The sequence below is a fragment of the Megalobrama amblycephala genome, linkage group LG5, assembly GCF_018812025.1.
Source record: "Megalobrama amblycephala isolate DHTTF-2021 linkage group LG5, ASM1881202v1, whole genome shotgun sequence".
Lineage (NCBI taxonomy): Eukaryota > Metazoa > Chordata > Actinopteri > Cypriniformes > Xenocyprididae > Megalobrama > Megalobrama amblycephala.
The window spans coordinates 15,204,401-15,492,758 of record NC_063048.1 but is presented as its reverse complement, the minus strand read 5'-3'; the positions used below and the strand labels follow the sequence as shown (position 1 = coordinate 15,492,758).

Genomic DNA, 288,358 nt, shown 5'->3' with positions numbered 1-288,358 from the left:
TGGCACATAAATCCGCTGGAAATGATGGCGGTATTTCGAGCACTCAAATACTTCCTCCCAGACCTGAGGGGCCACCACGTGTTAGTTCGCACAGACAACATGTCGGTGGTCTCTTATATCAACCATCAGGGGGGTCTGAGGTCTCGCCAGCTGTGCAAATTAGCCCATCAGACCCTCCTATGGTCCCAGGGGAAGCTCCTCTCCCTGAGAGCAGCTTATATCCCAGGGCATCAAAATGTGGGGGCAGATATCCTGTCGAGGCAGGGGCCGAGGCCCGGGGAATGGAAACTCCACCCCGAGGTGGTGGAGCTCATATGGAAGAATTTTGGTCGCACAGAAGTCGACTTATTTGCCTCAGAGAGAGACGTCTCACTGCCCACTGTGGTATTCTCTAACTCATCCAGCCCCTCTGGGGTTGGATGCATTTCCCCCGATTGCTCTGCTCCCCGGAGTTCTGGAGAGGGTTCGGCGGGACGGGGTCCGTCTCATATTGGTAGCCCCGTTCTGGCCAACCCGAGTGTGGTTTACAGACCTAGTGTCTCTCCTAGACGGCTCCCCCATGGAGATCCCAATCAGGCAGGACCTTCTGTCTCAAGTGGGCGGCATGATAACTCACCCCCTCCCGGAGTTATGGAAACTGTGGGCTTGGCCTCTGAGGGGGCCGAGCTCATAGAATCCGGTCTCCCAACTGAGGTTGTGGAGACCATACTCCACTCCAGAGCTCCGTCCACGAGAAAACTGTACGCATATAAGTGGAAGCTGTTTGCTGCCAGGGTCCTCGGTGCTCTTGTCGTAAGGATAACAGACAGGCACTTGGTCTTATGGCCTAGTTGGGATAGCGTTCCCAAAGCGTCAATGCAGCGTCGATGTTCCCATGAAAGGGAATGTCTCGGGTTACGTCTGTAACCCTGGTTCCCTGAATAAGGGAACGAGATGCTGCGTTGCTTAAGCCATACTCCCTGCACGCCTGTGAGTGTCTGCTTCATCCATATCAGAAGCTGGCGTTCTTTGTTTTCAGGGTGCTTTATAGTTTCCTGGTTCGTGACGTCACCCGCTCTGACGTCCCGTCACACTATTGGTTCGATTGCACGAGTGCTTCAAGACGTAATCACGCAGAGGCATTCCCAAAGCGTCAACGCGTCAACGCAGCGTCTCGTTCCTTTATTCAGGGAACCAGGGTTACAGACGTAACCCGAGACGTATTTCTTTTTTAATAAATCTGCAAAAATGTCAACAATTCTGTGTTTTTCTGTCAATATCGGGTGCTGTGTGTACATTTAATGAGAAAAAAAATGAACTTAAATGATTTTAGCAAATGGCTGCAATATAACAAAGAGTGAAAAATTTAAGGGGGTCTGAATACTTTCTGTACCCACTGTATATATATATATATATATACACTTGAGTTTAATATGCACCCATTTCATCATTTATCACAATAAACATTTCAGTGTACAACTGTGTATCTGTCTATCTATCTATCTATCTATCTAGATTGACAGACAGACAGGCAGATAGATAGATTGACAGGCAGACAGACACAGACAGACAGACAGACAGACAGATAGATAGATAGATAGATAGACAGATAGATATATAGATATATATATAGATAGATAGATAGATAGATAGACAGATAGATATATAGATATATATATAGATAGATAGATAGATAGACACATGTATCCACACAGAGCCAAAGCACAACCAAAACAATGTTCTTCCACAAGACATATGTGTTTTTATTTGTAACCACTAGATGGCCGAAAGTCACATAGTGTAGCATTAACAAATAATAATGAAGGTATGTGTGTGTGTGTGTAGAATTGGGTAGTAACTTTCTGTTGAAAACTATCTTTCCTTCCATCCCTCTGTTTTTCCTCCAACCCACCCACCCATTCCCGCTGTTGCTTGAGGCAGTGTTGTTGAGTTTAAATGTTGAGGTTGTTTCTCTTTAGTGTGCGAGACTCCACGCTGTCTCTGACTCCTTCAACCAAAACCACAGAACACCCCCTCTCTCACTCATACACACAAACACACACAAACACACAGAGAGAGAGAGAGAGAGAGAGAGAGAGAGAGAGAGAGAGAGAGAGAGAGAGAGAGAGAGAGAATATCCTCTCTTTCCTTTCTCTCATGCCTTTTCTCTCTCTATTCTGTTTTTCACTGTCTGACTCGAGCACAATCTGAAGTGTGGATTACACTTTGTATGTTGGGTGCTTAATCAAAAGTCACAAAGCAATACACACATACACACACTCCAGAGAGCATTGTTTTCCCTCATTACAATTTATATCACTATTATTATCAAATGTTCTATTAGAAGTATGTATTTTCCCATCTGAAATCACATTTTCCCTCTCTCACTGTACTTTCATTCTATTCATTTGTCATCCTCACAGAAAGCTCAGAAAGAAGAGATGGATCAGATTGAAAAACATATCAGGTCTTCAAAAGATAAAGAAAATGCAAAACCACTGGACAAGCCTGAACAGTATGTATAATGTCTATTTATATCTAATTCATATCTATTTATCTAAAAACTATGATTTACTCAGTTTGTTTGATGAAAAAATTTTACACTTAAAATAAATCAATTCCATATACCTTATGAATTGAGTAAATGTAAGTAAAAAAAGTAGATCTGAGTAACTAATTTGATAGTCAAATACTAATTTATTTTAGTGAAAAAAAAAACAAAAAACGTATAACTGTAATTTTAGACAAAATTAACTTGGATTTTAAGGCAATTATTGTGGTATTATCAAAACAAACAATCAAGTAGGCTAAGTGATATTCAGAAATTGTATTAAGTTAAACTTTATCATTGTGATATCTATCTATCTATCTATCTATCTATCTATCTGTCTGTCTGTCTGTCTGTCTGTCTATCTGTCTGACTTATTCTCCTTATGTCATTCATTTGCCTCCCTCTCTTTTTGCTTGTCTCTGTCAGGTTTCTGTTGCAGTTGTCAGAGGTTCCTCAGTTCTCAGAACGGGTCTTCTGTATTCTCTTCCAGTCGAGCTTCACAGAGTGTGTTACATCAGTTCAGCGCAAACTAGAAACACTTTTAAGAGTCTGTACGGTGAGAGAGACACATTTCAGCATATTTTTAACTGTGTTAGTACAATACACAAAATCACAAAGTATCCTTTTCACTACGCAAAATAAGTGTTCATTTATATGCATGTTTCATTCCCAGTAACTGCCTGCTATCAAACTTTCATTTGCATCTCTTTTCATTCAGTTTAATACATTTGTCTATTATTTAATCCAGCTGATCTTAATGGTTAATCAATGAATCATTTAGTACTTCTATAGATTTGTGAATGTGAGTAGGTGTGTGTATGTGTGTGTGTGTGTGTGTGTGTGTGCAATTATTTCAGCAACAAGGGTGATTTGAAACATGTATATTGCATTGTTTGTTACTGAATTAACAGATTGTTAAAAGTACTAAATTAAAAGAAGAACATACTGTTGTTTAGGTGATTCAACCAATGTTCTCATTACATATCACAATAATCATGTGTTTCGAAACAGTGAAAGCATGAGATCAGGCTTTGAAAAAAAAACAACTAGCTGTGTTACAAGTGTGATCAGTTTGGATTTTTGTACTAAGCGTTTTGAAAATGTATACCTTACTTGTGAAAATAGTACCAAAGCAAATAAAAAAAAAAAAAAAAAAAAACCTGTAGCATATTTCAAGTTGAAAGTTCAGATAGAAAGCCATGAAGAAAAAATATCTTCACTCCCTGTGCTTCATCATCTTTCTCTTCTCTATTTACAGGCTCTACAATCAGGTCAAGCTGTCCTGCAAGTTCTAGGTTTGGTTCTAGCATTCGGGAACATTATGAATGGGGGGAACCGAAGCAGAGGACAGGCAGACGGATTTACCCTTGACATCCTGCCCAAGTTAAAAGATGTGAAGAGCAGTGTGAGTAAAACTGAGATCACTGTCACCAGTTTAAATGGATAGTTCACCCCGACATGAAAATTCTGTCATCACCTACTCACCTTCATGTCGTTTCAAACCTGTATATGACGTTCTTTATTCTGTGGGACACAAAAAAAGAATGTTTCTGTCTGTTTTTGCCCATACAATGAAACACTTAAACAACATTGGATCCCGCACTGACTTTCATTGTATGGACAAAAAAAAAAAAAAAAACACAAAAAAACCCCAGTGCAATATGTTTCAACATATTTCAAAATATATAGCATTCGACAGAAGAAAGTAAGTCATACAGATTTCAAGGAAATTGGGATGAGTTAATGATAAAGGAATTTTAATCTTATCCCTTTAAGTATAAATTTTGCTGGTCAACATCATGGTTGTGCAGATCCATCAGCTAGGCCAGCCCAGCCCAGGACCAGCATAAACCCTAGTATGAACGTGCATGGAAATTCCCATAGAGTAGTTTGTTGGTCTCCTGACCCCACTGACTAGGTCATAAACAGACCTTTTTTGGAAATATCACTCACAGTGAGCAGCCTATATGGTATTATGCCAAGGCAGTCATGTGCATGTGAGCAAGGGTCTTTGCAGGCCACCAGGTCTGGCCTCTTATTCACAGCCGCTTTGAGCTAAATGAGTGTATACAATCCCAAAACATGAAAAATGATTATTCTCCTGTGTTTATTTCCATCTCTCGTCTCCTCCTCTCACTCCATCAGGATAATTCTCAGAGCCTCCTGTCCTACATAGTTGCTTACTATCTGCGACACTTTGATGAGGTAGGTTTGGCCATCTGTTTATTTCATTTGCTCGACTAACAGACCCCCAGGTCCCTTAGAATCACCCCTCATGTTAAACAAAAATGTGGCTTTGTTTTTGGTTTCATCACTTTGATTTGCCTTGCTTTCCCTTCACCATATAGACAAATGGCCGCTCTGAACGAGTAGAGCCCTTTGATTGCTTGATGCCCTTTTTGGACGCAGATTAAAAGGGCTGTATTGTAAATACCGTCAGCAGTCGGTCCAGATGTTTTGATTACAAGGTCATGTCCAAATTGACAAAATATGATCCACAGGTTGTTGAAGTGCTTCTAGCGTTCGAGCAAATAACAAGGAGAACACATATGTGTGCGTGTGTATGCGAGCGGCTCTGATGTCTGACAGACAGAGCGCTATTGAGATTAATTTGTTGTGTTTGATGTTTTCGTTGTTTTTGGAATCATAATGATCTTTACACACCAAACTATTTGAACAGTATTCACATTCAATTATTTTTCAAATCAACCAATGGTACAGATATGATCTCATAAACACAACATCTGTATGACTGTGCTTTTTTCCATTGTTTGTGTGCCAGGATGCAGGTAAAGAAACATGCGTGTACCCACTTCCAGAGCCTCAGGATCTGTTTCAGGCATCACAGATGAAGTTTGAGGATTTTCAACGTGACCTCCGCAAGCTACGGAAAGATCTGAATGGTGAGATGCACAAAGTAAATAAATGAATACACATATGCTTTTACACACACTTCCATGCATATACATGAGATCACATACATGCAAACACATGTGGACAGATACATATGGACATACAGACAAACATGAACTCACATTCAAGTATACATATACAAAAAAATACAACATGTTTAGTTTGTATACATCAGCGCCAATGACCCGTGTTCTTCTTTAGAAGGCTTGATTTTCAAATGGCTGTTTTTATTGAGCCCCCAGCTGGCTGCCACAATGATCAATACTGCAACTTTGTTAAAGACCCCAGCATGTAAATAAATGAGAGAGAGGGGTAATTTTCAGGACTTTTTCTAGGGGAATTATCTGTTTTTACAGGCCTGAAGGACTTAACTCCAGGTTTCTGCAGGTGAACTGTCCCTATACACAACAGTTCAAAAATGTGGGTTCAGTTTAATTTGTTGAGGGTGTTAAATTGATTAAAGGTGACCGATAAATAAAAACTGCCTGGCCAAAAAAGAAAAGAAAAGAAAAGAAAAGAAAAGAAAAGAAAAGAAAAGAAAAGAAAAGAAAAGAAAAGAAAAGAAAAAAGAATGATTCTTCATGCTCCTCCTTTCACAATTTGAGCCTGATGAATCTTGACATTGTCGTCCTGGAATATGTCCATAAGAAATGAAAAGCTACACACTCCATTAATTATGGTTAGAAGAGCTGTTCCTAAACATATAACATGCTAGAAACATAATAACCACAGGTGATCCACCGTTGTGTTGGGTTTTGCTCAATATAATGTTTAGTGGCAGATCAGTGGGCTTACTGCAGTTTAATAGACGTCCTCTGTCCCAGACAAAACCTAAAATACTATGTGGAGAACTCAAGATAATTTAATATTTATAATATTACCATGTGGCGAACCTATGAACCAAAATTTTCTCTCGAACCAAATTCCAGATTTTCAAATAGTTGTATCTCGACCAAATATCATTTAGCCATTCTTGTAACAGAAATGAAATGTTAGTGATAAAATAAATACATATATTTAATAAATGTATAAATATATTTCAGACCCGCTTTTGTACCAATGCCATATATTCTGGTGCTTTTGAAAAGAAACTAGCAGGCAGGTAAAGTGCTTAAACTGCCTTTTAAAAACTGTCTGTTTTGCTCCCTGGCCAGTAAAGCAATTTATCAGGGTCTTCAGGAGGTTAGTGAGATTGGTTCAGCTTTGTGCCACAAGTCAAAGGTTGTGCGACCCAGCTTAAGTGCACGACGGAGTGTGAATGAGGTGTAAGAATCCGATTACATGCTCAAAGCTGACTTTAAATCCCTGCAAACATTTTCATTGCCAACCCAAAACACACACACACTCACACAGATGTGGAAAATCTCACATTCCACCGTTGGCATGTTTAGCTTGTTTAGCTCCTTGAAAAAACACTGATGGATGGTGATGTGGTCAATTTAGAACACTGCCCTACATCAAAAACACATTTACAATCAATCATTAATCCAGAGTGAGATTGTCTACCACACACAAATAATAGCATCCGAGCCTTTTTAGTTGCACTTGAGCCAGTCAAACATATCAGATGGATTTGCATTTGGCTCATGGAAATTTCGATTGAAGGATGGTCGCTTTGATGCATTGCTATACATCCTATTAACTTCGCTCCTGCTGTTAGCCATATTTTTGCATGCCTTAGCTCGAATCCCTAGTCAGCGATTTGCATTGTTAATCTTTCAAAAGCTTATTAGTTAGGCTCACTATACGTACATGTGGTTGATAAATTGTAAATGTACTTTTCCAGAGCTTGTATGCTTAGCTAAATCGTTTTGGCATACACCTGCTGAACAGATCAAGCCTACATTTGTTTAACACAGGCAAATATTTCTCCTCTGGCAATGTTCTGTGTTTCTCTGAATCCTCAACAGTTCACATCCCTAAACTCTCCCTGCAGTCCAATAAGCATGGCTTCTCTCTTACGCCAGGTTCATACAATAAATGGATCATCACTACATTAGCAAGCTAAGCTAAGCGCTAAAGCAGATGTGCGACACTGACAGCTGGAAGGGGCACAGAATTATGCAGGCGGCCCGGCAGGTCTTCGCTTTCACAAATCCCATGATCCAGCTGGCAGGGACATTAGCGTGTGTGTTTGCATTGCATGATTGGCATGCAAGGCTGTGATCCATCACCGACTGTAGTGATGGAGTGTGACACGGTGAAGCCTGTCGGGCCATTTTAAGACTCCAGGTGTACAGCGAACAGAAGCGAAGGAAAGGTTCATGAAATGGGATTCATTAGCATCTGTTAGCACAGGTCACAAATAGCACATTTTTTTTGTCTATACTGATACATCTAAGTGCAGAAAGAGGAAGCAGAAGGATTGAATGTAACAAGCTTCCCTGCTAATAAAAGTCCATGGTAGCTGGTTTAAATGCTAGTTTGGTGCTGGTCTTGGCAGTTTAATTGGTGAAGACTGGTTGTCCAGAGAAGTTTAGCCATATGGTGGGGCCATTGCATGCTCCCGGCTAACAAAAACATGTTCTAAGAACATTTCATTAAGGTTCCCATTAAGTTATGAAAACGTTATTTTTGAATGTTATCAAAATGTTAAAAAATGTCCAGTTTAAAAAAAAAAAAAAAAAAGTTTTTAAAACTTTTTTACTTGGTAATGCAAACATTAAGGGAACATTCCATTTTATCATTTTGAAAACATTTTGGGAATATTAATTTTGAATGTTCTCTGAACATTCTGAAACGAGTAGTAACAGTAAAAAAAAAAAAAAAAAATGTTAGACGAATGTCCAACTAAAATGTTTCAGAAAACGTCTCAGGTTACGTATGTAACCATGGTTCCCTGAGAACAGGGAACGAGACACTGCATTCGAAAATGCATATGGGGAACGCCATCACGTGAACTGGTGTCTGAAATAATTATCAAATCTTACCAATCCTGTTGGCCAGTGACAGCCTATGATGCAGAGATGTTCACTAGTCTTTTATCCGGAGTCCGAGTCAAGTCTGAAGTCTTTAAGCTGGAGTCCGAGTCAAGTCTGAAGTCTTTATCACTGGAGTCTGAGTCAAGTCTGGAGTCTTTTGTCACGAGTCTGAGTCGAGTCTCGAGTCATTAAAAAAAATAAAATAAAAAATTCTCATAATCAAATCCTATTTTTTATTCTAAGTTGTATTATAAAGACAAAATAATGATCTTTCTGTAATCTGTTTTAATTTGAAATTAAGGTCCTATGATGTAAGGGATAATGTACATCCAGTTTGTTACTTTATAATCCATTACAATGTACAAAACAGTCGTCCTGGCAACACAAGTAGTCATTTTAAATACAGTCGCTAAGCGGACAAAAGATGGCACCAGTGAGTCACGGTTTGTTATACAGCAGTTTGTTATACAGCTTCGTTGTAATTGACGACAGTCATTATCAGAAAATATTAAACCTCGGAATTTTTAAGAATGTCAATTGAAAACTCTACACATGCTGATTGTGATACATAAAAATATGAGCTTTAAGTAATAAATGGATTAACATCTCTTTCTATCTCTCTCTCTTATGGACACACATTAAGAAAGAGAAAAGCTGCATATAATACGAAAAGATTGATAAAACGTAGTGCTAGGTTTAAAGTCTAGATTTTTTTTTGTTCATATTTTAACAGGCTGGCAATTAAAAAGAGCCATGCAGCTTCACCACAGTATAATAGCTAGCTGTGTGAGTTAATGTGACTAACCTTTGTGGATGCGATGTCTGCAAAATTTGATGATGTTGTTCCGGTGTCTTTAATTGTTTTCCCACATTCTGTGCATCTAGCTGATCTGACGTGATAATAAACCCAAACGAAAGAACATATGGCACGGTGGCTCCCGTCATGTTGCATGGGACTCTTATTATGACATTTCTGAGTTTATGCGCATGGACATACGTAATCAAAGTGTATGACAAGAGTCCAATCTACCACGACACATAAGGAAATATATTTGACGCAGATATTATAAAACTATTTAAACACAACACAAATACTTCATTTATTATATGAGTGGTTAAGGGTAAAAGACTTGAGTCGATTTTAAAATATTCCGAGTCTTTTGTGCCGAGTAATTTCAGGTCGAGTCCGAGTAAAATGCGACTCGAATGCGACTCGAGTGCGACTCGAGTCCGAGTCTCTAACTCGAGTGCCCATCTCTGCTATAACGTCATTAAAGAAGCAACCCGGAAGTATAAAGGAGCACCTAGAGAAGCAGTCAGTATCTTATCGTCTGAAGGGACTGTTCAGCAGGCAGCCCTGATGCATGGCTAGGAAAGCAGTGTCTTGTTCCTTGTTCCCAGGGAACCATGGTTACATACGTAACCTGAGACGTTCCTTTTCGAAAGGGAACTCTACACTGTGTTTGAAACATATGGGGAACAATATACCCATGCCGTCATGCTTTAGGGGAGTGCATGCCAAAAATGGCTAGACAAATGCCAGAACTAGCAGCTTCAACTGAAATGCCAGAACCACTCCCCATATGGGTCATACATAGGCTGTCAGTGACAGCATTCCCTATGGCCAATAGCCCAAGCTATAAGCCTCAAAGAGGCCTACCAAGGCCGCTCAAAGGCTTCTGGAACCAAGCTTCTTTTCAAAGAAAAGAGGGTACCTTTAAGGGAATGTGGCCAGAGGGCCCGAGGGAACCCTAGCCAGTCACTTGCCAGGGGAACGTACTCGACCCTGATTGCCACCAGGGAGGCCTGACCTGGTCTACTTTACAGAAACCTAGTCTTGGCCAACAACCTGTCTGATCACAGAATCTCCAATCACATTTCTTCAGAGAAGATATACAGTAAGAGTGACTGCAAAAGAGGCCGTAACTAACTCAGACCAGAGCGTAGAGATGGGCATCCTGGAGAGCAAGACTCAGCTTAGTGTTTCCTTACTAATGAGGGGAGTAATACTCAGCTCAATCCTAGGATCTATTCAGCGCATGATTATTTGCACTGAGGAGGCTGTGCACTCCAAAGGAACCCAACAAGGGGAGTACATTTAACAGCCAGGGAGGTCCTGATCCTCAATAGCAAGGCCTCAGAGAGGCCTTCAACCACTGACCAGCTTAGGGAGCTAAGTACTATGCAGGACAAGAGCAGAGCTCGACCTAACAGATAAACTGTACTGTAGGCACAAAATCATGGAGGCCCAGGAGGGGGCCTGCCACATGATACTAATTCTACATGTGTAGAAATACATTACAGCAGCCTTGCTAAATGGCACGATGCGCTCAATCTGCTTAGAGAACAGGGGGGAAGCTTAAAGGGAGGCCTGTGAAAGCCACACACCTGAACAGCTTGCTTGCTGATAAGCAAATCCAGCAGATTAGACTGAGAATGCCCACATAATAGTCTACCTAACACAATCCGATGAGCAGTGCACTCAGTAAAACACTTTTTACTCTTTAAAGCAAGAGGAGTACAGCATACGCCAACACGCCCAAAAAAGGGGCTACGACTTCCAGACACTTGGCATCAGCTCACGGCAGTGTTCTAAGCGCTAAGGGAGCCAATTAGAATGACCAAACTTCTCAAGTGAGGTTAACTAGTTTAACTCAACCTGAGCCATCATACCACCAGGTCATGTACTCAGTAAAAACACCTTTTTACTCTTAAAGCGAGAGGAGTACAGACCTATGCCATCATGCTCTGAAGGAGACCCAAACGGGGCCTACAATTCAGAACGACAAGTGACGCCAACTTCTAGTGGCGATTACTAAGCTCTCAGGGAGCCACATATAGAACCAAACTATTCAGTGAGGTTAACTATTAGCTCAGCCTGAGCTTAATTCCAATCAACACATTCCAACAGGCAATGTACTCAGTAAAGCACTTAACACTCTTATGGCAAGAGGAGTACAAAAAACTCTGCCAACATGCTCCGAAAGAGGCCATGTAAGTCAGAAAACAAACCTTCTGTGTTTATGTAATCTGTATGAAAAGAGAGCATGTCAGAAGTCCGTGATTCAGCTCATTATCCCTAATGCGGCCAGCCCACGGAGCGGGCAAATTCAGAGGTCAGCTCATCTCAATCGTGTATTTATTGTCTTGAAAAGTGTTTATCTGTATGTAAAAGCCTGTATGTTAGCGACCTCTGGAAGACATGCCGTTAGTTCCTGAAATGTCCTCTTCTTCTTTAGAATAATTTGTGGACTAAATGTGCACAGAGAGTGCCCTCCGGCTGCAAGTATGAATTAAAAACACCAGCGCTCATAGTGATAACAATGAATATAGAATTAATATAACTCCTCTGTATAGAAAATTGACATAAACATATGAGAATCCATCAATATTTCTCCAAATGTGAATGCTTTTAAACTAAAAACCTATATTCAGACTCTTTGCATCACAGAAATACATTATATTTTAAAGAATATAATAGAATACCATTATTTTAAATTGAGCTGAGACATGATTACAGAGGTTTTTTTCACAGCCTACCTGACTGAAAGGCCTCATTATTATGCAGCACCATTAGAGGTTCTTTATGCGATTCTTTTGTCTTCTCAGGTGTAAATGAGAGATTATACATGATCATTCATGCCTCCACACATATGGTGTTTCTTGACAAAAAGTGTCTTACAAAAACTAAATCAATATATTGTTTTATATGAACAAGTAGGCATTATAATTTTTACATAATTTTGAAGCAAAAACTCTAGCCTACAACCCCCAATACCCAGAAGTCTTGTAAATACAGATTTAATATACTTTTTTTGGCCTTTTTTCAGTGACATAATTTTTTTGTTTTTTCAATAACCACGCATAAACGTTATTCCTTCAAAAACACAAACATGTGCATACATGTTCCTCACATATTATGGTAGCCTAGTTTGTGCTGAATACAGTGTAATGACATTTTTTCCATTAATATGTTTATGAACAACTGAAAAAAGGACAAATTTCAGGGCATGTCAAAACTTCTCCATGCCCCAAATCAGCCTCAGACTCCAGAGGGTTAACCTGTGGCAGCAATAGAGTAAAACTCACATTGTGTAGGGCAAACTAGAACTTAACCCTCAGGGGTCTGAGGATTTTTGGGACCCTGGAGAAGTTTTGACATGCCCTGACATTTGTGCTTTTTTCAGTTGTTCATAAACATATTAATGGAAAAAGTGTCATTACACTGTATTCAGCACAAACTAGGCTACAATAATATGTGAGGAACATGTATGTACATGTTTGTGTTTTTGAAGGAATAACGTTTATGCATGGTTATTGAAAAAACAAAAAACTTAAGTCACTGAAATAAAGCCAAAAAATATATATTAAATCTTTGTTCAAAAGACTTCTGGGTATTTGAGGTTGTAGACTAGAGTTTTTGCTTCAAAATGAGGTAAAAATTATGCTGCCTGCTTGTTCATATAAAACAATAGAGAGATTTAAATTTTCTAAAACATCTTTGGTCAAGAAACACAGTATGCGTGGAGGCGTGAATCCTCATGTATAATGGGTGATTCTCACCTGAGAAGACAAAAGAATCACATAATAATGACCTGAAATGACTTGCATAATAATGAGCTCTTTCAGTCAGGTAGGCTGTGAAAAAACCCTCTGTGATCATGTGGTGTATATCAAATATACAGAAAAAACAGCAATACTGTGAAATATTATTACAATTTAAAATAATGGTATTCTATTATATTCTTTAAAATATAATGTATTTCTGTGATGCAAAGTGTCTGAACAATTATGTTACCTCTATGGCATTTCATATAGGCTTTTAGCTTAAAAGCATGCACATTTGGAGAAATATTGATGGATTCTCATATGTTTGTCAATTTTCTATACAGAAGAGTATATTTATTCAGGATTTATTGTCATTACTATGAGTGCTGGATACTGTGTTTTGAATTCATACTCGCAGCCGGAGGGCGCTCTGTACACCTTTAGTCCACAAATGCCTGAGCACTAAAGAAGAATAGGCAATCCAGGAACTAACCGAACTAACAGAGGACAGAGATCGCTAACTATGGCTATTCAAAACACTTTTCAAGACAATAAATACACGATTGAGACGATGAATGCATGTATTGACTCAGAATTTGTGTCTGAATAGCGCTCGCTCCATGGGTGTGGCCGCATTAGCGGATAATGAGCTGAATCACGGATTTCTGACATGGCTCTCTTTTCATACAGATTACATAAACACAGACTGTTTGTTTTCGATTTGACTTGTACGATTTAAAACCTGACATTTCAACGTTTTTTTAGACAGAAGTCTCATTTTTTGTCATTAGTATCCACTAAGTTACAGTTCGTTTTCTGAGAACTATCAGATTGGACTTCCTTCAGAGGGAGACGAGAGATCATGCATCATGTTAGTTTTCTTTATTTTACAAAAAGCACAACATTTAGTTTTTACTCTGAGTGTACACAAATAAAAGAAGATATTCCACAGATTAAAATGGTGTATAACTCTTAATTGTATGTGCAACATTAACGGAGTATTTTGAGTCTCTTTCACACTGGTAAGAAAAAACCGCGGTGGTATCGCCAGCGATACCCTCAGACCTCAGAGTGTTAAAGCATAAAAGTGATGCTTTATTTTTCATTCATGCCATCCTAAACCTCAAGGATGGATGCCTTTCACCAACCTGAAGTTTACACAAAAATCAAGGGGGTTCAGGCAAAAAGGCAAACACAGTATGAATGAAAATTCTAGACAAGTGGGGCCTACGCAACACTAGCATTCTCTTATCCACCTAATGATAAGGGGCCTACCACCTGAAACAACGGCACCAGGGAGGCTAATGATAGCCTGCTACCTTAGCTGCTATCTGTCTTGCACCTACACTAAAGGGGTAAAGGGCTTTTTGGCCTGACAACTCTGAAAGAGGAGGCCAGAACTAGGAAACTATACAACCTGACAAGGGAAGTAATGATACAAGGGGGAATGCTTTAGCAAACACCTAACCCTAGTTCTTAGCCTAGGCCAGCTATAGCTGTGGGCCCATAGGGCCACACATAAGCCTAGATCTGCCTGGGGACTCAAACTCAGCCTAAAATCTCATGAGAGAGGAGGCTACTCTAAAAACTCTAAAATAAGAGCTCAGAGGAGCAAAGCTCAACCCAAGTCACTAACAATGTCAGGCGGCCCAGGAGGCCGACGCTAAACATAGATCTATCTGAAGTAAAGAGTGCTAATCTCAAAACAACTCTAGCTATGACCAGAGGAGAAGCTACTCTACCAATGGTGGCTGTAAAGGTGGCCATTTTGTTTGACAAACCAAAATAAATCGTTCAAGCCAACCTAATGTTTTTTTTTTTTTTTTACTTCAGAGCCCTTAAAAAAACCTTACTCTTTTTTCCCTCTACACGCCCAGGAAAAACCATACAGGAAACTTAAGGTCAGATATACTTATAATGTAAATTTAGACCCAGCTTACCTTCCTGCATCTCGAAGACCAAAGACTCCTATCACGGAAGAGATGGAATCTAGGGTCCTTTTTAGCCTAAAGGCACCTTTTTACTATCAAGCCAGAAGGTGGGCCATCAGAATTTTATTCATCATGGGCCCAGTCCTCAGCCTGACTGTAAGAAATGCCTGAGTGTGTTTCACTTTAAAATTCCATTACTCAGGAGGTGGAAGAAGAGAGGAGAGGGTAGAAGTGAACTACCCTCACAGAGAGGAAACCAATCACTGACGCTGCTGGTGTCTGTGGTTGATTACCTCACTCAGATCCTGCTTCTTCTTCCTAGAGTCCTGTCTTCTCTGGGACTTGCTCCGAGGAGGAGGAGGTGCCAGAGGGGCAACACTGGACCTCTGGCCCTGTCTCCAATCTTCGAATCGGGACAGGCCAGGACCTCCTGTCTGTCTGGGCCCAGGATCAGATCTGAGCGGTATGCAGGTCTTAAACGCCTCAGAGCGCGCCTTCGCCTCTCTGAACTTTCCCACCACCGCCTCGACAGAGGTACTGAAAAGTTCAGAGGGCAAAACCGGTGCATCGAGGAGAAAGCCCTTTTCTTTCTCCCTGATGTCAGCCAGGTTCAACCACAGGTGTCTCTCCGTGGCCACCATCTCTGCCATCGATCTTCCAATTGAAGCAGCAGTTTGTTTAGTGGCCCAGAGAGCCAAATCCGTGGTGTGGCGCAGCTCTTCTACCACCTCAGGGGATAGACCCTGCCCCTGATCCAGATCCCTCAGCAAATCAGCCTGGTAGGCCTGTAACACCGCCATGGTGTGTAAGGCTGCACCAGCCTGACCCGCTGCCACGTATGCCCTGCCATTCAAGCGAGAAGTCACCTTAAGGGGCTTGGAAGCCAGGATCGGAGCTTTCAGTGTGGGGGCCTGCCCTGTGATGAGATAGTTTGCGAACGTCTCGTCAATAGGGGGCATCGACACATACCCATGATGGCTCAATCCCTCCACATCAGCGAAATTCGCCCGCTGATTCAGATAAATACAAGCCGAATTTGGCAGGGAGGCTTTGAAGTTTCAGCAGGCTCACCTGCTTCTGCTTCAAGAGCCATCTCTTGCTTGTCAATGACAAGACATTGTCATCATCCAACAGCTCACCCTCGTCAGCTACAGCGGGCCAGAACCACCAGGCACCGATACCGGCTCCTCTCCCCTTGAGAAGAGGGCCAGACGAGAGTGGAGTGTCTTCATAGGCAGACGCTCACAATTCACACAGACAGCGCCCTCAAGCACTGTCTGTGCTTCTTCTTCCTAGAGTCCCGTCTTCTCTGGGACTTGCTCCGAGGAGGAGGAGGTGCCAGAGGGGCGCTCTTCCCCCAGACAGAAAATGCACATATTGTGTGTGTCACCGGGTGTCAAAAACCTAGGACAGGGATCCACACACTTTCTGAAACGTTTGTCAGACATAGTAAATACTCTTACCAGATTCTAAGTAATCGCAAACAGACAAAACATTCCCTGAAGACGATGAGATACTGACTGCTTCTCTAGGCGCTCCTTTATACTTCTGGGTTGCGTCTTTAATGATGTAATTGGCTGTCGCCGACCAATAGGATTGGTAAGATTTGATCATTGTTTCAGACACCGGTTCACATGATGCCGTTCCCCATATGCGTTTTTGAACGCAGTGTAGTGTTCCCTTTCAAAAAGGAACAAAACGTTCTATGAACAATGTATAATTAATGTTATATTTACATTTTGAGAATTTAATTTAAGAAGATGTAACTTTGAATCAATGTTCTATAAATATTACTGGAATAATGTTTGTAACATTTCAACAACAGCTTCTTTAAAAGAACCTTGCCAGAAAGTTCTGAAAATGTTCCCTGTTACTTGGGCTAGTCTTTTTTTTAACAAGGTTGACTACTGTAAATTACAGTTTCCTTACAAAGACTTGAGGTCATCAGTTCATTCCTAAAATGGGTTGTTTATGAGAGTTATTTAAGTGGCTAGTAGTTGTGTAGCCTAACATAAGATGTTTTCACTGTTAAATAAACTGTTCTTCAGTTCCATGATTGATTTTGTTTGTTTCTTTCTCACATCTGTGTTCCTGCTCTCTACTTTATTTTACAGCCTGTTCAGCAGAAACAGAAAAGGTGTGTAATGTCTCGTCTGAGGAGCACCTGCAGCCCTTTAAGGACCAAATGGAAGAATTTCTCACTAGAGGTAAAAAAAAAAAAACATAGCAAGCATAAGCCCTATTCGGACAGCTATTGTTTTACATGAGAACGTGATTTATGGTTTTATTGCCATTTGAATCGGAAATGTCAATTTTTTTTCTTTTAGAATCTGACATATTTAAAGGGTTATTTCACACAAAAATGAAAATTCTGTTATTAATTACTCACCCTCATGTCGTTCCACACCTGTAAGACCTTTGTTCATCTTCGGAACACAAATTAACCACTTCACCACTGGGGGGAGTGACTTTGGCAGTTTGATACACGCTCCGAACCACTGAATCGAAATAAAAGATTTGTAAAGTGTCGAAGCTTCATGAAGCAGTGTTTTGAAATCACCCATCACTAGATATTGTTGAATAAAGTTGTTATTTTGTTTTTTTGGCACACAAAAAGTATTCTCGTCGCTTCATAACATTAAGGTTGAACCATTTCATTAACTGTGAATCAGCTTGTTCTATTAGGATGTAAATATTTGTATTGTAATTTTACAGTTGTCCTATAAAATAAAATTATTTTAATAAAAATTTTTTTTTTTTAATTTTGCAGTATTATAGTTGCACCATAGTTCTTATTTTGTTTAATATTTTTATTTAATAATAATCACAATAAAAATCCTATTATTTTATAGTCATATTGATTGAGTCAAAAACAGTGAGAATGTGGCCTACAAAAATGACAAGTGGAAAGATATTTTTTAAAAATGTTCACAATGATACTGAAAATTTGAGTGGCTTTTTATAATGAGTTGACCCAAATATGAACACTCAAATCGTTCATCTCTAACAGGATCACACTCAAAATGTTCGCACTCAGAAGTCTTTAGAGTAAAAAGTAATTCTTTACCTTTTTTATTATGAAAATGCTCTTCTCAGCAAAACCATGTCAATAATTCTAAAATGGTTCATTCTTTCCAAATATAGCTATTTGTCATCTGGTAAAAAAAAAAAAAAAAAAAAAACTGTATTTTTGTCAGTATGCCCTAGTATTTGTCATTGCCTAAAATGTTCGTTTTATTACAGAGGAGCCATGCAAATGTTCTTTTACAAACATCACCCTGGGAAACAATTAAAGTGTTTTCTGAATATTGCTGGGATGGATGTACAGTGACCCTGTGTGAGAGGACAGATGAGGTGCTGAGAAATAAATGTGACAGAGGCTCTGTGACGGCCTATGGGAGCCAACAAGGATTCTGGGAAATACATCTGACCTAACCTAGACCCGATCACTCCAACATTATTTGTGTAAAGCTTGTGACAAGAAAAGTGAGAGTACTTAATTTAATTATTTTCACTAATTTCCTCCACGTTCCACCCCAACGTGTTAATCGCTGATTCAACCCTTTCAGTGTTTTGTTTCTCTGAAGATCTGGTGATTGTGTTTTATTATAGTTGCTCTTCATCTTGTTTATTTGCCTTCTCTATTTGCCAACTTGGCTTTAATCCTTCTCTATTTGATATGGTTTCTGTTCTCTTGTTTATTTCCTCTAAGTGTGTCTGAGTCAACCTGCCTGATCTGTCTGTAGCACCGAAAGGCTGTTTCTGTCGGCTCTTTATTCTCGTCAACGTTTTACTGGCCTCTTTTCGTCTTTCACACTCCAATTATTTCAATTGCCATGGCGTAACCTCATTTTTCCATCGCTCAACTTGGAGTTCGCTGGAACGTCTCCCTATAACTGTCTTTCTATTTTTCATTCTCTGCTTCACTACAAGCTTTAGTAAATGCTAAATGTGTTGCTGTCTCTCTTTCTTTGTATTCAAATTGGTCCTCATAACAAAACCCACATGTGCTCTGGCGGCAGGGGTAGCAGGGTGGGGTCCTTACTGAACGTCCCCCTTCTCATCTCTACCCCTTTGATCTGAAGACTCATGGGTCTCCTTCACTAAGCTCTCAGATGGGTGGCATGACCACGGAAAGACCCTCTTCAACCCTCCATACTGCCTCCAGTTAGAGAAACAGACAGAACGGGGATCGGAAAAAAAAGACCTGGTCTTATTTTTTGTTATTTGTATGATTTTGAAACTCCAGGAGAGTAACAGTCTCTGGCTCCAGTGCTTCAACCACTACTGTTTATTTTTCAGAGCATGAAATTAACTACAGAAAGGAAGAGAGGAAGAAAAACTGAGTGAGACAGACGTGCATATATGTGTGTGAGAGATAGAGACTGTCTCTGTGCTGTTTGGTCTATGCTCGTTCTACTGATACCATGTTTAATTCTGTACCATTTCCACTGCCCTGGGCAATGAGAAGCAATGTGATAATGCATTTAAAGGAACAGCAGGTACAGCAGATTTAGCAAAATTATAGAATAGCAGATACCAGATGAGCCATTTTAGTACAATTAGACCATGCTTCCTTACAAAAGAAGTACTGGCAGTAGCATGGTACAATTATGGTGTGAAATGGTAGGTTATTTGATGGTTCCATGTGCAAAAAAAAAAAAAAATAGTATCTTTTTGTATTACAAAAAAAAAGAAGAGTGGTCCATGCAAAACTCACAATGTTACGGTGGTTGCCAGGGTATTCTGTGTTTTTGCTATAGGGAGTTTCCAAGTGGTTGATAGGGATTTCTACATAGTTGCAGGATGTTGTTATGTGGTTGTTAGATGCTTCTGATGTGGTTGTTAGGGCTTTATAGTTGGTATGGGTAGTTGCCAGGGTGTTGCTATGTGGTTGCTAAGGGGTTACCAAGTGGTTTATAGGAACTTTTATGTAGTTGCAGGATGTTGTTATGTGGTTGTTAGGGCTTTCTAGTTGCTCTGTGTAGTTGCCAAGGTGTTGCTATGTGGTTGCTAAGGGTTTACCAAGTGGTTGACAGGGATTTCTACATAGTTGCAGGATGTTATGTGGTTGTTAGATGGTTCTGAGGTGGTTGTTAGGGCTTTCTAGTTGGTCTGGGTGGTTGCCAGGGTGTTGCTATGTGGTTGCTAAGGGGTTACCAAGTAGCTGACAGGAATTTATACGTAGTTCCAGGATGTTATTTGGTAGTTAGTTGTTTCTAAGGTGGTTGTTAGGGCGTTTTAGTTGGTCTGGGTAGTTGCCAGGATGTTGCTGGATGTGGTTGCTAAGGGATTACCAAGCAGTTGACAGGGACTTTTATGTAGTTGCAGGATGGTGTTACGTGGTTGTTAGATGCTTCAGAGGTGGTTGTTAGGACTTTCTAGTATGTCTGGGTAGTTGCCAGATGTGGTTGCTAAAGGTTTACCATGTGGTTGACAGGGATTTCTACATAGTTGCAGGATGTTGTTATGTAGTTGTTAGATGCTTCTGATGTGGTTGTTATGGCTTTCTAGTTGGTCTGGGTAGTTGCCAGGATGTTGCTATGTGGTTGCTAAGGGGTTACCAAGTGGTTGAAATTAATTTATATGTAGTTTCAGAATGTTATGTGGTAGTTAGATGTTTCTGAGGTGGTTGTTAGGGCTTTCTAGTTGGTCTGGGTAGTTGCCAGGGTGTTGCTATGTGGTTGCTAAAGGTTTACCATGTGGTTGACAGGGATTTCTACATAGTTAGTGGATGTTGTTATGTGGTTGTTAGATGCTTCTGATGTGGTTGTTAGGGCTCTCTAGTTGGTCTGGGTAGTTGCCAGGGTGTTGCTATGTGGTTGCTAGGTGGTTTAAGGCTTTCTGGGTGATGTGGGTGGTTACCAGTGTGTTGCTATGTGATTATTCAAGTTTTCTGAATGGTTGTCAAATGGTTGATAGAACTTCCTGTATGGTTACAGGGTGTTGCTATGTGGCACTTAGGGTATTCTCAGTGGTTGCTAGGGTACTTTTAGGTGTTTGCTAGAAAATTCTGGTTAAATTGCTTATAGCCCAAGTCTGTATAAAATTCTGGCTCCCAGATATGGCCTGAGTCCCTCCTTCAATGTACATGTAGGTCTATAAATTGTTTACCTGTTTAATTTTCTACAAGGCAATCAATCAGTTAGAAAAGTAATTTCACATCTTTCATCATCAATTTCATGTATCTTTTATATACATAGCACAGGTGTTGGAAGAGTTACATACCAAAATACTTTGAAGGGGTTTGACCATACAGTATCTTCAACCCTTAGTATGAGCAGTAGTAATAGTTATGATTGCCTTAGCAATCACCACTACCAATAAAAAAGTTTTTTGAAGCACAAATGTAACATTTTAGGCAATATTTTAAGTCAGTTTAATGAGTTGTAGATCTCATGTTGGGGCCAGAAGTGGTTTGAACTGAAGTGATCTGTGTTGAGTGGTGAGTGGTACGAAAATGTGTAAGAACACTGGGCTCATCATTCAATTTATTAGTGAATCACAGGAGACTCTCCAAGTAGGAGTAAATGAAGTGACATTGACATTGCAGTGGTAAAGACTTCAGAGACCTGCTTCAACATCTGCAGTAAAACTATGCCTCAGATGCTGAGAATATTTGCAAATATGATTTTACATCGATTTTCTCCTTGAAATTTTATGTCAGCGGATTACAACTGACTTATGTGTAATCAGATTCTGAGTTTATGTTTGTCATAAAGATCATAACCTGCAAGAACCTATACATACATGTATGCGCACAATCTCCCGTAAATCAGTTCTCACTGTAACTGAAATTAAATGCAGTAGGAGTCTGTTTAAAACTGGAACAAATCTCTGATAACCTTCTTATGATAACCTGTGTCATTCAGTGACAAGCAGTACAAATACATATTTTAAAAAATATAAAACAATAGAAGGTGTCACATTTACAATGTCTCTGTTTGATTTTTATTCCCACAGCCAAAGCAGAGTTGGAGCTCCAGCAAAAACAGCTCGCTGACACGCAGAGGATGTAAGTTGTCTTACTCTGTTAATTGTGCCAAGTATCTCCTCCGTGTGTGTGTGTGTGTGTGTGTGTGTCGCTCTCTTTTTCTAACTCTTTTTTTCCCTCACTTCTGGTACTAATAGTGCAATTTACTGAGAATGATTGACAGTTAGTATATTGTCTCCTTTAAAAAGGTTCCAATTATCAAAACCTTGGCTCTTGGAGAGGAAAAAAAGAGCAAATATTTCACTTCAATTAATTTTAAAGGTCTTTGTGTTCATTGTTTGAATATTGCCATTTCTTCCAAGTACTAGACTTATGCATACCAAAAGATTGCTATGGGCGAAAAGAAATTACACTTGTCGTTCTTTATGTAAGAGCATTATTTTTATAAGCTAAAATTTCACATTTCACATGCTTGAAGTAAGCCGATCAATTTCACAATTCCTCAGTGTAAACTTTCTAATCTTATTTTGTAATATTTTGTTCATAGTGTCATACTTTTCTTTGAATGCTTTCCAGTTTTCTGGAGCTGAGCGTGTTTTTCTCGGTCAAGCCTAAGGCAGGAGAGAAAGAGGTTTCACCGAACACATTCTTCACAGTGTGGCACGAGTTTTCGTCAGATTTTAAGGAGCTGTGGAAGAGAGAGAATAAATACCTACTGAAGGAGCGGTGAGGAATATTATGCCTCTGTTGTCACTGTGTTTGCTTAATTGCTTCACTGATATATATTGAATTTCATTGGTATATTTTCTAGGTTGAAAGCTGCAGAAGAGACTTTCAGACAAGCACGAGAGAAGGCTACCTACAACGTAAAACCTAAACATGCATCAGGAATAGTAAGTCTTTCAAAATTCCTAAATTCACATTACAAGCAATGAATAACACATAATAAATTCAAATTGCAACCATGATGTTACTCTGTTTCTTCTCTCACTCAGAAAGCCAAGCTGGGACAGAAGATGTGAACTTTTGATAGTGAATCCCACAAAACTCATTGTTTCCCCTGTTATTTATTTCCTCTTCTTCTTTTTTTTTTTTTTTGCTTTACAGTTACTTCAGCATAAACTTAATAGCCATGAAACAATTGAAAGGCTTTGCATTATTTTAGTAAATGAACAATAAAACAATCAAAACGTAAGCTATAAAATGAAACAAATGCTTACAAAATCTCTCAATGAATATTTAGTATAATCAAGCCCACACAGAATCTGCACATTTATTTTCTAATATGATATAGTGCTGAAAGATCTATTGTACCCTGTGTATTTAAATATCGTAAATATGTACTTCATTAAAATTTGTTGGAGAAAGCCACAATATTTAATAAACAAGAGCAGATAAATAGCAGATTTCATGCAGGTTGACCAATGAAGAAATCTGACTTTGAATAATGTTTCTGCTGACCTTGTTGCCACTGACATTTAAGAAAATCGAATAACTGAATACATAAAGAAATGGCTGTTAGACTCTGACCTGTGTACAGTCATAAAGAGTGTGTCTTAGGAGAAGAAACCAACCTTTTCTTTAAATGGATACTGGATAATATTCTGCGTCCACAGTTTCCTCTACTTGTGTTCATCTACGTCAACCTATGAAATTTACACAGCATTGAATGATTTGTTGTGAATTTCTCTGTTACAACTGACCTGTGAGGTGTTTAATGAACAGTTGTTGAAAACATATGCAAATATTATGACTTAATGTTATTCTTTATTTTGTGTTTACAGCTGTTGTCAGTAGTTCACTGTGTGCAATAACCTTTAAGATTTACCAAAATGTATTTTCAATTAAAGCTGACAGCTTTGTATTCATGTGTGATAATTTCTTTATTTATGTATGTGTTATATGGTTAAGAAATGAACTGGAGCAGCTGCCATATGAATAATGTGCATGCCATTTCCTAATTTATAAAAGACAATTAAAAACAACAGAGGCAGATAAAAAAAAAAACTGAAAAGCAAAAGTCGTATTGTAATGTGAAATAATATATTTATTTTTTAGATGTTCATTATATATTTTACATATATATATTCATAGATTTTCTATGGTTGATTTGTCATAAATTCCTTTATCTACACATTTTTGCTATTTTGTTAAATATTGTCATTAATGAGAACGTGTCTGTTAGACTTTAAGGTAAAGATTTAACACAATACCAATCTCAGTTTATGTTGTGCACATTGTGAATAATCATAACAACAGTAAGGCTCAAACTCTCTACAGGCTTGATCAAAGTCTGCATCATTTCCATATGATGCAGCAAAGCCAATGGCAGCATCAAGTCAAAATATAGTTTATCCACCTCTGACTGACTACTTAGCCCTGCCCCCATCACCCCCACCCCCCCAAATTTCCTGTCGATAAGGTCCACAGTCACCCAGCATCCTTTCATGTCTTCTCCTGTCCTTCATTAGCGCTGGTACATACAACAGCTGGGTAGGTAAGACAAGATTGTGAAGATATATCTGGTGGTCAAACAGTTTTCACTGTCCTCAAGTATCAAGACTAATAGAGTGCAACAGTGCCTACACATTATTTCAGTGGCCCTGAAATGAGGCCCTTGGTTCCAGAAGTATTTTTCCCATTGGGATTTTAAAATAATCTTTGTTAAAGAGTTGTATGCCATGAACCAACATATGAGGTGAATCACAACATTACAAACTTGATTTGAAGCAAAAAAAAAAAAAAAAATATTGTGGCAAGTAGGGCGGGGCCGAGAGCCATGGGAATGGAGCGAGGTTGGTGGCATGAGTGTTAATGAGTGACTTTAGTCACAGGGAGGAGGTCCAGAAGGATAAAAAGAAAGTGACTTCACGACAGTGAAGGACAAGAGAGGACCAGGCCTGGGCCATTTATGTTGTGTTTTTTTTTTTTTTAATTATACATTTATTATCGTCTGTGTTGGGCTGCCGCTTTACTTTAGATTTGTGTTTCTTTATTTTGATATTTAAGTTGTTTGAACATTCACCGGTTCCCGTCTTCTTCCCTGAACAACTAACCTTGCTACTATTTAGAAACAACGTATTTTATGTTGGAATATATATATATATATATATATATATATATATATATATATATATATATATATATATATATATATATATATATATATATATATATATATAGCCTATACAAATATTTAAGTAGTTTGAGAATGTAGGGAGATTATCACACAAATCAGTGCTTAATTAGAGTGAGTGGTTATTTTGGCATGGTTTGTTTATTTTGATTCTTAGATTGTTTTTTTACAGAATCATGGGTAATGTAGTTTTTCATCAGGAATTATGCTGTTAAACATGATTATTTAAAAAAATAAGTTGAAATTAAAGCTGCAAGCAGCAATGAAAGGGCCCTCGCACCCCGGCTTACCGCCACCCGTTGGCCGTAGGAAAACAGTGAACAGTTGGCGACATGCATGTAAGCTAGTAAATACATAAATACAGGATAATTATGGCAAAGTCATTTCAAAGTGCCCCACTTCCTGCTGCCAACAGGTGGCGCTTTGACTGTAACTGAATATTGTCTAGTAGATGTCTTTAGGCCAGGACTCTTATCACACATGTGAAGTTTGGGGCAGATCGGACATTGTATGCCTGAGTTACAACAGCTTCCTCTTTCATGGCGAAACATCAGACTTTGTCAGCCGCCATGAAGATCTTCGCAATTTAACATCACTAAGTCTTAAGATTAGACTGACCATGTAGTTCTGGTTAAATCTTTATGAGGAATTAATCACAGTGTAAAACGTCATTTCCTGTTGCCCACAGGTGGCGCTATGACTGTAACTGAATATTGCCGTGTAGATGTCTTCAGGCCAGGACTCTAATAAAACATGTGAAGTTTGGGGCAGATCCGACATTGTTTGCATTGCATTGTTTGCTCTAGATCTTCGCAATTTAACGTTGCAAAGGCCTTAAGATTACACTGACCGAATATGATGTTGATCTGATTAAAGCTCTAGGAGGAGTTTGTTAAAGTACAACGTCTGGAAATGGCAAAAACTGCAAAAATTTAGCAGAGAAAACTCAAAATATCTCACTTCCTGTTGGGTTTACAGATTTTGCACCCAAGGGCTTTTTTGTAGGTATTAGGCTGTTACGATCTGTCTACCGAATTCCATACCTGTACGTGAAACGTAGCACGGAGGGTTGAAATTTTGTAGTTGGCGCTATCGAGCCATTTTGGCACACCTAATTCTCAAACCCATATCAGATATAAATTTTCACCACTTCTGACGCATGTGCAAAGTTTCATGAGTTTTCGAGCATGTTTAGGCCCTCAAAAACGTGATTCATTTTGGAGAAGAAGAATAATTTACTGAGCAATTACAATAGGGTCCTCACACCAATTGGTGCTTGGGCCCTAATAATGCAGACTGATGGCTTCAACAGAAGCATATACCATCAATTAACATCGGTTTGCCTTTAAAGGCTTAGAATGAAATCAATTATGAAAATCAATTCCCCCCTATGGAGAAAATTAATAGGATTTTTACTGTTGCACTCTATAGAGAATCAGCATTGCTGAGGTAAAGCAGGAGAACGCTGGGATACAGACACTCCATGTTTTGATAAAGAAAACTTTCAAGAGGTCAAAGGTCAAACATTGTTAATTTAACATAAGAATGTTATTTACTGTTTCAGTCTTGTATGTAATTGAACTCTCAGCTTCTTTTTATCTGTCAGAAAAGAAGAAAAATCCAGCTACGTTTCCATTGCTGTGCTGCTCGGCAGCTATTAAGCATTAAGCAAGTTGAGCGTAATGCGGTACAGTCCAGACATAATGAAGGTGGCCAGTCTTCTGATTAGCTGTTGTCTTTGGCACGTTTCACACATTGATTGTTGAGCGGCCCCAGTTTTTCTAAAAGGAACACCCTAAAGCATTGTTTCTTATGTGTGCCTTCTCAGTATGCAGCACTGACATTAACAGACACACATTTGCACTGCTTGATCCGTTGCACCTTCCGTTGCCGGTATGGCGGCTGCAGCCCAGGGCAGTGAAGCCGTACGGTAACCGTGGTTATCCGGCTTGGCCGGCAGAACGCACAGGACTGGAATGAAGTGTGGTGGTCTGGCGTGGATGTTTTCCGACTTCGATGTGAGGTTTGAGACGTCAGGTGGCGTGGGATGTAGAAAGAGTTACACTGGCCATAGCAGAACCGGTTGATGACAGTTCGGCTCAGACAGCCCTCCAAGCTCACCGTCTGACGTAATGGCTGTGTTTTGCACCAGTCGCTCTTCAGGTACTTCCTCTCAGTGACCACCAGTGCCTCACGACTCGACGACAGCATGACGTGTTTACCCTTCTGTCGTTGTGCTGATGTGTGCTGGGGCAATGACGCAAGTGCGTGGGATGGTGATGACAAATCATTGCCTTTTAGCTTGTAAGGGGAGGGTATGGAACCTTGAGGGCGTGGTTTTTTGGTCTCCGTGGATACAAAAAGGGTCCATGCCAAAATGGCAGGTATTGCCAGCTTCCAGAACATCCTGAGGAAAGATTTAAAAAAGGAAGAAACTTTAGTGCCTCTTTTTACGGATTCAAATGTATACAGTACATTGTCAAATGATTGATTAGTCAATAACTATATACTGATATAATGTTAATTGTAAACTGTACGTGTTTGATTCACTAAGAAAGAACCTACTCACTATCATTTACAACCCGAATTCCAGGAAAGTTGGGGCATTTTTTAAATTTGAATAAAATGAAAACTAAAAGACTTTCAAATCACATGAGCCAATATTTTATTCACAATAGAACTTAGATAACATAACATAAATGTTTAAACTGAGAGATTTTACAAACCCCATTCCAAAAAAGTTGGGACACTGTACAAATTGTGAATAAAAAAGGAATGCAATAATTTACAAATCTCATAAACTTATATTTTATTCACAATAGAATATAGATAACATCAAATGTTGAAAGTCAGACATTTTGAAATGTCATGCCAAATATTGGCTCATTTTGGATTTCATGAGAGCTACACATTCCAAAAAAGTTGGGACAGGTAGAAATAAGAGGCCGGAAAAGTTAAATGTACATATAAGGAACAGCTGGAGGACCAATTTGTCGGTGAACACAATCCGCCGTGCCATTTGCCGTTGCCGGCTAAAACTCTATAGGTCAAAAAAGAAGCCATATCTAAACATGATCCAGAAGCGCAGGCGTTTTCTCTGGGCCAAGGCTCATTTAAAATGGACTGTGGCAAAGTGGAAAACTGTTCTGTGGTCAGACGAATCAAAATTTGAAGTTCTTTTTGGAAAACTGGGACGCCATGTCATCCGGACTAAAGAGGACAAGGACAACCCAAGTTGTTATCAGCGCTCAGTTCAGAAGCCTGCATCTCTGATGGTATGGGGTTGCATGAGTGCGTGTGGCATGGGCAGCTGACACATCTGGAAAGGTATCATCAATGCTGAAAGGTATATCCAAGTTCTAGAACAACATATGCTCCCATCCAGATGTCATCTCTTTCAGGGAAGACCTTGCATTTTCCAACATGACAATGCCAGACCACATACTGCATCAATTACAACATCATGGCTGCGTAGAAGAAGGATCCGGGTACTGAAATGGCCAGATCTTTCACCCATAGAAAACATTTGCCACATCATAAAGAGGAAGATGCGACAAAGAAGACCTAAGACAGTTGAGCAACTAGAAGCCTGTATTAGATATGAATGGGACAACATTCCTATTCCTAAACTTGAGCAACTTGTCTCCTCAGTCCCCAGATGTTTGCAGACTGTTATAAAAAGAAGAGGGGGTGCCACACAGTGGTAAACATGGCCTTGTCCCAACTTTTTTGAGATGTGTTGATGTCATGAAATTTAAAATCAAATTATTTTTCCCTTAAAATGATACATTTTCTCAGTTCAAACATTTGATATGTCATCTATGTTGTATTCTGAATAAAATATTGGAATTTGAAACTTCCACATCATTGCATTCTGTTTTTATTCACAATTTGTACAGTGTCCCAACGTTTTTGGAATCGGGTTTGTACAATTTTATTCACAAAATGAGCTCATTTCAAATTTGATGTCTGCTACAGGTCTAAAAAAAGTTGGCATGGGGGCAACAAATGGCTGAAATCAGTTCTATAACATGATTAGCTATAAAAGGAATGTCTTAGAGAGGCAGAGTCTCGGAAGTAAAGATGGGCAGAGCTGTGATAGAGTGCGTAAAAAGATTGTGGAATACTTTAAAAACAATGTTCCTCAACGTCAAATTGCAAAGGCTTTGCAAATCTCAACAATCTACGATGCGTGACATCATCAAAAGATTCAGAGAAACTAAAGAAATTTCTGTGCGTAAGGGACAAGGGCCCTCAGACGACTCATCGACATGATTGTGTCAATGACATTACTAAATGGGCCCAGGAATACACTGTCAGTAAACACAATCCGCCGTGCCATATGCAGATGCCAACTAAATCTCTATCATGCAAAAGGATGCCAACATGGTCCAGAAGTGCCGTTGTGTCCTGTAGGCCAAGGCTCATTTTAAATGGGTTGTTTCAAAGTGGAAAAGTATATTGTCAGACAAGTCCAAATTTGACATTCTTGTTGGAAATCACGGATGCTGTGTCCTCCAGGCTAAAGAGGATGGAGACCTTTCAGCTTGTTATCAGCGTTCAGTTCAAAAGCCAGCATCTCTGATGGTATAGGGGTGCATAAGTGCATATGGTATGGGCAGCTTGCATGTTTTGGAAGGCACTATGAATGCTGAAAGTTGTATAAAGGTTTTAGAGCAACATTAAACTCTTCAGCAGCTGGAAACCTATGTCAGGCAAGAATGGGACCAAATTCCAACACCAAAACTCCAGAAACTCATAACCTCGATGCCCAGACGTCTTCAAACTGTTTTGAAAAGAAGAGGAGATGCTATACCATGGTAAACATGCCCCTGTCCCCTGTCCCTGTAGCAGGCATCAAATTTGAAATGAGCTCATTTGTGCATAAAATTGTAAAATTTCTCAGTTTAAACATTTGTTATGTTATCTATGTTCTATTGTGAATAAAATATTGCCTCATGTGATTTGAAAGTTTTTAAGTTTTCATTTTATTCAAATTTAAAAAACATCCCAACTTTTCCGGAATTCGGGTTGGACTCATAAATCAGACAACACTGGTTAATTTTTATGATTTAAATGAACTTAGCACATAAAACATAAATAGAAGGCCAATAAATAATCAGTACTTTGGCTATTACTAAGAAATATTGCACTTTCACTTAAAGGGATAGTTCATCCAAAAATGAAAATTACCCCATGATTTACTCACCCTCAAGACTTTCGAAGTTATATAAAATAATTTCCTGGCTCTCCCAAGCTTTATAATGGCAGTAAATAGAGATTTTGAAGGTGCAACCATCCATCATAAAAGATAACCACACAGCTCCAGGGGTTTAATATAGGCCTTCTGAAAGCGAAGCGATGTGTTTGTGTAAGAAAAATTTAAATATATTTATATTTTTATAATGTATTATAAATATTTTATAATATATTATAATATATTTATATTTTAGAATATATTACAGTTTTATATTTAAAACTTTAAAAAATTAAATAACTGGTTTCCAGAAAACAACCGTATGCACGTTGACTTACGCCAAAAGATTAAACCATTGCGCAATGCAGGAGTCAATGTAAGCATTGACACCTCTCACTGTTCAAACAAATAGGGCTAAATACTCTGACATTTCTCTTTAAAAATTCTCATTTTAGACTTCTAATTCGTAACCAGTGTTTTGTTTTGCTCTTCCGCATTCATCAATACATCATGTGACAGGCTTTTCACTCTTTCGCCATAAATTAATGCGTACGGTTGTCTGCCGGAAGCTAGTTATTTTAGTTTTTAAAATTTTAAATATGGATATTTTTCTTACACAAATGCATCGTTTCGCTTCAGAAGGCCCCCAGAGTCGTGTGGTTATATTTTATGATGGATGGTTGCACTTTTTTTAAGCTTCAAAATCTCATCCTCTATTTACTGCCATTATAAAGCTTTGGAGAGCCAGGACATTATTTGATATAACTTTGTTTATATTCATCTGAAAGAAGAAAGTCATATACACCTAGGATGGCTTGAGGGTAAGTAAATCATGGAGTAATTGTCATTTTTGGGTGAACTAACCCTTTAACCCACTCATGTGACATAAGACTCAAGGCCCGGTTTCACAGACAGGACTTAGCCTAAGCCAGGATTAGGCCTTAGTTCAATTAGGATTTTTAAGTAACTTTTATAAATGTACACTTGAAAAAACATTACTGATGTGTATCTTGAGACAAAACAACAGCACTGACATATTTTAAGATATGTCAGTACAAGTTGCTTTGAGCTAAAACAGCTCAAACATGCATTTTAGTCCAGGACTAGCTTAAGCTAGTCTGTGAAACCGGAGGAAAGTATATAAATCTCCCCAAAAACATGATTATTCACCACTATGGTAACCCCCAAAAATTCTATTATCAAAATCTGTCCAAAGCACACAAAACATGACATAACACATAAACACATTTCTGTCATGACAACTCTTGCACCATATTCTGAGAGATTGGCATGTTATTTACTGTAATGGATAAGTCTAAATCATGCAATGGTTCTTTTGTTTGTGTGTGTGTGTGTGTGTGTAATGTCTTGGTTTCATTCATAAAGGAATAGATCTGAATTAAATTTCTATGCTGTTGCTGCTGCTGTTGATTATTGCCCATTCATTGGCAACAATACTGCTGGGGAAGGAGAAGAGCAGAATAAGCAAATATTTGAATGATTGACAGAGACATGCTACTGCCTATTTAGATAATTAATACAAATGAGTTAAGGATTCAGCCAGCGCACAGACATTGCTGTGACACATTAAGCATTTAAGCTAAGCTTGCTGGAAATGGGAACATGTCTCATCATTTAACACTCTGCTGCTGCTGCACATACAACTTATATGTAATAAACCCATAGCAGATCTATACAGGTGGAGCTGAAGTAGTGCAGAAAACCAGGGAGTGGTAGAATACACAGAGAATGCTTGTGATATGGTTAGACTAAATTAATATTAAATACAAAAGACTCCACTTTAGAAAAAATGTATTTTATTTCAGGCAAGAAGTCAAGATGTGGCTTATCTGTCTTTTATTGGTCATATGTCTTCACATGATACAAATTCAAAACCAATATCGAACTTTGGAATGCATCGAAATTGGAATGCATTTCCGGTCTCCAGCATTCGTATGGATATCAATGGAAGTCAATGGAATGAAAAGTGCAGTGTGATTGATTATTTACTCTAATGCTCCGTCCCAATCCGCCCTAAATCGTAGTATGTTGAAATGAGTATTCCAAGGACACCCGGATGGTCTACAATTTCTGATATATTCGAAGTGCAGATCCATGCACACTCTAATGGCTAATATTGCCCACAACCCATTGTGTATTGGACGAGGATTTGATTAGAAATACACACATAAATAAAACATGTTAAAAAAACTACAAACATGGTGGATGCGTTCAAGCTATGATGTAATTACTGTAATTTCGAGATGACAACACATTAAGCCAAAATGAATCAGCAGCGGTCAGGTGGTACAGCGGTCACATGGTACAAGAAGGTGCTCTCAGAAAATTCCCAGCTTAAAAATTTTAATTATGAGCTCTAAGAGGACATGAGTGCTTTTTACAAGTTAAAATCATATAATTATGGTAATCACAACATAGCTTGAATGCACCTTTAGATAAAGGGGTTTAAGTGATTAATAATCAGTATCTAACCTGATGAAAAAATATTTATTCATTGTTATCCACATTATATTTCATCTGCAGCAGTATTGTGAACTTTTATAAAGATAAGTTTGGTCATTAACTTTTAAAACACGAAACAAGACTGGCTACTACATTTCTCTATAAAACTGTAGAAAATTAAATTAAACTGAATGTGGAGCATGTGACAAGATGATTGACAGGACAGTTTAAACGGTGACAGGATGCACATAAATAAGAGACATTAAAGATGCAATTATGATAAAGTTGTATGTCCCAAAACTTGCTAACTCTTCTGCTACAACACTCAAAAGTACATACTTTTTCTTCACAAAAACAGTACATACTTTTAGGACATAGTATAAGTAGGTGAATTGGAATGAGCATACAACATGGCAATAATTATTATTAGGAGTTATCAGCATGGTATATCCATAGTTTTATCATGATACATCTATACAACTATGGTGATAACATGGATATCTGTAGTTAAATCGACCAGCGAGTGCAGTTTTACAGCAGTTTGTCTATTCTTAAAAAAGTGGTTCTTATGTAATGCTGATTAGGTTAAACCCTGTCTTTGGTCTGAATCCTCAGTCCTGTTTATCATGGCGCCCTCTATCAGTTTTGCTTTAGATAACCCTCTGATAACCTCTGACATTTCATATACTTTACAACCACTGGCATTGTTTCATTCATGCTCTCTCCCTTCTCATGGTCAGCATCCTCTTTCATCTTGTCTGCTGGGTAGATTGGGAATAAAGCACAGTTGTATTTCATATATTTAAAAGATGGTGTCTTTCACTAGATTTGTTTTTATGTCCCAAAGGCTTTGTTAGGGGATATGGATGTTTTTGCAGGACAGACCAATCAGAAGAGCTCGCAGAAAATCTGGAGCTAAACAACACCAGAAAGTTACATAAAGGACTATTACATCCTTTTCACTTGATAAAAAAAAAACAAGAGTTAAGCAACATTCAAGTCAAGAAAATGTGTGAATCTTTCTCCAAAAAGATAGAAAACATACATGCAAAGACATAACGCAATCCTGCTCAGTCAGATTTATCTTTAAACATGAACTTTCTTTTAAAAAAGTATCAAAAAGAGGTTCTTTTGAATCCATTTAAGGAATTGTTAATCCTGAAATTAAAATTCATCATTTACTCACCCTTGCGTCATTCCAAATGTGTATGACTTTCTTTTCTCCACAAAGGACTGAAGCTTTTTAGAATTGAAAAATGATTCAAAGCACCATATTCTGAAGTCTTCTGAAGCCAAAATATAGCTTTGTGTGAGAAGCAGACTGAATTTTAGTTGTTATTTACTGAAAATTGACATTTTCATTTGTATATTCATGACAGTTCGAGAGCGGGATGTCTAAATCATGAACAAATGGTTCTTTTGTTTGTTTGTGTGTGTGTGTGTGTGTGTGTGTGTGTGTGTGTGTGTGTGTGTGTGTGTGTGTGTGTGTGTGTGTGTGTGTGTGTGTGTGTGTGTGTGTGAATCATTAATATGGTTCACCAAACCAGTCTGAGTGTTTCATTCACAAATGGAACTGATCTGATTCTCAAGTTCAAGTCTGAATTAAATTTCAGTCCATTCCTCACAAAAAGCTATTGCATCATGACTTCAGGAGACATCAAATACAGCACACAAGTCATACATATATGTTTAATTGGTGCTTTTGCTCCTTTTTTAAGCTTGAAAGCTTCAGTGCTCATTCATTGTAACTGCAACAAAAAGAGCGACCAGCACAGTCTTCAGAATTTCTTTTTTTGAAACAACATGAGGATGAGCATAGATTACATTTTTATATTTTGGTTGAACTGTCCCTTTAAAGCTCCATAAATCTGGGTTACTGGCGAGAATTGGCTACTTCTGAGGCTACAGTTAACTGTGACTCACACGGCGGCAGAATGGAATGGATTAATCATCCGTATCTCCCTCCGTCAGTGTCGCTGGCAGCCATTAATGCTGTTTACTTTTACACCAGTCTCAGAATGCTCATGCAAATAAACAGGGCCGCCCATCAAAAGGGAACGCTACAGAAGCCATGAGGTTACGAGGAAGTGGCCTTTATGTCTCTGCTGAGGCAGGGTTAAATAATGAGAGCTTTGCTTATGCCGGTGGTGAGATATGCAGGGGACATGTAAACAGTGGGGAGAGCACCATGTGAATGTTATTAGATCAGGATGTGGAAAGTTTAGCAGTCTTGGGTTTCTCTCCTTCAGATGACCACAGGCTGACTAGAGGGTTTAGTTTACTGGTAGCTCAAGATTATGTGTGAAGAAACAGGGAATGCTGGGATGTGACAGTGACTCGGAGGGATGGGACATATATACACAAACATCACCGAGCTCACTTGTCCATACCTGAAACTGATTTCAGATCTTTGGGAGAGAAAGTGAAACACACACACACACACACACACACATAGATGTACACAGACATAGGGGCCATAAATCTCCCCTGAGAAAAATTGTGGTTTGGAGATAATGACAGTGTCTAGTTGGAACATATGCAAGAAAATAAACACAAAACCTTCAATCTCTCTCCCATCTGTCTGTGTATGTGAGAAAGTCAACGACACATCATCCACAGTGTAAAAATTGTGTGGATTTACAGCATAAATGAATGCAGGTACTGTACTTTAACTGTCATTCTTATGCTTGTATTTCTACACTTTATAATAATTTAACTGTATACTGTGACTTCACAGTGATATAGCAGAATTTTTCTGGTAGCTTTTGTTTATTTGTTTATTATAATAGTATGATAACCACAGTAATGTCCTGGGATTTACCAGCATACACTGGGGCATGATTAAATCATGCAGTTCATTTTCTGAAATTAAAATTACGTGGCAACTGGCAACGCTTTAAATAAAAAATAATAATACAAAAAAACAAACAAACAAAAAAAAAAATTGTTTAGGTTCAATAGCCAACACAAAATAATAATAAAAAATACTTTAACAGCATTTATTAATCATGGTCACTGTTAATTTCTACATATGCTAAAACATTTTTAGCATTTTAAGTTAATGTGTTTTGAACAAATGAACACAAATTAGACTAAAACTGTTTGTGATTTACATATCATACTGAACATTTACCAGAGATAACCACTCAGCTCATATGCTCAATAGTTTATAAAATATTATTATCATCAGAATTAAGAGTCAATCACATCAGTCAGCAGATATTAATTAAGGAAATTAATTAATAGTAAATAAGGTGCCAGGAAAAAATCAAATAATACTGTGCTACAATAACTTTTTACGGTATTTTGTTGAAAATGGCCTAGCCATTTACCCATCCATTCTCCAAACTGTTTAATCTCTGTAGGATCATGGGAGGGCTGGAGCCTGAAGCCTGAAGCCAGCATCTCAAGCCACAGGAAGTGGAGAGATGGCCAGTCCATCACAGGGCTCACACACAGACACCCTCACAATAGTGATGGGAAGTTCGGATCGTTTTACTGACTCGGATCTTTGAGTCTCGTTCAGCAAAATGAATGAATATTTTTTCAAGTTATTTCGTTCATTTTGTTCACTTCAGCAGAATATAATTGAAATGTTACATGTTAATAGCCAAATTCCACAACACATTAACTTGTGCAAATGTTAGAATTTAGAATAGGAAAAAAAAAACTATAATGTAGCCAAGGCCAAATTATGAGAAACAGAAATTAATTCATTGCTTAGCTGGGACTTCAGGCTATGCAGTCTGTTAGTTCACCTCACCTCCCGATCCGAATCATTCATTCTTTTGTCACGTCACATCCCTACAGAGGTGTCAAGTAACGAAGTACAAATACTTCGTTACCTTACTTAAGTAGAAATTTCGGGTATCTATACTTTACTGGAGTAATTATTTTTCAGACGACTTTTTACTTCTACTCCTTACATTTTCACGCAATTATCTGTAGGCTACTTTCTACTCCTTACATTTTAAAAATAGCCTCGTTACTCCTATTTCATTTCAGCTTGTTTTCATTCCGGCTTGAAAAAAAACAACTATCCAGATAAATCGCGCCATCCGGATAGAGTGAATTTGATTGTGGTTGGATGAGAATAAACATAGGCTATACCATTCTGACACCCTATTGGTTTGTACGCGATCCATCACACCTGCACATGACACAAATCACGTCACACTCCAGCAAGGAGGACAGTGTTGGGGGTCGTTACTCAAAAAAGATTATTTATTAAAAGTTATTGTTTCTCTACTACTGGCTCATTTAGGCTATCAAACGGCTGTTTTCTCTTCGTCCTCTGCAAATTATGCTAGGTAGTTCGGTAGAGAGACGTTTGAATTAATTAGCGTATACACCGGTTTTTAATCTTTTTTTTTTTTCTTTTTTTTTAGCGTGACCCTTTTTATTTATATGACCCATAGTCATATACAACCATGTAGCTAAACATGCCTAAACGAATTAATTTAAAACGAAACTGAAGGTAAACCTGCGTTGCTCTCATGGTGTTATACCTCTCTCTTTCGGTGAAGTGGAGCAGTGCTCTTGCTGAATGGCACGGATTGCACTACGAACTATTGTACATTTTATATGTTTGTTTGTTTTTTAAACTGTATTTTATTTTTTATAACGAACAAGCTGCGATGTCACGTTTCCAGTGCTTTGTTGTGTGTGCGTGAGGCGCGGGCGCGATCAAACAGCTGTCTTTGCCAGGGACTTGTCTCATCGTCATGGCAACGGTTCGTGGCCAGGTTAGATTACGTCAGGCCCTGCGTTCCATTTGGAAGGGCTCATCCCTGTGCCCTAATCCCTTCAAAGGGTTTACCCTCCGGAGGGAGAGCTTCGAAGGGATGAAGGGTGTAGGGGTCAAAAATACTCATTTTTTAGAACGCACTTCTGCGTCATCTTAACGAGACAGTCAAGGGGGATAGATAGCGCAAGCTGCGCCCTTTGTTTAACGTTAGTTTAGGCCTATATATTTATTTATTTTTGGTTTATCGCACCATAATGTATATTGTGTCTATGTATTTGAAACATTTGAATGGACTGATAAAGCTGTAAAGTATTTTTTTGAAGTACAGTGTCGTTTTGACCATAATAATGTACTAAATCTAACTCGTATAAATATTACAGTAGTAGCCTATAGAAAAATACTATACATTCATTTATAGGTAAAATCGAACTCCGAGCCTCCTGTACCCATTCTGTGATGACAAACAACTTCCCTGTGCAAAGGATCATGGGGGCCCGAAGTGTCCATCAGTTGTACCCTTCGAAATCCTTCATTCCGAAGGGCCCTTTAAAGTGGCCAGTTTTGAACACTTCGGTTTGGAACGACCCTTCAATATGGAGGCCATGATTGTTGCCTTTTGTTGGATGCTCAGACGACCAAACAAATGCAGATTAAACATGTTCAGTCTGGTAAAAACAGACTCCAACCAACGCCAACAGGGTTATCACACCTATCCAACAAACTCCAACAGACGAGTTTGTTGGTGTTTGTCGGTGCGGTGTGAACTGAAACAGCTGAAATCTACCCGCATTTGGCGGGTTGGCGGGTGTTAATGTCAAGCCCTGATTGTTACTAAGCCTGCCCTGGGTACACCAAAACTACCCGCATTTTTCTTTCCGTTGCCCTCACAGATTCCTGCAGTTAAGCTTGGATGTACATTTACATTCCAATAAATGTTATTGATGACATTTTGAGGAGGTGGAGTGCACAATAGACCCCTGTAGCGCGGCCTAAGCTTTTGTCCTTAATGGCATTTTTTTCCTTACATTACTTTTACTTTTATACTTTAAGTAGTTTTGAAACCAGTACTTTTACACTTTTACTTGAGTAAAAAGCTTGAGTTGATACTTCAACTTCTACAGAAGTATTTTTAAACCCTAGTATCTATACTTCTACTTGAGTATTGAATGTGAATACTTTTGACACCAGTGCATCCCTATAGGCTGAAGCAGTTTGTACCGGAAACCAAAATTATTAGTTCACCTCTCAAGTCTTCGGGTCTGAGTCGTTCGTTCCTCACTAGTTATGAAAAGAACCATCATGGCAGAAATTTGAGACCAGAAATGCATCACATAAATGTAAGAGTAAAAAAAAAAAAAAAACTAACTATGAGCTTGTTTGTAAGGAAGGTTGGTAATTATTAACTAATTTCTATATCCAATACAGCTGTCACATCATGTGACTAGAGCGAATCAGACCCGAAGACTCGAGAGATGAACTAATCATTTCTGTTTCTGGTACAGACTGCATAGATTCAGCCGATGGGGCTGTCATAGATTGAATGAATGCCTCAGACTCGAAGACTCGAGAGGTGAATTAATCATTTCTGTTTCCTATACAGAACCTATGGAATGTTGCACATGCGTGATCAACACAAAATGAACAAATTACTCTCTGAGACAACTCATGGTTCCAGAGTCATATTAATGATTTGTTTAAAATGAACTCATCACTAACTCACACTCACACAACCACCAATTTAGCATCTCCAGTTCACCTATGCTGCAGGTCTTTTGATTGTAGGGGAAACCAGAGCACCCAAAGGAAACCCACACAGACATGGGGAAAACATGCAAACTCCTGGCTCAGCTGGGATTCAAACCTGGGGCCTTCTTGCTGTGGAGGTGACAGCGCTTCCCTCTAAGCCACAAATGGCCTAGCCATTACTGTTAAATCTTGAAAAATCCTGGCAATGTTTAACATTTCACAATGCTCATGGAATAAAATGTTCATAATGTACATGACAATGGGGAAAAAATGAAGAAATATTTCATTTGACTGTTAAGATACATTAAGCCTCTTTCTCATTTCCTGTGTTTTACCCTAAAACTGATATTTTACACTGAAACTTTCTTACAAATCCTGTTTCCACAGCTGCTAAAAACAGTTTGAGACAAATAGCTTATGTAAGAGAAGCAGCGGAGCGTAAAACAACCAAACCGCAAGTACCAGCATCTCTCATTGAGCAGAAGCCAGCATGCACTCTGACACAGCCAGTGATACCAGCATTTGACCAACCACTGTCAAAACCCACAGCGAGCCTTCCCTCACACTTCCACAACATCTCCAACCCAAAACAACAGTTACACGAAGCCACGTAAAACCATGAAGCTCTCTCTCTCTATCTCACACCCATACACACATTAAACATCATCACACACATAAACACTAACTGGCGCCACAAAATTATGAATTTGACAGGAGTTATCATCACAGCAATTATGTACCTCCCTCTGCCACAAGACAATCTCTTTACAACATATTCATGCAATTTACACACGCACATACAGAGCTGAAGTGTGTTTCCAAAAATAATGATTGCATTTGAACAAATTTCCTCAAACATGTCCCCATTTGCCATTGGTTGGTCAAACAGAACAATGTTTTGATTGTCTTAAGGTGTTCACACTTTTGAAGGGAATTAACCAACATATGGCTCACTTTAATTGCCTCGGCATATTAAATTCTGTCATTTACTCACCATCAAGTTCTAAACCTGTATGAATTTCTTTCTTTCTTTTGCAAACAGTTGATGGGTCCAATTGACTTCCATGGAGAAAATAAAATACTATGGAAGTCAATGGGGACTATCAACTGTTTAGTTTCCAACATTCTTCAAAATACCTTCTTTTGTCTTAAGCAGAAGAAAGAAAATCATACAGGTTTGGAAATTTGAACAACTTGAGGGTGAGTAAATGATGACAGAATTTTCATTTTTCTTTAAGCTAGGATAAAAGAAAGTATTTTAATGAAATAAAAATAAAAAATACACACTTCAGCTTGAAATTAGCATTACACACAGTTCTGAGAAAAGAAAAGCTTAATGGTAAATTCATCTCTTCATATCCAGCCCCCATGCTATCACAAAAAAGATGGAAAGTCATTTGTGCAGAAGGTATAATTTCTGATTAAAGAAACAATTTAAACTGATGCTTTTTGCACATATACCTTCTGCACATACGACTTTCCATCTTTTTTGTAGTCTTGATAGACTACACCTGCCCTAAAGCCCAGTCTAAACCTATTAATGCTCAGATTTGTTCCAGAGACATATTTAATTTGAATAATTTCATATTAACATAGTGTGAAAATGTCTGCAATTTTAAGTGTATGTTTTCTGTAAAGATGACAACTTTAGTGACCGGTGGGCACATATCTCTATATAAAAACTAGACGATTGAGATAATAAGAGGTTTCGCCCACCAATCACTAAAGTTGTGTGGTGCATTCCTGAGTAAACACCTTGAAATGGCAACATTAATTAAACTCCACCACATGACAAGCTGTCAAAAGGTGCTTCTAATATTATTTCCACTTTTGGTTGTTTTTAAAACATTTATATATAGTCACCCCAGAAATATTTACAGATGGGGGGGGGGGGGGGGGGGGTGTCATATAATACGTGTGTGTGAGAAAGAAAGAAAGAAAGAAAGAAAGAAAGAAAGAAAGAAAGAAAAAGAAAGTTGTTTTTATAGTAAAAGTGTAAAGGATGGTAAATTTTGAAATGGCCTAGCAATAGCATGCTAATTTTGAAAGCATTACATCCCACCCTCCCTTCAGAGTGCTCTCCAAAGCCACGCCTCCTCCAAAACACATGAATGCGCAGGTCGCACACAGCCAGAGTCGATTCAGCAAAGTGTCATAAGAGATGGTGTTTAATTACCTCAAAGCACATAACATTACAATAATAATGAACGTAAACAACTTACAGAGCCCTTACTTGTACCACCTGACTGCTGCAGTTTCATTTCAACGTTGATAGTGTTGACACAGAAACACATAAATCTGAGTCTATTAGTTATGACATGTCGTGAAAGCAGCATAAGCTTGTTGTTTTTGTTTTCTACATTGTTTTGTTTTGTTTGCTGTTCGTTTGGAAAGCTTTGGAATTCTCTGATGACGTGATGTCTGCGCAAGCAGGGTGCGCAGAGGTATGGAAATACATATGCTGACATATGGCCTGCATTGCCTGCAAGACAATTAACACTTTCGATGCCCAGAAAGCTACTAAAGACTTATTTAAAACAGTTCATGTGGCTACAGTGGTTCAATCTTAATGTTATGAATCATCAAAAATACTTTTTTTGCACCAAAAAAAGCAAAATAATGACTTTTTGACAATATTTAGTGATGGGCGATTTCAAAACACTGCTTCATGAAGCTTCGAAGTTTTATGAATCTTTGTTTCGAATCAGTGGTTTGGAGCGCATATCAAACCGCTAAGGTCACGCCCCCCAGTGGTGAACCATTGAAATTTCGAAACACTTATCACGTAACGAAGCCTCGTTTACTGAAATCACGTGACTTTGGCGCTCCAAATCCCTGATTCGAAACAAAAGATTCGTAAAGCTTCATGAAGCAGTTTTGAAATCGCCCATCACTAGATATTGTCATAAAATCATTATTTTGTTTTTTTCGCCGCACAAAAAGTATTCTCGTCGCTTCATAACATTAAGGTTGAACCACTGTAGTCACATGAACTGTTTTACATTTGTTTTTAGTACCTTTCGGGGCACTGAAAGTGTTAATTGTTTTGTTGGCAATGCAGGCCTCACTGAGCCATCGGATTTTATGAAAAATATCTTAATTTGTGTTATGAAGATGAAAAAGGTCTTACGGGTGTGAAAAGACAGAAGGGTGAGTAATTAATGACAGAATTTTCATTTTTGGGTGAACTAACCCTTTAATTGTCTTGTACAAAGTCTTCGTTCCACACCACAACAATAGAACATAAAGTGCTGAACACAAGAACATGAATGTCAACTGTTAAATCCTACTGTGTACCAGAGACTAAATAAAATAATAAGTAATTCAATAAGGTTTCTAAACTCCAGATTAATCTATCCAGATTAGAGTTCAGCTAAAGCACAAGCTAAGGGTACAGTATGAAGTGCTTCCATGGTGTGATTTGTCACCATGTGGTAAATGGGTATCTAGATCAGTGAGAGTAGATGGAATATCTGTGGTTTAGGACTGTTGGGTCAGGCTCATGTTACAATACATAGCTGAGGTTTAAAGTGTGGTTGAGCAGTTCAACCATATCAATGACTGAATTCTCTGATGGCTGTCATCACATAATGCTTTGAGTCTGACTTCAACACACACACAACACACAGTCAAGTGTATTTCCCATTCACATCTAGTGCTGTTAATGTATGCTAATTACAATTAATGAACCCTAACCTCCCCTGATATTAACCACAAAATGGTTAAAACCTTATCTAAACCCTAATTGTACTCTAGCCCTCAAGGCACACACATTGCCATCATTTTTTATCGTATTGATTTATCAAGGATTGGTGGGGAATTAGAAGGTCACTGGGAAACTCAAAGGCTGTCAGGCTCAAATCCGCTTTGTTTAATGCGCTCTGAGGGGCAGTCACCACTTTGAACTGAGTTGCGGCTGATCCTTTTCCATGGCCTTCTTTTATAATGCCAATCATGCATTTCAGTCGCAAACACACACACATGAGCAGGACTGAAGCCAATACTGTCACACAACCTCACACGCTTTCTCATGCACATGTCCCCATCAATAAACACTGACTGTAAGACTCACTTTCTAACCCTTGCTCTTCAAAAGTGAACAGTATCGGTTTCATTATATTATGGTTGGATGACCTGCATCATGAAGAACTACATACAAAAGTGTAAATACAAAATAGTACAGCATCAGTAGTTGATTTAGACTAGGAATTAGTTCAAAAAGCACCAGGTTTCTTAAGATTGTTACAGTAGCAGAACCCCCTTATTTTCTAATTAGTAATCTTAATGCTTTTAAGCTTCTGAAGCTTAAAATGATTTCTTACACTCTTAAAAATGTTTCTTTATTGGAAGTCAAATCCACATTTAACATGCACAAAAGGTTCTTTATTTTGGAAAAAGTTTCTTCAGATTATTAAAATTCACACCAAGAAAAAAATGTTTTTTAAAGACTGTTTACTGAAAAGTTCATTGTGGATCCCAGAATGGTTATTTTATGACATGGCTGCGAAAACTCAACTTTTAAAAATGTAGATTTCATTCTAAATAGAACTAATAAAATCATTAAAGAATCTCCTTTTTAGAGTGTACCTGGAGTCCAGAGTCACGTTTTACTGCTGTGATTCCCGAACAGAGGTCAAAGGTCAAGCAGCAGGTCAGAGATCGGTCAAGGCTCAGAGCTCCAGATGTAGAGAATCAGTGTGGATATCCATCAGAAGTACAGAACGTTTCTCAAAGTGTTCCTGAAGTTCGTGCCGTGCGCGTCTCCACCGTTTGAGTCCAGCTCTACAGAGGCCAAACTGAAGCGGTCACACTTTATGGCTCATAGTTACCCAGTTTCACTCATTTATGTGGTCATCCAGCTCGCATTCTGTTTCTTTGATTCCTTCCCGGTGAGTCTTTGAATCATCTTCTCCCTGATTTACTGTCACATCCCAGTGGCTCTCCAAAGAGAAGTGTGTGAGTGTGAAGAGAGCAGAAAGAAAATCATCAGTTGCTCACAAGTTACAGAATAATTCATCTACACCTCTCTCTCTCTCTCTCTCTCTCTCTCTTGGTCTAGCACTCTCTGATACCTCCCCCAAGAAGTCCACTGTTAATCAACCAGTCCTGAAAACATTGTCTCTCTCTCTCTCTCTCTCTCTCTCTTCAGTTTCTCTGCCTCTCTCACTCCCTGAACTGCAGTTTGCATCCCTGGTTTAACCCTGTCCCTCTCGACTGCTGCAGTTAACATGCTCACAGTTGCAGTTTTACAGTGAAAAATCTCTGTAAATATGGAAAATACATCAATAAACCAATACGTTTGATCCAGATGATCATTTATATATATATATATTTATATTGGTTCAATCAAAAAAGTGTGGGCTCGGTTTCTGGAACATTTTGGAAATTTTCACTGTGGCTTTATTGAGGTCCCGCCTGAAGGTTTTTCTCAAGTGTCTTTCCAAATGCAAAATGGTTTTATAAACAAGTTTTGACAGCACATCAAGGCAAGACAAAGCAGATGTGTTATGTGGCCTAAAAAAGACAAAAGCTTTCAGACGCAAAATCGTTAATCTTTCACTCTACAGTTTATCATTTTTAAGATGAAATGTGTGTACCCATAAATCTTAATTTGGCTTGGGATGTTAGACAGTACTGACTGTTCTCCTTTTGTTTTCTTTGCTTATTCTGTCATTCGTTCTCCCATTCTGTTGTTTGTGTGGTTTTGAACTCATCTCTATTTGACCACAATAAGAATAACATCCCTCTTTTGTTCCCTTTATTTCTCTCTCTCTCTCTCTCTCTCTCACACACACACACACACACACACAAACTAGTGCAAAGAACATATGAAAACACCCAAAAACACATTTTACACACTGATCAGACACAAATACACTCATGTTTTGGTTGAAACTAAAGAAGCTAAAGTGCTCAGATGTCATGTTAAATTCCTCATTGTATTGATAGCAGCAAACTAGATTGTTCTGCTCAGAGCTGACTGTTAGTGTTGGATCGGTTAGTTTGGACCTCAAGATTTAGTGCTGTTCTCACCAAACTGACCAAATACTCAAAGACTCTTCAAGAAAATGACCTGGTGGATGGAGTCATTGCCCTCTAGTGGTTAAAAAAGTAACAGCAATCAGCTAATTTTGTCTGTGGGTAGCTGACAATGAACAAGCACTTATTTTTCCAGCATTAAGATTGGATTAATTAGATTGTGATTTTTTTTTTTTTTAAGCAAGTTGGCTGAAAAGGAAATGTAGTACATAAAGTCCTACAAACTGCAAGTATGATAATTAAATTTAAAATTGATTTATATGCAGATCAAAATAGCTAAAATGCTAATTATATATATATATATATACAGTACACTCCAAAAGTTTGGAACCACTAAGATTTTTAATGTTTTTAAAAGAAGTTTCGTCTGCTCACCAAGGCTACATTTATTTAATTAAAAATACAGTAAAAACAGTAATATTGTGAAATATTATTACAATTTAAAATAACTGTTTTCTATTTGAAATTTCACAAAGTAATTTATTCCTTATGGCAAAGCTAATTTTCAGCATCATTACTCCAGTCTTCAGTGTCACATGATCCTACAAACTGCAAGTATGATGTACAAAATATTAAATTTAAAATTATTTTTGATTTAGAAAGTTCAAAAGAACATGTTTATCTGAAACTAATCTTTTGTAACATTAAAATGTCTTTACTGCCACTTTTGATTGATTTATGCATCCTTGCTGAATAAAAGTATTCATTTCTTTAATTTCTTTTCAAAAAATAAAAATAAAATTCTTTGACCCCAAACTTTTGAACGGTAGTATAATTACAGAACTTTGTATTTCAGATAATGCTGTTCTTTTGAACTTTCTATTCATCAAGGAATCCTGAAAAAAAGTACACAACTGTTTTCAAATTGAAAATAACATAAATGTTTATTGAGCAGCAAATCAATTTTATGTTATTATGGTGTTATTTTACAATTAAATTGTAAATATATATATATATATATATATATATATATATATATATATATATATATATATATACATATATATACATATATATATATATATATATATATATATATAATTTAATATAATAATAATTATAATTATTACCCTGCTCTATAACTGGTATTAGGGCTGCATGATATTGGAAAAAAATTACATTGCAATATTTTGTTTTTCTGCTATATATATTGTGAAATTACACCAAATGACTTGAATATCTCTATTTAGAAAGAATTAAATCATTCTAGATTGATTGGGGTGATTTTGTAGGTGAGCAAATCTCCATAGAACAAAGATACAAATTAAATAAACAGTGCTTTATGTTTTTCAAGTAAGTCTAGCAGTATTCAGTTACAGAAATGTAATAATCAAATACAAAAAAACACTGCGTAGGTTTCAGTGTATAAATTAAATATAATTAATCTTGTTAAAGCTATAAAAAGTGATTTTCTCTTTGTATTTTGTTGTTTGATTAACATTAAAGGATTAGTCCACTTTCAAATAAAATTTTCCTGATAATTTACTCACCCCCATGTCATCCAAAGTGTTCATGTCTTTCTTTCTTCAGTCGAAAACAAATTAAGGTTTTTGATGAAAACATTACAGGATTATTCTCCTTATAGTGGACTTCAATGGCCTCCAAACGGTTGAAGGTCAAAATTACAGTTTCAGTGCAGCTTCAAAGGGCTTTAAACGATACCAGACGAGCGAAACTATCGGTCATTTAAAAAAAAAATACAACTGTATATGCTTTTTGTAAACGGATGATCGCCTTGCACGTGCTTCTGCTTTCCGTATTCTTCAAAAAGACAGCAGGAAATTTAGGCTGCTGTCACTTTAAGACTGAATACACGGATCTAATATAATGATACGCATCCGTTTTCTTTCTCAATTTTTTACGTTCACATAAGCCATAAGTGACTGTGTTTATGATGACACTCACTGAGATGGGCATTTTAACATAATTTTGCGTATATGTGTCCGTTCAAGCACAAATACACAGAAGAGAACGGAATTCTGTATTCACGTGCTGTGTGCGTGCATAGAAAACAGTGTGCGGTTTTGGAATTGACTCCTGTTTCGCGTCTTCTTGCACTCAAATGGTTTAAAATCACATGAATGGCTAAACTGACAGGACCTAAAACATACACAAAAAGGTAATCTTTTGCTCTATGAAGGGTTAAACTTCGCAATTCATGCGAAAATCATGTGCATTTCGAACCATGATGCCTGCTCCGTACGGATATACTTGACGTCGCACATCCTGCGATGTGACTATCGGGGATTTGCGATATCGATGCTAAAACAATATATCGTGTAGCCGTAACCAGTATGTACAAAACTTTTGTAATAAAATAATTAAAGGACTAATTAAAGCCCTAATTAAAGTATCACCTAAATTCAGGACATATTTTAGTGAATTCTGCAGTCAAACAGCACTGTTTTTCTTTTTGCCTTGTATTAGACTAGAAAGTTTGCCAATGGAATGAGCATATTATGCAATCTAGACTCAAACCTGCGTTCCTTTGGGAGCACTACGGCTCTAATCTGTCAAGAGTAAATGCTCTACCACTGCGTCACAGCTCTGATATTGGCACCGTGAAAGAAAAATCACTGCATGGCTTTCAGATAACGGACTGACTTTAATATATTTTCAAGTAAAAGTGTTTACATATGGTATAAAAAAATAAAGGAGGGAGCCAACAAAGAACAGACGAGACAGATTGCAAGACCAGTCGCTTTCAGATATATCCCATGCGACTTCACATGTGCGATAAGCAAACGTGTGCTAAATCCTTTATAGTGCAATAAAATCAATGCAAAAAGAGATGAAAGGTGAGTAGGAAGAGATCATCTCTGTGTCTAAAGCTTCTTCGATTTTACACAATGTGCCTACGCTGTTATATTTAACTGTGGTTTTTATGACTTTAAATTTTCTGGATTTGACATCATTTGATCAGTCTACAGTTGGAGACAGTCCTGACAGACAAAAGAGGAGAGGAGAATATCATTTTCCTCTTTTGAAAGACATAGCTGCACTTCCAAAATATTTGAAGTCCATGTCTTAAAGACTGAAACTAGCAAGTAGCAAGTAGAAACTGATGTAAAAATTCAGTCTCTTGGACATGCATGTGATTTGGTCCGTTGTCCAGGGTATCTAGGATCTGGACCAATCAGACGACAGAGATGAAGATGACAGCGTCCTCATCATCGGTGGATTGTTTGAGGCTCAGCAAGATTGGACGACAGCAGGCAGCCTCTTTGATATCAGAGATTTCCCCTGAAACACAAGACAAAAAGAACAAAGAGAAAGACAAATGATTTTATACGGTATTGGCCATTGACAACAGCTGACAAAACAATCCTTATGCATGCTTAAGATAAAATGACTCCTTTCAGTAAAATTATATTATAGGGATAGTTCACCCAAAAAAAGAAAAGAAAATTGCCATCATTTACTTGTCATCATGCTGTTCCAAACTTTCTAATGTGAGCTAATTTGTTATTCACTAAAAGTTTTGTTTTCTACAGTAGCTCTCAAATATTGAATAGGAAATATATTAAATGAAATATTACATTTTGTTCTGTTCCATATTTGAATGTACTCTACCATTCAAAAGTTTGGGATCGGTAACATTTTTTTATGTTTTTGAAAGAAGTCTCTCATTCACACCAAGACTGCATTTATTTGATAAAAAATACAATAAAAATGGTAATATTGTGAAATGTTATTACTATTTAAAACAACTGTTTGCTATTTGAATATATTTTAAAATGTCATATATTTTTGTGATGGCAAAGTTGAATTTTAGGCATCATTACTTTAGTCTTCAGTGTCACATGATCCTTCAGAAATCATTCTAATATGCTGATTTGCTGCTCAAGAAACATTTCTAATTATTATCAATGTTGAAAACAGTTGTGTTGCATTATTTGAAGAATAAAACGTTCAAAAGAATAGAATTTATTTCAAAGACATTTTTTTGTAACAATTTAAAAGTTTAATGTCACTTTTGAACAATGTGTTAATGATGCTTCATAAAAGTATACATTTTTTAAAGGATTGGTCCACTTTCAAATAAAATTTGAAAATTTTATTTGAAAGTGAACTAATCCTTTAAAAGAACTGAAACCAAATTTAGTTGAATGGTAGTGTAGAGTATAAAACAGACTTATAAAACAGGAATATTGATGACTTGTATGAAGCTTTGTGATATTTTGGTTACACTTTACAATAAGGTTTCATTCGCTAACATTAGTTAAAGAGTTAGTTCAACCAAAAATCATCATTTACTCACCCTCATGCTGTTCCAAACCTGTATACATTTCTTTGTTCTGCTGTACACAAAGGAAGACATCTGGAAAAATGTTTGTAACCAAGCAGATCTCGCCACACATTGACTACCATAGTATTTTTTTTCCCTAGGGAAAAAAAATACTATGGTAGTCAATGGGGGGCGAGATCTGCTTGGTTACAAACATTCTTCCAAATATCCTTTGTGTACAGCAGAACAAAGAAATTTATACAGGTTTGGAACATTGTTTGGTGCTTGCTTTAACTACTTTCGTTAACATGAACTAAGAATGAACAATACTTGAACAGCATTTATTAATCTTAGTTAATGTTAATTTCAACATTTATTACTCATACATTATTAAATTAAAAGTAGTATTTGTTAAGAATGGTTAATCCACTATGAACTAACATGAACATGAACATTTTTATTAACTAACATTAACAAAGTTTAATAAATACTGTAACAACTATATTGCTCATGTTAGTTCATGTTAGTTAAATGCCCAAGAATGTTTTTTTCACTAAGTTAAGGTGTCTCCTGAATGTGTCTGTGAAGTTTCAGCTCAAAATACCCCATAGATTTTTTTTAATTAATTTTTTTAACTGCCATTTTGCATCATTAACTATAACTATTTTTCCAGCGCGCCGCCCCTTTAAATCGCGTGCCCCCTGCCACACGAGCTCTCGACAATAGCGCATTTTAAAGAACAGCTAATATAACCCTCAAATATTACAAATGTTCTTATGCTGTGTGCATACATCGAATAATAAAGTATTTATTTTGATTTCATTTGATTCTCTATGATTTAGGCTTATCCGTGGCTAATCATGCTACTGTTGGAGAGATTTATAAAGAATGAAGTTGTGTTTTGAATTACAGACTGCAAGTGTTTAAAAGAAAATAGCGACGGCTCTTGTCTCCATGAATACAGTAAGAAACGATGTAACTTTAACCTCATTTAACAGTACATAGCAACATGCTAACGAAACATTTAGATAGACAATTTCAAATATCACTAAAAATATATGCTACATGATCATGTCAGTTATTATGCTCCATCTGTCATTTTTCGCTGTTGTTCTTGCTTGCTTACCTTGTCTGTGCACAGATCCAGACGTTAATACTGCCTTTCCTTTTTAATGCTCGAACATGGGCTGGCATAAGCAAAATTGGGGGCGTACATATTAATGATCACTGTTACGTAAGTCGGTGTTATGTTGAGATCCGCGTGTTTTTCCGGAAGTCTTTTAAACAAATGAGATTTACATAAGAAAGAGGAACAGTGGGGTTTGAGACTACTGTTGCTTTTCATGTACTGAACTCTTGTTATTCAACTATGCCAAGATAAATTCAATTTTTCATTAAAGGGCACCTTTAATACTCAGCCTCCCCATTCACCTTCATTGTATGGATAAAAGCATTCTACTTAACATCTCCATTTGTGTTGAATGGAAGAAAACAAATCTATATTTTCATTTTTGGGTGATCTTTTCCTTCAACAGAAACATCAGCTGTATCCCAGACTACTCAGACAGATATGAACAGGAACAACACATACAGGTCAAGGAGAAGCAGGGTTACCTGGAAGCAATGCCTTCCTTCAAAACAAGTTCTTACTTTTCTGTGGACAAGATAGAGAAAAGTGAACAGGTACACATTTTGGCAGCTGTTGCAACAGAAGACCAAAATGCAAAGTCATGCAGAGAGTGACAAACCACAGCTAAACACTTCATTTGAAGAAGACAAAAATAACAAGAAGAGAAGAGCTTGCTTAACCCTGTAGGAAATGTCATGACAACATGAATTAACTTGACATCACAAGGTTCAGGGGTGGGATAAAGAACCAGACAAGCTTGACCAGAGCTGCTGTCTGATTGGTCAGGTAAGCCATCACTGAGGGGGCGGAGCCACTACCACTTACCACATTACGAGTGAACTTTTCAAATGAGGTTCTGCGATCCTGTATGCTTCCCGACTTCAGTCAACAAGATAAAGAGTGAAAAAAGGGACTACAGCAGGGTGTGTCTGAATATGTATATATGTGTATAGTAAATATAATTAATATATCTGTCTATTTGTGTCAATTCAAATGTATCAGATTTAACTGCTGTTGTACCACTAATTCATTTTTGAAACTGTGGTTTCTAATAAATATTATATCCACCCCAAAAATAATACTTGCCTTTCACTGCTGGTGTTAATATAACAATATTATAATTGTAACTAACTAATTCACATCATCCTATCATAACCCTAATCCCAAAATACACATTTTGATCATTTTAGGATGCTTGTTCTTGCCTTCAAAAACAGCCGGAAGAGATTGGAACAGAATACAGGGACTTGAGACATGTTTTTTTTTTTTTTTTTTTTTTTTTTAAGTAGGTTCCTATAAACAAGGCTTTAATAACATGTTCAATGCAATGCAAATAAAACAAACAAAAATACATTGACTTCAACATTCACTGGTTTATGAATCTGACACAAAAATAAACAGCTTTTCTCAGCAAATACTTCTATATGAAATTAATTTCACATACAATACCGTTCAAAAGTTTGGGGTCAGTTTTTTTTTTTTTTTTTTTTATGAAATTAATACTTTTATTCAACAAGGATGCATTAAATTGATCAAAAGTGACAGTAAATACATATATAATGTTACAAAATATTTCTATTTCAAATTAGTGCAGTTCTTTTAATTTAATTTTTTAATTATTTTATTTATCAGAGAATCCTAAAAAAAATGATCATGGTTTCCACAAACATATTAAACAGCAACACTGAAAATAATAATTTTTTCTTGGGTAACATATCAGCATATTAGAATGATTTCTGAAGGACTGGAGTAATGACTGCTGAAAATTCAGCTTTGCCATCACATGAATAAATTACATTTTAAATTATATTAAAATAGAAAACAGTTATTTTAAATAATAGTAATATTTCAGAATATTGCTGTTTTTACTGTATTTTGATCAATTAAATGAGACTTCATTTAAAAAATCTTACCGGCCCGAACTTCTGAACAGTAGTACATTATCACTGTAATAAGGGCATGTGGATGCAAGTCTTAATGTATTCAAGATGAGTTATTCTATACTGATTGCGACTAAGTCAAAAATTGCTTAAAACATTTTACCTTTTTCTTAGCCTGCAGAAGTTCCTGGTAGGCACTGGATCTAATGAAACGACTGTAAGAAGTCACTCTTCATCAGCTTATAGATGTGTTCCTGGGAGACACACATTTACATTTTTAAATGGCTCTTAAATTCTTTGAAAAACAAAAGCAAAAAATAAGTAAATAAATAAAAAATCTATGTATAGCTGCTAATAACAAATAATCCTCACCTGTGCATCCTCAAAAGCGTATCGTCCGGGGTCTTTGATGTTTTGTGTGGTTTTGTCGTAGCTCTTCGAGTCAACGTTGATGGCACTGGGGGCTCCAGGAGCCAAAAACTCCTCCCAGATCTCCTGCACCCGTGTTGGCACCTCACGGATCGGCCTCTTCTTTAACTCCTGCACTGCCAACCAGAATCTAAGGTTTGGATAACAACAGAGAATTCATTTGCAGAATACAAAGAGAATACATGCAGCAAAAGTATAGCTGCCCAGTGGAACATCTGGCTGTGTTACTCTTCACCCACCAGCAGGGGGCATGAAAGGTTAGTGTAGGTGTACCTAAGGTTTTCTGAGCTGAATTCAGACTCCAGGAACTTGAGAAACTGCTCTCTCCCAACAGGATCTTTCAACACCTCGTCGATTCTAAAACCCCAGCGTCTAACTCTAGTCTGACCTGGTTCCTTACTGTTCCAACATACACAAAAACACATTATAAACACATTGATCTGTAAAAACAATAATAATATTTAATGTGTATTTTTGAAACTGACCTGGCCTCCATCTCCCAGAACGTTGTGTCATCTGATATCCAGGGATTGGAGGGATCAGGAGTGGACAGGAACGGGTCATAGTCTGAATACTGCTCAGTGTAACTCAGCAAGCTACAAGGCCATCACAAAAATAGAGTTAGGGATAAAAGAAAGGAAGAAAGAGATAGATAGATAGATAGATAGATAGATAGATAGATAGATAGATAGATAGATAGATAGATAGATAGATAGATAGATAGATAGATAGATAGATAATGCCACTAAAGGGCATTATCTATTAGTAAAATAGCATAGCATAAAATAGTGTCATATTCATGTACATACTAGTTATGTGACTCAATTTAATTTCAAGTTTAACTAATAAATAAGAAAGCAAAAACATCTGGTGTTGGGGAATGTTACCTTTTTATTGTGTTACTAATTATTAAAAGTAACTAATTACTTATCATTATTAGTAATACATATACGGTGGCATGGAAGACGGAAAGTGAAAGTAAAATCTGACCGAGAATCTGTCAGAGTAAGCTAATCTAACATCTTTTATTATCCTTGCAGCGTGTCGGTTATGCAGTGATTCACTATGAAATTATTGCAGGGGAAATGAATTGTACTATTAGTTTAATATTAAGATGGAGCCCAATAATCATAATCGTAAGAATAATTTAATACTTTAAATGGAAATGCCAAATCCTCTTGATATGGGCGACAGCTGATGCTTTTGATGATATCTCGTCTACGATACCATCGTCTATCGGCGCAACCCGGCGTGATGACAAATCAGGTGCTCCCTCGAAATTGGGTCTCTGTTAGGACCCCAAGCATTTGGCTCATATTACTTTTAATAAGTACTCTCTTTAGCGCTTGATTACAATTCCTACAAAATCATGTTTTGTTAAAGGTGCCCTAGAATCAAAAATTTGAATTTACCTTGGCATAGTTGAATAACAAGAGTTCAGTACATGGAAATGTACATTTGTGTTTATAAAGCATACAGTTGTATTTTTATTTTTTTTTTGAAAATGACCAATCGTTTCTCTAGATAAGATCCTTATTCCTCGCCTGGTATCATTTAAAGCCCTTTGAAGCTGCACTGAAACTGTAATTTTGACCTTAAACCGTCTGGAGACCGTTTGAAGTCCACTATAAGGAGAATAATCCTGGAATGTTTTCATCAAAAACCTTAATTTCTTTTCAACTGAAGAAAGAAAGACATGAACATCTTGGATGACATGGGGGTGAGTAAATTATCAGGAAATTTTCATTCAGAAGTGAACTAATCCTTTAATAGGAAGACTAATTAAAAAGTAAGTAAACAACTAAGCTTATAAAATAAACTGAGGACTTTGTCTGATTTCAGAATATATACACACATTTAATTTCATTCATACATACATATATATATATATATATATATATATATATATATATATATATATATATATATATTTTTTTTTTTTTTTTTTTTCTCTGCAAAAACTAGACTGCATTTTAAAAAGTCCAGAAATGGGGACATTGAGGCATTTCTGGACTTTTTAAAATGCAGTCTAGTTTTTGCAGGAAAAAATTGCAGCACATATCTGAATGTATTATGCTTATCAGTGACTTTATACATAATGCAACAGTACAATGATTGTGAACCATAAATATAAGCCACATCCCAGGTTTCTCATTTAATACTTACTATTTGTCAGTTACTTGCATTACTTATTTGTAAAAATAACATGGATATTATAAAGGGCATTTAAGGCACACTACTTGTAACTTGTTACCTCCAACACTGATGGACATTTTATATTTTGGTCTAAAATTGATTGTTGTACGTCAGTTTAATTTCACGCAGCTCTAAAATCTTAGTGCTTCAAGAATGTTGTGGCACCCTAATAGAGCCATTGATCTCACAGAGGAAGTAAATTTGAGGACGAGAAACAGAAACATATTTGTCAGCATGAGTAATATCACTACACAGACTATTAAAGCGATCGATAAGAAAATGTTTAAGCACTGTAGAATAATGAAGACCTGTGGATCGATCACAGCACAGATGTTCTCTCTCTCTCTCTCTCTCTGACTTACCTCTCTGCAACTTTGGACATTTTCAATCGATGTCGGTCTAACTGTGCTTGCCGAAACTTGATCTGGAAAGACAATGGTGGTAATAGTCTGGGTGAGTGTACTGTATGTGGGTATGTGTGTGTGAAAACAGATGGCAAATACAGCCATGGATGAACTAAAATTTGCAGTTTTCCACACAGCTGCTCTTGTGGCCATGAATTAAGAATTTGTTCCCACAACTTATTAATTCATGGCCACGTTTTATGAATTAATTCCCTCATTCTAGTTAAACTGCGGCTACATTGTACAAATTTGTTTCACAATTTAATTAAGTTAAATTGTGGTCACAATTTAACTGAAACAATGGAATGAATTAGTAAAATGGGGCCATGATTTAACGACACAAAGTAAACAAATTAATAAGTCATGGGAACTAATTCTTAATCCACAGCCACGAAATCCCCAATGTCAACTGGAAAAACCAGCCAGATAAACACCAGCTTGCCTAGGCTGGGAGTCCAGGTAGACTAGCTTAAACCAACTAAGACCAACAAACCAGCTGATTTTAAGAGTAACAGAAGAACAGAAGAAACATGCTTACAAATTCAGTTAAAAACAATTTCAATACAAATATTAAAAGCAAAACAGGATATCAAATATGCAAAGGAAGCATAAAATTCTGAGTTTCAACTCTGAGTTACAAGTTTGTCAAAGGAATGTCAATATAGTAATTTTGTCAAGACCTGAACACAAATCAGTGAAGTCTAGCAAATGATAAAAATGAAACTTGAACAACTGGTTGAATCTGGTTATCAAATAGAATACTCAGTAAATTCAAATTCAAAATTTTTAAATACTCTGCCTATAAACACACAACCAATCAGGCATTACCTGTTCCTGAAGCTCTTCCTCGGTTGGTTGCTTGGCCTCAGCGGCTGGTGTGTGGGTGGGGCTATGGCTGCGAATGTCATTCTGAAGGCCGTACACAGACTGTGAAAATCACCAGAATAATTTACAACCATATTTACATAAATTTAAATATGTTATTAGAGAAGATATTTCTTTGTGATTGCATCAGTGATTGGGGATTTCACATGGACAGCTGCGTGACTGCTGAGGTGAGCTGTTCTTGACTGGTAATGTAAGGTGTTGGATTTTGTGAGGCTGATTGGTGGATTGATTTAAGTCTGATTTGGTATTCTGATTGGCTCAGTGGTTTATTCATTTGTCAAATGTAAAGGTTCAATAATATAATGAGTGGAATAACTGCTTTAGTGATTAATCACATGGTTTAGGACATTAAAAGCTGAAGTAATTTGATTAAATGCTGAATTTCCTGCAGTGTTAGTGGTTTATATTGCATCACCTTTCTTGTTTTGTGAGGGTTCTTCATTCTGGATGATTTCTTTATGTCCACTTCTGTTGTGTTCACACACCCTGGCTGAAACACACACACACACACACAGTCAATATAACTGTCAGTTCTCTAGATGACCTATAGTAACCATGTTGGCTTCAACCACCTGACGCTGTGCACCTTACCTGAATACTCCCTCCTGTTTTGGGAAAATGAGGTGATATTTTAAAAGGCATGGAACTGTCAGTCAAACAATCTCCAGCTGGTTGGACTCTATCTCACAAAGGACTCAATGTTTCTACACTCCTTTATAGGATGAACTTTAGGTTCGAAGCCTCCAATGTATGTTGGAGAGAGAAAACAGCCTCAAGACACTTAGAGTTCTGTAATAAACCTCATTTGAACCCACACTACTGGCTAAATATGGACACGAACTGCAGCATCTCGCTATTGCATGTCAGCTTGAAAGATCAAGCCAAGTTAGCATGAAATTGCTAATGAGAAGGATCAGCACAGTGTAATTGAGGGAGAAATTGCTGCTTCCTTCAAAACAAACAGCTCACATACACACAAGGCATAAAGCAATACACACCAGGTGATTCACACATATAGACACTCAAAAACACATGGACTGGTACAATAATAATACTGTAAAAAATGTATTCTTCAATAACTATTTAAGAAAAATCTAATAAAATGCATAGTAACTAGAGTTACTATTGTGGTATTTGTAATGACAGGCTCTTCACTTTCTGTTGACAGGCTCTTCACTTTTCTGTAAGCAAAAATACCACGGTTTCACAGCACCACAGTATTGTGTAACTCTAAAATGTGTTATTTGTAACTTTTTTTCCATTAAACACAATATATTTTATTTTTAAAGGTGCCCTAGATTGTTTTTTTACAAGATGTAATATAAGTCTAAGGTGTCCCCTGAATGTGTCTGTGAAGTTTCAGCTCAAAATACCCCATAGATTTTTTTTAATTAATTTTTTTAGCTGCCTATTTTGGGGCATCATTAACTATGCACTGATTTTTTCAGCAAGGCCCCTTTAAGAGATGCGCTCCATCTGCCACACGAGCTCTCGACTATATTACAGCGCATTTACAAAGTTCACACAGCTAATATAACCCTCAAATGGATCTTTACAAGATGTTCGTCATGCATGCTGTATGCATGCTTCGAATTATGTGAGTAAAGTATTTATTTAGATGGTTACGTTTGATTCTGTGTGAGTTTGAGGCTATGCTCTGTGGCTAAAGCTAACATTACACACTGTTGGAGAGATTTATAAAGAATGAAGTTGTGTTTATGCATTATACAGACTGCACCTGTTTAAAAATGAAAATAGCAACGACTCTCTCCGTGAATACAGTAAGAAACGATGGTAACTTTAACCACATTTAACAGTATATTAGCAACATGCTAATGAAACATTTAGAAAGACAATTTACAAATATCACTAAAAATATCATGATATCATGGATCATGTCAGTTATTATTGCTCCATCTGACATTTTTCGCTGTTGTTCTTGCTTGCTTACCTTGTCTGTGCACAGATCCAGATGTTAATACTGCCTTTCCTTGTCTAATGCGTCGAATGGGCTGGCATTATGCAAATATTGGGGTCATACATATTAATGATCCCGACTGTTACGTAACAGTTGGTGTTATGTTGAGATCCGAGTGTTTTCCGGAAGTCTTTTAAACAAATGAGATTTACATAAGAAGGAGGAAACAATGGGGTTTGAAACTCAATGTATGTCTTTTCCATGTACTGAACTCTTGTTATTCAACTATGCCGAGGTAAATTCAAATTCTGATTCTAGGGCACCTTATAAGAATATTTGTAGCAGTAATTTTGTGGAGATAATTTTTAGTCTATCTCTGCAAGACAGACGGGAGATGGACTAAAAATTATCTTCCAAACGTACTGCCAGAAGACGTACTTCTGGAAGATAAATTCTTCAAACAGTGGTACAAGAGGATGTAGTGCTGGTCCTTCAAGAGTCACTCTCAACCTGTTTGTCTATAAAGCATATATATAAACAGTCTTTTTGTATTTTACAACACTTCAGCTGTGATTCTTATTAAGTGGGGGTAATTTTTTTAGGATTCTTTACCTAACCTAAGTCTCTGAGATTCTGACACCTTGCACTTCTGGAGACTTCAGGTAGGTTGCAGATCTGAAAAATTGATGGCGCTGGAGACTAAAGGGTTCCTGATGGTTTCATACTTAATTCTTCACCTTAATTCTTAATTCTTTTGCAGTTAACATGTCTTCTTTTCCACCTGTTTTGTCTGACCCTGCTGACCCAATGAGCATTTTGCTGCCCAATGGTCATGCCTTTAACTTTGCAATTTCCTAGTATTGCATTAGTATTGCATCCTTCTCATAGGATTTTTAAATCATTTTTGACTTTTCAGTCTGAGTTAAATTTCTTTTTTGGCTCATTTTATCTGTTAAAGAAAAATTTGCATAATAATTATGCACAACCTGAATATAAGGCGTTTTTTCACTTCCAGCCTTCATGAACAATTATTTATCACTTTTAAAAAGGAAAAAAATACAAAATTAAGAGTAGTTATTAAGATTGATGTGGTTTGGAATTGGTAACAACTTGCATAATAATTATGCACACACTGTATATAAAAAAATATATAGTTTTTGAAATTGGTATTAGCCTGAATATATTTAGATACTATTATAGTTTAAATAAAAAATGTACATTAATAACAATAAATAAATAATAAAAATAAATAATAAAAAAGATAATAAAATCTAGTTGCACTAAACATTAAAATATAATATTAAAGAATTTAGGATATATAAATCAATGGTAATTAATGTTAAAAGTTTAGATAAAGGGGACAACTTTTTAGGGGACAACTGCAAATTTTCACTTTTTCCTTTGTAGAATATTGTCTAAGGAAATCGATGATATATGATTTTTAGAATGTGTGTTTTAGTTTTATGGCTAGCCAGCAATTTTGTAAGCACAGAGGTGATTCCATCAGCTCAGAGGTGCTTTAACACCGTGGTGTCATTCCGCTGTGAGGGAACAACTTCAAACACTCGAGAACAACAAAGAACAATTCTGAAGAATAAAAGAGAATAGCTGCATTGTTCTTACATGTACTTAGTCCTGCCTTTACACACATTCACTTACCACTGGTCTGTGCACATCCCAGAAGGCTCTCTCCTGACTGTCCAGTATTTTCCTCTCAATTTTGTCTCTTTTCTTATCAACTCTGTACAGACAGAAAACAGAAGCTGAAGCAATTAAAATATTTAACTTCCAAAAGAAAAGGCAAACATGCAATGAACCATGCAACAGAGCTGAAAAGTCAAAGTTGCCTAATGTTTTGGCACTCAGAGGCACTATAGTGCTCACAAAATTGCCTTGAATATAAATTTAAACATCAGAAGCTACTTATAAGACAAGTAAGACAAGTCTGTCCAATCTAAAAACAATTTTGCTGTGCAATTTATGTCCAAGAGACTTTTAAAAATCCATTAGCACAGACAACATAAGAACAAACCACAGCTTGACAGATATTTCAAGAGATCCAGCCATTAATATTTGAATTATTGCTATGCAAAGAGTCACTTTCCTGTATTCTGACTGGGTGGCATGCTTTTAAAAACGCACAAAGAAAAACAGCCAATAAAGAATAGGAAAGACCAGAACTGATCACAATCTGAAAGATACATACTTTGCTTGAGCCTCTGCTTGCATAAAAATAAACTCCCATTTCCTGGCGAATGCCCGCTGTAGTCGCGCTAAACTCTCCTGGAAGAGGAAAAAAGAGCATTTTTATGATCAAAGTTTAAAAAGCAAAACCTTTTTGGAGAAACAGAAGCCATTCATTTAATTTAAAGGCACAATATGTAAAGTTTCGCCACTAGAGGTCGCCTATTTAAAACAAAGGCGTAGCTTGATGACGCCAAGACGCCTCCCTCAGGTCGGCGGTCACGCCGGCGTGATCACCGCGGTTTTTTCTAACTAGTGTGAAAGAGACTCAAAATACTTGAGTACATACAATTAAGAGCTATACACCATTTTAATCTTTGGAATATCTTCTTTTATTTGTGTACACTCAGAGTAAAAACAAAATGTTGTGCTTTTTGTAAAATAAAGAAAACTAACATGATGCGTGATCTCTCGTCTCCCTCTCAGAAAATGAACTGTAACTTATGAATACTAATGACAAAAAAATTACACATATGTCTGAAGAAACGTTGAAATGTCAGGTTTTAAATCGTACAAGTCAAATCGAAAACAAACATTATGTGTTTATGTAATCTGTATGAAAAGAGAGCCATGTCAGAAGTCCGTGATTCAGCTCATTATCCGCTAATGCGGCCACGCCCACGGAGCGAGCGCTATTCAGAGGCAAATTCAGTCAATACATGCATTCATCGTCTCAATCGTGTATTTATTGTCTTGAAAAGTGTTTTGAATAGCCATAGTTAGCGATCTCTGGCCTCTGTTAGTTCAGTTATTTCCTGGATTGCCTATTCTTCTTTAGCATTGGCATTTGTGGACTAAAAGTGCACAGAGCGCCCTCCGGCTGCAAGTATGAATTAAAAACAGTATCCAGCGTTCATAGTGATAACAATAAATATTGAATAAATATTACTCCTCTGTATAGAAAATTGACATAAACATGAGAATCCATCAATATTCTCCAAATGTGCATGCTTTTAAGCTAAAAGCCTATATGAAATGCCATAGAGGTAACATAACTGTTCAGACACTTTGTATCATAGAAATGCATTATATTTTAATAATAGAATACCATTATTTTAAATTGTAATAATATTTCACAGTATTGCTGTTTTTTCTGTATGTTTGATTTACATTATGATGAGCTGAGACATGATCAACAGGGTTTTTTCACAGCCTACCTGACTGAAAGAGCTCATTATTTATGCAGGTCATTAGAGCTCTTTATCTGATTCTTTTGTCTTCTCAGGTGAGAATCATCCATTATTCATGATTATTCACGCCTCCACGCATACTGTGTTTTCTTGACCAAAGATATTTTAGAAAATTTAAATCTCTCTATTGTTTTATATGAAGGAGTAGGAATGATATTTTTTACATAATTTTGAAGCAAAAACTCTAGTCTACAACCTCCAATACCCAGAAGTCTTGTGAACACAGATTTAATATATATTTTTTGCCTTTATTTCAGTGACTTAAGTTTTTTGTTTTTTCAATAACCACGCATAAACGTTATTCCTTCAAAAATACAAACATGTACATACATGTTCCTTACATATTATTGTAGCCTAGTTTGTGCTGAATACAGTGTAATGACACTTTTTCCATTAATATGTTTATGAACAACTGAAAAAAGCACAAATGTCAGGGCATGTCAAAACTTCTCCAGGCCCCAAATCAGCCTCAGACCCCTGAGGGTTAAGCACGGAATCTTGGGAGATGTCGTCTTCACCTCACAGCTGGTGGAAAAAAATCGTGACGAGACTTGGGCAGAAATCATGTTCATGGATGAGATTATTAATGTTACTGTAGTATGAAGCAGAGCAGGGCCGAGTGATGTTGGAGCTGAACGGGGCTGCTGGAGCGATTGCTAATAAGAGACGAGTGTGACATGCCTCGCGAGCAGCAGAGCTTTTATTATGCCGCAGTCGTCGCTTCCACTTCTTCCGGTCAAACGTATGAGGTAACACAGGCATTGTTTTATCATATTAGATACATTTGAGTGTGCTGAAAACGATGTTATAACATTACTCTGTGTGTTTGCTCAGCGGCTGCTATGTTGCACACTGCAGTAAGCTAGATCGATATTAGAATATCATATTAATAAATGCTGGATGGCTTGTGTTTATAAATGGCATGCAATTAATTTTAAAACATATTGTATGATGGAGAAAATGCTGTATTACTGTTATTAAAAATAAAGCTACATCTGATTATGCTATGTTAGCCACTCAGACAAAATATTCTTTTTCTCTGAGGCATGGTGAAAACACGCAGTCGCGGAAAATCAAGAAAATGAGATTCAAACAATAAAGGCCCCGGTATACTTCAAACGAAATCGAAGAACGAACTGATGTGACGTCATCAGGGCAAAACAAAGTTTGTTTTGTGTTCTTTTTGGAAGTTCGAAATGGCTTGCCAAAGGGAACTTTCAGGAAAAGTTCGCTCCAGCTGCAAAACACCTTCGTACTACCATTGGTCAGTGACGATAACGTCATAGGAGGTGTGCGCTGAGGCTCCGCCTTCACTCACGTGGGACGCATCTCTGAATCATTTCGTGTGTTTGAGTTCGTCGAGATAAGATCTCCACGGGTGAAAACATGAACACACTGGATAGCCGCTTTATAGTACAAAATGAAGTTGTGCTTGTAAAAAAATGAGGCACTAACACTGTTTTTCATGTTTGATACTGTAAAGCTGCTTGATTTTAAGCAATCTATTGAATAAAGTGCTATATGAAGACGTGACTAGGAGTGCTACTTTGCAGAGCTTGTGCTAACATACCAATGTTGTTATGATCAGACATATTTCTTATGCTTTCTATAATAAATGCTTGCTGTTTTCTCATTTTTGTTGTGTCTCATTTTGTTACCGCGAAGACAGTGTACAGCACATATTTACATATTCATCTAACCGTCGCTCTCAGCAGTGTGGGCAGCGTCAGATGTTCGTTTACAGTATATCGCTGGTCACGCATTTCGAACTTCGTTTTACCCCTAAACGAAGTACGAAAAAGAACTTCGTTTGAAGTGTACCGACGGGGCCTTAACATGTTGAGCTATATAACAATAATTTGTTTTTTGTCTATAAATGTAACCAAACAGTTGTTCCCTTGTCTAATAAAACATGTAATATATTAAAGCATCTTTGGTGTCTCCATGGTTTCTACAAAATAAAACCGGAAATCGAGGGTAACGCAGGTATATGACGTCACTGATAGGCGACACATGGACACGGTCCGTGTCCTGGTTAAAATTGCTTATTTCTCTGGATTTAAACTTTCTTGGAAACATCTGGGATAATGTAAGTACACAAGTCAACAAAATATATAACACCGTTCTAGTGGGTTTTTGGATATTTTAATCCAAAAATCTTACATACAGGTGCTGGTCATATAATTAGAATATCGTGAAAAAGTTAATTTTTTTATTGTAAATTATTTTTAAAAATGAAACTTTCATATATTCTAGATTCCCTACATGTAAAGTAAAACATTTCAATTTTTTTTTTTTTATTTTTTTTTTTTTAATTTTGATGATTAGAGCATACAGCTCATGAAATTCCAAAATCCAGTATCTCAAAATATTAGAATATTTCCTAAGATCAATCAAAAAATGGATTTTCAAAACAGAAAAGTTCAAGTTCTTTAAAGTATGTTCATTTGTACACTCAATACTTGGTCGGCAGCACATATTACATCAAATGACTTGCTCCTAGCACAAATTACAGCATCAGTGAAGTGTGGCATGGAAGTGATCAGCCTGTGGCACTGCTGAGGCACTATTGAGCCTTCAGATCATCTGTATATTGTTGGATCGACTGTTTCTCATCTTTCTCTTGAAAATATCCCATAGATTCAGGGGTCAGGCATGTTGGCTGGCCAATAAAACACAGTAATATCATGGTCAGCAAACCACTTGGAAGTGGTTTTTGCACTGTGGGCAGGTGCTAAAGTCCTGCTGGAAAAGGAAATCAGCATCTCCATAAAGCTTGTCAGCAGATGGAAGCATAAAGTGCTCCAAAATCTCCTGGAAGATGGCTGCATTGACTTTGCACTTGATAAAACACAATGGACCAACACCAGCAGATGTCACAGCCCCCCAAATCATTACTAACTTCAGAAACTTCCCACTAGACTTCAAGCAGCTTGGATTCTGTCCCTCTCCAGTCTTCCTTCAGACTCTGGGACCATGATTTCAACATGAAATGCAAAATTTACTTTTATCTGAAAAGAGGACTTTCGACCACCGTTCACTGTCCAGTTCTTTTTCTCCTTAGCCCAGGTAAGATGCTTCTGACGTTCGAAGATGTCTTCGAAGATGTCTGAGTGTGGTGACTCTTGATGCGCTGACTCCGGCTTCATTTGACTCATTGTGAAGCTCTCCCAAGTGTTTGAATTGGCTTTACTTGACAGTATTCTCAAGCTTGTGGTCATCCCTGTTGCTTGTGCACCTTTGCCTACTCAATTTCTTTCTTCTAGTCAACTTTGCATTTAATATGCTTTGATACATCACTCTGTAAAGAACAAGAGATACCCGGAATTTATACTGTAGGGATGGTCATTTAATGAAACTCAAATGTAAATATTATAATATTTTGAGATACTGGATTTGGGACTTTCATTAGCTGTACGCTCTAATCAACAAATAAAAAAAAATAAAAAAAATAAAAAATAAAAAAAACTTTTGAAATGTTTTACTTTACATGTAGGGAATCTAGTATAAATGAAAGTTTCATTTTTTTAAATAATTTACAATAAAAAAATGAACTTTTTCACGATATTCTAATTATATGACCAGCACCTGTATTGTGCCTTTTTAAAAAGGGACATATGATACCCTTTTACAAAGTCTTGATTTTGTTTTGGGGGGCCTACTAGAAAACGTTTTCATGCTTTATTTTTCAAAACAAAAAAACAAAACAACAACAACAAAAAACATTATTTTTCACATATTTTACATTATTGCTGCACCTCTTGTGCATTTCCCGAAAGCATTGTTAGCCAACCATGGTAGCAAGTTCCATCGTTATCAGCATAGTTCAACGAGTCGGTGTTTCCCGAAACCACAGTTCCAACGATCATTCACAAACAACATTGCAAAGTTGTGTGGTTGGAACAACAGCTCTCGAGCTGTGGTTAGAAGCATAGTTTCTTCTTTGCATGACATCTGGACTTAATAAATCCTTATCTTGAGCAAAATAAGCTAGCTGACATTCAGTACAATCTATATCTTTTATTTTGAATTTATACAAATGTCATTTATGTCATTTAAGAGTTTGTCAAGAGATTTAAAGCACTGATTTTGAAGAGTGCGCATGTGCGTACGTGCTCTAGTATGTAGGAACGAGCCTATGATTCAATCTGGAAATAAAGCAAAATAACTGAGAATGATGCCATGTCCATAATTTATAGCAAAAATGTCCATAATTTATAGCAAAAAAACTAGCATTAATACTCAAATGGATTCATTAAAAGAAGTTATTACTCCACCATCTGTGTGACATTATTAACCAATGTGGTTGAATGACAAACTTGCGACAGTACAGTTTCAGGAAACAGTCATGACTAGCTAGTTGATTTTTTCAACGATGCGTCACACTACGGTAGTTAAGCAGCGAGTTACGTTATTGTATGAGAAATGCACCCCTGATAGTTCCTGCCTCTATGAAGCCCATCCTTCTGAAAAAAAAAAAAAAAAAAAAAAAACTGACTGGTTGATGGGCTGGACCAGTGTGTTGTGATTGGTCAACCACTTTGAGCGTGTTTCGAAAATGTCACAGCCCTTACCTAACTGCAAGTTTCAACAAGCTACTAACACAACTCAACCAGGCCTCGTTCCCATTTTTTTTTATACGTCTTAGGCGGGAATTATTTAAATAAGCAATATTGTGACCTGTACCTTCTCGGAAGAAAACTTGGTAACACTTTAGTATAGAGAACACATATAAACTATTAACTATGACTTTTCCCTTTATAAACTCCTAATTTACTGCTTATTAATAGTTAGTAAGTTAGTTGTTAAGTTTAGGTATTGGGTAGGATTAAGAATGTAGAATAAGGACATGCAGAATAAGGCATTAATATGTGCTTAATAAGTTCTAATAAATAGCTAATATTCTAGTAATATACATGCCAATAATCAACTAGTTAAAAGACCCTAAAATAAAGTGTTACATTACCGAAAACTCTACAATCGAGGGGGTTTCAGGGAGTTCAGAAAAAGTGCTTTGTGAAAAACTCTTTGTGCTTTGTAACTTTTTAACTTTTTAAAAGCAGACCTTTTTCATACTCAAACAGCAACACTGCACACTGAATAAAATTGAAAATGTAAAAAAGCATAATAGGACCCCTTTATTAATAGAACAAGGAAGAGGAGGCACAAGTGATCACATGTTTACAGTTCTCAGTTTAATATGAGAAAGGACGTTGGTGGAGAGGGCTCTATCTACACAGGCCTACTGGAGAGCTTACAAGGATTATTCAAACAAAGCCTGACATTTAAAGCCCAGCTTAGATTAGACCGACATTCTTTTTAAAGATTGTCATTACCTTATTATCTTCTTAATATCTTCTATCTAATAATGTCTGAAGTACAAAGCATGAGAAGTGCATTGTTACAATTAAGAGAGAGAGAGAAGGGAGAAAAAAGAGATTACTTACAGCTTCGTAATCAGCAAGTTCCAGACGTGCTTTGTTCTGCATTGTTCTTTTGCACAAGTACACAGCTGCAGAGAGACGCCAAGAGGTGTGTGAAAAAAAACACTGCTCGCACGTACTCAAACCTCAGCAGCCCTTAGGGCTTTCAAATGAGTTGTACTAAAATATTTAGTAAACATTTAACATATTTTACACCAGCTTGTACTGAATTGCACCTGAGCGTTGCATTGTTCTGATTGCTGAATTCATAACAAGGATAATTTACCTAACCCAAGGCACACTCATGCACACAACCATAATATAGGGTGAGCTCAATTGTATGCATAGGTATATCTTCATAAAGTATAATAATGAACAAAAATGCCATGAACTTTCTTTAAACCTCAAAAGTATTCATAAAGATTTGTGCATCACTGTAGATCTATTAGCTCTGTTATTTCCTGCTGGTAGATTTCACAACTACACAAAGCATCTTTTTCTATTGACAATCATTCAACAGTAGATTGTATTGAGACAAAATTGAACCTTTTTGCAAGCAACATACACTATACAAACAAGTTTGGTTTCAGTAAATTTAAAAAAAAAAAGAAATGTAAATGTTAAATTGATCAAATGTTACAGTAAAGACATTTATAATGTTATAAAAGAATTTGAAGAAATTGGTGTTCTTTGTGGAATTCATCAAAGAATCCTGAAAAAAAAAAAAAAGTTAAAAGTTAACCATAAAAGTTTTACGGTTTCCACAAAAATATTAAGCAGCACATTCGTTTTCAACAATTAAAAAATTGAAAACAGTTACTTTAATTTTAAGTAATATTTAACAACTTTACTGTTTTTTTTTTTTACTGTATTTTTGATTCAAATAAATGCAGGTGAGAATGTTATGAAAACATTTGAAAATCTTACCGATGTTTTAATTGTTTGCATTTTGCACACATGCAGTGTGTTACAAAAACATTTTACATACAAATACCTACAGTATAAAAACTAATGAGATTAAAACACATAGTAAAAGTACAAAAATTACAAAAAGTACTAAGCATAGTAAAAGTACAGTTTCCCTGGAAACCTAGATATACTGTTGAGAATGAAGGGATCAGGGTTTATGTAGTGACAACACACTCACACCACACAAACACACAGACACATGTTGGGTTCTCATGTTTTATGGGGACTTTCCATGTACATAATGATTTTTATACTGTACAAACTGTATATTCTACCCTATAACCCTAAACCTACACATCACAGAAAACTGTCCCAAAAGAACAATGATATCAGATATTGCCATCTATGTGGGGACTCCATAACGTTGGGTTTACCAAGAACTCACGTACACACACACACACACACACACACACACACACACACACACACACACACACACACACACACACACAGACACACACACACACACACACACACACACACAATCCAGCTGGAAGGATTTGATTAGGTTGTGTTTATATAGGCTAGTCTTATTAAAGCACACACACTCCTAACACGCCATGATCCAGCTGATCTCCAGCCATCTGGAGGATTTCATTAAATACATGTTCATATAGACTGGTCTCAGTAAGATACAGATAATAGATCTCACACAAAAACTCACCGTAGTCTGTGTTCTCGGGCTCCCAGCAGTTTGACGGCCAGAAATACGGAGTCTAACAGATAAAAGAGCACAATCTGAACTACATTACTCACAATGCAGTGTAAGGTGAAAACTGGCACAGTTTCGAAGTTCAGTTTGTATACAAAAACAACCAAGACACTTGCAGTTGTTCGTAAATAAAATTTCGTAACATTTTACATTGATTACAGTGATTATTGTATATTTACATTAGAAAGTACTGATTAATTCTAATGAACAACAACTAAATGTGTAATTATTTGATGGAGCGATTAGTATCTGAGCTAGCTACTGTATTACATGTTATTAGGCTACTATATAATTAACTTTAATAACATGCAATATATTTAGCACGGGTGCTATATTTTAAAGTGTTTCCAAAAGTTCAGTTTATATTTTGTTTCTCAAATCAGCAAAAGGACCAACCTGAAATCTGTAGAATGTGCCATCGTCTTTAAGAGTGAGCACATGGTCAGAGATGGGGAAGAAGTAGCCGTGAGCCGCCATCAGTGTGCCCAGATGAAGAGCCTCCACTAGAGAAACAATTAATAGTGTTATTAGGAGTCCAAATATTAAAGGGCAATCCAAACATTTAGGCCAAGATAATTATTATTTATTATGAGCTTAAACTAAATAGAACAAATGGTATAAAGTGGTAGAAATGTGAAATTTGAGCAGAATATCAGAAACGCAGACTGTGATTCTGACTACTGATAGCATCTTACAGTACATCTTATTGTGACAGATCACAAAACTCATGGTTCGGATTATATTACGGTTTTTGAACAGCAGATCGGATAATTTTTTGGATCAGCAAAAAAAAAAAAAAAAAAAAACTTAGCTTTTCATTTATTACCTAAAGCCACTTTAAGTGTTTTTATACCACAGCAAAACTACTATCCTAACTAATAAAGTTTATACAGTATTAAAGGTAAGTGAACGGACAGTAAAAAATAAAAGGACAAATAAACAAATTACAAGCACAGATAAATACAATATAACAAAGTTACAAATAAAGGTCTAACAGTAGTATTCATGTAAAATAACACTATAATGTTCACTGTATAAACTGAATAAAGATTAATCTTTGTTAAAGCTGTGTTTTGTTGTTTGATTAACATTAATGACACAGACAGTGGCAGGCATTTATAGGGGGCTGTCACTTTAAGACCTAATGCACGGATCCAGTATAATGATACACACCCAATTTCTTTCTCAAAGGTTTACTTTCACTTAAGACATAACCCGCTGTGTTTATGAGATACCTTGACGAGACGGGTATTTTAACATACTTTTGTGTGTATGTGTCCGTTCAAGTGCAAGGAGATGTGAAAAAGGAATCAATTTGGTGTTTGCGCGATATGTGTGTGTGTGTGTGTGTGTGTGTGTGTGTGTGTGTGTGTGTGCAGCCATGCAACAGTGCACGAGTAACGAATTGAGCTCTCTCCCGCATCTTCTGGCACTGGAATGGTTTAAAATCAGTTGAATGTGTAAATTGGCAAGAAAAAAAAAACATGCAAATGATAAACTTTCATTCTATAATGCTTGAACTTAGCGATTAATCCGCAAATCACATGCGTGATGAATTGTGGGGCAATTGACAGGTTTTTCATGCAAAACAAAATACTTTTAGTGTTTTTCTTTCCATAAAATATTCCAATCTATAAGAAGTCTCTTTTACCCATTCTAACTGAATAATCTATAGATTTGAAATTTAAATGATGCTCTGAGATAACTAGGCTATGACTGGATCTAGGGGTCTCAGTCTTCAAGAGACAGCATGGAAATAACATTCTACTGCAACATACTGATCCAGCACCACACACTCCTCTGCGAAACATGTACGAGAGGGAGTTAAGCATCAATAAATAATTATCTATTAAACTTTTACAATACAGTGTTTACTGTGAGCGTGCACGTTAGAGTACGTGTCTGTGCTGATTACAAATTAATATCCTTTTGCTTTCAAGGGTGCAGTATGCTTTTTGCAGCTGTTGTTGTTTTGATGAGAGCTTCCCACCAGGCATGTTCACAAGGTAAATTCAACTAATCAGCAATGTAGCAAAGAACTGAACAGAGAGAGAGAGAGAAAGGGAGAGAGAGAGAACTTTTTAAAGTTCTTGTTTTATCTCTCTGTTGTTCCTGGCACAGTCTATTGAGTATACTGAGAGATTCTGTGCACTTATCTGGTTGCTCTTTTCCTGTCTGAGAAGAGCACCCCATATCACACACTTACTCTCACACACCTGTCATATCTGTCAGAGGGAATCTGAAGTAGAGGGATATACACTATACCTCAGAAACAAATCAAATCTCATTGCTGTGTAAAGGAAAAAATCTCTTTATCTTTCTTTCCTCACTAAAACCTTCTTCAAAAAACCTCTTTATCTTTCTTTCCTCACTAAAACCAACTTCAACTGTTTTCTATTTGAATATATTTGACAAAGTAATTTATTCCTGTGATGGCAAAGCTGAATTTTCAGCATCATTACTCCAGTCTTCAGTTCACAAAACCTCTATCTAGGGTCCAAAATTAAGACTAAAAAAGCACCAAATGCAATTAAAATTGGCTTTAATTAAAAATAAATGTAAAAAATGAATATATATATATATATATATATATATATATATATATATATATATATATATATTTTATATATATATATACACTACCGTTCAAAAGTTTGGGATTTTTAATATTTTTAAAAGAAGTTTTGTCTGCTCACCAAGATTGCATTTATTTAATTAAAAATACAGTAAAAACTGTAATATTGTGAAATATTATTACAATTTAAAATAACTGTTTTCTATTGGAATATAATATAAAATGTAATTTATTTCTGTGTTGGAAAAGCTGAATTTTCAGCATCATTTCTCCAGTCTTCAGTGTCACACGATCCTTCAGAAATCATATTAATATGATGATTTGCTGCTCAAGAAACATGTATTATTATTATCAATGTTAAAAACAGTTGTATACTTTTTTTCAGGATTCCTTGATGAATAGAAAGCTCAAAAAACAACATTTATCAGAAATACAAAGCTTTTGTAACATTATACACTACCTGTTCAAAAGTTTGGGGTCAGTAAGAATTTTTATTTTTATTTTTTTGAGAAGAATTTAAAGAAATAAATATTTTTTTCAGCAAGGATGGATTAAATTCAATCAAAAGTGACAGTAAAGACATTTAAAATGTAACAAAAGATTATATTTCAAATAAATGCTGTTCTTTTGAACTTTCTATTCATCAAAGAAACCTGAAAAAAAATATTGTACACAAATATTTTGTACATCTGTACACAATAAATGCTTCTTGAGCAGCAAATCACCATATTAGAATGATTTCTGAAGATCATGTGACACTGAAGACTGGAGTAATGATGCTGAAAATTCAGCTTTGCCAACACAAGAAAAAATTACATTTTCAAATATTTTCAAATAGAAAACAGTTATTTTAAATTCGTAATAATATTTCACAATATTACTGATTTTACTGTATTTTTAATTAAATAAATACAGCCTTGGTGAGCAGACGAAACTTCTTTTAAAGACATTAAAAATCTTACTAATCCCAAACTTTTGAACGGTAGTGAATATATAGTTAAATATTTTAAAAACATATTTTTAAATTATTTATTTTTTATTAATCATTTTAATGAATTGCATTTTGAAGTTAAGTTCAGCTTTTTTTTTAGAATAGTAGCTGTGCTATTGTTTAGCTAAATTACTAGCTTATCACTTGACAAACTACAGTTTCAAAGTAGCTTTCCCATTCTTCCTGTTGAAGAAGTAGATGTAAGTAAAGTGATCCAGCAGTTAGAACAAGACCTTTGAAAGTTTAACCTCCCCCCATCCCCTGCCACTTCTTCAATTAAAGGAGTAACAGGAGATGCTGACATTAGCTGTTTGACAACTTACAGTATAATTATGAATATGTAAATCCTGAATAAATTGTCCTGTGAGCTGAAGGTATGATTGTGACTTTTAGAAAAGAGTGCATATGAATTAATCAAAACAAGTATTTTTTCAGTCTATGCACACCACAGCTGCGGCACTGTCAGTGATGTCATTAAAGAAAATACTGCATCACCTTGATCCTCGATACACAGATTTTTCAGCATCCACTGGACAATGTCTGAACCTGGAAAAGAAGAAGTTAAGATTAGGCTTATCTATCTATCAAAATTCAGCAGAATATTATTTCATGGTTGGAAAGAAATATTATCTATTCGCCCACTACTGGAATTTGAGGGAAAATGCCATAAACCTATAATCCAGGGGTCATCAACTATATTTGTCCAAGGGCCAGAATTTTTCACTGCAGACTCTGTAAGGGCCAGATACTCGTAATATAAAATAAAAATTCGAATTGTATCCTAATACTGTATGTTATTATTTGATATACTAATTCTTATTCCAAATTTATGTTTATATTTTTTACATATTACCTGTACTGCAGCAAGCCACCAGGGGGCGATAGCGATATTTTAGGCTTCATATTTGTGAGGCTTTCAAGCTGTCCATCACTGTCACGCAATTGTGCGCAAATCCCAGGCAAGGAAAATTTTGACATTTGTGAAAAAATGAGCACGTGAAACAATAAAAGATGTTCAATGAGAGAACGCGTTTATCGTCATTCTTGACTGAAGGCAGGCTATGGCACAAGCTACTTTTCAGAAGGCTTTTTGTTTCGTTAGATTAAAAATAAAAAACGGTTCTCATTCCCCCTTGAATAAGGCCGGCGACACACTGGCTGCGTGAGCGACTCAGCTGCGTGGCGTGTCCGTTTTTATTTCGGCTCCCATATTTAACAGGTTGGAGTTTGCACACTGAGACACGCGTCTCAGGCGCTCTCGAGCCACGCAGAAAACGCGTGCATGCTAGAAATAGAACCGACGCGTGTTCCAGCAACGGGAGTGTTCTCTGGCTAGAGCGCAGAACAGCGGAGTTTGTGCATGTCTGAGCTTGTGTTTTGTTGCTTTGACATTGTGGAAAATTGAATAATAGACAAAATGTATTAGCATTTTTACCCGTTATTATCAATCTAAATTAATCTCGTTTTAATTTAACTTAATTTCGTTTTTCTTTGTTTAAATTTCTGTGTCAATTTGTTAGTCAGAAAATTATTAGACTACCTTAAAAGTATTGCTTAATTTAACAGACCTGTGTGTGTGCGTTTTATATCACTAGTGCAGTGTCCGTTCTCGGAGCATAAGCCCTGCCCGCGTGAGGTGCGCCGCTTCCCGCTCGCGCTGCTCTAACTGTAGTTTACTAAAAGTTTATTAATTCTGAATGTGTCGCGTCTCGCGTGTCCATCTATATTGCACCAAATGCGACACTGCACTCCCCTGTGAAGTCGATTGGATGAACGGTTCTCGAAATAATAAAAATGCAAACGGATATACAGACACAGATTCCTGCCTTTATTAGAGAGAAAAAATATGTTCATCCCCTCTCTCCGAAGCTTCGAATAGTCGATGTTCATCAAAAAATGGTATTCGGACCAGCCCTAAACTTTTTCCTCTTACAAGGCTATTCCTGAATTCAGTATTATTCTGGGGGCCGGATGGAAATCTCTGGCGGGCCGGATTTGGCCCGCGGGCCGCCAGTTGACGTTGCATGCTATAATCAGTGGAAAAATTAGCCAAATTACACCGCAGATGATAATGATAAAATTAGAGTCTTTGTATCAACAGCTGTACTGTCTGCAATAGTCCATTCAATATTTTCAGTTTGACATTTTTCTAGCTTTTTCTTTTATTCTTCATTTTTTTATTCTTCATCTCCTCTGTACTTTTCGTCCACCATTTCCTATAAATTACAGGTCTTTCTCTCTGACTAATCCTTGGGTCTCTCTCTCTAAGCAGCAGAACTGTATAAATTTGGTTAAAGGTAAGTAGAGTGGTTCTGGATGCTCCAAAGAGGATCTCGGTATCAGCAGAGCTTCGCTGGAATATTTAGTGGATTAGCAGAATATCATAATCTTTACCTGAGCACACATAAACCCTTATTTGTCCTCTTTCTGTCTGACTCTCAAAGCAACCAAGAAGTCACACTACTTCCTGCATATCCACCTACAATAAATGAATGCCTATAGTATGGTACACATCTCTTTACCATTGCTGACAAAAGTCTCATAATTGCTGTAAAACTCTCAGGGCAAAATAATAAAATAAAAAATAATGTCTTATACTGTAATTATTTCAATATTAAAACATTTTATCCAATCCTTGCTTAATATTCAGAGACAATTATAAGAACACCACTGGTAGGTTGATTCTTTGGGTATATTAACACTGGTTCATATATTAGCATGAGTAGGTATTGGGACTAATATATGTTTGTGTAGGAAACTTTTTGGTGACATTAGTGTCACATTAAAAAACTGCATTATTAAGTAGCCTATTAACGGCCATTTTACATTGAATAATAAATAAGGATCTGCAAAATGAGCAGATTTAGAGTGTTTCATTTAATTTCCATTTTGTGTGTGTGTGTGTGTGTGTTCTGTGTTTCATTTTCAACCTGGTCACAAATTAATAGACTGTGAGCCGTTTCTTCTGAGAAATATCTTTCCGAGATAACCCTTACTGACCAATCAAATTCAATATTCCCAAAATATGCACAGAGCCCCTATCGCGCAGCCAATCAGCAGTGAGAGGTGTGTCCCTAGAGACAGCAGAAGCTAAGAGCGTGAGAGACTTTTTAAAGCATAGAGAGGCAGAGACTGGAGTGTTAGAGCTTGAATCTGGCCTTTTAATGAATCCTTGGGGGGACCACAGTCAGAGGAACCAAAGAACATCCTTTTGAGAATTTCTATCTCGCTTTCTCCTTCCTAATCTAAAATGGATTATGGTATATAAGGGAGTATAACATCTGCACTACTTTTTCAGTCCCTGATATGTAAATAATGATCAATTTAATGGGACTTTCTGTTGTTGTTTTTTATCTCAAAGATGTTAAAGGGATATCCTGAGTTGTGGACCACAGATAGACCACAATAATTTCAACTCATCTCTCTTTTTTTGTGTGTGAAAATTAACTGTAAAATGATGGTCTGTAGTAATTGACAGAATGCCACTGAAGTGGTCCATAAACATTAGCTTGAAAATAACTAAATATAAATAAGTCGATTCCCTAAACAACCAATTCAAGACCCTGTTCTTTTCATCCAGAATGCAGTGTGCTTCCCCACCAGAGCAATGCAGGCCAGAGACCTTTGATAGAGATCAGACTATCAGCAGAGATCAGTACAAGAAGGGCTCTGGTACTGGTGCTGCACTACAGAGTTCTGGCAGAGTTTTCATTGTGTTGGACTTCAGGCTTGCTGTGGGGCACTGGCTCCTGCTGAATCCTGCTTTCTCAGCGCCAAATTGGAACCACAGTGTATATAAAACAGATGTAAGGGGAATTACCAGAGAAGACACTGGGAATCTTGGATAGGAAACTCTTCACTGTACGGATAGGTATGCCGTTTTTTTCATCCTGCATCCTGGCAATCACATCCTCCATCTAAGCAAAAGAGAGAAAGAGATGGAAACACAAGTCATTAAAAACATATGCACAGCTGCAGCATGGGATAAAAAACAAGAATACAAATCAGTGTCAATACTCAATGAGGTGGAAAATATATATTTTTTTAATTGTTTAAAATATTTAATAAAATAATTTTCATTGCAAATTTTAATAGCATCTTATGAAACACACAAGCAAAAATCTTCCTATGATTTAAAACTCTTCCCTAAATTTTCTTTATTTACAGATTTTAGAAACAAACAAACAAACATCAAAGGGGTCTCAGACTTTTGGACCCCACTGTTGTCATGATCATCTGCTGGAATGCTCTTGATCACCAGGGGGCACTCCCTTACAGACTACTGTCATTCTCTTATGGACTTCATCTCCCACAATCCATTGCCCGGGTTTCATCTTCCATGATTGTTTTCAGCTGTTTACCTCATTACCTCTGCTATATAAACCTGGTTAATTTAGTAATTCATTGCTAAGTCCTGTATGTGTCTCTACTGCATTTCTGAGTGTTCTTCCTGGTTTCATGTCTCTTGGTTTTTTGGATTACTTGCCTGTCTTTTGGATTAACCCTTTTGCTTGAGTTTCCTTGTTGTTTATTTGGATTGCTTGCCTGTGTATTGACCTGTTGCCTGTTTTTGGACATCGATTGTGGATTATCCTTTCAATAAATATCGTTTGGATCTTTAACCCTTTCTGTCTCGGAGCAGTTCATGACAACTATAATGTAATGTAATATATTGGCTGTCAAAATTATCAAAACTATTTAATGCAATTAATGTTTTTTTTTTTTTCTGTTATCCTTTGGTTGCGTTACAGGGACCCACTTTATATTAAGTGGCCTTAACTACTATGTACTTACATTTAAATTAATCATTTGATACAATGCACTTATTGTGTACATACATGTTTTTACATTGTACTTATATTTTTAAAAATACCTGCATGTAATTACATCTGTAATTAATTTCTGTAATTACATTTATAATTACACTGTTGACCCATCCCTTAACCCTTACCCCTACCCTTAAACCTACCCATACCACCAAAGCTTTCCCTAACCTTACCCATATCCCACCTCAATAGCAGAAAAAGTGTTTTGCAATTCAATATAAACCCAATAAGTACATTGTACTTATTTTTTTATGTAAGTACATAGTAGTTAAGGCCACCTTAATATAAAGTGGGACCCGTTACAGTATATGATCATGCTATCATTCTTTCAAGTTCTATGAGACCGTTCAAGTGCGTTAAGACAAAAAAAGCTGCATTGAGTTCTCTTTCGTGTTTTCGTGAACAAAAACACAAAATTATGTAAAAATTCCCATTTTGTTGAGTGTACTTGTAAGCACAGTCTAAAATGAGTTAAAAAGAGTTGTGAAAAAATAGGATTTGCATCAGATTCGTGTCATGTACGTTAGGTTTTTGTAAGGTATGTTCTGTTTAGTTCCTGTTAAGCCTGTCCAAGTTTGTAGTTTGTTTCCTTGGTTACTCATTGGTTAATAATTCTGTTAAGCTGTGCCTGTTTAGCTCCTTCATTTAACATGGGTATATACTCGATCGATTTACCGATATTTTACCTGATATTACCATAATCGGATATCGGTTTTGTAATATCGGATTTACCGATAAACACCATCTTGTGGGTGTTTTGAGAATTGCGCGCAGGATCGCCATTTCAGCGCATCTGAGGGGAGACGAGACAATGAGACGTGCACAGGTAAAGTATGCTTGCCTGCTTTACTGTAATTAGTAAACTTTATTTAACATAGCAGCCATTAATGCACAAATTGTATGCTAGTTTATGCAGCTTGTCTCTAACAAATAGAGACAAGCTCACGGAGTCACATAAGATAATCCATCACATTCTATCCCAATAAAGATGCAACTTTGCATTAATTAAATAATACAGCCATGAATGAGCATGTTGGAAATAAAAGCGCTTAATTTAATTCTCTCTCTGTTGTCATCATTAGTCTCGTGAAGTCGACTGCATTTTGCTGTTCACTCAGCGGGTTGATGCTCGGCCACCGCAAGATTCACTTGTTTAAAACACCGTAATTATATAAACATTTACTATATAACTATTCATTTGCAAATAAGCATCCAAGTAAACACAACTCTATGGAAATTTGAGTATATTTCTGTGTAAATGCATAGATGATCAGTGCTTTGTCATCAGATATTTCATAATCTAGAATGACAAAATCATTATTAATAATTCTGATATAACATACCAGTTGAGAAATGCAATAAAATACAATGTTTTGTTTGTTATATTTCAATATTCCAGAGAATATTATTCAGTTATTTAACATTATCCAACAAATTATTCTTCACTCTTTAGCCTATTAAACAGCTAATAAATCTACTAAAACTGTAGTTTAAAATGAAGTATTACATTTCTGCAAAGTTGATATGACTCCTGTCTTTAATTTATTTTCTCCAACTTGAAAACATCAGACATTCTACATTTATTTTGCTTACTGTTAACATTAGAGTTGCTGCTGATGCTTTTTAAATAAGATTTGTTTTGTTTTAAATAAAATGATTTGTTCAGTTCAGTGGTGTTCTAATTGTGTCAAAAACAGAAGTATAACAGTAAATAAATATCAGTTCTGCATATCGGTTATTGGGCACATAAACACACACATTATCAGTAGGCTATCGGTTCTAAAAAATCAATATTGGTCAATCACTAATATACTCCCTGGGTGTGTCTCAATCAGCTCCCTAGCTTTTGAATCAGTATATTGTGTTCGCGAATTTGGGCACTGGTAAGGACAGTAAAGGACACTGGCTCACTACACATTGGGACACTGATGACTATTTCTGGTGACGTAACATCGTCCTCATTGTACAACGTCATTACTGGTATTTATGAACAAAAGCAGAGCTGATATCTTTCTGACATTACTTGTAATGTTAAAGTACATTATGATAAATACTTTGCTTGTTACATATACGTGCAACATTTCAGCTGTAAATAAATCATAAATGTTAGCTAGATTAGGTTCATTACCTGTCTAGTGATGTATGTTTATGATGAAAAATGATAAAATATTGGTTTGTATCATTTGTGTCATTATGTGGTTGTATTAGCTGATTCTCCTGAGTTCTCCTGTTATTTCCAAAGTGTGATATTAAAGACTGTTGTTATATTATTTCTTTGTTGTGCACTTCATTATACTGCACCAGCAACCGTGTGAGTCTTAAAATGACAACAGCCTAAAAAAACTGCTGTTGTCTATCATTAATGTTAATCAATGTTAATCTATATTCAATTTATAATTTATGCAGTGAAGACTTTGCAGTGTTTGATTATTCAATTTCTGTATATTTACCTGTTAGACTGAAAAGCTACCTGAAAAGCATGGGTCAAAATTAATGAAAACAAAAAACATTAGTGTTGAGCCCTGATATATTAAAGGCATTGACATTTATTACAGAGTTTTTGTGAAGTAAAAGTTTTTTTTTTTTATTTTTTTTTTTAACCCTATTAGGCCTAAACTGATAGCTTTCAATTATACTGTAATACTGAATGGCTATAATTAATGGACTTGAGAAAAAAAAAAAAAAAAAAATCCATTTAATAGAGACATCAGTATCAGTATTCAGTGATACTGACACTTTATTCACAGTGCTTAGTAAAAAGATGCCATTAAACATATATTTCAAATATACTGTCTTTATGTTATTTCTCCATTATTTTGGAGATTGTTACAATATTAAATATTGTAATAAGTATTATAATATTAAAATATATTAAAATCTAATGTTAGATATACGGAAGCCCTGAACCGCATGGTGAAAAAAAAAAAAAAAAAAAAACTTGGTGGGGAGGGAAAAAAAAAAGAAAACTTATCTTGTTATTTCAACATAATAAGTCGTTCTAACGACAATATCTCGTTATTTCAAGATATTAAGTCGTTATAACGACATAATATCTCGTTATTTCAAGATATTATGACGTTATAACGACATAATATCTCGTTATTTCAACATAATAAGTCATTATAACGACATAATATCTCGTTATTTCAACATAATAAGTCGTTATAACGACATAATATCTCGTTATTTCAACATAATAAGTCGTTATAATGACATAATAAGTCGTTATTTCAACATAATAACTCTTAATTATCTATCAAGTATGATAAAGGACGTGCACTTATCAACGTTCCCAGTGGTGCAATGCTAAAGTATTGGACCGCCAGTCTAGCTTTTACTGCGATCGCCGCGGTTTCGAATCCGCCTTTTGCCGAGTTCGTTCTTCGCTAGTTTCACATCACATATCAAAAAAGGCGTTTATTTTCAATAAAAATTAAAACAATGTTATAAAAGTGCAAATAACCTGCCTAACGAGTGTTTAATAACATTAAAAGTATTTATTGGGCAGGGTTAGCAGCATGTTCGATATTACCCACTAGAGGGCAGAATAAGACAGGGAATCAATTAAAGAATGCAATAGTTATGTTGAACTACCGTTACAATTTGGTGCTCCAAAATCCCAGAGGTTTATCATGGGAATTTGCGTTCATCCCAGGCTAACCTTTATTGAGGTTAAATTTATTAGACCATAGTAAATAAAACAATTTACAGTGCAAATGTCAGGGGTGTCAAACTTACAGCCCGGTGTCCAATCTGATTTGAACTATAATAAAACATAGAGATGCACTAGTCCAGGGGCCAAAAACATTTTTAAGCGGGGTTTTTTATTATTATTATTCTGGGCTCGCAAACAAACTGCTTTGTAATATTTTCCCAAAATTTCATCTGTGTATTTACGAAGTATGTAAGCAGGACTTTAACACGCTGAATACGGACACAAAGAGAACAGACCCGCCAGCAGAGGAACTACTGTAGCCTACCATGCACAAGCTCACTGTTCGTGAAAAATAGGGAGAATAATATAAATATTACAGTGGGATTGATATGAATATATCTCCGAAGGCAACTGTTTTAAGAAAAGTTTTGATGGCTTTTCCTCTTATCTCCATATAAAGTAGTAATATTCATTCAGTCCGTCTGCTGATTTTGTTTTGTTATGTAGCATAATTTCACAAAGCTAAAGTCAGACCAGACCTAGTTTTTGCTGTTAATCTTGAAATTATTCAGTAATTTAAATTAAAAACAACTGCTCATGTGCATAACATCTTTGACTAAAATGCCTCTAATATCCAAATGCCAGTGTTTGCCTCTAATATCAAAGAGATGTTTGTTTAAGGCCAGTTTGGCCTGTGAAAAAATAAACAACAAATAAATTTGCTTTAAAAAAAATCTGCAACCAGTATCAGAATCAGACGTTTTGCTTCTTATAAAAATTGAAATTGGCCATGATAAATCAAAATAGATGCTAATAAAAAATATTAAATAAAAAAGAATTTTAAAAATCAAATAGTCTTTTCACTGTAAAAAAAACAAAAAAAACAATGCAGTTTTCTTGCAAATTAATTTGTTGTTCATATGTTTAATATTAATGCATCTATCAGCGCACTAAGGTTATTATAAGAAGAAGGTAATTCGGCCCGCATATGGTTCATTTCTTTCCAGTCCGTCCCTCAAACTAAAATGAGTTTGACACCCCTACTGTAGATGCTATTTACACTAAGTGAAAATACTGATACATCCTATTTATACTAAATGACAATAGCAGCATTTTCACGATATGCTATTTATACTAGGTGAAAATAGCGATATATTCTATTGACACCATGTAAAAGTAGCCTATCAGTTCTTTGCAAGAAGTGTAAATAGTATTTAGATGCTGTAGGCTAGTATTGGCAGATACTATTTGTACCTCAGTATTTTTGTACAGGATGCAATAATATCATATAGAGTGATTATATTTATTAAAATTATTAAATGGATGCTGCATTATTGGGAGAATAAAACCCCTCCACTTTCCACCAACCCCACTCAATGAACACTTTTAATATTATTAAACACTTGTTCACATTTTATTTCCACTTTTTGAACATTATTTTCATTTTATTGAAAATGTATGTGATGAGAAAATAGGAGTGAGCTCTATTATTGGGTGAGCTCTGCAAAATGCTGATTCGACCCTGCAGCGATCGCTGTAAAAGCCAAAATCTGAAACCCTACATGCTATTGTTACGCCACTGAATACATCAAATTACAACTGTCCCTTTTTAAACTTGAGTGGCCCAACCAGACATTGGAGCTATACTGTAAAGAGTATTTGTCAACAAGGGACGCTATTTGCACTTACTGTAAATAGACACTCTGTGTCCTATTATTTCAATTTATTAGCACCTATTTTGATTTTTATATCTTTAGAAAATATTACAAAGCAGTTTGTTTGCGAGCCCAGAATAATAATTTAAAAAAACCCCGCTTAAAAATGTTTTTGGCTCCTGGACTAGTGCATCTCTATGTTTTATTATAGTTAAAATCAGATTGGACAACGGGCTGTAAGTTTGACACCCCTGACATTTGCACTGTAAATTGTTTTATTTACTATGGTCTAATAAATTTAACCTCAATAAAGGTTAGCCTGGGATGAATGCAAATTCCCATGATAAACCTCTGGGATTTTGGAGCACCAAATTGTAACAGTAGTTCAACATAACTATTGCATTCTTTAATTGATTCCCTGTCTTATTCTGCCCTCTAGTGGGTAATATCGAACATGCTGCTAACCCTGCCCAATAAATACTTTTAATGTTATTAAACACTCGTTAGTCAGATTATTTGCACTTTTATAACATTGTTTTAATTTTTATTGAAAATAAACGCCTTTTTTGATATGTGATGTGAAACTAGCGAAGAACGAACTCGGCAAAAGGCGGATTCGAAACCGTACAAGTAAAAGCTAAAACAGTAAAAGCTAGACTGGCGGTCCAATACTTTAACGTTACGCCACTGGGGACGTTGATAAGTGCGCATCCTTTATCATACTTGATAGATCATGAAGAGTTATTATGTTGAAATAACGACTTATTATGTCGTTATAACGACTTATTATGTTGAAATAACAAGATATTATGTAGTTATAACGACTTAATATCTTGAAATAACGAGATATTATGTAGTTATAACGACTTATTATGTTGAAATAACGAGATATGTCGTTATAACGACTTATTATGTTGAAATAACGAGATATTATGTCGTTATAGCGACTTATTATGTTGAAATAACGAGATATTATGTCGTTATAACAACTTGTGTTGAAATAACGAGATATTATGTTGTTATAACGACTTATGTTGAAATAACGAGATATTATGTCGTTATAAAGACTTAATATCTTGAAATAACGAGATATTATGTCGTTATAACGACTTATTATGTTGAAATAACGAGATATTATGTCGTTATAACGAAATAACGAGATATTATGTCGTTATAACGACTTATGTTGAAATAACGAGATATTATGTCGTTATAACGACTTATTATGTTGAAATAACAAGATAACTTTTAGTTTTGTTTTTTTTCCTCCCCACCAAGTTTTTTGTTTTGTTTTGTTTTTTTCACCATGCGGTTCAGGGCTTCCGTATAGATACAATTAATTGTGCTAACAGAAAAATGTGTGATTAAGTAGTTAATTTTAATGAATTAATTAGCACTATAATATCATATCATATCATATCATATCATATCATATTATATCATATCATATCATATCATATCATATATAAATCTTTGCTAGATTTTAAACACTTCATTCAAATAAAATCTGGAGAGCCAATCGGGACTCAAACTTTGAGAATAATATAGCCAATCACAGTGGAGCGTGAGGCCACAGAGAACTTCGATAAGAGCCCATGGGACGCTTGTCTGAAGGATCAACTCGGTCTTCAGTAAATGAAGTCATTGGATATAACAACCCTATTTATTAGATGAAGAGCAACCTAGGGCAGAGCGGGACCGATCATGTCACCCGTTCATTGATCCGCTGACATTTGGACTATCCTCAGAGAAGCTTTGAGTTAACAAGGCGAGCAGCTCAGAGCGTCACCAGGGAAATTTTAGACATGTGACCAAGTGCCAGTGACATCACTCCAGCGTAAGACCACATCGAAATCAGGTCAACAACATGCGCCCTGGAGATACATGACATATGGAGATGTGTGTGTGTACGTATATGCAGAATGTGTTATGAAAGTATATGAGCTTGTACCTGTGAGTGTTTAGATAGCCTGAGAGAGAGAGAGAATGAGACAGGGAAAGAACGAGAGTGAGTTGTTGCAGTTGCCTCAAGGGGATGCCCAGTAAACATGCAGAATTACATCAGTGGGCGCTACACTAATGCAGGGTGTTACTTCAGGCTGTGATGCCTTTGGAGAGAATCCTAAAGAAAATGTGGTTAAACTCCCTTGAAAACCCTTATTATGACTCCAGAAATAGCTTCTTTTTTAATATCCAGAGATGAAATGCTTTTGATGGCAGTTACTAGCCACCTACATTGCACATGCACTCACTGAGGGAGAGAGAATCAAACATACACTTTGTCGACAATGCAGACCAGGCTGGTGGGCAAACACTGAAGTGCTAATTTAAGGTAATGAGGGATCGGAGCATTCCACTCACACTGACGACTGTAATAGAAACATTTCAGAGAGAAAGACGGAAAGAGAGAGATATAAATATGAGCACATCTCAGCTGTATGGTGCAATGATGTGTGATGATATGAAGTCCCAAAAGCCTCACTGGCATCATTTTTACTACTGCAGCCAATCTGTAGCTAAGAGTTCTTGATAAAACCACACCGAGATTCATGGATAAATTTAAATCACTAGCTTGAGCTTGTTGTTTTAACCAAAATTATCTACAATGTGGAGGTGGCAGGCATTCCAGCAGCTAGCAAAATTAACTGTAACACAATATTAGGATTAAGGGATCAAATTAATCACATATACAAATATCTGCTGACAAAATCTTTAAAATAATGTAAGATAATGAAAATATATTATATTATTGTAGTATATATCTACTACCATTCAAAAAGGTTTGAGGTCAGTAAAATTTTGTTTTTGAATGCATTAAATTGATGAAAACATTTATAATGTTACAAAAGATTTCTATTTCAAATAAATGCTGTTCTTTTTAGGGATGCACCAAACTGAAAATGCTTTTTTAAAAATGATTTATTTATTTTAAAGCTGCAGTCCGTAATTTTGCCTCTTTGTTGCCAACTCTGTTTGAAACCTGCAATTGCAGTTGTTTGCAGAATTATTATCTTTACGTACATTGTGAATCTAATGTTTGCTGTCAGTCACCACATCGGTGTGGATACTGTACTTCGGAATCACAGATTGCAGTCTTGGAAGTATGACCAAAATAAGAATTTTCACTGGAGATTGTCATCTGAACAAGTAACACGTCTGCACTACAGTAAATCGCGCTGCCAATGGTGAATAAATCTAACAATCGCTTAGCTTATATCACATCAAACCTTGCAAATTATTATTATTGTTATACTTTGTTCTCAAATTGTTAATGTTAACAACATCAGCATTGCGTGACTGTGTGTATTTAGTGTGTATTAGCGTTACCTGTAGATTTAAATTTCTGTACAGTGTAATCACTAACGTTAATTTGTCATACCATACAATCTGCCGTCAAAATGATATGAGCCAATTAAATAAAATAACCACATTGTTATTGAAAGTAGTCAAGTCATCTTCATTTATATAGCACTTTTCACAATACATATTGTCTCAAAGCAGCTTCACAGTGAAAATAGGAAAATTCTTATCGAGCTAAAGTTGGTTTTTGATTGAATCACTTCCATTGTAAAAATTGTTAATTATTACTTTACGGGCCACTTAAATGACACATTTCCCACTGAAAACCAAATACCTTTAATGCATTCTTGCCATTTATTTACATGTTTAGTCTATAGGTTTGCGTGTTTGAGTGTGTATGTGCGCAGAAGCTTGGTCTTTTTTAAAAAAGTGATATTTGCTAAATTACTTTACTGGTCCGCATAATACAGAAAAATGAGTTGTGTCCGAGGATCTATGCGAACCGGAATAACTTTGACAATCCAGATGAGATGAAGGACCTGCATCTAGACATGATGATAACGCAGCCCTGATGTTTCAACTAAACTATCCCCTGTGAAGGCCTCCTTCCCTTTCCTTTTCCTATGTATAGATAAAATATATAGATATAAGGGTAGCATGTACAGAGTGAAAAGCAATGGTCCTAGTACTGAGCCTTGCAGTACTCCACATTGAACTTGTGATCGATATGACATCTATTCGTTTACTACTACAAACTGATAACGGTCAGATAAGTAAGATTTGAACCATGCCAATGCAATTCCACTAATACCAACATAATTTTCAAGTCTATTCAATAGAATAGAATCTATGCCAGGGATGGGCAACTTCAGTCCTGGAGGGCCACTGCCCAGCAGAGTTTAGCTCCAACCCTAATCAAACACACCTGAACCAGCTAATCAAGGTCTTTAGGATTAGTAGAAAGTTATAGGCAAGTGAGTTTTTATCAGGGATGGAGATAAACTCTGCAGGACACTGGCCCTCCAGGACCGGAGTTGCCCATCCCTGATCTATGCGAACCGGAATAACTTTGACAACGTTTTATCTATACATAGGAAAAGGAAAGGGAAGGAGGCCTTCGCAGGGGATAGTTTAGTTGAAACATCAGGGCTGCGTTATCATCATGTCTAGATGCAGGTCCTTCATCTCATCTGGATACGGCCTGGATCTGGCAGGCTGCGGCAAACCTCAGAATAAACAGAGAGAGACTAATATTATAATATTCTTCTTATGATGTAGCGAGTACATCAGGTGTTATGGGAAGTGTTCCTGGTTCCGGCTGACCTAATCTATGCAGCCTAACCATTTACATGATCTGAATTATAGAAGTAGATAATGGTTTATGTGTATGCAAGTTTAAACAAATGTGCTTTTAGTCTAGATTTAAACTGACAGAGTGTGTCTGCTTCCCAAACAGTGATAGGAAGACTGTTCCAAAGTTTAGGTGCTAAATAGGAAAAGGATCTACCGCCTGCAGTTAATTTTGATATTCTAGGTATTATCAACTGGCCAGAATTCTGAGATCGCAGTAGACGTGAAGGACTAAAATGCATTAAGAGCTCACTCAGGTACTGGGGAGCTAAACCAATGAGTGTTTTGTAGGTAAGTAGCAAGATTTTAAAATCTATACAATGTTTAATAGGAAGCCAATGCAGTGTTGACAGAACCGGGCTAATATGTTCATACTTCCTGGTTCTAGTAAGAACTCTTAGTTGCTGCGTTTTGGACCAGCTGTAGTTTGTTTAACAGCCGAGCAGAACAACCACTCAGTAGAGCGTTACAGTAATCTAGAACTAACTGTTCTGCATTTGTCATTGAGAGTATATGTCGTAGTTTAGACATATTTTTAAGATGAAGAATGCGGTTTTACAGATGCTAGAAACAAAAAATGGCTTTCAAATGAAAGATTGGTATCAAAGAGCACACCCAGGTTCCAAACTGACGACGAAGACTTAACAGAGCAGCCATCAAGTGTTAGACAGTATTCTAGGTTATTACGTGAAGAAGTTTTTGGTCCAAAAATTAGAATCTGTGTTTTTTTCTGAATTTAGTAGTAAGAAATTACTGGTCGTCCAATTTCAGGTATGCATTCCATTAATTTTGTGAATTGGTAAGTTTCGTCAGGGCGCAAAGAAATATAGAGCTGAGTATCATCAGCGTAACAGTGAAAACTAATGTCATGCTTCCTAATGATATCTCCCAAGGGTAGCATGTACAGAGTGAAAAGCAATGGTCCTAGTACGAGCCTTGCGGTACTCCACATTGAACTTGTGATCGATATGATCGACATCTATTCGTTTACTACTACAAACTGATAACGGTCAGATAAGTAAGATTTGAACCATGCCAATGCAATTCTACTAATACCAACATAATTTTCAAGTCTATTCAATAGAATATTGTGGTCGATAGTGTCAAAAGCAGCACTGAGATCTAGTAACACTAACAGAGAGATGCAACCACGATCGGATGAAAAGAGCAAATCATCTGTAACTCTAATGAGAGCAATCTCAGTACTATGGTACGGTCTAAATCCTGACTGGAAATCCTCACAGATACCATTTCTTTCTAAAAAGGAACATAGTTGTGATGAAAGTAACACTAAAATTGTACAGAAAATATAATAATAATTTCAGAAAATATATTAATATTAAATGTCAATATATTATTTTTTATTCAGTTCAGTGAATGAGAGGGTAGCATCATTTTACCAGTGTTGCCCAGCATCGCTTTACCACACCATGTTACAGCACATTAGGGCTGTTAAAAACAGAATCGTGTATTCTACTACATAGACGTTTCATGTCGGCACGTTATTTGAGCAGACTTTGCTTTTACGATGAGCATGAGCGGTACATGAGTGTAGTGTTCGCATGGGCCATGAGCAACAAAGTGGGCCAGAGGTGTATAGGGCAGAATATTGAGCGGAGCGTCACACGACGCAGTGATGACGGCTAGAGCAAGCGTGAAAACTGAGTGCTGAACAGTGAGGGACAGGGTGGGGGCAGCATATATTTTTGGCTCATATTTTCTCTTTCGTCCAAAAAAACTTTCAAAGCATCCCAAGTTCTTTTAAACTTTCTATTCATCAAACAAATCCTGAACAACAACAAAAAAAGTATAATGGTTTTTACTGTATTTTTGATCAATAAATGCAGCCTTGGTGAACATAGGTGACTTACTTTTTATTTTTTTTATTTTACAGACTCCAAACTTTTGAATGGAAGTGTATATACTGTATATGTAGCATTAAATAGACTATTACAAAAGTGTATTTTTTAATAGGTGAGCTGCATTGACTGTAGCAGCAGGTGGCCTGTAGTGATTGTGAAATCAAACTAGCCTTAATAAAATCCCTGATTATGAATATACATATGGATCAGTGTGCATGATTAATTGACAGTCCCAATATAATAAGCAGCATACCTGGAACATTCACACAGACACTTCTTTCAAAACAAAATGTCCTCTGGCGGTACATCTCCAGGGATCACACATTGTGGCTGCAGCCAATCACAGAACAGATAAAAGCCAATAAGATCAGTTGCCCAGAAGAGAGATATCAAACAATAAAGTAAACAGATCTTTAACACACTACTAAAGCCAGAGGCTAAAACACTGACTAAAATAAATTCTGAATTAAATTGTTTTAATCCCAAATATAAGTTTATTTTTTTCGGTTTTGAATTTGAGCAGATCGCTGCAACATTGCCTGTAATATTCAGTACATCCCAATTCACACACTTGGAAATTATGGCCATCTCAATTATTCATTTACTAAATGACTAAGCTTTATCACTGACTCATGGCAGACTGTGTCCTGCCCTCAATCCTGACACATCTTAGATATATCAACAGTCTTTGCATACCAAAGTAGTTGCCTTTAGAGCTGCAGCCTCATCTCCTATATGAAGACATTTGACATTTATTTTGGGTCTAATCTAAACTGCTCAGCAATAGCTCAGTTTTGCTTCAAACTCCTCAGTGGAAATTTTCTGTCATGCTTTCAGTGGGAAACAAGAGATAAGGGCAGGGATTTAAAGGGGTGGTTCAATGCGATTTCACTTTTTTAACTTTAGTTAGTGTGTAATGTTGCTGCTTGAGCATAAACAGTATGTGCAAAGTACAGCTTTTAAAGTTATGGCAGTTTAATGCCTACAAAAACTTAGAGCTTATTCCCGGGTTGGTGACATCATAAACCCTGCAAAACACGGCCATGTCGCGCAGCATGAAGGAAGCGGAAGAGTTGTGTACAACGGACGTGAGCGGAGCGACGCGGCGCATCAAAAGATATAGAACCCATTATAATCTGTGATATTTTCTACACTGGATGCGGCGCTGAAGACAACTTCCAGAATCTACACGAGTTCAATGCTGGATTTGCACAAAGGCTATTACTGAAAGATGGAGCAGTTCCCACTTTAAAAGCAGAAGCTGCTGTTTATTGGCTTCAAACTGTAAGTACATTTTATTGTTTGTACATGTCTTTTAAACGTATAGTTCTGTTGCTATTTTTGGTTGCATCAAGTACATATACAAAGAGCAACTCATTTTTGCTTCGTTAGCTAAATTCTAGTGCATACTTCTTCAACAAACGCCAACAAACTTCTATGTTCATAGACAAACAGTTGTTCATGCTATAAATTAAACGCTACCTTTACAAAAATGCGACTACTCAGTCATGTATTCGGCTACAGTAAAGCTTTAATCAGGATAAAACTGTATATTGAAAGCTAATAAACACCAGTGACAACATCTAAACACTTTGACATATATAAAAAAAATTAATACCATTCAGAAACGTTCTTTAAAAGCTGTGATTGCAGCTTGACCCTCTTCATCTGGGTCTAATTCGGGCTCAATTTGATACCGCAATATAGATGCCATTATTTACATTTTCACTGAAGCAACAGATGGTAAGGGGCGTGGCGTTTCCGGACGCTTCAGCGAATCACAATACACTGGGAGAGGTATCATAGAACCAGGAAGTCAAACGAGCCGTTCATATGACAGTGGAAACAGAGGCGTAGAATAAAGGTAAAATATATGAAAAATACAGCGTTTAAAAAAAAAAAAAAGCATTAAGACATGTTAAACTGTGCCCGAAAAACACAATCAAGCCTAGAAAAAAACCACTGAACCACCCCTTTAATTTTTAATGTCTTATTACAGACGATATAGAAATTGCAGTACCATGGTATGTTTTGTTAGTGTACGCTAATATGCTAATGAAGTTACTGTGGCAAATGGAGAACATAGAATAGAATCTTACAGAATAGAATCAGAATAGAAGAATATAATATCTTTAAGATACAAAGCAAAGCATCTCTATTATCACAGCAGATATATCAAATAGGGATCACATCAAAGCGTCCTTATTCATCAAACACAAGTGTGCACTTAAAAAACAACAAAAAAAACCAAAAGGCTCCATCCAAAATCTTCCACACCAGCTAATTAACAGAGACAGACACAAAGAAAAACACTTACACACACAATGACACCACCTCTATGTTTAACCCTGCGACCCTGAGCTCTGATATCCCATGTGACACCACTTCTCTCTCTGTGTGTGTAGCAGACAGCTGGAGTTCAGACCGCTGGTGACAGCGCAAGTGTCTTTTGATGATTATTTTGCATCAGAGGAGAGAGGAAGTGTTAGTAATTGGACACAGACAAGGTTATTGCAGGGATGACATGAATTTTAGATCTCTTCTGCTCATTCCCCCTCATCCCTCACTCCCTGTCTCTCATTTTACAGCCACCCCCCTTTCTGTTTCCTAGGCAACCAGGGTGATGATGACATCACATACAAATGTCAGCCTGGGAAGAAACAGAAAGATTTAGATGTCTTTATGTGTATGTGTAAAAAAAAGAGAAAGTCAGAGAAAGGAAAACAGATATGAAAAATAAATAAGATGCTGTTATATCTACTGTCATTCTACAGTTGCTGTGACGGATGCTGTCACTCACTTTAAGATGGCAATGAGTCAAACTGCAGTGTACGTGCACTACCGTTCAAAAGTTTTGGGTCAGAAAGTTTTTTTAAAGAAATGAATACTTTTATTCAACAAGAAGACATTCAATTGATCAAAAGTAACAAAGCAATGTATAATGTTACAAAAGATTTCATATTTTGAATGGGGATGCACAATACCTCTTTTTCCAGAATGAGGCCAATACCGATACTTTAATTTTTGGACTCGCAGATACCGATACCTGTATTTTCATTGCTTTTGTAATTTTTAAATTTATATAGAAGGTAGAGAAACCAAAAGAATATGAATCCTATTCCTTGATTTAAATTTAGAAAATATATATTTCCTTCAGTTATTTTCATGCTTATGCCTGTTAAAATGTATTGTACAAGCTTCTGTTACTTTCACTGTTCATTTGATTGCTCTATCATATTTTATCTTTCATTTAATATTTAATACTATATTTTAATAATAATAATATTTTATACTGGCCTGGTTGGGTCAGTGGTTCAAATGTAGGAATACCAGTGAGATATCATAATTCTCAGTTACAATTTTGATACTACAGCAGAAACTACTAGCCTATTGTACTTAATGTATATTTAAAACATTATTAACCCCCAGGGGTCTGAGGCTGATTTGGGGCCTGGAGAAGTTTTGACATGCCCTGACATTTGTGCTTTTTTCAGTTGTTCATAAACATATTAATGACAAAAGTGTCATTACACTGTATTCAGCACAAACTAGACTACAATAATATGTGAGGAACATGTATGTACATGTTTGTATTTTTGAAGGAATAACGTTTATGCGTGGTTATTGAAAAAACAAAAAACTTAAGTCACTGAAATAAAGCCAAAAAATATATATTAAATCTGTGTTCACAAGACGTATGGGTATTGGAGGTTGTAGACTAGAGTTTTTGCTTCAATATTATGTAAAAATTATCATTCCTACTCCTTCATATAAAACAATAGAGAGATTTAAATTTTCTAAAACATCTTTGGTCAAGAAACACAGTATGCATGGAGGCGTGAATAATCATGAATAATGGATGATTCTCACCTGAGAAGACAAAAGAATCAGATAAAGAGCTCTAATGACCTGCATAATAATGAGCTCTTTCAGTCAAGTAAGCTGTGAAAAAACCCTGTTGATCATGTCTCAAGCTCATCATAATGTAAATCAAACATACAGAAAAAACAGCAATACTGTGAAATATTATTACAATTTAAAATAATGGTATTCTATTATTAAAATATAATGCAATTCTATGATACAAAGTGTCTGAACAGTTATGTTACCTCTATGGCATTTCATATAGGCTTTTAGCTTAAAAGCATGCACATTTGGAGAAATATTGATGGATTCTCATGTTTATGTCAATTTTCTATACAGAGGAGTAATATTTATTCAATATTTATTGTTATCACTATGAACGCTGGATACTGTGTTTACAATTCATACTTGCAGCCGGAGGGCGCTCTGTGCACTTTTAGTCCACAAATGCCAATGCTAAAGAAGAATAGGCAATCCAGGAAATAACAACTAACAGAGGCCAGAGATCGCTAACTATGGCTATTCAAAACACTTTTCAAGACAATAAATACACGATTGAGACGATGTATGCATGTATTGACTGAATTTGCGTCTGAATAGCGCTGGCTCCGTGGGCGTGGCCGCATTAGCGGATAATGAGCTGAATCACGGACTTCTGACATGGCTCTCTTTTCATACAGATTACATAAACACAGAAGGTTTGTTTTCGTTTTGACTTACACGATTTAAAACCTGACATTTCAACGTCTCTTTAGACACAAGTATAATTTTTTGTGATTAGTATTCACTAAGTTACAGTTCATTTTCTGAGAACTATCAGATTGGAGTTCGTTCAGAGGGAGACGAGAGATCACGCATCATGTTTGTTTTCTTTATTTTACAAAAAGCACAACATTTTGTTTTTACTCTGAGTGTACACAAATAAAAGAAAATATTCCACAGATTAAAATGGTGTATAACTCTTAATTGTATGTGCAACACTGACAGAGTATTTTGAGTCTCTTTCACACTGGTTAGAAAAAAAACGCGGTGATCACGCCGGTGTGACTGCCGACCCCAGAGTGTTAAAGACAAGTAAACAGTCAGTAATAAAATAAGTACAAATACTCCAATTACAAATATCACAAATAAATACAATAGAGCAAAGATAAAATTGAAATAAACAGGTAGGCTTTTTTCAGGTAGTTCTAACAGTAGTTTTCAGGTACAGAATCTGAATAAAGTAATCAAATGTAAAGTCTGCACAGTCTTCACTGTATAAATTAAATATAGATTAATTTTTTAATAAAGTTACAAAAGTCATTCAACCAAGAGCAGTGAGTGATTGATTTGTCCTTTATTGTTTGATTATTATTAAAAACACAGCAGCAGGTTTATTAAGCCACTAATTCAAGCGCATGAAGATGTGAAAGAGATTTCCATTCAGAATTTAAGTGCTGTCTAGACGGGGCTTTCTGGGATTGTGCTTTGGATGTTTGCGCACAGTAAACTTTCTGTCCTGTAATAATGTAGGGAACCACTTATTACACATAACTCATGTACCAGTTCAAGTTTTTACTTACATGTACGTTTTAGTTTTAATCCAATTGACACATGTGCTGAGTGAACGATTAGCAATCAAAAGCATGCAACAGAAGTGTGCGCTCTCTCTCTTTTTACCGTCAGTTAACGTTAATTATTTGCTATTGATATATCTGACTGAACTACAAACTTTTCAGCAATGTCTGTGAAAAAGAGATGTGCTCGACAAGCTTGTGCATCTGTGCAGCTGCGTGCTCAATCCACTTTTCTTGTTTCGCTTATCAGCTCGCGCACAGAAGCTATATGCGTTAATAACGAGGAGACAGCAGATGAAACGGCTCAATGAGACACACTGGGAAACATGATCTGAACACAAAGAAAACTCTTCTAGAACTCAGAACAAATGAACAGAACAGATCAAAACACAAACTCTAAACATGAACAAAACTCAAACCGTGACAATACCCCGCCATAGTACATCAAAGGGGCGGGGGGGTGGGTGACCTGGAGGCTGACAAGGGGCAGCTTCAGGAGAACAGGCAGCCTTCAGGGTGGTGCCGGCAGTTCAGGGGGCCATGACAGTTTGGCCTCAGTGGCCTTGACACTAGGCTTGAACAGGGACAGGAGCCCTCTCTGGACTCTGGACGTGGACAGGAGCCCTTTCTGCACAATAGTCAGGGGCTGGAGCCCACATGTGTGTAGCCCACAAACACAACTGTGGCCATAATGGTCAGTGCTTCGTTTAACTGAGCTGACTCAAGGGCAGGAATGGGCTCTAAGATTTCTCTCACTGGAACGGGCTCAGAAACTTCTTTCACAGGAATGGATTCAGAAATTCTCTCACGGAAACAGGCTCAGGAAATTCTCTCATGGAACAGGCTCAGGAAATTCTCTCATGGGAACAGGCTCTGGAAATTCACTCACGGAAACAGGCTCAGGAAATTCTCTCAGGGGAACAGGCTCTGGAAATTCACTTACGGGAACATGCTCTGGAAATTCACTTACGGGAACAGGCTCTGGAGCCTATTCACTCACGGGAATAGGCTCTGGAAATTCATATAAGGCATAAGGCACTCCCACAAAAAATTCTTGGGAGGAGCTATGGGTCTCTGGGCTGAAGCGGGGTCTGGAGCGGGATCGCAGGCTGGAGCGGAGTCTGTAGCAGACTCAGGGACTGGAGTGGAGTTTGGAGCTGGCTCGGGGACTGGAGCCATCACTGGATGCTAGTCAGGGGCTGGAGCCAAGTTTGGAGTGGACTCCGGGACTTGAGCGGGCTCGTGGGCTGGAGCAGACTCCTGAGTGGGCTCGTGGGCTGGAGCGGACTCAGGGGTGAGATCCATCTCGGGACTCAGGAGGATGGAGGGAGTCGCCTCTGGACTCGGGACAAAGGAGAGAGTCGCCTCGGACTCGAGACGAAGAAGAGAGTCGCCTTTGGACTCGGGACGAAGGAGAGAGTCGCCTCTGGACTTGGAACGAAGGAGAGAGTCGTCTCTGGACTAGGGACGAAGAAGAGAGTCGCCTCTGGACTCGGGACGAAGGAGAGAGTTTTAATAATTTTAATAATTTCATGCCGCCTCTGCCTGTCAACAAAACTCAGACAGGCAGTTACGTGCTCAGTTGTTGTGGGCCTGTGTCCATTCTCGAACCGTTCGATAGTAATGCACGGATCGCGGTTATATCCGCTGATACTGCGGATAACCCGCGGGTCGGGCCAAGTAATAAAAAATAACAAAAAAAATTTAGTTAAACAGCTTTAACTAAAATATACACAAGCTTAACTAACAGAAATTATATAATTATATATTATATACAGGGCTTGACATTAACACCCGCCAACCCGCCAAATGCGGGTAGATTTCAGCTGTGGCGGGTAAGACAGCCACTCCCACTAGCCACTTTGGCGGGTTGAATATAATTTCAGCCTACAGCCAAATGAAAAATAGCCAAGATCGTCGTATCACAAAATTACAATTCAGTCACAATTCTTTATTGATTAACTTGCAGTTAGTGAAGGCGGGATAGGCGGAATCGCGCTGAATGACACAACAGAAGCGCTCGCGTGCGCGCATTCTCTGTCGCGCGCGATCAGTTCTCCTTGCGCCTGAATACACGCACACACAGATGTCAAAATGCATCGTGTGGAGTATCTCACGTGAATACAGTCGGCTATGGCTTACGGCTAAGTGGGTAAAAACTGGATACGTGTCAGTATATGATGTCCATGCATTCAGCAGCCCCCAAATAAATACCTGTCTGTCATTAATGTTAATCAAACATCAAAAAATGTTAAATAAATATACATGTATGCTAAATAAACATATGTATCTGAAAAAAAATATATATATATATTTTAAATTACTATTTGTAATTTGCTTCTTTGTTCTTTTTATATAGCCTAACAAAAATAACTATACATACCTGATATATACAATGTATAGTCTTGATTTGGGTGGTCAATCTGCATTTGTAAGTTTGAAAGGGTTTTAAATCTTGTAAATCAAGTATAATGACTCAAAATCAAGTAATTTAAGCATGCCAGAGTCAACTTTAATCATATAAAATGTAATTTCCCAACAGCAAAATTGTGGCCAGTGAAAATGCTGAGTGGCTAGTAACTTTGGAAAACCACTAGCCACATTGGCTGGTGAGCAAAAAAGTTAATGTCAAGCCCTGATTATATATAATTATATATCCAACAATGATGTAAGGAAACAGTGACAATTTAAGTTTGAAGGGAGTAAAGCCTGTGTTTAAAGGCTATTAAAGGTGATAGAGAGGATTTTTTCGTCGACTGAGAATCCAAAGACTGTTACTGAGTTTTTGAAATGAGCGCATGCGTAAGAACAGCCCCCCTCCTTCACAGCTCATTTCAAAGGAACGCCTCCCAAAACTTGTGCACGAGTATTGGAACACGAGTGTTTACCACCGGCATTCGCTGTGTTGTGTTTTTTGGATTCATTATGTCGGACTCACCGCAGGTAACTCATAATCTGCAATTGTTATTCCTGTCTCCTGACAAAAACATTGCATGCAGTGCCTGTGGAGTATGGAAAGTTACTGGAGAGCGCAGCCGCGCTCGTCTCTCACAAGGAACATCACGGCAGTGATTGACAAGCCAGAGGGCCAATCCGCGCACGTCTCTCACAAGGAACGTCACAGCAGTGATTGACTAGCCAGAGAGCCAATCGGCTGATGTTTTTAAGGCCCTACCTTGTGCATTGGATATGATGTATATTAATATTATTACTTTCAGTGCACCTAATAAATAGTCTTTTATCCGTTAGTAAAGACAGTTTCAAGTAATATTGCAAAAATGTATAAAATAAAAACATCCTCTTTAGCACCTTTAAGGAAATGTAATTTAGCCAAATAAGAACTTTAATTTTAAATTAATTAATTTATAAGCAGTCTACTTCAGTGTGATATGTTACCATATCATCATGCTTAACACTGAGAATTTGAATAATTGTAATATGATGATCAGATAAATCAGAGAATATCATTGGACGGTTGGCGGGTGGATGCACAGACTTTGTATTTGTTCAATTTCCTCAATGAACATGGGTTGGAACTCTTTATTTTGAACTATCAAAGTGCACCAGATTAATGAATTTATCATTAAAATGCACAAAATTTTCTATTTCTATGATTTAAAGATCTGCAGTGAGTCTCACATATTGACTTGAAACTGTTCATTTTGCATTGAAAACTATTTGAACTTTATTAAAACTATGTGCACTGATTTATTGTGTTGGTTACATTTTGTAACCAACTGTTTATTTGTGCTTTTTTGGCTCAGGAGAAGAGTCTTTGAGTCTGTAAAAAAACAAAAAAACAAAAAAAAAAAAAACATAAAATATAAAACCAAAGATTTTTTTGAGGTAATGTAATCTTGTTAAAACAGATTTTATAAAATTGGTATTGAAAAAGATACCGTTCAGGAATTGGTTTCGAAGTCAAGGTATCATTGTCGAAAATTTTTGAGTGATACCCAGCCCTATCCTTGATATCCCATCCATCCTGAAATATGGCGCATAGGAATGCTTCAGGCCCAAAATTCCGGCTAACTCCATCTTTACTGCTGCTAGATCCATAATTCAGGTCTGTTATTCTGTTACGAAGTCTTGCAAATCAAATAAGATGCAGGATCTAAAGCAAACAGTTTTAAGTTTATTTTAACAAAGAACTCAGGATACAAAAACTCAGGACAGAACAACTTCTTAAACAACAATAACAGACAACTGAACTGAACTAAACACAGGGCTTAAATACACAGTGAACTGATGGGCTAATTAACAAGGCACAGGTGACAGGGATAACAGAATCAAACACTTGAGAACTAACGAGGAGACAGCAGGTGAAATGGATCAGTGAGACACACTGGGAAACATGAGCTGAACACAAAGAAAACTCTTCTAGAAATAAACTCAAATGAACAGAACAGATCAAAACATGAACAAAACTCAAACCGTGACACTCGCACAAACTCTTGCTAAAATGAAAGCATCACATTGGAATTTGCACTCGTCTTCTGTGAACATTAAGCCCCGCCTTCTTTTATTTGATTGGCCAGCTCACTCAATCTGACAGTGATGAGCGCTGTTAGACCGCTGAGGCGGACCACCCTAAAAATATAACTTTTAAAACTTTTTTGTCATCCTAACAACAAACAGAGCGGTGCATAATGGAGTACAGAAGAGGAGCATCAATAATATCAGTTATTGGGGGGGGGACTTGTCCTCCTCAATGTCTATGGTGGTTACGGCCCTGCTGTGAAGATATGCAGTGTTATTTTATATTTGCTTACTTTATTAATTTTCTGTGCGTAAAAACTACTGTTACCCAAAAAGCACTGTTTATTTTATTTGAATCTTCGCTCTATTGTATTTATTTATGCTGTTGCTTGTAGTTTGATTATTTGTTCTTATTTTCTTTATTTTTATTTGACAGTTGTCCCATTTTCCCTGAACATAGTACATACTGAACTGTACTGAAACCATGACCCTAAAACCATGATAAAAACAGAACCGTGAATAATTTGAACTGTTACACCCCCAATTTGTATAACAAATATGTAGTTCACTAATTGTATCATGTTATCACAACTGTATGCCATATACTTGATCTTTTTACCAAAAAAAAAAAGCATTTTTTAAAGACCTTTAAAGGTGCAGTGTGTAAATTTTAGCAGCATCTAACGGTAAGGTTGCAAATTGCAATATTGAGAATTTACGGTGGCCAACACTGTCACGGTGGCTCACACACGGAGACGAGAGACAGATCCAAGTGCAGGTGTTTTTATTAGGGTAATCCAAAATCGTAGTCCACAAACAAGCATGGGTCAAAAGCCAGGTAATTAGTCCATCAAAAAAACAAGAACAAAACACGGGAACAAGAAACAACACAGACCGGGGAATGTGAACTGAAAACTCCAGGATGTGAACAGAAACAGACAGGGTATAAATAGACAGACACTGATTACAAAATACATAACAGCTGGTTGTAATGATGTGATAAAGGGATAATGAGTCCGGCAGTGCGTTATGGGTAATGTAGTGAATGCAATGGGTGGAAATGAGAGTCCGGAATGGAGTGCCCTCTAGTGGCTGAAAGGGCACTCTCACTGGTGATCATGACAAACACAGCAGAGAAGCCAGTCAAGCAAACGCGCTCTATAGAGCAGTTTGTCCGATTAGGGCTACTGTAGAAATATGTCGGCGCAAAATGATGATTTAACATGTAAGGGAACCCGTGGTGTATGTAGATAGAAATGGCTCATTCTAAGGTAATAAAAACATAATGGTTCATTATGTATCTTTACACACCACTGAAAACATAGTTATGTATATTATATGGTGTATAAAGATTGCATTTCTGTCAATAGATCCTCTTAAAATTTACACATTGCACCTTTAAAAGAGCTTTTTGCTAAACGTCATGTGTGGTTAAAAGGACAGCAAGTTTCTACGTTTTTTTTTTAAAAATGAATAAAAATAAATAAATAAATATTACAATTATGTATGTGACCTTGAATAAAATGAGGAAGAAGATGAAGACTGATTGATGAAGTTGTAGCCCATTAACCACTTTTAAAAGCATAAGTTCTGTGCTTTGTTACTTTCTATAAGAAACAAAGTCTCATCTCTCAAATTCTGTCATGAAATTCAAACAATAAATGCCGTTTTGATGGTTATTGATGTTGAAAGACAACTTACTGAAATGTATCTTGTGTAATCCCTCAATCAGTGTTTCAATGGCGGAAAGACTTCAATAAAACAGCTTGTGAAAAATATGTCATGCTGCGTTACACACCTAGTAAATATACATAAGCTCTGATATGTTGATCACCATTAACCATGGGGAAGTGTCAAGGTGAAACTGACATAAAAGAAATACTGTAGGTATAACATGCAATATGACGTTCTTATCCAAAAGTTCTGTAGTGCAGCTGTAACATAGCATGCAAACTTAATTCAGGATTCATCTGTCAATTGTTTGATTGATTGACCATAACCCTAACTGCATATCCCACATCTTGCCCAACGCTCTACTTCAAACAATGTTTTGTTTGACAAAACAAAGTTTTTTTTATTTATTGCGCAGAATCCCCATCAGAGCAGTTCAATTTTAATGTTCCACTTAAATCCCCAGCCGTTACTACAGGCAATGTGCCTCACCAGACCAAGCGGAGCAGAATGAGTCAGGAGCATTCACACAGGAAAACGCAAAATGGAGAGCAATAGAAGGCAGGGGACCTACTTTAAAACATCTTAAAAACACAGCGCTTATGCTTATGGGCATAATTTTCATCTAACAGTTAGGGGGACAATAAACATAACAAAAATAATGTATCCAAAATTGTACTTGTGAGGATATGTGTGGCATTTTGGTGCACTGAAAAATTATCTTATGTCCGTTTTTCTTTCCTCTGTCATTTTATCTGGCCAACAACACAAAGCAATGGTTGATTAAATATGAGTTAGGTTCATATGTTCACCACACGGTCATATTATAACAATTAAATTATCTTCCACATAGTATTTTAGGTTTCGTCTGGGACAGAAGACGTCTCTTACTTAGATATTCAACTGCAGCAAGCCCACTGATCTGTTACTTAACATCATATTGAGCAAAACCCAACACAAGGGTATCTACAATATTAGCCTACTATCGGTTCACACATAGGCTTATCATCATCGTGTTAGTTGTAGTGGGTGACTTAACACAAGCTATGGTATTAACAGTGTTGGGCACGTTACTTTAAAAAAGTAATTAGTTATAGTTACTAGTTACTTCTCACAAATAGTAACGGAGTTAGTAACTGAGTTACATCATTAGAAAAGTAACTAATTACCAGGGAAAGTAACTATTGCGTTACTTAAAAAAAAAAAATAAATATGTCAAATAACTTGAATGCCCCCAATATTAAATATAAGTCTAAGAATAAATTATTCTTGATCCGACTCGTGACTCATGATCCGCTCTTGCATATGAAATTTATCTGTACTGTACAATACGTGTTGGTATAGCCATTAAAGAAAATGTAGCTTCATATTTATGTTTAAATAGTCCTATGTTATGTTTTAAATTCATTTACTTGATTATGAAAAGTGAACAGCATGAGTAAGATGCATCATAAGCATCATGCGCAATATATCGGGGGACATGGAGTGGGTCAGACATGATTTTGACCACTTCATTAAGTTTTGTTTCGAAGAAAGCCTTTCTTTAAAGTGAATTTCATTTTGTAAAAATTGTATCTTAATTTTAATCAATGTTTCATCAACCAATTGCCTGGATTTAATAAATTAGAAGCAAATATAGCAGACAATATAATTATGGCAGGCGCAGGCGCGATCACTGGCGCGTGAACTGGAGCGCGACTTATAGGCTAAATGAACCGAAACTCAGCGGCTGCTTGCTTCACATACATGAGAAATATATCTATAGAAAGCTTGAAATATCTAAAAACGAAAAGAAATAGGCTACTCTGATTATGTAGCCTAATCCGACTGAAATGTGCATTCTCTCTCTAGGCGCGTCCAGTATCCGGAGATGATGAGAGTCAGCAATGTCAACTTCATCTTCGCAGCCGACACTGATTCAGAAAACGTTACTTTATTAATAAACAATTAAAATGTCTCCTAGCTGCTTTTGTCACATTCATAATCATTCATTTTGCCAGTTCTTTGTGGCAAGCTTTATGCATGCGCTATAGCCTATATTACGATCATTATTATGGTTTATTCTGTCCAGTATTTAAGAAATTAAATTAATATAAATGCGATTAGTCAACTAATGGCTGGAGGTTTCTGGAGGTGCTGACAGATTGGAGTTGCTGTTTATCACAGTAGGTAGGACATTCGAACCAGAAAGATGCTTACATTTGACTAAAAGGTTTTTGTCTTTATGCTCAACTAAAGTGAAATAATGAGCATATTTCCACTTTGAGAAACTTGTCTTGTTCTCGCCTTGACTCGCTATGACTGCCGCACATACTTGAATAAATGGAAACATGCCCACAGTGCGTCTTCGTGTTTACAGTGGTTGGCATCCACCAATCCTACAATAAGTCGCTGCTGTAAACAGGTTATGCTGTAGGCTACACACTTCAGCCAAAATTAATTAATTAAAAAAGTAACGCACAACGCACCATATGGTAATGGTAACGGAGTTAATTTATTTAAAAAGTAATGCGTTACAGTATTAGTTACTGTCAAAAGTAACTGCGTTACAGTAACGCGTTACTGCCCAACACTGGGTATTAAACAAGCTACCAAACAATAATCACTAACATAGCACACTCATGGAAAAATACATTGGTTATCATTATTTTTTGTCACGACCAATTTTTTTAATGACTCAGCATCATCTCTATTAAAGAGAAAAGAATCACTTCATACTATGTTTAAAGTGAATAAAGTAGCCTTAAATGTATAGTTCACCCAAAAATGAAAATTTGATGTTTATCTGCTTACCCCCAGCGCATCCAAGATGTAGGTGACTTTGTTTCTTCAGTAGAACACAAATGATGAATTTTAACTCCAACCGTTGCCGTCTGTCAGTCAAATAATGCGAGTCAATGGGAACTCTATCAATAAGAGTCGAAAAAACTTGCATAGACAAATCCAAATTAAACCCTGCGGCTCGTGACGACACATTGATGTCCTAAGACATGAAACGATCGGTTTGTGTGAGAAACCGAACAGTATTTATATCATTTTTTACCTCTAAAACACCACTATGTCCAACTGCGTTCAGCATTCGCTTAGTGAGGTCTGATCACACTCTGACAACGGCAGTGACGTCTCGCGCTTATACTTCAATGAGTTTTTCGACTCTTATTGATAGAGTTCCCATTGACACTACAAAAGCAAAGTTAATTCAGCTCATATATATATATATATATATATATATATAATATATATATATATATATATATATATATATATAAAAAAAAAGTACCGATAAGAATACCGTTAAAGTACCGGATCGATAAGCAGTATCGGTAAGAGTAGTAATACCGTTAAAACCCTAATGATACCCATCCCTACCCTCAAGCCATCCTAGGTGTATATGACTATCTTCTTTCAGACGACCACAATCAGACATATATTTAAAAATATCCTGGCTCTTCCAAGCTTTATAATGGCAGTGAGGGGGGAGGCATATTGTGAAGCCCAGAAAAATTCATCCATCCATTTTAAAATTAATCCATGCGGCTCCAGGGGGTTAATAATGGCCTTTTGAAGTAAAGAGATGTGTTTTTGGAAGAAAAATATCCATATTTAAATCTTTATAAATTCAAATAACTAGCTTCCTCCCCCTCCCCCTCCAAACCAATATAAAGCTTGGAAGAGCCAGAATATTTTTAAATATATCTCAGACCAATATATCTCATATACAGATCAAATTTCAATGATATGAAAAATATTGAAGCAACTTTTTGCAAAGTCTATTGAGTGATTTGTCTGCCACAGTTGAGTGTAACATAACAAATGTCTGAAATATATTTTAGATGCTATATGTCTTTTAAAACAAGCTTGCCCTTCAGCAATTTAAAAGACACACACACACAAACACCCTATATTTGGCCTTCCAGCACCAATCTTCCATCTGCGTGAGAGTGGAGACCAAAGGTATGAGCGCCCTTTCACAGAAAAAGCACATGAATATTCAATACAGCATTACACATAATTGAATATTCAACATCAGAGAGAGCACTGCTCAGTTATTCACTGAGAACATGATGTGGTTCTCAGCCTAAGAGAGCACACTATCTGCTAAGAGAGATGACACACCACACACACATACACACACACACCTAAAGTTTCCAACTGATTGAGTGGCTTTGAAGTCTTGCTCCAGTCCTGCTTGCACACACACACGCTGATTCACTCGCTTACACACCAACACATGCCGTACGATCACACATAAAAAGGCCACACATTCTGTCATGAGAACATAAATGTGCACAAAACAAACAAACACTCACACACTCACTATCAAACGGGTAGGAGGACATTAATTCAGTGTTAAACTTGCCTGTGAGCTGAAATCAGACTGTTTATATGACCTTATCCTTCCAATGTAGCGTCACACAACCCTCTTGTTTTCACATTCACATGCACAAATGTGTGCACACAAACAAGTGAACACATCCATGCTTATGCCATATACACATACACTCTTTTCCACTTTCTGCATGCACAAGAGTGTTTTTGTAAAATCTTTCATAAAAGACAGTCCCAAAAGCTGCAGTGCATTCTCCATTATGCATATTATAAATCATATTTAGTAAGGTAATGCTTCTCCCACACGCACACACACACACACACACACGCACACACACACACACACACACACACACACACACACACTCACACACACAGCTTGAGGATGCCCTTTAAAGGGTGCCACTGTATAACTCTCTCCCACACACACATGCTTGTATCAGGGAGTTTTTCCTAACGGCGTCTTTCTCTTTGTGCACTAAAAATGCTGAAGCAGGTAAATGGTTATGTTTCACTTATAAAAAAAGTATTAACTTTGGACATGGTACACTTACAACAAAAGTATCAAAAACTTTCCATGGTTCTACCATGGTATTTTGGACATGTACCATAGTAATACCTTGATATTCTTTGTTGTACCTTGCAATATGATTTAAATCCCATGGTAAATCAGTTTCAGTACCATGTTATATATCAAAATACCATGATATTTCCAATTAATACAGCACTGTATCATGGTACCACCAGAGTACTTTTATTGTAATAATAATACGTTATGTACAGTAATAACAGACTTTCTTTTTTCTTTTTCTTTTTTTACTTTTTTTTTTCAAAACAGATGGTTGAAAAATATCATGGTATTTGAAAATGTTAATTTTTGAAAAATGCAATGTAAATAAATGGTATATAAAATACCATGGTATTAACATCTGGAGACAATCACTTGGGTTGTTTGCCTCAACAACATCCCTTTTTTCGTGCTCTAAAATGCCGAACAGGTAAATGCCAAAGTGTCACTTACAAAAAAATACCATGGCATTAACATTGTATCATGGTAGTGCCATTTTTTTAGGACATGTAGTATAGTAATACGTTTTTTTTCTAAATGCAAGATGGTAATAATTTCCTGCAATTAAAACAAACATACCATGGTATCGCATTTAAGATACTGCAATCATTCAGTACTATGGAATATATAAAATATTCAATATCGGCAATCATTCGGTACCATGGAATATATAAAATATTATGGTTTTAACATCGGGTTCCATCACTGATCACCCTATGAAGTTTGTCCTAATAACATCCTCATCTTTGTGTTCCAATAATGATGAACAGGTAAAATGCAATATGCAACGTACAAAACATGGTAATACTAGGGAGAGTGTACCCATTAAGCCCTGTGTACCCTTTAAGCCCACTTTCAACTCTGAAGTCAAATTAAAAAAAGAGAAAATCATATTTGATGCTGCTCATTATTTTAGAAAAAAGAAAACAAACGCACTACCGTCTGAGGTGCCAGTCAGAAGAAATGAATTCAAATGTGTATAAAAAAAGGATATATGACCGCACACTCAACTTGCGAATAGTTTATTAGCCAACGTTTCGGCAGAAGCCTTTGTCAAGGTATCTTGACAAAGGCTTCTGCCGAAACGTTGGCTAATAAACTATTCGCAAGTTGAGTGTGCGGTCATATATCCTTTTTTTATACACAGCTGCTCATTATTTTAACAAATCCAGTATTATTATTTTAACACCCAAAAATGTTGGTGTTTCGGGACCCTTCAGAAATCAACACATTTCTGCAATTTTCAGCCATTTCTTTGGCAAGTACAATTGATATTACACTATATTGCCAAAAGTATTGGGACACCCCTCCAAAGCACCCCTTGAATTCAGGTGCTCCAATCACTTCCATGGCCACATGTGTATAAAATCAAGCACCTAGGCATGCAGACTGATTCTACAAACATTTGTGAAAGAATGGGTCGCTCTCAGGAGCTCAGTGAATTCAAGCGTGGCAACGTGATAGGTTGCCACCTGTGCAATAAGTCCATTTCGTGAAATTTCCTCACTACTAAATATTCCACGGTCAACTGTTAGTGGTATCATAACAAAGTGGAAGCCATTGGGAACTACAGCAACTCAGAGCGGGGTCAGTGCATGCTGAGGCGCACAGTGCACAGAAGTCGCCAACTTTCTGCAGAGTCAATAGCTACAGACTCTAGAGCAGTGGAGACGTGTTCTCTGGAGTGATGAATCACACTTCTCTGTCTGGCAATCCAATGGACTCTGGCGGTTTCCAGGAGAACGGTACTTGCCTGACTGCATTGTGCCAAGTGTAAAGTTTGGTGGAGGGGGGATTATGGTATGGGGTTGTTTTTCAGGGGTTGGGCTTGGCCCCTTAGTTCCAGTGAAAGGAACTCTTAATGCTTCAGCATACCAAGACATTTTGAACAATTTCATGCTCCTAACTTTGTGGAACAGTTTGGGGATGGCCCCTTCCTGTTCCAACATGACTGCGCACCAGTGCACAAAGAAAGGTCCATAAAGACATGGATGAGCGAGTTTGGTGTGGAGGAATTTGACTGGCCTGCACAGAGTCCTGAATTCAACCCGATAGAACACCTTTGAGATGAATTAGTGCGGAGACTGTGAGCCAGGCCTTCTCGCCAACAACACTGCCTGACCTCACAAATGCGCTTCTAGAAGAATGGTCAAAAATTCCCATAAACGCACTCCTAAACCTTGTGGAAAGCCTTCCCAGAAGAGTTGAAGCTGTTATAGATGCAAAGGGTGGGCCAACTCCATATTAAACCCTACGGATTAAGAATGGGATATCATTAAAGGTGACCTATTATGCCCTATTTAACAAGATGTAAAATAAGTCTCTGATGTCCCCAGAGTGTGTATGTGAAGTTTTAGCTCAAAATACCCCACAGATAATTTTTTATAGCATGTTAAAATTGCTATTTTTTAGTGGTTGAGCAAAAACGAGCCGTTTCAGTGCGGTCCCTTTAAATGCAAATGAGCTGCTGTGATCGGGCTAAGAGGGCGGAGCTTCAAGAGCTGATTCTCCGGTGACAGGATTCAGTCAGGACCTACAGTCTATGGTCAGGACGCACTATAATGTAAGAAACTGCAAATATATGCTGCATGGAGATAGAACAGGTATAGTTTAGTTCAATTACGGTTATAACTTATATTGTCTTCTTGTTTTTAATCTACTATATTAGTACAGGCCTGTTGTACTGTCCGAATGATGGCCAAAACTTTACCGATGAGTTTTATGACGTTTATTGTACTTCACACAAAAGATGAAGCGTCTGTTTTCACTCTAGAAAAACTCTGTAAGAGCTTAATAAAACACTGCAAGTGTGCATTAAAATATTTTCCATAAACTCTCTCTCTCTTTCCCTTGTATTATCATCACCAACATAGCAAATAACACAGAAACACTCGTTACAACTAACAGTAAACGAATATATAAAGACCTTATGCCTTTCGGGTGGTGCTTGATAAACTTTATACCCGTAAATAAGCTCAGATGAACTGTAATAAAGTGCCCTTACTTTCAATTACTGCCGTATCCAGTATCAATCTGGAGACTGTAAGCTGGATCACGAACAGTTTTTACTTGTATATCCTTGAGTAGCATATTTTTAGCAGTCTCTGTTTTGCATTGTCTCTTTGTATTGATATTCGTTCACTAAGCAGTCCGGTGTGAAATCGAGCAGACATAAATGAATTTCGGCAGAACTGAGGGAGCATTTTCCTGGAAAACCAAGTTAATCCACCTCGTTTTCAGCAGCTCAGATTTAGGTAGTAAATGAAGAGAGTTATGTGGATTAATCCATCCAGCTATAGAACACCTAAAACGCTTGGGAGACATTCTCGTCAGTGCAGCAATGGCGGACTCGCTGTGAACGCGCTCAGGGCGGGTCTATGTTCAAACTTCAGTGTCAGTCAACACTGTGGGCGGGGCCTGTGGCTTTTGTGTCGTCACACTGCCAGGGATCTGGAAACGGCTTGTTCTGAGACACTGCTTATGATTTATGGGGATTAAAAAAAAAAAGGAGTGGGTGGATTTTTATCACGATAGGGTGGTTGTGTACACTGCCAACAAACATTTATGTCCAAACACCATGCAAAAGTGAATTTTGCATAATAGGTCCCCTTTAAAGTTCATGTGCACGTAAAAGCAGGTGTCTCAAAACTTCTGGCAATATAGTGTATCACGGTACAACGCTTGAATTCACTGAGCTCCTGAGAGCGACCCATTCTTCACAAATGTTTGTAGAAGCAGTCTGCATGCCTAGGTGCTTGATTTTATACACCTGTGGCCATGGAAGTGTTTGGAACACCTGAATTAAATGATTTGGAGGGGTGTCCCGATACTTTTGGCAATATAGTGTATTTAGAAGTCCATCATTCTACAGTGAGGAAGATTATTCACAAGTGGATACCCCCACGTGTGGGTATCCTAGCAAATTTACCCCAAGAGCAGACATTGTAATGCTCAGAGAAATCGCAAAACACCCAAGAACTCCATCTCAAACTTTACAGGCCTCAGTTAACATGTTAAATGTTAAAGTTCATGACAGTATAATTAGAAAAAGATGGGACAAGTATGGCATGTTTGGAGGGGTTGCCAGAAGAAAAGGTCTTCTCTCTAAAAAAAACTTCTGGACAAACCATAAGACTTCTGGAACAATGTCCTTTGGACAGACAAGACCAAAGTGATGAAAACTAAACACAGCATATCAGAACAAACACCTCATACGAAAAGTCAAGCATGCAGGTGGAGAGGTGATGATTGAGGGCTTGTTTTGTAGCCACAGGACGTGGACACCTCACAGTCAGTGTCAACCATGACCTCCTCTGTATACCAAAGTATTCAAGAGTCAAATGTGAGGCCATCTGTCCAACAGCTAAATCCTGGCCAAAACTGGGCCATGCAACTTGACAATGATCCCAAGCACACCTATAGTAGAAGCACAAATCTATAACAGAATGGCTGAAAAAGAAAAGAATCAAGGTGTTGCAATGGCCAAGTCAAGTCCAGACCTCAATCCGACTGAAAAGCTGTTGTGAGAGCTGTGCATAGACAAATGCCCACAAACCTCAATAAAACTGGAGCAACACTGTCAAGAAGAATGGGCCAAAATTCCTCCAGAACGATGTGAGAGACTGATAAAGTCATACAGAAAATGATTACTTCAAGTTATTGCTGCTAAAAGTGGATCTATAAGAAATTGAATCATAGGGTGTCCTTAGTTTGTCACCCATGGCTTTTCCATCTTGGCTTTATTTCTGTTAAATAAACAATGACACTGTATGATATGTCATGTGTTGTTGTTCACCTGAGGTTTTATTTTCAAAATTTTAAGACCTACCAAGGACCAAATGATTTTTTATTATGTCCTGATATGGAAAACCATATAATTCAATAGGGTGTCCCAACATTTTCATATGACTGTACAAACACTAAATGTTTTGTGATTCATTTTACATTAATTTACAAATAAATACATCATAAACTGTTTTGTAGAACAGATTATTTTCATGAACTTTTTTTTTTTTTTTTTTTTTTTTTTTTTTTAAAGATGGGCTTAAATGGTAGAGCAGGCAAACTATTACCCAACACAAGCTGGCCTTGAATGAAAAAATCTTAACATTTCTTAATGTGGGCACAATGAAAATTAATATTATGCTTAGTCCACATTATATTTACGTTCCATGCATGTCTTTGTAAACATATCTTTTAAAGGAAAACATTGTCTTTTTTCACCATTACTCACTATGGAACCATTTAAGCCCACCTTATGTTTCAATGAGGAATCCCTCTAATTACAAACTTTGATCAATTTTCAGTTAAAGTGTTTAATGATAACATCTCTTTGTGTACTTTTACCTTACTAACCTTTTACCTTAACTTACCTTACTTACTAATTTAATTTACAACTATGTTTAGATAGGCCTACAAATTACACACATTAATTCAAAATTGTCCTAAATTTCCTTATGTATAACCATGCATAACTTGGGAGCCAAGCCGAGGTAAGGCTCCCAGACCTGCCAACCTTGGAAAATTTTTCTGAGAACCAGTGTGATGGGACGGGACACTTTTTTTTTTTTTTTTTTTTGGGGGGGGGGGGTCATATAATTTTTTACATTTTGGAGAATACAATACACAAAGCACACACACCCATCTTCATTAATCTAATTTTGACTGTTATTTATTTTTTTTTTAATTTGACACAATTATAAATTTCACTATACCTGCTCAAAAGCATTTTTTAAATTCATGATTAATATTGCATTGCATAATGTGTGCTTATACAAACTGACAACCACAAGTGAATTGCATTCATATATTTAATATGGACTAAAAAAATTTGTTTGCAATTTCAAGTAGGCTATATTTACATACAACTAACCTGACAGTCTAGTCTTTTATACAGGTTTTGTAATGAAAACTAGTCTACAATTAAGAAACCCTTAGAAAACAGTAAACATTGAGTTTACATGTGATTCATTTAAAATACTTAATTTTTTATTTCAATATCCAAATATGATACTAAATCCCACAGAAAAAAGGGTTTCTATTTGTAACGTGCTGTCTTTGAATTAGGTTAGCCAATTAGATTAGCCAATACAAACATATTTATAGAAAACAGTTGACAATGAATAGAAAGGACCAATATAAGCAAAACGCATTGAGTATTCAAGAATATCAAGAAGTTAGTCATATAACGAGGGGTTGTGTTAACTAAAGCGTCCGTCATTTACCGAATCTTAAAAACACGGGTGGATAATTCAAAATGTTTTCTGACAAAAAAATAACACAAGCAAGAACAAATTTTAAACCAAGCACGGCAATTTTCATTTTACAGTGATCTCCTCTCTGTGTGCGCGCGCGATTGTGTATGAGAGAGAGAGCTCGCGCAGAACTGAGACAACGGTTATTTTAAATGCATAAGTAGCCTAACTAATGTGCTAGTTTTCATACAAAATAAGTGGGATATGTAACATAATTAGGTACTTTAGTTACTATTAACACAATAACGCAACACATGTAGGCCTAGGCTACGTTTCTCAACACTGAGGATAAATACATAAATGCCTGTTTCTCCAGACTCGCGCTTGTCAGTCAGTCACACATCACAACATTTTCATAATCACTAAGCCATATAGCGATTTCAATTTTATTTAGATTTGATGTTCAGCATTACTTGAGCATTTTATACCCGTTTACCTTAAGGAGTCAGAAGTACCGTGACTACTGTACTGTACTCGCTTGAGAATTCAGTCACTGAGACGGCGGGAGTGGAAGGAAGGGGATCGAGTGGGATTTTGTGTTGCTGTCGATTTGCAGTCTCTTTTTATTGATAGGCCATACGCATTTGTCAATCATCCCCGCTTGCTATTTGGGGAAATGAACCCAGCGCTATGATTGGTTGAACTCTTTTGCTGTATTTGAGTACTACGCGTGCACAGAGGAGTCACCGGGTTTTTGTGTAGTATAGAGTGACAAATCGTACCAGCGTACTTTGAGGTCAAAATGTGTACCCGCTACGCAAAATGCGTACATGTTGGCAGGTCTGGGCTCCATACTCCCGGCATGGTGGGCCCACTAGGAGATCCCCGTAAGCCCAGAGTATGGAGCCCCAACTTGGCTTGGCTCCCGAGATACACTCAGTCAAACTTCCAGCTTGACTCCATCTACAACTTCAGAGTCAAGCTGACTTAAAGCTCCAAAACACCATCCTGGACCCCCAGCCACTAACACTACCCATCCCCAACCAGGGCCCTAATCAAACATTAGTAAAAGGAATTTTTTTAAATACTTCCCTGTTACTGAATAAATATACTGATGTTTACTTCTTTAACATCAATAATTTTTAATATTTTGTGAACCAATCATGAGGTGAGCTTATTTGGAACACATGCAGAGCTTAAGTGCCAATTAAGCCCATGCCAGACTTTATTCATGAAATATCTTAATTTTATATTCTAAAATGTACATCAACTAATTAATACATTATCAAATGAGAGATAAATCTTGCATTTTAACAAATTATTTTTCTTATAAACTAATCTATGAAAAACACCTAAACTAAGATTTTGGTGGGCTTAATAGGTACACTTACCCTACATCTAAGATGTACATCTACTGTATGTTGCGTTTCCATGTTTTATGGGGACTTTCCATAGACATAATGATTTTTATACTGTACAAACTATATATTCTATCCCCTAATCCTACCCATTACAGAAAACTTACTGCATTTTTACATTTTCAAAATTTCCTCATTACAACCAAAAAATGTCCATCACTAGGTCAAGGATTTCTGGCATTGTCATCTTTGTGAGGACATTTTGTCCCAGGGAATACCTGAACCACACACACACACACACACACACACACACACACACACACACAGTAAATGATAAAGTACAGCAATACAAACAAAGATGCAATTCTCAACAATTAATCTTCTCCATCACTTTATTTCTTCATCTGTACTTTTTGCACACCTCCTCATTTTGGCCGTATTGGTGATAGCACTGGAGTGTAAAAAAATTCTGCCCCTGGCCTCATTCTAATTGGTTAAATCAAAACTTGTAACAGGTTTTATGTAATATGTTTGGCTGAAATTATCATCATCTCTGGGGGTGGAACCGTGCGTTAAGGAATTAAGGCCAAATGCAGACAGACTTGAAGGGCAGCCCTATTCATCCTTTCTTCATTCTCTGTTTTGCGTATTTTTGTGTATGCATGCTTGTGAATTTTTGTTTGTCTGTGATTGCATGTGTGTGTGTCTGTTTCCATGAGAGCATGTGTGGGAGGGATTTTAGTGGGTGTTCTGACTCAGCTGTGGAAGAATACGATTCTGCAGAAAATTAATCTGACCACCCACCTGCTGCTTTTTACCAAACATTTTTACACACACATACACACACACACACACACACACACACACACACACACACACACACACACACACACACACACACACACACACACACACACACACAAACTCACATGCACAGTAATTTAGAGTGCTGAAATAAATATGTCCCATAATAACCTGCTTTCCTGTATTTCTCCACAGCACTTTAGCTGACATTGAACATTTGAGAATAATCGTGACAGGACTTCTAAAAAACTCTATACCACATAACACTGGACTCTAGAACAATGCCTGCGCCCAAAAGCTTAAAAATGCTGCCTTCGCAAGATACATTCCAAAGTAGGAAGGTATCAAGGTATGTCTAAATCCAATGTTAGCTTTACTTCCTTGTCTCCTGAGATCCCTTCATCTGATCGATTTTTGAAGGCAGCCTAGATGCCTCTGACTCCCTTTCTCTGAAATGCTGAAGCCTGATTGAATCACACTATTGCACTTGTAATAGCCAATGGCGCTCAAGCGCAGGAATGGCCCTGGCCTCTATGTAAGTCCTGCGCTGAGTGCTATGTCTCTGAATCTTTCTCCTTCACTCAAGCCTGTTGTTTTCACCGTGGATACTCATGCCGAGTGGACGGCGAAGAAAGAAGTTCCCCTCCACGATCCGGCAAAGAGAATGTTGTTAACAAGGATGCCGCGTATGCGCTGGGCCTATTGAGCTGCCAGACTCGCATGATGAGTGCGTTCTGTGCCTTGGAGCCATGGAGAGATTGGATCACCATTTCTGTGAGGACATGCCGATCAACACTCTCTGCACCTCCCCTTCTCGCCACGGGTTTCCCCACAGCGGCCTCAGTCAGGAGGCACCTTGCTCATCATCCTGCACAGCCCCCGATCTTGAATCCCCTGATCCTGAGAGGATGGCGCGATGTCAACAAATGCCTCGGTCCCAGGTGCTTGGTCAGAGGCTACAATGGACAAGATGAGGACCCCCCTAGAGCGGTGGATGAGATGGGCCTGGAATGGTCAGCCCCAGATCAGCCACGAAAGAAGTGGATGGATGGCTCCTATCTGCAAGTGGGCCTCCAGTCAGCTGCCCGTTAGAGACTGGCACCATTCTTTCCTGGGCTGCACAAGGAGCTCACCCGGGCATGGCGCTCCCCTCATTCAGCTCGAGCCCACACCCAGGGAACCCACCTCCTCTCCATAGTCAAAGGGGAGGATGAACGTGGATATTCTTGGTCGCCTCCTTGTCGAAGAGGCCATGGGGCCCAACTGTGTCTGTCGCATGGATGAAAATCCACTCTGTCCCTCCCCTCTAAGCCACATGGCAGAGAAAGTCTACATGGTGATGGGACAAGCTGCATTGGCCCTGAATACCCTCACCATCCTGCAGGTTTTCCAGACCAGACTTTTGAAGTCGCTGGACGAGAAGTGCCCAGACCTGGAGTCGCTGTGTTAACTGTGTGCAGCGGCAGACCTCGCACTTTGCACTGCTATGAAGGCATGGGCAGTCTGGTCATGTTACAGTGTCATCTTTGGCTCACCTTGGCCGATATGCGTGACGTTGACAAGTCGCCGCTGCTAGACACCCTCGTAAGCATCAAAGGCCTTTTTGGAGATGCTGTTGAGAGTTTTCGGTTTTCAGAGGTCCAGAAGCAGTCCAAAATTATGACACTTCTTGCCATTGCGGGCTGACGCTCCCCTTTAGGCACATTCAGAATGAACACTGTAAAACAGATCCTCGCGCATATCCAAACCAGAGACTAGTTTATCGTGATGGATTTAAAAGACGCATACTTTCACATTCATATAACCCCTCATCACAGGCATTTTCTGAGATTCACATTTCGAATGAGTTGCATATTAGTTCACAAAGTGTATAAATATGGCGCTTTGCCCCCAGTGGGATGCACATTTTTGCCTATTTGGACGACTGGCTCATCATTGCCCAGTTGTGCAAGGTGCTGGAAAACAACAAACACAGACTTCTCGCGTACATAGCTTGCCTTGGCCTGTCAGTGAACATGCAGAAGAGCAAGCTTAAGGCCTTTAAGTCCATTACTTTCCTAAGGAATTTTTTTGGACTCACATTCAATGATCGTGTGGCTGTCAGCAGAATGTGTTCAGACCATTTTCAAAGCTCTGACAACGCCACTACTCTGAAATCTTTGCAGAGATTGTTTAGATTGATGGCTGCTGCAGCCTCGGATTGCCGTATATTGCTGTATATGAGACCACTGCAGCTCTGGCTGAAAGATCACATTCCACGGAGAGCGTGAAAGTTGGGGAGAATGCATGTGCTGGTAACGCCCGCTTGCCACAATACACTTTGTGCCTGGTTCGACAGGACCAAGTATGATTAGGAGATCAGCATGGGCAGGGTGGTCAGATATTAAGTGATCACCACAGATGTGTCGCTGAGCAGCTGGGGAGCCCTATGCGATGGCAGACTGGCTTTTGGAGTTTGGTCAACCACCCAAAAGCTGTGGCATATAAACTGCCTGCAGATGAAGGCTGTTAATTTGGCTCTGCAGGAATTTCTGCTGATCGTGAAAGACCGTCATGTTCTCATTTGAAAGGACAACACAGTGGTAGTGGCATTCATCAGTCACCAGGGAGGTGTGCTGCAGAGGATGGCAAAGCACTTACTCTTATGGACAGACCAGTTGGCTGCTTTTGATAAGAGGCAGTTCATTTACTGAGCAGGTTGAACTTCAGGTTGAAAATCAGGGAGAAAAGAGAGATCTTGTTACTGGTAGCTCCGAAGTGGCCTAACCATGGTTTTCGGAGTTGATGGACCTGCTTGAAGCCCCACCATGGCTGATTCTGCTGAGAAGAGACCTCCTGTTTCAGGTGGGGGGCACCATCTGGCATAGAAGGCTGAAGATGTGGGATTTGCATGTGTGACAGGCCAGCACAGCGTGAGCCCTCTAGATGTTTCACAGAGAGTGCTGAACACAATAGCGGAGGCAAGAGCTCCATCAATGAGACGACTGTACACTCTCAAGAGGAAAGTGTTCTCAGCTTGATGTGCAACCAAGAATGAGAGCCCTGACACCTGTTCCATACCGGTGATCCTGGCTTTTTTGCAGGACAGGCTGGATGCGGAAAGCTTGCCCTCTACATTGAAAGTATAGGTGGCCATTATAGTTGCCTTTCACACAACTATTGAGGGCTGCTCAGTTGGAAAGCACAGTCTAAAAACAAGCTTTCTGTGGGGCGCGAGGCAACTGAATCCTCCTTGCCCTCACTTGATGCCAGTCTGGGACCTGTCCTTAATACTCAGAGTGCTGTCAAGCCCGCCCTTCCAACTGCTTCATGCAAGCTAGTTGAAAGTGTTCTTGTCTAAGACAGCGCTGCTGCTCGCGCTAGTATGTGGTAAGCGAGTAGGGGGTATGCAAGCTCTCTCTGTTAATAGTGCTTGTATGTAGCACTATTAACTCCCTGAGGTCTGAAAACGCGCCGGCGCGTTTTCATGTTTTTTTTCACATTGCAGTAAAACAGACTTAAAATACTCCGTCATTTTTTGTCATAGAGACATAAGTAATACATCAATTGAAACTATAGAATATCTTCTTTTATTTGTATACACTCAGAGTAAAAACAAAATGTTGTGCTTTTTGCAAAATAAAGAAAACTAAAATGATGTATGATCTGTCCTCTCCCTCTGAACAAAGTTTAATCTGATAGTTCTCAGAAAATGAACTATAACTTAGTGACTACTAATCACAAAAAAATAGACTTAGGTCTAAAGAAAATTTAAATCAGGTTTTAAATCATATAAGTCATATCGAAAACAAAAATTCTGTGTTTATTTAATCTGTATGAAAAGAGACACATGTCAGAAGTCCGTGATTCAGCTCATTATCCGCTAATGCGGCCACACCCACGGAGCCAGCGCTATTCAGACGCAAATTATGAGTCAATACAGACATACATCATCTCAATCGTGTGTTTATTGTCTTGAAAAGTGTTTATCTGTATGTAAAAGCCTGTATGTTAGCGACTTCTGGAAGACATGCCGTTAGTTCCTGGTTCTTCTTCTTCTTTAGAATAATTTGTGGACTAAATGTGCACAGAGAGCGCCCTCCGGCTGCAAGAATTAATTGAAAACACCATTCCTGAAATGTCCTCTTATTCTTTAGAATAAATTGTGGACTAAAGGTGTACAGAGCGCCCTCCGGCTACAAGTATGAATTGAAAACACCAGCGCTCATAGTGATAACAATGAATATAGAATAAATATAACTCTTCTGTATAGAAAATTGACATAAACATATGAGAATCCATCAATATTTCTCCAAATGTGAATGCTTTTAAACTAAAAACCTATATTCAGACTTTTTGCATCACAGAAATACATTATATTTTAAAGAATATAATAGAATACCATTATTTTAAATTGAGCTGAGACATGATTACAGAGGTTTTTTCACAGCCTACCTGACTGAAAGGCCTCATTAATATGCAGCACCATTAGAGGTTCTTTAAGCAATTCTTTTGTCTTCTCAGGTGTAAATGATCCATTATTCATGATGATTCACGCCTCCACGCATACTGTTTCTTGACAAAAAGTGTCTTACAAAAACTAAATCAATATATTGTGTTATATGAACAAGTAGGCATTATAATTTTTACATAATTTTGAAGCAAAAACTCTAGTCTACAACCCCCAATACCCAGAAGTCTTGTAAACACAGATTTAATATATATTTTTGGCCTTATTTCAGTGACTTAACTTTTTTGTTTTTTCAATAACCACGCATAAACGTTATTCCTTCAAAAACACAAACATGTGCATACATGTTCCTCACATATTATGGTAGCCTAGTTTGTGCTGAATACAGTGTATTGACACCTTTGTCATTAATATGTTTATGAACAACTGAAAAAAGCACAAATGTCAGGGTATGTCAAAACTTCTCCAGGCCCCAAATCAGCCTCAGACTCCAGAGGGTTAATAACTATATGGTGAGTCTTACACCTAAGGGCAGTTATATGACCAAAGTGTTCTCAACTCCATTCAGAGCACAGGTTATAACACTTCAAGCATTTGATTCTCCCAACCCAGCCGCGGAGGGAGAGTCACATGAATGCCCGCTGTGCCCCTCCTGTGCTGAGTGCTTATGTGGATAGAACTAGCTCCTTTCGCTTGTCGAAGCAGCAATTTGACTGCTACGGGGGCGCTAAGAAAGGCTATCCAGGCTTTCGCACTGCATAAAGGAAGCCTGCTTCTCAGGAGGTAGACTGCCCTATAGGTGTTCGAGCCCACTCCACTAGGAGTTTGGCTTCATCTTAGGCTTGGTCAAAAGGCATGTCTATTCATGTCGATTCAAGTCCAAGAACTAATCTAGGGGAAGTGTGGCAGTTGCTTACTGCTCACACTCGTGAGCTATGTATATTCATTACCATTCAGTTCTTCCTATTAGATTTGGGGTAGTGTTTTAGTGCTTTGTTTTTACATGATGGGGTTCCCCAACACACCAGCTTTCGACGCAAAGGGAAAACATCTCGGGTTTCTCACAAAACATTTCGGGTATATATGTGTCTATATATTGAATGTGAGGAATGCACCGATACCATTTTTCAAGGACCAAGTACGAGTACCGATACGTTTTTTCTAGTACTTGCCGATACTGATGCCTATAAATGTATTAATTTCTCTCTCTCTCTCTCTCTCTCTCTCTCTCTCTCTTTTTTTTTTTTTTTTTCTTGATGTTGCAGTTTTCCAAGCACAACACAGTGAGACTAATGAATGTAGGACAGCTTCTTTATTATTACTCTAATGAAAAAAGTAATAATTTTCATGTGCTTGTCACAAACTTAAAGAAAAAAAAACTTCACAGTGTCCAATAACCATATAAATGACAAAAGGGCATTACACTGTATTCAGCACACAACTAGGCTATATATATATATATGATATATATATATATACATTGTTGTTATAGGAAAACGTTTAGCAATTTGCAAACAATACTTAGTCACTGAAGATAAGGACAAAAATTATATATTAAATCTTGTTTTTCAAATAGACAGTAGGTAAAAATTATTTACCATGTATACATTTAAATTTTGTACAGACACTTTTTGTCAAGAAACACAGTATGCGTGGAGGCGTGAATCATCATGTATAATGGAGAAGACAAAATTATGAGAACACCTGAGAAGACAAATATAAGGACCTGAAATGACTTGCAAAATAATGAGCTCTTTCAGTCAGGTAGGCTGTGAAACCATGTGATACATTGATCACATATCCTGGTTTTCGTTCCAAATGTATTATGCAAGTGGACATATCAGTAAGATTTCAGTACAATAACATTCGATTTTACTAAGAAAATGTTTGTTTGTTTATTTATCCATGTCTTTTTGATAACTGGTATCAATCTTAGACAAAATAATTAGCCAGACATGAAACCCTACTTAGAGGTTGTTCCACATTTTAAGCAAGTCAAGTTCTATGTGTAAATTTGACCATTCAGGTGCAAGGAGAACTGATCGATTATCAAATTATCATAAGATTTGCGAGTGATTCTAGAGCACAGAGAACTAGGATCGTGAAAGTTCCGCAAGAAAGTGAGAGAGCGCGTGAGAGCAAACAGATTTGAGCGCATCTGGTCTGTGTCATTCAGCACGATTCCGCCTATCCCGAAACCTTCACTAATCGATAACGATTTTATTGTGTTTTTTTGCAGATGGGAACTGCATATGCATTGTATTTCAGAAGGCACTATCCTCCTTTTTATACCATAGCTGAAAATGGCCAGTTTGAACTCATCATTAATCTTGATGAGTCAGTAAATACCCTCCATCTCACTTCCAATATTCCAGCCCAAATCATCACCCGCCAGCTCCTTGCTGACGTCACAGTCTTGTTGGAACGTGGTGGCCATTCACCAACTCCAGCTGCCGCCGGCATTCGTCAGTAAATAAAACTATTTAAAAATTGTCTTTATGCACGGAAAATGTTTCTTCTGTGAGGTTTGGTTAGTATGGCTGAAATGCATCTTTGGTATCGGGGTACTTTTGAGACTCCAGAGACACGAGCTTCAAATACGTTTGCTGTCAACACTGGCTTTTTTAAGCTGCCCTTTTAATACAATAGGTTTTTTGAGCTTGGTAGTTCTGCTGTGCTCTAAATCATCCAAATCTTATATATTTGTAATCTCCTTCAGTTTCCCAATGATTAGTTGTTTTCAGGGGCACAACATCGAGATTTCATGCTTTTACGTCAGAAAATCTTTCTTCCTCCTCATATTGATGAGAATGTGACTTGCTTAATAATGTGGAACAACCTCGCCCAAGTACCGAGATTTATACGTTATCTAAAAAGAATGGTACCTTGGTCTGCGGAACTTGCATTGCAATCTCCGCCCCACTTTGTGGGTATTCTATTATATTCTTTAAAATATAATGTATTTCTGGAGCAAAGTGTCTGAGCAATTATGTTACCTCTATGGCATTCAAGTTTTTGCTGAGGAGGCATTTTGAGACAGAGTGATTCCTGTTTATGCCGTTTCAGCGGAACAGCGATTGTGGTTTTCAATGAAGCCGGAGGGCGCTCTGTAACATTAAGTCCACAAATTAATTAAAGAAGGACAACCTCCTTCAGGAACTAACAGAGGCCAGGATCGCTATTATCCAGATAAACACTTTTCAAGACAATAAATAACGATTGAGACGTGAATCCCTTGCCTCAGTATTTGCCTCAGAATAGCACTGGCTCCTTGGGCGAGCCGCATTATGTCAGAACTGACAAATGGGGTCCTTTTCATAAGATTACAAAACGCCATAATGACTGTCTTACATTGCCCTGCGTAAGCCATAGCACCCTGTTGTGAGGCCAGCACGAGCGAAGGGCCATATTCCAGCTGGAAGTATGCTCACAGACTGCCTGCTCATAGGGAGGATCTTACAGAATACACATAAGAACCGCATAGTGGTGATACATATGGAAGACCTCTGAGGTACCCAGCCAACAGGGTGGATTTGATTCAATGTCAGAGATGGCAAGAGTGGTCTTGCCAAGGGAAAAGACACGTGCTACCAAGAGACTCTGCCGAGGTCCCTGTGTTGGCATAGTCGTTCTCGAGAGTGAGCTAGAATCAGCCAGTCATCAAGATAATTGAGTATGTGAACACCATGTTCTCTGGGAGGCACCAGAGTTGCCTCTGCGACCTTGCTGAAGACGCGGGGAGAGATGGACAGCCTGAATGGGAGAACCGTGTACTGGTATACCTGCCCCTTGAACGCAAACTGTAGGAACGGTCTGTGTCGAGGAAGAATGGAGACATGGAAGTATGCGTCCTTCAGGTTGATCGCTGCAAACCAATCCATAGGACAAATGCATTCGAAAACATCTTGATGTTTCATCTTGTACGGGAGCCTGTGTAAGTCCCGGTTCAAGGCACGCAGGTCCAGGATCGGTCGTAACCCACCATTTTTCTTGGGTACGATGAAGTAGGGGCTGTAAAACCCCTACTTCATGTCAGCTGGAGGGACCAGCTTGATTGCACCCTTCACCAGTAGGGTCGCATGACAGGGGCATTGTTGCCCACCATCGTAACACGGACACTCCTGAACTTGGGGGGAAGCCTGGAGAACTGAATCACATAGCTGAGCCTGATTGTCCAAATGAGCCAGCGGGACATCCTGGGGAGTTCTAGCCAGGCCCCCAGGAACTAAACCAGCGGGGTCTGAGGAACTACAGGCATACCCGCGGAGTGGCAGCGAGGTGGAGCAGACAGCCCTGACATGTGGGAAGCCTTGCCCACAAGCGTGGATGAGGCTTTGGACGGGTGGAGGCGCTCTGTGTACACAGCTGCATCGCATCAGAGCGCTCCACTGGGGGTATCCCCGCATACCCTTTAGCCGCTCTGCCATCAAGTGCAGTGAAGGCGGAAGTAGCCCCAGAACAATTACGTGCAGTTAAAGGTGCCCTCCATGAACTGGTGACTTCCTCATGGAAGAAAGTAATATTAGCACTTACTTTTTATCTTTACTTTTCTTTTTTCTCCTATTTCTATTCTCTCTCTCCATCTGTCTGTATATTTAAAAAAAAAATCCTTGCTACGAGCACGTTGCTGGTGAAACTGGGACTTGACATGGCACTTGCATACTGTTGCACTAATGTTGATTTTATTGCTTCTTCGATTCTCATGTGTAAGTCGCTTTGGATAAAAACGTCTGCTAAATGACTGAATGTAAATGTAAAGGAAGCAATCATCTAACCTTGAGCGAGGCAACGCAGCTGAATCCTCATCTCCAGAGGACTCAAGCCCATCTTGTGATGCAGCAATTGCCATCTGATCATCCGCCAGAGCCCCAAAAGAGACACTGGGTCCCCGCTGGGAAGGACCATCAATCTCCTCCAGAAGCTCCAAAGCTTGCAAAGCGAGAGAGGGGGTTGTGGCCCGAGGAGCTTGTCTTGTCGGGGAAGCCCACATCATCACCCTCAGTTCACCCTGGCCACCAGCCAAAGTAGCCCTCTCACATAGAGAAGGAACTAGATCTTGGGGTGTGGCAGAGGTGACTCTACCTCTTTTCTTGAGGTAAGTGAGTCTTGATCGCAAGCATCGCGATGGTCATCTTCCTGCATTGGGTACATGACTCATCCACAAATGCAGCCTCAGCGTGTTGCAAGCCCAGACATGTGAGACAGCGATCATGACTGTCAGATGGATGTAGAAAGCGACTGCACCCAAAAACACTCGGGCAGAATGACGCGATATCACACCCCTGCTGCTCTTTTAGAGATTGGAATATGCTCTTTCAGCAATGCTGAAGTGCTCAGGGGAGACACAGGCTTAGCGAGAGATCTGCAACAGGAGGCAGGATGCTCTTTTAGATCTCCACTGAAAGGCACCGTCATGCCAACACGAACTGAAGAGATGACTCCTGAACTCACTCAGTGATAGACGAAGCAAGAATGAAGTGCTTGGCTCCAAAGCGAAAGCTTGAATGCGAGAATGCTCGTGCTGCTCCTCGTGCATACCCACAGAGCAGGGCAGAAATCGCAATGCAAATTCCGCAGACCAAGGTACCCAGCATTCCATTGGCTCGTTTTGTAACCACTCAAAGGTGATTGGGTTCTCGGGAAAGGGGACTAAGGGAAGGGATCTGGGTGAAGCATACTGAAGCATGATCCAATCAGGCTTCAGCATTTCGGAGAAAGGGAGTTTCCCCAATGCGCATGTCGATGCAATGACAAATTCCTTCCTCTCAGGAAAACCATGATTACGATGGTTACCGTGAGTAACCTGAGACATTTTCAAGATGCAGCCAATGTGTAAAACATTGGATTAAGGTCTGTCAAAGAAGTTATGCACTTAACTGGCATGAATAAAATAAAATAATTAAATAAAAATATACAAACCCGATTCTAAAAAAGTTGGGACACTGTACAAATTGTGAATACAAAAGGAATGCAATAATTTACAAATCTCATAAACTTATATTTTATTCACAATAGAATATAGATAGTAGGGCTGGGCGATATATCGCATGCGATTCTCACGCGCATTTCGTCAGTAAAGCCGGTTCCCTGATTACCGCTAAATCGCCATCACCTGCTTTCAAATGGAGCGCCTTTTAATAGACAAAGCCGTAGTTCACAGACAAGCCACGCAAAAATCGCGTTCAGTATCGAAGATGAATCGACTTCGATAATGAACCCGATTTTGCGTGGCTTATCAGTGAACTACGGCTCTGTCTATTAAAAGGCGCTCCATTTTAAAGCAGGTGATGGCGATTTAGAGGTAATCAGGGAACCGGCTTTACTGACGAAATGCGCGTGAGAATCGCATGCGATATATCGCCCAGCCCTAATAGATAGCATATCAAATGTTGAAAGTGAGACATTTTGAAATGTCATGCCAAATATTGGCTCATTTTGGATTTCATGAGAGCTACACATTCCAAAAAAGGATGGGACAGGTAGCAATAAGAGGCCGGAAAAGTTAAATGTACATATAAGGAACAGCTGGAGGACCAATTTGCAACTTATTAGGTCAATTGGCAACATGAATGGGTATAAAAAGAGCCTCTCAGAGTGGCAGTGTCTCTCAGAAGTCAAGATGGGCAGAGGATCACCAATTCCCCCAATGCTGCAGCTAAAAATAGCGGAGCAATATCAGAAAGGAGTTTCTCAGAGAAAAATTGCAAAGAGTTTTGAAGGTTATCATCATCTACAGTGCATAATATCATCCAAAGATTCAGGGAATCTGGAACAATCTCTGTGCGTAAGGGTCAAGGCTGGAAAACCATACCAGATGCCCGTGATCTTCGGGCCCGTAGACGGCACTGTATCACATACAGGAATGCTACTGTAATGAAAATCACAACATGGGCTCAGGAATACTTCCAGAAACATTATCGGTGAGCACAATCCACCTGTGCCATTCGCCGTTGCCGGCTAAAACTCCATCAAAAAAGAAGCCATATCTAAACATGTCAAAATTTTCTCTGGGCCAAGACTCATTTAAAAGCCATACTGTTCTGTGGTCTAAACATGATGCAGAAGCGCAGTCAAGCTTTATTTATATAGCGCTTTTTCTCAGATTGTGTCAAAGGCCATGGATAAAGTACATAATTTGGCTGCACAGCAGCTCTTAAATAATAGTGTCAATGCAGGCAGATCAAAGCACTTTGAAAAATGTGAATACTATTGAATATCAAATGTCAAGTGTCCCCAACTAAGCAAGCCAAAGGCGACAGCGGCAAGGAAAACTGTTCTGTGGCAAAGGTCAGAAAAAAAAAAAAACTTGGGAGAAAAGGCTTATCGGGGGGCCAGTTCTCCTCTGGCGAAATTTGTTACAAAGTTCTTTTTGCAACAATCAAAGAAAGTTCCACTGGGTATTCATCACGGTATGGCCTGTTGAGGAATGTCATCGTGTCGGACTAAAGAGGACAAGGACAACCCAAGTTGTTATCAGCGCTCAGTTCAGAAGCCTGCATCTCTAATGGTATGGGGTTGCATGAGTGCATGTGGCATGGGCAGCTTACACATCTGGAAAGGCACCATCAATGCTGAAAGGTATATCCAAGTTCTAGAACAACATATGCTCCCATCCAGACGTTGTCTCTTTCAGGGAAGACCTTGCATTTTCCAACATGACAATGCTAGACCACATACTGCATCAATTACAACATCATGGCTGCGTAGAAGAAGGATCCGGGTACTGAACTGGCCAGTCTGCAGTCTTTCACCCATAGAAAACATTTGGCACATCATAAAAAGGAAGATGCGACAAAGAAGACCTAAGATAGTTGAGCAACTAGAAGCCTGTATTAGACAAGAATGGGACAACATTCCTATTCCTAAACTTGAGCAACTTGTCTCCTCAGTCCCCAGACGTTTGCAGACAGTTATAAAAAGAAGAGGGGATGCCACACAGTGGTAAACATGGCTGGTAACCAACACCAGGATGGTAACCATAGCTTTACATCATATATCAGTAGAAAAAAAAGAGACAGTGTCAGCTTATATATTCAGCTTACATATTCAGATTTTTATTTTTTTGCTCTATAAATTTGTCCTCATAAAGGAAAATATGTAGAAAGGGGATAATCATTTCTGTGTCCATGGCTTCAAACATTTTGAAAACCCCTGACTTTAGGTGCATTTTCATATGAATCTAATGAAAACATGTACGTAAAGCTCACCAAATAATTTCACTAGCCAAAAATCTTAAAGGGTTAGTTCACCAAAAAAAGAAAATACTGTAATTTATTACTTACCCTCATGCCATTCCACACCCCTAAGACACAGAAGAATCATAACGCTCCGAAGTTTAATGAAGTTGTGTTTTGGAATCTGTCATCACAATATAAGTCGTTATTTAGTTTTTTTGGCGCACCAAAAATATTCTTGTCACTTTATAATATTAAGATAGAACCACTGTACTCACATGAACTGATTTAAATATGTTTTTAGTACATTTGTACTAAAAATGTTTTAGTACATTTAGTACAGAAGAAATGTCATTGCTGTCTATGCAGGCCTCACCGAGCCATCGGATTTCAACAAAAATATCTTAATTTGTGTTCCAAAGATTAATGAAGGTCTTACGGGTGTAGAACGGCATGTAGAACGAGGCTGAGTAATAAATTACATTATTTTCATTTTTGGGTGAACTAACCCTTTAATAGTCACACATATTGGCATCATATCAGGGCTGCACAATTAATAGAATTTCTAATCGCGATTATGATTACGGATGCCACGATTTCGTAATCGTTCAAAGGCGCGATTACAAGGAAAAATATCAACTTACGTTATTCTGCGTGTTTAAGAGGTGTTTTGAACGTTACGTTGTGAGAGGCGATTCACGACTACTTCAGAATAAGGTCTAACCAAGCATAAAAGGAGCTAGCAGTGACGTGGGTGTACGCTAATGGGAAACACAGCCTAGTATTGTCAAAAATATCGATATTTTGATATGTATCTGTTACGCGTGCTGTGTACGATTAACAATACTTTAATGAGACACAGGAGATTCCAAACAGGGTTACGACAGCATACACATGTGTAGACAACAACGAGAACGGACAAGGAGTGAAGGAGAACACAGGGTATATACATGTGACTAACAAAGGAGCTAAACAAGGTGATGGGATAATTAACGAGACACAGGTGGATCAAATGAACTAATAAACAGAACGGGAAACTAGGTCACAGGAACACGACATGTAACAGTATCGATACTGAAATAAATTAAACGATACCAATACTCCTTTCCGCAGTATATCGATACACCGATACCAGCTACGCATGCTTGCTCTCCTCTCTGACAGCGAGTCACGAGACGCACGCGCCTCCTCTCATTCACACAAAGCACAGGCACAAAATAAAGCTTTTGACATACAAGCGCCAAAATAAAGCAGTCTAAATAAAGCAATTTCTATCTTTATTCTATGGTATTTATTTGTGCTATAGTTAGTACTGTAATTTGTTCATTTGTTCTTATTTTATTACTGTTTACTTGTCTTTTTTAAATTCAATTTACCATTTAAAATGAAGCTTCCTTGTGCTGTGTGTAGGCTATTGCAACAAAATTACCCCATTGTAAAATCAAATACACTGAGTTAGAAAATATTTGTGAGATAATTGTAATGGTAACTGATCAACGTTTATATATGAGAAAAGCTTTATCATATAAAGTGATCTCTTCAGAAGAAAATTTTCGATTGCCTAGACTAATAATGAATAAAAAATAATAATTAATATTAAAAATATCTATATGACAGAATATACATTGTTTTTTTCCCCATGGTATTGAAAATGGTATCGAATATCGTTACTTTTCAAGGTATCGTATCAAAGTTAGAAATTCCAGTATCATGACACCACCACAGCCTATATATTTACTCCACAAACTAACTCTACAAACATGGAAAAGAGTGATAGATGGACCTCTCAACCTTACGCTAAGGAGAAAATCGAGCGTGACTTTAAGCAGACCAAGCAAAACATGATTATTGCTTCAAACAATGGTATAAAGCTATTCAAAACATCATCCAATGTAAATTGTGTAATCGCAATTAAAGGGATAGTTCACCCAAAAATGAAAATTTGATGTTTATCTGCTTACCCCCAGAGCATCCAAGATGTAGGTGTCTTTGTTTCTTCAGTAGAACACAAATGATGATTTTTAACTGCAACCGCTGCCGTCTGTCAGTGGTATAATGCAAGTCAGCGGGAACTTGGACTATAAGAGTAAATAAAACACGACAGACAAATCCAAAATTAAACCCTGCGGCTCGTGACGACACATTGATGTCTTAAGACATGAAACGATCGGTTTGTGCGAGAAACCGAACAGTATTTATATCATTTTTTACCTCCAATACACCACTATGTCCAACGGTATTCATCACTCGATTCGTAAGGTCTGATCGCACTCTGACAGCGGCAGTGATGTCTGGCGCTCATTGAAGTATATGCGCGAGACATCACTGCCGTTGTCAGAGCGCGATCAGACCTCACGAATCGAGTGATGAATGCAGTTGGACATAGTGGTGTATTAGAGGTAAAAAATGATATAAATACTGTTCGGTTTCTTGCACAAACCGATCGTTTCGTGTCTAAGGACATCAATGTGTCGTCACGAGCCGCAGGGTTTAATTTGGATTTGTCTGTCGTGTTTTATTTACTCTTATAGTCCAAGTTCCCGCTGACTTGCATTATACCACTGACAGACGGCAGCGGTTGGAGTTAAAAATCATCAATTGTGTTCTACTGAAGAAACAAAGACACCTACATCTTGGATGCGCTGGGGGTAAGCAGATAAACATCAAATTTTCATTTTTGGGTGAACTATCCCTTTAATAATCGCAATTACAATTTCAAGGGAATAATCAACAATTATGATTTTTGGTCATAATCATGCAGCCCTACATAATATTCTATCCATTTCTAAAATATATAATTTCACATTTCGTTTAATTTTGGCCGAGGGTGCAATATGTCAAAGATGTTTAAGTCAAAATTTCAACTCAAAGCTTTAGACTAAACATTTAATGAATACATGAGCAAAACTATGCAGTATGCTATCTTAGGTTTACCAAATTTTGAAGCAAAATCATTTCCGAACTGCAGCAACATGGTTTAAAAAAATTTAATAATCTGGACTCTCAGTTAAAATGTGTCCCTCTATGACAAACAAGGCAAACACAGAGAGAAGAAGAGCAGATAAACAACGCCAGCCATTTGTAACCAACTACTACTGAACAGTTGACGTGTCCTCTTAAATAAAACAACATAAAGGACATGGAAAGGTGGGAGGAAGAAAGAAGGCATGCAGAAACAGATATGCAAACACAAGGAAATAACATGATAGAAGAGAAGGATGTACAGAAGAAAAACAGAATTTTTTTTTTAATGAAAAGCAGGAGTGAGTGAGCACTATTTTTAGCCCGAAACCTCTGGCCCTTTGTGTTCACGCGTGTGTCCTGAATAACAACAAGGCATTTAGAGACTTTGTCCTCACCAGCCGGATGGCATTGTGATGAGCTTCAAGCTTACACCAACTGAGAATGATTATTATGTGGAAAATTATGTTTATTAATGTACTGGAAAATCTGTACAGCAACATTCAACATGTTACCATTAATAAATGATAGTAGTTACAAAACAAAGACCCTGACCACTCACTGTAACAGCAAAAGAACGAATTATTACTTTTATCCAGTGCTTGTTGAAAAGAAGGGAGACCAAATGAAATGCGTACAAATTACCTGCTCTCTGTTAGGCTGTTCCGGAGGTGTTTAATAAGCCACAACATTGTGTCATTAAACACTATGACCATCCACTGGCCTTGAGTCAAATCCTGTGCACTGCACACATTTAGCAAAGCCACACAGTGTGTAGCAAATGCACAAAAGCATACAAATTAACTGGCCCTAAAGAAATCAAATAGTATCGTGATTTTCTAGATACGCCTACGGTAATTGCAATGAGTCAAATGTAACGAGTCAGTCACTTAAGGCAGGGACTGTCAAACTAGCATCCGGGGAACCCCAAGGGGACCCACAAAGGGATGAGCAGAACAAAAGATACAAAAGAAAAGTAAAGTAAAATGAAACAAAAATAAATAAATAAAAAATAAATAAATAAAATACAGCATCCGTGGGTGAGCAGAAATGTACGGAGCCCCTAAAGGGATGTGGTGGTGGAAAAAAAATTAGGAAGGAAGGAAATTTTAAGTGCTGGTGGAAAAAAAAATTGGGATGTGAGGAATTTTTTTTTCAAATCTTTTGCGTTCCCCTGAGAAACTTTGCATTCCCTCACAAAACTTTTGCGTTCCTGCGCAAAGATATTTGCGTTCCCTCGCAAAGTTATAATCGTTCCCTTGCTGTGAACTCGGACAAATACCTCTTTAATGTCCCGCTGGCTGGCGGTAGTGTTTCAGTAACATACGTTAATAATGCACACAAATAATGCGCAGCTCTTAGAGTTTGAACTTGTTGGACTCAAATATAAAGAAATGCAGTCAGTGCTTATGTCAAGCAATTCAGTAAAGTTGGCAGTATATTCACAGATTCGAGCTTTCCAGATCAATAACTTGTGAGCTAAACGTTGTTAAAACACAAATGCAGCTACTTCCAATCATAGTAACCTAGACAACAAACTACAACAACCCAATTTTCCTCAAATGTGCTTTATAGTAAATTGGTCTCTATGAGCAGGCGGCAGAGATGCATATCTGAAGGGACCGTCTGAAAAGTGCAAAACCCAAAACCCTTTTGCTCATTTTATATTATGAAAAATACTCAATAACTTCACTGTAACACACTGTACTGTCACCAAATTTAGTTTATACATCACTGCTCACCTGCTGGTTAGGTACTACAACACTTAGTTTGGCAAGTAGCACATAAACTTTAGCACCTTTACACAAATGATGTTGGTATGCAGCTTACATACATACAACAGCTTTTGCATGATAATTGCTTACTGGATTTGATGGCATTACAATTTATTTAATATTTTTACAAATAACAGTGAAGTTATTGATTTTATTTGATAATCATAAAAGTTATGCGTTTTTTTTTTTTTTTTTATCAAATTAAGTGTTCCAGTACAACCAGCAGGAGAGCAATGATGTATGAACTAAATTTGGTGACAGTACAGTGTGTTACGGTGAAGTTATTGAGTATTTTTCTTAATATAAAATGAGCAAAAGGGTTTTGGGTTTGGGTGAAGTTATTGAGTATTTTTCATAATATAAAATGAGCAAAAGGGTTTTGGGTTTTGCACTTTTCAGACGGTCCCTTCAGACGTGCATCTCCGCCGCCTGCTCATAGAGACCAATTTATTATAAAGCACATTTGAGGAAAATTGGGTTGTTGTAGCTCGTTGTTACTATGATTGGAAGTAGCTGCATCTGTGTTTTAACAACGTTTAGCTCACGAGTCATTAATCCGGGAAGCTCGAATCTGTGAATATATTGCCAACTTTACTGAACTGCTTGACATAAGCACTGACTGCATTTCTTTATATTTGAGTCCAACAAGTTCAAACTCTAAGAGCTGCGCATTATTTGTGTGCATTATTAACGTATGTTACTAACTGAAACACTACTGCCAGCCAGCGGGACATTAAAGAGGAAGTGTTTGTCTGAGCTCACAGCAAGGGAACAATTATAACTTTGCGAGGCAACGTAAATATCTTTGCGTGGGAACGCAAAAGATTTGTGAGGGAACGCAAATATCTTTGCGAAGGAACGCAAAAGTTTTGCAAGGGAACGCAAATATCTTTGTGTGGGAATGCAAAAGTTTTGCGAGGGAACGCAAAGTTTCTCGGGGAAACGCAAAAGTTTTGCGAGGAAACGCAAAAGATTTGAAAAAAAAAAATCCTTACATCCCTTTTTTTTTTTTCCACCAGCACTTAAAATTTCCTTCCTTCCTATTTTTTTTCCACCACCACATTCCTTTGGGGGCTCCGTAGAAATGTTCAATACGAAATGAAACAAATAAAATTAAATTAAATGTTACAATTTCATCTTTTATTTTACAATTGTGCATTTTTAATTAATATTTAATTAATTGTGCTACTGGTCAGATATCTGGATAAAAAACATTGTTTTAAGTGTCTCTTCAAGTTTATACATCATACATGGTACATCATTACTATGTAATTTCACAATGCCATAAAACATACTGGTCCTAAATGCTGGCTATATTTTTTTTTATCTATTTTATCTCATTTAATTTAATTTTACAGTTAAATATAAACCAGACATATTCTTGCGATTCAACCTTTTACAAATGCACTTTCTGCTCTCTTGTTAACTGATGTTAAATTGATTCAACTTTGACTATTGTTAACAGCCACAGTAAAGTAGGCCTGCTGTTTTTCAACAAAGGTGTCAGAGAGACTGAGCAAAATTGCAGAACAGGCTGGCAGTTAGCAGATTCTCCAAGAGCCCAAAATCGATAGAAGGGGGGAAAGGTAAGATGATGAGATTTCCTCAGGTTACTCAGGAATCCTCATCACAAAGCAAGCAGTATCAATGTAGACAGGCAGGACTTGGGGGACATTTACATTACTGTGGACTATAGACTGTGGAAACTGGAAGAAAGTATAGATCTGTGGAGAAACTATAGAACAATCAATTGAAGCAATAAGCACCCCCTCGCCTCCTTCCTCCACTGTCTGTTTTTTCCCTTCCTCTTGCTCTTGCCAGCTCACTCTCTGGAGGCTTATGTGTGATATATGGGGCAGCGTTGGTTGTAATGCTGAGAGAGGTACCCACAAAGCAACCTAACAGATAATGAAACACTCCGCTAGTGTTTCCTCCCCTGTAAGACACCACAGGTGCAAGCTGTCTTCATTCTAAATGTTATTTTCACTATTATGGTAGCAGGCACAGAAAAATAAAACATAAGATTTGAATGCAGTGCAACGGTGGAAAAGTCATGCGTGCCTGCAGAACATGAGCCTGTTAACACTTTCTGCAGACAAATTCCAGTGACCTAAAAGAGCTTTGACTAGAGACAAAGAAATTACATTAAAATTCTGAAACTTTTAATGTGCAGAACAACAATACAATGGGGTTAGTGTCAATATTAAGCCACAAAAGACTATAAATATGAATCCTGCATGTTCTGTGTCTCATAAAATGTCATAGCAATATAAATGTTTAGACAATAATTCTTTGGACTGTTTTGGACAGATTATGAAGGGTTTACTGTAAAATAGCATATATAGTGCCACATCAATGAAGCTTTTGTTCGTAAGGAATGATGAAAGCTTTGCATCACAGAAATCAATTATATTTAAATATATTCAAATAGAAAAACATTATTTTAAATTGTATTAATATTTTAATATTTTTTCTGTATTTTTGATCAAATAAATGCAGGCTTGATGAGCACGAGACTTCTTTGAAAAACATTAAAAATAGTAATGTGTCCAATCTTTTGACTGGTACTGTAATTTAAAATACAATAGGCCTATACAAAATTCTTCACATGATGTGCAATAATACATGCATGCATGAGATAAAAAAAAAACAAAAAAAAAAAACATGTTTTCTGTTAAGAGTGGACATTATATTAACGTTAATACAATAGCTGATATGATCCTGTTATCAGCATGCTCACAGAGGTTTTTTCTTTTATCTACCAGATTTGAGAATCATAGTGACTAAAATTGTATTTTTTTTCTCCAGTGACAGGTATGTGGTGTTCACTTATATCTTTAAACAGGATTTATTTCCAGGCATAACTGTGTACTCAAAATGCATCTTTGACTCTCATTTATATAGTTAACTATATTCTAAATAAACTGCAAACAAAAAATTACATATTTCTTTTGTCATTGCATTCTTTCTTAGTTCACTCTGTCACATTCCTCACTGAATGGCTCATTAGGGGCAGGGTCTTTATCTCCTCAGGTGTGAATCACAGCATTATTCATGAAGATTCACGCCTCCCCACATATGACCCTTCTAAACAAAAAGTGTCTTAGAAATTTAAAATCAATAGTTTGCGCCTAATATGTTTATTAGCCTCAGACCCCAGAGGGTTAAGCACGTACACAAATAGTGCTGTGAAAAGAAAGTACACTCCATGAAATGTAGGGATTTTTTCCCCCTAAATAATAGTGCATACAGATATGGGACTGGCACTAAACTATGGCAATACATAAAAGGTCATTCATAATAATTTAACAAATTACATTTGGATTGTTCATTTTGTAATGATCTGAATAATATAATCACATCAAACTTTTTACTTTTGATGCTTTCAATTTTATTTATGGTAAACCACATTTTCTTTTTGAATGCAATACCAATGTTCAATTGTCAAAGGGTATTTATTTATTATTTTAGCATTACAACAGAAATATACCACATTATATTAAATGTAATGCAGAGAAGAACTACATTTAATTTATTATAGTATGTTAATAAAGTTAGTAAATATTTCATTAATATGTTGTTAATAAGTCAATTTCATGCTTTTAATAACCCTCCAAAAGGAAACAGACATCGGTAAAGCATTTACTAATCAATATACATTTTGCTGAGGAAAAAAAAAATAAAGTCTGTCAATGAAAAAAGATGTTATTGGTCCAAATGGTGTAGTAATTGGCTTCAACCAGCAAAGGCTAGCAAAGCCATGCAAACTAGCAAAACAATGACCAATTGGTTTTGATAAGAGACAAAAATCCACACACTGGCAGATTGAAACTGGACTAGCAGAACAGCACTTCAGCTGCTTTGCAACAGTTCTGTCTCTAACCAACATCTGAGCTGATGCTGACTTTCATCTTCGCTTTGAAATGATTAGAGACTCTCCTAACCTTACATTAAAAGGTGCACAGAGAAATCAACAGTGAAATTAATTAATCCAAACCCCAGTCAGCAGTGCAATAATGTGCTAACAGCTCTGCACACTCAAGAGTGTCTTGTGGCAGTGAGTCATTTCATCTCCTGTGTGAATACTCAGATTTTCTTCATGTTGTACTGCCAAGAGTCGATCATAGGCGGGATCTGAGAAAACACAGTGACACATAAAGGAAATGGCAAAGAGAGAAAAAGAAATATGAGAGTTCCAAACTCAAAAGAAAAAGAGAGAGAAGATAAAGATAAAAGGCTAGAAATTAGGAAAGATGGAGGAGAGATGGATCAAGAAGTACAAGTAAGGAAATGATGAAGCACAAGGTTAATGGATACAGACTAGAAATGTCAGTGCACTTGCCTTTTTGTTTTATATCATCTTCACTTTGCTATTAATGCTTAAAAATACAATAAAAATCACTTAACAGTGAGAGCTTGGTACACATAAGAGCTGTAGTGCTCATGTAGGGATGTCCATGGGCGAGTTTCGTTCTAGCCTGTGTCTTGTCTGATCCCACTCTTCTTCTCCCTCCCAATATATTCCTGTCACTGACTCCACACTGTACTTTCCAATAAAAGCCTTCATAAAATCCCATAAACATAATAAAATAATAATAATTTAACATTTTTCCTTTTTTTTAAATCATTTTGTAAATTTACACTACTGGTCAAAAGTTTGGAATAATTCAGATTTTTTAAATGTTTTTTCAAGATGCTCACCAAGGCTGCATTTATTTGATCAAAAATACAGTAAAAACAGTAATTTTGTGAATTAGTTCATTTTAAAGGAACTGTGATGCAAAGCTTTTTTCAGCATCATTACTCCAGGATTCAGTGTCATGTGATCCTAATAATCTAATATGCTGATTTGCTGCTCAAGAGTTTTCGCTGATTAATATTTTTGTGAAAACCAACTTTCAACTGGTAGTGTAAGATTGGTATTTTATGAGGAATAGAATAGAATAGAATAGAATAGAATAGAATAGAATAGAATAGAACAGAACAGAATAGAATAGAATAGAATAGAATAGAAAAGAAAAGAATATTCCGTTGCCACATAACCAAAGTCCCTTTAAGACAAGTCATTTCACTCGGCGGCCATCTTTGAAATGCCTCTCGGGCATTCAAGTGCAGCTCCTATCTCTTTGAATGGGGAAACATCAAATTCTCCTAAGCTGTTTGCCAAGCTTTCGATTAAATTTGATATTTGAAATCACCAATGAAATCTGACAACAACTGTCTCATAAATTTTGTTTGTAAACGCTTGAATCATGACAAAAAACTGTATTTTTTTTTAGGCTGGATCAAGCTAATGCGCATGCGCAGTCCTAAATGCGCGTCTCTTGTGTCTCATTTCAGAGCCGCGTGTCTGACTGTTTCTTTAGGAACCAGAGCTTCTAATGGCCGCTGCAGTCACGCAATGACTTTACCAATTGCCAATTGGCTCTTATTTAAAAGGCGGGACTTATTCCGCCATATTGCGCGTTGCACTTTCTCCCATTCAAAACAATACGAGTGACGCGTCTTGTGTTATTTTATAGTCTTAGCACATAACTGAGCTGGTGGAAGGTACAGCTTTACAACATACATGAGACAACGTATGTATGTGCAATTACATGAATATGCAATACTATATATTATGTAATACTATGTAATATGTATACTACAGAAATATGCACAATTGAATATAAGCATTGTTAAAAGCAAATATAAAATCCAAATAATCACAACATTGTGCATGGTTAGGATAGAAAAATAAACATGCCTTTCAAAACTCATTTCTTCTTTTGTAAAATACAACATCTTTTTTTGGATATACAACAAACACCACATACAGGTTCACTTGCAGCGAGGATAAGATGAATCATTGGCTGCCGAGTGCTTGAAACCACTGAAATTCAAGAGCCATTTAGAAAGCAAACTACTTAGCAAAGCAATAAGATAAACAATTTTGGTGTTGAAACACCATGACGTCCAATGTAGAATCTGTGTTTTGAAGCAAAACCAGTTGAGAACATCAGTTACTGCAAATGAAGGCTCGTGATCTCAGCATGTAGCTAGAAAAAAATGATTAGCAGCATTGATGGCAGTGAGATCAGATGGAGAGGGCAGAATGAAAAACATGAATGAATCCCAGAGGGAGGGAGTGCAGGTGACTGGAGACTTCCGCTTCATATAAGAGCTTTAATATGTGAGAAAAAAGGACTGAACGTCTGTGGAGGTGATAAGAAAGAAACGGAAGGGAGGGAAGCACGATGAGCTGAACAGCCTGATGCATGCGTGTTCAAGATGAGCTGGCCAATGAGGTTGTGAGTATATGCCTCATTTTCAAAATGCTGAGGGGAAAAAAGCAGCATGTTATATAACGATTCTGTGCTAAAGAATTAGGAAATGAGAACATCATATGCAGCATAAACTAGAAACGTCTTCAGAGAATACTTGTGCCTATGCAAGGAACAAATCTTATTTATTTGATTACTTTGGATGAATAAATTGCTTTGGTGCATTAAAAATGAACCAAGTTGCTTTAAATCGCTCCCTGTTGTGTTTAACCTACAGGTCACCTTTTCAACCACTTCACAAGATGAATGTGACTGACTACTATAGTCCTTATTGCCTGCAAGAGGAAGACTTGTACAAGTTAAATGACACCTTAGGGACTAATTTAGCTCATGTAGCAATATCTCTCTAGGCATTACTGTGTGTGTATATATCATTTATTAAATCTCTATACATGTTTTAATAAGAGAGTAAGTAAATCCATAAAAGCAATGCTTAATTAAAACCATTTATGATATTTAAAGGTAGGATTTCACAAACCAATAAATAAATAAATGAATGAATTTTAATTTGACAAAGAATTTCACTTGTCATGTCCAAATAAGGTTTCCATGCAGCGCCAACAATGTGTTTGTCCTAATAATTTACATTTAAAAACATTTAAACTTTCCTTTTCAACTGACATCACCAAGCCTGCTTAATTTGGTTATATGAAGACCATTTTTCACAATCTATATTGTGTTTCACTCAGAAATACATCACATTACAGAAGTAAAGTAGTTTGCAAACGCACTTTAAGAACATCTACAAAATACGACAACGAAAGCTTTGCTTAATGATTTTCACTTTGGATCAAGCTGCCATAAATCTAGTCAAATAAACAAACATCTATTTGCCTCCCGAGGGCTACAACAACAGATGAGGCTTAATTGACTGACATGCCCATCTGATTGTCTCTCTGTTAAGAAGCAAACACTCATGTATGGATATTGAAGTCTTTACGTTGACTGACATTCTCATCAATACAACACGGATCGTTTATGTAGCCAGACCTTCAGGCTGACAGTACTATTAGGGCACTTGCTGACATCTATGGCCCTTATTACCATTCAATCCAAAACAATTCAATACAGTACATCAGTATGATCAATGAAACAGGTCTATACCCACTCTCACAATAATTAAGGGCAAGGCATCTATAGCAAAGGAACATTATAATGTAAAATGAAGAAATTTTGTTGACGATTCTGCCCCAGTAACAAATCGAATAAGCATATTTGTGACATTGGGACACTCCTTTGTACAAATGGTCAGATGTTCCCAAATTCCCAAAGCATGCATACAGTGTGTCAATTTAATGCAGTTTCATTAATGCAGCCACAGCCTAGCTCCTGAATTCATTATAGCAATATGTAAAATTGTGATTTAAACACTGAATCCACAACGCATAAGATGATCATTTATGGCAGACATCTTCACCTCACAGCAACTGATTGCCAGCCAATGATTTTCCCCTCTCAAGCTGCACACTTCCCAACTTATTGATGATCTCACCACTCCACTCCACTCCGCTGTCAATCCCACAATCCCCCTCAAGTCTGCTGCTTAGCTCCCATAGAGAAAGAAATAGAAGACTCACTCATGCTCTGCCTACTCCACTCCAGTGGACAAGTATGGCTAGTCAGCTAGGAGAAGCATCATGTCAATTGAATAATAAAACATAATTTTCAAAACCAATGTTTTTCACAATTCCATATAGAAATCTGTGAAAAGATTCACTGTATTTTCATAGATTAAAAAACAACAGGTCAACAGGGATGTGCAAAACTACACATTTGTAATCATTCATAATCGACTACCGAATGACTGTCTGAACAGCTAAGCCGCTTTTCCAACGTCGGGCCGAACGGTTCTTAGAATGGTAAGTGGTTCCAGTTGTGTTTCCACTGGAGCCTGGTACGGCACTGCACAATTACAAACCGTTCTTGGCCCGGAATCCTCAGCACGGTTGTCTAATTATGCTGAATCGTGCTGGTAGAATGCGTGAAGTGACGTCACCACACAGGATTGGTCACTTGTCTGTTGCCTGGCTACCAGTTTCTCTGTAGCTGGCTAAGCGCTCTATTTGAGTGAAGTAAACACAAATTAATAATAAAATTAAAAGAATTATCTAATCACCCTCCATAATGTGGTCATTATTTACATCTCATATCATCAGTAAACCGTTGCGTTACCAAGGCAATGACTGACATTCCAAAGAGCGGCCATTACCAGCCCCACAGTGGAAAATGAAACCGTAACCGTACCAGTACACGGAATCGATCGGCACGGAATGGAGCGGTTACACAATGAGAACCAATCGGCCCGACGGTGGAAAAGCGGCTCTAGTCAGTGCTTAACAGCAAGATGCTGGAATGTATTTATAAACTAACAATTAAAATACAATGCAGACTTAATCCCAGAACATTCAGCCCTTCAATAGGATAACTGGCAAATATACAACAAATATAGAGAGTAAATCTATAATATTTTATTGCACAGTATCTTTGTTAAATGAACCTGATATGGATTATGAAAAATAACATCTGTAACACAGTTCATAAATACGGGAAGAAGGAGGCGGGAACCGGCGAACGTTAAACATAACTTTAATACCAAAATAAACAAATACAAAATGAAAGTAATGCCACACAAACATAATAAAACATTAATTAAAGGTGCCCTAGAACTTCTTTTTAAAAGATGTAATATAAGTCTAAGGTGTCCCCTGAATGTGTCTGTGAAGTTTCAGCTCAAAATACCCCATAGATTTTTTTAAATTCATTTTTTAACTGCCTATTTTGGGGCATCATTAACTATGCACCGATATATAGGTTGCGGCCCCTTTAATTCTCGTGCTCCCCCGCCCCCGGAGCTTGCGCTTGCCTTGAACAGCATAAACACAGTTCACACAGCTAATATAACCCTCAAAATGGATCTTTACAAGATGTTCATCATGCATGCTCCAATCATACATCGGATCATGTGAGTATTGTATTTATTTGGATGTTTACATTTGATTCTGAATGAGCTTGATAGTATGCTCCGTGGCTAACGGGCTAACATTACACACTGTTGGAGAGATTTATAAAGAATGAAGTTGTGTTTATGAATTATACAGACTGCAAGTGTTTAAAAATGAAAATAGCGATGGCTCTTGTCTCCGTGAATACAGTAATAAATGATGGTAACTTTAACCACATTTAACAGTACATTAGCAACATGCTAACGAAACATTTAGAAAGACAATTCATAAATATCACTAAAAATATCATGATATCATGGATCATGTCAGTTATTATTGCTCCATCTGCCATTTTTCGCTATTGTTCTTGCTTGCTTACCTAATCTGATGATTCAGCTGTGCACATCCAGACGTTCTGCCCTTGTCTAATGGCTTGAACATGAGCTGGCATATGCAAATATTGGGGGCGTACACCCCGACTGTTATGTAACAGTCGGTGTTATGTTGAGATTTGCCTGTTCTTCGGAGGTCTTTTAAACAAATGATATTTATATAAGAAGGAAACAATGGAGCTTGAAACTCAGTGTATGTCTTTTCCATGTACTGAACTCTTGTTATTCAACTATGCCAAGGTAAATTCAATATTTAATTCTAGGGCACCTTTAAAGTCCAGGCCTGGTCCTCTCTCGTCCTTCACTGTCATCGCTCCTCCTTTTATGCTTCCGGAGCTCCTCCGTGAGAGACTCAAGGCCGGTGTGCCTCACAGGTGGAGCTCATTATCTCTCGTGTCACCGGCCTCGCGCCGTTCCCTCACAGCTCTCGTCCGCCCTGCTCGTCACAACATCGCTCACAGCGGGAACATCGCTCACAGCAACCAATTATGAAGACTGACAGTAATTGTCTTAAAATTTATTGAAGGTGCTAGACTTATTGGAAAAGTGCTGCTGTAATGGCAGTAGTGGCAGGGCTTTCAATTTAATTCAATTAAACTTAAGACGCATCTTCTCAGAGAGCGTTAACTGTCGTCAGTGAGTCATTGCATTTGGTCGAAACTTCTGCAAAAAGTTGCATCTCTAAAATCATAGAGCACAGCTCCTAAAAATATAAAAAATGATAATTGACTAGTGGAAATTGACTAGTCCTTTGTTGTACAACTTATCGGCTTGTCGACCATCCTAACCCATAAGCAACAGTATGACAGAATTTGAGCATATTGTTCTTCAATCCATCACAGCAAAATAAATATGAATATCTACTTCGACAAAATTCTATTTTGTGGCATAAATATTGCATTAAAATATATATAGAACCTACTGTTTAAAAGTCTGGGGTTAGTAATATATTTACTTTTTTTAGATATTTTTTACTTCTACTTTTAGTCATCAAAAAGTCCTGAAAAACATATATGATGGTTTCCACCAAAATATTAAGCAGCACAACAGTTTTCAACACTGATATTAAGAAATTATTCATGAGCACCAAACCAGCATATTCAAATGATTTCTGAAAGATCATGTGACACTGAAGTCTGGAGTAATGACTGCTGAAAATTCAGCTTTGCCATTAACAGAAATAACTTACATTTTAAAATATAATAAAATAGAAAACAGTTATTTTAAATTGTAATAATATTTTAAATTATTATTTTACTATTTTACTGAATTTTGATCAAATAAATGCTGCCTTGGTGAGCAGAAGAGACTTCTTTCAAAAATGTAAAAACATCTCACCAACCTCAAACTTTTGAACGGTATAGTGTATATGTATTTTTGAAAGCATGAATACTGCATAAAAAAATGTATACGTATACACACATATAATGCTTGGATGTGGGACGGGAGGTGCATCAAACAAATACGCCCGCGCACAGTACATAGGACAGTCAAAAGAACATATGACGGTAAGTGTCATAATAAGAGAAGATAGCACATCCGCTTGAGTGTCAGTCACGCAACATGGTTTTGAGTCTAAAAATTCATCCGAAAGACAATTCCTCATTTCCACCTCATTCCCCACTACAACCCCCGCTAACAGCACATATGTTACCACTCTCAAAACCACACTGACGTAACAGCCGGAAGACAGGCGTACGCAGAGCGTTAAGATAGCGCACAATGAGTCATAATAGTCTGTCACCGATGGCAACTCCACTCAGGGTCATGGACCACCAATGAAAGATGTGCATTCCTCAAATCAAGAAGAAGGGATTAGAAAAGACAAGCCATTCAACACTCGATTGAGTCAATCCTGTTTTCTCATCCTGCATAGAGGCTCTGTGCAGGGTTTGGCTGAGATACTGTAGTAGTCACTCAACATAGGGTGTACAGCATGATAAAAAGAGGCATGCTGGTCTGGATATGAATTATGCATGAGAAGAAGGCAGAAGTGGAGATGGTCATGTTGGAACAGATTGGTGTCTCTATCAGCTAAGAGAGATTTTTGTATTAAATGTTATATTATATTCAGCAGCAGTTTGAGTGACTGAGCATTTTCAACACAGTGTGAAAGCTGGAAAGTCTAAAGATCCTTTAGTAGAGAACTGCTTTTTCTGAGCTTCTTTTAATGTGAGAAATTTATGTTGCCCTTGAGCTATAAACAATAGCTGAAGTGTCTTAGAAGCACCACAATATGCATGTGTGTACACGTTTACGTTTATGAGCCTATATGTTTGCCTGGATGTGTGTCTCAGTTGTTTTGCCCATGAAAAATGAAGAAGCACATTCCATGATTTACTCTGTGGAAGCCCTAGACAACTATTATATACATATTCCTGAAATTACTCTGAACAGACTCTGTGCTTCAACACTACATGTTCCTTAAGCCTTTTATACAATAGGAAAGTAAGAGAAATTTTAGAAATGTCAGAAATGTGACAAATTATAAGAAAAAAAATTCTGATGCCACTGTATGCATACAGGTAGCATAATTGTGTAAAAAAATAATACTCAATCATACAGTGAAAAAAATGTACTTCGTATGGTAACTTCTAAATGAATTCATTTTATTCCAGTCAAAAAATATTACTTAACATCAATGAATCAAATACATTAGGTCACTCACAACAACAAAACTAAACATAACAAGTAATAAATTAAAAGTAACCTTCGTCACTGGCTTGAATGGTTCAAATAGACACAAAATGCCTGTCTTTGTGAGGATCCTTGTCAACACAGTCGTTTATATCTTAAATGAATGTAAACAGTTGAGAAAGACAATACATGTGTAACAGTATATTAGATCTGTGCATTTCGGTCTTAAAGTAACAGCGGCCTAATAAACCTGATGCTATCTGTCATTAATATTAATCAAACAACAAAAGAAAGAAAATCTCTCAAAGCTCTTGACTGAATAACTTTTGTTACTTTAATAAGAATAAAGGTATATGTAATTTACACAGTGAAGATTATGCAGTGTTTTTTTGTACATTTAACTACTTTATATAATTTATGTAGTATTTTTTATTATTATTACTAGTGCTTGAGGTTTTTCAGGTATAGGTTTATTTCATTTGTACTGTATCTTTGTTCTATTGTAGTTTTTTTGTCCTATTGCCTGTATTTAGTTTATTTGTTCTTATTTTATTATTGACTGTTTGACTCTGACTTATTGACTCTTCAATAAGCTTGAGGGTTTTTTAAGGATAGCATTAGCTTGTTTGTTATATTGAAATTGGTGATGAGAATTATCAAATTTCATTGGTATCAAAAATTTTGATAACATAACCTTAAAGCAAAAATAACTATATTGTGATATATATTGTTACTGTGAAATAAAATTTCACAATCATATCTTAAAGCTGCAATGGTGAGTTTTTAGAAAACGCTGACTTAGCCTGAAAATTTGAACAAGCACAACTCACAGGTCACTCCCCCTTGCTCTGTGCTGCGCTACAGCCCTCCCTCCACAGCTCCTCCCCCATCACAACGGAGCCTGCCGTAAACGCGCAGGCTAGTAAGGCGGATAAACAGTTATGGCAAATTCACTGGTACGGACGAAACATCAACAATATGATTTACATTGACTATGGCCTGCCCATACTTTGACTACAAAATTGGTCCTCAAAACATTACGTATTTTGCAATACATGTAATGTAACTATATGACGTTGCACTATTTCTATAAGTAATAAATAGCTAGTAAGATAATATAACGGTAACTAACGTTACAGTATGCAAGTAATTACTCTATCGATATGTAATGCTAAATAAGGTTTGCTAGTACATTATTTCAGCAACATGACAAGCCAGTGAATTAGTAGTTTTCAATAGTTGCTTTGCACAGTGCGTGACATTTTATCTGTATGTTATGCGGCTAGAGTTTTGACACTGAGTCAATGGGCTCCAACGAGGAATTCACACCCACAGCGACTTCGAGGAGTCAACGGGCGGGGAGAAGAGGAAGCCGTGGTGTGCGCGGAGCATCATGCAGGGGACGGGCAGGCCTGTTTTGAAATTATCTTAGTTCTTAAAAAATGAAACAAATCAAGCAGGGATACTTACTTGTCAAGCAGAAATGTGGCTAACTCTGCATCGGTTTTTAATCCTTTCAGGACACGTAGCTTCCTCCACCTCGGAAAAGCCGCTCCGATATTTACCCTCGTTTTATTTCGGGCTCTATCCAATTCTTTCTTTTTGGCTTTTTTATCATCGTCATCTGTCTTTTTTCGTTTACCCGTCTTTATTTTATGAGCAGGTGCCACTCGAGGAATTGCTTGATTTTTTCACAGATTATCTGTCTCATATTCTACTTTCAGGACATAATAACAGGTTTAACAAATATGTAAAAAATACATTTTTACAAAAGTTACCTACTGCAGCTTTAATATAAGATTTTGGTCATATCACCCACCCCTACCCTGTTGAATAAAAGTATTCATTTCTTTCAAAAAATAACAAATCGTCCTGACCACAAACTTTTAAACAGTAGTATAGCTACAGTCCATAAAGATTTAATTTGGAAAGTAATAATAATAATTAATAATATAGAAACCAAATAATATGTGGTTGAAACCACCACAAAATGTTCCTTTTTGGGGAACCAATCCTAAAAATGTCTATTCTAAGCTATTGACCTTCAACTGTACTTACGGTTGATCAATGGACAAACACAATCAATGTTTTTGGTTTTCACAGCTGCACTTTAGCAATGTGCAATACAGTATGAAATGGCAGCTTTGCATGTAGAACTGTGTGGCTAACAAGCCGAAGGCAGTACTTCAGGGAACATGTGACTCATCTATTTCTCCAACACCTCTGGACGCTATATCAGACACTAGGTACACTTCCTGATTTAGTATTCTGTCTCCCCTCTCTCTGACTTTGTATCTGCCACTTTCTCACTCTGTCTGTCTCTTCCTCACATAAGAACAGAGTAGGACAACAAAGAATGTGAAGATCTATACTACAAAACACCAAGGGAGGTAAAACCACCATCATCTACACAGGATCTTTATTTCATTATTTATTTCACCATTGTGTTAGGTGTTGAGCAAGGAGATGTGTATGAAGATGTACGACGGTAAAACTTTAAATTAAGTATAAGAAAAGATGCTGAATAAACAAGTGTCCATGTTTTTCTTCCAGTTAGAAGTGCTAATGCTTTCATCAAGTCACATTAAAATTGGAAAGTATTGCAGGTTTAGAAAGAAGCCCCACAAGGCTCAGGTTTAGGTCCTGTGACATTTACTACTTTATAATGTTGAGAGGTCATGCTGTGCACTGTACTGCAAACAGATTTAATGCCATTCACTTTTAAAAAGTATTTTGAAGGCTTATTTAAATTCGATTTTTAATCTGGGAATAAACTGTTGGCACCTTGCTAGATGATATGCTACAATTAAAAAAAAATGTAGACAACTAATGAGAATTTATCATCAGCTGATGAATTAATCAAGTAGACAACTGAGAATTACACATATTCAACAGTTATTCACATGCAACAGTAGCTGCAACTTGTTCATGATTACTGCTGGACATTCTTGGTCAACACAGAGTGCACTTTATAATTTAACATTTCCAAGCCAATTTTACTCCAAATTCCTTGTTATATTTCCCACTTTTTCCAAAGAGATACAAACTCATGGGTGGGCAACCAAGCGTACAAGTTCCATCTGTTCATACTGAATTGGAACAAATTTATGCACCATAATCCTACAGTAACACAACACACTAACAATATATTATATTTTCTCAATTGTTTATGATCAATTCAGTGAGTGCTTATATTTTGTTTATTTATTTATTTATTTTTTACCAGCGTTTTATTTGCTTCTGTATTTATGTAAGTATACTATTTTTATTCTGTAATATTTATAATTTTTTGTGGAGCACATGGCAACAGTGGAGCATTGGTGATAAATAAATAATGAGCAAATAAGTACATCATGTCAGAAAGTGGTTCACATACTACTTAAATCGCTTTCTGTTCCTGACATACTGAATCATCACATTAGAATCATTAATTTAATATTTAATTTAATTTTAAAATCACCATGAAACCAAAATTTGTATACAAAACAATCCAATCAAATCCCAATGGACAAAATCAAGTCCTGTCCTATATTTTTTCTTGATTGAGAAGCTGTTTCACATGGATATATGTCATTTATCATTTATCATTTAAACATTTAATATTACTTTAATAAATATATAATATGTTTATATATATATATATATATATATATATATATATACACTGTACATATATTACTTTAAATTAGGGCTGGGAATTTAACGGGAAAAATTACAGGAAAAATTTAACGCATTTAACGCACTTGCCTCCCCCCAGACCTACATAGGTCATCTGTGTGACATTTCATACAGTTGAGCTGACTGATGCAACAACTCACTGTGTGATATAGTCTATACAATGCAGTTAGAATGTCCATAAAATTCAAGATATGAAAGGCGATTGAGTTGAACCATTTGAAGTGTATGACAATACCGGTAAGATCAGAATGTTTGCTGCTAAATTCAAACGTGCTTTAGTGAGCTGGCTGGCGCTGAGCCATAAATGGACACGCTCAGTGTTTTCAACCACATAAAGTTTAGTTTAAGTTTCAGACATTTAAATAGACATTAAATATAACCATAACCGAGCATGTACACTTAAAGGTCCCGTTCTTCGTGATCCCATGTTTCAAACTTTAGTTAGTGTGTAATGTTGTTGTTAGAGTATAAATAAAATCTGTAAAATTTTAAAGCTCAAAGTTCAATGCCAAGCGAGATATTTTATTTAACAGAAGTCGCCTACATCGAACGGCCAGTTTGGACTACATCCCTCTACTTCCTTCTTTAATGACGTCACTAAAAAGTTTTTTGATAACCTCCGCCCACAGGAAACGCAAGAGTGCGTTTTAGAGTGTGTTTGTGCCAGCTCGAAACGCTGTTATTTTCTCCCGCAGTCCAATCACCGCTGATTCCGGCCAAATTGATATAAATAAAGACATGTTTACAATAACACTGAGCGCGTGCATCTCCACGTTATGGTAAGAGGCGTGACTTTTCCGGGCACGGTGCGCCCAGAGCTTCGAATCACAACACAGGAACCGCTGACACAATCAGAACTCGTTAGTATTTTGAAGGAGGGACTTCATAGAACAAGGAAGTCACAGCCCGTTTTTAAATGGAAACAGCGGTATACAGATAAGTAAATTATTGAAAAATACTGTGTTTTTTTAACCGAAATATAACCATGTTATATTGCACACTATAAACACAATCAAAGCTTCAAAAATCCACGAAAAACGGGACCTTTAATATCTGAGCCAGAGTAGATGTCCATGAGGATACTATTGAGAGCAAGCAAGTTTTGTGCAGAGATTCGTGCTGCACATTACATTGATGCACTCTTCGCGTTAATGTATTACATTGATGTGCACTCGACATGCATCCTTGAAAATGTCATAGTAACTGTCTCAAGTGAACTATAAAAACGTAAAGAACGTTGCGTCTGAAAGCTGGAGTCGTTTTTATTGGTTAAAATGAATGGAGAACATCTCATGTTTTTCCTTGGGTGCTCAGAGCCTATATAGCCAATAGTTCATGTTAGGCTATAGTTAAAAAGTTTGTGAATAAAAGGAAAAACAAAATAAAAGTGATGCATCTAGTGATACAAGCGCTATTGTGCCTGCGTGATGCGTCACCACCCACATTAATAATAAATGTGCACATATAGTGAATTAATTTAATAAACTTAGTAACCTAGCTTTCTTGGTAGCCTTCAGTAAATTAACTTCTCAAAAAAAAATGATTCATAAAACATCAGTTGACCATATGTTTACATTCAATTTCATATATTCAACATATAGTTCACCCAAAATTTAAAATTTCATCATTTACTCAATCTCATGGTCTAAAAGTTTATGTAATAAGTTCTATGTTGAATCAAATAAAATATTTCTTTCTGAGTCTACTTTTTGAAAAGTCAATTTGATGCTTTACACAATAATGACTTCAAATTACCGGTAGGTAATTATTGATTAGCTAATAAGGAACTATCTCCTAAATGTGATATTACTTACTGATTAGTTAAGCTTGTTTCTACATTAGTTAATAGAAGTAGCTGAAGTGTTAATGTAGTACTACTCATTAGTAATGTATTATTTCCTGCATAGTTACTTATTAATGGCGGGCCATTATTCTTTTGGGGATAATTTCTTAGCCAAATTTGATAAATTTGCAATTAATTTGATTAATTAATCGCCACATCATGTAATTAATTAGATTAAAAAATTTGAATCGCTTCCCAGCCCTACTTTAAATATAACAAATTGTTGAGTACTGCATGTGGTATTTGTATCTGTATTCAATTTATGTGTAATTTTGCAGTTGTCCTTAAAGTCTGCTTCCTTATGATTACACACTTTACAGTTACTCCCAAGCACTCTTAAATCTAACATTTTTAAAAACTACTTCATTTACAATGCTATTGGGAAACATAATTTTCCCCGTAATTCTATGCTGATTTGTATATGGCCATTTTTACAATCCACTTAAGGTTGCGATGCTTTTGGGAAAAGCGGCCCTGTTCTGCCTAAGGTCCTTCATAAATCTATTCAGCTCTTTGAGATCTGTAAGAAAAGCCTGTGATAAGGGGCTGGCCGGTAGTTATTAGTTCTGAACTGGGCGAGTTAATATCTTGTGATGTGAAGGGAAGAGCCACAGTATCTCTGACTGCAGAGTACCTTTCCTTCCTGCACCTCCACGGCACAGCACACCTAATAGGACTGAAGCAGCATGGAGGAAATGTGAAAATCAACTGAAGGGTGAAGGAAATGAATTGAAAGAAGGAAGAAAAAATAGAGTCCTGCAGGAGGATGCCTCTGATAGATGAATGATTCACTGTCTCCAAACTATATCTGACTGTCATGTTCTGACAACATATTCCAACCGCACCTGAGGGAACAGATTGAAATTGAACATGCTCAAGAGAGACGGGAGGGCAAGCTGGAACAGGACACAGGAAATACTAGTTGTGATTGCACAGGAGTTTGGGTCTTTGCTGTATCAAAGTGTTAAGTCAAGGTTTGGCTGGTTAGCATGGCCTTGTTAGCTCCTGCTGGTAGATGTCATATAGCTACACCATATGGCAGCAAACAGCATCTTTCTTCACAAATCTTGATCCAGATTTGTTGAATCGATTCATTAAAACAGGCAATTTGAATTGAATTCATAACACAATTTAGATCAGAGATGCTTTTGATTCATGAATGCAAAAAAATCTATCATCACAATGTTGATTATTTTGATATCACTAAGCAAAATCATCACAAATATATGATGAATACATATATATATCTTTAGTTCTGTAAAGATACATATATACCCATTCCTAATGTCGGCCTAAAAACTATAATGAGATTTGCAATTCCCATCAGAGGGAAGCACTCAGATACCTGATTCATCATCAGCACTCATTTATGCAGGCTACTAATTAATGACACAACGACTGACCATGATTGAAACTGTAATTTGCCACACAAGTCTTTAAATTATGTGATAATGGCTTTGTGAAAAATTCATGTTTCTTTTCTGAGTCTCCATAGGGTGAGTGGAAACATTAGCGGCTCTCAGCTACAATGACAGAATTCAGTTAACAACCAGGCAACACGAATGACTTTGTCAAAAATCATCAGAAAGATGGAGAATAAGAAAGGTCAAAAAAATTTTATTGTCCATCCTTGTTGCTTCACAAGAAAATGCCCTACAAGGGGAAGTTGTCACAAAGGCAAAAGTTGTGAAAATACCATTTTTATATCCCCCTCCAAACTTAAACTTTAATATCCTCACATTTTTATATAACAATTGGTTACACAATGTAAAACAAAACCATGCTGCTATACATTAAAACGAGGGTCAGCTATATGTAATGAAGGTAGATTTTAAGGCTGAATTGTAGTAGCAGCACAATGTTGTAAACTTTTGTTTACAAAATTTTGTTTACAAAATGCTGCCATGTTAAATAGCCTGCCATTAAAGGGTTAGTTCACCCAAAAATGAAAATCCTGTCATTAATTACTCACCCTCATGTCATTCCAAACCTGTAAGACCTTCGTTCATCTTCGGAACACACATATTTTTGATGAAATCCGCAACTACCACTTTCATGGCCAAGAAAGGTAGTAAAGACATTGTTAAAATAGTCCAGTGGTTCAACCTTAATTTTATGAAGCGACGAGAATACTTTTCAAAAAAATAATGACATTATTCAACAGTTTCTTCTCTTCCATGTCAGTCTCCGACACTGTTCATGTGAGCTGTTCACTGTTCACGGCGCATGCGTGTGGTGCTGACACAGGAGCCAGCCATTATTACTGAGCTCCACCTTGATTGGACGTATTCAAGACGTACCCAGGGATTGGCGGACTCGAGTGGAACGTTCCTTTGAAAAACGCCCGGGATGCTGACATGGCAGAGGGAAAAGTGTTGTTGGCGTGTTGTAGCTACTGAGAGAGTGTTATTGATATAGTTGGCTTGTGATCAGTGAGATCTAAATTGTGTATATTATTTTAGGTTGTCACCAATTCTTATTCACTTCTGTAAAGCACTCTCATTCTGATTTTTGACCATATTATTTTCATTCGTTTATAATTATTTTCATTTAAATTATTGTGGCAGTTGTGTTGCCATTCTCTGTAAATATTGTACATATGATATTTTCCTTGATTATCGAAGCGGTAGGGGTTGGGTGCCTTTTTCGTTTGTGTACATCTTTTCTCCTGTGTTGAGTTAGCCAGGAAGTCAGGTAAGGACCACTGTATTTTCTTTTTCTTTTTTTTTTTTACAGGGTTTAGTTAGTAATAATTCGGGTTTAGTTTTGTGGCTGTTTTGTTTATTGTTTTGCCGTTGACCAGCCCTGAAGAAATTGCTTCATTCATTTTTGTTTTGTGACGAAAAAAAAAAAATGTTGAAACTTTTTTCCCCCTGAACATTTTATTTATGCTGCTTCCCTGACCTAGACCAGGGTCGTAACAACACAGGACCTGGAAATTCTGCACTGTGTTTACAATGTGAACAGTGTCGGAGACTGACATGGAAGAGAAATTATTGAATAAATCGTTAATTTTAAAAAATAAATAAAAAAATAAATTTTGCGCACAAAAAGTATTCTCGTCGCTTCATAAAATTAAGGTTGATATTTTAATGATGTCTTTACTAACTTTATGGGCCTTGAAAGTGGTAATTGCGTTGCTGTCTATGGGGGATCAGAAAGCTCTAAGATTTCATCAAAAATATCTTAATCTGTGTTCCGAAGATGAACGAAGTGTGTGGAATGACATGAGGGTGAGTAATTAATGACTGATATGAACTAACCCATTAAATGAATATACTATATAATAGTTGATTCCCATTGTAACAACTTATATCAATGGGGCATGTTGTCACAAAAGGTAAGTGTGGGGTTGACAAACTCTTTCTTCTTTTTTTCTCTGGCAATAACAGTTGAAATGTTTAATAACTTTTGTAGCCAAGATCTCAAGATTTTAGTCTATACATAAACTGACTTTCCAAAATAAACGTACCCTGAGTAAAAGTGTGACAACTTGCTCAGACATTCTTTTTCCCAAAAGTGTGCTCAGAACAAAGCACATCATACTACTTGGTCTGTCAAAAGTCAATAACTTTCATAAAGTAACCAAAAGTGTAATTATTCGAAAGTCCTACCTTTCTGTAAACCAGCATATTTGGTGAGTCGTCCGTCTCTCCATTGCTATTTGGATGGAGGCTGTTGTTCTTCGCCATGGTTCAAAAACTCTGCAGAACAGCTACTCCAATGGGTATATACACCTGATAAGAGAGAGAGAGGGCACCCAACAAAGAATAATACACCTGGCTGCTTAAAACACCAAACCTTGTGTGATATATTACTGGATGGAAATGAAAGTATTTATGATACTACAACATTGCAGAACTAAAGATCAGTTGACAACGTCTTAGTGATAATCCCCACCTGATTGAGTCATTTGTAGTAGTGACAACCATGCTTTACCAAACTGCATGGCTATCATTTGGAATGGATTGCAATCATATTTGGCTGTCTTAAAACCATTTATCAGCTGTTGGTTGAAGATTTTCCTCTCAAGGTTAAAATGAACATTACTACGTAAACGCTGAAAATCTGATGACAGCAGATGGCAGATCAAACACACTTCTCAGTTTTGTAGGATCGGTGGGACAGCCAATTAAATGCAAACACTGCTCCACCTCGCGCTGCATCCGTATGTCATGCATGCGAAGGCTTTATGGTGTGTATTCGCTGTCTTATCTTGCTTCAACCCGCTAGAAAATGGAGCAGGAAGCTAAGTGTAACCAAAAATGCACAGTCTTGCACAGACACTCGATTCTTTCAGAACCACAGACAGCTCCTCAGGCGGAACTGCAGCCCTTGCACGAGTCCTCAGAAACCTGGCATCACCAATAAAATGCACAACACAATCACAAACCATCATTTATGTTCACTCTCACCTCAAACACGCCCGTCTCCCCTGCTATATGGATCCGCGATCCCAGAGTGGAGCAAGCTCGTGCAGTTCGTCAGCTATCAGACGTATCATTCATTGGAAATATTAGTGATCCTTTGCTTGATGCTGACGCGTTATCGCGCGCAGGGATTCTGCTGAAGGACGGGGCACGCGCCAGCGACAAGGGCACGCGCATCCAACCTTGAACCAATCCTGGAGCCTATACAAAACAGAAGGGAGTGCTTTTTTTGCGGGATTTGACATTTGTGTTTTGTAAATAATTCATGATATTTAAATAGCCCATTAAATAATGATATAATAATAATAATAATAATAATAGCAATAATATTCTTAATAAATTGTTATAGTGATTAATTATAAACTTACGTGAATTAAAATATTACACTATTACATTATTATATTAAACACTGGTAATCTGTTGGAAAATTGTATAGCTATTGGGAGATTGATAAGTGATATTGAGGTGGCATTACCTCAATCAGACAAAACATTTAATCACAAATGCAAACTGAGACTCTTGCCCAAAATGTGTATTTAAAAAAAAAATTGCACTCTTTAAAAAAAATGTTAGGACTGACAAATAAATTTTCTCTGACCCTGAAAGTGGAACCCTGAAAAATCCCTTTTGTTTGTTTGTTTGTTTGTTTGTTTGTTTTTGTTACATTTGGACTTGTTAACAAAAAAAAAAAATGTGCAAAATATTTATATATGTATGTGTACCTTGTAATGTGCACTAGAGTTTTTTTAAAGGAACTAGGACCATCCTGAGCTGAAATATTGAGAATTCTGTATAACCCAAAATTTGTAAAGGGCCATGACACAAAGACGGCTGCTGTGGTTAAACATTAAATAAGGAAAATTAAAAATGGTTCAGCAACCTCCACTGAACCACTTGAGATGGACTAACCTTAAGAATGAGCCCCTCACACATACTATTCTCTATGGACAGGGTACAATAGGACTCTAGGGGTAAAAGGGGTAAAAGACCCATTGAATGAAATGTTCTCCTAACACTACATCCACTACAGTATTTTCTTAAACACAACCCACAGAGAAACAGCAACAGTAATCATGGACGAAGCTTGTGGGGGGACAGTAATTTGCGTCCGATGTATCTGGTTGCCATGACAACCTTGCGCTTTCTGCTGCTCTATGTAATCAGTAAAACCACTTGAATGGTACATGGAGTGTGAATTTTTAAGTTTACTATAGAAAAGCTAAAATGTATTTAAAAGTGTGACTGACCAAATCGACTGGATGATCCATTGATTGTTGATATTTCTATCATCCAGTCGATTTGACAGTCAAGACATTTTAGCTTTTCTATAGTAAACTTACAAACAGTATAAAACAAACAAACAAAAAAATGATAAAAACACATTTCTGTAAGGGTGGTCTTTAGACCCAGTATACCATAATCAAGAAATCATTTTTTTTTTTTTTTTTATTTCCATTCTCAGTGTGGGTCAAATTATCACAGATGGGTTCAGTTTTTTAAAAAAGAAAGGTTAAAGGGTTAGTTCACCCAAAAAATGTAATTAAATTCTGTCATTAATTACTCACCATCATGTTGTTCCAAACCTGCAGGACCTTTGTTCATCTTCGAACACGAATTAAGATATTTTTGATGAAGTCTGAGAGGTTTCTGACTCCTCCATAGACAGCAATTAAACCACTACTGTCAAGGTCCAGAATTGTACTAAAGAAATTGTTAAAATAGTCCACTTGTCTACAGTGGTTCAACCTTAAAGGATTAGTCCACGTTTAAATACAATTTTCCTGATAATTTACAAACCCGATTCCAAAAAAGTTGGGACACTGTACAAATTGTGAATAAAAAGAGAATGCAATGATGTGGAAGTTTAAAATTTCAATATTTTATTCAGAATACAACATAGATGACATATCAAATGTTTAAACTGAGAAAATGTATAATTTTAAGGGAAAAATAAGTTGATTTTAAATTTCATGGCATCAACACATCTCAAAAAAGTTGGGACAAGGCCATGTTTACCACTGTGTGGCATCCCCTCTTCTTTTTATAACAGTCTGCAAACGTCTGGGGACTGAGGAGACAAGTTGCTCAAGTTTAGGAATAGGAATGTTGTCCCATTCTTGTCTAATGCAGGCTTCTAGTCGCTCAACTGTCTTAGGTCTTCTTTGTCGCATCTTTCTCTTTATGATGCGCCAAATGTTTTCTATGGGTGAAAGATCTGGACTGCAGGCTGGTCAATTCAGTACCTTCCTCCTTCTTCTACGCAACCATGATGTTGTAATTGATGCAGTATGTTGACTGGCATTGTCATGTTGGAAAATGCAAGGTCTTCCCTGAAAGAGACGACGTCTGGATGGGAGCATATGTTGTTCTAGAACTTGGATATACCTTTCAGCATTGATGGTGCCTTTTCAGATGTGTAAGCTGCCCATGCCACATGCACTCATGCAACCCCATACCATCAGAGATGCAGGCTTCTGAACTGAGCGCTGATAACAACTTGGGTTGTCCTTGTCCTCTTAGTCCGGATGACATGGCATCCCAGTTTTCCAAAAAGAACTTCAAATTTTGATTCGTCTAACCACAGAACAGTTTTCCACTTTGCCATAGTCCATTTTAAATGAGCTTTGGCCCAGAGAAAACACCTGCACTTCTGGATCATGTTAGATATGGCTTCTTTTTTGACCTATAGAGTTTTAGCCGGCAACGGCATGGTGGATTGTGTTTACCGACAATGTTTTCTGGAAGTATTCCTGAGCAAAACACCTGCACTTCTGGATCATGTAAGATATGGCTTCTTTTTTGACCTATAGAGTTTTAGCCGGCAACGGCGAATGGCACGGTGGATTGTGTTTACCGACAAAAGAAATGTTTTCTGTAAATATTCCTGAGCCCATGTTGTGATTTCCATTATAGTAGTATTCCTGTATGTGATGCAGTGCCGTCTAAGGGCCCGAAGATCACGGGCATCCAGTATGGTTTTCCAGCCGTGACCCGTACGCACAGAGATTGTTCCAGATTCTCTGAATCTTTGGATGATATTATGCACTGTAGATGATGATAACTTCAAACTCTTTGCAATTCTTCTCTGAGAAACTCCTTTCTGATATTGCTCCAGTATTTTTCACCGCAACATTGGGGGAATTGGTGATCCTCTGCTCATCTTGACTTCTGAGAGTCACTGCCACTCTGAGAGGCTCTTTTTATACCCAATCATGTTGCCAATTGACCTAATAAGTTGCAAATTGGTCCTCCAGCTGTTCCTTATATGTACATTTAACTTTTCCGTTCTCTTATTGCTACCTGTCCCAACTTCTTTGGAGTGTGTAGCTCTCATGAAATCCAAAATGAGCCAATATTTGGCATGACATTTCAAAATGTCTCACTTTCAACATTTGATATGTTATCTATATTCCATTGTGAATAAAATAAGCAAGTTTATGAGATTTGTAAATTATTGCATTCCTTTTTTATTCACAATTTGTACAGTGTCCCAACTTTTTTGGAATCAGGTTTGTACCCACCCCCATGTCATCCAAGATGTTCATGTCTTTCTTCAGTCGAAAAGAAATTAAGGTTTTTGATGAAAACATTCCAGGATTTTTCTCCTTATAGTGGACTTCAATGGCCTCCAAATGGCTGAAGGTCAAAATTACAGTTTCAGTGCTGCTTCAAAGGGCTTTAAACAATACCAGATGAGGAATAAGGGTCTTATCTAGAGAAACGATCGGTCATTTTCGAAAAAAAATACAACTGTATATGCTTTATAAACACATATTATCGCCTTGCACGTGCTTCCGCTTTCCGCATTCTTCAAAAAGCTTACGCTGTATGTCCTACGCCTTCCCTATTCTACTTACGGAACAAACGCGGCACCAGTTTAGTTTTTTTTCCGTAAGTAGGGTAGGGAAGGCGTAGGACATACAGCGTAAGCTTTTTGAAGAATGCGGAAAGCGGAAGATGGTGCAAGGCGATAATATGTGTTTATAAAGCATATACAGTTGTATTTTTTTCGAAAATGACCAATCGTTTCGCTAGATAAGACCATCAGGAAAATTTTATTTAAATGTGGACTAATCCTTTAATTTTATGAAGCAACGAGAATAGTTTTTGTGCACATATTATTTTAAAGGATTAGTTCACTTTAAAATGAAAATTACCCCAAGTTTTACTCACCTCTCAAGCCATTCTAGGTGTGTATGACTTTCTTCTTCCTGATGAACACAATCGTAGAAATATTAATAAATATCCTGACACATCCAAGCTTTATAATGACAGTATGCGTAACCAAACGAGTATGAGCTGAAGAAAGTCTCTCCATCCGGGGAGGTTAATAAAGGCCTTCTAAAGCAAAGCAATGCATTGCGTGTAGAAAAAAAAAAAAATCCATATTTAACAATTTATGAAGTAAAATATCTAGACCGCCTTCCCTATTCAAATTACGGAAAAAACGGAACTGGCGTTGCGTCAGTTCCGTAAGTTGAATAGGGAAGATATAGGACGCACAACGTAAGCTTTTTGAAGAATACAGAAGGCAGTCTGGCAAAAGCTAGATATTTTACTTCATAACTTGTTAAATATGGATTTTTTTTTTTGCACAAAAGCATCGCTTCGCTTCAGAAGGCCTTTATTAACCCTCTGGAGCTGTGTGGAGTATGTTTATGATGGATGGATGTGCATGTAGTAGGGCTGGGCGATATATCGCATGAGATTGTCACGCGCATTTCGTCAGTAAAGCCGGTTCCCTGATTGCCGCTAAATCGCCATCACCTGCTTTCAAATGGAGCGGCATTTAATAGACAGAGCCGTAGATCACTGACAAGCCACGCAATATCGCGTTCATTATCGAAGGCAATTCATCTGCGATATGAACGCGATATTGCGTGGCTTGTCAGTGATCGCGTGACGATCTCATGCGATATATCGCCCAGCCCTAGCATGGAGACACTTTCTTCAGCTCATACTTGTTTGGTTATGCATACTGCCATTATAAAGTTCGGATGCGTCAGGATGCTTATTAATATTTCTACGATTGTGTTCGTCAGAGAGAAGAAAGTCATATACACCTAGGATGGCTTGAGGGTGGGTAAAGCGTGGGGTAATTTTCATTTGAAAGTGAACTAATCCTTTAACGATGTCTTTAGTACCTTTCTGGGCCTTGACAGTAGTGGTTAAATTGCTTGTCTATGGAGGAGTCAGAGAGCTCTCGGATTTCATCAAAAATATCTTAATTTAGTTTGGAACGACATGAGGGTGAGTAATTAATGACAGAATTTTCATTTTTGGGTGAACTAACCCATCAAAGTCATCATTAACCACTCTTCTACTCCCCTTTAAATGCATTTTAACAATAATGCACACTGCAAAATTGACTTGAGGGCAAATTGAGAGAACCTAAAACAAATGTGGCAGCAAATATGCAGCTATTGTTTACCAAAGCATAGACTTTCTGTTACTATTATTTAATTAATTCCATTCATATGGAGAGACAAATACTGCATTTACAGTTACTATCTATATAACTAACCTACATTATTGCTACCATAAACCAAAAGTGCAGTTCTACTAAGATAACCTGGAGTTTTGTTGCTTTATATCTGTTAGCACTGAGGTCATCTATATGCTAGTGTACTTCTTAAAGATGTAGGCTATTAATTCCTGGAAAACGGATCAAGTAATATTTATGTCCCATCTTACACTTAGGTACATCCAAGTTTTTAAAAATGCTTTCTAAAATGAGAACGTTCCCTCGCCGAGAAACATCTGAGACTGAGCAAAAGAAAATCAACTTGAGAATGAACCTAAAAAAAAAAAAAAAAAAAACTTGAAAATGAACATGAGACTTGAACCTGTTTTGAACTTGCACCCATCAGACTACTATACGATAATACGTTCTTTAAGATACATTTAAAAAAAAAAAAATAGCAATGCACTCTGTCCATCCATTCATCGAAGAGTATTTTAACATCCTAAAATAAAAAAAAAAACGGTTCCAAATTACCTGTCTCAAACTTAATCATTCTTTTCCTTGTATGCAACTAGCGTGCAAGCCTGCCCTGCACTGCTCCGCCCTGTGACCCTGTTTGGAGCTGAGTCAGTGGTCCAATCAGCAAACGCAAAAGGCGGGCCAAACCAGTGGCTTCGTCCAATCAGTGGCCAATAGAGCCATCAATCAAACGTGACATCGTCCCTAGTCCGAAAAGAACATGAGAACGAAGAAGAAAAACAATACATACACGTTTAACACAATGGGATACCACGAAGGGAGATAGCAACAGTTAAAACAAGAGATTATTCGTCAAATAACGATGTCATCTTGTAGACTTGTGGGCATCAGAAAGTATGCGATAAAAACAGAAACTCGTTTTAGCGGTTGGAGAAGCGAGACAAAAGTTATTATTATTTATAGTTTATTTGAATAGTTTATTTCATCTGGACTGGACCTGCAGCGATTCTCGTTACTTGAAAGCGCAACAGGTTGGAAGATGGTGTCGTGGATTATTTCTAGGGTCATCGTGTGAGTATTTATTAAAAAGATTTGCTTTGTTTCTGAGCTTACATGCCTTAGAAAAACTGCTGACTGTGCATTTAGATCATACCGATCAAATCTATGCACACTGTACTATCTCTCTATATATGCTGTTATAATTCAAAACAGTATTATAAATCCATAAAACAAATCTTGATGTTCTTATTTATTGTCGTGTATTTGCTTTTGGTCAGGAGTAAAAAAAAAATCTCAACATGCATCCATTTTAAATATAATAAATAGCCAATAAATAATTATAAATAACAATGTCACAGTTGCAACACTGTTAAAACTGCAGTATTTTCAGTCCTGGAAATATACCAGGAAATTTACATTTGATTTTCAGGCCCAGAAAAGCAATGGAAATTAATTAAATTTTAAAAGGTCATGAAGATGTTTACAGTCAATATAAGTTTTAGGTGTGGTCAGATCTGAAGTGTTTAATCTGCTAGGGATGAGAGATATTACTATATGTGAGTGCACAAAAATGCTAATACCATCATCACAAAAAGATTGGAAAAGTAATAGAAAAATCATTCAAATTCACGGGTAATAAAGTGTTGGAACACCTAAATCAAACAAGATAAAAATTCACAAATTATGCAGAAAAACATCAGTCTTGCTGTCATACTGGAGTAGAACAGGAAATTCATTATGTTTTGGGCTGGAGACGTGCTTTGGTTAATGTCCTTGTCTGCATAAGAGGAGGAACTGCTGTTTTCCTGCTGGACCGTAATGTTACAATAGGTGTGTCCCTCTCTTTGCAGAAAGGTCAGCACAGGAAAGCACATTCTATGCCTCATCTCACCAGGTGCTGTTTGCTGTGGGTTTGGTTATCTTTAGTGTACTGACAATGTAAGAGATAAGGGTCTCTGGTCGTCACTGATAGAAATACATTCATATATAGTAGATTATAGTCAGTTTCAAAGTCTAAAGGTCTTTTGAAATGTCTTTTGTGTTCTTACTGTAAGTTAACATGATGAATTATTCTCCAACGGAAAACAAGGCCTAGCTATTTTAGAGATGTGCAGTAACAACACACACACACACACACGCTCGTTTCTATTTTTTACCTTCTTTTTTTTTTTTACCCTCACAAGTTCTCCCAGTGAACAGCGTAATAGGAAATGCATGACTAAACCATTGTGACTCTAATGTGTTCTCACAGCATTTGACATTTAAACACTTTCTTCTGACTAGTAGTAACAGCAAGGCACGCTCTGTTTGGAAATTAGGACTCTGAGATGTTAAAGTTGTTTAATTACAATTGATAATTTTTCTTTTAAGATAAGAACTGACCTCTACTCTTGACTTCAGCACTTATTTTGCTTTATGGTAGAGATGGTTTAGAGTGGAGAAACAGTTACGCAATAAATGGAATCCATCCAACGGTCCTTCAACACACACACACACACACATACACACACACCCATGAATGCACATAACTTTAGACGGTATCAGGCAGTGCTGTCGTTCCCATAGCTACTCGAAAATACATGGTTCAGGGAAAGACAGGCCGGTTACAGTGAAGGCTGTGGATTTACTGTGTGCATATATTGAAGTGAGGTGTTCAGCACCTCTTTGGGGAGGGGAAAAACGCTTTTTTTTTTCAATCTCATCCGTCACTATTCATAGTTTTCAGTCAGAGACCTAGAGGGCAAACCATCCATAGAAATGCAGCACAGACCTGTCAATTTTCCATCTGTTTCAAGCCACAAATATTTAGATCACCTCTCAAAAGAAGAAAAACAACAACATGGGAACAAAATGCAAGTTCTGGGCACTTGTGAATCATGATCCAAACACAGCACCTGCTGCAGTATTTAAAAAAATAAAAACAGCAGGACATTCTAAAACATTTACTGTAAAAAAAAGTTGCTAAATCAGTGATATTAAAAGATCAAATTCTGTATACACCTTATTGATAATGCATAATATGTACATGCGAACAGATGAGCCCAGAATATAAACGCAACATGCAAAATGGTTAAAGGGATAGTCCACCCAAAAATGAAAATTTGATGATTATCTGCTTACCCCCAGGGCATTCAAGATGTAGGTGACTTTGTTTCTTCAGTAGAACACAAATGATGATTTTTAACTCCAACCGTAGCCGGCTGTCAGCCGTATAATGCGTGTCAATAGGAACTCCATCTATAAGAGTCAAAAAAACACGCACAGACAAATACAAATTAAACCCTGCGGCTCGTGACGACACATTGATGTCCTAAGACACGAAACGATTGGTTTGTGTGAGAAACCGAACAGTATTTATATTGTTTTTTACCTCTAAAACACCACTATGTCCAACTGCCCTCCACATCCGGTTAGTGAGGTTTGATCGTGCTCTGACAACGAAAGTGATGTCTCGCTCTCATGGAAGCAAAGCACGAGATATATCTCTTCCATCATCAGAACGCGTTTTTTGACCTCACTAACCGGATGCTGAACGCAGTTGGACATAGTGGTGTTTTAGAGGTAAAAAACGATATAAATACTGTTCGGTTTCTCGCACAAACCGATCGTTTCATGTCATAGGACATCAATGTGTCGTCACGAGCCGCAGGGTTTAATTTGGATTTGTCTGTGCGTGTTTTTTTGACTCTTATAGATGGAGTTCCCATTGACACGCATTATACGGCTGACAGGCGGCTACGGTTGGAGTTAAAAATCATCATTTGTGTTCTACTGAAGAAACAAAGTCACCTACATCTAGGTTGCACTGGGGGTAAGAAGATAAACATCAAATTTTCATTTTTTGGGTGAACTAACCCTTTAAGCATTTTCTTTATAATGTTTTTCTATGAAAAATGCCAGACGATAAAGTGCACATGGCATTTATACTTTGGATTCATCTGCTTGCCTGTACATAGTATGCATAAATAATAAGGTGTATGTTTAATTGTTAATATCACTGTCTTACTACATTAGTACTTAGTACAAACCTGGTAAAAAAAATAATAATAACTGGTGAGCAATGGAGAAAAGCCTTGTTTTGCCCTTCAGGTGGACATTCCTATAAAGTTGTGACGTCACATGAAAACTATGAATAAATAGATCTTTGTAGAATTAACAGAGCATTTTGAATGATCAGTGCATTTTTAAAATTTGATTGGCATGCAACCAAAGGCAAAGACTGTATTTGCCATCTGGGTGGGTGTCCTAATGAAATAGGTGGGCCTATCATTAAATATAAGATTGGGCTATTAGTAATATTTAATACCAAATTGTGCATAACGATATTAAAATTCTGGTTGTTACGATAAGCCGATAATTATTTTCATGCTATGGCCGATAACCAATAAATGGCTGAATTCTACAATATTTTGTCTAAATAAATTAAAAATAAAACATTAAGATCAATCAATTTAAATGCTACAAGTGAATTTAGGCACCATGACAATAGTAAAAAAAGTTATTAACTTCAATATTTGCTAAAGATTACATCTAACGGTGTTATTAAATTATTACTGTTTAAAATATTAATTTAATATTTAAATTAAAATATAATTTTTAAAGATTATGTGAGTGTAAGATGAAAGCAAAGGTTAACCAAATGTTTAAAAAAAATCCCTAATATCAGCTGATAACCGATATAGATATGTCAATATATCATATGTCCCTAATTGTGAAGAGTGTTACTGTCAGGTATATGATATTTTAGAATATAATAGTCTTATGTGCATGTCTGTTTGTGTTTTCTCACAGTCTTGTGTTTGGAACGCTGTATCCTGCATACTACTCCTTTAAAGCTGTCAAATCCAAGAATGTCAAGGAATATGTAAGTATTTAGTTCTTAAAGTCATATGCATATCATTATGCAGTTATGTTTTACTGATTCTTCACTTCTTAATATTTGAGTTCAGAGAATGTTAATTGCCAAAGTAGATGGAAAGCTACAGCTGTACTGTTCGTACAGTATATCCTGGTTGCTCTTGGTATCTGACAGACGCTGTCAGTAACTAAACCCTGAACTGTTTAGCAATTTTATCCTGTCCTTCCATGTGTCCCCTCTTTATGCCCTCTTCCAGTTACTTCCATTTCTCTCTCTACAAAATATAATGTATCATGGTACAGTGATGGTGATACCATAGTATTTTAATATATATCAACCAGTAAATGGTTAATATTTATATATTGTAGTATTAGGTACACTATGTAACTTTTGTTCTTTTAAAATTTACTAAATTTATATAATCAGCTAGTACATCAAGAATCCATCTTGCAAACTGTGTTTTTGTCTTGTCCTGAATGACACCTACAAGAAGTGTTTATATTCAGACTATTTTAGAACGAGCGGGACGACAGCCATTGCGAAGTATCCCAGTACCTACGTGACTCATCATAGACGTAAACGGAGAGAAGTAGCTCCAGCTACAATGTTCTTCCTCAAGATGAATTCAGTTTAGTTTGTTAACCGCTAGAGTGCCAAAAGTTACATTGTCTACCTTTTAAATGGTCCTCTGTAGTACGTTTTTGTAAGTATCTCTTCTATGCCTTCAACAAACATTTTGTGTTTGTGGTTTGACAGGTGCGATGGATGATGTACTGGATTGTGTTTGCACTTTACACAGTGGTGGAGACCATCACAGACCTTTCTTTGGCTTGGTAAATACTGTACATAAACACACACTGTCTGGAAAGAGGCGAATAAATAATTGCTATTGGATTGCATGGAGTAATTGTGCATCAAGTGGTTTTATTAACATTTTGCAATTCTTCTCTATTGTATGACTTTTCACTGTATAGCCTTTGTGGGTGTATGAAAAGGGCTTTTATCTGTTGTTGCAGATTTTGAGCTCCATTTATTATCCTCAGGCCACTCAGAGGAACCAGTCTGTTAGGTTCAGTTTCAGTTCAGTTAAATTTTAGTGCATTTCATTAGTTTCGTGACATTTAAAAAAGAAAAAATTCTGCTGTGCTTTTGCTGGCTCGTGTTTTCAGCTTTATTTCCATGGATAGCTCAGAATAAAACTACACAGTGTATAATATGTTACTAAAAAAACGTGGCACTAAAGATTTTACTATACAATTTTTTAATTTTGAATATGATTATCTCTGTAATTGACCCTTTGCAAAGAGCCGCCCCCCTTAGTTACTGTTGCTTTGTCCAACAAGCCATGGCGCTGTCACGCCACACAGAGTAAAAAATACATCACGGAGCAAAGAGGACACTGACAACATGTCAACAGACAAGACAGAGCAGGTTACATATGATATTAAACAAAGTCCCAGCTTTCAAATTATGTAATTTAAGAAATTCGAACAATAAAAACCATTTTATGGATCTTTAATGTGTCATGACAGATCGCTGTAGCGCCTCAGTTCAAGCGGTTCGTGAACCAATCATCTCTTCCTACTAGTTAATTCATAGCATCAAATAAACATGAATGAACATGAGAAGGAATGTTGTTTCAAATGCAGAAAAACGTCAGTACACACCATTTTTCAAGTTCAAGTCCACCAAGGTTAATCTTCTAACTCCTGACTGCTTCGTCTGACAAAATGGCGGATCCGGCGTTCTGATTGGTTAGATCGCTTGTCAATCAAACTCCCGGCAAAGGGTCAATTCTGTAAATATAAAAAATGTATAAATCAAATCCAGATAGGATTGTTTTTAAATAGGTTGCACTCCTTATATAGTGGAGTTTAATATAATTATATTTAATTCAAATAATTAAAAACAAAAAAACAAATAAAAACAATATTTTAAAAAATATAAATTTAAATATAAAAAATATCACTTTATTTGGCAAATTATTGACTTTTTGAGGCGTTAACAGGTGTAGTTTCATCATATCGATCAACCAAGGATGTTTATTTGTTGCTTAAAGGGTTAGTTCACCCAAAAATGAAAATTCTGTCATGTTCATTTACTTACTCTCATGTTGTTCCAAACCCTTAAAGCTGCTGTAGGTAACTTTTGTAAAAAAATATTTTTTACATATTTGTTAAACCTGACAGTAGAATATGAGACAGATAATCTGTGAAAAAATCAAGCTCCTCTAGCTCCTCCCAGTGGTCCTATTGCCGTTTGCAGAAATACACCGCTCCCGGTAAGAAACAACCAATCAGAGCCAGGAGGAGTGTCTTAGCAGTGTCAATCAATCAAGCTCGCGTGCGCGCTGATCTCACCCCTCTCATGCACAGTGTACAGGCGTTCAAATTCAAGATTACCGGTGTGCCGCAGCTTTGCTTATGGCGAAATAAAACGATGTTATATGCAAAGGACCACCCTGAAATCTACAAGAAACCATGCCATACATAATTTGTCAGTCCTGTTTTGAAATTATCTTAGTTGTGTAGTTCTTAAAAAATTAAACAAATCAAGCAGGGATAGCTCCCTCCACCTCGGAAAAGCCGCTCCGATATTTACCCTCGTTTTATTTCGGGCTCTATCTAATTCTTTCTTTTTGGCTTTTTTATCATCGTCATCTGTCTTTTTCCGTTTACCCGTCTTTATTTTATGAGCAGGTGTTTGTGTTTTATGTTTGTCCGCCATAAGCAAAGCTGCGGCACACCGGTAATCTTGAATTTGAACGCCTGTACACTGTGCATTAGGGCTGGGAATCGATTCCAAAAAGAATCGATTCCTCGATTCCGAGGCGTTGGGAATCGAGAGTTGATTCCAAAGGTTGGAATCGATTCCATTAAGGGGAATCGACTCCTCTTTTTTAACACAAACCGCGGCCACGTAGCCGATTTCATTTGTCAACACAATCACATCACCTGTAAAGAAATAAAGTTCAGACTAAATAAATGGATCCAGTCGTGACACAGAGTATGGTTTAGGCAAAGACTGTAGAATAACACAAGACGTGTCACTCGTATTGTTTTGAATGGGAGAAAGTGTAACGTGCAATATGGCGGAATAAGTCCCGCCTTCTAAATAAGAGCCAATCGCCGACTGGTAAAGTCATCACGTCACTTCAGCAGCCGTTAGAATCACCGGTTTCTATAGAAACAGTCAGACGCGCGCCTCTAAAGAGACGCGCATTTAAGTCTGCGCATGCGCATTAGCTTGATCCAGCCTGAAAAATACAGTTTCTTTTGTCATGATTCGAGCGTTTAGAAACTAAATTTATGAGTCGGTTGTTGTTAGATTTCATTGGTGATTTCAAATATGAAATTTAATCGTAAGGTTGGCGAACTGTTTTGGAGAATTTGATGTTTCCCCATTCAAAGAGATTGCATGATGCCCAGGATGCCCGAGAGGCGTTTCAAAGATGGCCGCCAAGTGAAATGACTTGTCTTAAAGGGACTTTGGTTTAGGGTAGGATGATTATTTCAGCATTGTGTAGGCAATCACGCGCAATGACTGACCCAACCGAATCTTTAGAATCGGTTGCTGGGCCGGGTTTGATCTTACTCGTTGTAGTTTAGGACAAAAAGAATAAATCAATCGACAACAACAATCAATCGCGTGAAGAATGTGTAAAGGCCCTAAAAAGTTTATATGTGTAAAGGCCTAGGATTTTCCCCCTTCTGGTCTATGTATCCCTGCCTCTGCTGAATTATTTTTATCCCCTTTATCCCAGTGGTAATAAATAAAATATCCAGCTTCGCCTCAGCGCCAGGCGCAAGTCAAACGAGCGCGGAAAAGGTGACGTCGAGGGAGCTTCAGTTGAACAACAGTGAACTGCGGTCAGATCAGAGCCGTTAAATATGATGAGATGTTGTCAGGCTATGTCGGGAACTCAGAAAAAATAACACGACTGTCCAATCAGCCGTTACACTGTGCTCGAGGGTGGCGCGCACTAAAGAATTGCATGTGCAAATGCGCCGGCGCGCTGCATAACTTTATTATAGCTTAAATAAAGCGCAAACGAAACTACGAGCAATGACCGTCGTTGTTCTGTTGTAAGTTAAGTCATGAAATTACCAAACATGCAATTAAAGCTGCCTCAAAACTGTGCATGCATGTATTTGTTGACATGGTTTTATTGTTATCCAATTTGTTGGCCTTAAAACATCTTAAACATTCATATTTAGTACACCAGGGAAATTCTCGGGGGAGCATACCCCCGTACCCCCCTGGCAAACTACATTTTCTGTCCTCAGTAATTATGAAACCCTGGCCAGCTTATATCTAATGAAATATGAGGTAAATGTGCATTTCTCCAAATGTGCACACTTTTAGACTACAAGTTTGTGTATGTGTGTGTGATAAAAAATAAATGGGACCAAACGCGATTGAATGTAAAGGTTTGTATATCGTTATTCTATTAATAATACCAATTGATATTGCATTTCTATCAGAAAGTCATTAAGAATTATATTTATTAGATAGCTTAGATATTTGCAACACTACAGTGACACTATGTTACAAATATCTAAGCTATCTAATACTTCAAATCTCAAGGTTAAATCTTTTTTTTTTTTTTTTTTTCTGTAACAGCTGCCAAAAATAGTATATAGCTCCACTGTGGTCTTAATATATTAAAAAAAAAAAATAGTAAACTTTTCAAAACATCCCCCCCCTCTGTTTTTTTTTTTTTTTTTTCACAAATCGCACCCTGTATATGTATGTAAATAGAATCTACCTATATGTATATGGTGAACATATTCCTAGTCTTTACACTGTGGCTACTGTCTACACCTGACGCAGGAAGCACGACGTGACAAATCCCCGAAGTAAATGCCTCGTTCTAATTATGACCAAGCAGCAGTCACAATATGTCTAATAGGAAGGACAAATGGATTTGCAACGGTCGCTTTGCATGCCCGGTGTAGAGAGTTACTTGCTGTGTGGCACGGTAAGACGCGACAATGTTAGTCACGGTAGTGGCATTAAAAAAAAATTGAAAATAACAGTGAGGAATCGATTCTTGGAATCGATTCTTTCGATTCCAGAAACAGGAATCGGAATCGATTCCAAAAAATCCGGAATCGAACAGCCCTACTGTGCATGAGAGGGGTGTGATCAGTGCGCATGCTAGTTCGATTGATTGACACTGCTAAGACACTCCTCCTGGCTCTGATTGGTTGTTTCTTACCGGGAGCGGTGTATTTCTGCAAATGGCAATAGGACCACTGGGAGGAGCTAGAGGAGCTTGATTTTTTCACAGATTATCTGTCTCATATTCTACTGTCAGGACATAATGTCAGGTTTAACAAATATGTGACATTTTTTTTTTTACAAAAGTTACCTACAGCAGCTTTAAGACACAAATTAAGATATTTTTAGATTTTTATAAATCTGACAGTCCATACAACTACCACTTCAAAATGTTCATAAAGAGATCATAAAACTATTCCATATGAATAGATAGGTTTAGTCCAAATTTTCTGAACAAACACGATCACTTTATATGATGAACAGATTGAATTTAGGCTTTTATTCACATATAAACATTCATCAGCGCACACATCAGTTATGATAAACAGAAGCTCAAGCATGTTTGCTTGACGTATGCGAGAACCAAGTTCATTCTCATGTGTTACTCAGCACTTTTGAGTTTATACAAGAACCAATGAGGTTTGTTCTCTCGCGTCAAGCAAGTATGATTGAGCTTCTGTTTATGTTCGCTGATCAATGTTTATATCTGAGTAAAAGCCTAAAATAAATCTGTTCATCATATAAAGTGATCGATTCTCTTCAGAAAATTTGGACTAAACCACTCGATTCATATGGATTCGTTTTACGATCTCTTTATGAACGTTTTGAAGCATCAAAGTGTCAGTTGCATGGACTGTCAATGGAGGGACAGAAATCTCTTAGATTTCTTCAAAAAGAATTATCTTTATTTGTGCTTTAAAGGTGAATGAAAGTCTTGTGGGTTTGGAACAACATAAGGGTGAGTAATTTATGCCTTTTTTTTTCATTTTTGGGTAAACTAACACTTTAAGGTATCAGTACTGAGGTTCCAGAGACTTCAGAGATCATAGAGAAAGCCTAACTCAAACCCATTCTTTTTGTCTTCTGTCTTCCCTCTATTTTCACATGAATTGCACTTGACTATGTTTCAGGTTTCCAGTTTACTACGAACTGAAGATGGCTTTTGTCTTTTGGTTGCTGTCTCCCTACACCAGAGGAGCCAGTGTCCTCTATAGGAAGTTCCTACACCCTATGCTGGCATCCAAGGAAAGGGTAATGACCCTAACACATCATCAGGTTCTCTGGGAATAGGTGTTCACTGATAGTGAACATAGCCATACTGAAATGTATCATAGATTCAAGAGGATTACATAACCAATGATTACATAAATAACAATAAAAGAAAAACAGATGGATTGGGTTAGTCTGATGTCTCAAGATAACGTGTTCATTGTAAACTATGATTTAAACTGCATGGTTCATTTAACTGCATATATCGTTCTCTCTGTAATTGTTTGTTGTCAAAGTCCTAGTTGAGGTTAAAGGTGAATTTTAAGTCAAAAAATCTATACTGTTTTACAATCTGTTTTACAGGACATTGATGAATATATTGTCCAGGCCAGAGAGAAGAGTTATGAGACGATGGTGAATTTTGGGCGTCAGGGTCTCACTATCGCGGCTGCTGCTGCTGTCTCTGCTGCTGTGAAGGTATCATAAAGACACATGTACCCATACACTGATGCAATGTTTATACTGGGCATTTGAGCTAACGTAACTAAGCTGATTTGGTCAGCTAGCAGCTTTTATTCCATGTAAACAGAGACATTGTTTTGCATTGATATACATTGCTTATTTTTTATTTTTTTTTTGTTATGCGGTTTTAAGCTCTGTAACTTAAAAAAAAAAAAAATTCTATGAAAGGGTATACCATATTTTTAGAAATATTAAGGAACTTGATTTTGTTAGTTAAATGAAAAAATGCTGTAAAACAATAATATTATGAAATATTATTACAATTTAAAATAATAATATATTATAATATAATATAATAATATATTTCAAAATGTAATTTATTCCTGTGATGGCAAAGCTGAATTTTCAGCATCATTACTCCAGTATTCTGTCACATGATCTTTCAGAAATCAATTTAATATGTTCTCATGAACCATTTCTTATTATTATCAACATTGAAAATAGTTGTGCTACTAAATAATTTTGTGGAAAATGTGACTTTTTTCAGGATTCTTTGATGAATAGAAAGTTTAAATATCAATTTATTTGAAATAGAAATCTTTTGCTAAATTATAAATGTATTTACTGTCACTTTTGATCAATTTAATGCATCCATGCTGAATAAAAGTGTTAATTTCTTTTTTTCTTTCTTTCTTTTTTTTTTTTTTTTTTTAATTCATATTGACCCCAAACATTTGAACAGTACCATTCAAAATAGTTTCAGGTCAATATAATTTTTTATGTTTGTTTGTTTGTTAAAATATACACTGCTCAAAAAAATTAAAGGAACACATTGAAAACACATCAGATCTCAATGGGGAAAAAATATCATGCTGGATATCTGTACTGATGTGGACTGGTTAATGTGTTAGGAATGAAAGGATGCCACATCATTTGAAGGAAATGAAAATAATCAACCTACAGAGGACTGAATTCAAAGACACCCCGAAAATTAAAGTGAAAAAATGATGCAGCAGACTAGTCCATTTTGCTGAAATTTTATTGCAGCAACTCAAAATGGTAGTTTACAAACAGTAGTTTGTATGGTGCCCACGTGCTTGTATGCATGCCTGACAACGTCGGGGCATGCTCCTAATGAGACGGCAGATGGTGTCCTGGGATATTTCCTCCCAGATCTGGACCAGGGCATCACTGAGCGACAGTCTGAGGGTGCAACTTGGCGCGTCGGATGGACCAAAACATAATGTCCCAGAGGTGTTTTATTGGATTTAGGTCAGGCGAGCATGTGGGCCTTTCAATGGTATCAATTCCTTTATCCTCCAGGAACTGCCTGCATAATCTCGCCACATGAGGCTGGGCTTTGTCGTGCACCAGGAGGAACCCAGGACCCACTGCACCAGCGCACGGTCTGACAATGGGTCCGAGGATTTCATCCTGATACCTACAGTGCCCTCCACAATTATTGGCACCCTTAGTAATTGAGTAAAAGCAGCTGTGAAAATAAATCTGCATTGTTTATCCTTTTGATCTTTCATTAAAAAAATTCACAAAATTATAACCTTTCATTTAAGGAAAATAATTGAAAGTGGGGGGAAACTCAAATTATGAAATAAATGTTTTTCTCCAAAACACGTTGGCCACAATTATTGGCACCCTTTTATTCAAAACTTTTTGCAACCTCCTTTTGCCAAGATAACAGCTCTGAGTCTTCACCTATAATGCCTGATGAGTTTGGAGAACACCTGACAAGAGATCAGAGACCATTCCTTCATGCAGAATCTCTCCAGATCCTTCAAATTCCAGCTCCATGTTCCAGCACTCATTTTCTATAGGGTTCAGGTCAGGGGACTGGGACGGCCATGGCAGAAGCTTCATTTTGTGCTCAGTGACACATTTCTGTGTTGGTTTTGATGTTTGTTTTGGATCATTGTCCTGATGGACGATCCAACCACTGCCCATTATTGGATTTCTAGCAGAAGCGGTCAGGTTTTGATTTTTTTTATCTGTTGGTATTTGATAGAATCCATGATTCAGTGTATCTGAACAAGATCTCCAGGACCTCCAGCAGAAAAATAGGCCCACAACATTAAAGATCCAGCAGTATATTTAACCGTGGACATGGGGTACTTTTTATCCATGTGTGCACCAAACCCATCTGGTGGGTTTGCTGCCAAAAAGCTCTTTTTTTTAGTTTCATCTGGCCATAGAAAGCCGGTCCTGTTTGAAGTTCCAGTCGTGTCTGACAACTGAATATGCTGGAGATTGTTTCTGGATGAGAGCAGAGGATTTTTCTTGAAAACCTCCTGAACAACTTGTGGGGATGTAGGTGCTGTTTGATCATTTTTTTAGGCTTTCTGAGACTCAAGACTCAGCTTATCTCTGCAATTCTCCTGCTGTGATCCTAGGAGAGTCTTTGGCCACTCAAACTTTCCTCCTCACTTCACATTAGGGTGATTTAGACACACGTCCTCTTCCAGGCAGATTTGTAACATCTTTAGTTGATTGGAACTTCTTAATTATTGCCCTGATAGTGGAAATGGGGATTTTCAATGCTTTAGCTATTTTCTTTCAGCCACTTTCTATTTTGTGAAGCTCAACAATCTTTTGCTGCACATCAAAACTATATTCTTTGGTTCTACTCATTGTGATGAATGATTAAGGAAATTTGGCCTCTGTGTTTCCTCATGTTTATTCTCCTGTGGAAGAGGAAGTCATGGCTGGACAATTTCATGTTCATGATCACCCTGGTGTGCTAAAAAATGTAAATATGAATGGGAATATACTTCAGAGATATTTTACTCATAAGAATTTCTAGGGGTGCCAATAATTGTGGCCAACATTGAATGTCTTAGGATTATATTTTAATTTTTTTTCTTACATTTTAACATTTAATCTATTTTAGAGTGATGTACATTCATTTTAATCATGTTTTTTTCTGTATTTAGTTTGTCATGCTAACATTTTTTAGCCTTCTTAAGTTTGCTTAACAAAATGCACTAATTAGTGTATCATTTGACCAAAACAGCTTTATATTTGCAAAGCATGACAGGAGAGTGAATCTAATGTTGACAGAAGTAAGTTAAACATTGTGGTTTGTACATGTGTAAACAGTACAGACAGTAGAGCTCCACGGTGCCGGGCAGTGAGCACAGGGCCCACTAGAGGACGCTGGGCCCTCGGGCCACCCTCATGAAGTCTGTTTCTGATTGTTTGGTCAGAGACATTCACACCAGTGGCCTGCTGGAGGTCATTTTGTAGGGCTCTGGCAGTGCACATCCTGTTCCTCCTTGCACAAAGGAGCAGATACCGGTCCTGCTGATGGAGTTCTAGAGTAACTGCCTGTCTCCTGGAATCTTCTCCATGCTCTTGAGACTGTGCTGGGAGACACAGCAAAACTTCTGGCAATGGCATGTATTGATGTGACATCCTGGAGGAGTTGGATTGCCTGTGCAACCTCTGTAGGGTCCAGGTATCGCCTCCTATTACCAGTAGTGACACTGACCCTAGCCAAATGCAAAAGATGAGTAGGGAAAAAAAATGTCAGTGGCCTCCACCCATGGCCGCTGCTGGCCAAATGGGTGCCCTAAGCAGAACTGTATTGTTGTGCCAAAATCCAATGCCTAGCACATTAAAATATTGAAATTATAGCTATGAAAAAATTGCATTAGTATCAAATCAGGTAGATGTGTTGGTGGTGGTCAAATCCTTAACGTCGTTAAACATGTTTAATTAATCTCTCCCATTAACTACAATAGTCAAAAATATAAAGTTCCACATGTTTGTGAACATACCTAAAAATGATGCACATGATTAATCTTGTTTTCTTTTCTTTTTCGCTTCTCAGCGCCAGACTACAGTTGTCAGTGTGAGGTGGGGGCAGGGCAAAGCGGGAATGGCGTGTTGCGTGTGCTTAAGTTTCTGCATTCTCAATAATTCCTTTTAGTATGTTTAATATTACTATAAAATAGTAATATTACTATATTACCTACAGAATAGTAGTTTATTTATATATTTAGAATTTTTTTTTTTTTTTTAACAAAGGTGGTGCCCCCCCCTGGGAGTTGGTGCCCTACACAAACTGCATACTCTGTGTATAGGGAGTGGCGGTACTGCCTCCACCTGTAAAACTATATCTGTTTTGGGGGTTGTCTCATTGTTACCCATGAAGTGCGCCTGTTGTTATTTTAATTAACACCAAAGCAGCTGAAACTGATTAACAACCCCCTCTGCAACTTAACTGACCAGGGTAGCGTTTCCCAAAAGCATCGTAAGCTTAAGTTGATCGTAGCTCCATTGGTGGCAATGGAGCTACGATCAACTTAGGCTTACGATTCTTTTGGGAAACGCTACCCAGATCAATATCCCAGGAGTTTAACTGACTTGATGCTATTCTCTGATTAAAAAGTGTTCCTTTAATTTTTTTTGAGCAGTCTATATGATTTAATATTAAGACATATTCTGCATGAAAATAAAATCAGGAGTGACCCAGTTAAAATTAAATGTGTCTTCACGTTGCCTCTCTTGTTTTCTTGTTTTTTTTTGTTTTTTTTTAATCAAATTTGCTGTCTGGCCATGTCTGATTCTTACAAAATATCCCCATTCCCCAACACTAGTGCTCTTCTGTTTTTGATTGTTTTTAGAAGTGATGCTGCTCATATCTAATGACAAGAATATCTAGGGTCTTTTGATTTGGGCCAGTAAGCAACCTCCCAAAACACCCTAGCAACCGCATGGCAACACACTAAAATCACTGCATAGCAACACTCTGGCAACCATCTGCAGTTACATCATGCAGTTGCTCATGGGGTTCTAATCATCACTAACATTTTCTTCAGAAAATGTAAAAATCTAGTTCAAATCTTCCTGTTTCCTTTCTCTTTCTGTCTACATGCTAAACTAATCTCCAGCAGTAGCTGCTGCACCTGTCCCAGGTAACTTGCTTTCTTCTTCGATCTGCTTTAACCTGTCACCAGCGCATCATTAGACCATTATTAACTGGTCGATGCCTTCAGAGGAGTTAAATCAAAAAACATGTCTTTGCTTGTGTATAATAAAAGCAATCACAAATTAAGGCTTTTTGGTTCTACAATTGTGTTTACGCAATGCACAGTGACATAGCTGATCACATGACTCGTGTCACAGGGACAGGGTGCCATCAGTGAACGTCTGAGGAGTTTCAGTATTCCAGACTTGACGCAGATCCCCCCTGAGCAATCAGCCTTCTCCAAATCCAGTCGACGGGCCCTACAGCCTGCTAACCCTAGCGCTGTCGATTCTGGTGAGTACATGCTTTAATGACATCATTGCTGATTATATAATGGTAAATGATTGATTATGTAATTATGAAAAATTACCACATACTGATTAAACTAAAGAACAAATGAGCTGTGCGAGTCAAAATTAGTATTTTAAGACCTCAAGGACAAGGGCAGATGAATCTTAGTGGAGCACATTGTCAGTCATCATTAAATAATTATTACAGTATGCCTCCATCTAGTGGTAGAACAAGGATTGAAAAACAATCCTTATGGAAACAGGGTCCATTCTTCGTACCTCGCTTAATACATCCGAGATGATTTGAGAGATGCCAGATCTTCTAGTCATGATAATTGATCTCTGGCTAATTTGGTTCTTCAAACGAATTTGCGGATTTTATTAAAATATCTGGATTAAGTTGTTTAAGATTACAGTGTGTTCTTGTGTTCATTGGAAAGGGCGGATGTATCGATACTTGAAACTATGATTAGCAATGCAGCGATTGGCTGACGCAATGTAATGACATCATATTAAAATTTCTGGACCTTTATAAGGAAACAGCCAAGTGACCAAAACAACATAAAAGTAATAATAGATAAAATGTGTACTGTTTGCTACATGAATCCCAATTATTTCCATTATTTTAATTTCCATTATTCCATTATTTCTAGTATTTGTACAGGCTTTACATTTTTATTTAAATGTTGTAATTAGCAATTAATTTTCTGCATCTCCTGTGCTGCATCAAGCTATTCCTATTATAGCTGTCACCATTCAAATTAATGCACAGCACAGACTAACTCTACATCATGTGTATAAGACTCCAATAAAATTATTCCCTCACAAATAAATCTCTCAGTGAGTAAAACTGTCTATATTATGATAGACTACACAACATTATAATAATTTAATTTTCAAATTAATTTTTAAATTATTAATATTATTATTTTAAATGATTATTGTCCCTGGTTCAATAGGGTACTTTTGTAAGAAAGTAGCAGTGGCCAGGACAGACTTTCCTCCTCTTAAAAAGATGCATTCTAATCCTGTTTACATGAAATAAGCCTGCTCCCGAGCAGCTTTGAGCTTACGGACCTGTTGCTATGACAGCACCTTCGTCAACAGTAAAATCCAGATAACTGAGTAATCCACATATGAAGAACGGACTCTGATGAAAAGTCTGTTCAAACAATAAATATCTTGATTTTGTATATGCTTTCAAAGGCACAGTTCACCCATTTACTCCCCATCATATCGATCCATACCCATATGACTTTATTTCAAGGAGAAAGCAAGACTGCATTCCTAATAATAAATAAGCAACAGTAAAAGTGGTGCAAAAAACTTTTTCCACTATATTCCAATACTTTTCATGGTGCGTTTACATCCTTTTTGAGGCTTGACAGCTTCAGTATCTATTTGTTGCGATTGTATGGAAAATTCTTCTTTTTTTTTTTTTTTTCATTCCACAAATTCACAGTATGGGTTTGGAGTGACGTGAGAGTAAGTAAATGATGACACAATTTTCATTGTTTGGGTAAACCAATTCTTCAAGGTTCAGTTCCTCTTGTTTGAGATCTTTATTGCATCTCTGTGCATCTGCTCCAACAGAGTCATATAAACAAGCAGGGGAGGGGCATGAGGAGGAAACAGATGGAGTATTCTCCGAAGACGAGGCGTCAGTGCAGAAGGGTCTGCGCAGATCTCAGAGTGTAAAACTCGCCCGTGCCAAAGCAGCACGCAAAGAGGTAGATTTGTACATGCAAACATTTTATGTTCAATTATATTATAATTAGTGCTGTGAAATCGATTAATCACAATTAATCACATAAAAGTTTATAAATAGAGACACACAGCTCAAATGTACTCTCTGCAAAAAGTTGCTGCATTTAATGCTGTTGATGATTATTTAAAATATGTAATGCATGAACTCATGCCTTGATTGGACCTATTTATTTAATTACGCGCTGTCACTCGTGGTAAAAGTTCATGCTTTTATGGACACCACCATGTTTGATACTGTTGCTATGGTTACTGCTATGTTTAGTTAGTTATAATATGGTTGTGACTTCATGAATATGAATGAATGAACATATTCAAGCAGCTCCTTTAAGCCGGGGACACACTTAAAGATTGTAAGGTTATGAATGTAATTTGATCATGCCCAAATTTATTGCTAAATTAACCAAAGGATTAATCAACTATTCTGAAAAAATTTGATTAAACGGGGGGATAGATTATTCGATCAATCGGAAAAATAATCCACAGATTAATCGATCGAAAAAATAATCGCACACACACACACACAGGTTTGTTTTGCTATCAAAGTGAGGACATTCCATAGACGTAATGTTTTTTTTCTTAATAAAACATTGTTTAGTATGTTTTTAAAGCTATTTTAAATATGAGGACTCATGAAATGTCCTCGTTTATGTCGTAATACCAGTGTAATACCCATGTCATTATACAAATTTGTGTCCTCATAAATAACAAACGCACACACACACACATACATATATACAAACGTTTTATTTTAGATGCAAATAAATTGCGATTAATCGGTTTGACAGCATTAATTATAATCTAAAGCTGAATACAAAATACAAACATTTTCCCTGTGGGTCTCAGATTTTTAAACCCTACTATAGTACTTACTGAAGATTAACTGTGTGTGTTGTTGTTGTTGTATTGCTTTTTTTAAAGCCTCGCTATGGCTCTCTGAAGCTGAAACCCAGAAGGCGGCAATTGGTTACATCATCCACTTTTGACCATCCTTGATTGTCCAATACAAACTCACAGACGGGATCAGCATCAAAACTGCAGTCTAATTCTAAACTTTTGCTATGCAATTCTGCATGATAATGCTCTTTCAAAGCAGCACTAAACACACAACTACAACTACAAAAAGACTTACAGCATAAACAATGACTTTTACATTCATTCTTTTATTAGATGCTTTATTCAAAGTGCTTTACAGATGAGGAATACTGCAATATAAGCAACAATGATGCAGAATGATGAAAAGAGAATCTTGCATGCAGCATTATTTGTTCAGAAAAATACCAAAGCCTAATATGAGTACAGGAAGACTAAGAATGTACTAAAAATCTCATTTAAAAATGGATCTGAGCGCATCTGATCTGTAACTTGACCTGACCCTGCCTCTGTAGAGACATCTCTTGTTACACAGAGCGTGGTCACAGTAGCACAGGTATCCTTGGTGTCCTCAGTCTCCCTCTACAGTGGCAGGTGTCAAAGGTTTCGGAAGTGTGCGCCTTTCAGCTTGTTTTTGCAGTAATGAAATGGAACAGGAAAAAAGACTGTGCATGTTTTGGCAGGTGTTTGTGTATGCATTGGTGTTTCAGCATGTTAATGTTTACATTTTCATAGTTCACCCAGAATAAAAATTCTGTCATCGTTTATTCATCCTCATATCATTCTAAACCCATGTGCATTTCACCCATGGAATGCAAAAGAAATATTTTTGAAGAATATATCATTTCCATATAATTAAAGCGAATGGGGATTCAGTCTGTCAAGCAAGCTCCAAAATGACAAATGAAGCACCATAAAAGTGGTCTATTTGACTGCATACAATACATATTTTGTCAAAATTGAGTTACGGCCTAAATCAGGTCTCTTAGACTATAATCTGTCCTGTGTTAGATGGGTTTGGCTCGACCATGGTCAGATTCAGAATCAGTCCCCCAAAAAAAAATGCTGAAGTCATTTTTCTCAATTTCAGTGTTGGTATAGTATCTTTGCTCTGTGAATGTAACTGTTATTCACTCATAATCTTCTATGATATTCTGAAACAAACTACAAAAAAATCAGAAACTGCATGTTTTAGAACTACAGTGTTGGGGAAGATTTTGATTATATTGGAATAATGTAACCAGAATATTATTCAAAACTTCTCTTTTTATGTTCTAAAGAATTTGTATAGGTTTGGAATGACATGAGGATTAGTAAATGATTTTTTTCCTACATTTTTGGGTGAACTATCCCTTAAATCTGTCATGAAATGTTATAATAGTTTGTTTTTAAGTCTTGACAGTATTTTTAAAAGCTGTTTCCAAAAACATTTCTTAAGTTTGAATGTCTTAGGATTATATTTTAATTTTTTTCCTACATTTTAACATTTAATCTATTTTAGAGTGATGTACATTCATTTTAATCATGTTTTTTTCTGTATTTAGTCTGTCATGCTAACATTTTTTAGCCTTCTTAAGTTTGCTTAACAAAATGCACTAATTAGTGTAACATTTGACCAAAACAGCTTTATATTTGCAAAGCATGACAGGAGAGTGAATCTAATGTTGACAGAAGTAAGTTAAACATTGTGGTTTGTACATGTGTAAACAGTGGCAATGATCTGTCCTTTTTTGAACGTGTTTGCATTTTGTGTTGGACAGTAAGTCGTAAGTGTGTGGAAAAAAGTCTGTGAGCATTTGGGAGTCTTAGTTTGTGAGTATGTTTTGTGTGATGGTGAAAAACCTGTTGATTAGATTTTTGACCAACAGTTTTTTTTTTTTTTGAATGTGTTAGTAAAACCTGCACCTAAAAGAATAAGGTTTAAAACTAAGTTTTATTTTCTTTGACCTTGGGACAGGTCGTGGAAAACCTGGAAATACCAGGGAAATTTAAAAGGCCTGGAAAAGTCATGGGAATGTCAAGGAAAGATGGAAATTTCTTTAAGCAATATTTTTCTTGGTTTCTCTGCTCTAAGCTATTTCATGGGCTAGATATTGTGTTTCATGAATGCCGCATGTCAGCGTGAAACATCAGTCTGTCTGATACAAGACTAATAAAACACTAATAAAACACTAAATATATTTTTGTAAACTAATGAGTGTAATGGACAAACCCAGCAATTGGGTTGTTTTACGTCCAGTAACTCCTAGATTAATACCTGATGTACAAAAAGATCTATTAAATTTATATTAATAAAATATTGCTTCAGCGATCTCTATCATTTATTATTATTATTACCCAGCAAACATTACCGCTGGGTTTTATTATTATTATTATTATTATTATTATTTTCCTGTACTTAGGAACAACTGGAAAGGTCATGGAACACTCATGGAAATTCAACAAAAAAATTAACGCTGTGTATATATACAGTTTAAGACATAAATTCACCAATTAGTCATAAGTTAGCCTAAATCTTGATCTTCTTCTAGGTCTGAAAGGCTGTTTATTAATAAAATAAATGCTTTATATATTACCCTATGTTAACTGCTTAATGGCACCTAGTTAAAGGGTTAGTTCACTCAAAAATGAAAATAATGTCATTTATTACTCACCCTCATGTCGTTCTACAGCCGTGAGCAAAAAATGAAGATATTGTTGATGAAATCCAATGGCTCAGTGAGGCCTCTATTGAGAGCAAAGCCATTCAAACTCTCAAAGTCCATAAAGGTACAAATTTGAAACCGTTCATGTGAGTTCAGTGGTTCTAAAATCTTAATATTATAAAGCGACAAGAATATTATATGTGCCAAAAAATAAAGACTTTTCAACAATATCTATATGGGCCAATTTCAAAACACTGCTTCAGAGCTTTACGAATCGAATCAGTAAATTGGAGCACCAAAGTCACGTGATTTCAACAGTTTAGCCGTTTGACAGGAGATCCGAATCACTAATTCGAAAAAAAAGATTCATAAAGCAGTGTTTTGAAATCTGCCCATATAGATATTGTTGAAAAGTCATTATTTTGTTTTTTTGCCGCACAAAAAAATATTATTGCCGCTTTATAATATTAAAATAGAACCACTGAACACATGAACGGTTTCAAATATGTTTTTGGACCTTGAGAGTTTGAATGGTTTTGCTCTCAATAGAATCCTCACTGAGCCATCGGATTTCAACAACAGTATCTTAATTTGTGTTCTGAAGATGAATGAAGGTCTTACGTGTGTGGAACGGCATGAGGGTAAGTAATAAATGAAAGAATTTTCATTTTTGGGTGAACTAACCCTTTAATGTATGTCATACTGCAATTTCTCCAGTGACCACTAGAAGCAGTCAGGCTCTGTTTTTCAAAGTCATCCCTTGGATTGGACAGAACAGTAAGGAACACTTGTAGTTTTAGGAAAAGCATCTATTTTAAAAGGGTTAACCTTTACAAACACATTGATTTTATTTAAACATGTTAATGACATTTCTCTATAATAAGAAGTGATAAGAATCTTATTACTTCAGCTTCAGAACAGGGAAAATTAGGGATTTGCATCACTTTTTGATTTGAGTGTATGCTGCCTTTAGAGACTGTATCTGTGTGTGTATGTGAATATGTGTTTAACCTTTATGAGAAGCCACATGATTTGAATTTGTATGCCTTTAGGCTAAAGAAAAAAGAGATTAACGACATACAAACAAGCTCCCGTGTGTTGAGTTTGGTTTTGAACTGCAAACACATTTATTTTTGTTTAGTTTAGCTTACATGACAATGACAATACAAGAAATGTTTTTTTCACTAAGACGTGAGAGTGATGGACTTGCTCAATGGTGTACATGTTCATTGATAAATGCAAAGAGCTGAGGCAGGTTTTAGTGTGTGTGTGTGTGTGTGTGTGTCTCTGTGTATCTGTGTGGTCCAACAGCAGTTGTTTCATTGTGGTCTCTATCACAGGACGTGTCCAAGTCTTTCAGCACTTTAGTGTGGAGACGTCCTGTGTCTTAGACGCCATCAGAGAGAAGAGAGGAAGAGAAGAGGAAAAGGATGGGAGAATTAAGAGAGAGAATGAAAGAGAAATAGGTTCATCTGTCAGGAGGTCGAGTCCTCCTGGAATATGAGTGTGTGTTTGTGGAGACATCAGTGAGAGAGTGAAGCTACCTGTTGGTCCACAACCATGTATAACTAAAACACACTTATTTTTTTTTTATAGTCTTAGTAGGCAAACTTATGGTGTTTAAAGGTAGAAACAGTTCATTCTTTTGTTAAAGTGCTGTTATTTTATTCAATTCTTCCATTCATAAATGTTATTTGAACTGTAAAGTTGTCCAAATTATATTTGTATCAGTGGAACTTAATTTTCTATGCGGGTAAACTTTGTTGTAGACAAAAATTTGAAATAAGTTAAAGTTGCGGCAATAAATTATTTACTGGAAATGCGAAATAAATACACTCGACTAAACCTAAAACTGAATTGAAAAATAAATTAAACCTAAATAGCAGTGTAATAAAACTAATAAAAATCACAGTAGCTCATAAAATTAGATTTAAAAAAAGATTTAAATGAAAACTAAAAATATAAACATAAAAGCTCATTCAAAATATTATCGAAAACTATAATATATAAATAATACTAAAATAACATTGGTACAATTTCATGTTAGTAAGTATGTTTCAGTCTTGTTGCTTTAGTTTATTTGCTATTATATTTATTGTTAACCTTTAATGCAATATGTCTTGCTCCATATGCTAATATTTTAAATGCATTACCGTAAACCCCATTTTTTCTTGTATTTAAAAATGTCACAGATGCTGTCAGCATAGTTTAACTTCTATTGAACCCGGAACATGCCTTTAAGGCCCATTAGACATTTGTGGTGATCTCTATCAATTGTTGTTTCAGTTTTACATTGAGCGTTATTTTAGAGCTTACTGTAATGCAGGTGAAACTGTGTATTGACGTAATTGTGTTTGTTTTATGAGCGATAATGTCCCCCGTGGTGCTTTCCCAATGGTGTGCGAAAGTGACATCACTGATGAGTAGGTGAAGTTTCTTTAGAATCAGAACAGTAGCATCTGTGTCTCTAAACTGTACTACAATTCAAAAGTTTTTAAAATAAGCCTGTTATGCTCACCAAGGCTGCATGTATTTGATGAAAAAATACAGATACTATCCTTATTCCTGTAATGCAAAGCTGAATTTTTAGCATCATTACTCTAGTCTTCAGTGTCACATGATCCTTCAAAAATCATTCTCTGCTGATTTGGTGCTCAAGAAACTGGTTACACTTTATTTTAAGGTGATGTAGTTACATTGTACTTACTCAAATAAGTACTTAAAGGGATAGTTCACCCAAAAATGATAATTCTGTCATTTATTACTTTATTACTTATTCCTATATGGACGAGTCATATACCTCTCGGATTTCATCAAAAAAAAAATTTAATTTGTGTTCCGAAGATGAATGAAGGTCTTACAGGTGTGGAACGACATGAGGGTGAATAATTAATGACAGAATTTTCATTTTTAGGTGAACTAACCCTTTAAGTATATGTACTTACTATAGAGTAAGGGTTAGGGTTTGGTTACTTGTAATTATGCATGTTATTACTATAGTAAGTAGCAACGTGTAACTACGTCACCTTAAAATAAAGTTTTGACATATTTATTACTAACATTGCTGAAAACAGTTAATATTTTTGTGAAAACGGTGATACTTTTTTTCAGGATTCATCAATGAATAGAAAGTTCTTTCTTTCTCTTGACCTTGTGGTTTCAACAGCATTCCTTGAATCTCATTCCTTTCCTTAGTCTCTCTTTGAGTTTTTCACCCCCATCTCACCCACTCTTCCCTTCATCTCTCTCTCTCTCTCTCTATCTCTCTCTCCCGCTGGGTCACATTGCTCTCTGCCCTCATCTCTCCTCAGCCTGTCCCCAATAATCCTGCCCTTAATACCCGGAGCCCCAGACCCTTCTGCCCCGGTCCAGACCTCCATCACCCAGCCACTATCAGGTTCCTCTTTCTGCCTTTTCAGGATCTGACACTTCTTGCCCCCTCTGCAGTTTCCAACTATCTCTCTAGGACTCCAGCACCACTCCACCTGGAGTGGGTTAGCAGTGTAAGAGGCAGGCAGCAAGTGTGAAGACTAGACTACAATGGTAAAAGGTTGAATGTTACCTTTCCAAGTACAGTGCCTTTAAAACATATTTACCTTCTTGGACTTTTCACTTTTTTATTGACAGAGCATAAGCAGTTTTGAAAGGAAAAAGCCATGGATTGAAATTCAAATAAGTTTATATAACTGTACCAAGACAAATTTTGAATGTTGTCTTGCCAAAGCCTTATTTAAAAGATTTGAAAAATAGATTAGATAGTAGGCAGACAGAGTTCAAACGTTTCCACTAGATGAAATTCATTTCCAATTCATTTCCAATGCTGTCATCTTTTACCATGACGAGTACAGGTGTGACGTTTATTTTCAGGATCATTTAACCTTTTCGAATCATCTTTATGATGGTGTGTGTGTGTGTGTGTGTGTGTGTGTGTGTGTGTGTGTGTGTGTGTGTGTGTGTGTGTGTGTGTGTGTGTGTGTGTGTGTGTGTGTGTGTTCATTCAAATAGCAAGTGCCAAACTTTTACCAAGTTTCGTACAATTCCAAGGAAGTAAAAAAAAAAAATAAAAAATTAAAAAACCAAAGTGTAAAAAATGACAGAAGAGCACTGGGTCAAATCTGATTTAGGACCCACTGTTATGTGTCAGATCTGATTTTATTTATGTATTCATTCATTTATTATTATTATTATTATTATTATTATTATTATTATTTATCATTTAGACTGTAGTTGATTTTTGCTAGTACAGTATGTTCACATTAGTAGTCATAAGAATAGCACATATTTGTGTAGGTTCAGACTTTAGCAATGGATGTTTTGCAATTGATTATTCATGACTGATTATTTTTAGTTGGGCAGTATTCAAATTTGATGACATTTGTTGCAGACAACAGTGTAAAACTGGGAAAGGGTAGAACGTGCATTGTTACTGTGGATAAATGTTTTAATTAAGTTGTTGCAACACCTTATGTAACAGCCTGTCACAAAAAGAATGGTGGAAAAAATATGAAATCTGATCTTTCAAACTGAAGAGAAAAAAAAAGTGTATATATATATATATATATATATATATATATATATATATATATATATATATATATATATATATATATATATATATATATATATATATATATATATATATAAAATGATCATATTTATTTTTATTGCATGTCAAAGTCAAACTAATTATGAAAGTGAAAATGTTTTTTCCTGTTCAGACTACAAACTAAACTGGTTTGAGTCAGATAAGAAGTCTCATCATGGACTTAGTTTTCACATAAAAGAACATTTTTATTATTAGTATCAAAAAGGTCAATTGAAATCCACTGTGGTTTTAAAACTGTAAAACAATAAGTTGTAAAAGCAATAATTGCAAAGGAGTGAATACTTTTTATAGTCACCATACATCCACATTTATCCAGAAGAGCAAGTATTGTGTTTGAATAGGTGCCTGACAGATCACTGGGGTGGCGTCCCATGGACGAGTTCATTTTTCAGAAATAATGTGTCCTAGGACATATTTGGAAGAGAACACTACCATCAAGGATATTCTTGGAGCCTTGAAAGGCGCATATGTATATTTAGTGTACATGTGGGTTTTAGTGGCTCCTGTCTTGTAAACCTTGGTGATCAGTAGGGACTCTGAGAAAGTTGTGCTGTAATTTTGGGCAAAGATTTGTGTCCATTGCAGTACTATATATGTGTGTTTATGAGCGCTGTGACACGACCGAATGACTGCTTTTTGATTACTTTTGACCTAACTTGTTTATTATCTGCATTACATTAGGTAAAATCAATTAAGTATGAACAAATTAGTTCCATTGTGTGAATAACATGTAATCATGTAAAATAAAAAAGTAACTGTAATCTGATTATGCGATTATAAAACATAATCTAATTACAGTTACCTAATTTTTGGAATTTGATTATGTAATCCAGATTAAATATAATCAGATACTACACAGCATCTTTAGCTCCCTTTACACCAGCAGGCGTTAATTCCTTCACGTAGCGTTCATACCACGGTTTAACAACAACAGTTAAACCCTATGCGAAAGGATATGCATATAACAAGCTTGGTGCCCCCGATTCAACGAGGTCAGTGGCTGGTCTTTTGTAGCAGCACTAATGAGAATTCAATTAAACAAAATGCGTTTCCGTTGTCTCAATGACCTAATGAGAGGCATGGTATGGTGGGAAAACCCAGCACCTGTGCAAGCACGCAAGTGACACTACGCAGTACCCTACACGCTAATGCGAACCCACCAACCGGTGGCCGCTTCATTCAGCAGAGCAGTGACGGGGGTGAAAGAACAAGCTTAATTACCAGAAAATGCAATCAGCGCTAGAGTTCACTCACAGACAATAGCTGGGGCATGGACCTCATTGGGGTTACCTAAAAGGGCCCAGTGGACAATTGGGTCATTGACATCAGATTGCTTGACAAGTCCCCACAGGGCAGTGGAGAGTTCAAAAACCAGAGCAAAATCGAGAAGTTTGTCGCTGAATCTGTCAGAAAGGGCCTGTCAGGAGTGATTAGCGCACCCGCCAAGCGCCCAAATGATCAAAAAGTCCTGTCCCTAACACACACACACACACACACCGGCCCCCACCGCTGCAGGTTTAATTTGAATTTGCATGGCTCTGTGTCTCAGTCTTCCTCGGGCATGATATAATTACTGCTATGAGGACTGCCCCATTGGCTCAGTGCTGTCTGGAGATGTTTTGCGAGCTAGCTGAGTTTGGAGAGTTCAGTCAGTCAAAGAGCTGCAATATTGTCTGCTAACGGGGATTTAGTATTGCTATCAGTCCGTCAGTTTTCTATGGCACTCTTTAATGCTGTCTTACTGCTGTGCCCACTGAGCTCTGTAAGGTGACAGGAGCAATTGAACTTACCAGGGTGTGCATGTGGGTGTTGTTAGAGAAAATTGAAACTAGGTCCTAAGTACTTTTTTCAAAAGTTTTTACTTTTTGCCTTAAGCCGGAGACACACTTAACAATTGTAAGGCCGATTATGAATGTAATTTGATACGAATGATCATGCCCAAACGTGCCGATTCAAAGCCAGTTGCGTTCAGTCGGTGTTTGTTTAAATTTCGTGTGTATTTAAATCTGCTTCAGTTGAAAGAAACAGTCTTTGTGTGTTGAGCTCAATTTTAGAATGTTTTAGCTAGACGTTAAGTGTGTCCCCGGCTTTAAGGCATCTTTAGATGCGCTGGCTCTAAATTTTGTGTAAATTAATTATCACATCAGAGACACCATTGAACTTTGTGTCATCGTCAGTCAGAATGCATTTTTCTTGTTGGCTGTGCATAAAAATTAATTCAAAAATGTAATCGCATGATACATAGTTTCTGTTTAACGCTTGAATATCATGTGGAAATGTGTGTTTTTGTTTTTTTAGCCCAAACATTGAAAGAATGAAAATATGAGATTATTATTTGCATGAAGGACCATTAAGATTTTTTTTAACTGTAACATTATTTTAATTTAATTAAAACAATCAAGCACATTTGCTCTTTAATTCTCATTACTATAACACCCTTTCCAGACACACTGATGCTGCTTATTATTATTATTTTAATTTAGTTCTTTATAGATGTAAGTACAGTTTGGGTTTCAGTGAGATTTTTTTATAAAAGAAAATAATACTATTATTCAGCAAGATCTGATTAAATTGATCAAAAGTGACAGGAAAGATTTTTATAGTGTTACAATTTTTTTTTTTTTTTTTTTTTTTTTTTTTTTTATAAATAAATGCTGGGGGTTTTTTTTGTTGTTTGTTTTGTTTTTTATAATTCATCAGTGAATCCAAAAATTTTAAACATCACAACACTGATGATAATAGGAAATATTTCTTAAGCAACAAATCGGCATATTATAATGATTTCTGAAGGATTGTGTTACACTAAATACTGGAGGAATGATGATGAAAATTCAGCTCTGCCAACACATGAATAAATTACGTTTTAAAACAGATACATTTTTTTTTTTAAATAGTTGTTTTAAATTGTAATAGTATTTCACAAAATTAGTTTTTATTTATTTATTTTTATTTTATTTTTTTTCACATCCAATGAATCTAATGAGACCTGAGGGTTTAAATGTGATCCTGGACCACAAAACCAGTCCTAAATCGCAATTTGTAGCAATAGCCAACAATACATTGTATAGGTCAAAATTGTCGATTTTTCTTTTATGCCAAAAATCATTAGGATATTAAGTATAGATCATGTTTCATGAAGATATTTTTGTAAATGTCCTACCATAAATATATAAAAAATGTATTTTTGTAAGTAATATGTGTTGCTAAGGGCTTCATTTGAACAACTATAAAGGCAATTTTCTCAATATTTAGATTTTTTTTATATAACCCTCAGATTCCAGATTTCCAAATAGTTGTATCTCAGCAAAATATTATATTATTATCCTAACAATAACAAACCATACATCAATGGAAAGCTTATTTAGATGATGTATAAATCTCAATTTAAAAAAACTGACACTTATGACTTGTTTTGTGGTCCAGGGTCACAAATGTGCTTAAAATTCTTAGGATTTCGATGGTTTCATTCTGGATTACTGCTTGAAATGCCTGCTTGTGCCACCATTGCAGTTCGTTAGCCTGTTAAATCACAACACATTGCCACAGGTAAGCGCTATCAAATCAATCACTTGGCCAAAGTCCTTAGAGTAGATGCACAACATCATTTAATCCAAATTTATTTGTTTAAACAAGAAAAACATTCTGCTAATAGTATTGTTTTTGACAGTGATCCAGTACGATGTTTATTTGGCCTGTTTTCTCACCCCTTCAGACATAATTTGTCCATTAAGCAGCAACAAAGCCACTATTATTCAGCACCTTGAGTGACTCTGTCCGTAAACAACTGACGTCAAAATGCCAGACAGTGAGATTACAGTAACGGTGATTTTGGCTTGCGAGTGAGAGTCCGTGAACACATAGGGAACATGCCGATCTCTCACTGAAAGACCTGTCCCCTTTCATCAATGTCTGTTAAATCTATTGTGGCAGATCAGAGAAGAGTGCAGCTATTCCAACAGGGCACAATTGACCTTGTGTGGCCTTCCCCAGCAGCTGTCACGTTGCCACACTGTAATGGAGGCAATTAGCCGCACTGTCTCTAGAGCTGTGTGTCTGTTACCATCACAGTCAAATCTACTGCACACATCCATGCAAACACACACGTACCTGTAGACATGTATAATCGATGCAGCAAGTCAAGTTCACACTAGCAGAGTAACCACAGGTGTAGTTCATCACATTATATGGACATGATCCACTAACATTTGTCAGCCAGAAAATGTCCAAATGCTTTGTCTTAATGTCCCCCTGTGGTGAAAATCAAGTTTTTAACATTGTATATATGTCTATGTGGTTATTTTAATATGCTTTAAGACAAACCATGTGCAAATTCATAAGTCAACACCATTGCTGAGTGTTTTCTCTTTAAAACTGCAGTGATCTAAGGACAGTTTACAGAAATGTGGTGTGAAACTGGGGTTTTTTTACGCCACAAACTACCTTGTAACCTAATCACGTCAATGTGCTGGCAGGCTTTAGCATATCATTAACTATGACCGCACTAAAGCACGGGAGTTGTGTAACATTAGCACCACATTATTAGCTGTTTGATAACATAGTCAAGCAAAAGGCTAATCATATTAATTATCGTTATGTGTCCGACGTTGTAAAATACGATACCATTGTGCAGCATTTACCTCAGTCAGTTGACTGAGTGGATCTCTGAACTTGTGAGCAAGTAGAGGCGGAGCTAATTAGGATATTCATAGATCCACATATACTAAATGAAGCAAGGGTGTAGAGTTACATTCAAGGTATTTTATGGCAAATTTTCACAGGAAAATATGTTTGAATATGTCATTTTGGTGATCAAAGATGAGTTTTAAAAGATAAAATGATTGACTACAGGGGGACTTTAAATGGGGTCCCTTGCTAGGCCCCCTAAATTTCTACTCAGCCCCCCTAAAAAATTTGATTAGCTCCGTAATCTATGCACAAATTTGTGATTGCCTTAGAAAATGATATTTTCATTTGAAAATGTATTAAAATGTATCATTGTGGGTGTGGCATAAGATTGACATCATGCACAATAAAAACAATCACACTGTAAACATGATTTTGTTGGCCTAACCTGGTTGCCTTAAAGGTGCCCTAGAATGTCCATTTCACAAGATGTAATATAAGTCTAAGGTGTCCCCAGAATGTGTCTGTGAAGTTTCAGCTCCAAATACCCCATAGATTTTTTTATTATACCATGTTTTAACTGCCTATTTTGGGGTGTAATTAAAAATGTGCCGATTCAGTGCGTGTACACCTTTAAATGCTCGTGCTCCCCTCCCTCAAGCACGCAAGAGTCGCAACTCTATAATACATTGCATAAACAATAAAAGTTCACACAGCTAATATAACTCTATTTACAAAGTGTTTGTGATGCAGCATATCAGATAACATAATGTAATGAATGTTTACATTTGATGATGAGTCTGATGATGCTCTGTGACTAACGGGACTAATGCTACACTGTTGGAGAGATTTATAAAGAATGAAGATGTGTTTATGAATTATACAGACTGCAACATTTAAAAATTAAAATAAGACATGGCTCTGGCCTCTGTGAATACAGTAAGAAACAATGGTAACTTTAACCACATTTAACAGTACATTATGCTAATGAAACATTTAGAAAGACAATTTACAAATATTACTAAATATATCATGATATCATGCATCATGAACTTCTGATGATTCGGCTGTGCAGCTCCAGACGTTAATACTGGCTTGTCTAATGCTTTGAACATGGGCTGATATATGCAAATGTTGGGGGCTGAAAATGTTGGGGGATTGAAATATTATCAATCCAGACTTGCGTCACAGTCGGTGTTATGTTGAGATTCGCCTGTTTTTCCATGGTGATTTACATATGAAGGAGGAAACAATGGTGTTTGAGGCTCATGGTATGTCATTTCCATGTAATGAACTCTTATGCCAAGGTCAATTCAATTTTAAATTCTAGGGCACCTTTAAAATTTTGAGTTAAAAACATTTGAGTTGATGCAAAGAAAGAGATTTATTGGTTTATTCAACAGAATCTCAAAATATTATGTTATCTGAACAACATTTGTGAACCCAGCTGATTTGACAAGTTTTGTGAAAAGTTGTGATAAATCATGAAAATAATTTTTTACAGTGCAGTGACAGTGACAGATAAACACCATGTGGAGTTATTTCGTTCCACTAAATAACAATGACCCAGCAACTGATTGTGACATTTATAGCCCTAGAGTAAAGGCATTTGTGGTTTTTGATGTCACTTTGAATTATAGACATGGCAAATTGATAGATTCATGCGCTGTTATTTGTTTATTTATTTATTAATTTTTTATAGAAAACAAAAAAGGAATGGTTTAATATAGGACAGATTTAACATACTTCCAATCTAAACAATATATAAGGTTTGTCTATATTCTAAATTAATATTAATGAATGTGATATGGTTAGCTAAATTGATTTAAAAGAAAATAAATATTCAGGGGGTTGACTTGAATAAGTAGAACGTATTGTATAGGCTATTGTTCCTGCCTATACCCTAGTATACAAACAATATATTAAATATTTTTTAATCATACTCTCATTGAGGGCTTAGCTCCCCTAATATTGAAATCCTACACTGTAAAAAAATCCCAGTAAAATTTACGGTAAAAAAACGGCAGCTGTGGTTGCCAGAACTTTACCGTAAAAAATACAGTAGCAACGTAAAAAAAAAAAAAATCAGTTAAATTTACGGTAAAATAACATATTTCATTAACTGATATAATGTTAATTTACCAACCTAATGAAGTACTAATATCTGTTTTGTACCTTTATAATACACTGACAGTCACCAAACACAATGGTGAGAAGAGTCACATGATGAATCAAAGTTCATAACAAGCAGCTTTTCCACAAGCTGAGGAGGACAATACTAACATATAGAAGGTGCACACAGTGTCATTCACACACACACTAAACACCATCATGGTAACATGCATGAAATTTTAAAAATGCAATAAACATTAACTTAACAACATTAGATGTAACATAAAACCCTAATGTACATAACTGATTAGAAACAAAAATGAGAAAAACTAAGAAGAAACAGAGTTATTTCAACGAAAATATATCAAATGTGAAGTGTCACGCAGGGAATTGTGGGAATGTCAATTTATGGTTTTTCACTGTAAATTTTACAATGAATTGTTATTTTTCACTTCCAAAAACTGTGAATTTAACGGTAAAATTACATTAAATGTACCGTTAGATCTATTACAGTTATTCACCGTATATAGTACGGAAACTTTCTGTAAACCAATTGACAGTTTTTCACCGCAGCATTTTTACAGTCTTTTACTGTTAAAATCACGGTCGAATCGCCCCTGGGTCCTATTGCTTTTTTACATTTTCAACTTTCTTCAGTGTAATGTTGCTGTTTGAGCATGAAAAAGGTCTGCAAAGTTACAAAGCATAAAGTCCACTCCACTTTCCACTCCACTCCACTTTTCTGAACTCCATGAAAAGCGTCGATTGTAGTCTTGAGTTTTCTTCTGGGAACGAACACGTCGCAATGCCCAAGGCATACACAAAAGTAAGGGGGCAAGGCCTGGTTGAGTTGCATTAGGTAGTGTGTTGTCGCCACGTCCAAGAGATGCTGTTTTTTTTCACCTCGGATCTAATGCTGTTATGGTATGGGGCGTGGCATTTCCAAAAACGCGCTCAAAGTTGTTGACCAATCACAACACACTGATCCAGCCGACCAGTCAGAGCACAATTGTGTTTTTAAATGTAAATGCAAATAAAGTTTATCATCTACAGGAAAATAGGGGATTTAAGGACAAGTCCTTGTTAAAATTCTTGGCCAGAAATGAAGGAAATTCCAATCATACTTTAAAACATGGGTGGGGCATGTGTCATTGGGTATTGCGGTTTGCTATTCACAAATGACTGTGCAATACTTACTGACGGAAGTTTCAAAACACAAACATCCACACCTTAACACAGCTCATCAGGATGGTCATTTGTAGCAGAATTCAGCTTTGAAATGTACTTATTCAGTTTAAACATGTTGAAGCATTCTTGTATGAGTCTGTACAATGACACAATCCTCAATATAAAAATCTTCTCACATCAAAGAGGAGTCCAGGGCTGAATCACTCATTATTTAACAGGATTGGCATTCACACAATTATATCATCTTTATTCAGACACCATATTTATTAAAAATGTAATTTATTCCTGTGTTGGCAAAGCTGAATTTTCAGCATCATTACTACAGTATTCAGTGTCACATGATCCTTCAGAAATCGTTCTTATACATGTTGATTTGGTGCTCAAGAAATCATTTCTTAATATTATCAATGTTGAAAACATTTGTGCTGCTTAATATTTTGTGTGAAAAAAATAAAACAACAACATTTACTTGAATTAGATGTTTTTTTTTTTTTTTATGCGTTCTTGCAGAATAAAAGTATTGTGTTTGTATATACACTACAATTCTTTTTTTTTATTTATTTTTTTTTTTAAATGAATTGTTGTGTATACACAAACACAATCTATCCTGCTCTTGGTTGTATTACAGGATTCAAACAACTATTCTGAGGCATAAATCATTTATTCTAAATGTAAATTACCATTTTCTTATCTGAAATTTAAAACTGACCATATTATCAAATTACCAAAGGGCAAATAAGGTTGAAATCTCCCTGTTCCTGTTTTTAATAAAGTGTATATGGTTGGGTACGGTGTATGGTTTACAGCTGGAAGGCAGATTTCTTTGGGACTTTCCATGTTCTGTCAAAGGCAGTTTCAAACAAATCTCAGGTGAATCTCTGAGCACAAATATGCTTTGAAATGCAACAATTCTGCTTTTCAAATCTACTAGTAAACCTTCATACATAACTGAACCTCTATACTGAATGTATGTCATCAAAGCCAAAGGTCAGCATAATTTTTTTCTTGTAATCTATTTGTGAGGTTGTGAAATACAAAAAGTTTTAGTCATAAAATTAGCTTATTGAACATATTTTAGCAGTTTAAAGGTAACAATGTGAATATATTTGTGTCATAATATCGAATGACAGCAGTTTCTTCATGCTCGCCCTGATTACTAAAGGTCACAGTTATGTTTCTCATGGTCAGATTTGTAGATTAGTAGTACCATAAGAAAGACTAAAAAGTCCATTCTAAAAAGAAAAGAACTTCGTTCTGTTTGACCCGATTCTCAAAGAGGCGAGGAGGCCTCAGACAGTTATAATAAAGTTGACCCTGTCCTTGTTTTCTATTGTACTCTAGCGGGTCAGTGGGCCACATAATCTCTGGCTTTGATTTAGGCTTCAAGCTCAACATAGCAGGGCTAGACTGGAGTTTAGCAGTTGGAGACTTCTTTCTCTCTCTTCTTTCCTTTTGTGCAGACATAAGCCCATAGGATGGAGCAAGTGTAATCCTGTGTTCTTAAGACCAGCACACGGCTGTGCTGCTAATGAGAGTGACCGCACATTCACCCCGAGCAGCAAAAACACACTGGGCTCAAGTATTCAAAGGCCGACGGAGGGGAACCTGTTTATACCATTCTGTTTCATCACTATACTTCTCAGCTTTCTGGTCATATACTTATTATATTTTTTAAATGACCATTTCTTTAGCAGTAACTGCAGTACAAGAATGCCAGTTAAGGTTTTTTAAGTTTGAAACTGAGAGACAATCTATACCTATTTTGTTGGTATTCGTCCACACAATGAAAAGTCAGTATATGTCCAATGTTGTTCTGAACCCCATTGACTTTTCGTTGTATGGATTAAAACGGTTGAAACATCCTTCAAAAAGTATTCATTTGTGTTTCACAGTAGAACGAAAGTCATACAGGTTTGGAACAACATGAGGGTGGGTAAATGATACCAGAATATTACATTTTTCAGGGCGAACTACACTCTTTAAAATAAAGTTTCTTTATTGGCATCTACAGTATATGGTTTCATGAAGAACCTTTAAAATGCATGGAACATTTCCATTCCACAAAAGGTTCTTTATAGTGGAAAAGAAGTTCTTTAGATTTTTTTTTTTTTTTTTTTTTTTTTTCTTCACACAAGAAAAAAATGTGCTTCAAAATTGCTTACTGTCTGAGTAGGTACTACATTTGAATTTACTTTGCGACTGTTAAAATGAAATTGGGACATACTTACGTCCGCCATGTTGTCATTGTCATGTGACTTACCAGCGTCAGTTGCACTGTAAAAAAAATCCAGTTGTTTCTATGGAAAAATACCGGCAGCTGTGGTTACCAGAACAATACTGTAAAAATGACATGAAACCGTAAACATACTTATGGAGTTACATGTGAATTTTACATTTTAAATCTGTTAAATTTACGGTAAAATAACGTATTTTTTTTTTCATTAACTGATATAATGTTAATTTACCAACCTAATGAAGTACTAATATCTGTTTTGTACCTTTATAATACACTGACAGTCACCAAACACAGTGGTGATGAGAGTCACATGATGAATCAAAGTTCATCACAAGCAGCTTTTCCACAAGCTGAGAAGCACAATACTAACATATAGAAGGTGCACACAGTGTCATTCACACACACACTAAACACCATCATGGTAACATGCATGAAATTTTAAAAATGCAATAAACATTAATTTAACAACATTAGATGTAACATAAAACCCTAATGTACATAACTGATTAGAAAAAATGAGAAAAACTAAGAAGAAACAGAGTTATTTCAACGAAAATATATCAAATGTGAAGTATCACGCAGGAATTGTGGGAATGTCAATATACGGTTTTTCACTGTAAATTTTACAATGAATTGTTATTTTTCACTTCCAAAACTGTGAATTTAACGGTATTTTACCGTAAAATTACATTAAATGTACCATTAGATCTATTACAGTTATTCACCGTATATAGTACGGAAACTTTCTGTAAACCAATCAACAGTTTTTCACCGCAGCAATTTTACAGTCTTTTACTGTTAAAATCACGGTCATTTTTTACAGTGTGCGTCGCTTCACTGCCATTCATAAATTCTCTTCCCTGGCCTCATGGGATAGTAAAGTGTCAATCGAAAGCCCACTTCAGAATCTCTGCAGAAGTAATAGGTCATCCAGGGACTTCCGCCTACTGTTTTTTGAATACTATGTATTCGGACATACTCTGTGTATGTACTGTTTTTTGCATACTATATAGTAGGGAAGTATTCGATTTCGGACACAGCGATGGTTCTTTTAAGAACTACTAAAAGGTTCTTTGGGGGACCAAAAATGGTTCTTCTATGCCATCACCGCAAAAACTCTCTTTTGGAACCTTTATTTTTAAGAATGTATTCCTTTAAGTGATCTTGAGACTGTCAACTCTAATCTTTTCGCATCTCTTTCTCATTCCATCTCGAGAACTGGATGAACCTCAAATGTCTTTTAATTAGACCTGCAGATGGAGAGACAGACAGACAGAGGCAGAGACAGCAAGACTGCTTTAATCAACAGCCCTTAAGGCAGTATGTGTCTGTTTCACCCAAGTAGAGGAAAAATCCCCTCTGATCTCACTTCCATCATTCCCTTGTTCACTCTCAGCACCTATTTTCTATCTTTCTCCTCTGTCACTCTTTCCTTTGCACCAGGCTTGTAAATCTCTTTCAATTTACCAGATTTACTGAATGAATGTTTCCCTGCCTTAAAAAGAGCATGCAATATGTCAGGCATGTAATGCTTATTTAAACAAAGTATTATTTGTGGATTATTGTATAGTAGGTATAATGTTTTTTCTAAAACAGTGACAGAACTTCACGAAATTTGATCTGTCCGAGTGTCCTTCCTCATATAAGCTGCTTTTAATCAAAGTATACCCCATTTAGAAGTGAACTGAAAATGTCCCTGAATTTTAATTAATATTACAAACAGAACTGAAATTTGAATATCAGGAAGTAAAATTAAAAGGAACTGAAATTCAAAGAAATTCATATAAGTGCAAGTGTAATTTTTGTCTCAAAAACAGATTTGTCAAGACAAACTTTAAAGGTCCCGTTCTTCGTGATCCCATGTTTCAAACTTTAGTTAGTGTGTAATGTTGTTGTTAGAGTATAAATAAAATCTGTAAAATTTTAAAGCTCAAAGTTCAATGCCAAGCGAGATATTTTATTTAACAGAAGTCGCCTACATCGAACGGCCAGTTTGGACTACATCCCTCTACTTCCTTCTTTAATGACGTCACTAAAACAGTTTTTTGACTAACCTCCGCCCACAGGAATACACAAGAGTTGCGTTTGTAGAGTGTGTTTGTCGCCATGTCGTCGAAACGCTGTTATTTTCATCCCACAGTTCAATCACCGGGTCTGATTCCGGCTCAAATTGATAGGGTAAAATTAAAGACATGTTTACAATAACACTGAGCGCATGCATCTCCACGTTATGGTAAGAGGCGTGACTTTCCGGGCAAGGTTCGCTAAACTGCTGTCCCGAAAAACGGGACCTTTAAATGATGGCTTGACAATGTCAAGTTTAAAGGTCCCGTTTTTCGTGGTTTTTTGAAGCTTTGATTGTGTTTATAGTGTGCAATATAACATGTGTTCATGTTTCGCGTGTAAAAAAACACAGTATTTTTCACATAATTTACTTATCTGTATACCGCTGTTTCCACTGTCATAAAAACGGGCTGATGACTTCCTTGTACTATGAAGTCCCTCCTTCAGAAATACGTAACGAGTTCTGATTGTGCCAGCGGTTCCTGTGTTGTGATTCGACAGCAGTTTAGCGAACCTTGCCCGGAAAAGTCACGCCTCTTACCATAACGTGGAGATGCACGCGCTCAGTGTTATTGTAAACATGTCTTTAATTTTACCCTATCAATTTGAGCCGGAATCAGACCCGGTGATTGGACTGCGGGATGAAAATAACAGCGTTTGGCGACAAACACACTCTACAAACGCAACTCTTGTGTATTCCTGTGGGCGGAGGTTAGTCAAAAAACTGTTTTAGTGACGTCATTAAAGAAGGAAGTAGAGGGATGTAGTCCAAACTGGCCGTTCGATGTAGGCGACTTCTGTTAAATAAAATATCTCGCTTGGCATTGAACTTTGAGCTTTAAAAATTTTACAGATTTTATTTATACTTTAACAACAACATTACACACTAACTAAAGTTTGAAACATGGGATCACGAAGTCAACGGGACCTTTAAAGTCTTTACAAGACAGACAAACAGATATTTGAAATGTCATTATAGAATTTTGTATTATATTATATTATATATATATAGGGTTAGGGCTGTATTATATTTTATATATATAGGGTTATGTATTTACTAAATTAATGTATATTGTACAGACACTTTATTTTTCAGAATGCATATGTTAGATTTCTATTAATTAAATTCATCAAATTCCACTTCCTGTAGTACTGGTTTCATTTTTGTCTTAGGTAGGAACCTTTTTTTAGCCAGGAATGCCAAATTGTCTAATTATTATTATTATTATTATTATGTGTGTGTGTGTGTGTGTGTGTGTGTGTGTGCGTGTGTGTGTGTGTGTGTGTGCTGTTTATATGATTTCTGAGGACACAAATTTGTATAATGACATATTACAACGTAAACATGGTTTATGAGTCCTTATAATTAAAATGGCTTAAAAACATACTAAACAAAGTGTTATTAAAAATGTAAAAATGCAGAAAGTTTTGTGTAATGGGTAGGGTTAGGGTTAGTGTAGGAGGATCGAATATACAGTTGTACAGTATAAAAACAATTACGCCTATGGAATGTCCTCATAATGATAGGTGCAGCAACATGTGTGCGCGAGTGTGTGTGTGTGTGTGTGTGTGTGTGTGTGTGTGTGTGTGTGTGTGTGGGCGTCCAGAAGTCTTAGATTTCAGTTAGATTTGACACATGGCAACTTGTGACCCTCGGCTGGTCCCATATTCTACTTTCCTGGTCTTTCCTTCCTTTTCATTCTTTCTGTCATTCACTCCTGTTATTCATCTCCTGTCTCCTTCCACCTTTTCCTTTAAACTTCAGTCTCTAACACACTCTTTCTCTCTCATATGGGCTTTTTCCCAATGTAAATAATTCCTCAGTGTCTCTCCAGAGATGACAGGTTGAGAGACGTGCGAATGAGGTGATGAACTCTTGCTCAACGCTCAGCGAGTCTGATCCAACAGAGGTCAAAGGAGGCTTCAGTGCAGATTCAATTTAGATTACAACCACAGGCAGCTATTGTTTTAACTTGAAATAGAATCTGAGACGTCTAATAGAAAAACAGACAGAAGTTCAAGGCTATATATCTGTTGTGACACAAAGTAATTCGTGGTTTCACAAGTGTTTAATATAAGCAACACTGATAAAGTACTTTGTCTGAGTTGCCAAGTATTTGGATATTCCTGAGACGTCCTATTGTACAGTGAATCTGAGAAGTAATAAATAGATTCATTGGGGTATTTGTAAGGGTTTTAAAGGCTCATCTCATCTTGCAACCACCCAGAACACCCTGTGTTGGACCCTATTCATTTGATCATCCAAATAAAATTGTGCTAAATGAATAAATGTAAATGCAATAATTATGGATTTAATGATTTAATAACAATACAAAATGAATAAAACTTGATTTTTACATTTGCTAAAAAAAAATGGTGTTCTGGGTTGTTGCTAGGGTGTTTCTATGCAGTTGCTAAGGTGTTCTGAATGGTTTCTAGGTGGTTGCTTCAACAGATCCCAATTCCAAGAATCTATGACATTCTGGTCCCTGCTTCATTGTAAGTTTATTTCCACCAATGTAATTGTCCAGCAAACTTAATTTTACTCCACTGGTCAAAGGCAGTGTTTCCCAAACTTTTTTCAGTCACGGCACCCTTTGAAAATGATAAAAAAAAATTGTGGCACTCTACACTAGTGTTGTCACGATATTGGAATTTCTAAATTCAATTCAATACCTTGAAAAATATTGATATTCAATACCACTGGGAAGAACCGTTGTACTGTCATACAGATATTTTTAATATTATCTAATTTTTTGTCCAAACATCTAGGCAATAAATAACTTCTTCTAAAGAGATCACTTTATATGATGACAGATTTTAATTTAGGCTTTTATTCATATATTAAATATCATATATTCATATATTTTATTCTAAATGTTTGAGTGTTTGACACTCTGAGTGAGATTTTACACTCAGGGTAATTTTGTTGCAATTGCACAAGATAGCTTGATTTCAAATTTTGAATTGAATTTTAAAAAAGACAAGTAAACAGTCAGTAAAAAAATAAAAACAAATTACTAACAATAACACAAATAAATACAAACCAGATTCCAAAAAAGTTGGGACACTGTACAAATTGTGAATAAAAAAGGAATGCAATAATTTACAAATCTCATAAACTTATATTTTATTCACAACAGAATATAGATAACATATCAAATGTTGAAAGTGAGACATTTTGAAATGTCATGCCAAATATTGGCTCATTTTGGATTTCATGGGAACTACACATTCCAAAAAAGTTGTAACAGGTAGCAATAAGAGGCCAGAAAAGTTAAATGTACATATAAGGAACAGCTGGAGGACCAATTTGCAACTTAATAGGTCAATTGGCAACATAATTGGGTATAAAAAGAGCCTCTCAGAGTGGCAGTGTCTCTCAGAAGTCAAGATGGACAGAGGATCACCAATTCCCCCAATGCTGTGGTGAAAAATAGTGGAGCAATATCAGAAAGGAGTTTCTCAGAGAAAAATTGCAAAGAGTTTGAAGTTATCATCATCTACAGTGCATAATATCATCCAAAGATTCAGAGAATCTGGAACAATCTCTGTGCGTACGGGTCAAGGCCGGAAAACCATACCGGATGCCCGTGATCTTCGGGCCCTTAGACGCCACTGCATCACATACAGGAATGCTACTGTAATGGAAATCACAACATGGGCTCAGGAATACTTCCAGAAAACATTGTCGGTGAACACAATCCACCGTGCCATTCGCCGTTGCCGGCTAAAACTCTATAGGTCAAAAAAGAAGCCATATCTAAACATGATCCAGAAGTGCAGGTGTTTTCTCTGGGCCAAGGCTCATTTAAAATGGACTGTGGCAAAGTGGAAAACTGTTCTGTGGTCAGACAAATCAAAATCTGAAGTTCTTTTTGGAAAACTGGGATGCCATGTCATCCGGACTAAAGAGGACAAGGACAACCCAAGTTGTTATCAGCACTCAGTTCAGAAGATTGCATCTCTGATGGTATGAGGTTGCATGAGTGCGTGTGGCATGGGCAGCTTACACATCTGGAAAGGCACCATCAATGCTGAAAGGTATATCCAAGTTCTAGAACAACATATGCTCCCATCCAGACTTTGTCTCTTACAGGGAAGACCTTGCATTTTCCAACATGACAATGCCAGACCACATACTGCATCAATTACAACATCATGGCTGCGTAGAAGAAATGGCCAGCCTGCAGTCTAGATCTTTCACCCATAGAAAACATTTGGCGCATCATAAAGAGGAAGATGCGACAAAGAAGACCTAAGACAGTTGAGCAACTAGAAGCCTGTATTAGACATGAATGGGACAACATTCCTATTCCTAAACTTGAGCAACTTGTCTCCTCAGTCCCCAGACGTTTGCAGACTCTTATAAAAAGAAGAGGGGATGCCACACAGTGGTAAACATGGCCTTGTCCCAACTTTTTTGAGATGTGTTGATGCCATGAAATTTAAAATCAACTTATTTTTCCCTTAAAATGTTACATTTTCTCAGTTTAAACATTTGATATGTCATCTATGTTGTATTCTGAATAAAATATTGAAATTTGAAACTTCCACATCATTGCATTCTGTTTTTATTCACAATTTGTACAGTGTCCCAACTTTTTTGGAATCGGGTTTGTACAATAGAATAAAGAATAAAACCCTTTAAACACAACAAGCCGTGAAAAAGAAATCAATTTGACACTCGCGAGCTGTTTGAGAGCCGGCTTTATGTGTGCGCACTTTAGATGTGAGCACAGGAATGAAAATTATGTGCAATCCCATGTTAACCAAGCTTTCTTATGATTTACATTTTTATTATGAATTTCTGTGTATGTTATTTGTTGCTATTTGAGACATCAGAGATTGATGGTATATAATAAGGAATGCTTTTTACACAATTTAAAAATGTTTAAAGGATTTTTTTTTATGCCCTACTCTCGCCAGATGGCACCCTGGTTGGGAAACATTATTCTAAGGCATATGATTTTAAAACTACAATTTTTTTTCTATCAATATGAGTCCTTAGTACCTACTATATTCTTTCTGACCCCCTGCTACTACAGAGGTAAAAGGACCCGTCTGAGACCACCAGGGTAACCTGCAGTCACTAAGGTTACCTCTATCTATGGTAACAAGCTGTTCAACACTAGTGCACAAGTGCAACAGTGCGGAACAGAATGTCTGAGATTTGAGTGGACATTCTTTCTCCTTTTCTTTCTTTATATATGTCTCTCTCCAAATGCCCCTCTCCCCCACCTCTATTTTTTTCATTCTTTCTCTCTATGGCACGTTTTCACTTGGTCTCTCAGTGTGGCATCTGACCTATCACACACTTCAGTGCCCCCCACCCCTCGGCCTGTGCTCAATGCAGGGCCGACATGCTATTCAACATGTTCACATTCTAGACATATTAATGCACACTCATGCACTGACGCTAACACGCACATAATGACATAGGGGCCTGCTGTCTGTGTCTGTGTGTGGTACTGGGATTAAATCACGTTTGAGGACAGATGTTCCCACATCTGACCTATGTATGCTCTGTTAAATTACTACATTTCATTTGAACATACAGACACTGTGGCATGCGTGCTTCTCTCATGCCAAAAATCTGCAAAGGCACAGCCTGCGAGTGTCTGTTTGTGTGCATATATGTTGCATCCTGGGGCAATTTTGTATCTTTCAGCACCAGATAATTAGTCTGAACCAACACGCTCCTCTGTTGTGTAATGTTAGAGAGACAAGAGGTATGTGTTTGTTATGTCCAATATATGTATGTTTAATTAAGGAGTCAACGTCAATTTATTTGTCAAATGTACAACAATACAGTACAACTTCACAGTTCACAGTTTCATAAGATAATAATTTACATAAGGATAGAAATAAACAGTAAGACTATAAGGCAATATAAAGTTGTATGTGCAATTTTGGGAAAAAGAATGGGTATAATTTATGTATTACACAAAGCAATATACATAGTAATATTTGCAAATTTTAGGTGTGTCCAAATCTATGAAAATGACTACTGAAAAAAAAAAAAATGGTGTAGTACTTACTTACTTACAAACTATTTTCACTCAGAAATTGCTAATAAATTTCACAAATAATTACAAAGAAATGTTGAGTAACACACTGAATTAAATGTGGCATTTTGTAGAAGAAAGACAAGACAAATTTCTTGTAAAACACTCAGATAATCTTTGTTTTATTTACAAATTTGAAAAATAATTTATATAGTGTTAAACTAAAAATAAATTAAATAAAATACTTTATAAATCTTAAATCTATTATTCAAATATAGCACTTTACGTTTATCTATAAGATATTAGATTTTAAAGTGATGAATATTTTGAAAACTAGAACTTTATATATATGTAATAGAACTTTCTATTACACATATATTTCCTTTCTGTTCCAATTCAAATATAGCACTTTTTACAATATAAATGAGATATACACTCACCAGCCACTTCATAAGGAACACCTGTTCGACTGCTTGTTAACGCAAATATCTAATCAGCCAATCACATGGCAGCAACAAGTGCATTTAGGCATTTGTAGACATGCTGTGTCTGAAGACTTAGGCAGCTGACTCGTTGACTCGTTGCCTCTCTGCCTTATCAGGCTATGACTTTGTAGACAGCATTTGCACACGAAGGTACCTCACGAAACTGATTTCGGACAGACTTCTACCGCACCATAGTGGTTTAACAATCTACAACAAAATAGAGAGAGCTTTAGTGATAACTAAGCAAATATTTAATTTTTACAATACTAATTTCTCACTAGAAATAACACAAAAAGTGAAAAGTTGGTGAAAAGTGTACATTTGCACACAAACTGACCACCAACCGCAACTTTCAGATGCCATATTAATGGATTCAGACTTCCTTTTTGTCTTCCTACCTCCGTATTCTACCTGTGGAGGCAACATTTTTCAGTTTTCGGATGCAACCACGATTCAAGACGATCTGCTGAAGTTCAAACTGAGCATCAGAATGGGGAAGAAAGGTGATTTAAGTGTTAATTTAAATTTGACTGAACGTGGCATGGTTGTTGGTGCCAGATGGGCTGTGATTTTCACGCACAACCATCTCTAGTGTTTACAGAAAATAGCCTGAAAAAAAGAAAATATCCAGTCAGCGGCATTTCTGTGGGCGAAAATGCCTTGTTGATGCCAGAGGTCAGAGGGCAATGGTCAGACTGGTCTGAGCTGAAAGGCAACATTAACTCAAATAAACATTCATTACACTCATTACAAACGAGGTCTGCAGAAGAGCATCTCATGAATGCACAACGCGACCAACCTTGAAGCAGATACAGCAGCAGAAGACCACTCCTGTCAGCTAAGTCCTGGAAACTGAGGCTACAATTTGCATAGGCTCAACAAAATTGGACAATAGAAAATTGGAAAAGTGTTGCCTGGTCGAGTCTCTATTTCTGCTGCAACATTCAGATGGTAGGGTCAGAATTTGGCGTAAACAACATGAAAGCATGGATCCACCCTGCCTCAGTATCAGTGGTTCAGGCTGCTGCTGGTATAATGGTGTGGAGGATATTTTCACACACTTTGGGCCCCTTAGTACCAATTTAACATTGTTTAAATGCCACAGCCTACCTGAGTATTGGTGCTGACCATGTCCATCCCTTTATGACTACAGTGTTCCCATCTTCTAATGGCTACTTCCAGCAGGATAATGCACCATGTCACAAAGCTCAAATCATCTCAAACTGGTTTCTTGAACATGAAACAGAGTTCACTATACTCAAATGGCCTCCACAATCACCAGATCTCAATCCACATCAACTGCTTGATGCTATCATGTTAATATGGACCAAAATCCATATTGAATTAATGCAGTTCTGAAGGCAAAAGGGGGTCCAACCCGATACTAGCAAAGTGTACTTAATACACGGTGAGTGTATTTGCCCAGTTACCAGTTGCCCCCTTCCACCATCTCATAACTAAAGCCATAGGGCGGGACAGATGTCTGTCATCTCAGTCTAACTAAGCACACTCTGAATAGGCTCAGTCTAACCCCCGTCATGACTAGCTGAGACCAGACTGACCTCTGACCTCTCACTAATTACATACGGCTAAGGCAGTGATGATGGCGCAAATCCTGTATTTTCCAAACTTTTAATGTTCACAGGATGTCTCTACACTGAAAAATCACAATGCTGCAGTGGCAAATGTATACAAACGTCCGTCTGAACACTAAAGACCCTCAATACATTGAACAAATATAAACAAAATATGAAAAAATACATTTGTGGTTCAAATGTAGATATGCAAAAGTTAAAGGATTAGTTCACTTTCAAATGAAAATTATAGAGTCACTTTCTTCAGCTCATACACATTTGGTCCTGTTCACTGCCATTATAAAGCTCGGATGCATGAGGATATTTATTAATATTTCTCCGATTATGTTCATCAGTAAGAAGAAAGTCATATACACCTAGAATGGCTTAAGGGTGATTAAAGCTTGGGCTAATTTTCATTCGAAAGTGAATTGACCCTTCGCAAAGACCCGCCCCCCTTAGTTACTGTTGCTTTGTCCAACAAACCGTGGCGCTGTCACGCCACACACAGTGAAAAATACATTGCGGAGCAAAGAGGATACTGACAACACGTCGACATACAAGACAGAGCAGGTTACTTATGATATTAAACAAAGTTCCAGCTTTCAAACTGCGATGACGCTGCTGTGAATATGGTCAATGGCCTTCCCAACTTGCAGACAACTTTTTACAGGAAGAAGAGTCAGTGTTGTTCCACTCAATGTTAATGGCTTCAAACAGTTCATCAGTTGTTGAAAAATGTCTCCCAGTCCATTTGAGTTTAATGTGAGAACAATATTCACTTTAGGGTTCAAACCTGGACTCTGACCAGGCCAAAACATGAGCCTGATGGACTTGGTTGTCTTTGCAGTTTGGGCAGGAGCATTGTCTTGTTGAAAAATAACATCTGATCATTCCTCTTTAGATAACTTTTAATTTGTGGGAAGCAAGCCATTGGGCGATATTCTCCTGTCTTCCAAAGCATTAAATGACTTTTCACAGTGAAGTAGCTCACCAATACCAGCAGCTAAAAAAGCTCCCCACACAATGACACCATATATTCCATACTTCACTGTGGTAGAGATGCATGTATTATTATATTATATTTCTCAACAGATTTTCAAAGACACTGCTCTGGAGCATCACCATGCAACTCGTGTTTCATTGTGAATTATCACTCCACACAGCTCTGCTGAACCACTCTCAATCAAACTTCCCATATTCAGCCAAAAACTTCATTCTGTCTTTAATGTTTTTCTGAGACAGCATTGGCTTTTTAACTAGTGCATTTGCTTAAATTTTGCTAATTTCCTGACCAATAATTTATGATCATTTGTGACAATTAAAAACTTGATGCTTAGCTATTATGGGCTTGGCCAATTTTTTTTGCCCAGGAGTGTACATGGAAAACAGATCTGATATATTGCAGAACTTGTGCAATTTACAAAATGTGCAGTACACCATATAGTGTATGTCATCGCAATGCAATTTGATTTTTTCACTTCCTTTGTGATGAATGAACCAGAATATCAGCCGTTAAACATCTCTTTCTTGACATTCTTGACAAGTTTTGAAATATTAACACAAAATAAAAAAAATATTACTGGATGCTGAATAAAACATGCAACATAATGAGGTGAAGTAACAATGTAGCATAATACAATTTGAAATGTTCATTGTTACACAATGCATATTGCTGTTTTACATACTAATCTGTAAACAGTGTGTACTGTGCAGTATGCATTTAGCAGTGCGCTAGTATTCCATTCCGGATATTCTTGATCCTGAGTCACGTTATTTGACTGCCCTGCATGTCTTGACTGCCTCTATTTGTGTATATACACCATTCTCTTTGCCAAAGAACTTGTATAATCTTATACACACATAAGGAAAATAGTTTAAGCATATTTTTTTCATTTTCAAAACAAACTTTTATTTTGAATCTCATATTTCTCTTGAGTATAAACATCTTTCTCAACAGAAAGACATTAGCTATATTGAGTAAACATCAGTTGGATTGTGAAATGTCTGTTGTCTAAATGTCTAGATGTTCACTTTGAGTATGGAAGTGCAATCTAAGCAGCCTCAGCATGCTAGCTCATGCCTAGAGAAAGAGTCGTTCTTGCTAAGTGTTTCTTGTGCCGTCTTGTGAGGTGGTGAAAAAGTTTTGAGTATTACCACAAATATTGTGTTATGTCACCTTTGTGTCAGTATGACGTTAAAGCAGACAACAACAATGTATTGACTAGAATGCTATTAGGTTAAAAGATTATTTAATGATGTAAAATACCTTTAATGATTCTGCATTTCTTTTGGGAAAGAGAGACAAAGAGAAACTTCTAGATAACTGATCATTTACATAAATGGATAATATTTATTAATCAATACAAAATCATATTATTCATATATAGGGATTATTTAAGTATTAAGTATGAATAAAATAAGTATTTTAGTGTTAATAGTTGACCAAACACAGCCAATTTGGAAGTTTTTTCGAGGAGTGCATTGCTCCAGGGTGTCTTTCGCTCCTACCGTGCCCGAGACGGCACATCCTCCCCAGGATGCCCGCCCTGCTGTGAGAGCCTGGATGTCTGAACTGAACTGAGTCTTTAGACTGCGCACAGTGCACTCTCTCTGGGCTGAGGCATGCCATCCCCTTGGTCTGACGGTTCTCAGTTCTCAGTCCGTATTGATTATTTTCAACGTTTTTTCAATTTTGTCTCCACCTCCTCAACACTGTGATGGTCCATTTTCTGTTGGTCTAAGCTCAAAACCGCACTGCAGAAGGTGAACGGATCTGACTTTGACCAGGAATGAGTCAACCCTCCCTGCTGGGGGAGGTTTGACCGAACGCAACCAATTTGGTCATTTTTCGAGGAGCGCATTGCTCCAGGGTGTATTTCGCTCCTACCGTGCCCGAGATGGTGCGTCCTCCCTGGGATGCCCACCCTGCTCTGAGAGCCTGAATGTCTGAACCAGTCGGCCCTGGAATCCATTATTTATTTATATAAAATTAAACAGTTAAAAAATAAAAAATTAAATTTTTGAATGCATATTGATTATAAAAATATGAACTTATTTGATTAGAATTACAATTTCCAAATTAAAGCTGCAAGCAGCGATGAAAGGGCCCTCGAACCTGGGCTCACCACCACCCGTTGGCCTTAGGAAAACAGTGCATAGTGGGCAACATGCATGTAAGCGAGTAAATACAGGAGAAATATGGCAAAGTCATTTTGACGTGCCACACTTCCTGCTGCCAACAGGTGGCGCTATAACTGAATATTGCCATGTAGATGTCTTCAGGCCAGGACTATTATATCAAACATGTGAAGTATGGAGCAGAGCGGACATCATATGTTACATCAACTTCCTGTTTCGTGGCATTAATCGCATACATTAGCACTTAGCCAAGTGTTGCATGATTTAATGGGTTTCTAGCATGTTTGGTACTTCATGGCATATACAAATGTGTTTCTGGGAATGAATTACAGTGCAAAGCTTGGCATTTCCTGTTGCCAGCAGGTGGCGCTATGACTAACTGAATATTGGCATATAGATGTCTTCAGGCCAGGACTCTTATCACACATGTGAAGTTTGGGGCAGATTCGACATTGTATGCCTGATTTACAACAGCTTCCTCTTTCATGGCGAAACATCAGATTTTGTCAGCTGCCACGGACACGCCCTTCAGCAAAAACTCAAGATCTTTGCATTTTTGCACCCATGGACTTTTTTCTAGGTATTGGGCTGTTACATGTGTCTACCGAATTGCATACCTGTACGTGAAACGCTTAACGTGAAGGCACTTAATTGAAATGTATATATATATATATATATATATATATATATATATATATATATATATAGTTTAGTAAATGTATTTATTATAAATATATATATATATAAATATAAATTAATTGCTTAGAATTGCTGACTTTTTTAATGTCTCTGTGAAATAAATTGCTTTATGTTTAGACTATGCTTGTGACTTTTATATTTAACCTTTTCAGCCTTTATTGATTGATTAGTTATCTCCATTCTATCTCCAATCTCTTCTTTCCATCTTGGACCTCAACCTCTTGTCCTAAAAAATGCATTTGACCAATTAGGCTAGTTTTGCAAATGTTTAATTGCATTAAGTCAGGCATCTAATGGATTTGGGATGTCTGTATCAGCAGATTTTATCTATGCAGTAGTTAGGGCATCAGCTATTCCTGTGGAGTTCCCTACAGGCCGCGGTGCACACTTAGACAATCCCACAGATCTGAATAAGAATGAATCCCACAATTCCAGCTTTCACAATGACCAACCAATTAACCCTCAGTAAATATTTACCACAACTGAGAGGAGAGAGTCCCTTAACTATACCAACTGTGAGTAAGAAACCCCCTCAGAAAAGCTGAGACAGTGTGCGTAAGATTGTCAAATGATTATCAGCTCACTCAACTCCTGCCATGTTAAGACAAGATAAGCATGCTTAACTTTAACTCTGGTGAAGGATGCTGTAGATAGAAGAACCACTGAATAAAACAACACACTTTGCCATTTCCAGGTAATTTGGCTGGTGGTTATCATCGATACAGGCTGAGATAAAGATGAAAGCAAAGCAAAATATCAACCTAGAAAATTTCCCTAAAACTGGTTAGCACCACATGATCTGCAATAGATAACTGGTTTGTGGAAATAATCCTGTCAGAATTCATCCTCAACCCTTTTGAAATTCAGATCCGTACAGTACAGTACAAACAACCTTCCCCATGACAGCAGTTCCGCAATCGTGTTTTTCATTCAAACTTACACAAACAGTCCGTGACAAGTGCACTGTTTAAACAGTGAGCCCTAACCAGAATACGCAATTGTCTTCTGTCATTCCTGAGGTCATAAACTCTGAGGTTCACGCTCATCTCAGACTAATTACCTTCATGGTACGAGTCTGTAGGAGAAGCCAAAGAGATCTTCAGAACTGCACAATGTGATGGGACAAGGAAACAGGCCTTGGGGCAGGCATGGGTAGTGTCATGTAATTGCTTGTAATTAGTGTAATTAAAGGCAGTAGTGTCGGAGTGAGAGCAGAGGTTAGAGTCAGGTACACACAGGTAAGGAGGGGAGGGGGTTAAGGAAAATTGTTTTTGAAATTCAGTCGAGCACAAAGCTGTGGAAACATTGATACTGTGCCAAACGGCAACACTGTCTGGAGCTTAATACGTGTGTGTTGACTGGACGTGGACTGTTCGCTCATGGCTTAACTATTATAATCATCAAAGATGTTATTAAACTATGGCTTGATTCCCTCTCACTAGATCTTTGTTGTCACAAGTTACTTTAGCAGCATATCATGCTCAGTTGTGCGCTAATGCAACAGAAGCCAAATAATTTTTTTTTTTTTTTAAATCTTACTAACATTTGAGCAGAAAAGAGTGATGCAAACTGTGTCTTTGTCATTCATTCATTGCTGGGCGGTAACAGGGTGAGCATGTTATATGTGTTGCCCTGGTGGGTCTTACTCAAGCTCTGCTGATGTAAGGAACCTCACTTTTGATGACTCGAGGATACCTGTTGTTAAGAGAGAGATGCCTAGCATGGAACCGGGGTCAAGGGGCAAGGGTTATTGGGGTGAAGAGAGAGAAATGAATGATAAGGTAAGATTGATGAGGTTATTCTGCTGATGTAACACATTTAATGATTGTTTTCCAATGTATGTGTATGTTTGTATGGAAGAGGATTAGGGCCAAGCAATAATAAAAAAATAAAACCATCTCAAGATTAAAGTTGTTAAATTTCGAGAAAAAAGTCAAGATAAAATGTTGAGAATAAACTCGTTAAATTATGAGAAAAAACTCGTTAAATTTCAAGAAAAAAGTCGAGATAAAATGTTGAGAAACTCGTTAAATTATGAGAAAAAACTGGTTAAATTTCGAGAAAAACGTCGAGATAAAATGTTGAGAATATAGTCATTAAATTACAAGAAAAAAGTTGCTAAATTACGAGAACAAATTCGTTAAATTATGAGAAAAATGTCGTTAAATTTCGAGAAAAAAGTCGAGATAAAATGTTGATCTCAACTTAAAGTCATTAAATTAATGAATTTATTCTCGTAATTTAACGAATTTGTTCTCGTAATTTAACGACTTTTTTCTCGTAATTTAATGACTTTATTCTCAACATTTTATCTCGACTTTTTTCTCGAAATTTAACGAGTTTGTTCTCGTAATTTAATGACTTTTTTTCTCGTAATTTAATGGCTTTATTCTCAACATTTTATCTTCGACTTTTTTCTTGAAATTTAACGAGTTTTTTCTCGTAATTTAACGAGTTTATTCTCAACATTTTATCTCGACCTTTTTCTCGAAATTTAACAAGTTTTTTTCTCGTAATTTAACGAGTTTATTCTCAACATTTTATCTCGACTTTTTTCTTGAAATTTAACGAGTTTTTTCTCGTAATTTAACGAGTTTATTCTCAACATTTTATTTCGACTTTTTTCTCGAAATTTAACAACTTTAATCTCAAGATGGTTTTATTTTTTTTATTATTGCTTGGCCCCAATCCTCTTCCGTAATGTTAGAGACTGATAGAAAATAGAAAGACATTTTAAAAGGGAGGAAAAAATGCTTTTAGATGCAGCAAGGAACGTTTAGTACGGAGCTCTGCACATGACATGCAAGAAAAAAAGTTAATTGTGCGCAAGATTTACATATTAATTCCCTCGATTTGCTAAATTGTGCGTACGATTAATTATTTCATTCCCTCGATTTATAAATGTGCGCATGATTAAATGAAACTCTGATGCGCATGAAACTCGCTAACCAATATGTTAGGGATTCCTGAGTTCTGGTTCCTATACCATGAAGCTGGATTAGCTGGCTAGCCAGGTAAATTTCAGATTAGTTTGCACCAATCCTGGGTTTTAGGTACCATGAAAGTAACTTGACTTTTAGCGATGTTCATCGCCATAGTGCTCCAGGGCAGGTTATATTCTGGGTTAGAGATTTCAAACTGAAATTGGACAAATCAGATGTAAGCTAAGTGACACTGACACACTCAACACAATAAAGTCACTCCCCCAGTTTCTCTTCCTCCAAATTAAAGGTCATTATATAGTAAAAACAAATATTTAACGATGAAATTGTCTTGTTTTAATGATAATATAATTTATATATGATTTGTATAATTATATGATCTATATTTTTATTAATCCATTACATACACGCAAGTTTAGTGTAACAGTAGTTATTAAGCACTTAGTTTCAATGAATATTAATATATATAGATCATATGTAATATCTAAATAAGGAGTAAATATAATCTTTAAAAATTACTACATGTGACCTTGTATGTTTAAGTCTCTATCGCTATATATTATCAGCTATATAAACTTCACAACTTTCACTTGCACTGATAGAGAAAGATCATTTCTTTTTTTTTTTTTTTTTTGTCCTCTTTCACAGACAAGTATTTTCCATTAGTGTAAATGCATTTAAATTCTTCATTTTCAGCGAAAGATTTTTGAATCGCGCTGGCTCTCTCGCAAGAAGTGAATCACAGTTTATTTCTGTTGCAAGCATGTGATTGGCTGTTTGCCACTGATGTCACGGATTCATGTGCATGTGATCCACAAACTCAGGATCAAAGCCTGAGTTGACAGAAAAAGTTGATGATCAGCATCATGGTACCAACAAAGCCAGATTGGAGTGGTTTGGTTTTGTCAACTCGAAACTAATCCTATTACCCTGAGTTTGTTCATCTACCATCATGGTACAGGCCCCTGGTCTGTTTTGTCTCTTGTTATCTAGCCTGTGTTTGTATTTTATTGGTTTTTGCATGTGTTCTAGTTCTGTTTCCTGGGTTTGCATTTGTTTCCATGGTTTCTCTTTGATTTGATCATCATGTGCACCTGTTGTTCATTTCATTGATTAGTGTGCAAAACAGCAAAAAAAAAAAAAAAAAAAAAAAAAACCGTGCAGCTTAATATTTTGCGGATTAAAAAACAGCATTTTTTAGGTTACACTTTACTTCGACATTTACTAGACATTCTACTGTCTATAAGTAACTTTGCAACTATGTCAACTAACTCTCAGTGTATTAGTTGACTGTTAGGGTTCAGGGGCCTGTTTCATAAAACAAGTTTACCAAATAAGCTAGGCTTATTTCAGTTAGTCTGATTATTTTGAATCAAATCAACTGGCAACAAATCAGACTTACTGAAATAAACCTGGATTATTTGGTAAACTTGTTTTATGAAACAGGCCCCAGGTTAGTAGAATAAGTTGACATGTACTTGCAAAGTTAGTCAGCACAATGTCTGCTTGTGAACCATCAAAATAAAATGTTAGCAGATATTAAGCCTACAGTCTATTAATATTCTGATGACTGGTATTTGACATGTTGCAAAATTACTACACAACATCAGATCTATTAGATTGATTCTATGATTTTGTTTTTATTTCTAAAAAAACATTTAATGGCCAAGTGAAAATTTGCATTTTGCTTAGTGTAAATATTTATTGATAATTTTTGTTGTTGTTGTTTCATCAGAACATGGACTATACTTGCCAGACCTCGTCTATCCAACCGTAACCTCACTCTTGACGTGTCAGTCTTTATTCTCTTGCTCAGGTTCCTCTCTCTCTCTCTCTCTCTCTCTCTCCATCAGTCTTACAACAAACAGAAGCGGTGTCACTTAAATTCTGTCAAACACTTCTCTTTACACAGGCTCAATTTCTAATCCAGTTCTAACACACAAACACATACTCTCACACTCATCACAGATTAAGTCAGGAGGGTTAAATTCCCTTCAGTTTGTTTAGCCTAATGAGCATGTAGCAGTTTATCTGTGACTAATGAACCCCCTGCTGCTACAGGAGTTTCATCTCACTGATAAGACACATTTGACACCAGAATGAGCTGAAGGTACTTTTTTTTGTTTTATACACCTCCTTTCCAACTCCCAAGTCTCACATTTACAATCTTAAGTTTAAGATCTTACTTAGAAATGCATGTATCAACCATTAAATAAGTATGATTAGAGTTGCAATGGGTTTTTGCATAGTCGAGCTACTGTCTTCTTTTTGTCCATAAGATGTGATTTGTAGGGTTAAATGTGCATCACCTCAGAGCAAGCCCACAATGCAGAGGCAGTTTGATTAATTTGTTTTTATAGCTACTATCACATTATTTAGGTCTGTTAGTCCAGCTTTGTTCAAATCATACAATTTCTGACTAAATCGTTTTAAAAAGACTAATTATTGCTTTAGTCTGACTGATATAAAACTTTAAACATGCAGGTAAATGTACTTAAGGGGATGTTACTCTGTAAAGCCTGACTTATGAAAAAAAAGTCATAAAAAGATTATTTTTAACAGAACAGTTTAAATCAAAAAAAATATGTAGTTTTGTGTATAATTGCTGATATTTATATGACCAAGAAGTACAAAAAGTAAGAAATGAAGTAATGTAAAGCTTGTAATGTAAATCAATGAGATCGTACTGTGGGGGGCATAACATATAATGCAATGCAGTACAATGATTGAGAAATGTACAAAAATGTTCCTCTAAAAAATGAGGTATAGATAATCAAATAAACCTAAGTTGCTTCAGTCCAGTCAGTGTTCATCTTGAAATCTTGCTAACAATATAAAATTTATTCTTACATTTACTTTAGAAAAATCAGTAAAGATTTCACAGCAAAGACACATGAATCACGACCAAGGGGGACATTTTTAGAATTATATTAAAAGGCCTTTTACTTGGTAAAAAAGTATGAATCAGTAGAATGTGTACAACAGTTTTTTTTTTGTTAGTTTTTTTTTCCAGCAAAGTTTTGATCATGTTGATAATTTAGAGGCTTTAATCATTTCTGTGTCAAACACTAGGATTAATATTTATAGGATTAATCGGGATAATACAGCCATCAAATCACTGCTTTTCAATGTTTTTTCAAAAACATAGCTACCAATAAGCCAGTATGACTCAGTAAATTACACCCAATGCTCCAGTTTGTGTCTGTTGCCCTCATTTAAAACTAGCACGGTGAGCGTAATCACACTGTACAACTTCTATAAACAAACACACTTATTGCCATGACCTTAGCCTCAGTAACACCTGATGAAGACTACATAGTCTGAGCCGGAGGCTTAAGCATTGAGACAGCTGGGCATTAAATGCTGGCACACCCCGGCACACCTGTCTAACTGATAGCAGGCCTCTTGCGGACAGTTTGTGAGAACTGTGTTTTTTAGGAGAGAGGATATATACACATCAGGTCCTGTTTGCATGAAACAGTACAGGTGATAGGTATAGTTTCTCACCTGAGTGGCCTGTCATTGAATAGGGCACCAGAGAATTCAGAGATACGTCTATAGGGCCCGACACCTTTGTCAATGTTAGTGATACTCTTACAGGTGCGTGGACACACATATAGAAAAAGAGCGTGTTCATTTACACTTAATCAAGGCCCCAACATTCTCATGGTGAAGTTCTTTTTTCGTTCTTCGCTTAGGGGTAAAACTTGTAGGCTATCCAAGTTAAAGGGATAGTTCACCCAAAAATGAAAATTGGATGTTTATCTGCTTACCCCCAGCGCATCCAAGATGTAGGTGACTTCAGTAGAACACAAATGATGATTTTTTAACTCCAACCGTTGCCGTCTGTCAGTCGTATAATGCATGTCAATGGGAACTCTATCAATAAGATTAAAAAAAACTTGCATAGACAAATCCAAATTAAACCCTGCGGCTCGTGACGACACATTGATGTCCTAAGACACGAAACGATCTGTTTGTGCGAGAAACCGAACAGTATTTATATCATTTTTTACCTCTGAAACACCTACTATGTCCAACTGCATTCAGCATTCGCTTAGTGAAGGTCTGATCGCACTCTGACAACGGCAGCAATGTCTTCGCACTCATTGAAGTATAAGCGCGAGACAACACTTGTGGTGTTTTAGAGGTAAAAAAAAATATATACTGTTCGCACAAACCAATTGTTTCGTGTCTTAGGACATCAATGTGTTATCATGAGCCACAGGGTATAATGTGGATTTGTCTGTCGTGTTTTTTTGAGTCTTATTGATAGAGTTCCCATTGACACGCATTATTTGAATGACAGACGGCAACGGTTGGAAGTTAAAAATCATCATTTATGTTCTACTGAAGAAACAAAGTCACCTACATCTTGGATGCACTGGGGGTAAGCAGATAAACATCAAATTTTCATTTTTGGGTGAACTATCTCTTTAATGAGATTCTAAATAGTGTTCTGTTGCTCGTCCGTGGAGCCAACAACAGAACAATTAGCATGCTTTGCTTGAACGTTTGCCATGATCTTAGAATTGGTGCACCGCTTCCGTTTGCGAAAACAAAATGACGGTGCCTTGGTGTGTAAACATGCAGATTAAGGGGTGGTAATATTATAATAAGATCCCCTTCCTATGTCACAAGGGAGCGAAATCTGAGCGGGGCTTGTTTTTTCACATGCTTGCAGAGAAAGGCTTACCAAAACAAAGTTACTGGTTTGTACTTTTTCACATTTTCTTGGTTGGTAGATGCACCAGGGACCTAATTATAGCACTTAAACACGAAAAAAGTGATGTGTCCCTGTTTATGTCCCCTGATATGTCCCCTTTAAAAAAACTGTTTCAGAGTCTCTTTCAAGTCGAAATTACAAGCTTTAATTTCTACTCTAAAGCAGCTCTACAGTGTTGTTTTTATTCACGTCTGACCTCGATGGACTGAACAGAAGCAATTAACCGCAGAAGATTTTCCACATCAAAGAAGGTGGAGCCACATAATCGACACAGACCAATGGTAGTTCAAAGGTTTACCAGCCAAAGCAAACTTTTCCAGAATGTTTACTTATTTACTGGTAAGATGTTTTGAACTCCCAAAATATACTTGGCTTTGGCCTAATTTTGTAATTATGTCACAATAGTTCACTCTTCAGTTTTGCTTGAGGTATATCAAGGCCTTTAATCACTGATGAACGTGGATGGGTGGAGTAGAGAATGCTTTCAATCACCAAAAAGAAAGGGAAGATGTTCCTGCTGGTTATTGTTTGCTTGCAAGATTGACAGATGTATATCGCACCATATTGAGACTATGAGAGACTATGAGACCTAGAACACACATACACACACACAAGGTCACCAGCGCACCCTTTAACCCTTCACCAAGGTGTCAATCATTTCAAATCAGGCTAGTCTGGTTATGGGGCCTTCAGTCGACCCCCAGCTGAAAAACTCCACCCTCCATCTGCCCCCCAACAGAGTGTGATTGACAGCTTGACTATGAGGATTGATGGTGTATTGAGGGACCCCCTCCTTCCTGTAGTCTTACTTTGCCCTGTCAATGCACCAGGCGCTCGGTACATCAATGCTAAAGTAATTAGCCAGTAGTAGTCATATTTCTCAGTCTGGGAGTTCCCTGTGTCTGAATAACTGCCATAAATCATACTGAGTGACATTGACACAGAGAATAAAAGCCGGCCTGCCACAATCTCAGACAGTATAGTATGCCATTTAACCAGGGAAAAGGAATTGTGTAGTGCTCTCTCTTAACTCTCACCTGCCCTCAGTCCCTCTATCCTCACATTATAGTCTATTGTTCTTTCTTTTTGAAGTGATAGTTTCGTCAAAAAAATCATTTACTCCCCCTAGTGTCATTCTGAAACCCATATGTCTTTATTTCTTTCATGGTTTTTGATTTATAATGAAAGTGAACGAGGTTGTTAAGCTCTAAAATGACCAAAAAAAAACAAAAAAAAAAACACCATTAAAGATAGTCCATATGACTCATGTTTTATATCTTCTGAAGTTATATAGTTTGTGTGACAAAAAGAACAAAATTTGCAATTCGCTGAAACTCTTCTTGATGCATTCATTAAGGTTTTGGTCACATTTGTTCTCATGTGAAATCCAATCATTTCAATAGGAAACCACACAATCTGGAATTTCGCGCGAGTTTTCCACTGGAATTTTCCTAATGCAGATTTCGCAACATGTCAAGTTAAGTCAAGTCACCTTTATATAGCGGCTTTTACAATACAGATGTTTCAAAGCAGCTTTACAGTGATAACAGGAAAATAATGCAATAAAGTTTGTTTTGGATGTACAGCAGCTCTAGAAGAAAATAGTGTCATTGTCCAGCTTAAATGGTTAGTTCACCCAAAAATGAAATTTCTGTCATTAAATACTCACCCTCATGTCGTCCCAAACCCGAGAGAGAAAGGTATTAAAGACATCATTAAAATAGTCCATGTGACTACAGTGGTTCAACCTTAATGTTATATGAAGCGACAAAAATACTTTTTGTGCGCAAAAACAAAACAAAAATAACTACTTTATTTAACAATTTGAACTGTTGTCATATGTAGTTGACGTAGTGAATGCAGTGCAGGCTTCCGTGTTCTATGTCTGAACGCTGGCTTCATAACTTTAAGGTTGAAACACTGTAGTCACATGGACTATTTTAACAATGTCTATAAAACCTTTCTGGACCTCAAAAGGTGCAATGATGTTGCTGCCTATGTGTGTTTCAGATACCCTTGGATTTTATAAAAAATATCTTATTTTTTGTTCCGAAGATGAACGAAGGTCTACGGGTTTGGGACGACATGAGGGTGAGTGCTTAAAGACAGAAATTTCATTTTTTGGGTGAACTAACCCCAACTAACCCCTAACTTTAAGCAAGTTCAATGTTGATTCATTTCCATTGTAAAAATCATTAGTTATTAATTTAGTTAATTTATCTATATAGCAGCTCTGGAGAAAACAGTGTCCAGTCATCGTCCAATGTCATCATCCAGTTCTCATTCAATGGTGTCAATGCAGTCAGATCAGTAATATTGTTCAATATTAAGTGTCCCCGACTAAGCAAGCTAGAGGTGACAATTACCCCCTTTCCACCAGCACGAACCGGGTGCTAGTTCAGAGCTAGTGCTAGTGCCAGTTCGGAGTTGGTTCAACTGATAAGCCTTCTAAGAACCGGTTTGCCTTTCCACAGGCTAGAGAGCCAATACAGAGCCAGGTCTTACGTCACTGTATATGTCTCATATTTCACAGCAAAGCTAGCGCCACAGCGACAAACACAAATACACCAGGCTCGTTTGAGATGCATCGGCTTCTCGCATAGCGATCGGCGCATGACATCAAAGCTCCGTGAGAACGATCCAAAAGCACATGGAGTCGTATGCTCTACAAACGCTCCTCGCGGATCCCTGGCACCCGCCGAATCGGTCCGCGCTGCTCCGATGCATCTCGAACAAGCCTTCTATCAACAATCGCGATGTTTCACTACTGTTGATGCTCATGGCTTTGCGATCCTACATCGCCATCCAAACACGGCTCGCCGTAATTTGTATATAGACGGAGATTACAATGGAGCTGCTATTAGCTCGATTAGTTGCTATTGCAAAAATGGCGGTCACAAGATTCTTGTTGGTCACGGTAACCCCGCCCCCAGCCCCTGACGCAAGCACAATAGTATGTTCCTGCACAACCGGAGGCTGCAGTTTCAGGACCGCAGATCTAGGACCGCAGTTCTAGGACCCTAGTTTTTCGTGACAGCGCCACCTACCGTACTGGATGATATAGCGATGGCTGCAGTTTCAGAACCGCAGTTCTAGGGCCCTGTTGGTTTAGTTTGGTCATGTTTGTATATAGCATCAATATATTAATCTCAGTAGTATTTGTTTTTAAATGTGATTTTTGATTCAAAATGCAGCAGAGGTTAATTACTAAGTGTGCTTTGAGTCACAATTTTAAATTTGAACATGAATTTACACAAAATATAAAAGAAAATTGTATATCAATTTTAAAACAATTGTAAAAAATGGAGAACTTTAAAAGTCTTAGTCTCTTGAATTATACAGTATATTGATTAACCTCCTTAAAGTGAATTAGCTCATTATCAGGTAAGTTAAAGTTGGTATCAGCGTATGCAGTCACTAAAGTACAGCCAATATTTTAAAGGTTGAGAGGCAAGACAAGACACAAGAATGATTCAAGAATGTTTGTTTGTTTATTTATATATATATATATATATGATATGTCATTTTTGTGATAACAGCACCAAAGCGAACCCCTTTTCCATCAGTTGCTGCATGGATAGAATGGCTGTAGGCTTCAACTCTAGAGAAAGATAGAGCGAGAGAGAGAGAGAGAGAGAGAGAGAGAGAGAGAGATAAATAAGAAACATTTGTTTAACATATTCAACTGGAATATATATGATTTAACACTTATGCACTGTTGGAGTTTTAGAGAGAGAGCCAAACAGAATATTCATTTTACTGACATCAAATTAATGTAACCCACATCTGTGAATGGTATACCCTATAATGGTATAACAAGAGCATTGAATAGATCATATATTTCAATTTGTAAATTATGTATACCCAAAATTTGAATTAGGTGTTTGGTTTTCAAAAACAAAACAGAGAGCTTTGATTCACTGCTCAAATGGAACTGATCATAAAATACATTCAGCTTTTAATGCACATTTTAACTCCAATTGCATTTCCTGAGGGAATGTATGAAAACTTTACCTTCATGGATAACTGCATGATTGAAATGGCTCTCTAAATGGGTTCTGATCTTGCTCAACTTTGATGGGTGGAACAAAGCTGAACTACAGAACGGGCAGTGAAAGTCCTTGCAGCATGTGGTGCATCTCTTCAATTCGGGCAGGGATCTCCCTTTTTGGATTGTTATATGCATCTTGAAAAAGAGAGAGCCTACTTGTTAGAATATTTTAAGATCATGAAAATATCCCTAGTGCCTTTTTTAATTATCTGTCCTACAATGAGCCTAACCAAATCCATAAAATCACTTCATATTGGCCATGCAGAACATGACAATAACTAACTCATGATAACAATGGACTGTATGTGGAGTAGGCCTGCAGATTAGGCCAAACGTTATTCATCATTGCAAAACAATGCCAAAACAACAGGCTAAAACACAGTGCAACTAGGCAGTTTAATTATGAAAGATATTTTATACTTAAATATGGTAAAACAACGAATATTAAGCCACTATTCACACTAATACATTAAGCTGCAGGTAAATCTTACAAACCTTACATCAGCCATGCTCTTGTCATCTGATAAGTTTAATTAATGTGCTGGCTAGATTCACTTATAATACTTCGTCATTAAAACTCAACAAGGATTTATGAAATCATGGCCATGAATTAACATCGTAGTAATTAATAAAACTATCTCACAAATTCTTAATTTGGTGGGAATTAATTATTAATTCATAGTTAGAAGTTCTCAATATGTAAACTTCACACCGTTTAAACGTTATAAAATAAAACTTAATTAAATATCGGTACTCACTGTCTGATTGCTGTCCACGTTGTCCATCTTTAATTAGTGTTGATCCAGTACGGTAGGTGGCGCTGTCACGAAAAACTAGGGTCCTAGAACTGCGGTCCTGAAACTGCAGCCTCCGGTTGTGCAGGAATACCCTTCTCGACGCAATCGGTTCTTACTTCTAGCCCAGCAATGTTTTGGTGGTAATTACGAACCACTTTTCCTGGTTCGGAGCTAGTGCTTTGTGTGTCGAAAGACAAAGAACTGATTTGAAACTTGGCTCTGGCTCCGAACCAGCACTCAAACTGCCTTGGTGGAAAAGATGAAAGAATGGAGAGAAAAAAAACCTTGGGAGAAAAAACAGGCTCAGTTGGGGTGCCAATTCTCCTCTGGCCAACAAACGATCACTGTATGATTATATGATTCAGGTGGCATCACAGGTCAGAAGTCAGATTGGCATCAGAACATTCAAAATATTTAATCCAGTTCCATCTGGTTGAAGATTGGATTCACCACACCGGTATGAAGATGGGTTTTGTTGAGGATCTGTGCCACTGGCTGTTGAGTCGATGAGACCTTCACAGGGGATTGTCTAGTTGACAGAATTGCTGCTGACAATTCAAGGCTGCGATGTGGTCGTGTCTAGGCACAGGTCCTCCATCTGATCTGGATACGGCCCGGATATGGCTAACTACGGTAACCTCAGGATAAACAGAGAAACTAATATTAGAGTAGATGCAAATCTTCTTATGATATAACACGTACATCAGGTGTTGTGGGAAGTGTTCCCGATTCCGGCTGACCTAGTTTATGACGCCTAACAATCATTTAACTGATATGAAATATAGAAGATTAGAATATGTTATGTGTATGCCAGGTTAAAGAGATGTGTTTTTAGATTTAAACTGACAGTGTGTATCTGCTTCCTGAACAATGCTAGGAAGACTGTTCCAGATTTTAGGTGCTAAACAGACAAATCTACTGCCTGCGGTTGATTTTTTTTAGATATGTTTTTAAGATGGAAGAATGCAGTTTTACGGATGCAAGAAATGTGGCTTTCAAATGAATTAAGTAGTAGGAAATTACTAGTCATCCAATTTTTTTTACATCAGCTATGCATCCCAATAATTTTGTGAATTGGTAAGTTTGGGCCACAAAGAAATATCGAGCTGAGTCAAGTCAAGTCAAGTCAACTTTATTTATATAGCGCTTTTTACAATGCAGATTGTATCAAAGCAGCTTTACATTGATAACTGGTACATAGTTTTCTTCAAGAATAGCTCTTCAAGAATAGTGTCAATGCAGGCAGATCAAAGCACTGTTGAATAAATGTCAAGAATACTGTTGAATATCAAATGTCAAGTCAAATGTCAAGTGTCCCCAACTAAGCAAGCCAAAGGCGACAGCGGCAAGGAACCCAAACTCCAACAGGTGACATCAGGTGGCAAACAAGTGGCAAATAGGTGTTAAAATGGAGAAAAAAAAACCTTGGGAGAAACCAGGCTTAGTCTGGGGGCCAGTTCTCCTCTGGCGAACAGTGCTTTGTTACGAATCAGGTTGCTGTCATAAATCTGATAGGATCGCAACATTCAAAGTATTTATTTCAGTTCCATCCAGTTGAGGATCGTATTCATCACGCCGGTATGGACGGTTTGTTGAGGAACTGTGCTACTGGCTGTCGTGTCGATGAGGCCTTCACAGTGGATGATAGTCGACTCGATCTCTGCTGATACTTCAGGGCTGCGTTGTGGTCATGTCCAATTGAGGATCGTATTCATCACGCCGGTATGGTCGGTTTGTTGAGGAACTGTGGCACTGGCTGTCGTATCATTGTAACAGGAAAAACTAACGGCATGCTTCCTAATGATGTCTCCCAAGGGTACCGTGTACAGGGTGAAAAGCAACAGTCCTAGTACTGAGCCTTGCAGTACTCCATATTGAACTTGTGATCGGTATGATATCTCTACAAACTGATAACGGTCAAATAAGTATGATTTGAGCCATACCAATGCAAAACCACTCTGAATGATTAGTTCATGAATTGGACTGATCTGGTCCTGGAGTTCTGATTCAATGAAAAACTTCATATGGCATCAGAAGACTGTTATTTTTATTGTGCTTTTGATCCTTTGATCCTTAAAGTTTGAATGGTTTCATTTAAATTGGAAGGAAAAGAGAGACCAGTATATTATTCAAATTATATTATTAAAATGTTCCTCTTGTGTTCCACAAAGTAAATAAAGTCATACTGGTTTGGAACATCATGACAGTCAGTAAATGATGACAGAATTTTAATTTTGGGTTGAACTAATCCTTTAAGCGAAAAGGTTGAAGAGAAGTGTAAGAGTGAGAGGAATGTGTTGAATAGATGCATGTGACCCCCTGCTGGGCATTTCTCTTTTAAATGTATTTCTTATAGTAATTGTTTTGTAGGTTTTTAAATAGCTTTTGAGCTTCTTTCTGAATAGAGTGACGAAGTCAGCAGGGTTTTTTGGGAGCCTGACCTGTCTGCAGCACTAAGGGTTTGGTAGCTAAGCAGAGAACCGGGAATCTCATGCATTGACAGACAAGGAGTGGAGTCTTCCTTTCAGAATAGCATTCACTCAGCACAGAGAAACTTAAGTCAGCCATTAGAACAGCTTTAGTCTAAACCAAAGCTGGCAGTTTACTTACATACATTCATGTTTGTAATATTATATTATATAGACTTACATTCAAAAGTTTAGGGTCAGAAAGATAACATATATATATATATATATATATATATATATATATATATTAAAGAAACTAATACTTTTATTTTCCATTAATGCATTACATTGAACAAAAGTGACAGTAAAGACATTACATTACATTGTTACAAAAATATATATCATTTAAATACATGCTGTTCTTTTGAATTCATCGAAGAAAAGAAAAATATATCAGTTTCCACAAAACTTGTTTCTTGAGCATCAAATCAGCATATTAGAATGATTTCTGAAGGATCATGTGACACTGAAGACTTAAGTTTTTTGAGGAACTTCTTCTGTGACATCAGAATGTAAAACATTGTTTGGTTCTAATTGGAACCAAAGTTGATCAGTCCATGAATCAGAGAAACTAAATGACTCTCTTCCCTGTATTCATTCTCTGTCCCACAAATGTGAATATAATGGATCGGTCAAAGGATTTTGTAGGGCATCCCGAATGTGGCTGATGGATTAGCTCCATGTGGAAGGGCCCTTCATCCTCAGAAACGGGATGCTGATCTACCTTCGATTGACTCTAATTCCATAGAAGCACATTCATTCAGTTTCTGTCTCTGTAACAGGGGGCCACATGTGTGTAATGTGAGTTTGAATGTGAAAGGACAGCAGATAAATCCAGTTAGCTGTGATTAGATTACACTAGGCTAGAATGAATGGGATCAGTTGGAGAGGTGACAGAGAAAGGTGGGGGGGTAAAACCACACAGAACCCCTTTAACTCAATCCATTAGAGTACAACGACATATTCATTAAGTCAGGCCAGCCCAGGACTGTGGTTTAAAATGAGCTGCGGTCCTCCCTCCCACTGCTTTTCCCTTAAAAACTTCCTTCCTTTTCTCTTTCATATTGATGGTCATGGAGAGGGCTTAAAGGTGACCGAGGTGGGGGTTTCATGTGTTTGTACCTAGTTTCTTCCTGACTTTCACAAACTACAAACTAGAGTTTTCTCTCTCTTTAAAACAGCTTGAGTTTTTTTTCCCATGAGTTAAAAAAACATACAATGATGAAACAAATGTTTGTGCACAGCCAATCTATAAACATCTCGACTAAACTTGTCTGTTGGTGATTCACAAGGGTAAATCTGTTGTAATAGTCTGATGTCATGTTAAAAAGAACATCTCAGGTGTGTTCAATTCAGTAGAGACTTAAGATTTTCTATCAAAACACTAAAAGAAATCCTGTATAATTGCTTCTGTTAAAGCTCAAAAGATTCTTCAGGTATTTCCACACATGCAATTAATACAATTACCAAGTTGAATAAATACAGAAGGCATTTATACTTCTTAACTTATTCTACAATTTTACTTAAGCTGTGTCTTTCAAATGATTAGTAGGGTTAGACTGAATTGAGTTCTTTATTGCAGTCCAGCCCTGTCATTCACCACAGGAAACTCCTGTCAGTGGGGAGGCGGGATGTTGAGTGATTGGCGCTTTGGCCATCCAGACAACATCCTCTGGTCGGAGGAAGAACATTAAAATGTCTGGGTCAAAATAACCTGCCTCTCTAATGTCCTCTTTAACCTTTACCCTCTTAATTTGAGAGAAAAACATAACTTTCTATGATTTTCTCTTGAAAAATTATCTCCAGACATACATGGTCAAGCCTTTTCTTTCTCTCAAACTGGGGCTACATACAGTACAGTCCAAAAGTTTGGAACCACTAAGATTTTAATGTTTTTAAAAGAAGTTTCGTCTGCTCACCAAGGCTACATTTATTTAATTAAAATACAGTAAAAAACAGTAATATTGTGAAATATTATTTCAATTTAAAATAACTGTTTTCTATTTGAATATATTTCACAAAGTAATTTATTCCTGTGATGGCAAAGCTGAATTTTCAGCATCATTACTCCAGTCTTCAGTGTCACATGATCCTTCAGAAATCATTCTAATATGCTGATCTGCTGCTCAAGAAACATTTAATGTGTACAACTGTACAAAATATTTGTGTACAATATTTTTTTTCAGGATTATTTGATGAATAGAAAGTTCAAAAGAACAGTGTTTATCGGAAATCTAATCTTTTGTAACATTATAAATGTCTTTACTGCCACTTTTGATTGATTTAATGCATCCTTGCTGAATAAAAGTATTAATTTCTTTAATTTCTTTTCAAAAAAATAAAAATAAAAATTCTTACTGACCCCAAACTTTTGAACGGTAGTGTATAATGCTACAGAAGCTTTGTATTTCAGATAAATGCTGTTCTTTTGAACTTTCTATTCATCAAGGAATCCTGAAAAAAAAAGTACACAACTGTTTTCAACATTGAAAATAATCTTAAATGTTTATTGAGCAGCAGATCAGCATATTAGAATGATTTCTGAAGGATCATGTGACACTGAAGACTGGAGTAACGATGCTGAAAATTCAGCTTTCCATCACAGGAATAAATTACTTTGTCAAATATATTTAAATAGTACACAGTTATTTTAAATTGTAATAATATTTCACAATATTACTGTTTTTTACTGTATTTTTAATTAAATAAATGTAGCCTTGGTGAGCAGACGAAACTTCTTTTAAAAACATTAAAAATCTTAGTGGTTCCAAACTTTTGGACTGTACTGTATATATACACTTTTATATATATATATATATATATACAGTTGCAAGAAAAAGTATGTGAACCACTTGCAGAATCTTTGAAAATGTGAAAAATCTTTAACAAAATAAGAGAGATCATACAAAATGCATGTTATTTTTTATTTAATACTGTCCTGAGTAAGATATTTTACATAAAAGATGTTTACATATAATCTATAAGACAAAAAAAAAAAAATAGCTGAATTTATTAAAATTGACCTAGTTCTAAAGTCTGTGAACCATTTATATCTTTTGTTAAAATTTTTCACATTTTCAAAGATTCTGCAAGTTGTTCACATACTGTTTCTTGCAACTGTGTGTATGTATATATATATATATATATATATATATATATATATATATATATATATATATATATATATAGTCAAGAACTCATTTGACATTTCTGTGCTGTAAAGTTTATATGATTTCAGCTTTGTGCCAACATGTGCTGCATGTTTGGATTTAACCTTCAATAAATCTATCTGTACAAAGACAGACAGAAAGAGAGAGAGAGAGAGAGAGAGAGAGAGAGAGAGAGAGAGAGAGAGAGAGAGGTGCATAGGTAAAGTAGGCTGGCGTGAAGGGGGGTTGGACAGACATCAAATTCACACCCGTCAGAAGCACATTCCAGACAGTGTGTGTCTGTGCAGAGGCTTGTGTGATATATTCTTGGGTACCTCCTACTGTAGCTAAGGTTGAACGTTCAGACAGCTGGAACATTAGACATTCCGACAATGTATTTCCTCTTATATATGATAAATGTATGTGTATGTGTGTTTCCCATTTTCAAGTCAAGCTATGATATGTGATCTGCTTAGCAGTATAAATCAAATCCTTTCTTTCTGACAGACACACGCATACTAAAATAGTGGTGCTCAACTGGAGGGTCACAGGTCTGTTTTATATGCAGATAATAAAATGCAACTAATTATATAATTGTGCATAATTATGCATAATTAAAGAAATGGCCGTATCTTTTGTTGTTGACATAAAAGTCTGTCCAATCCAATTAAACTCTAACATGTGTTATTCCTGCTAACATGGACAGGTTGTATCACATGCCTTCATCCTCAAAAACCACAAACAGAACACTGAATACAACCCTGAAGCAGAACCAGGTGACATCCTCTTATCTAACACACGCATGCACAACCTGAAACTGTTGTTGTTTATTCCGATTGCCTTTTTAACCCCTTAGGCCTGAAGACACAGTAGGAGCAGGTGAGTTGAGGGAGAGCAGATAGCTTTAATGGATTCAGGCTTTTTGACTGAAACACCTTTTGAAAGCAAGCTTTAAAAAAAAAACATTTGAGGTCCTTTTAAAGTCTTTGTCCTCTTCTTTCCTCTCCTCTATCCCTCTGTCTGTCTTTCCTTTTTGTACTGAGGTGCATTTGACCTCTTAATCACTGCCTGAGGTGAGCTCCACATGGCTAATGGATCTTTCCCTCTCGCTTACACACACACATATAGATTGTTGGTGTCTAAGAGTGTAAACAGGGTGCCTCTTCAAATTGCCATTGTAGAGTGTGAGAAGAGAGGGAGATCCTATCCTGAATCACAGAGCCCATGTCATTACGACCTCGGCAAAAGAGACGTGTCTTCCTGATTTTAAAACCTCTATGAACTCCTTTAAAATGGATGCAGATATATTAAATATAAGTGCTGTCAAGTCGATTAATCACGATTAATCGCATCCAAAGTTTTGTAAATTTGTATACACACACACACACTTTTATGTTAGATGTGATTAATCTTGATTAATCAATCTGACAGCACTATTATCAACCCTCTACAATGCGAGTAAATCAGATTCATATGCGACCAAATTTCACTAGAGGCGACTAAAAATGTCTTTCAATGGCTAGTAAATTGTACAATTTCAGTCACCTATAAAGTCAGAGGTAAAAAATAAGTTTAGCACAAATATAATTTCATTGCCTGCTTTACATACCGTCCACTTGGCTGAGAGCGCCCTCATGTCACACACGCACACTCAACGTGAGAGAAAGAGAGAGCACATGTAGGGCTCGTTGACAGAACTGTCACTGTCCCGATCGAACCAGTCCTGCGTCGTCATGAAAGTTTATCATTTGCACGTGTTTTAAGCCTTGCCAATTTAAACATTCAAGCACAAGAAGACGCAAAAGGTAACTTGCATGCACTGTGTGAGAAGTTTTGTAAAAGCCTTAATTTAATTTAACGAACATAAACAGAAGCTTAACCGAACGTGAATGACGCACGAGAACAAACCTCTTCCGGAATCTCAAACGTGCTGCGTAACCAATAAGGTTCATTCTCGTGTGTTACGCAGCACATTTGAGCTTCCAGAAGAGGTTTGTTTTTGTGCGTCATTCACGTTCAGTTGAGCTTCTGTTTATGTTCACTGATCGAGGTTTATATGTGAGTAAAAGCCTAAAATAAATTATTCATATAATGTGATTGAGTCTCTTCAGAAAATTTAGACTGAACCGCTCGATTCATACACTGTAAACTCAAATAAGTTGGCAAAACTCAAAAAAATTAAGGCGATCAGTTGCCTCAAAATTTTAAGTAAGCAGAACTGGCAGATTTTTATTTTGTACTCATACATTTTAATTGTTCTTAACTTGAAATGTTTGAGTACACTAATTCATACATTTAACTTAAAATTATCATGTAACCTCAATGTGAACATTAGTGTAAACATAGCTAGCTATAACAAGTTAATTCAGAAAAGGCTAACTTGCTAATTTGCTAACATGTTAACAATAGCACGGTATAGCACTTGCATTTAACTACTTGCTCTCGAACCAAGCCGCATGCACTGTAAAACCCAATAAGTTCAGAATACTCAAAACATTTGAGAAAACGTATTACTTCAAAACATTTAATTAAACTAACTCATTTTTTTTTTTAAAGTTGGTAGAACTTAAAATTTTTGTGACAAGTGGGGCGCGGCTGAGAGCCATGCAGATATATTAAATATAATGCTGTCAAGTCGATTAATCACGATTAATCGCATCCAAAGTTTTGTAAATTTGTATACACACACACACTTTTATGTTAGATGTGATTAATCATGATTAATCAATCTGACAGCACTATTATCAACCCTCTACAATGCGAGTAAATCAGATTCATATGCGACCAAATTTCACTAGAGGCGACTAAAAATGTCTTTCAATGGCTAGTAAATTGTACAATTTCAGTCACCTATAAAGTCAGAGGTAAAAAATAAGTTTAGCACAAATATAATTTCATTGCCTGCTTTACATACCGTCCACTTGGCTGAGAGCGCCCTCATGTCACACACGCACACTCAACGTGTGAAGCAGATCAAGGCCAGTGTGGTGCACAGGTGTCTCTCGCTAACAATCCCGTCACCAGCATCCCTTGCCCAACTAATTTACATAAACATCACATTCAGATGGTTAAATGTTACATAGCAAATAACACATGCTATTATAACTATCAGAGAGACTGTCATTACATACTTGCATATATGTAATCAAACAACATATGTGGTCTTAAATGTTTTGCAGCTCATCCTCAACCTAACCACAGGCTCTAATCTTCACCACAGTGGTACAAAACTAACATAACAGAACCCCCCTGAATCCCAAATAACACAACATTAAACATTAACTTATATCTCCATGTGTTAATCTTGTGCAAAAACACACAAAATAACACTTAATTTCAACAGTTATATTATTAGTTATATTATTATATGGTCTGACGCAAAGCATGCTGGGAATTAGAAATCTGCTGCAGCTCAACTCAATCATATTAAGTTCAGCTTACTACAATGAAATTTTGAGTTCATGCAACTTTTTTCTATTAAGTACAATGAACTTTCATTATTATTTGAGTGAAACAAACTCATTTAATTTAATTAATTTCACTGTTCAGTTTTACAGTGTGTAATACTTGTCACCATGATGTTAACTCTCCAAAAACCCACATTAACAAACTCTTCTAAATTAGTATTACAAAACAATAATCTTGCACAAAAAAACATTATATAATACTTAATTTTAGCATTTACTCTCCCTTTCGAGTGTCATGGGCAAAGCATTCTGGAAAATTTTGTCCTACTCAAAGCGATTAATTATTTTGAGCGTTAGGGTTTACAGTGTATGGATTATAGTTTTCCGATCTCTTTCATGAACTTTTTGAAGCGTCAAAGACCAAGTTGCAAAGGCAGTCTATGGAAGGGACAGACATCTCTCAGATTTCATCAAAAAGAACTTCATTTGTGTTCCGAAAGATGAACGAAGGTCTTACGGCTTTGGAATGACATGAGAGTGAGTAATTGATGACAGAATTTTAAGTGATCCATAGCACCATTCAAATATTTTTTGTCTGTAAAATTGACCTGATATCCCAAGCAACCAATGTCCTACATAACTGAGCTAGTTTTGATTCTCTGGAACTTTGCTTTCTCTTGTTTACATAATAATTTAGTCAAATCCATATTTCATCTTCATTTATTTGATTCATTTGGTAACGAACCTAATAAGCAGGATTATGTACACTCAGCTGGTCATTATCGTAAAAGGAACAATTTCAGAGTATACAAGATATGATCACCAAGTCTAGGTTTATTTTACTATTTTGAATCATTTAACTTTCAACTATTCAATATTCTAGAAAACAAGATGAATCGCGATATTGTGTTTTTGCCATGTCACTATAGCGGCGAGAGGAAGTGTAGGCCTCAGGGGTCAGCTTGTGAGGTCACGGGACAACACCCAGAACAGAACCTGATACCCGCTCAGCGTCACACCCCTCTGACAGATAAGGAAGTCAGTCGGGTGGTCAGAAGTTGTTACAAATCTAAAAACCTCCATCGTGGCCTCAGGGGCTCAGTGCATTTCCCTCATTTCACACTCGCACATGTACACATAAAGTGTGATATATAAAATCTGGGATTCAAAATCTAATTTAAACTAGAAAAATATAAAAGTTTTAGAATTAAGAAACATTTAAAACATGATAACATTAAATAAATACATTTCAAATTCTGCACTATTTCTTTCAGATGAAAATGATCATCAGTTTTTACACAAACTTATGAGTTAAAGGTATAGTTCACCCAAAAATGAAAATTCTGTCATCATTTACTCATCCTCAAGTTGTTCCAAACCTGTATGAATTTCTTTATTCTGCTGAACACAAAAGAAGATACTTTGAAGAATATAGGTTACAAAACATTAGATGGACCACATTGACTTCCATAGTATGGAGGAAAAATACTGTGGAAGTCAATGGGGCCCGACAACTGTTTGGTTACTGACATTCTTCAAAATATCTTCTTTTGTGTTCAGCAAAAGAAAGAAATTGATACAGTTTTGGAACAGCTTGAGAGTGAGTAAATGATGACAGAATTTTCATTTTTGCGTGAACTTTCCCTTTAATGTAGCTTGAGTGCTGCTGTCATTAAAGCAAAAGAGGGACGAACCAAATACTAAATACTAACCTAATAATAATAATACAAAGACATCTGGAAATTCGTGCTAATTTCTCAGTTCAGCTTTCACTTAAATTATGATGATTATTGATGTTGAATTACTGCTATTAAATTGATTTTATATATATATATATATATATATATATATATATATATATATATATTATATATATATATATATATATATAAAAAACAGAAAATAAAATTATAGCACAATTTTTTTAGACCTTTGAACCCCACAATATATCTAACCAAGTCCTCTTGTTATACCTCCTCTCTCTCTCTTTCTCACACACACACACACAGTGATGACAGACAGTGTCTGAGAGGAGGGAAAACCCCTTAAGAATCAAAGCAGGACATTCAGGAGACGAGTATGCATCTATGTGTGTGAGAGACACAAGGGTGGTTGGGGACTACCTTGATGAAATAGCTGCAAGTCTTTTCCACCTCTCTTTATTTTTTTCAGTGCTCTTTATCTTTCATTATTAGTCCTTTTTATAGTCCTTATAATTCTCTCACTGCATTTCTCTTCAGTTATCATACTCCTTTATTAGTGTCTGATGGATCCTGTGTGCACTGAGGGGTGTCTCTGTGTCCAACAGGAAGGGTTTTTTGTACCGTTGACAGATGAGGCTGTACCTCTGATCATCGGCCGAGACACTTTCTCTCCCCCTGACCCTTCCACTGAGTCCAGAAGCTGCGGCCTGGAGCTGATGATTGAGCAGCATTAGAGAGCGAGGGATAAGGTGACCACTTAAAACGCAGTTTTGTGTCTCTGTGTTGGTGAGAATTTGTGTGTGCGCTTCTAGATTCCACAGAAACACTATATGGTTTTCCCCTAAGATTCCACATCAATGGAGTAGTACGTTTGAACAGTTTAGCTTGAACTCTATATGTGCTTTGTGTGTGTGTTTCTGACCTCGCTTTACTTTTGGGATCAATTTCAGAAAAATATCCCAAGAAACTAGCAAAACTGAGGGATGTCCTCCAAAGAGAAAATGGTAGGCATTAATTAAGTCTGTATTCAAAAAGGATTTAAAGAATTAAAATGGTAATGAGATGGATGTAGTGAAAGATCTTTTCTTAAAGTAAAGCGGATTACTGAAAATGAAAAAAAAAAGGTAACACTATTTTAGTGTCATTGTTACACGTTACATGTAGTTACTGTAGTAATAACTATAAATTATGCATAATTACATGCAATTAACCCTAAATCAAACCCTCATCCTTACCCTAACCCTACAGTAAGTACATGTAGTTAATTACTATTACTCAGTTCTTAAACGTATAATTACACTGTAACACGAACACCTTAAAAAAAATTCTAACCAAAAATATATATGGAAGGGACTTGGTTGTCATTGGTTGTTGTTTGGATGGAGGAAGATCTGAATGTGTGCTTGCTGTCAATGGTAAAAAAGGATGGGTTTTTAGCGTACTAAGTGATGGAAGAAGTCCGTCGGTTCACTAGAAGATCGAGATGACATTTAGATTAAGAATTATGGTCATATGCATGGATGAAACATTCACAATAAGATCTACATTGCATTTAAATGGTTAGTTCACCAAAAAATAAAAATCATCCTCATGTTGCTCTAAACACATAAGACTTTCATTCATCTTCGGAACACAAATAAAGGTCTTTTTGAATAAATCGGAGAGCTTTTTTGTCCCTTAATAGACAGCTACATAACTACGACTTTAATGCTTCAAAAAGTTCACAAAGAGATTGTAAAACTAATCCATATGAATTTAATGGTTTAGTCCAAATTTTCTAAAGAGACTCGATCGCTTTATATGATGAACAGATTGAATTTAGGCTTTTATTCACATATAAACATTCATCAACTCACACATCAGTTGTGGTAAATAGAAGTTCAAGCATGTTTGCCTGACGTGCGAGAACCAATGGTTTATTCTCATGTGTTATGCAGCACGTTTGAGCTTCCGCTGGAGGTTTGTTCTCGTGTGTCAAGCAGTTTCAGTTGAGCTTGTTTATGTTTGCTGATCAACTCTGTTCAACACATAAAGTGATCATTTGGAATAAACTGCTTAATTCCTATGGATTAGTTTTACGATCTCTTTATGAACTTTTTGAAGCATCAAAGTGGTAGTTATGTAGCTAACAATGGGGAGTACAGAAAGCTCTCAGATTTAATCAAAAAGATCTTCATTTGTGTTCTGTAGATGAGCGAAAGTCTTACTTGTTTGATACGACATGAAGGTGAGTAAATGACAGAATTTTCATTTTTGGGTGAATTAACCCTATAAATAGATGGGGTGAATTTTCATTCATGCCAACTTTAAGATAGTCTGTAAAGTTAAATGTTCCTGGAAAAACTTTCCATCATGAACATGGGGGTTGTGGGATGTTGCCAGGATTGCCAGCCTTGTTACACTGTTGCTAGGTGAGTGGTTGCTACTGGAAAAAGAGCCCCTGAATCTGAAAAATATTTTGGGGTCTTTTCTTTCATGTAAATCTATGGGATTTTTTGTTGTTGTTGTTTTTAGTTTTACCATCTGTCAGGTGAAAATGTTCCTTAGAATCTAGAAATTGTCACTATTACACAAAAGTAACAGTCACATAATTTGACATTTTATCTATGCACAATATAAGATTTTAGCAAGGTAATGGGGGTGTAAACGTCTGGAAAGCAGATGAAGAGCATGTCTGAACAGAAAAAAAGGGACATTTTCAGCACATCACCTAAACAGCAACAGTAAAATGATCCTCTAAATGTGTGTCATTACACGGAGTTGATCAAAGATCAGCATTCTTATTAAAGGCATCGAAACACGTGTCTGTAGCTAGGGGGCGAAATCAACAAAATGATATTATTGCCTGTGTCAACATCAACAGTTTCATGTTTCACATTAATTATGGCATGGTAAAATTCCATTCTGTTTTATCTGGTGTTGTGATGTGGTTTTAATTACATGTTTGATGATGTCATCCTTTGAGTTCTGACAGGTGATGGGGAAGAAACATTATGGAAATATTTACATATACTGTAGCAATTTAGAAAGGTTGATATGTATGAAAAAATATCAAATTATTAAACTGAACATAAAAACAAGATAAAAGTATGTATTATAACTGAGTATAAGTACAATTGTGTTAAAAAATTCTGTAAAATTAATATAAAAATGGCAAAGGGTTCTTTTAGCCTCATGTTGTCTTTGACACATCTAGAGTGACAATGTTGTATTTTCACAACTTTTATTGTTTCTGTACTTATCTTAACATGCACAGAATATCTGTGTAATTTAAACGGTAAATAGTAGTGATGCTTGCATCTTGACTGGACATTTAAATCTATGCATTTAGGAGAAACCTTACTGACATTTTATAATATAATGCCTCCAAAGTTGACATTTGTTTGTGTGTATGGCAGACATATGTGAGAGAAGACCTGGCCATGAGTGTGTGACTATGTGGCAAGCCTCTGCATGTCTTTAACTTGACTTTGAGCTTTAGTTGGTATTCTGAGTCTCTGTTGTTAAAATTAATAACGGGATTTGTTCAACCACCCGAGACAGGGAATGTCTTCTCCTTCTCCTGCCCTTTTTCACTCTGACCTTTAGTTTTACAAAGTTTAATTATCAGAAATTATTCAAGAAAGAAATATGAAAACTAGCCATCTTCAGCATTGGCCTGTTTTAAACATGGAGCATTTTGAAAACAACAAAAGCAGCTCTGAGAGGGTATGTGAAATCACTGTGACCAGAGGGAAATAAATCTTTTTTACACAGAATTACTAAACTTTATGCACCGATATATCGGCCAATAATCGGTATCAGACGATAAAATCTCATTTTCACAGTGTCAGCTATCGGTTTAAAAACAGCCGATAGTCAGGGCAGACATATCCTGTCAATCAAAAGAGTGTAGGAAAATGCTCTAAATTTGTGCTTTGTGTAAAGAAAATGCTAAGAAACCAGTTTGATGTTCAATATTAATAGTAATTATGAATTAATAACAATCAGAAAGTTAAGAAATATTAATTTAATCTTCAGAATTTAGTTAATGTGTGTTAATATTAATTTGAGTAATGTGTTTGTTTATAACTGATACCAGTGATGAAATGGAGAGAACAAAGTTTCCAAATATAATTAAAAATATAACGATTAATTATTAATTATAATGAAATTATGAATTTAAAAGAAGGTATAAAAGGCAGAACCCCCAAACTATCGGTATCTACATCGGCAGATAATCGGCTATCGGTATCTGTGGAGAAATTTAAGATCGGTGCATCTCTACTAAACTTTTCTTTTTTTATTATTATTATTACTACTCTAAATTAGTTATAGCCTATATAATTAGGCTACATAAAAATGCTTTTTTTTTTTTTATAGGCTAATAATAATGGTAGCCTAAATGTTGAATGTAAGACTTTTGCATTCTTCATTTATTGTTTTTGTCTGTGTTGTTGACAGTTAATCTTTTTTTTTTTTTTTTTTTTTTTTTTTTTCCGTAATTTATTGAAATTAAAACAATTATTATTTTCGACCAGTATACTAACTGGGTGGTTATTGTATTAATGGGACTTTAACAATAACATAGTAGCTTTGCTTTTAGCTAAGCGATGTCTTCCCCTGCCGTTGATACCAAAGCATGAGCGAATGAATATAGGCCTAATGGCATAATTTTAAAACTCCAATAGGCTAATAGAAATTATTTGTAAGAATTATTGTACACCGGCCGAAAAAATAAACCGCATCTTGATAATTATCTTAAAAAGTTTAGGTCACATTGCGATAAATAGGCTATTCGCTCTCGAACAGAATTCGCCTTTGCGTGAACAGGTGACTAGATCGCTGACGTCTACATCAACAAATGTCATTATTTAACACTTTTTTTGGTAACACTTTACAATAAGGTTCATTAGTTAAACATTAGTTAATGTATTAACTAACATGAGCAATAGGCTACATTTGTTACTGTATTTACTATCTTCGTTAACGTTAGTTAATGAAAATATTGTTCATTGTTCAGTTAGTTCACAGTGCTTTAAATAATGTTAACAAGATTTTAATAATGTATTAGTAAATGTTGAAATTAACATGAACAAAGATAAATAAATGCTGTATAAGTGCAGTTCATAATGCAGTTAACTAATGTTAACTAATTAATCTTTTTGTAAAGTGTTACCCATTTTTTTTTTTTTAAATATGGCTAGATTTAGACATCACAAATATGTTACAAAAATATTAGTTTTTGTTTCAAATGTTGTTAAGATAGTTAACTGTTCTCGGGGCGCCAAAATACAATCTAAAAAGTTGCGCAAGACGAACTGTAAACGATGCGTTCAGAAAATAGGCTACTGATATTGATATACTGATATACTGATGTTCTTTTGGCGCTCTGGAAGTAACTGAATAATCCACAAACGGGTTAAATTCTCTAATTTGTTAGCCTACTCTTAATGGACTAGGACTATTTATTTCATTTTTTGCATTTCTTAATCATGTCTTTATCCGTTTTACGTTATAATCATATTATTTTTGATCATTTTTTCCAATATAAAATAATTCGAATCAGGCCTACATTTTTTTTTACACAAAATTTTAGTTAAAAAAAAAATATTTTTATATATAAACAATACAATGCTTGCCTAACATGCCATGCATTGCATTTGCATGTTGACAAGTGGATCGAATGGAATCTCAATGAGGAAATAGGTAACCAATCAGTAAAACCCCTACAATCTCTCTCTCTCTCTCTCTCTCTCTCTCTCTCTCTCTCTCTCTCTCTCTCTCTCTCTCTCTCTCTCTTTCTTTCTACGATCGCAAACGTTTCCCATGCTTTCCCTGTGATCTATCCACGACCTCTTCAACTATCAAAAAAAAAAAAAAAAAAAAACTGCTCACACGTCACTGGTGAAGGTGGATCATAACATGTGCCAATACCTATAAAGCTTGAGCGCGCGAGATGCACTGAAGACACATAGCTCACCCAAGAGAGACAGATTCTGGAAGTTTCACTCGATATCTTCGGTATGATTTTACACTGAGGTGAGTACACACTGTCTGTCTGTTTCATCTGTAAGCTCACCCTTATAGCTTTATGATTAATATGATGTGTTTTAAATTACTGATTGCATGTTTTAGCCACAGATCTGACAGAGTTTTTTGTGTTACACCCTTAAAAATAAGGGTTCTTCAGTGATTAGGTTAGTTAGGTATAACCATCTTCTTGTTAAGAGCCATTTCACTGATTCTTCGGAGATTAAAAAACTCTATGTTCTTCAGATAAGAATAAATGTTGAATAAAAGTTAGTTTGAGATTGAATTTATGTACACTAGGACTGCATACTATTATATTATGCTATTTTTAAGAGTGCATGAGTTTTACTTACTCGAAAGTGTTTTTAAGCAGATATTTGCTTCATTAGGTCACAAATTTATGCTCGTTTTCGAACTTCCCACAACCTCAAGTTCAGATTTGCAGTCAGAGTGAGTGAGAACAGGGCTGTCCCAGGGGTTGCACCCCAAGAAAAGGTGGATAAACTCGGATGAAAGACATGCCAGCGCATGCAACTTGTAAAACTGTTTGGAATAGTTGTCAGTTTCTTGTCCTCCTCTGTGAAGCTGGAGCGACTGAAAGCAGTGTAGATCTCCAATCTTCATGAAGCCAATGTTAAATGTAGCCTAATGTAATCTCCGATTCTTATTCCATAGATATCCGAAGAGCGCGTAAAGGGACCTTCTTGCGTGTTTCACAACTTTTGGAGGCGCTCCATCACGGAGAACTCATCAACAGCACGCAGCAGGCGCACGTGCATTCTTTTCTTTTTTTCTTTTTGGCTTTGATCATCGTTGGAGATGTTCGGGCACGATATCTGCCTCGTGTCCGCGTTGCTGGCTGCTGCCGGCGCCTTCTTACCGGTGCTGCTGTTGCTTGTGGTCTCGCGGCTGCTGTGGGAGTTCAGGTGGAGCATCACCCGGGATCGGACGTGTAAACTCCCACTTCCGCAGGGCTCCATGGGCTGGCCGCTGGTCGGAGAAACTTTCCACTGGCTTTTCCAGGTAAGTCTTGAATATCAGGGCTAAATACAAATTTACTCTGATACTTTCGATTCTGTTCCCTGTATTTTATGATTTAGCGAATACAATTATGTATTTCTCGGTTCTCTAACTTCTCTTAATTAGAAAGTCACACGTACGTATGGGACTATTATATTGTAATTTTATATTAACCTACTAAAATGTTTTTGAAGTAAAAAAAAAATATTGGCCTATATATGCATTAGCCTACATAATTAACAAGCAATATGTATTTAAAGGTAGAATGGTGCGAATTACTTCCTTTCAACAGGAGTCGTCATTGTAAAAATTTCTGTCAGTAATTTTCTTTTGAGGCTCGTTTTTTGAAAACCATAGCTAGGCTATTACTTAAGCGTTACGTTTTATTGATGTACTGACAGTACACACTGCCGACCGAGCACTTGTTGCTATGGTTACCTCCTCAAGCAAAGCCGATTTCTTAAACATTTAGCGCACTCTGACTCAGTTGTAAACATTTGTGGTTACTGAAATGATCTTTAAAGATGCTTTTGAAACTTAAAAAAAACAACAACACATTGATTATGTTGGTATGTAAAAATTATTAAACAGCAAAAATGTCTAATTTATGGGGAAAGGGTCGACTTCCACGGCAAACCACCTCATTGGTTTAGGTTTTGTTTAAAAAGTTAGTTCCATTCATTTCATCATACATGTAGCTGTTTCATTTTATTTCTCTAATATATTTGCATTACATTTGTCAAGCAAAGTTGAATGCTTTCTAGGAGGCATAGCCTATATGAGCTCCTCTGCTGGTTTAATGTAGGGCCTAATACATTTCGGGAATTATTCCCTGGCATGTGTGAACTTGATGAGGGTGTAATTCAGTGTTGCCAAGTTCGCGGTTTCCCGCGGAATCAGGCTACTCTTAAGTTGTTGCCGCGGGGTTAATTTGTTCGCGGTTTGATTTATATTCCCATACGTACGATTTTGGCGCTACAACATCCCCAGAACACCCCCATAAGCACAAATTCGGTGGAAAATTTGGTCGCCCGACGGAGAAAATCGCATTGGGCTATTTTGAGGCAACTTTTGACTGGCCCTTGGGTTGCTTTTGTTGCACAGACCTGGCAACCCTTCTTCATGTTGGCAAAAACAAACATTTTCACATTGATTTCATGACGTGCACAGTGGCAAAACCGATTAATTGATTTCAGAAGATGCAAAAAAAAAAAAAAAAAAAAAGTTCAGAGTTTAGAGTTTCCATGTGATCATGGAAAAACGTGAAATATCAGGAATTTTAGAAATTGGTAGCCTATACTTAAGCCTGGAATAGTCATTAAAAAATTTGTAAAATAGGCCTAGTAGCTTATGGAAATTTCTGTATCAGTATACATTTGAATATAAATGTTTGCAATTACACTCAAAATCCTTGAAATATCAGGAATTTTAAAAATTGGAATATACGTAGGCCTGGAAATTGTCAACAATTTGTAAAATCGTATGATAATTACTATATCAGTATAAATTTGAATATAAATGTTTGTAGTTACACTCAACTCTATAGAATCCTTATAGTCACAAACAACTGGAAAATAAATGAATTGGTCAGAAATATAGTGGGGACCCGGGGTGTTGCAACCCTCTAAAAGATTTTCATTATGTTTTAACAGGGATCCAGCTTTCACATCTCTAGACGAGAGAAACATGGAAATGTTTTTAAAACTCACCTTTTGGGCAAACCCCTCGTCCGAGTGACCGGTGCAGAAAACATCCGTAAGATTCTGCTGGGTGAACACACGCTGGTGTGCACACAGTGGCCCCAGAGCACACGCATCATCCTGGGGCCCAACACTCTAGTAAACTCAGTTGGTGACCTGCACAAGAGGAAAAGAAAAGTAAGTTGAATGTCAGAAATACATGCACCTTCTCAAGCCTCAATGAAAGGGCATCTAATTGAAAAGTATTATGTGCTTAAGTGTAACCCATTAGTTGCTTTATTTCTTATATAAATATCCCCGTAAAGATGAATTTACTCTTTACTTCTTTAATCTATGTTCTTGAGCTCACAAAAAAATAAAATTTAATTTCTAGCCATTACTGTTGCAATGAATGGAATTTGATCAATAAGCGTTTTTATGGAGTCCTGTGGGCCAAAACCTGGAAACAAGTTAGCATTTTAGCTCTTCTGGTTCCATTGTCCCGAAGTCAATGGTTTTTTTTTAATTGAATTTTGGTTTAAAACCTGAAATAAGGTCTGTGGTGAACACAAGCTCAAGATTTTTTCACATTTTTTTTCTAAGACATAAAACACACCAGTTATACCCACTCTTGATTTTTTAAATTTTACATGTCTTGAAAAAGGCGGTTGCTAACAAGATTCTAAATGGGACTGTCAAGGACATTAAACATCATCATCTACACACTAGTCCGCTTTCACAGCCTCATTGTGTTTCTAATCACGCTCTTGCAATCTCTCACTAGGCTTTAAAATTAATCAAATTTGTGTTCATTTGTGAAATTATCTTAATGGACAAAACATGTAAGTATCAAAAACTTATGTTGATCACAGAGCTTATTTTTTGTGATAATTCAAAAGCCTATGGAAAATCTTACTGGGTTTTTGTCGAGGGAACCAGTGTGATGCTAACTGCTAATTAGCCTCCAAAAATACATCATCACTGCAGCACTCTATTTGCTTCCTAGATCCTTGCAAAAGTGTTTAGCCGTGGGGCGCTGGAGGCCTATCTGACACGCCTTCAAGACGTCGTCAAGTCTGAAATTGCCAAGTGGTGCACCGAGACCGCGTCTGTGGATGTTTACGTCGCAGCCAAGTCACTCACCTTCCGCATCGCGGTGCAAGTTCTGCTTGGTCTGCACCTGGATGAGCAGCAAATCGCTTATCTCTCTAAAACCTTTGAACAGCTCATGAACAACCTCTTTTCACTTCCTATTGACAACCCCATAAGCGGCCTGCGCAAGGTGAGAATGACCTTCCTTCCTCAGGCCAAAACTCACATTGTCTCACAGCTTGATCAAGCAAAACCTGAAATATGCAGGACACTAAATGAATGTCTTGGCTACTTTCAAAATCTTTTATGAATGACCATGGTCTGCTTATTTTGTTGTAGGGAATCAGGGCCCGTGAGATTCTGCACTCTGCCATGGAGAAGATCATAGAGGAGAAAGCTGAAAAAGCAGCAAGCCAGTGACTACTGCGACGCTTTTGACTATATGCTGAGTAGTGCAAAGGAAAATGACTATGAACTTACAATGCAAGAACTCAAGGTAAAACCTAGAAGGCCAAATCCAAAAATATTGTGTGCTATCTTTATAAAATGCTAGGTTGTTTCAACCCAAGTTTGGGTCAAATATGGACAAACCCAACCGTTGGTTTAAATTTTTTTATAATTACATTTTTAAACCCCAACAGTTGAGTTTGTTCATATTTGACCCAAACATGGGTTGAAACAACCCACCCTTGTGAAAAAGAAGTGCAATTAACTGTATTGAATGTGCACCTGTAGTGTAATTTAAATATTAAAAGTATATATTTTTTAAAAAATGTATGTGTAGTAATATATAATATTAATGAAATAAAAGGCCACTTAAGTGTACTTAGACTAAACATTTATTTCATTCATTTTTTTTAATACACTTAAAGGGTTAGTTCACCCAAAAATTATCCCATGATTTACTCACCCTCAAGCCATCCTATAGGTGTATATGACTGTATTCTTTCAGCTGAACACAATCAAAGTTATATTAAAAAACTATCCTGGCTCTTCCAAGCTTTATAACGGGAGTGAATGGTACCCGAGGTTTTGAAGCCCAAAAGGCGCATCCATCCATCATAAAAGTTATCCATACAGCCCCAGGGGGTCAATAAAGGCCTTCTAAAGCGAAGCGATGGGTTTTGTAAGAAAAATATTGATATTTAAAACTTTACTAAACTTTATACTGGCTGTCAGTAATGGCTATACGCTAGTCGAGTTCCGGCAAAAGAGTGACAACTGACCTGACATATGATGTAGGATGTAGGAGTAGCGTAAGCTTAGGTGAGAGTAGACACCTCTCACGGTTCAAACAAATAGGGCTGGGCAACAAACTCAAGCTTCTCCGACATCTCTCTTTAAAAATTCTCATTTTAGACTTCTAATTCATGACCGTGTTTTATTTTGCTCTATCTTCTATGCTTATGCGTTTGTCAATACATCATGCGTTGGGTCAGGGGTACTCTTCCGCCGGAATTAGACTTGTGTACATCCGTCGCCTGGAAGAAAGTGATTTTTGAAGTTTTAAATATGGATATTTAGCAGAAAACCCATCACTTCCCTTCAGAGGGCCTTTATTAACCCCTGGAGCCTTATGGATTACGTTTATAATGGATGGATGCTCTTTTTGGAACTTCACTGCCATTCAATCCCATTACAAAGCTGGGAAGAGCCAGGATATTTTTTAATATAACTCTGACTGTGTTCGGCTGAAAGAAGAAAGTCATATAGAAATAGGATGGCTTGAGGGTGAATAAATTATGGGATAATTTTAATTTTTGGGTGAACTATCCCTTTAAGCACACTTTTAAAAAGTGCACTTTGTTTTAATGTCAAATTAAAAGTTTTACTTTATAGTACATATTAAGTCATTATGTTTTTATTAATCTTTTGTTTTGCTTATTTTATTGTCTTGACTAAAATACTAAAGCACACGTAAGTACTTGATTATTATTTTAACTTTAGTGCGTTATTTCATATTATATTTAAACTTTCAAATGTTTCAAACATTTCAATGTACTAAATGCATCATCATTACAAATGTGTAATTACAAATATATTTAAAAACATACACATGTTTCAATAGAAATGACATAAGGGTATATTTTATTTACTAGTACATTTGGCAGTACACTTTAATCATATTTCAAAGACATATTCAATTAAGAAATTACATACAAAGATATACTTAAGTCCTACTTAAGTGGGTCAAAAAAGCACTTTTAAGTTCAGCTAATTCAGCTAAAGTTCCATTTTTAAAAGTATACTTCTTTTTTACAAGAGGGAATTTTAATAATTACATTTTTATATATTTACACAATTTACTCACGGCTTATTTGCAAAATGACTAAATTAAAATGCATTTCAGGAAACAGCGGTAGAGTTAATATTTGCTGCCCACTCCACTACCGCCAGCGCATCAACATCCCTCATCCTGCAGCTTCTGCGTCATCCAGGCGTGAGCGGGAGTGCCAGAGCAGAGTTAGAGACGAGGGCTTGATCAGCGACGCACACGGATGCTGCCGCTCTCGTTGCCATGGGAACATCATCAGTGAGGAAATCGATGCTGCTGAGAAGAGTACCAGCGAGTGGAGATCAACGACGAATAAAAGTATGTGTTTTGAAGCAGGGGACAAGGAAGAGGGGTGTCGCTCTCGGACCCATGTTCCTTACCTAAGCTTGGAGAAACTGAGCCAACTTTCTTACCTGGATTGTGTGGTCAAAGAGGTGCTTCGGTTTCTTCCACCAGTGTCTGGAGGATACAGGACAGTTCTGCAAACATTTGAACTGAACGTGAGTGTTTTTTTGTGTGTGTGTGTGTTTTATATAATATCTTACCAAAATAAATACTGCTAATACTACTTTTATCAGAAACATTTTAAATTAGAAACATTATTTAAAGTTACTGCATTTATAAAATTAAACATTTTAAACATCACGGCCCTGTTTACACCTGCTATTAAGAAACGTTTTGCTCAATCATATCAGAAGTGATGCTAAGTACAGGTGTAAACGGGGTCTAAAACATTTCTTTCGCCCACTCCCAGAGGTAGTTGAAAACACATTCAACCGAATTGCTTTCATAGTGTTAACGCTCATGTAGTCAAATGTGTTCAAACAGCCACAAAATACAGCTTACTCTCCACCTACTGACCTAACGCGTAAACATTATGGGAAGCCACTAGCCAGATGGGATTTAAACTCGGCTGAAGACCCAAGTTCGGTTTGAACACAAAAAACTTACCAAGCACAATGTTCTCTCACCATTCCTGATTTCGAACACTCACAGCATTCGGTGTGGTCTTGCTGCTCTCAGAGCAAAAATGAAAGCTGATGCTCTCCGTATGTTTTTCCACTGTCTACGGGCGCGTTCATATGTAAATTGCGTTAGCTTATTTCATGCACTAGATCGAAAGATCTGAAAAAGCCCATACATTTACCCACCCATAGACCCTTCCCTCGAAGAAATCAGGATAGAAGTGGTTGAAAGTGGAGAAAAGAGACGGGTGTAAACAGGAATGTCTTCCTCGTCTACTTGTGATCCATTCAACCAAAATCTTAATACCAGGTGTAAACAGGGCCCATGATATACTGTGAATAACAACAACAACAATCAGATGTTGCCGATGAAAAAACATGTATTCTTTTTTTACTTATTTAGAAGGCAATGTGCTCTGTCTAATGTAGTCATTTCTATATTGTGCATCTGCAGGGTTATCAGATCCCGAAGGGCTGGAGCGTCATGTACAGCATTCGCGACACGCACGAGACTGCAGAAGCGTATCAGAACCCGGAGCTCTTTGACCCAGACCGATTCTGTGCAGATAGAGACAATAGCAAAACCGAACGCTTCAGTTATGTGCCTTTCGGAGGCGGTGTGAGGAGATGCATCGGGCGGGAGCTTGCTTTGATTGTGCTGAAAACTCTTGCGGTGGAGTTGCTCGCCACGGCAGATTGCACTCTGGCGACGGAAACGTATCCAAAGATGCAGACGGTGCCAATCGTGCATCCGGTCAATGGATTGCATGTGTTTTTTAACTACAGAACCCACGGGATTGAGAGAAACCGGAGGGAGTCCACGCATATATAAGCAGAAAACATCAATTAGACACTGTACCACAAATGCACAAACGTCAAACTGTCTTTGGGAATCATTCGCAGCCATATGCAATTTCCTTCCTGATGTTTATGTAAAGCAAAACATCTGGAAATCTGAGTGGGGTGAAAAGATGGACCTGACACAGTCATTAGATAATGCAAAGTCTTGAACTCTTGTTTGTTAGTGAACTTACAGAAAGGGTAAATATCCACTAGAATGCATTAAAAAGTTACTTAAGCCTGCCTGTGTAAAATACTTACAAAACTGTTAGGTTTGAATAACCAAGCCATTTTGATGTGCATGAGGACATCAAGTACTACAGATCTTTTTAGGAGGAAAAAAATAATAGAAATGCATTTTTATTAATTCATTCTTTCATCTCAGCGTTGTATGTGATATATAAACAAAACCTGTTTTTTAAGAAATGAAGTAGGAACACAAATAAGCTCTAATTATATTTGTATTTTTCAAGTGAATAGGGATAGCTCATTAAATAAGAAATAATATTATGCCACTTTCTAATTTCTAGGCCACTGTACTATTAAAATGACTAGTTATCTATATAGTACATGCTGTCGCTGCTGCGACTCTGTATTCTAGTACTTACAGAAGTTACATATTGCTTTAAACTACTTAAATAGGCAAGTAATGCATAGTTATTTGTGTTTATCATGAATGTAAGCTGTGAAAAATGATCTTTGCGCTGTGAACTGGGGGATCAGTTTAAATACAGGGAAGGAGAAAACAAGCAGCACTTTTTCTCCAATTTAGGAGTATATGTGTATTGTTGTTGTGTCAATACTTGTGTGAGTTCCTGTGCTAATGTTTGTGTTGTTCAGTAGTGTTCTTTAATTTTATATCTTTTATGATATCTATTTTGAAATGTGCATTTGGAGCTCTGCTATATTGTTTAAGATGTGTCTCTTCAATAAAGAGATTTGATGTGTTTATTTGGTCTTTGTTTAGCGTGAGTATTGTGTTTGGGGTCAGTATGATGTTTTTAAATACAAAAAATTAATAAACATTTAAAATAAGATAATTTACATTCAAAAAGCTTGGAGTTTGTGAGATTTTCTTTTCTTTTTTCTTTTTGAAAGAAATAAATATATTCAGAAAGGATGAACAAAACTGTAAAGACATTTAAAATGTTACCAAATGTTTCTATTTCAAAAAATGCTGTTATTTTGAACTTTATATTCATAAAAGAATACTGAAAAAATGGTGTCCACAAAAATAATAAGCAGCACAACTGTTATTAACATTGACAATAATAAGAAATGTTTATTGAGTGGCAAATCAACATATTAGAATGATTTTTGAAGGATCATATGACACTAAAGACTGAAGTAATGATGCTGAAAATTCAGCTTTGCCATCACAGGAATAAATTACTTTTTAAAATATATAAAAATAGCAAACATGCAGCCTTTCTTATCAATACAAAGCACACACGTGTATGGACATAAAACTAACAAAAGAATCTGTCATGGACTGACACACGCCCCTAAGGCTAGCAGCCGAAGGGAACACAGGCATACCAGATGGAGAATATACAGTGTGCCTCAGAGAGTGTCAGGGGTGAGAAAGTTATTAGAGAGTATGGGACATAAGGTGGAGAAATGGAGAGTGGTGAGAGAGAGACAGGTAGAATGTAGAATTCACTCTAAAAAAAAAAAGGTGCTATATAGTACTAAAAGTGATTCTTTGGCTCGTAATCATAGGGGAACCACTTTAAATGCTGTATAGCACCAAATCTTGGTGCTTCAATGGTTCTTCAGAGGTTCTTCACCAGTTCTTTGAGATGACTGAGGTGCTATATGGCACCGCTACCATATACAGAATGTGTTAAGCCCCTGTATGGCACCTCTTATGGGTTCTACATAGCACCATTTGACAAAGGTGCTGTAGAGCACCTTTAAAGATATGGTGCTACCTAGCACCAAAAGTGGTTCCCCTATAATTACGAGCCAAGAACCACTTTTAGTACTATATTTAGAGTGTGTAGGAAGAAACAAAGAGGAAAAATATACAAAATATATGAAGTAACTGTCATGGGATCCTAAAGGAATCATAATGGAATTTCTTTCACCATTCCCAATGGAATCAGTCTCAATGGAATCAAAAAAGAATCCTCTAAGAATCCAAACAGAATCTAATGAGACAGTACTGGATATTTCAATTTATTTTTCATAATTTCAGTTAATCTCGGATCGTATTTTATTCTTAGAGTCCTTTAGAGCTGGTTCCAATTTATTATAAAAATGGCAAGATTTTTAACATTCATTCTATATAGAATGTACTTTTTTAGTGGCCGTGAACTAATTTCTTATTCAAGATAAGTACCTACTCAAGAGAATATGCAAATTTAGATGCAGCCATAGTTCAAACAGAGGTTTAGCTCAGTCAACCCCTGGTGGTAAAGGCTGTAACTATTATGTTAGCAGAATTTTTTAGACATTTTTAGACATTTTACCATCTTCTATGGAAGTAAAATTTCACTTGTGCTAACCCAAGTATTAAAAACATACATTTTCTTAATAGCATTTTATATTAGGAAAAGTAATTACAATTACTACATTATAAATTTATGAAGTTATACATTATACAATTTTAAAAAATGTGATATAGTGTGAATAATAATAATAATAATAATAATAATAATAATAATAATAATAATAATAATATCTTGTGGTCCAATTCTCACTATTAACTAGTTGCTTATTAGCATGCATATAACTGGGAAATTGGCTATTTATTAGTACTTATAAAGCACATATCCTACCCAATACCTAAACTTAAAGGGTTAGTTCACCCAAAAATGAAAATTCTGTCATTAATTACTCACCTTCATGTCGTTCCAAACCCGTAAGACTTCTGTGCCAGTCTTCGACGATGTTCACGTGAGCAGCACGCCACATGCGTGTGATGTTGACGCAGGAACTGGACAATAATGAGCCGGCAATCTGATGTAGAACCCGGAAGTGCTGCACTGTGTTTGCAATGTAAACAACATTGAAGACTGAGAAGAAATTGTTAAATAAAGTTATTTTTTTCACACAAAAAGTATTCAAAAATTAAGGTTGAACCACTGTAGTCACATGGACTATTTTAACGATGTCTTTACTACCTTTCTGGGCCTTAAAAGTGGTAATTGTGTTGCTGTCTATGGGGGATCAGAAAGCTCTTGGATTTCATCAAAAATATCTGGAACGACATGAAGGTAAGTAATTAATCACAGAATTTTCATTTTTTGGGTGAACTAACCCTTTAACATCTACCTTACTAACCAGTTATTAGGAGTTTATTGAGGCAAAAGTCATGGTTAATAGTTCATACTTAGAATTGGCCTTGTTTTTCTACTCTGCTGAAGAAGTGTTAACAGACATCTTACTTTCTTTTTTATTTGCTCTAACAATCAAATTCCTATTGAAATCCAAGTGATATCCTATTTCTCTTTTTATTGTTCCATCGTGCCCTTGAGGCAGGATCATGGTTCAGCTGAACTTCTGAACCGGATTACTTCTTGAGTATGTGTGTATACATAATGTCACACCTTCAATCATCAGACTGCCAGCGGGATAAACAACATGATTTGTAAGTGCCAAAATGACTTAAACAGTGAGATAGACTGATAAGGTTACAATCAGCCATCCTAACTAACCGACTCAGAGTATGGACTGGTGAACGGGTTTAGATATCAAAATCCATATTTCTAAGTATCTTTAAGCTACATAAATCCATTCAGGCAAAAACATCAGCAGCTACAAGGTAACATCTGAAGTGTTTGTAAGGGAATCTGTCATGCAGGAAGCTATGTATGTGATGTGTCATGACCTCTTTTGGCAGCATCAGAATGTGTTGGAATGCAAAAACAGCAGCTGGTGTCTACACTGTAATTACCCTACAGAAAATGCTTCCTGACCCAAGCATACACCTCACCTACATGTACTCACACCACCCCTCTGTAGTCAGAGTTCACAAAACAAGGGCAAATGTGAGTGCACACACATTTTGTGTTTGTTTTTTTTTGTTTTTTTGGGATTGATCATGTAATATGTTTAATAAACCGCACTTCTCACTGCAACTCACCTGAGACATCTTAAGAACGAGGATATCGCCTAAATATGACTTCTACAATTTACTGCAACTTCAAATATGGCAGGGTACAGACCACGTTATTTCCCTTGTTCTTTGTAACATAATCCTCCTCACCTTAGGTGCACATGTTATCGCCTACTGTACTTCCTTAAGGGGAATATTCATTCATGAGGAAAATATGAGGGGAAATATCCAGCTGACTATGATGGGGACTTGCTGTTGACCTAAGTTGACTGAATTTGAGTTATACAGAAATTCTCCTCAAAGCCTTGGGTGAATCAGAGCAAACAGCAGTGCTGCATATTTTAAAGTCATTCATCAGAAACAGATACAGAAGTTGGGTGGGGTTACAGTGTTCAATAACAGGGTGACTGACATTCGTTAATAAAGAAGAATCAGCTCAATGATAATACTGCACCAACTGTCAGCACGTGCATAAGCTTTTGATGCTGGAAAAAATGCTTGTGAATGAATGGGTTCAGCTCGACTGGGTGTCTACAGCTCTTTGGGGAGGACTTGGAGGAGTTTCATGGGTAAATACACTTTTTAGTGCTAAAATCGAATGGGATTACAGTACAGTGAATCCTCAATTCACAAATCTGTCATAGGACATGTTTGTCATCAGTGACACTGTCGCAACGGATTAGTAATAAAGACACTTTTCAAATATCATTCAGTTGTTCAGACTACCTTGGCCCACTGCAGACATTTAGGGTGAATTCAGGGTGATTAGGACACTTTTTGCCATTACGATGACTTGAAAAAAGTGTCCCAATCAACCTGAATTCACCCCTACTTCAATTCCTTCATTTCCATTCAACATCAATTAGCACCATTTCCATTCAAAGCAAGTTGTTTTAATAGGCAATTAAAACATAAAAGCTCATGCATGAAACAGCATTAGCAACACATTTTACTACCATAATGTGATGTATTTCTGAGTAAAATAGGATATTCAGAGGGAACTCATTTGGGAGGTAATTCAAATAAAGAGGGCTTTTATTAAATTTAGCTGTCTAGATTTTCTTTCCATCTCTGAAAAGACATGTCACATGAAAGTAGTGTTGCCAAGTCTGCGGTTTTCCCGCAGAAATGGGCTACCTTTACACTGTTGCCGCGGGTTTGCTTTCATGTCCGCGGGTTGAACCTGACCCCAAATAAAGTGATATTTAGCCACTGGAATGTAAATTTTACCAGGGGAGCCCTGCCAAAAAGACAGATTTTACCCCCCGGAACACGATTTTTACCATGGGACCCCACCCCCCTGAAATGCAATTGGGCTAGTTTTGGGCTAGTTTTGAGGAGCAATTGGGCAGGTTTTACACTGAACATTTACTCTGACACTGAAGTGAAGCTAACATTGGATTCAGATGTAGCTTTTTGCCTTCCTGCCTTGGAATGCCTCATCCGAAGGCAGCATTACATTTTCGGAAGCAGCCTTAATTTACCCAAAAGTGATCAGGGGCTTAGGGCATTCCATTTAAACCTTTTGGGTTCCGCCAGTAGTGGGCACTCATGCAACGTAAGCAATGACGTATATCCAAGTGAACAAGACATAGTTAAGTTAGTGAGGGAAGGGCATACGAAAGTGGACTTAATTGCAGCTGTAACAAAGTTTTGTAGATAAGGGAAGAAGGAGGTGGGAACCAGCGAACATTAAACATAACTATTTCCGGAGCTCCCACGTGGGATCCCACCCAGGTGAAAAAATACTATAGTAATGTATAGTAAATACTATAGTGTTTTTGAACCATACTATAGTGAAGCACTTGAATTAATTTGTTGTGGTAATTCTATAGTTGCTGTGGTAACATAACAACTATAGTAATATAAACAAATTACTTTACCCAATACTGTACTAAGTTTTCTACAACTATAGGGTATATTATACTACAATATACACTACAGTTTACTGTAGTAAAAACTAAAGTATACTACAGTATTTATTACAGATTATCAGTTCACTATAGTTAATACTACAGAATGCTGTAGCATTCATTAAGCGAATAATATATAATATAATATAGTACTACAATTTACTATAGTATGGTTCAAAAACCACTATAGTACACTGTAAATTCTAACAAGTTCAGTTTACTTAAAAAAAGTTTGGAAACCGATTGCCTTAATTTTGCAACGCAAACTTAAAGGGAAAACTGAAGTTAAGTTAATAATCTATTAAAAGTAAAGAAATCTAACTTTTCCCAAGTAAATTAAGTAATAAATATCAAGTTAGTTTAATGTCAATTCTAGTTAACATACTCTAGAATATTTACTAATCTTACTTAAGATTTAATAGTAAGATTACACAAGAAATTCCATTTAACTAACAGTGTTATATTGTGTTCTGCAAACATCTTAAATACTATTATTCTCAACATGGCTTTAATCTGCCATTTTATGCTACGTAGACTTAAAAAAATATGTGCAATCGGTTTCCACATTTTCTTCAAGTAAACTGAAAGAAGAATAGTATGTTGTACTGACAAAAGCTTTGTTAGTATAGTTCACTTACACGAGAGTACTACTAACTAAAAGAAGAACTGTAGAGAGTACTAATTTACTTTAAATAAAATTTTATTGTCACCATTGTTGTGGTTTGCATGCTGAATGTTGAGATCTGTGTGTGGCTCAAGTGGTCAGCTGTAAGCTACTGTTACAGATACTCAAATAAAAGTTTAACAAGATGTTGATAACATAGTGTTAGCACAAACATTTTAAAACATTACTACTGAATACGAAAATTAAACATCTAACTAAACAACATTCAGTTAGAAATCAGATCATCTTTTAAAAGTTATCTTTTTATTACTTCTCTTCCATTGAAACCACAAACAATGATTTCTTGATGCATGGCTGCACCAAAATGGAGAGAATTATAAAATTTTTAACAAAGTTCCAAGTGCCCAACCAAAGGGAACATGAATCACCATCATGGTAAGTAAAAAAAAAACTTTTTAGGAAAATCAACATCATCTAATTGACTAATTGATCTTAACTTGGGTTTTCTGAGTAAACAAGCCATTAATAGACAGCAAGAATAGCTTTTACTTTTATTTCACCGAAGTAGATCCACTCTGCAAACATAACGTTGAATCCTCAGTCCGTGTGATTCTGCACTGTGTGGAGGGATGTCTTGACATGTCTTGAAAATTTTTTGTAATTTAACTCAAATTACATTAGTTATGGGAACTATCTGTTCTAAAATTTCAGCAACAATTACAAATTTGTAGTTAAGTCAACATTTTGGTTAAAATCAAGTAAACATACTAGTGTTTTTATAGTAAGGAATACTATTTGAATTTACAGTGTATTTTATCACCTGTGTAACAAAAGTAGCCCAATGGCCAGGTCAAAAGTATCCCAAAAATAGCCCAATGCGATTTTCCACTGAATTCCCCACTGAATTTGTACTTCTGGGGGTGTTGTAGCGTTGAAATCGTACATACAGGGATAGAAATTAACCCGCAGCAACAACTTAAAAGTAGCTCAATTCTGCAGGGAAAACAGCAGACTTGGCAATATTGCTCACAAGTGATGCTCATTCAGGTAATCACTCTGTTCCCATGGCTCTCGGCCCCACCCTTGTTGCCACATCAGCCTAAATTGTTTAGATTATTTACTTAAAGTACAGAGATTTATAATATTGTTGTAACTTTATATTAACGTAACTTTATACATAGTCCTATGTTGTTTTGCCATGAAATACATAGCCTATTAACAATGGCCTTTTAGCTAATTGTACAATAGCATAGTAAAAGGCAATGCTTGATTACTTCTATTTAATATATATATATATATATAGTTTATTTTCAATTTTTTTCTGAAGGCATTATTTCCACAGGTTCATTTGCATCTTTATACAGAACCAGTACTGTATGGCCTGCAGCAATGATCTTGCGAGTTCAGTCTCAGGTCATATTTTATGATTTTCCAGAAATCAGGCTTCCTCCTAAAGGCTTCATACCTGTGTTGATGAACTCACCTTTTGAACGCTCTCTTCCCACACCCAATTACAAACAGTCAATGATACTGACCTGATATTGAACCTAAGGTACTTTTCTGTAGCAGGTGTGTGACAGTTGTTGTGTTTTCTGAATGTGATTATGTGCTGAAAGAAAGAAAGTGACATAACTCCAGGCATAATAGCTTCCATTACATAAAAAGTACCATAGATGTTTATACTGTCCATGATGATTTGTGGGAACTGTCTTTCTGGAAACAATATTCTGGTTGCTCATAGGAATTCTTATTCATCAATCTCATCCAATTACATGTAAAATAAATCAGTTTTTCTGTGTCCATTGACTGAATAAATAAAATCAGTCATACAATAAAAGCATGTTGCTTTTATAGGAAATTGAAGTCAGCATGAAACCGCATTTGCAACACATTTTACTACCATAATGTGATGTATTTCTGAGTAAAATGGGATACTCAAAGGGAGCTGATTTGGGAAGTGATTAAAATAAAGGCACATATATAATGTGCATATATATATATATATATATATATATATATATATACAGTGCTCAGCGTAAATGAGTACACCCCCTTTGAAAAGTAACTCAATAAACACAAAAACTCAATGAACACAAAACAATATCCAAAATGTTGACAAGACTAAGTTTTATATAACATCTGTTTAACTTATAACATGAAAGTAAGGTTAATAATATAACTTAGAGAACACAATTTTCAGTTTTACTCAAATTAGAGTGATGCAAAAATGAGTACACCCCACTGAAAGTCTCTGGAGCAAAGCTAATTTTTAGACTACAAATGTGTATTTTAACAAGAATTCAACCACAGGTGAGTCTAATTATTCATTACACAGGTGTCCAGCAGACAGATGACTATTGTAACGTAAGTAGTCCACTGGAGGCGAGCGTAGTGAGAACCCAAGTGCAGTTTATTATAATCCAAAATACAGACGTGAACAGGAACAGGAACAGGAACAGGAACAGAACAGGAACAAAAAACGTGGCTTGACTTGAACAGACTCACCGACAGCAGGTTACATTGATAATACATGACAAAGGAACATGGGGAAGACAATTGCTATAAATACAAGAACTGATAGAACACATGACTAGGATAACCAGTGGGGAAGTGACACAAGGAACAAGAGAACCAATGACAGATCATGACTGAAAACCACATGACCATAAACACCCAATGAGAACATGGCACATGAGGTGCGTTCCATTCGACCGTAAGTGGAGTGCGAAGTGGACTTCACAGGGTATTTTGCCATCTTAAGTGAGATTCCGTTCCGAAGGGAGCGAACATGTTCAGTTCGAAGGGCACTGTGAACAGCATAGGGAATAAGGGAACATCGATACATCACTTCACAGGAAGTAGAGAGGTAAAATTACCCAACTGTCATTGCGCACCACGTCACCATTCAGAACTACGATGAAGCAGAGTCATTGAAAGAGTTTAACGGCTCTCTGGTTTTGAGTATTCATACATTTTATACGAACAAAAGTATGAATGGTTATGGCGATGAGTGTAACATTTGTATATTTTATTGTATGAATATACATGACAAAGTAAAAGTGTTGAAAAGCAGCTAAGGCTCTATCATTTATTTTATTTTATTTTTATTTAACGTTACCTCAGGAGTGTTTATGCGGCTGCACGTGGAAAAGAAAGTGCACAAGACCATGGATTAAGAATACATACAGTTAACCAAATGAGAATTTATTTTCATATGGCATGACAGTTGTCATGCCATATGAACACTGTCGTTGACTTTCTTTGACATTTGCAGGGCGTTCCAAATGAACGATTATTGTCAGCGAAGTCCACTTCAACTGATATACCATGCTCAGGGAGTAGGGAGCAGTGAACACTGCGTAGGGACCCTGTCGAATGGAACGCAGCTATGGACTAAGGGAGAACATGAGGAGCAAGGGAAACAAGACACAAACAAGCAACATGAAACAAACTACAAAATACAAGACATGAAATCATAAACATGAAAACAAAACCAAAACACCCGTGACAGATCCCCCCCTCTAAGGGCGGCTCCTGACGCCCAACATGAAACAAAATACTACAGTCCAGGAGGGTGGTTTTGGGTGAGGGATGGTGGGCCAGGCCCGTGCAGGGGAATCGGAGGACCTGGGCATGGCAGAGGTGGGCCTGGACCGTGGGGCATGGGAAGAGCAGGGCCGTGGAGCGTGGGCGGACATGGGCCATGGAGCGTGGGAGGACCTGGGCCGTGATTTAGTGGTGTACCAAGCTCTGCAGCCGTGGCATGGCGAGGCTCTGGCGTGGCATGGCGAGATTCTAGTGTGGCCTGACGCTGGCATGGCGGCCATCTCGGGGCAAGACACTGATGCTGTGGCCTTGTGTGCGAAACGGCCGGCGGGCTTGAGAGTGTAGTAGCCAGCGGGATTGAGTGCGAAGCGGCCGGCGGGCTTGAGTGCGAAACGGCCAGCGGGCTCGAGGGCAAAGCGGCTGGCTCGAAACGAGACACTGGCATGGCAGGCATGGCGGGAGCAGGCACTGGCAAGGCCAGCATGGCGGGAGCAGGTCCTGGCGAGGCAGGCATGGCGGAGCAGGCACTGGCTTGGCAGGCGTGGCAGGCATGGTGAGAGCAGGCCCTGGCGTGGCAGGCATGACGTGAGCAGGTACTGTGGGATTGCGGGGCTCCTCATCCGCAAAACCCACCGTAAATGATGAGCCGCTTAGCAAAAGGGCATGATCAATATATTACTCCAAGGACCAGTGAATCTTTCCGCCAGGAAGCCACGAACATACAGGTTCATTAAGTCCATATCGAAAAATGTCTTTTAGCACCACATCATTGAAGTCCACTCGACAGCACACATCACAAAAATCTTGAACATAATTCTCAATGGATAGTTTACCTTGTCGAAGGCTCAAGAGGCGAGGAACTGCTGGGTTCATATTGTGCGGTCATGTGTTCTGTAACGTAAGGAGTCCACTAGAGGCGAGCGTAGTGAGAACCCAAGTGCAGTTTATTATAATCCAAAATACAGACGTGAACATGAACAGGAACAGAAACATAGCTTGACTTGAACAGACTTGACTTGAACAGACTTGACTTGAACAGACTTGACTTGAACAGACTTGACTTGAACAGACTCACCGACAGCAGGTTACATTGATAATACATGACAAAGGAACATGGGGAAGACAATTGCTATAAATACAAGAACTGATAGAACACATGACTAGGACAACCAATGGGGAAGTGACACAAGGAACAAGAGAACCAATGACAGAACATGACTGAAAACCACATGACCATAAACACCAAATGAGAACATGACACATGGACTAAGGGAGAACATGAGCAAGGGAAACAAGACACAAACAAGCAACATGAAACAAACTACAAAATAAAAGACATGAAATCATAAACGTGAAAACAAAACCAAAACACCCGTGACAACTATAAAAGGGTATTATAACCCCTTCCCATTTCATGCTGTCAGCAATAGCACCAAATGGAAGAGACATGTAACAAGACCTGAGAAAGAAAATAATTTCTTTACACCAGAAAGGTGAAGGCTACGAGAAGATCAGCAAAGCTTCACTTATCAGTCAGAATACTGTAGCAAAAGTGGTACAAAAATTGAAAAAAAGATGGAACTGCAACCATCTCACAGAAACGTCCAGGTCGTCCACGGAAGTTAACACCTCGACAGGAGCGTCTTCTGATGAGAAGGGTTGAAGAAAATCAGCATGCAAGTTCACTGCAGTTATCTAAAGAAGTAGAAAGCCAAACTGGGGTCACTATTTCCCGTGACACTATATGGCGTACACTGCAGAGGAATGGCATACATGGGTGCCATCCACGAAAGAAGCCCAGGCACAAAAAAGCCCACCTAGAGTTTTCCAGGGCCCATGCTGACAAAGATGAAGACTCCTGGGACTCTATACTCTGGAGTGATGAGACCAAGATAAATGTTTTTGGAACTGATGGCTTCAAAACTGTATGGTGTCGCAAAGGTGAGGAATACAAAGAAAAATGCATGGTGCCTACAGTGAAACATGGTGGTGGCAGTGTCCTTATGTGGGGCTGCATGAGTGCTGCTGGTGTCGGGGAGCTGCATTTCATTGATGGCATCATGAATTCACAGATGTACTGCTCTATACTGAAAGAGAAGATGCTACCATCACTCTGTGCCCTTGGTCGTCGTGCACTTTTCCAACATGACAATGATCCTAAACACACATCTAAGGCCACTGTTGGATTTCTGAAGAAGAACAGGGTGAAAGTGATTCAGTGGCTCCTGATCTGAACCCAATCGAACACCTATGGAGAATTCTGAAGAGACAAGTTGAGCATCACTCTCCATCCAGCATCCAATCTCTAAAAGAGGTCATTCTTGAAGAACAGAAAAAGATAGACGTTGCAAAATGTTGCCACCTTGTTCATTCCATGCCTAGAAGACTTGGTGCTGTCATTAAAAATCATGGAGGCAATACAAACTACTAGATGTAATAGTTTTTGTTGTGGGGTGTACTTTTTTGCATCCCCCTAATTTGAGTAAACTGAAAAATGTGTAATCTAAGTTATATTATTAACCTTACTTTCATGTTATAAATTAAAGGTGATAGAGAGGATTTTTCGTAGACTGAGAATCCAAAGACTTAGTAGTTTTTGAAATGAGCGCATCGTAAGAACAGCCCCCCTCCTTCAAGCTCACTTCAAAGGAACGCCTCACAAAACTTGCACAATTTTTGGAACACGAGTTTTACCACCGGCATTTTTTTGTTCATTGAGATATTGTTTAAAAAGTTACTTTTCAAAGGGGGTGTACTCATTTACGCTGAGCACTGTGCACTGTATATTATATATATATATATATATATATAGTCAAACCAAAAATTATTCAGTAGTGGGTGCAGGACACTACAGTTCATTTATGTAAGTGAGGATAGCAAAATAAAGTAAACTGTGACATATTATACCCAAAAATTCTTCATACAGTGGACTACCAGTAAAATTGATAAACGTTTGGAACCAAAAATTATTCAGACACTTTGACCTGACCATGTTTTGCTTAAGTGTTATCTGACATAATTAGGATTATTTTTTCTGACACAGTTTAACTCAGAGATCTTGTCATATTTTATTATCATTTTTTAAACTATAGGGAATAAACTGTATTAATGATTGAAATGTTCAAGGTGTCTGAATAAATTTTGGTTTGACTGTGTATATGTATGTATGTATAATCTAAATATTAAATGTATATCAGCAATTTGTAATTATGTATATGCCTAAAAGAGACATGATAATAACAAATTATTATTATTTATTATACAGTAAGTAAAACACATGGTATAATGCACTCACGAGGCCACACCTTTGTACCTGCTGTTTATCTCCCTGTGCAGGGTGATATAATGCACATCAGGCCTTGGAGGAAGAATTAAAGAATGAAAACAGTTATTATAGTTAATGCCTGCTCTCTCTCAACCTGTTCCGTCAGCAACATGCAGTGCCACAGGCTGCGATTACAGCAAGGAAAGAGAGACGGAAACAAAAAAACAGGTTTGCGGTTGAAAGTTGTGTGCCGGCTTCTTTGAAATTCCCAGCTCCTGAATCCTGTGGTTTCCCTAAGCACCGTTCACCTGCGTCAACACTGACATCATCACCATGAGGACTGGAACAGGTCAAAGGTGACCTCAGTTCAAGGGAGGTGGCCTTCAACACAGTGCCATCTACTGGTGACAGACAGACATGTACGCTCATGCTCATTATACTCGAGGCATTTATTTAAAAGCTTTTTCCTTAAATCCGAAGATTAAAACAGATGCATTTTCAGCAATGAACAGAAATATACACAAATATACACGTGTAAGACTTTCTTTTCTCCCTTTGGAGAAAATAATTGGTCTCTTAAAAGTATAGTTCACCCAAAAATGAAAATCCTATCATTATTAACCCTAAATAAACATGCAATTTTTTCAGTGAAAAACCAAAGGTCATATTCACTGATTATACCTACTGGATTTCAAATCTTGTGGTCCAGATTTAAAATGACCTCATCTGACAACACTTAAATCCCTTAAAAAAAACAAAACATACAAGTTTGGAACAAAAACAATAGCAGTAAATAATTAAAATATCATCATTTTTAATTTTTGCTTGAAATATTTCTTTACAACAGCCTAAACTGATCTTTACCTCGGAAAAAGATCTAGTATCATGATTTTGTAGTGTTTGCAACCATTACTGATTATATTTTGAATGCTAACATATACACACTGTTGAATGTAATGTCACATCTCACATAAAAAAAAAAAAAAAAAAAACAGATCCAAAAAAATAGAACAAGATATTTGTTTTACAAATGGCAGTAAACACATGAAAGTAGCAGAACTGTCAGACATTATGATAAACGAGTTTACGAATTAATATCTGGTCCTTTTTACATTATTTTAAAATAGTCCTGATGGTTACAGTACATCAGCTGAATTGATCCTTTGAACAGATTTCTTCTAGAAGGCACCTTTAGTCTTTCGGTGAGTCTGTGTATGGCACAACATTTTGACAAGTCAATGGTGCTTAGGAATTGATCAAATGTTTCTATGGTCCTTGTCTCAGTCACTATCAGCTCCGTTGTGGTCAATTAAATGCTTTTCTTCCAAAAGATGTACCTATAAAAAAAAAATAAAAAATAAATAAATAAATAAAAAAAACACACACATGACAATCCATTATGAATAAAAGGTCTAATTGGGATTCTTATACAGTATTAATAATAATAATAATAATAATAATAATAAAAATAAATAAATAGAATCACATTAAAGTTGAAATTGATATGGAAAAAAACAACTCCGTATTCAACTTATGAAACACTTTTTTCAACTTACGAAAAAAATTATTTTGAATATGGAAGGCGGTCTGGCGGATGCTAGTTTTTTTACTTTATAACTTGTTAAATATGGATATTTTTCTTACACAGACGCATTGCTTTGCTTCAGAAGGCCTTTGTCAAGCCCCCGGAGCTGTGTGGAATATGTTTATGATGGATGGATGTGAATGGAAGCCCTTTTAGAGCTTCATACTTGTTGGTACTGTTCACTGCCATTATAAAGCTTGGATGCATCAGGATATTTATTAATATAACTCAGATTGTGTTCATCAGAAAGAAGAAAGTCATATACACCTATGGCCTGAGGATGAGTAAAGCTTGGTGTAATTTTCATTTGAAAGTGAACTAATCCTTTAAGCCTTTTCTTTATTCCTTAGTAAAAGTTTGTCTCAGCAGCTTTGTGAATGGGTTTCAAGAGAAAACTCTTATCTAAGAGCTTTTACTGCTATTTAGGAGAACTCTTAGTGGTAAGATAAAAATGTTCTGTGAATACGGCCCCCGGTCTTTTCACAATCAGATAGCTAACAGATCAGAGAAAACGCATGAAGTGACCAGGTGTAAACAGGCCCTACGGGGCACGAAACTACACAAAAATATTTGGCCGCAGAATGCGACCAGCCAACCAGAAATAAGTGTAAAATTATGTCATTAAACACTTTAATAGTCCTATGAAATTACAGTTCTGAACATGTTTACCTGCGGCTCTAAGATTCGCTGGTAGGTGGGGCTGGACAGTTCATCAAGAGTTTCAGCAGCAGGTTTATTGAGCGTCTCCGGTAGGAGGAGCCCCAGGCAGCCCGCTGAAATCCCACTCAAACAGAACACCATAAAAGGCATGGAGGCGTGCAATGATTTCTAAGCAAAAAACAATAATTCAGTACATAACCGATTAATAATAATAATATAATAATCATCTCAAATCAAAGCTGACCAAAAAATGTGAACATCACAAATTCATTATATATAATTTTTGTTATATGTATAATATTAACAAAATATGTTATTGCAATATTAATATATTAAATAATTATTAATTACACAAGAAAACATTGTTAAGGGAAAAATAAATCAAATTATTGTAGAATTAGAAAACTGGCATTTCTCAAGTCAGACAGCTTATAACTACTTACCATACTCGGCACAAACGGTGCCAGAATTCCCCCAACTCTACAGGACATGGAACACACACCCAACCCGGCATTCCTAACACACACAAACACACATTAGAATTAAACCAGCACATACAGTGGGGTACTTGTGAATTGTACTGACCAGAGGTCACGTTAATGGAATATTTTTTGCTGCGGCCAAAAAATCTGAAGGCCGTCCGTCATTTTGACAGATTACACTGAGGGTGAATCTATTGTAACTTGTAACTGTAATTCCCACCCGTCCAGTTTGTGGCGCGTGTGCTCCAGTGTGGCAGCCGAGTGCGGGTTCAGCCTCCAAAACAAAATTAAAACTCCCCTGCATCAGTCTCGCTTGATTTGATTGATTGCGCACAGACGAGCACACAGTTCCATGCAGACCAGGGGGAAGGTTTGAGTTCAGGCAGATACAGAGTGTCGATTAAAGGGGTACTTCACCCCTGGAAAGATGAATGTGTATTTAAAATTGGTAATTTATGTAGTAGAAATGTGAAATTATTTTTGAATTTGGAGCTTTCTAGACTGAGAAAAGGCAGAAAATGTATTTTTGACTAATGTGGATGAAAGACAACAACTCCCAGAATGCACTTGTTTTGCTGCCCCTGCGAGGCCACGCCCAAACCACGCCTATCGGTTACAGGCGGAATTACCAGGAAAATTCAAACAACTAGGCTTGCTTTGTTACATATTAATTCTATAAATCGTGAGTTAGTTCATACATTTACAGCGAAATGGTGCTAAATTGCTTTGTACCTGGATGTACACCCAAAACCAGGAAAGGACAAGTAAGTTTCCATCATTTTCCGATTAAGTTAAAGATTTGGAGCGATGTAAACAGTGGCTGCGGGCCATCAAACACCCGAAGTTTGGAGATGACACCGTTATAGAAAACCTAAAAAACCGCAGAATATGTAGTCTCCATTTCAAGCACAAGGACTACGAACCAAATATCCTTGCAATGAAGAGAACCATTCTGAAGGACACCGCGATCGATATTCACTTTCCCAGAGGACGAACAGCCTGGGCATCTGGTACTAAGCGTATTCGCCTAGAGGTACGTTAAGACTCGCTGATACTAGACTGATAACACAGTAGCCTATATGTAGTGTTGTAGGTAGCAGTAAAACTGCAAACTTAGCAAAGTAACGTTAGATAGACAATTACATATAAGTTGCATATAAGTTGACTGTTATCAAAGTAAAGCCACTGTTCTGTAAAACTGAGTTAGTCTATTTATCTATTTATGCTAACGTTACCACAAAGCCTGTTGCTGTATTGGTTGAGATGACTGCAGAGACCGATAAATTTGCGAGATGAACCACTGATGTAGTGCAGACTATAACAAAATATGTTAAGCTTAAAAATATAATTGACACCCACTTTTGATAAAATCTTTGATCTATGTCCGTGAGTAACCTCAAAAGCGCATATGTATGGGCGTGGTGAAAAAATGCGGAACTACCTGCTATTACTGGCTGTAGTTTTATGCCTCTGGCCAAAAAAGCCTCCGATGACGCAAAATGACGATTTTTGCGTCATCGGAGGCTTTTTTACAGAATAAAAATGCATAAATCTCTCATCTCGGGCTGATATGAAGGGGGAAAGCACGGTAATTCGAAAATACTAGTGGTATTCTACTAATACAAAGCTTAATGCTAAATCCTGAAGTAACCCTTTAAGTTTAGTTCAGTTCTTATGTTTTGTTCATATTATAATCGCAACTGAATTTTTAAATGGGCTGTATCGGACAATGAGAAAATTCTAACGTGAACTCTGGTACTGACAAAAATTACATAATAGTCACACTAGAGGGCACCGTTTGCTCAAGCATAGATTCCTATTCTGTTAGGAGGACATACAATTTAATACATTTTTTTAATACACACTTCTACTTAAAACGGCAAGTGTGAAAAAGCTAAAAAAAACAAAAGACGTGTTACGTTAGACATGTTAGACAAAAGTGTTGGACTGTACCTGACGACGGTTGGGTAGAGCTCTGATGTATAAACATACACAATATTAAATGCAGCACTGACCATCAGTTTTCCCACCAGAGCCAGTGATGTGGCACTTAATAATGACCCTAAAAAAAAAGCAAATAACAGACTTGACATGGTGTATATTAAGGAATAATAAACTCTGCCATAAGAAACATCCCTTTTTCAGGATACTGTAACTTAAAGATGCATCTGTGTGTGTGTGTGTGTGTGTGTGTGTGTATACATACATACACATATACTTATAATATTATTAATATTAATATTATGAAATATTATTACGATTTAAAATAACTGTTTTCAATTTGAAAATATTTTAAAATGTAATTTATTCTTGTGTTGGCAAAGCTGAAGCTGAAAGCTGAAGTTTCAGCATCATTACTCCAGTCTTCAGTGTCACATGATCCTTCAGAAATCATTCTAATATGCTGATTTGCTGCTTAAGAAACATTTATTATGTACAATTGTACAAAATATTTGTGTACAATATTTTTTTCAGGATTCTTTGATGAATAGAAAGTTCAAAAGAACAGCGTTTATTTGAAATATAATCTTTTGTAACATTATAAATGTCACTTTTGTTCGATTTAATGCATCCTTGCTGAATAAAAGTATTAATTTCTTTAATTTCTTTTCAAAAAAATAAAAATAAAAATTCTTACTAACCCCAAACTTTTGAATGGTAGTGCATAATGCTACAAAAGCTTTGTATTTCAGATAAATGCTGTTCTTTTGAAATTTCTATTCATCAAATAATCCTGAAAAAAAAAGTACACAAATGTTTTCAACATTGATTATAATCAAATGTTTCTTGAGCAGCAAATCAGTATACTAGAATGATTTCATGTGACAGGATCATGTGACACCGAAGACTGGAGTAATGATACACACATATACACACACACACACATATACACATATATAGCCCTAAAAAATACTAAAAAAAATAAAAATAATAAAATGCAAACTTAAAATTCTGATATTTTTCTTACTGTTACTGTTATTTTTCTTATAATCTTATCTATAATCTTGAAAAATACCTATTGTGTGATGACAAATATACCCTGGCTGGCGGCAAAATGGGAATTTTTATTCTGGTGAAAACCTAATTTATTTGGAAAGATGATCACCTGATGCAGGTACAACCATTGTGAGCAGACAGGATACGCCTGCAAAAACGAGAAAATTGGCCAATGACTTCCTCCTGCCTGCCCTGAAAAAAAAAATAAAAACAAATATGCTCAGATAAAGATCTGAGGCCCTGATTACATCTGGCATAAAGATGCGCTTTGGTTGATCGGATCACAAGTAGACGAGGGAGACACATTCCTGTTTACACCTGGTGTTTTAATCCATCTCTTTTGTCCACTTTCAACTACTTCTGTCCTGATTTCTTCAAGGGTAGGGGCTATAGGTGGGTAAATGTATGGGCTTTTTTCCACATCTTTCTATCTATTGGATGAAATACGCTTGTGCAATGTACTTATGAATGCGCCCGGAGATGATTGAAAATGTTACAGAGAGCAAGCAGCTTTCTTTTCTGCTCTAATAGCTGCAAGACCACATTGAATGCTGTGAGTGTGTGTTAGAAATCAGGAATGGTGAGAGAACATTGTACTTGGCATGTATTTCGTCTTCAAACCAAACATGGGTTTTCAGCCAACAGTTTACATCCCGTCTGGCTAGTGCGCTTCCCATAATGTTTATGCATTAAGACAGTAGGCGGTCTTTTGTGGCTGTTCAAACGCATTTGACCACATGAACATCTACACTACGAAAGTAATCCGGTCGAATGCGTTTTTGACTACCTCTGGAAGTGGTCGAAAGTGGACAAGCTCAAAACATTTTAGACCCCAATTACACCTGTATTTAGCGTCCACTTGTGATCCGATTGACCAAATTGCATCTTAAAGGTGCCCTCGAATGAAAAATTGAATTTATCTTGGCATAGTTAAATAACAAGAGTTCAGTACATGGAAATGACATACAGTGAGTCTCAAACTCCATTGTTTCCTCCTTCTTATATAAATCTCATTTGTTTAAAAGACCTCAGAAGAACAGGCGAATCTCAACATAACACCGACTGTTACGTAACAGTCTGGGTGTACGCCCCCAATATTTGCATATGCCAGCCCACGTTTCCAACATTATAAAAGACATTAGACAAGGGCAGCCAGTATTAACGTCTGGATGTGCACAACCAAATCATCAGACTAGGTAAGCAAGCAAGAACAATAGCGAAAAATGGCAGATGGAGCAATAATAACTGACATGATTCATGATAACATGATATTTTTAGTGATATTTGTAAATTGTCTTTCTAAATGTTTCGTTAGCATGTTGCTAATGTACTGTTAAATGTGGTTAAAGTTACCATCGGTTATTACTGTATTCACGGAGACAAGAGAGCCGTCGCTATTTTCATTTTTAAACACTTGCAGTCTGTATAATTCATAAACACAACTTCATTCTTTATAAATCTCTCCAACAGTGTAGCATTACCCGTTAGCCACGGAGCACTATCAAACTCATTCAGAATCAGAAGTAAACAATATAACAGTATACAATACTCACATAATCCAACGCATGCATGCCGCATGCATGACGAAAACTTTGTAAAGATCCATTTTGAGGGTTATATTAGCTGTGTAAACTTTGTTAAGGCACTGTTTAAGGCAAGCGCGAGCTCTGTGGGCGGAGAGCACGGGATTTAAAGGGGCCGCAGCATAAAAACGGCGCGTTTATAATGATGCCCCAAAATGGGCAGTTAAAAAAATTAATTAAAAAAAATCTATGGGGTATTTTGAGCTGAAACTTCACAGACACATTCAGGGGACACCTTAGACTTATATTACATCTTTTAAAAACATAATCTAGGGCACCTTTAATACCAGGTGTAAACAGAGCCTTAAAGAGTGTGATAATGCAGCATTCTGGATGTGATTGTGCGAGTGTATTTACCACTGTTTGTTAATGAAGTACATGCAGAGAGGGTAAGCAGGGAGTTCCACCAGGCCATACATGGCAACACTAAGGTAACGATTACCTTTATCTTCACTGGCATTGAGGGTCAACCCATAATACACAAGGCTACAGGCATACCTGCAATACATGCATACATACAGACTGAGTACATAAAAATGCACAAATTTTGCCAATATGCTGCAAGAGAGAAATTAAGATATATGATATATATATCAGCTCTTGGCAAATACTCACCACACATACATTAGCACCACAGTCCTCCAGCGAAGTATGGGATGTGTGACCAGCTGGAAAACCCCAGGGCTGGCTGCATCCGGAGCGCTGGTGCTGACGGCCCGGCGGAGCTTCACTATAATTCTGCCTTTCCCGTTTCTAAGAGCGAAATCCTGCAGGATGTCCTCAGCCTGCTCTTTGTGACCCCGAGAATAAAGCCAGCGTGGAGATTCTGGCAAATTCCTGGCATAGTCAGGGAAAAACAATCACAGAAATGAGGTAAATGCCTGCATTTTACATTTAAGAAAACATGTTTAAGAGATGTTATGACATTTTAGATTAGATTCCCATATGATTTGAACCTTTTTGGGGGTTTTCCAAGTGTTTTAATTATAATACAGTATTAATACTTTTTCTTGCGGTTGAGCTAGTTTTTTCACTCTTTTGCCACATTGATTGACATGCAATACGAGTGAAAGAACAGGAAATGACGTATACAAATTTGACATTTAAAATTAAAATTTAAATGTTTTTATTAGGTTGTTAATTTAGGCTAATTTCATGGAAACAGGGTAGAACAAACTCAGTAAAAAAAATAAAAATAAAATAAAAACATATTTAAAAGAAGATAATTTACATTACCATTCAAAAGTTTGGGGTTAGTAAGATTTTATTTTTTTTATTTTTGAGAGAGAAATAAATACTTTAATTCAGTAATGATGCATTAAATTGATCAAAAGTGACAATAAAGACATGCAAAGTAATGAAAAAATTATATTTCAAATAAATGCTTACAGAAAAAAAAATTCTTACAGACAACAAACTTTTGAATAGTAGTGTATATATATATATATATATATATATAAATGTCTAGGAGTTTCAAATTGATACCAAGAGCAGCTTTACACAGCACCCTTTCACTGTAAACAAATCATTTGTGGCAGTATCATCCTGGTGGCTTTTAATGAAGTCAAAGTGCTGTAGTTTAACAGGAAGTAATGATCCGACTACTCCGCTCACTTACACACAGAGCAGGAAGAGCAAAAGTCCAGGACAGTTGGCCACAGTTGCTAGGTTCCGCCACGGCCGAACATAATAACCCAAGGCGCCAAACAGAGCGATGCCCACTGCAAAGGTCATATTAGTCAAGGTCCCTGGAACACAATCAAATTAGCTTTATAAGCTTCATTAGCTTTATAAACAACAAAAGTGATTAAATCATTAATTAATGTGCACCTGTCATAGCCCAGTAGGACTTTCCCACATATTCCTGAGTAAGAACAAAGCAGACCAACGCCATTCCTCCGTTCATCAGCCCCACCAGCAGCCGAGACACAGCAAACAACTCATAAGTGGGCGCTAATGCTGTGCCGTACCCAAACAAGACCTCAAAAAACAGACCTGAAAGAGAGAGCAGTTTTAAGTCCCTATAATAATAACACATTAAATTGTTGTTTTAGAAAATATTAGGTTTTGTGTTTGCTTTTGGCTTTCAGTCAGTTGTGTATCAGAATCAACACATTACTTCTTTGCAATGTAAAACAGCTATATACATTATTCTGAATGTAAGAGCTGGTACGGCCATTGTGACTTGATTGTGTCAAGGCTTCCAATCTCATCCGCTTCCATTTATTTAAGCTGTACAAAAACTATCCGCTATGCTGCTTGATATTGTTCACTTGTTATCATATTATTTTAATTTACAGAATTATAATAATCATAAACACACTGGTTTGTAGCACAAATTATTTGACCATTTACAGCATCTTGTTATACTTCCCATTATTGAGCTATAGAGGCATTACAATCGAAAATACCCACACAATCACAGAAAATAGCTTTCCATCAATTCAATAGCTTTCCATCAAAACATTTCAGATTCCTAGATTACTTAAAATGATAAAAATGAACACTTGAGGTCTGATCGCGCTCTGACAACGGAAGTGATGTCTCGCGCCTATACTTCAATGAGAGCGAGACATCACTGCCGTTGTCAGAGCACGATCAGACCTCACGAATCGAGTGATGAATGCCGTTCGACATAGTGGTGTATTAGAGGTAAAAAATGATATAAATACTGTTTCGGTTTCTCGCACAAACCGATCGTTTCGTGTCTTAAGACATCAATGTGTCGTCACGAGCCGCAGGGATTTTAATCTGGATTTGTCTGTCATGTTTTATTTACTCTTATAGTCCAAGTTCCTGCTGACTTGCATTATACCACTGACAGACGGCAGCGGTTGGAGTTAAAAATCATCATTTGTGTTCTATTGAAGAAACAAAGACACCTACATCTTGGATGCTCTGGGGGTAAGCAGATAAACATCAAATTTTCATTTTTGGGTGAACTATCCCTTTAAGGCTGACATTGTCTTCAAGAAGAAGTTTAAACAGATTGAATATATTTAGTACTTAAGGTTAAAGGTTAGAAAACCCATAACCGAATTGTTTGAGGCCTTGAAAGCACTGTAATAATGTGAAACTGTAAATTATAGTTTAGTAAAGAACAGAAACCAGTTAATCTCCATCCTACCAGTTAGAAAAACCGGCTTCCTTCCGATTTTATCAGAGAGTGGTCCAAACAGGACATTTCCGATCAGCACACCCGCAAAGAACAGGGACCCAGCCAAGTTTACCTTGTAGGCTTGATGTTTAATTAGGTTCCACTGCAAGAGAAGACCAAAAGGAATATCAAACAACTTGAACATGCATGCATCCATCTGCTGTCTTGTCCAAACACAAAGATTATAATATACACAGTTCTTCCAAATTTGATATAAAGTATACATCTGTATTCGAAAGAATGATGAGCAAGCTTAAGCCGAGTTTGTTTGATGCACAACATTGATGACAGTCTCTTACCTCAGTCACGATTGAGCTGACATCCTCTGTGAATTTCACACTTTGAGTTATATCACCATCCACACCATCAGTAACAAGTTCTAAATGATATTCTGGCACAGCACCCACTAAAATTATGAGCATGGACTGACATGCCATGTAAATCTGAAAAGAAAGAAAGAAAGAAAGAAAGAAAGAAAGAAAGAAAGAAAGAAAGAAAGAAAGAAAGAAAGAAAGAAAGAAAGAAAGAAAGAAAGAAAGAAAGAAAGAAAGAAAGAAAGAAAGAAAGAAAGAATCAGTGCAAATATTAAATTAAGGCAATAACTCATTTAGGTTATATATATACATATATATATTATGTGATTACCAAAATCATTTTTGTGTTTCTGTAATGGTTAATCCACACCAGTAGGCTAAGTGTAAGCTCTTTAGTCACAGTTGTGTTTCAAATGCTAAAATATTATTATTGTTGGGATTCAATGGATTAAAAGATAGATCGCATAAAAGTTTCGTCAAAAGCAAGCCTTTTGGAACAACTAAGAAACAATTTTCTATATCTTTTACTATGTTATTGACTATAAGTCAATAACAACAGAGACTGTGGAAAAGTATACATGGTATACTGTATATATATTTAGGAAAAAAAATTAAGGGACCACTGCAAAATTCGTAGTTTCTCTGGATTTACTAATCATATGTACGTGTTTGGGTAAAATAAACATTTTAGTTTTATTCTATACACTACTGACAACATTTCTTCCAAATGTTAAGTAAAAACATTGTTATTTAGAGCATGTATTTGCAGAAAATGACAACTTTTCAACACATTTAAAAACATGCTTTTAGATCTCAAATAATGCAAAGAAAACAAGTTTATATTAATTTTTGTGTGTACACAGATGGATCTGCCTGATTCCAGCCTTACTGAAGAACCGCAAGATCACTGCAAGTTCATCACCACTTATCCACCAAATTTCACAGTGGTTGCGAGACACTGTGGGTTGAAGACCTCTCCATGTCTCTGTCTAAACATTAGAGGACCAGGTGTTGGGCAAAGCTAAAAACTGGACTCATCAGAGAAAGATCAGAATCAGGCAGATCTGTCTTTGTGAAGGACATGTGACTCAAGTTTATCCTGGAAGAAAACTTGTTTCCTTCTGCTCTGACAATGTTCCCCATCTCGAAGGATTGTTTTTTTCTATAGGACAATGATCCATGCCACCCAGCCAGGTCAAGCAAAGTGTGGATGGAGGACCATCAGATCAAGACCCTGTCATGGCCATCACAATCTCCAGACCTGAACCCCACTGAAAACCTCTGGAATATGATCAAGAGGAAGATGGAAGGTCCCAAGCCATCAAACAAAGCCCAGCTGCTTGAATTGTTGCACCAACAAAAATGTGAAAGACTGTTAGAGAGCAAGCCAAGATGCATGAAAGCTGTGACTGGAAATCAGGGTTATTCCACCAAATATTGATTTCTGATCTCTTCCTAATTTAAAGCATTAGTACCATGTTGTTTAATATAAACTTGATTTCCTTACATTATTCCAAGTCTGAAAACATGGCATCTTTATTGTTATTTTGACCAGTTGTCATTTTTTTTTTTTTTGCAAATACACCTCTAAATGACAATAGTTGTATTTGAAATTGGGAAGAAATGTTGTCAGTAGTGTATAGAATAAAACAAAGATGTTAATTTTACTAAAACACATACATATGAATAGTAAATCCTGTAATCTCATTTTTTTCCAGGACAATACATTACTTATATTCACAACATTACACAGGCTCTGGTGAGTTATATATATATATATACAGTACAGTCCAAAAGTTTGGAACCACTAAGATTTTTAATGTTTTTAAAAGAAGTTTCGTCTGCTCACCAAGGCTACATTTATTTAATTAAAAATACAGTAAAAAACAGTAATATTGTGAAATATTATTACAATTTAAAATAACTGTTTTCTATTTGAATATATTTCACAAAGTAATTTATTCCTGTGATGCAAAGCTGAATTTTCAGCATCATTACTCCAGTCTTCAGTGTCACATGATCCTTCAGAAATCATTCTAATATGCTGATCTGCTGCTCAAGAAACATTTAATGTGTACAATTGTACAAAATATTTGTGTACAATATTTTTTTTCAGGATTATTTGATGAATAGAAAGTTCAAAAGAAGTGTTTATCTGAAATCTAATCTTTTGTAACATTATAAATGTCTTTACTGCCGCTTTTGATTGATTTAATGCATCCTTGCTGAATAAAAGTATTAATTTCTTTAATTTCTTTTCAAAAAAATAAAAATACAAATTCTTACTGACCCCAAACTTTTGAACGGTAGTGTATAATGCTACAGAAGCTTTGTATTTCAGATAAATGCTGTTCTTTTGAACTTTCTATTCATCAAGGAATCCTGAAAAAAAAGTACACAACTGTTTTCAACATTGAAAATAATCATAAATGTTTATGAGCACATCACTTAGAATATTCTGAAGGATCATGTGACACTGAAGATGGAGTACTGAAAACAGCTTTGCATCACAGGAATAAATTACTTTGGTGAGTATGTATATATATATATATATATATATATATATATATATATATATATATATATATATATATATATATATATATATATATATATATATATATATATAACTGTAATTAATAATCTTTAAATACTTTAAATAATTGTGCTTATATGTACTATGTCCCAAAATGACATGTCAGCTTCACACAAATAGTTTGGGAGGGATTTTTTAATACATTTTCCCAAATATTAAATATGTTCTATTAAGAAACATCCTGTCTTCTTCATTGTAATGAATGTTAAATTTGTGAATGCCTATTTGAACTTCTTTTTTACTTTATTTGACAGAGCTGACTCATATTGAGTATATAGGGAAGACATTTTGTAAGAAAATGAAAGAAGCAGGAGAGATACCTCTGAACATTAATCCAAAGTATTATTTGATAAATAGACATTTTCGGTTTTTCTTGCCCAGTTTGTCCTAATACTCAAGAATTTGCGAGAGGCAACAAAGTAATGGCTTTCCTGGATGAGAAACTCTTCATCAGATTCCAGGGTCTTAAAATGAAAACCCAAAACTAAATTACATAATAAGCAAACATATCAATGACTGACTGAATCTAGGTCAGATTAAAGCAAATACATCATAAGCAAACATATCAATGACTGACTGAATCTAGGTCAGATTAAAGCAAATACATCCCAGTGGCTGAAGATAAGATAATGAAAATATAAGAAGGCTTTAAAGGTATGATCCCTCATATATAAGTTTTGCATAATTACTGGCTTGTGTGACCCGAAATATAACATTTACCTACACAAACACATGTCAGTCCAGTGTTTACGAATTTGCATGTATTATTAGTTACCTGTAGGAAAACCAGGATGGTGATCATCCGTTTCTGGTGTCTACCGAATTCTCCAACCACCTGGAAAGCCTCCTCTAAATCCATTCCAGGGTCAAATCAAACGACCGCATGCCATCTAGTGTATATTTACATTTTCAATAATGGGTTTGATAGCAACTAAGGTTGCAGATGCTCCGCTGTAATCTGACTTCCCTTGGCAGACGTGGAATGAAATCACGTGCTACACAGTGTGGTTCTGATTGCACGAGACTCTGGCAAGCAAACACGTGGTACAAACAGCGGTTCTGATTGGACTAGTGAAAACTGAAGTTGAAACGGGCGCTTTCGTTACTGCAACTTATTAGATAAACATTTTTATTTTCTAATCAACAGAGTGCTGCAGCCATGACGTGAAAACCCAGAAGACTAATTCGTTGCTCCCTTCGAGATTGTTCTGATGTTTTTTTTAGATTATGAGTAAAATAAGGACTGTGGTAAACATAAATTGACGATGCTTGGACGTTTTGTTTTACAGCGTAAATTAATTCATAACACCTTCTATATTCGGGTTTTCGATATGGGTGTGTGTAATTTACGTTCGTCAACTAACGAAGTTTTCCACAGACCTTATTTTACTAAAATTAAATTGAAAAATCCCATTATAAAGACCTTTGCACACATGCGTTTTTTCGTATTCGCAATCCTAAAAATTCGTCACGCACAGAGACCTTGCACACTGAGTCCGATGCGTATTGAATGCGTTGCGAAAAAAATCGCAAAACAATACAAAATGAAGTCTTCAACCAGTAAGCGCGATTAGTTGTCTCCTGTCTTCTTAAAAAGAGAAAAAGAAAGAGGAAATATTGGGTCCATTCAATCCCGAGATTGCAAGAAAGGAGATTTCACCTCATCAAGGAGCTGCGGGATTATCCCGAGCGTTTCAAAGTTTACTTCAGGATGTCAGTGGCTCTGTTTGATGCTTTACTACTGGCACAATCTGTCTTTGTATTCCTCACGTTGTTTGTCATTCAGTTCTTCTGTTTTGTGCTGTAGAAGACGTGGATTAACTTGTCAGATGGCATTCTGGATTTTTGCGTTCGCGTACGGTGGCTCTGAATTGTCAAAACGTCTCTCAAAATGCGTGCCACGGATGCGAAAAACGCAGAAAATCGAACCTGATCCGAATATTTTTTTGACGGACGAAAGTTTCGGAGGCAGTGTGCAAACGCGATTGACATAACGTGAGGTCGAATTTATTTTTTAACGTGCGAAAGTTTAGCATGCGAATCTCTGCGCTCCATTATTAAAGGCATAGTTCACCCCAAAATGAAAATTCTATCATTTACTCACCCTCAAGTTGTGTTTTGTGTTCAGCAGAAAAAATAAATTTATACAGATTTGGAACAACTTGAGGGTGAGTAAATGATGACAGAATTTTCATTTTTGGGTGAACTATCCCTTTAAAGATTACTCGGGTGTAAATTATTGCCCAGACCGCTGCTGTAGTAGACTAAGCAGGTGTAAGGAAACAAAATTAAATGCTAATTTGTGCACTTGAATTAAGTGACAATAAGAATCATACCCGAAATTGTAACTGTAAAGAAAAAATCCTTTGAAATAACCAATAGCATACCATATTTTTTTGTTTTTCTACTTGACTTCACATATTAAGATAGATTTGTCAGACAAGTCTGACATTTTTCTTATGTCACGGTATCAAGTCAACATCAACATACACTTGATCCCAATCCCAAAAATGTCACACATTATACATTATACTATGCTTAACAATCACAACACACAACACCTTCGCTTCTTATACTCTTGATTTTTTTGATGAAGTGTCTTATTCAACTCTAAGATAGCCTAATACACAAAAGAGTGCTTTAGCTTCACTCTGTTGAATCCTGGAACCCTGTACCTCCGGTTTGATGGTAATAATATAAACTCATTATGCAATTAGGGTGAGAATATATTATTAGCCAGCCTTAAAGGGTTAGTTCACCCAACAATGAAATTTCTGTCATTAATTATTCACCCCTTCGTGTCCCATAGAAAGCAACAAAGGTCCAGAGAAGTAGTAAAAATATGGTTAAAATAGACAACGTGGCTACAGTTGTTCAACCGTAATGTTATGAAGTGGTGAGAATACTTTTTGTGCGCAAAAATAAAACAAAAATAACTGCTGTATTCAACAATTTTTTTTTCTTCCCTGTCAGTCTCTTACACAGTTGGCTTTGTTTTTGAGCACAAAAGTATTCTTGTCGCTTCATAACATTAAGGTTGAACCACTGTAGTCACGTTGACTATTTTAACCATGCCTTTACTACTTCTCTAGACATTGAATGTGGTAATTTCATTGCTTTCTATTCTATGGGAGATAGGAAAAAAAGAAAAACTCTTGGATTTCATAAAAACTATCTTAATTGGTGTTCCGAAGATGAACGAAGGTCTTACGGGTGTGAAACGAGTGTGAGTAATTAATGACAGAAATTTCATTTTTGGGTGAACTAACCCTTTAACAATTTGTTGTAATAAGCTCAATCATATAACTTCTCAAGAGGCTGACCTACAATCCTTGAAATTTTTTTATTTGATCAAACAACCGTTTTTAGCATGACAAACTCATACTATATGGAGTTGCAGTATTGCAGTATACTCATAAGCACAGACATAAAGAACAGAAGAATCTGTTTTCTTACTCCAAATGACCTAAGATCGCAAAAGGAAATAGATTCTCTGCTTTATTCTTTTACAGAGAGTATCAATATGATCTTTCCAAGATAACATATCTATCATCACTCCTAACTACTTGTATGTTTTAACCTGTCTGATTTTTTTCATTATAACAACAGGTATTATATGAGTATCATGTAGACCCAAATACAATCTCCTGTTTTACTCGTATTAATGACAAGATCATTGTCCTCGCACCATTTTACCCTGTTGTTGTAACCCAGGACTGTCCAAATCATTCAACACAGATATTAAAAGTGTCATCAGAACTTTAAATTATACTCGTTTGTCATGTCAGTTCAAGTCAAACATTTCAATCATTGTTTTCATATCGCATACTTTTAGTATTGTTACTCTTGAAGGCTTCCACCAAACACCTCCTGTAAACCTTTGCTTCCTTTAAATTAAATTTTTACTGTTTAAGTACCCCAACATCCTTATTTTTTTTAAACGCTTCTTTCCTCATATGAATAACCTGTTTGATACCTTTAGTCACAAATGGTTTATTTGGATAAACCTTAATCTCTTTAGAATGTATGACCAACTCCACATAAAAATTAAGTCATTTAACTAGTTATTTTGCCAAGTGAACCTTCCTCAAACTATGCACACATATTATTCGATATGGAAAGTTTCATTAAATAAGGTTAAAGCAATTTGTACATTTTAATTTCTTTATTAATCGTATTAATCCAAACCTCCTCCAACAATGTCTTCTTGTAATAAGAACCTTAAGTCCCTTAAATTGAGGAAAACATCTACAGTGTTACAGTCAAAGCAATGCAATAGAAAAAATGAACTTTATACAAACATTTCAAAACAGAACCATACTTTAAAAATACTTTTTATTGGTTCATACATGGAGTGGATAATTTTCTTTTAGCTTTTAATTAAACATACAAATGTTTAACAAATAAACCACAAACAACAACAAAACTAGTGAAACTAACAAGTAAAAAGAAAATCACCCTGAAGTAATAACTTTTAATATTAAACTGTGACTGTGAGGAAACGATATGAAAGGTAAGTACATAGACAAATCATGTTTAAAAAGACATACACAGAAGTTTAAAACGATGCGCTTTAAGACATCCAAGTAGAGAGTAAAAACTGGAGCATAATTTAGTTTAATTCTGACACCTGAGTGGTAGTTTAGAACGTGGTGGTGTACACAGGCTCTCGTTCTCCACCTTTGAACGGTTCAGTGATTTGTTGCCGTTTTCCTTCTTGCTTTTCTTCTAGTTAGACAGAAAGAACAAAATAGTCAAAATCTGCATCTACAACCAATAAGTTTATTAATCATTTGTCAACACTAAAGGTGCAGTCACATTTACCATAGCAAATATTCATGGCAAAATACAGTCATTTCAATAGAAATACACACAATTCCGTGAGGGTGAAACACTTCACACAAGTTTCTCATGAATTTGCTTCTGTGTGAACAGTACTTCATACAATGGCAACACTATTGACAATGTACCTTTTTTTGCACGTGAAATTTTGCTAATGTGACCGCACCTTAAGCCTGTATAACATTAAATAGGTCAAAACATGTCTCACCCTGAAGAAGGGAACCCTTCCGTTCTCATAACACATTAGGTTCTCATCAGAGCATGACTGTTCAGTGATGTTTCCATCACTAGAAACACTGACTTCATCCTCCAGAGAGTCCTAAAAACAGAATTGCGGTTATGCCAGTCCAAACCATTAGTATCATCTACAGCATCTTCAAATAAATCTTAATAGATTTTAAATAGCAAACACTGATAGTGTCTCCACTGATTCGATTTCCTCCTGTAATATAGAAAGAATATGGATGGACTAAACTTGCGATTGTGATACCTGGTCGAGAGGTTTCTCCTCTTCTGCCTCAATGACGGTATCACACTGGCTAAGTGCACACTGAAGCTCTTCCTGTTGAGCTCTGAACTCCTCTTCCAGCTCCTCTCGACTCCTCGGCTTGTTCAGCACACGTGGGTACACGTACTCCCTACGCTGAGGGGTCGTTCCTGGAAAGATACACATCACATTACTGCCCTGTACACATGGACAGATTATTTGAACTTGAGCAGTGACTATACTCAAAAAGCTATATTTTGAGTATTTCCCCTCACAGCTTCTCTCATACCTGTTGGTAAATCTTGCCGTAGCTCTGAGCTGATGAAGTTGTGTACAGTGTCCAGTGTCTGAGTGTTGATGGAGGAGAGGGTCTCTGTGTGCTCCTGCAAGGTAGCGTCGTCTTTGCCGGTCTGCAATTCCACACGACCCAGGATTCCTTCCACTTCCTGCCGCATGTGACTCAAATGGGCTTCACAGTCCTGAACGGCTTTCTTCCCCTTTTCATCTACAGACTGCATGCACACATAAAATAAGGGTAAAATAAAGCTTTAGCATGGGCAAATAGTCAGGTGTTTAATTTTCTCCATTCAACAGATTCAGGCCATAAGACTGTAAAACAAGATGGACAACGTTGCAGATTAGTCTGTGCAGTAGTGATCCTGAGGTTGGAGCAGTGGTTATCAAGAATCCCGCCCAATCAAATTCGCAAGCACAGCTGTCAATCATGATGCTACACCCCATTTTTATAGCATCAAATAACTAGGGGTATTCCAATTTATTGGCCGATTAATCGCTTCTAATAATTGGATTAGCAATCTCGTTAAAGGGTTAGTTCACCAAAAAATTTAAAATAATGTCATTTATTACTCAGTCACCCTCATGTCGTTCTACACCCCTAAGACCTTCAAATCATCTTCGAAATTTGTGTTTCGAAGATGAACGATGAAATCCGATGGCTCAGGGTGGCCTCTATTGAGAGAAAAGCCACCGAACCTCTCAAGATCCATAAAAGTGCTAAAAACATACTTAAAACAGTTCATGTGAGTTCAGTGGTTCTACCATAATATTATATATAGACAAGATAAAAAAAAATAAAAAATGACGTGATGACCAATTTCAAAACACTACTTCTGAGCTTTATTAATCTCATTTCGAATTAGTGATTCGGATCTCCTATCAAACGGCTAAACTGCTGAAATAGTGACTGACTCTCCCACTGATTTTATTCGTAAAACTCTGAAGCAGTGTTTTGCCTGCTGTGAGAAGTATGGCATATGCAGTATATGCAGCAGCGCCATCTCAATCTCTGTCCGGCACAGGTAAAATAATTATAATGCTGAAAGTGAGGTACAATTCATGTTTCTTTATTAAATAACTTAAAAAGTAATTTGAAAACGTTCTGGGTGACAATTTCACAAACAGCGTTAGTGAATCACAGCGCGCACTCCCTTTCCCTCTCAAAATGCACAAATGGCTTCACATCACCACATCTGCACTATAACTATAAGCAAGCTGCACACTGAACAGTTGACAATTGTCACATGATCAAGGCAGTGCCGCATCACCATTAAAGTTTATAATTTGCATCTCTTTTTGAAATTTGCATTTTAAATTTTCAGCTCCAAAAAACCTGATCAGAGCACCCTTACAAACTAACCAAAACCAAACTTATATCGGAAAAACCCACACATGAACATATGTCAGTGTGACAAAAAGACCCCCAAAAATGACAAACCATCTTCGGAAAAAATTATTTGAAGAGTAACGGGATTTTTCGCATCCCATTTCATTAGATGGAGAGGGCAGAGTTTGAGCTATACTGCAGCCAGCCACCAGGAGACAATCAATGTTTTGGCTTCATTTGTGTGGCACACTTGGTTCACTCATGTCACTCATGTGAGATCACAGCAATAGCAAACCACAACAATCCAATGATTCAGGATAAAAATCAAGTCCTACATTTTTTTCCTTGTTTGAGAAGTTGTTCCACCCAGATACACCTGTTTCTTGCTGACTTTAACACACTTCAAGAGTGATATTTGAGGCTTAGAAAGTACTGAAAATCAAAATGTGCAAATACAACTCTGTAAAAAGTTTTACAACACTATAAGTGTGTCCCATTAGGTATCAAAAGTCCATTTTAACACTTTAACCAGAAATACGTCATGCAAGTAAATAAATGGTCAAGTGCAAAAGCCCACAAATGGGCAGTGGGACAGAACCAAACTAACCTTTAGCAAGTCTTGCACAGCTGTATCTGTCTCCCTGATGAGTTTGAGCTGTTCCTGGGCTTTAATCTCGGTTGAGTTTCTGGCTTCGTTACACCACCTGAGTCCTGACTCAGCCAGCGAGTCAAGCGACGTCTGTAGGAGTCCACAGTATCCAGCACACTCCTCCAGCGCCCTCTCTCCCTCTTCTGTCACCCCATTCATCTCTGTTATCACTCCGTCCACAGAAGAACCCAGTCGAGCACGAACAGACACAGTGTGCTCCTCGGCCACAGTGCATTTACTACAATAAAAGATGATTTATTAGGGTTTTGTTACAGGAAACATGAAGGTATATGTTGTGAATGTTCTCTCACCTCTGTATGGAGCTCTCTAGTGTTTCAAGTGGAACAATCTGGGCAGATGCTGCTTGTGAAAGACCCTCAAAGTCAGTCTGAGTGTCCACCGCCAAGAGATTCAATTGGTTCTGCAAACAATGAACCAGCTCCGCCACACGCTGTACAAAAAGAAACAATTTAAGCAGTTTTAGAACCCTCTAGTGCTCAAAAGAGAACAGACAAAAGTTCCATCACAGAACTTTAAATGTTTAATTGGTTACATTCATACCCATAAAAGCTTGTGAACATCTGAGCCAATCAATTTAACAAATGTGATTGCTTGGTTTAAAGACAATCCTCCTCTTCAAGGAACTGTCCAGGGGTTATAGACCTACCGCCTGATGGCTGTTTCCAGCTTGACTAATCTGTTGCTTGAGCTTGTCGTGTTCAGCACGCAGACTGCTGAAGCCCTGCACAGCGCACTCTCGCATACTGGCCAATGATTCCATGTAAGAGTCAAAAAATGACATCATCTCTGCTTTCAGACCCTGCATCTGTAAAACACATTTTAACATCACTTGATTACAAATCTCAAATAAGCAGTAAACAGGCATAACAGCAGGTCAATCCATTCTTCACACATACCTGCTCAGCCAGAGTGTGGTATCTGTGAAGAGTTTGCTTCAGACTGTCATTCATCACCATGACAGACCTGATTCCTGGCACCTGCCTGGGCAACCAGAACCTCCTCTAGATACTGTTTGTGTTCATCCTGGACACAAAAAGATATTGCCAATGAATGGGCAATATTAAAAATATAATGCCTAAAAAACAATGTGAATTTAAGCATCACAACATCAAAGTACACAGTACGAAAAGGATAATCATAAAGAATACAATTAATAGAGAACAGAATAGTGGTTTTAAAAATGATGGCAAAGGTAAAGATCTAACCCAGATCTAACATTACTGAAAATGCCATTTGTGGTTTCAAGACTACACAAATCAAGAATTCAGCCTTAATATTCAATTCAATTCAATTCAATTCAATTCACATTTATTTGTATAGCGCTTTTCACGATACATATCATTTCAAAGCAGCTTTACAGAGAATGCATGTCAACACTACAATTTAAAGAATATCATATATAAAAAGTGTTTGTAATTCAAAACATTTGGACTGATTCTTACCAGTATTTCCAGCATGCTGCTCTGAGCCTCCTGAGAGAGTTTCTCCTGATGCAACACTCGTTCCTTGCACCGCTCTACACCCTCTCCAACAGCTCCTTTAATACTGCTGTAAGACTCACAGACAGCACCTAACGTCTCCTTAAACACTGTGCCGTTTGTATTCAGCAGCTCACCTACACAGAGACATTTAGACAGACATTTGATCAGTTTCCTCAAAGTGATTTTAAACACGCCAAAACAGGGATATTACACTGAGTGCGCATCCGTGTGACATATCTTACCCACAGAAGAGCGGTAATAGTCAATCATAGCAGCATGTTTGTGGCTCTGCTCCTGCAGCGAGGTCTGCATACTGTTGTAGCAGTTCTCCATGCGTTGGGCGAAGCTCTGCTGGACCTCCCCATTATGAAGCTCCACCTCCTTCTTCCTCTGCAGCTTAGCGTGGAGACCGCTAACATCTTGCGTGCTGGAGTCAGCAGTGTTCAACAGCTGGATGAAAGAGACCGAGTTAATATATGCATACATGAACACTATACTATCAACACATCACCAAATGACACACACTATCTATCTGATTCCTTCTACCATCACAGACCTGGTCAGCAGTGCTGTAGAGTTGAACCTCATTACTCTGGAGCTGTGAAGCGATAAACTCCTCCTGAGTGAGGCGGTGCCTTGTCTCCGTTAGGTCCTTGTGAGCCTCCTCCAGTCTCTGGTTCTTGTCCTGCAGGTCCTCAGTGCACTGGTCCAATTTTTGCTTACTGTCTGTGAACAAGTCCACAATCTGCCAGCACAAGCACAAAATTCATCAGATACACCACTCACAGTGTCGTGACATCACTTTAACAGTCAAAAGTGGAAGTTGGGCAGGGCTTGTATACATAGGAAAGCAGAAGTAGAATGGATTTGAAAGACGCTCACCTTCTTGAGCTCCTCCTCCATAGCAGCGATCCGCTCGTTGTACTCCGTGATCTGCTCTTCCTGAGACATCAGTTTACTGTTCATGTTCCTGCAAAAGAGCAAATAAAGGATGTAATATACTTAATTACCTGCTTCAACCATATATATATATTATAAAAAAAAAAAAAAAAAAAAAAAAAAGTCTTAAATTAAAGGAACAAACATTTTTAGATTTTCTGAAGAAAATAGTGAACTGCATCATTCATTATTCACAGTTCAGGGTGAGTTACGTGCTAAAGTGTAGCACTTTAAACGGCCTTATCCAAGGACTAATGATCATACACCACCATTCAAAAGTTTGGGGTTTGTATAATAATTCTGAAAGAAGTCTTACATTCACCAAGGCTGCATTTATTTGATAAATACAGTAAAATTGTAATATTGTGAGATTTTATTACAATTTAAAATAACATTACTGTTTATAATGTATTAAAATACTAAATTTATTCCTGTGTTGGCAAAGCTGATTTTTTTAGCAGCCATTACTCAAGTCTTCAGTGTAATATATAAAAAAAAAACAAAAAAACCCCACAGAACTCACTCATAGTTATCAACAGAGAGGTACACTCCATGTTTGTCACGAGTGGCAGCCAGATCTCTTTTCAATCGCTCAATCTCTTCTGTGTATTCCTGCAACATTTATTTTAGAAAGATGAATTTGTCAATGTTGATGCTGTGTGAACATGTAGAAATTGGGAATATAGTATAACTTGTGAAAATAAACATCAGTAAACAATCTTGCCTTTATCAGAGTTCTCTTGGTGAGTTTTTGGTTGACCTCTGGCTTATTCATGATACTCTTGGCCCTGTTAGCATAGTCCAGAGTGCTCAGAGTTTCCTACAATCACATTATAAATCAATATTCCTAATAATAAAGAAAACAACAAAGGAACAGTACAAAGCCAAACAGCACGTCATACCTCCAGATTGATGGAGGCAGGAGACACAGTGGCGATAATTGAGGTTTTGGTGCGTCCTCCCAGCGAGTCCTGCAGTATGCGGGTAAGTTTGGACTCCCTGTAAGGCACATGAGGCCCTCTCTCCACCAGAGCCTTGATTACACGACCCAGAGTCAGCAGAGACTGGTTTATGTTGCCGGCTTCACGTGCACGCTTATCCACAGCACCAGACCGCCCGATGTTCTCACTACCCGCTAGATCCACCTAAACAGTGTGACAGATGAGTTGTCAGTGTAAAATACTTTAACACTGATGAACTCCCACTATTGAGCCAGAGCTGTAGATTAAAATCCCATGGACTGAAGAAAATAGACTCACCAAGTTCAGTTTTCCGATCTTAACCAGTTCTTCTCCGTCCAGTGTGATCTCTTTCATGTGAATAGTCACGGAGAACACAGAGTGGGATCGACTGGTGGAATAAGTCAAAGGAGAACATTATAAACAATGAACAACTTAGCACTGTCATACATTTTCTTAGCCTCTTAAATTAGGATGCAAGGATCCAGTTATTACCTGGAGTAAGCGTTCATGAGGGTAGAGGCTGTCTTCCTCTTGGCAGCTCCTCTCTCCAGGATCTGATACACCTCGTTCTTATTGTGCACAGTGATCTCCTCCAGACCTTTAATGGTCACACCCCTCTGACAGAAACACAAAGTCAGATTTTAGTGAACATTTTTAAAATTTATATAGGCGGATATATAGTGTATTACTTCTTTTTGAGGAAACCAATTAGAAGCATACTTTATTTCTGGGATCATCAAACAGTTGTAATCTCTCCGTCACATCAGGAGCAGGGCTGAGCAGGTCAAACAGTTCCTCATTATAGATTTCCAGCAGAGATACCTTCACTGAGAATTCTGTGCCATTATTGGACAGTTTCTCAAAGATCTGATGAAGAGTTCTGGGAATAATTCCAGCTAGAGGGTCCTGTAAGAGAAAGGGTGAAAGTAGTATAAGGAAGAGAGGGAAAAAAAAAAAAAAAAAAAAAAAAAAAAACCCTGACCAATCCCTGAACAGATCAGATCTTGGAAATATTGGTACTGATATCGTGGCCCAACATCAAAACCTCAATAAGAAAGCATTATTATTCATTTCATATGCAAAGAGATATCATCTACATTTAATTCTTAAAAGGTACAGTAGCAAAAACAAGCAGTTTATTCAGAGGGAGTCAGAATAAGGCTAGAAACTAGAAAGAGTTACATGAAACTAAAATTAAAATTGTTGCTGGTGCAAGAAACCTTTATTAACTGCTGCAGAACTGTCAAAATGTAACTCAAATGTTACCTCTTCCCAAGTAAACTCCTCATTGGGCGATCTGTCACCCTCCATTGTGAAGGTTTTCCCTGTTCCAGTTTGTCCATATCTTTTAGCAAACAGAAATAAAAAATATAAATACATAAGATTTTGTGTTTGTTTTTTAATGCCATGCTTTGGCTTTTTTTCCCCATGGCAAACATTCATAATTGAGTAATTAATTTAAAAACATTTGATGAAACCAAATTTATAAACGTAACAAGTACAACCTCAGTAAAGTTTGATGAAATGACATTTAAAGAGATACTCACGCAAATATAGTACAGTTATAGCCCATAATAACTTCATCTAATATGGGGCAAACCACACTTCTATAAACATCAATTTGTTTGGCAGAAGGACCAAAAACCTAAACCAATTGAAATGAGACATTTAATGAGCATTACTGCACAAGAAAAGATTTAAATATCAGTAATGTGGGTGGAAAACAAGCCAAAAACTCACCATGTCAAAAGTGTACGTTTTTCTTGCGGCTTTGTCCGTGGCGCCTCCAGTACGAACCGTCACCTCTTTTCGGTTCTGGTCACATTCAACAACAGTATGAGAGGCAGATTTACGCTCCACTGTGTTGAAGGGCCTGTGAATCGCACAGCAGACATGAGAATGGTGTAGGCCAGAGTTGTTCATTTTGATCTCAAACACACACATATATAAATTTAGATATTACACTTCTAAAACATTAAAAAAAACCCAGAAAACCAAATGAAGAAAAGCCAGTTAAAATCATGGAACTAAATAAATATCCTATATTAGATTTTTCAGCAAAAATTTCAACAATTATGAAACAAGTAAAACATAACACAAATGATCAAACCATTCTTTTGGCCAACATTGTAATTAGTAAATTGTATGAAATGATGATTTAAAACGTGACAGCTGTACATTTGTAGAGAATACTGTTGGTATCAGAGAGGAGTAACGTTACAAATCAACATCACTGTTCACCTAATAGTTAGGTTAGGCTCAAATAGCTCATATATTATATTATATTATATTATATTATATAAAGAGAGTTTTGTATTAGTGTAAAAACCAACATACAAAACCACTGCCAGAGGAAAACACATGAGTGTGGCATGCTTACAATAACATATTAAACACATGCAAATACACATATAAAACATGTACATTCACCTGCATCGTACAACCACTTGTATATTTCTGCCTTTCTCATCTTTTTTGGCTGCTGGTATCTGTGATGATGCCATGGTAAAGGAGCGTCTTCTGGGCTCCAAGTCTGAAAATGCCCTTTAAATGTAACCTTTAAACAAAAGCAGGATTCAACTAGCAAAAATAAGTCACACTGAAAGGTCGCTTATATACATATATGGTATATATGCGCCATTTAAAAATATTAATACACATAAATATATATACATCAGATCCATTATTTTGACATTACCTAACCTAAATGGCGCCTAAACAAAACAAATTACACACACACACCAAGCTAATGAATATAAAATTAGAAAATGCACGTACCGTTTAACTTGATATACTTTAAAAGGAGATAAAGTAAGATAGTAAAGCCGTTTAAAATCCCTCCAGTGACGCAGGTTGTTTGAATACACTTTATTTGCTGTACGCTCTGACTTCGAGTCTCAAGCGGTCTCAAGCTCTGCAGTTAGCCGACTTTGAAAATTGCGCATCTGCAGCTTTAAGCCAATCAGAGGAGAGGGTTTTCTCACCATCCTTCTGATTGGTCTAAAGGAAGCGAGCAGGAGCAGATGCATCACGGGAAAGTGCAGCGTTTTCGAATAGTACTGGATGATATATACTCTTATATGTACTCTATATATTTTCTATATACATATAGAATTATATATACATATTCTATATATATATATATATATATATATATATATATATATATATATATATATATATAGCTGATGTAATTAGGTGTAATTAGGCGTAAATACGACTAAGACAAAGACGTAAATAAGACTAATCAGATAAAACAAATAAACATTAAATCAATACTCATTTTCACTGATACAGTTATGATTGCTTCTTTATTTGGTGTTATATGACAGTACAGAAGACAGGAACTATGGTGTCTTTCCTCTTACGTCAATTTTTTATATGATCTAAAATCTTTTTCTTTTTCTACTTCAGTGCAGCTCTGATAATAAACATTACAACAAAACAGGAACTGTGATCCACATTCAAATATACGCCTCAAACGTTTCTCTTTCTGAAATGACTGTAGTTCCTAATATAACCAGTAGATGGTAGTAAGATACCATTATGACTGTGCTCTCAGTATACAGATGTAGACGATGTAGACATGATAGGCCTACCACTTTTGGACTACAGAGAAAACATATATTTAGATGAAATATATTTAGCACTTTTTTAGCTGTTGTCACATGGTTCATCGTCGTTCTGTCATTTATATCTATTTATCAATTGCATGAACATTTTATTATTCAAAACTTATTTTTAGTCACATGTCGT

At 36.9% G+C, this 288,358-nt stretch overlaps 7 protein-coding genes and 1 long non-coding RNA gene across 8 annotated transcripts in view; 3 read left to right on the top strand and 5 right to left on the bottom strand.

Annotated features, from left to right (window-relative positions):
* Positions 1-23,958, top strand: part of fmn2a (formin 2a) — a 58,061-nt gene extending 34,103 nt beyond the window's left edge. The window contains 10 exon segments of the mRNA XM_048190815.1: positions 2,403-2,494; positions 2,957-3,086; positions 3,789-3,935; positions 4,676-4,735; positions 5,313-5,433; positions 16,958-17,050; positions 21,807-21,858; positions 22,354-22,503; positions 22,589-22,670; positions 22,773-23,958. Of these exon segments, the coding sequence (XP_048046772.1) occupies positions 2,403-2,494; positions 2,957-3,086; positions 3,789-3,935; positions 4,676-4,735; positions 5,313-5,433; positions 16,958-17,050; positions 21,807-21,858; positions 22,354-22,503; positions 22,589-22,670; positions 22,773-22,799 (954 nt within the window). The 3' untranslated portion in view covers positions 22,800-23,958.
* A 1,842-nt stretch (positions 23,959-25,800) lies between these two features.
* grem2a (gremlin 2, DAN family BMP antagonist a) lies at positions 25,801-44,897 on the bottom strand. The gene is made up of 2 exons (XM_048190814.1): positions 43,654-44,897; positions 25,801-27,320 (listed from the first exon to the last, which is right to left on the bottom strand). Exon 2 carries the CDS (start codon positions 27,317-27,319, stop codon positions 26,738-26,740), a length of 582 nt encoding a protein of 193 aa, XP_048046771.1. The 5' UTR covers position 27,320; positions 43,654-44,897; the 3' UTR covers positions 25,801-26,737.
* A 2,793-nt stretch (positions 44,898-47,690) lies between these two features.
* rgs7a (regulator of G protein signaling 7a) lies at positions 47,691-159,429 on the bottom strand. The gene is given in 19 exon segments (XM_048190812.1): positions 47,691-48,348; positions 52,506-52,565; positions 52,567-52,596; positions 52,715-52,901; positions 53,045-53,170; positions 53,257-53,367; positions 55,330-55,391; positions 56,200-56,298; positions 56,675-56,749; positions 59,837-59,918; positions 60,384-60,460; positions 67,059-67,123; positions 68,668-68,719; positions 69,112-69,218; positions 72,777-72,827; positions 76,102-76,198; positions 152,542-152,664; positions 153,343-153,558; positions 159,356-159,429. Coding segments are annotated over 17 exon segments (1,410 nt in total). The 5' UTR covers positions 152,620-152,664; positions 153,343-153,558; positions 159,356-159,429; the 3' UTR covers positions 47,691-48,297.
* Positions 159,430-159,553: 124 nt separating this feature from the next.
* reep3a (receptor accessory protein 3a) lies at positions 159,554-180,468 on the top strand. Its single transcript, XM_048190813.1, has 8 exons — positions 159,554-159,871; positions 163,592-163,664; positions 164,415-164,491; positions 169,853-169,973; positions 170,295-170,408; positions 175,536-175,671; positions 177,261-177,397; positions 178,353-180,468. The coding sequence occupies exons 1-8, from the start codon at positions 159,840-159,842 to the stop codon at positions 178,425-178,427; spliced, it is 765 nt and encodes a 254-aa protein (XP_048046770.1). The 5' UTR covers positions 159,554-159,839; the 3' UTR covers positions 178,428-180,468.
* Positions 180,469-220,818: 40,350 nt separating this feature from the next.
* On the bottom strand, positions 220,819-223,033 carry LOC125268209. The gene is made up of 3 exons (XR_007184833.1): positions 222,163-223,033; positions 221,368-221,539; positions 220,819-220,954 (listed from the first exon to the last, which is right to left on the bottom strand). It is a non-coding gene; the product is annotated as an uncharacterized LOC125268209 (long non-coding RNA).
* A 15,711-nt stretch (positions 223,034-238,744) lies between these two features.
* Positions 238,745-247,760, top strand: LOC125268543 (cytochrome P450 26B1). Its single transcript, XM_048190811.1, is given in 9 exon segments — positions 238,745-238,949; positions 239,616-239,963; positions 241,613-241,837; positions 242,646-242,921; positions 243,071-243,124; positions 243,126-243,227; positions 245,082-245,246; positions 245,288-245,506; positions 246,426-247,760. Coding segments are annotated over 8 exon segments (1,623 nt in total). The 5' UTR covers positions 238,745-238,949; positions 239,616-239,759; the 3' UTR covers positions 246,804-247,760.
* A 12,893-nt stretch (positions 247,761-260,653) lies between these two features.
* slc22a15 (solute carrier family 22 member 15) lies at positions 260,654-274,822 on the bottom strand. The gene is made up of 12 exons (XM_048190810.1): positions 274,373-274,822; positions 270,987-271,130; positions 270,658-270,790; positions 269,361-269,525; positions 269,149-269,278; positions 268,146-268,367; positions 267,888-268,028; positions 266,057-266,139; positions 264,904-265,012; positions 262,912-262,984; positions 262,478-262,636; positions 260,654-261,560 (listed from the first exon to the last, which is right to left on the bottom strand). Exons 1-12 carry the CDS (start codon positions 274,454-274,456, stop codon positions 261,504-261,506), a joined length of 1,500 nt encoding a protein of 499 aa, XP_048046767.1. The 5' UTR covers positions 274,457-274,822; the 3' UTR covers positions 260,654-261,503.
* A 3,093-nt stretch (positions 274,823-277,915) lies between these two features.
* kif11 (kinesin family member 11) lies at positions 277,916-287,541 on the bottom strand. The gene is given in 24 exon segments (XM_048190809.1): positions 277,916-278,325; positions 278,648-278,758; positions 278,930-279,096; positions 279,216-279,438; positions 281,158-281,437; positions 281,511-281,650; positions 281,867-282,025; positions 282,117-282,197; positions 282,199-282,243; positions 282,663-282,835; positions 282,944-283,151; positions 283,258-283,446; positions 283,584-283,671; positions 284,164-284,252; positions 284,365-284,460; positions 284,543-284,785; positions 284,900-284,990; positions 285,095-285,219; positions 285,323-285,508; positions 285,869-285,947; positions 286,150-286,247; positions 286,343-286,475; positions 287,033-287,159; positions 287,381-287,541. Coding segments are annotated over 23 exon segments (3,189 nt in total). The 5' UTR covers positions 287,107-287,159; positions 287,381-287,541; the 3' UTR covers positions 277,916-278,214.
* Between the last annotated feature and the right edge of the window lie 817 nt (positions 287,542-288,358).

Excerpts from the sequence above, each read along its gene's own strand:
- grem2a (XM_048190814.1), bottom strand. The coding sequence starts at position 27,319 with ATGTTCTGGAAGCTGGCAATACCTGCCATTTTGGCATGGACCCTTTTT.
- reep3a (XM_048190813.1), top strand. The coding sequence starts at position 159,840 with ATGGTGTCGTGGATTATTTCTAGGGTCATCGT. Across the intron at positions 163,665-164,414 it reads CCAAGAATGTCAAGGAATAT|GTGCGATGGATGATGTACTG; the intron begins GTAAGTATTTAG and ends GTGGTTTGACAG. Across the intron at positions 175,672-177,260 it reads CCCTAGCGCTGTCGATTCTG|AGTCATATAAACAAGCAGGG; the intron begins GTGAGTACATGC and ends CTGCTCCAACAG.
- slc22a15 (XM_048190810.1), bottom strand. The coding sequence starts at position 274,456 with ATGGATTTAGAGGAGGCTTTCCAGGTGGTTGGAGAATTCGGTAGACAC. Across the intron at positions 262,985-264,903 it reads CTCTACCCAACCGTCGTCAG|GAATGCCGGGTTGGGTGTGT; the intron begins GTACAGTCCAAC and ends TGTGTGTGTTAG. Across the intron at positions 262,637-262,911 it reads CACCGTTTGTGCCGAGTATG|AAATCATTGCACGCCTCCAT; the intron begins GTAAGTAGTTAT and ends TTTTTTGCTTAG.